The sequence below is a fragment of the Artemia franciscana genome, chromosome 12 (genome assembly GCF_032884065.1).
Source record: "Artemia franciscana chromosome 12, ASM3288406v1, whole genome shotgun sequence".
NCBI classification, from domain to species: domain Eukaryota; kingdom Metazoa; phylum Arthropoda; class Branchiopoda; order Anostraca; family Artemiidae; genus Artemia; species Artemia franciscana.
The window spans coordinates 30570691-30859048 of NC_088874.1; the positions used below are offsets into that span (position 1 = coordinate 30570691).

Genomic DNA, 288358 nt, shown 5'->3' on the forward strand with positions numbered 1-288358 from the left:
ATAAGGCATTTTCTGTGAAAATACAAATAAAAAGGTGTTTTCAAAATCAACAGGAGGGTAAAATTCTACAGGAGGGAATGTCGCCTCCCCTTTAATAAATTCCTGAGTCCGTACTTACATCTAGATAAATGTTTAGAGGACCACTAATAAAGTGAGAGCAAATTATAGATGCGTGTAGCGTGACAAATTGCCATTGTTACAGTAGACCGGTACCCTAAGAACGCCTCTGTAGTGAGTAATGTGAATACTTAACATTTTGATGAAGAACTTTATTGACACTTTAACATATTAACTCTGCCTTTGAAATAGGAGTTATCAATTATTACAAATTCATACGGTTCATCTTGAAATTTATTCCGCCTTTACAGCTAATAAAGGAATCCCAGTACGGAGACGTTCTAGAAGTTGAACATTTGCATAAATCCAGATTTGACTTATTGAGATGTTGAGCAGTGAATTCTTAGAATATCTCTGCTGTTTAGGCAAGAGGGCATATTGCACGCAAAGATTACCCTATATTTATGTGAAAACTTTGATTTTGCACTTTCTATGAAAGAGCTCAGGGACAAACATAGAAGGGGTAAGGCCTTCATACCCAACCCCACTCTCAAAATCTAATTTTCCGAATTCTGGGGTATTTTTATTTAAAATACAAAACAAGTTTTATTTTTACTATTTCCCCTCTCTCCCCAAACAATTTAACTTACGTAGCTGGGAAGAGGGGGCTTAAACCTCTTCGGCGCCACCTGTTTAAGTGAAAGTAGGTTAAAGTGTATATGTGATCTAGCACAGCGCCGACTGATTCCTGTCTAAAAAATATATATTTTTTTTTCTTTTCTGAGTGACTGTACTTGGTTTGCATTCCTCATGTCCTTTGGAACTTCAAAGCCACTGTTCAAAGGCTGTATTTTTGAGGGTCGATGTATTTTTTTGTTTGTTTGTTTTTGTTTCTGTTTTTTTGTTTTTTTTGGGGGGTTGTGGTACAAAAAGTGTAAGGGCACATAATTTTTTTTTAGCTTATATACGTTTTTGCACATTATAAAAGTCGGGCAAAAACTCCGAGGGTGGGGGGGGGATCTCAAACACTCTAACTCCCCTGGATACGGCCTTAACATGTCCTGGGTTTGTTGTTTGTAGATGGATTCTTTATTTCTTGAGCAGTCCCACAGTTTTTCTTTTGTGTATTATTCTTCTTTTTTCCTTTTTTTTTGCAATGAAGACTGCTTCGAAGGAACCTTACTAAAATACCTGCCTTGTTTTTTATTTTTAATTAAATAAAAAACAAGTTTTTTTTTTAACTGTAAGTAAGGATCGACATTAAAACTTAAAACGAACAGAAATTACTTCGTATATGAAAGGGGCTGCTTCCTCATCAACGCCCCGCTCTTTACGCTAAAGTTTGACTCTTTCAACTCTGCTTTTTAAAACAGTAAAAAAGTTTAGCGTAAAGAGTGGGGCGTTGATGAGGAAGCAGCCCCTTTCATATACGAAGCAATTTCTGTTCGTTTTAAGTTTTAAAGTCGCTCCTTACTTTCAGTTAAAAAAAACTTGTTTTTTTTATTTAATTTCTGAACGTCTTTGAATCAATGCATGTTTTGATTTGGCTCTCCGCAGATGGATAATTAAAACGAAATTTGCATGTTTATTTTTTTGGCTAAATGGCTTTCTCAGAGTTTTTATCGAATGATTTTGAGAAAAAAAGAGCGGGAGAGGAGGCCTAGTTGCCATCCGATTCTTTGGTTACTTAAAAAGGCAACTAGAACTTTTAATTTTTTACGAATGTTTTTATTAGTAAAATATTTTAGTTAAAAGATTTTAGACTTTACTTTTTATTAGTAGTTTTTATTAGTAAAATTTTATTACTTTATTATTGATAACTTACAAATCAGCTTACGTAACTAACTTTTGTATTCTCTTGTTTTATTACGTATATGAGGGGGTTCACCCCCTCGTCAGTACCTCGCTCTTTACACTAAAGCTTAAATTTTGTTCCAATTCCTTCAGGGTGACTCTGAATCACAAAAGTCGTAGAATAAATAGTTGAAATTACTAAAAATACTTTAGCGTAAAGAGCGGGGTATTAGGAGGAGATGAGTCCATCATATGCGTAATAATTTCTGTTCGTTTTAAGTTTTAATGGTTCTCCTTACTTTGAGTTGAAAAAACTTTTTCATATTTATTTTTTCATTATTTTTTTTAATAATGCTAAAAAATCCTGCGCTCCCTTCATGAAAATTATCTTCCCCCACGAAAAATTTCTCAAAGCAAAGTTCCCCCAAAATATCTCCCTCTTCTCAACCCCCCCCCCCACCCAAACCTAAAAATCCCCCTGAAAACGTCTGTACACTTCCAAATAACCATTACTATATGTAAGCACTGGTCAAAGTTTATAACTTGTAGCCCCTCCTACGGGGACTTTGGGGGAATAAGTCACCCCCAAAGACATAGTTATGAGGTTTTTCGACTACGGTGAATCAAATTGCTATCTCAGAATTTTGATCCGGTGACTCTGGGAAAATAATTGGCGTGGGAGGTGCCCTCTAATTTTTTGGTCACTTAAAAAGGGCACTAGAACTTTTCACTTCCGTTAGAATGAGCCCTCTCGCAAGATTCTAGGACCACTGGGTCGATACAATCACCCCTGGGAAAAAAAAAAAAACAAACAACAAATAAACACGCATCCGTGATCTGTATTCTGGCAAAAAATGCGAAATTCCACATTTTTATAGATAGAAGCTTGAAACTTCTACAATAAGGTTCTCTAGTACTCTGAATCTGATGGTGGGATTTTCGTTAAGATTGTATGACCTTTAGGGTTTTTCCCCCCTATTTTCGAAAATGAGGCAAATTTTCTCAGGCTCGTAACTTTTGATGGGTAAAACTAATCTTGATGAAACTTATATATTTGAATTCAGCATTAAAATGCGGTTCTTTTGATGTAACTATTGGTATCGAAATTCCGTTTTTTAGAGTTTTGTTTACTATTGAGCCGGGTCGCTCCTTACTACAGTTCGTTACCACGAACTGTTTGATACCGGCTGAAAATTTTCCTCGTTAATTTTATCCAAACATAAAACAATATGAATATCTTGCTTGATGCATATGGATGAGTAGTAACTGTGGAGGACACCTAGACACAAAAAGGTAGGCCTTTTCCTATTGCCACCACCTCCATGCAGGCCCGTACGCTGGAGTTTTTTTTTTGGGGGGGGGGTACCCAATAGAATTTTTTTTCGAATTTGAATAAAAATTGCCCAGAAATTCGAAAAGGCTTAGGGTAAAGTTTTAGGGAAAAGTTTAGACCCCGAGCCCCCTTTCCCAGTGTGCTTCCCTACCCCGTACAAAACATAATAAATAAAGTCCCAGGTAAATAAAAAAAATGAAATGGTCTGTGAAAATTAGCTAAAGTTAAAAGAGTGGAGATTTGAAATTCATGCGATAAAATGTTTCCTTCACTTTTTTTTTATTTTGTATAAGTTATTTTTAACCATTTAAAATTTACGTCAACTAAAATGAGAAGATAAGGTTTTCGAAGGAGTGGGGATTCAAGTAATAAATTACATTCGTTACTAGGCATTCCTGTTTTTCTTTGAACTCAGTTTTGGTTAGTACAACAAGAAAATTTAAATGAAGGTAACTTTTTTTTTTGTTAAAAGACTTGATAACTTTGGTTGCGTATGACCATATTATATAAGAGTTATTTTTTGCCTGTTAAGTCTTTACGGGTAAAGAGGCATATATGAGTAATATACGAGTAAGGGGTTCTTAGACTTGACTACGCTCGATATCCCAAGAATTACATGAATGTTCTTAGCAACTTCCGTCTCTTCTTTTAATTATTATGCTCTGTGCAGCTTTTAAACTCTCCCTCCTTCCAGAAATCTGCATAAGGGCATGATCTGAGAAAGTCGCAGGGCGTTATTCCTAAATTCTTTCGGACTTTCATGAAGCAATATAAGCAAATTGGATTGAATTCCATGGCAAAGAACTAAGAAATTTTCAATCCATCTAAGAAATAATAATAGAAGAGGTTTCTCATAAACTAAACGCAAAAAATACGTTGTTGCGTTATATTTAGAATCAAAGCCGTATTCAGAGGGATAGGGGTTTGAGCCCCCCTCCCACCACAAAAAAATATTTCTCCGATTCGTCGAAGTGTAACAAAAACGAATATAAACAAATTTTGATGCGTTTTTACAGTTTTTTTGTAACCCCTTCCCAAAACGATATCTTTTTGTAACCCCCCCCCCCCCCAACCGGAAAAAATCCTGGATGCAACCCCGTTTATAAAATAACTTTAGCAATAAGATTTTATTGTAACCATTCTTCGGGACTTTTTCGAGCCAAAATAGGCTATTAGATTGAGTTACATAACAAAGAACTGATAAAGTTTTCAATCCATCTAAGTAATCATAAAATTAAGAGGTTTTTCATATACAAAACACAAAACACATTGCTACTTTAAATTTGCAATACAACTTAAGCGACAAGATTTTCTTTTAACTATCAAGAAAATATATTATTTGGTCTGAAATAGTCACCCGGTGTTATTTCTAAGCGATTTCAGGACTTTTTCGGGCCAAAATAAGCTAATTGATTGAAAAAACTAAGAAAGTTTTTATCCATGTAAGGAATAATCAAACAGTTCGTGGTAACGAACTGTAGTAAGGAGCAACCCGGCGCAATAGTAAGTGAAACTCTAAAAAACGGAATTTTCATACCTATAGTTAGATCAAAAGAATCGCATTTTAATTCTGATTTTAAATATATAATTTTCATCAAGTTTAGTCTTACCCATCAAAAGTTACGAGACTGAGAAAATTTGCCTTATTTTAGAAAATAGGGGGAAACACCCCTTAAAAGTCATAGAATCTTCACAAAATCACACCATCAGATTCAGCGTATCAGAGAGCCCTACAGTAGAAGTTTAAAGCTCCTATCTACAAAAATCTGGAATTTAGTATTTTTTGGCCACAAGACAGATCATGTATGCGTGTTTATTTGTTTTTTAGTTGTTTTTTTTTTTTTCCCAGGGGTGATCGTATCGACCCAGTGGTCTTCGATGTCATCAAAAACATTGCAAATGGGGCTTTCAAACAGTTCGTGGTAAGTGGCAACGAACTGTATTAAGGAGCGACCCGGCTCAATAGTAACCAAAACTCTAAAAAATGGAATTTTTATACCAATAGCTACATCAAAAGAATTGCATGTTAATGCTGATTTTAAATATATAAGTTTCATCAAGTTTAGTCTTACCCATCAAAAGTTACGAGCCTGAGAAAATTTGCCTTATTTTAGAAAATAGGGGGAAACACCCCTTAAAAGTCATAGAATCTTAACAAAATCACACCATCAGATTCAGTGTATCAGAGAGAACTACAGTAGAAGTTTAAAGTTCCTATCTACGAAAATATGGAATTTAGTATTTTTTGGCCACAAGACAGATCATGTATGCGTGTTTATTTGTTTTTTAGTTTGTTTTTTTCCCAGGGGTGATCGTATCGACCCAGTGGTCCTAGAATGTTGTGAGAGGGCTTACTCTAATAGAAATTAGAAGTTCTAGTGCCCTTTTTAAATGACCGAAACAATTGGAGGGCACCTAGGCCCCCTCCAACGCTCATTTGTTTCCCAATTTCACCGGATCAAAATTCTGAGATAGCCATTTTATTCATCATAGTCGAAAACCATAATAACTATGTCTTTGAGGATGACTTACTCCCCCGCAGTCCCCGTGGGAGGGGCTGCAAGCTACAAACTTTAACCAGTGTTTACGCATAGTAGTGGTTATTGGGAAGTGTACAGACACTTTCAGAGGGATTTTTTTGGTTGGGGAGAGGGGTTGAGGGGAGGGGGTTATGCGGGGAGAGCTTTCCATGGAGGAAATTGTCATGGGAGAAGAGAATTTCTACGACGGGGGCGCAGGATATTTAGTATTTTTTTAAAGAGCAATGAAAAAATAAATATGAAAGAGTTTCTTCAACTGAAAGTAAGGAGCAGCATTAAAACTCAAAACGAACAGAAATTATTACGCATATGAGGGGTTCATTTCCTCCTAATATCTCGCTCTTCACACTAAAGTAATTTTATTAATTTCAACTATTTATTCTACGGCCTTTGTGATTCAGGGGTCATTCATAAGGAACTGGGACAAGATTTAAGCTTTAGTGTAAAGAGCGAGGTCTTGACGAGGGGCGAACCCCCTCATTTACCTAATGAAAACAAACGAATTTAGAAGCTGGTTAAATAAGTTAATTCGTAAGTTACGTATATTTTTACTAATAAAAATGTTCGTAAAATTGAAAGTTCTAATTGCCTTTTTAAGTAACTAAAAAATTGGAGGGTAACTAGGCCTACTCCCCCGCTCCTTTTTTCTCAAAATCGTCCGATTAAAACTATGAGAAAGCCATTTAGCCAAAAAAGAAAAAAAAAAATATGCAAATTTCGTTTTAATTATTCATATGAGGAGAGCCAAAATCTAATCCAAAAACGTTCAGAAATTAAATAAAAAAGCAAGTTTTTTTCTAACTGAAAGTAAGGAGCGACATTAAAACTTATAACGAACAGAAATTACTCCGTATATGAAAGGGGCTGTTCCCTCCTCAACACCCCACTCTTTACGCTAAAGTTTTTTACTGTTTTAAAAAGTAGAGTTGAGAGAAAGAGTCAAACTTAAGCGCAAAGAGCGGGGCGTTGAAGATGGAATATCCCCTTTCATATACGGAGTAATTTCTGCTCGTTTTAAGTTTTAATGTCGCTCCTTACTTTCAGTTAGAAAAAAACTTGTTTTTTTTATTTAATAATGGAAAGAGGTTTCTCATATACAAAACGCAAAAACACGCTGTTACTTTATATTTACAATATAACTTAAGTGACAAGATTTTCTTGAAACTATTTCCCCTCATTTGGTCTCAAAAAGTTGCACGGCATTGTTCTTAAGCCATTTTGAGACTTTTTCGAGCCAAAATAAGCTAATAGATGGAATTTCACAACAAAGAACTTTGAAAGTTTTAATCCATCTTAATAATAATATAAGAAAAGGTCTCTCAGCTGCAAAACACAAAAACGTATTGTTGCTTTGTATTTAAAATATGATTTTCAAGACAATATTTTCTTGAAACTATTCCCCTCTCATTAAACAAAACGTGCTTAAGGGAGCCTTTTCAGACGAAAAAACCTATATCATAGTTTACGTTGTACTATACAAGTAGGCTAATTACGTGGTCATTAATGTGTTGCCGAAGTGGTTCCCTTAGGGTAGGTTATTCTTGCTGTGAGTATCCCTTAGGGGGGCCACGTGCTTTAAAAAAGGATTTAATTAATGCGATGGCTATATTTTGCGTGATTTACTGCTGATAGTATCGGAAGCATTTAGACTCAGTTTGGTAAAAACGGCGAAGGATGTCAAGAGGTTAACGTGGGATATATCAACATGGAGGTCACAGTGTGATCATGCTCAGGGTTAATTACATTTTCTCTCATTTAAGCGAAAACACCACTTTGAATTTTTGGCTAAATCGAAAGGCTTCCTTTCAGATTTGTGAATAATTATCTGGTATATAATTCTCAATCTGGGGAGATCTAAAATTTATCTCGTATCCGTGAAATTGCATTCTTATGGCTTTGAAAGCAAACCATGAAATCTCAAATATTAAAAGCATTTTAAAATAGCTCAGGGAGGCAAGAAAGTGAGTCTTTATTTTAATGTCTACTTAATAACCTATTATCAATGCCATATTAGGAAAAGAATAACCAATATAAAAAAAGAAAAAAAAAGAATGGGTCTCAAACCAACGAACTAACGCAGGTATGAAAAGAAGAACATTTCAAAGCACAAAAACTTCGACATTTTTAGGTTTTTTTCACAACATAAAATCGACGATTAAGATTAAAGAGATGCCTAATTTTCTGAAGCCATTATCACATATTTGTAACACGAGTTCTCCAGCTGCAGGAGGTGGTTTGGAACTGGGATGTTTTTGTTTCCCCGTTTGGGGGAGAGCTGGCTTTGGTTAAAGCAAACAAATGTGTTTCGTGACGAAGGTGGCACATTTATTTCATTGTTATATTTTTTTTCTTGTGTTTTTTTTTAGAGATTTTAGAAGTAAAAAGCAGCTATCCCTTGCTTCCTCCAGTGGGAATTCCTGAAGCTAAACAGCTTCGGTTGAATCTAGCTGGGTCTTAAATACAAAAAAAACGCGGCATAAATAGGCTTCTTCAATTCCTTCAGGAACGGTTTGCAGCCAACGCCAGCCCCCCCCCCCCGACTCTTGAGCTCATTACTAAAAATAACTCAAAATTCGATCCTTTTTCGGGGGAGAGTCCCATAGCCGCTATGAAAAAACTGCATTGCACTATGCAACTATGACGTTTTCATTGCTACAGAATGGCTCTAACTTCAATCCTCCCTCACCAATCTTCAACAAAATCTATTCATGTGCCTATAAAAGCTAGAGGTGATTGAAGCTCAATCAAAACTGTAGGAAGCAGGTAAAATACATAAGGAGAAGAAGAAAATAAAGTAATTGTAAAAACACACGCGAATCCAGTAGATTTGGCCAGGAGGCTCTTTCTTGGTAATTGAGCTCTAAGCCCAGTTCACCGTGTGTGTGGGTGTGAGAGAGGGGGAGGGGGATATAAGGATATAAGGAAAGGGAGAGTAAAAAAGAAAGAAAAGAGAGAGATTGGTTAATAAATTAATTTGTTTCATTAGCAAATTGGCGTCAATTGGGGGGGGGGGGGTGGATTTTGCAAATCCTCCTTTTTATGTTGTTTCCACTGAACAAAAACAGTGTCCCCTAGATTTTGAAAAATACAATTTAACCCTTCTCCTAATTTCGGGAATTGGAGCCACTGAAAACGAATACTACTCACGCTTCACCTGTAAGTACCCGTAATTAAGTGATGGTCAGTCAAATCTTGCCGTAATGACTTTATCAAAAAAAAACCGCACCCATAGGAGTAAAAACACATTGTCATGCCCAAGACTGATCGATGGGGGGATGGTTAGGGGTAACTCATCTGCAAAGCTATAGATAAGAGGAAGACTTAAACGAGGTCCAGTATTTTCTTTTAAAGAACGAAGGGGCAAGAGGCGAGAAGAGATTCGACAGCTCCTAGGGCAAGGGCTATGGCAAATGTCCGTTCCCCTGAAACAAAGACACAATTCCATAATTATTATGTGTTTAAAGAATTTGTTGTTCAAAATTTCGTAGCGGTCAAAAACGAAAGTGAAATTTAACTTTTCAGATGAATTAAGTGTATTTAAAAAAAAAAAAAAAAAGCCCAATTAACTCTTTGAAAAATATGTGCTGCTACAATACTTTTGTTCATTTTCGCATCAGAAATAACTTCTCGTCACTTCTACAGTAAAATTTTCAGGTATTTCAGTGAAATTTTCAGGTATTGTTTAGGGGGATTTTGAAATAAACCAAAAGACCCTTTACGCATCCAAAAGGTCAAAAGGGCGTATTTGCAAAACCTCTGGAACAACTAAGGGTATTAATTTGATACTATCGGAGAATGATGAGCAGGAGGATGACTATTGTCAAAAGTTCACCCGCCAATATCTCAGAAACGGCTATGGGAGTAACGAAAAGGAGTTGTAAATATATCAAAAGACACTATCTGCGTTCAGGATGTCAAAAGAACACTTTTAAAATATCCAGGGAATGGCTAAAGGTATTAGTTGAAACTTTCAGTATCAAATGGAGTGTTGAACTAAACCAAAAGACGCTATGTGCATCCTGTTGTCAAACCATGTATCTGCAATATGTTTGGAACGGCTATGGATATTAAGTTTAAACTCTCAGTGAATGTTGAGCGTGACGTTGTGTTGTCAAGAAGATGAAAACACGTGACCCTAGTTGTCATGAAGATGCAAATGTGATACCTTAGAAACGGCTAAGGGTATCAAGGCGAAACTGCCGGGAAATGTTGAAGGGTTTGATGAACTAAATCAAAAGAAGCCATTGACATCCAGGACGTCCAAGGGGTTTCAGTCTTACAGAAGGCCAACAATCATGCATATTTTCAATCTATTTATTTGAATAATATTCCCCCTATCCATCCATCTATGTCAGGACTTCTATTAAAATTTGTTGCAAAATTGTTTCTGAAATATAAATAGCAAGCTAAATCTTAGTTCCTTTGCAGAGAACCAAAAAAAAAAACTGTATATCTATTCCTCTTATTAACCAAGAACAAACCAATATCCAAAAAGGAACAGAAATTAATTTTGGAAAAAAAATTTGCAGAAAGAAGTTTTCCTAAGAAAAGTAAAGAGCTGCATTAAACAGTCTAGTAGAAATAGAGTAAACTATAGTTAAAATTTAAAACAAAAAGAAATCACTATCAGTAAACAGATGAGACCCGAAACGAAAAGAAATTACAATGAATAGTCAGTTCAATGTAAAACAAACATAAATTAACAGTAACAGGGGTAGCGTCAACCCCCCCCCCCCCCCCCTAAGCCTTATAAAGACTAGAGCACCATTCGTGCTTCACTTAAGACAAGGTATAATTGAAAGTTTTTTATAACGCTAATAATTCCAGTTAGTTTACTTTCATCACTTCTTGTTTGTAATCTTGGTTAATATGGTGATTTTTTTTTTTTTGTTGATGATTCTGCAGTAAAGTGCAAATGGTGCTCTGGGTTTTGGAGGGTTTAGGGACCTTTAGCCCTATTCTCGTTTGCGGTAATAATGAAAAAAAATCAGACAATTTGAAAAAATGCTCCTCTTCAGAGGGGAATGAGCCCCCTCCCACTCCCCCATTATGTGGTTGTATCTACCTTCCCTCGCTAAATTGCCACATTCTTCTTCTCTATTCTAGATTAATATTTTTCCCTTTTGTATTATATTCCATTGGCGCACAATCCATATAAATTTTCTTTTAACTGGCTTATGTCGGAGCCATGTAATTTCTGGATTAATATGGAGATTCTAATTATTGGTTTCTTGCATTGTCTCCTTATTATTCTTCTAAACTCTAAGGATCTTTTAATGCCATTTTGCATATATTAAATGTCTTACCACTAATATGTGGTAATTTGTGAATTCAAGGGAAATAAGCATTTACCAGCTTATGTAAAGATATCATTCAAAGAGATTGTGGATATATATTCCCTCGTTAGGGGGATATGAAAAGATGTTGTTTGGCACAAAAAGGATGGCTCGGTATATAATCAATAAGGGGTGTTGTTAAAAATGTGGAGTAGAACGTTTCAGAATACTAAAATGAGCTGAATAAGGCTTAAATATTTAGCAATGCTTTTGTCAAACATTGCGATACCTCTATAAAAAAGGGAACAAAGTGACCTAGTATTTGTTCCCTGTTGTCAAAATATTTAACAATGTTTTTGTCAAACCTTGCGATAGCTATATAAAAAAAGGGAACAAATTGTCCTAGTATTTGTTCCCTATTTTCAAAATATTTGACAATGTTTTTGTCAAGCCACGCAATAAATCTATAAATCTATTGTCAAAATGTTTGACAATATTTTTGTTAAATCTTGCGATAAACCTATAAAAAAGGGGACACGTTGTCCTAGTGTTTGTTCCCTATTGTCAAAATATTTGACAATGTTTTTGTCAAACCTTGCGGTAAATCTATAAAAAAGGGAACACATTGTTCTAGTATTTGTTCCGTATTGTCAAAATAATTGACAATGTTTTTGTCAAACCTTGCGATAGATATATAAAAAAAGAAACAAAGTGTCCCATTGTTTGTTCCCTTTTGTCAAAATGTTTGACAATATTTTTGTTAAATCTTGCGATAAACCTATAAAAAAAAGGGGACACGTTGTCCTAGTGTTTGTTCCCTATTGTCAAAATATTTGACAATGTTTTTGTCACACCTAGCTCTATAAAAAAGGAACAAATTGTCCTAGTATTTGTTCCCTATTGTCAAAATATTTGGCAATATTTTTGTCAAGCCTCGCAATAAATCTATAAAAAAAGGGGACATGTTGTCCTAGTATTTGTTTCCTATTGTCAATATATCTGGAAATGTTTTTGTAAAATCTTGCGATAAATCTATAAAAAAGGCAACAAATTGTCCTAGTATTTGTTCCCTGTTGTCAAAATATTTGACAATGTTTTTGTCAAACCTTGCGATAGCTCTATAAAAAAAAAGGAACAAATTATTCTGTATTTGTTCCCTATTTTCAAAATATTTGACAATGTTTTTTTCAAACCTTGCGATAAATCTATAAAAAGGGAACACGTTGTCCTAGTGTTTGTTCCCTATTGTCAAAATATGTGACAATGTTTTTGTCAAACCTTGCGATAAATCTATAAAAAAGGGAACATTTTGTCCTAGTAGCGTCAATAGACAAGATGTTTTCTGTTTGATGACATGTTGACATAAATTATCGTACAACAGGAATACGACAGTCATTTATGAATTTACATAAAATTATTTAATTTAAAAAACAGTTCGCAAATAGTGCTTTGCTTTGTGTGTTAACCTCTAAAGCTGCTGGTACAAGAATATGTATTTTAATCAATATTTTTCCCAAGTTTTTTGGAAAATTTCCTAAATATCATAACTATCGTTGAGAGAAACCCTAAAACCAAATTAATTAAATACAATAGCTTATTAGCTTCCACGAACTCACAAAATTTTGTATCAAAAATAAACATTTTTTTTTCAAATTCTTCCGTCAAAGCTCTTGCGTTTCTGTCTTGCGGTTAGGTCGACGTAAGATCTAATGTAAGGCCATGAGACGTTCCGGTATTCACTGTACAGAGAGAAACGAACACCAAAAGCTAATGTGATGGATCCTTAATATTCCCATTCCCTAGCATAAGCTACTTAATGTAAAAATGCAAAACGGTCTTTAATTTGTCAGCCAAACAGTATCCGTCAATCAAAAACGAAGTTACAATCTTGCAACCTTATGTAAACCGAAGTGAAAACACTGTATCTATGTCCGTGGAAGAAGAATCTGTACAATTGACATAGCCTGACATAGCCTGCAACAAATCCGCCAAATCATCTATCATCTCCGCTACATCCATTCTATCATGATTGTCTCCTATGACGCATTCATGAGCCAACTATCTCGTCATTTCTGTATTTTTAGTGACCAACACAATTTTTTCATTCATGGTTCGATTATTATCTTAGATTTACCTGGTCTTTTTCATAAGACATCATCTTCTGACAGATCACACACATTTCTCACGTAACCAATGAAGTATATAAGTATACGTGGAGATAAAAGGGGGTAATCAGACAGATTGCTGAAGATTGTCCCTTTTGGCCAACGGTCTAGGGCTAAAGGGAAAGCAGGTTGTTCTCATATGGGGCGAGAGGATGTCATAAGGAAAGATTTAAAGGAAAAGGGAACTTCTTGGGAGAGTGTAAAGAGGGAGGTGCTGAATAGATTGGGGTGGAGGAGGAGCGTGCGCAGCTCTTTGTGGAAGAAGACTCTTGACAATTGACATAGCCTGCGGCACAACTCTGGATGATTTATTTTTATCTATCTTGGAAAGTGGTCGAATTCAGTGAATGAAACAAAAATGAGGGGGGGGGGAATGTATTTTTCAAGATCTAGGGCCAGGAAGTTTTGTTGTTTTTTCGACTTTTCAATGAAAATATAATAGAAAAGAAACTTTCGAAATCTAGGGGTGAGGTAAAAAACTGAAAAGGGGCACTTTTTCATAAGACATCATCTTCTGACAGATCACACACATTTCTCACGTAACCAATGAAGTATATAAGTATACGTGGAGATAAACGGGGGTAATCAGACAGATTGCTGAAGATTGTCCCTTTTGGCCAACCGTCTAGGGCTAAACGGAAAGCAGGTTGTTCTCATATGGAGTGAGAGGATGTCATAAGGAAAGATTTAAAGGAAAAGGGAACTTCTTGGGAGAGTGTAAAGAGGGAGGTGCTGAATAGATTGGGGTGGAGGAGGAGCGTGCGCAGCTCTTTATGGAAGAAGACTCTTGACAATTGACATAGCCTGCGGCACAACTCTAGATGATTTATTTTTATCTATCTTGGAAAGTGGTCGAATTCAGTGAATGAAACAAAAATGAGGGGGGGGGAATGTATTTTTCAAGATCTAGGGCCAGGAAGTTTTGTTGTTTTTTCGACTTTTCAAGGAAAATATAATAGAAAAGAAACTTTCGAAATCTAGGGGTGAGGTAAAAAACTGAAAAGGGGCACTTTGAAAAATATCTTTTTTTTGGTAGTTTCATTGAAAAACAGCTTTCCTTTTACGCTCTCATTGAAAAGTAAAAAAAAAAAAAAACAGCAAATTGTATTCTCAGTGTGTTTTGAAAAATGTATTCTGCCCTCCCTCTATATATTTTCGTGAATTAGTATCCCTGATAATTATTGAAAACTTAAAAAGAGAATAGAAATCTTAGCTGATTAACGCCTTCCTCCTCTGAATTGATGTTGATCTATGTTACTTTTCACAGTTCTTCGGTTTGAATGTTTTAGAGTAAGACGACAATTTTGCTGTCATTCGATAGCTTGGATTCATTTTTATCCTTTTACCGAGTTAAATTTTAAGAAAATTCGCATAATATTTTCTAAATAAAAAAATGTGTTTGAAAGCTTTTCAGAAAGAGGTGAAAAGATGGGAAAAAACGGATGTTATTTTTATTTTTATTCTCTACAAAAATTTTGAAATAATATTATAATTCCGACTTTGTGAAGGAATTCAGGCTCAATGAAAGGATGAGACTGAAACCAATGTATTTATTGATATTAGCATCTTGTTCTTTCTTTTCAAGTCACAGCTGTAGGATTGTCGCGGAATTACGTGTCCTACAGGAATATAATCGTAAAACCTGCTGAGAGCTTTGCAATAATAGGTAGCGTGCATGTATTCTAATCTCGCAACCATGGACTGACCGAATTCAGAACTAGAACAGATACAATGGACTAGTTTTTGTTATAACTTATCTTGTAGTAAGTCCAATTTTGCCAATAAAAAAAAAACCTACCCAGTAGATATTATAGAAACAAAGTATAGTATGATAACACAACACGATATATTTTTACAATATAAAAATTTGCTTAAAATAATACATTTTAGGCAATATGGTACATTTTAATGATAATTTGTACTAAAGCACATAATAAAGCTGTCATTCAAAATGAAGGTTCAGGACATGATGTTGTCCTGATGCACCAAAATAGTAATCCGCACATAGACTCAGAAGATGATCTGAACATTATCGATGAAAAGCGCTACATAAAGAGATAGATGACGTTGTTGATCGCTTTTTCTCGAATGTCTTGTTTAAACGCAATTCACGTCGAAAATAATATTTGGCGGCCCTTGCCTTATCAACTTAATATTGATCAACTGAAGTATACATATACCCAGGCATGTGTGCACCACCAACCCCCAATAGGTTTCTGGTCCACACATTCCCATTAGGGGGTACAAAAAATGCGGTCTTTATACGATGTAACGGACACCCCCCCCCCCCCCTCTAGAAAGCTATTTGTCGCCAATTAAAGCTATTTGTATGCGAACTGAAAGCGAATTTATTCTCGGGATCTCTTTTTAATAAGCATTCGAAATTACACTTCCAATCGTTACACTGACACCTGGGTTTCCATGCCCGATACAATAAAAGAAATAATTAGTAAAAATATGATTTTCAATTTCTTATGTCTCTTAACTCGAGATTTATACACCACCTTTCTACACTCAGCACCATCCAACCCATGGTCCAATCTATTTTTCGATACACTCGTTTGGTTTGGAAGAAATATATCTATTTTTGTTGTTCTGAAAATGTTTCATAATTTTATGTTTTCTTGCCAGTGAAGATTGGTGAAAATCGAAGCTATTATAAGTTCCACAGCATTCTTATTAAGCAATAATCAACATACAAAATTCAAAATTGTTATTCAAAACATAAATTCAACAACAAAAACCTTACTATTATCAAATTATCAATTAGTATCAAAGAAATTCTATCGAAGTAATTTTTGTCTTAAAGAGCTTGGTAATTTACCTTAAATTATTATCACTTCAAAAGCTTATAAAACAGTTTGGCTTACTCAACATGATTCGGCATCTAAACCAACTACAATAAGAACACAATTCTAACTTCATCATTTTCAAAGAAGCTCAATATAATTGATTTTTATAATCGCCTTCAGTTGAATGCATCCCTTCCCCCCTCCCTTCATTGGGGAATCTAGAATAAAATCGTGGGGGGCACTTTGACAAAATTGACAAGTTTGTTTTTAAAAAAGGGTAAACAGAGAAAAAACAAATGAGGGCGTCAGAAAAATCATGGAGGGGGGCATGATCCCCTTAATAGATGTCAAGCATCCTTTGAATAAACACTAAGTTTGATGGTTTTGTCGTTTAAAAAATGTTGTTTAAAATTTTAAAATGTCTAACATGGTGCCTTTTAGAATTGCTCCGATCGGACTGCTCATTCAACCGCTTAAAACCGTTTTTGGTTGCTGCTTCTTCATTAAGCTTCAAAGCTGAAGTTTAAATAATTTAAATGATTAAGTAATTAAAAAACTTAAAATAATCAAATATATTTGAATTAATTTGAATATAAAAATAAATAGTTACAGTTTTATTGCTGAACTTCGGAAAATTGTTGATATCGACTCCTACACTTGGAAGTTTCAAAATCGTCTAATGAAGATTTTCATTTTTGATTTGATTGTTTTAATTTTTTCGATTATTTGGTTTTTGTTCCTAGCGAACAAAAAAAGAAGCTAGAAATAGATTTCTGTCAGCCTGGGATGAATTTATGATTTTTCTGAGAATATATCTGAGTAAAAAGCCTATTTTATTCAAAAATTACTATTATTATTTATCGTCACCCGTGCAAGGTTTTCCCTTTTGACTTTCTGAGTACAGTGCTCAGAAACTGTTTCAAGAGTTCAGAGTTTCAGACAGACTAAATTCTTATGCTAAAAATAAAAATCAAGTACAAGTTTTGCTCTAGTATTTTTATTCATCGCAAATTGTCAGAAATTATTGTATTCCGCTCCGATGTCTTATAAACATCTTTATTCATTATTTTATATTTAATTAATTAATTTATTTGAAAACAAGAAATATTTTCAAAGTTGCATCTTCTACTTTAAATATATTAATCAGAAATATATTTTCGATTCAAATAAAATATTGTTCAATTGAAAAATAAAGTAAAAAAAGCTATTTTATAGATAATAGATAATCTTTATTAGACGAGTGTGAAACATCCGAGTACAGGAGTCGATATCAACAATTTCCTGAAGTTCAGCAATAAAACTAAAATTATCTATTGTCTATTATCTATAGAATTGCTTTTTTTGCTTTTTCTTTCAATTGAACAATGTTTTATTTGAATCGAGCCATAGTTTCAGACGAAAGTTGAAGATGAAATTTCAGCCATAGTTTCAGCCATTTGGCTGACAGCTTGTTCCATTTGAAAACTTGTCCATACATTTTTGAGTAAAATAAGTGAACCAGAAAGCGGCTCTTCCATACTGTTTTTATTCGCCACATCAAATCAGCAATCATGAGCGAAAAGGCTGATGTTATTCTTAGAATTATGCCATGGGTAGTATGATTAATATGCAAAAGATTGAATAAAATATCCTCGTTGATGCTTACCTAATTGAGACAGGGATGAACTTTCACTGCAACACGTTCAATATTTTCAAATTAACCACCAAATCTCAGACTATTTCATAGATGGCTGTCAGCATTGCTAACATTCTTTCAAGCCTGACAGTCAGCAAAGCGGAAAAATTATTTTGTAAATGCCTTGTAATCGTCGGAAGCAGAGTTGCCACCCGGTAAGAAAAATCACTAGATTTCAGGGATTTTTTTGGTTGATTTAGTAATTTCCTTCTATAATCTAATGATTTATGTTTGCTTATCGGTTATATAATAGACACTCTGGAAGTGAAGTTCGATTAATGCTAATGAAATGAAAGAAAATATGACGAATATATAATAGTTTATAAGCAAATTTGAGCTATATATTTGCACATTAGGGGGATGGGGGGTAAAGCATAGCATATATTAAATACATAATTGTTGTATTTAATATATTCTATGCTTTAACCCCCCCCCCCTAATGTGCAAATATATAGCCCAAATTTGTTTGTATAAACCAAACCAAAACACAAACTAAATACTTAAATAAAATATAGCTACAATTTCTTTTGCAACCAAACCAAAGCTAATTGTGCAATATAAAGACGTTGCTTGACCACTTTCTTGGGTCATGCTTGCACCATGCGCGATCGAAATTGTATAATGTCTATTATATAACCGATAAGCACAGATTTATGTGCTGATTTAGCGATTTTTGACCTTAGGGACTATAAAAAATCACTAGAAATAGAGATAAATCACAAGGGGTGGCAACCCTGGTTGGAAAAATCTTTTCTACTTAGATTACAACACATAATAAAATAATATTATATATTCTACAGTCGGACTGTGACAAGTCCGGTCCCTTCTAATTTGATTTTTTCCAAATTTATTGGCACTTCTTATTCGAACATAAAACAAAAACTCTTTTATTCCCCCCTCCCACAAACACATTCTGTATATGTCTGCGTTGGTTGGGAAATAGAATTGTGATTGTGCTATCTTTAAGTGCAGACAAAAACCTTTTCTTTACCTGAAAAAAATGTTCGTTAAAAATAAAACAAATGTAAAGGTTTTTTCTCTCCTTTCAAAGTCATCTTGTGTGACATACCGCCTTTTGGATAGCCACAGTCGATTTCCCACGGAGAAATAAAATAAAAGATTTGAAGCCGAGCTGGGCTACCGAAACATAACAAAGAAGCAAGCCTTGAAAAAACGAGTCTAATGCCATTAAGATGAATAAGAACTTAAGTTGTTTCTAGGTTGTTTCTGTTGTTCTTGCATAGTGCGCATGTAATTCAACCCTGTTCAACCCAATCCGTTTAACTCTTCCCCTGCTTAGCTCAATCCCCGCCTAACTCAACTCCCATTCAACTTAACCCCCGTTCAACACAACCACCCTGTAATTCAAACTTACTTTACCTCAATCGCTATACAAACCCGCCTAAACCAGCTCTTATTCAACTTAACCCACGATCAACACAACCACCTTGTAATTCAAACCTCCTTTACCTCAATCACTTTACAAACCCGCCTAACCCAACTCCCATTCAACTTAACTTACGTTCAACACAGCCACCTTGTAATTCAAACCTCCTTTACCTCAATCACTCTACAAACCCGCCTAACCCAACTCTCATTCAACATACCCCACACTCAGCTCAACCTCCTTGTAATTCAAACCTCCTTTAATCTAATCACCTTACAGCTGTGAATATGTTTGAATTAGCGCAGAATAAAAGCTCAAAATTTGCCGTCACATCGCTTCCAGTTTGTAACTTATATTGCAATGCCCGAAACTCAAAGTCTGATTTCATGTTTTAGTCATTTTATACTTCTTATGCTTTAAGTTAACTCAGGGTTTTTACGATTTTTGTGGCAAATGTTTTGGTGGTAAATTGATCGAAGTTGCAACTAACTTGCTAGTTGGAAGATAAACATACTTTGCTGATTTCAAACATACAAGACAGAAGGATAAATTGTGTTTTTTTTAAGGCAAGGAGGGGAGGATAGAGTTGTATTAAAGCTGTAGGCTGTACGATAATAAACAAGCACTTGGCCACGAATTAACCAATGAAAAAAGATGGTTTCATTAAAGTAAATCTTTATCACTTGCAACAGAATGGGTTGAGTTACATCTTCTAGTTATACTGTTGATTTAAGAGGTTTGAGCTAAAGGGATTGATCTGAAAGTTAGTTGAGTTGAATAGGGTTGGGTTAAACGGGGATTGAGTTGCATGGGGGTGCACCAAATGGAGTTGAGTTAAATGAGAGTTTAATTGCAGGAGGTTAAGTTGAATGAAGGTTGAGGTAAAGAAGGCTAAGTTGATGGAGGTTGACTTAAATGGGATTTGAATTAAATTGGGGTTGAAAAAGAGATAAAAAGAGTCAAGTTAATCGTAAACTGAGTTAAATGGCTTGAGTTGAACGGGGTTAAGTTAATCGAGGATTCATTTGCATCTTAACCCTATTGTATGGAGTAGTTTCTGTAGACATTTCTTTGATTTTTTTTTCTATTCTCTTTTTGTTTTACCTATTTCAACATTTTGTTTAAACACTTTCCCTTTTTCAGTGATGTCTTGCTGCATACACGTAAAATAATTTGTTTGAATGTCCTTCTTCTTCTTCTGGCATATACTCTTTGTTTACAAGGGGATAGAAAAATTATATTGACACAGAAAAATTGGCGCCGCTATACCGAATCCGTAGTAAAGTCATTAATAACTGACAACATTGCTGGAATAACCCATTATAAACCAGTAAAAAGTCAAAATTTTACAAGATGTAGATAGACTAGTAGGCGTAACTTACTTTAAACACACCTCCTTGTCGACCTGATATATAGTCGATTGTAAATGAATAAGCTTTTTGCCGCTAATGATTCTAAATGCTGAATTATGAGTTAATAGTGGACTTAAAGTTTTGCTGTGATGGGAAGAAATGATAAATAAGACAGAAAATTAGATTTCGGAACATAATTACAAAGTCCTAAATTAGGTATAAACTACATCTTTGACCCTAGGTATACTATCCTAAATAACACAATGCCAACAACTTAGGAAGAATTCGCTTAATCATTATTATTCGTTTGGAGGAGGGGGGTCTTATGCTTGAAAAATAAAATTTTATTCACAAATTTCTAATGTGTGTTCATATGTACAGGCAATGAGAAGTTGTTTGGGCTTCTTGTAAGGGGGTGGGGGATTTGAAAGAGCTTACAATTTCATGTCGAAAAGATGACAATTCCCACTCCTTCTGGATTTAGAAAAAGGATATGTGACTTACTTTAGAAAAGAAAATTTGAAAGTCCTACTTGATTACCTTAAGATCCAAATAAGGGTAGGAATGTATTAAACCAGTCAGGTGCATTTCGTTTACCAGGGTGAAAATAAATTCCGTTCTTGAAACAAAAGTCTCACATAACGTCATTTTAATCGATGTGACTGACTTTATAGGAGTAACGAGTAACGGAGTATAGGACTCCGTATAGGAGTAACGAGTTTATAGGAGTAACAACTTTATAGGAGTCGGAGTAACGAGGAGTATACGAGTATCGAGAAGTTGTACAAACTTCATATTGTGATCCTTGGACATTTTCAAAAGCGCCAAAGAAATCAAAATCAATTTTTTTTCCTACCCGAGCCCTTTGTTTTTTTAACTGAAATGGAATAGTTGTGGGCATCAAGTCATGACTAAATGTAGAAAAGGCCAAGACGATTGTCCAATTGAGTGATAAGCAATTCTGGCAAAAATTCCCCCCTTATTAGGATTGTATAAAAATGATATTAGTTCATTTGTTATTATATATGTCTATCTATTACCCATTCAAGCGTCATTCCTAGGGCATTCAATCGTAATCTTTGGTCCATTCAATCCTAAAAACGTTTTTCTTTTCTAAAATTTTCCAAAGATTTTTTTTTCAAAATTGTTCATAATATTCGTATGTTTTTAAGACAGTTAAGACCTTTCCAACAGTTTTACCATGTTCATGGAAATAATAAGGAAAACTTATTAGTTAAATTTGATTACAATTTTTTTTTACAAGAATTCAAAGTTCAAACTTTATTGATTCTCAAAGATGACTACACTTTCAAAAGAACTGTACCTTTTTGAGCTGCTTGACACCATAACTATTTTTAGCTTATCTTATAGTAAACTTTCACTCGTGTTTTTCTCCTATGTACAGGTATGCTTAAAATAATCACAACATATAAGAGAAGGCTCCAAAAACGTTATTTTCCTTATTTGTGGACACGCGGTGCCAATTGAGTAGTCGAGGGAGGTAAAATTAATTGCCTTTGGAGTTTGTTATTGCTGTTTTAGTTAATTATGATTGGTCGTATAGTTACTTTTGTAAGCTTTTTTAGAGTGGCTGGGGGTGTAGTTTAAAATTTCAGGTAATTTAGGGGGACGTGACTTCAAATTTTGTACTTTTTTCTGGGGGGGAGTTGCTAAAATTGTTGTTACCATGAAGAATGTTTGATTTGTAGATGCTTCTTTTTAAGTTTTTTCCTCTCTATCAAACGGTACGGGTAAGACTATGCGCACGCTCGTCCTCTACCCCATCTATTCAAAGCCTCCCTCCACAATTTCAAACATCTATTCAAAGCCTCCGACCACATACAATTGAATCCACGATCTATTCAAAGCCTCCGACCACAATTTTTCCTTTCACGAATTATTAAACACCAAGGACCAACAGAAACTTCCAAAAGGGGTTTTAGGCCATGCTTTCATTTTCCCTTCCTGTCTCCATATATTTATAACATTACTAGCTGTTGGTGTGATGCTTCGCGCCACACCTACACCTAGTTGGTGGGGGCGCTTCACGTCCCCCCAAGCCCCCCCCCCCGCGCGCGTAAGTCGTTACGCGCCATATTAGTTACGCGCCATTGTAGTTGTGTCACACCTGTGAATATATATATATATATATATATATATATATATATATATATATATATATATATATATGTTTTTAACTTCGTAAAACTTGCGAATATACAACATCCTTCGCTGTCCCATTGTCTGTGCATATAAATAGATTGTCAGGTTTACCGACTCTTGAACATGCAACATATAATTGTCCATGGGAAAACAATCCGTATTCAGATCTATACCGCATTTTTCTAATGATAGCCCTTGAGTTTTGTCGATGGTGATTGCAAATCGAATATTCCCCGTGTCCCCACCGTCATTTATATATCCCCCTGTGCCCTTTTGGCGTCCCCGTTGTAGTTTTGTCCCTTTGTCCCGGTCGTCATTTATATTTCCTGGTGCCCCGGTCGTCATTTGTGTCCCGGTCTGTAATTTCTCTTTGAGTGTCCCGGTCGTCATGTATATTCCTTGTGTCCTGGTGTCCCAGTCTATAACGTCATAAAGTCTTCAATGGCTCTGGTGGTGCAGCCAGTTGAGGAAGTTTAACTTTTCCTGAGGCGCAACACATTCCCATTGTTTCACCATTAAATTCCAAGGCCTTGCAATAAGGACAAATTTTAGACATAGTCCCGATTTGAACACATCTACTCAAGCTATAATCATCGACGGGGCTGTACCTGAATGCCAGGCGATAATTTTGACATTGTTCTTGTGATTCCTCGGAACGCTATCTTTTCTTACTTTCTCTATTAGCCGCAAGCCTTTAGGCATTAACTCTTTGAGCAGCTTCCTCGGCTGTTTCTTCTGCCATTGCAGGATTTATACTAAAATTTCTCTTTGAATCGCTCCCTTATATACTTATAATGACGTCATATACAAAGCCTTATATATTTATAATGACGTCATATTCGTACAAACAAACAAACATACAACTTATATATATATCTTATATATATAAAAATAAGTTGTCTGTCTGTGGATGTGTGGATGTGTCAGGTGACGTCACCTGAAAAAACTGGATCAGGTGACGTCAAAACTGAAAAAACTAAAAAAGGCAAAAACTACAAAAAAAACTAAAAACTAATAAAAAAAATAAAAAAGCTAAAAAACTAAAAAAACTAAAAAAAGGCAAAAACTACAAAAAAAAACTAAAAACTAATAAAAAAGCTAAAAAACTAAAAAAACTAAAAAAAGGCAAAAACTACAAAAAAAACTAAAAACTAATAAAAAAAATAAAAAAGCTAAAAAACTAAAAAAACTAAAAAAACTAAAAAAAAGGTAAAAAACGAAAAAAACTAAAAACTAAAAAAAAATAAAAAAAAAGGAAAAAACTGAAAAATAAGCTAAAATAAAGGTAAAAACCAATAAAAAACTAAAAAAAAAACTGAAAAAACTAAAAAAAGGCAAAAACTACAAAAAAAACTAAAAACTAATAAAAAAAGTAAAAAAGCTAAAAAACTAAAAAAACTAAAAAAAGGTAAAAAACTAAAAAAAATAAAAAATAAAAAAAAACTAAAAAAAAGGAAAAAACTGAAAAATAAGCTAAAATAAAGGTAAAAACCAATAAAAAACTAAAAAGAAAAAAAGGAAAAAACTAAAAAAAATTTTCATCTAAAAAACTAAAAAAAACTAAAAAAGGTAAAAACTAAAAGAACTAAAAAAGAAAAAAATAAATGACGAAACTCTAAGAGAAAGCGACCAGGACAAAAGGAATGTTCGATTAGCAATCAACAAAGCACCGGGAAGCACCGGGACACAGGGAGTATGAATGACGACCAGGACATAAGTAAAAAAAAAAAAATTAACAAAACTAAAAAGAAGTTAAAAACTACAAAAAAACTAAAAAGAAAAAAAAACTAAAAACTAATAAAAAAACTAAAAAATCTAAAAATCTAAATCAACTAAAAAAGAAAAAAAAAGGAAAAAAATAAAGGAGAAAAACAAAACTAAAAAACGAATGTATATACAGACCGGTACACCGGGATACAAATGACGACCGGGACACAGGGAATATAAATGACGACCGGGACACAGGGACACAACTACAACGGGGACACCGGGGGAAACAGGGGGATATAAATGACGACCGGGACAAAAAAACTAAAAAGAAAAAAAAACTAAAAACTAATAAAAAAACTAAAAAATCTAAAAATCTAAATAAGCTAAAAAAGAAAAAAAAAGGAAAAAAATAAAGGAGAAAAACAAAACTAAAAAACGAATGTATATACAGACCGGGACACCGGGATACAAATGACGACCGGGACACAGGGAATATAAATGACGACCGGGACACAGGGACACAACTACAACGGGGACACCGGGGGAAACAGGGGGATGTAAATGACGACCGGGACACCGGGACAGGGAATGGTCGATTAGCAATCACCATCAACAAAGCTCAAGGGCAATCATTAGAATCATGAGGTATAGATCTGAATACAGATTGTTTTCCCATGGACCATTATATGTTGCATGTTCAAGAGTCGGTAAACCTGACAATCTATTTATATGCAAAGACAATGGGACAGCAAAGAATGTTGTATATTCGCAAGTTTTACGTAGTTAAAACCATATATATATATATATATATATATATATATATATATATATATATATATATATATATATATATATATATATATATATATATATATATATATATATATATATATCTATCTATATTCACAGGTGGGACATAGGGACACAACTACAATGGCGCGTAACTATTATGGCGCGTAACGACTTACGCGCGCGGGGGGGCTTGGGGGGGGCGCGAAGCGCCCCCACCAACTAGGTGTTGGGGTGGCGCGAAGCGCCACCCCAACTGCTAGTATATATATATATATATATATATATATATATATATATATATATATATATATATATATATATATATATATATATATATATATATATATATATATATATATATATATATATATATATATATATATAGATGAATCTCTAAAAATCGTTACAGATATTTTCCCGAGAAAATGCCTACGGAATGTTCTGGGTACCCGGCTGACTGACCCTATTTCAAACAGTTGTCTGTGCGAAAAGTGCGGTTCAACCTCGCTTTCTGGGGCTATAATGAGACCTATGGTTCACACATATCCAATGTATGAACCTAACAGACTGGGAGTTAGAAGTGCAAGTAATTACCCAAGTGGATTTGGTATGGTACCAACCAGAAGCGTGAATAGCCAAAATCTTTGGGGGGGGGGAATGGATTTCTTACCGACTGAGTTGGGTGATATTTCTCTTGAAAATATTTCATCTTTTGTTCTAAACCAGCTGAGACTGATCTTCTTTCCTTGATTTTGCGTCATATATTCCCATTAACTCATTTGTCCTAATACACGAATTGAGCCAGTAAAATATTTTATCTGACTGGCTAAAAATTTTGGGTAAGGGTTGCCCCCTTCCCATACGTCACACCCCTGCCGACAAGTGTAGTACATGATACCAGTTCACCCTTTGCTATCGAGAGCGCTCCCACTAGTGGTACATTAGAAGACTTTACCGTCTGAAGTACTTTCACTTGTAGGATAATGACTACGTGACTTTCATGAACGAGTGCGGCAAATGTGCGGTGTTACTTGCTCTGCAACTGGGAAGCTCCATATACAATTTTTAATTCTTTTAAATTGATTGACTGTCTCAGAATTTTTAATCGATAGCGACTTGGACCCTCCGTAGGGCAAAATCCTAGTTTGGTTCTATAAAATAGCAGAAAACACCACTTTCCCATGGCAAAAGGTTTTGGTCGATTTGAAAGGGCTCTAAAACTTTTCAGTTGAAATGTGCCCTCTCCTGATCTTCTAGAACTGCTTGGAAAATTTTCAGAGCGAGTTTTCTGTGGAAGGGAATTTTTAATGGGAGGTTTTTCCATGGTAGGGGATTTTCTGGGGGAATACACCGGACCCCATATATCCAATAGACAATTATGGAATTTCCAATTCGTAGCAAAATGAGAACTACGCACTTTTTAAATTAAAGTTTATCAAGAAATCAAGTATGATGGTTCATTCTTGTTCAAACCATCTGCAAAGGAATTTCAGAATAAAAATGAAAGCTTATGTTAAGGTCACCAAACGAAACACTTTTCGAATTAGATTATATTGTTCTGTTGATTTTACAATAATTTCCGCCTAAAATGAATAGCTTTGGGCTGTTTTGGGTTTGTCATTGAACAAGAGATTACAAAATTTGATTCTGTAAAATAAAAGCTCAGCATACTCTACGAATAGACATTTATTGGTTTTTGTTTTTATTTTCGATTAACTAGTAAGAACTTAGTGTCAAGACAAAGAAGCTATTTATTTCAGGCAGCAGGGAGTGGGGGTCAAGTAAAAAGAAATGCATTGTCATAGCAAATATGAGATAGCCTGTATTGACAAAATGTTCATACAAATAAAAAACAGTCATAGGTCTAGTGGGTTTTAATGCCTATTTATATTGAATCAAAGCAGAAAAGGGACAATTAATGATGAAACCAACGCAATCATTAGAAAAAAGGAAATATGAACAACAATAATTGCTAATCTATTTTCTCTTAAGAAAATATTATTATCATAGGTACAAACAAGACCGTATCCAGGGGGTAGAAGGCTTGAACTCCTCCCCCTGAAATGTCTGTTTGACTCGTATGAACGTAATAAAAATGCACCAAAACACATTCTGTTGCGTTTTTAATTCTCCTCCTCCTCGTCCACGAGAAAACAATCCCCCTTGAACAAAACCCTGTATAGGACCTTGGGCACAGGTCCTATTTATTTAGTAATAACAAAACTAAATAAATACAAAAATGATAAAATGCTCTATGCTGGATTGGCTCGCCCAGAGGTGTCAGTCGCTAAGCTTCTTCAAAAAAATTGTTAAAAAATTTCTGGTTTCTCTTTAAATGTTTATTATGTGTTTTTTTTTTGCGCGGGATTAATCGGAGTCTATTTAACATTTTTACCATATTTAATTATCTTCTATTTTAGTTGTGTTATAGCCTTTGTGATCCCTTTTTTATTATTTTTTTGTATGAATAAATGTTTAAATCATGAACCTTTGTGGGGATTAGTACCGTACAGAGAACCATGAGAACCACAGAGAACCATGTGTGCTGGACAGTTCAACCACGCGTAGCACAGTTCCACGACGAATGGTATAGCCCTGCAATGCTTGGCACAGTTTTGCCATGCTTGACATTATTTCGCCACACTTTTATTCTCCACCATTTGTACGTGATTTATTAATGTCGGCAACCCCTCGTTCACTGTATATTTATTTCACTATGAATAAATGTCATTAATGACATAACTGTCAAAATTTCCAAGCTTCAATATTATAGCTTGTAATTTTTGCCGTTGTGACAAAATTACCCTTCACCCTAAATAAAGACAGAAATTTCAGCAACTGAAGTGTCGAGAGTTATCAGTACGAATAACGCTGAACAGCCTCCGCGGTTCAAGTACAAATACACGTACGAATTCCTCCGTAAGTGCCAGACGTAGCTCCATACTGGTTAGCTTATAAATCGGGACTGTACTAATAATATTAGTACGGCGGCGATTTACAAGCTATCAAAGCATAGAACCAAGTATAATTAAACGTTTGTTCCTCTCAACTTAAATACTGTTTTCTAAAAAAAAACTAATTTATTTCATTTGCTAGTTATGGTGTGTGTCAAATTTTAGGAATATGCAGAGATACTGAGTGAATTAATTTACAGTCCGCCTCCTGTTGATCTGACCTTTTTTTGGGCAATAATCTTGCGCAATTCAACTGAGAATGGCCATTTTCGGACCTGTCAATTTTCCAGTAATGCAAAAGGCCATCACGCTATCTGTCTATAACCCATCAGATTTTTGACATAAATCTAATTTAAAAATAAATAAGATGCATACCATTTCCAAAAGCTCCTTATCCGTCACAACCTGGGTATCAAAAGTTTGTATATGAGTCGTGTGAATTATGTTTGTGTACCCAAATTCATATGGAGACAGGGATTTACGCAGCGGGGAGGGCGCCCCTAACCAAAATTTAGTATTTTCTCAAGTTTCATGGCACTTCTTACGAACATTATCAGGTGGATTTCTTTTTTTGCCCCCTTCCCTCCCGACAAAAATCCCGCATAGGTTCCTGTCTCTTTCTTTGGGGCAGATACATCAGTTATGCTCAGAACCTCAGGAAAATGTTGTACTTTATTTGCATAATTTACGTCACATTCCACCTTTGTATAGCTGATTAACGCTACGTTGACAAAGGCGATGCAGAGCCAATCTAACTGTCTAAATATAATTAGCTCACGCGTCCAAAGCGTGAAATCAGCGGCATTTCAAAGAATTGTTTGTGCCTTTGAGTGATTAAACAAAAAAAGCAGTTTTTTCAACTGAAAGTAAGGATCAACATTAAGACTTAAACGAACAAAAATTATTATGATATGGGGAGAATACCCCCTCCACAATACCTCGCTCTTCACGCTAACGTTATTTAGAATGTTCGAAAAGCTATCTTATTCTAATTTAACGAACCTTGTGTTTCACTTCTTGTTCGTAGAGGATTGGGATACAAAATCGAACTTTAGCGAAAAGACGAAGTATTTAAGAGGGGGCATCCTCCACATCCTACCACTGAAGATTCCCCCCGAGGGATTTTGCATCCCAAAAGCTATCTTATTCTAATTTAACGAACATAGTGTTTCCCCTTTTGTTCCTAAAGGATTGGGATAGAAGATCGAACTTTAGCGAAAAGAGTAGATTATTTAAGAGGGGGCATCCCCCATATCTCACCTCTGAAAATTCCCCCAGAGAAAATTTGACTCCCGAAAAATATCTGTTTACTTCCCAATAACAAATGTTATGTGTATGCAATAGGCGTTTCTTTTATGAACTAAATGAAAAAAACAAGTTTTTTAACTGAAAGTAAGGAACGACAAAAACTTAAAACGAGCAGAAATTATTTCGTATATGAAAGGTTCTGTTCCCTCCTCAACGCCTCGCTCTTTACATTAAAGTCTTTGATCGTTTTTCAACTGATGCAGGTTCGAATTTATCTCAGCCTACATGAAAACATGAAACTAAATTTGCAAATTAATTTTGGAAGATTTATTCCTTATATGAAGGGTTGTCCCCTCCTCATTACCTTACTCTTTACGCTGAAGCTGTTAGCATTTTAAAAATAAAGCTTCCTATTCTAGCAAAAAGCCCCCATTTTTCAGTAAACGCTCTTAAAAATTCGAACAGTCAAACTTTAGCGTAAAAAGCAAGCTATTAAGGAGGGGAACACCTTTCATATACGGAGGGGGCGACCCTCTCCCACACAAAATATACTTCGGTGAAATTTCATCCAATGTAAAGTAAACCTTTTCCCCCCGTCAAATTCCCTCAACAGTTCCTTCTTCGCTGAGAATCCCGCCTCCCTGTAAATTTGCTTGCGGACGATTCAGCCTGAAAAATTCTCCTTAGAATTCTTTCATTTGAATAAGACTTTAATCTCTAATCGGTTTCTGAATAACTCCAGAAATGCCCCTTTCCTTGGAAATCAAAACACGCGGAAAATAGCCCCCAAATAATTCCGCCGGAACATCTTCACATGAAAAATTGGCAGAAACTGTAATACTTTCGGGCCGGCACTGATGTTTTCAATAATTTAGTATTTCTTATTAAAACATTTATAATATTTAATGCTACTGTTACTACTACTAACAACTCATGGCAGCACCAAACCACCTTAGGCCATTGACAAATTTGGGCTATATATTAGCACATTAGAGGGGAGAAGGGGTAAAGTATAACGGGTCTGCATGCAAAATGTGTTAGGTACAATTATTTTGCATATTATGACGTAAGAATTGTTTTCTGACTTCAAACTGTTCATATACTTTACCCCCCCCCCTAGTATGCAATTATATAGCCTAAATTATATATTTTCCATTTACTCTGTCACTTTTCTTTGTCTTGTCTCGCGCAAAGCTGAAAGAAACTAGCGAAGTCATCCGTTTTTTTTTTTTTTTCTTACTTTTCAACAGCGTAAACCTGAGTGAGTGGCACATAGTATACAAGTACCAAAATTGCTTCCCCCTACGGGTAAAAACAAACAAAGAAAGCTCACATAAAGTTTCCAAATTTAGAAAGCCTTATTTTCCACGGGGGGGGGGGTATTTTCTGGGGGATGTTTTATGGGGGGAATTCCCATGGGGGCGTTTTCAGGGGGGTACTTTCCGTGGGGGTATTCTCCTAGGGGGGCATTTTCTCCGGGAGAGGGGAGTAAACAACTAGAACCATGAGGAGGATACCCCCTCCACAATACCCCGCTTTTCACGCTAACGTTATTTAGAATTTTCAAAGCTTCTTATTCTAATTTAACGAACCTTGTGTTTCACTTGTTGTTCGTAGAGGATTGGGATACAAAGTCATACTTTAGCATAAAGAGCGACGTATTTAAGAGGGGTCATCCCCCACATCCCACTGCTATAAATTCCCCCAGAGGAAATTCACCTCCTCGAAAAATGTATGTTTACTTCCCAATAACAAATGCTATTGGCAAGCAATAGGCGATAGGCTTTTCTTTTTTGAATTAAGTAAAAAAAACGAGCTTTTTTAACCGAAAGTAAGGAACAACACTAAAACGAATAGAAATTATTCTGTATGTGAAAGGGGTTGTTTTGATTCTTCAACACCTCGCTCTTTACACTATAGTTTGACTCTTTGTCACAACTCTATTTCTTTTAAGACAGTGAAAACTTTAGCGCAAAGAGACAAGTGTTGAGGAGGGGACAGTTCCTTTTATATACGGAATAATTTCTGTTCGTTTTAAGTTTTAATGTCACTCCCTACTTTCAATGAAACAATTTTTTTTTAAATTTAATTTCTAAATGCTTTTCAACTAATGCATGTTCAAATTTGGCTCACCGTACATGAAAAATTAAAACAGAATTTGCATATTAATTTTGGGAGATTTATTCCTTATATGAAGGACTGCCCCATCCTTATTAACTTGTTATTTACGTAAAAGCTGTTAGAACTTTTAAAAAGCTTTCTATTCTAATTAAATGGCCCTCGTGTTTCTGTAAACCCGCTTAAGAAGATTATTCCTTCCATCTTTCGCCTTGTCAAATTTTAAACTCTATAGTTTAGTATTCAACTGTTCCTAAAAAGTATTCAACTGTTCCTGAATACTCTCTCCCGATCTTCTGGGACTATTATTTCAATAGGATCCCCCCGGGAAATATACAACAACAACGAAAAAAAAAACAAAAACAAATAAGCACGCATCCTTTGTCTGTCTTCTGGCAAAAATAGCAAAATTCCACGTCTTTATAGATAGGAGCTTGAAACTTCTACAGTAGGGTTCTCTGGTATGCTGAATCCGATCGTGTAATTTTCATTAAGATTCATTGAATCTTTGGGGATACTCCCCCTATTTCATAAATCGGTTAATTCTTTTCAGGCCCGTAACATTTGATGGATAACACTAAACTTTATGAATCTTATCAAACAGTTCGTGGTAACGAACTGTAGTAAGGAGCGACCCGGCTCAATAGTAACCAAAACTCTAAAAAATGGAATTTTGGTACCAATAGCTACATCAAAAGAATCGCATTTTAATGCTGATTTTCAATATATAAATTTCATCAAGTTTACTCTTACCCATCAAAAGTTATGAGGCTGAGAAAAGTTGCCTTATTTTAGAAAATAGGGGGAAACACCCCCTAAAAGTCATAGAATCTTAACGAAAATCACACCATCAGATTCAGCGTATCGGAGAATCCTATTGTAGAAGTTTCAAGCTCCTATCTACAAAAATGTGGGGATTTGTATTTTTTGCCAGAAGGCAGATAACGGATGTGTGTTTATTTGTTTGTTTTTTTCCCCAGGGGTGATCGTATCGGCCCAGTGGTCCTAGAATGTTGCGAGAGGTCTCATTCTAACGGAAATGAAAATCCATTTTATTCAGCGTAGTCGAAAAACCTTATAACTATGTCTTTGGGGACGACTTACTCCCCCACAGCCCCTGTGGGAAGGGCTACAAGTTCCAAACTTTGACCAGTGCTTACATATAGTAATGGTTATTCGGAAGTGTCTAGACGTTTTCAGGGGGATGTTTTGGTTGGGGGGAGGGGCTGAGAAGAGGGGGTTATGTTAGGGGAACTTTCCATTGAGGAATTTGTCATGGGGGAAGAAAATTTCCATGAAGGGAGCACAGGATTTTCTAGCATTATTTGAAAAAAAAAACAATGAAAAAATAAATAGGAACAGTTTTTTCAACTGGAAGTAAGGAGCAGCATTAAAACTTAAAGCGAACAGAAATCATTAATCCTATGAGGGGCTCACCTCCTCCTAATACCTCGCTCTTTACGCTAAAGTATTTTTAGTAATTTTAACTATTTATTCTATGGCTTTTGTGATTCAGGGGTCATTCTTAATGTAATTGGGACAAAATTGAAGCTTTAGTGTAAAGAGCGAGGTACTGAAGAGGGGGTGAACCCCCTCATATATGTAATAAAAACATGAGAATACAAAAATTCGTCACATAAGCCAATTTATAAGCTACGTATATATTTTACTAATAAAAAAATTCGTAAAAAATTGAAAGTTCTAGTTGCCTTTTTAAGTAACCAAAAAATTGGAGGGCAACTAGGCTTCCTCCCCCGCTCTTTTTTTCTCAAATCATTCGATCAAAACTATGAAAAAGCCATTTAGCCAAAAAAACTATATGCAAATTTCGTTTTAATTATTCCTCTGCGGAGAGCCAAAATCAAAACATGCTTTGATTCAAAAACGTTTAGAAATTAAATAAAAAAAAAGTTGTTTTAACTGAAAGTAAGGAGCGACATTAAAACTTAAAACGAACAGAAATCACTTGGTATATGAAAAGGGCTGCTTCCTCATCAAAGCCCCGCTCTTAACAATAAAGTTTTTTACTGTTTTAAAAAGAAGAGCTGAGAGAAAGAGTCAAACTTTAGCGTAAAGAGCGGGGCGTTGATGAGGAAGCAGCCCCTTTCATAAAAAAAGACACGACCCTGTTGATACCGTGCCCCTCCCCTCTATCCTGGGTCCATACCAGACTTGTAATAAGTGGGAAATATAGAACTTCATTGGCATCTCATATTTATGAAGCAAGATCCTATGATACATACAACCTATTCTCAGACCTATTTTTTCCTAGCTAACTAATAAGTAAAAAGTAAAGTTGCCTTTCATTTCCAAAAGTAAAAATTAAAGTTAGAGAAGACAGTCGTCGAATGGAGTAAAACAGAATCCTTCGGTAACTAGCTGGACCAAAGACGGTTACCCAGATTTTTTTTTTTTAATGTTTAGTTATAGATTTTGCCGTTCGAGACAAATAAATCACTTTACTGGTTGTCTACAGTAAAGAAATATTTGGAAACAAGAACTAGTGGTGGTCCTTGCATCTCTTGACCCCGGGGCAAAATCTTGATTAGCCCTCAAATTTAAACAAAATTTTCATTTACTAACAAAATTCGAATACGAAATATCACAGAAAACATTAAAATTAATTGAACTCGTTTTACTTACTTCTGTTTTCAAGGAATGGTGAGGAAGATATGGGAAACATGAAAATCTCGGCTTCAACTTGCTTATACTTACGGCCAACTGCAACCTCTACTTTAATAGAAACAACATTTCAAAAACTACAAAATGATTATAACCGTTAGACAATTTATTTCAAATTTTTCACTCTAAAATTTCTGCACCTCCTCTCCCCCAAAAAAACCCTCTGACAAGAACCAAATCTATTCAAAATAAATTAGTTATCCAGAAATCTTTTGCCGAGCCTTGTGAGTAAATGAATTAAAATAACGAACAAAGTTTTTTTCTCTGATGGAAGTAAAGAGCATAGATTTAACTTAAAGCGAACAAATATTGTTGCTTCACAATTTATGCAATATAATATGCTGCATAAGCAAGCCAGCCCACGATTTATGGGACTTGCTAAGGTGATGGGAGGGAGAGTATACAAAAGGAGGATTGTAAAACCAAGGTTTAATGTTTTTGACCATAGGGATTATGACAGTATCCTTTAGATGCTTCCTACCCTTTTCACTCCAGATAAGGCACGAGAAAGGGCCACATGGCAAATTGTGACGGCATTATCGAGACAAATTTAGAAAGTTATGTAGATATAAAATCAAACAGTTCGTGGTAACGAACTGTAGTAAGGAGCGACCCGGCTCAATGGTAACCGAAACTAAAAAAAATGGAGTTTTGAAACTAATAGTTACATCAAAAGAACCGCATTTTTACGCTGACTCTAAATATATAAGTTTCATCAAGAAGCTTTTCATCAAGGTTTGTCCCCTCTTCAACGGCTTGTTCTTTACACTAAAGCTTTTTTTTTTTTTTAAAGTTGAGTTGTGAGACAGAGTCAAACTTTAGCGTAAAGACCAAGGTATTGAGGAGGGAACAACCCCTTTCGTAAATGGAATAATTTCTGTTCGTTTTAAGCTTTAATGTCGCTCCTTACTTGCAGTTAAAAAACTTGTTTTTTTATTTAATTAGCTTTTAAAGGAGACCTTAAGGAGCTTTCTATGATGTTGCTGTACCCTGCTAGTTTGGTTAGTCATTAGAAGATCTATTAAAAATATTAAACGGAGTCCGAGGGGTATATACAAGAGGGGTTATTGTTTGCGTCAGGTTTAGGGTTTTCAACCATTCAGATTATGGCGGTAAGCTTTCCATTCATCCCAGCCTTTCCATTCCAAGAATGACTCTCAAAGTGTATTTTTTTTTTTTTGTTATGGCGTCATCAAGTTAAATTTATACAAAATCGATTAGATATAAAAATAAAACTTCAAATGACCTCCTAAACAACTCTTTCTGATGTTCCAGTGCCCCCCCCCCTAATGGCGAAGAAGAAATAAAGAAAAAAGGGACACATCACTGTGATTTTTGTAAAATCACGAAGCATATTTCATTGCAATCTGACACCATTTTCGAGGGGTTTTAGGCTGTTTTTAAAAACCCTGTAAATTCGTTTTTGAAGGAGAATTTTACTGTTAAGATTAATAATAATAATAGTTACTATTTCTAAATCTGCTAGAACTTACATTTTTTCAAACAAAGCGGTATTTTTTAGAACACATATAAAACTTTGGGCTACTATGGGTCACGGTTTTCTCTTTACTAGGCAGCTGTCACTGCAACCATGACAATGCGGCACATTGTTACATAGTATTGAATTGAATGTTCCGTTCAGTCCTCCCTTAAAGGGAGAGTGATAACCCCTATCCTTCCATGTGGGTCCGCTGTTAAGGGACATTTTTATTTTTTTTGTGGCCCGAAGTAAGTTTCAGCTGGTGTCTTTCACCACCAGTAGCGTCGTAAAAAGTCTTTGCTTAACCTATTATTCTTGGAGCTAAAATTCTGACATACAGCTTGCTGACCCATGAATGTATGTGTTCCGACCCTTAACTGTAGTTAATCATTGTGAAGCAGCAGTAAACTCCAAATGTTTGGACATAACAGTCAACAGCTCAACGAAGCTACCCTGAGCGTTTGCTTTGTAACTATGATGCTATTTTGATCAAATTTTTGCTGGGAGGATCCACTGATTGGTATAGGTGCTTTGAAAAGTTTAACAAATATACATGAATTACTTTAATGCCGAACCTTTCAGTCAGACGCATACGGGTTTTTATGGCACTTGGTATTAACCAAGTGACATATAGCAATCGCAAACTCTGTCGGTCTGTCTGTCTGTCGGTCCCGGTTTTGCTACTTTAGGCACTTCCAGGTAAGCTAGGACGATGAAATTTGGCAGGCGTATCATGGACCGGACCAGATTAAATTGGAAATAATCATTTTCCCGATTTGACCATCTGGAGGGGGGGGGAGTGGGGGGCCCGTTAATTCGGAAAAAATAGAAAAATTGAAGTATTTTTAACTTACGAACAGTTAATCAAATCTTAATGAAATTTGACGTTTGGAAGGCTATCGTGTCTCAGAGTTGTTATTTTAAATCCCGACCGGGTCTGGTGACATTGGGGGGGGGGAGTTGGGAGGGCGGAACCTAAAATATTGGAAAACACTTAGAGTGGAGGGATCGGGATGAAACTTGGCGGGAAAAATAAGCACAAGTCCTAGATACATGATTGACATAGCCAGAACGGATCCGCTCTCTTTGGGGTAGTTGGCGGGGGGGCGGGAAGGGTAATTCTGAAAAATTAGAAAAAATGAGGTATTCTTAGCTTACGAACAGGTGATCGGATCTCAATGAAATTTGATTTTTAGAAGGATATCATGTCTCAAAGCTCTTATTTTAAATCCCGACCGGATCTGGTGACATTGGGGGGAGTTTGGGGTGGGGGAACCTAAAATCGTGGAAAACGCTTAGATTGGAGGGATCGGGATGAAACTTGGTGGGAAAAATAAGCAGAAGTCTTAGATACATGATTTACATAATTGGAACGGATCCGATCTATTGGGGGGGGGGGGTAATTCTGAAAAATTAAAAAAATGACGTATTTTTAACTTACGAAGGAGTGATCGGATCTTCATGAAAATTGATATTTAAGAGGACCTCGTAACTCAGATCTCTTATATGAAATCTCAACTGGATCCAGCGTAATTGGGGTGGGGCAGTTGGGGGGACCGGAAATCTTAAAAAATACTTAAAGCGGTGAGATCAGGATGCAACTGGATGGGAAGAATAAAAACCTGTTTAAGATACGTGACTGACATTACCGGACCGGATCTGCTCTCTTTGGTGCAGTTGGGGGGGGGGGTAATTTTGAAAATTGAGGTATTTGTAACTTACGAAAGGGTGACCAGATCTTAATGAAATTTGATATTTAGAAGGATCTTGTGCTTTAAAGCTCTAATTTTTAATTCCGACCAGATCCTGTGACATTGAGGAGATTTGGAAGAAGAAACCGGAATTCTTGGAAAACGTGAAAATTGGGGTAATTTTATCTTACGAATAGGTGATGGGATCTTAATGAAATTTCATATTTAGAAGGAATTCATGTCTCAGAGCTCTTATTTCAAATCCCGACCAGATCTTTTGACTTTGGGGGGAGTTGGAGAGGGAAATCTTGGAAAACACTTGGAGTGGAGGGATCGGGATGAAACTTGGTGGATAGAATAAGCAAATGTCCTTGATACGTGATTGACGGAACCGTACTGGATTCGATCTCTTTGGGGGAGTTGGGGGGGGGGTTCAGTGATTTGGCGAGTTTGGTGCTTCTGGACGTGTTAGGACGATGAAAATTGGTAGGCGTGTCAGGGAGCTGCACAAATTGACTTGATAAAGTCGTTTTCCCAGATTCGACCATCTGGGGGGCTAAAGGGAGAGGAAAAATTAGAAAAAATTAGGTATTTATAACTTACGAGTAGGTGATCGGATCTTAATTAATTTTGACATTTAGAAGGACATCGTGACTCAGAGCTCTTATTTTAAATCCTGACCGGCATTAAGCCTCTGATTTTCCTTTTAAATGAATCCATTGATTCATAGAATTTTGTTAGAGCTCATACCATATGATCTCTTGGCTCTTAGCTCTTCTTGCCTCGTCACAAGTGCCATATGAGCTCTTAGCTCTTGTTTTTCCTGCTAGGGGAAGTACAAAAAGTCAGTTGAAACTTCGAATAAATAATGGCTAAAAATTTGACAATATTTAACGTTACGAAGAGTCCAGGCCGAGGGAGCATCCAGGATTTTCGTTCAGGGATCTACAATAAAAAAAAACATCAATAATTTGTTGATATGCATTTTGTTACGTTTTTACGCGTTAGACAAATTACGAGGGGAGAGATCGAACCCCTTACTCTTTAGATACGGTCTTAGCCCGGGCCCAGAACCCTTATTTACGGGAGTGTCATATGTGTATTGATTTCGCATCTGTATATTTGATAGTTCTCATATTTTCGCTATTTCATGCACAAAATTTTTTGATTAGCATAGGGGAAGTTCCATGTCTCATCTCAGTTGTTTAGATTCTTAACATTTTGTTTTCCTACATTTTACCCATAGTCCATTTGTTACGAGGTTGCGCAGAGATTGGAGTGGAAGAGCATTGTTTGCTGCTCCGTTGGTCTCAGGTGGCTTGACATAGCGCTGAGTTCTAAGCAGAAGCGTAGCTGGTTCTTTAGTTTACATCCTGAAAATTACAGATTTGAATTTTTTGCTGTGTATCAACTGGATAAGGGCTTGGTTTTTTTCCTAAAACAGAAACAAAACAGAAAAATATAATGTCCACCATAGAACGTGGTATACAGAGGCGCCATTTGGGGGGAGGGGGTCAGGGGTGGGAAAATGCCCACCCCAGATTTTCCAGGGGGCCAAGCTTCCACCACAAAGGGCCCTTTTCCGGCCATAATTATCCATTATGTCCAACATAATCCATTCTGTTCAAATGATTTGAACTAACTACACGCCTATTAGCCAAAGAGCGTAATTACCTGACTACCCTTGGGGTAATTACGCTATTTGCTGTTAATCATTGTAAACTTTGAAAGTAGGTTAGATTCATAGTGAAAGTCTCAAGTTCCGTCAAGTGCCCCATGCCCACCCCAGGATTTGGCCCAAGCGGCGCCTCTGGTGGTATACATACCTTAGAAAGATAGTTACTTCTAAATTTTGGCTCAACATATCTTGTTAAATGTTAAGATCTTTATTTATTGGCTACGGACCCATAGCCACGCTTTCAATGAATTGTCGTGATTTTTTTCTTGTGAATAGCTAGTTACTAAGATGTCATAAATAGAAGTACAAAAATTTGGGGTTGGACCAAGGGGGTGGCTCCTTCACATTAACCCTTCATCCCCTCTTCACAGATTGGCTAAGCTTGATAACTGGTACGTCGCTTCTAGCGCCTCAATAATGTGAAAAAAAGATCGGCACAAAATAAAGATGGCGCCTCCCTTAGCCCCCCCTTCATACTTTGGCTACTGATGATAGTCAATATTGTTTTTTCTTATAAGATCCAATAAAAATATCAAACGTCAAATAACCCCCACCCCCCTGCAAGGCTCTATGGCCGGGAATATAGGGAGAAACAAAGAAAAAACTTTATTTTGTAATGCTTTATCTTAAGAAACGTATTGAGCTGAACCTACACAATAACTAAAATCATAATTAATGACTCACAGAAAAATAACCTTCCAAAACACTCTGAAATCTAAATTAAACCTAAGAGAAATGAAGCTTAATTTGTTTCATCTGACATTTAATTATCCAACCTTGGTCGTAATTAGTTTGTCTGTCGTTAGATCTAGGATTAAGGCTTCCTTATGTAGATGGACCATCATTATTACTCTGCTGAGAAATGGTCTGTATAGTAGTTTAAATTTGACAGGTAATTCTCAAAGTAATTTGCAAGAAATAACCAAATCGAATCTGCAAATTTCGTAACTACCGCTACTAATAAAAATTTAAGGCGTGTAGGAAGAAGGCAAAAATTTATTTGTAGCTTTTCCTTTGGCAGTGGAAATGAGAGGTGAAAGCCAAAATTTCCCAGGGAAGCCTATGAGTTCAATAAACCCTTATGCTCCTCTTACAAAGGGTCAGATAATTGGGAATTCACTTTTTAATGAAAAATCCCCACATTCGGTTTTTAGGAGTAGCGGGTGCCAATTTTAAAAAACAGCAGTTGTAAATAATTCGTGAAAAAAAACGAAAAAAAGAAAGCGCAAAGAAGAGATGGATGTGGATAATACAAGCCAGTTAAAAACGTAGATTACAATGCAAATATTCCGTTCAAGACCTCCGTTCGACCGTCCTCAGGGTACAATATTAAAAAGTAAATTACTGATAAAAACCCAAAGATTATGTAAGAAACCAAATCTTAAAAGAAACATAAAAACTAAATTATGAAGGCCCTCTCAAAATAACGGTGGGGCAAGGGCTTTTTTCATGTGCTTGTATTTCCCTTATTTCTCTCTTCTTTACGTTTTTTTTTGTTTTAAATATAGGGGTTAAAAATCAGCAAAAATAAGCTAAGAACATATAGTATCAAACAGTTTAAAGAAGCGTAGTTTTCTCCTTTGATGGTGCAGTTGTCTTTGGGATTTGGCAGATTCATTAAGCACGGATTTTTACAGACTAAAAGCATTATAAAATTTAACTAATTTATTTTAATTATTTTTTTTCTGCTCATCATGGCAGCACATGTGGTACTACCCTAAAACCTTCACGATTTTGAAACAAAAGAAAAAAAACTATAGGAAATCGCCGTTTTCAGTTATTAATAGATCTAAAATGTGTTGGCAAAAAATATTTTGATTTAATGCGAGGTATTTGAATGATGGAATGTTTTTATTTAGATATTAAATATAAAAAAACAAGTTTTTTTTAATGAAAGTAAGGAGCAACATTAAAACTTAAAACGAACTCCGTTAGAAATTACTCCGTATATGAAAGGGGCTTTTCCTCCTCGATACCCCGCTCCTTACGCTAAAGTTTTTTATTGTTTTAAAAAGTAGAGTTGCGAGAAAGAATCAAACTTTAGCGCAAGGAGCGGGGTGTCGAGGAGGAAAAGCCCCTTTCATATACGGACTAATTTCTGTTCGTTTTAAGTTTTAATGTCGCTCCTTACTTTCATTAAAAAAAACTTGTTTTTTTTATTTAATTTCTGAAAGTTTTTGAATTAATGCATGTCTGATTTTGGCTCTTCGTACATAAATTACTAAAATGAAATTTGCATATTAATTCTTTTTTTGGCTAAATGGCTTTCTCTTAGTTTTGATCAGACGATTTTGAGAAATAAGGGGTGGGGAAGGAGGTCTAGTTGCCCTCCAATTTTTCGGTTACTCAAAAAGGCAACTAGATCTTTTAATTTTTAACGAACGTTTTTATTTGTAAAAAAACGTAACTTAAGAATTAACTTACGTAACAAACGTACATAGTTATTAATAGATCTAAAATGTGTTGGCAAAAAATATTTTGATTTAATGCGAGGTATTTGAATGATGGAATGTTTTTATTTAGATATTAAATATAAAAAAACAAGTTTTTTTTAATGAAAGTAAGGAGCGACATTAAAACTTAAAACGAACTCCGTTAGAAATTACTCCGTATATGAAAGGGGCTTTTCCTCCTCGATACCTCGCTCCTTACGCTAAAGTTTTTTATTGTTTTAAAAAGTAGAGTTGCGAGAAAGAATCAAACTTTAGCGCAAGGAGCGGGGTGTCGAAGAGGAAAAGCCCCTTTCATATACGGACTAATTTCTGTTCGTTTTAAGTTTTAATGTCGCTCCTTACTTTCATTAAAAAAAACTTGTTTTTTTTATTTAATTTCTGAAAGTTTTTGAATTAATGCATGTCTGATTTTGGCTCTTCGTACATAAATTACTAAAATGAAATTTGCATATTAATTCTTTTTTTGGCTAAATGGCTTTCTCTTAGTTTTGATCAGACGATTTTGAGAAATAAGGGGTGGGGAAGGAGGTCTAGTTGCCCTCCAATTTTTCGGTTACTCAAAAAGGCAACTAGATCTTTTAATTTTTAACGAACGTTTTTATTTGTAAAAAAACGTAACTTAAGAATTAACTTACGTAACAAACGTACATAACTTACGTTACGTTTTATCCCAATTCTTTAAGAATGACCCCTGAATCAGAAAGGCAGTAGAATAAATAGTTGAAATTATTTAAAAATTTTTTAGCATAAAGAGCGAAGTATTTATCTCCTCCTAAATACCTCGCTCTTTATGCTAAAGTATTTTTAGAACCCTTCATATGCGTAATAATCTCTGTTCGTTTTAAGTTTTAATACTTCTCCTTACTTTCAATTGAAAAAACTTTTTCATGTTTATATTTTCATTGTTTTTTTTTATAGTAATGCTAGAAAGTCCTGCGCCCTTTTCATTGAATTTCTCTTCCCCCATGAAATACTCCTCCAAGGAAAGATCCTCCCATATACCCCCCTCCCCTGAACCCCACACCCAAACCAAAAAAATCCCCCTGATAACGTCGGTACACTTCCCAGTAACCATTACTGTATGTAAACATTGGTCAAAGTTTGTAACTTGCAGCCCCTCCCCCAGGGACTGTGGGGGGTAAGTCATCCCGAAAGACACAGTTATTATGGTTTTCGACTATGCGGAACAAAATGGCTATCTCAAAATTTTGATCCGTTGACTTTGGGAAAAAATGAGCGTGGGAGGGGGCCTAGGTGCCCTCCAATTTTTTTGGTCACTTAAAAAGGGCACTAGAACTTTTCATTTCCGTTAGAATGAGCCCTCTTGCAACACTCTAGGACCACTTGGTCGATACGATGACCCCTGGGAAAAAAACAAAAAAAAACAAAAAACAAATAAACACGCACCCGTGATTTGTCTTCTGGCAAAAAATACGAAATTCCACATTTTTGTAGATTGGACCTTGGAATTTTTTCTATAGGGTTCTCTGATACGCTGAATGCGATGGTGTAATTTTCGTTAAGATCCTATGACTTTTAGGGGGTGTTACCCCCTATTTTCCAAAATAAGGCAAATTTTCTCAGGCTCGTAACTTTTGATGAAAAAGACTAAATTTGATGAAACTTATATATCTAAAATCAGCATAAAAATCCGATTCTTTTGATATATCTTTTAGTATCGAAATTCCGTTTTTTTAGAGTTTCGTTTACTATTGAGCCGGGTCGCTCTTTACTACAGTTCGTTACCACGAACTGTTTGATATCAATGCGGAAATTGAGTTGCAGCTTTCCGTTTTAGAAGGCGAAGGCCGAAATTTTCGAAACCAAGGCTGGAGTTGCAATAAACTCTTAGTTCCAATCATTTTCAATAATTTTGCTTGTTATCCATAAGTACGCTATGAGAGCCTGTATCACACCTTAAATACCAATACAGTTATGAAAACTCCTATCTTGCCCATGATAAGCCTTTGGTATGAACTTGGCGCCTCCTCCAAGCCCGCGCTCCGACGCGTAGATCGTTCTACAACACTATACACGGGAACACAATTTTGTTTTGTTGCATACTTATCTTAGATACCAATACTGGTATCTAAGCTGTGCTCCGACTTTTAGATTCAGACTGCCAGTTTCCTGTCTCCAGCCGCTAGCATCGCTACTGCGCACTGTGTCCTAAAAATAAATCGAGTTTTCATAACTGTATTGGATCTAAGCAGTGGCTTGTACAGAAGTTTGATCCTGGTATAGATGGGATTGTCATCAGGCCAGTATTCGTGAGGACTAAAAGCGGTGGGGTAATTCATAGGCTGTTATTTGATACTTTTTGTCAAAGGGGTATTTATACCCAATCCTAGAAACGAAGTACTTTAAACCACAGTCTAGTCCCCGTTTTGAATCTTATTATTTGGGATTAATGCTTTGGAAAGAATGGATTTTCAAAAAGTCCATGATAACGAACTGTCAGTAACCTATTATAATCGAAACTCCAATCCACAAAAGTGCGGCACCATTATGCATCTAGAAAGAATATTCTGATTCAAAATATGTAAAATGTATTAAGTTTAAAGGTAGTCATTAAATATTATTATCATGTGTACATTTGTATTCTTTGATGACCAAGGAGAGTAACCTCCAAAAGTGATCCAGCATCAATGAAAATCTTAACATTCATTTTTGGGCGCCCAAAAACATGTCAGAGAATTTTGAAGCTTTCAACTATAAAAGAGCGATTTCTTAACATTCATTTTTGGACGCCCAAAAACATCTCAGGGAATTTTGAAGCTTCCAACTGTAAAAGAGCGATTTCTTAACAATCATTTTTGGGCGCCCAAAAACATCTCAGAGAATTTTGAAGCTTCCAACTATAAAAGAGCGATTTCTTAATATTCTTTTTTGGGCACCCAAAAACATCTCAGAGAATTTTGAAGCTTCCAACTGTAAAAGAGCGATTTCTTAACATTCATTTTTGGGCGCCCAAAAACATCTCAGAGAATTTTGAAGTTTCCAACTATAAAAGAGCGATTCCTTAATATTCTTTTTTGGGCGCCCAAAAACATCTCAGAGAATTTTGAAGCTTCCAACTATAAAAGAGCGATTTCTTAATATTCTTTTTTGGGCGCCCAAAAACATCTCAGAGAATTTTTAAGCTTCCAACTATAAAAGAGCGATTTCTTAACATTCATTTTTGGGCGCCCAAAAACATGTCAGAGAATTTTTAAGCTTCCAACTATAAAAGAGCGATTTCTTAACATTCATTTTTGGGCGCCCAGAAACATATCAGAGAATTTTGAAGCTTCCAATTATAAAAGAGCGATTTCTTTTACTTTTGTTTCACAGGTGCGTGTTTATTTGCTTTTTTACGAGGGGTGACAGTATTGCACCAGGATTTCGGGGAAAATTTCATTTAAACGGAAAACTTGTGTTCTAGTCTCTTTTTCGAGAGCAAAAAATATCTGGATGACATCTAGATTTTGTTCCGAGGCCGATCGCAGCCAAAAATAGCGTCACGTCAAAACTTTAAGGTAGCCGTTTTAAAAAGATTGATTAAAAAAAAACCTTCGCGAAAAAGAAGTTTTTGAAATAAAAGTAAGGACCATATTAAACTTAAGAGCGGAAGAAATAAAAACCTACAATAATTCAAATGCGTTACGATCAACAATTACTATAAAAAAGGAAACTCAAACTAAATAGAAATTAAATTAGCAACCATAGCCCAAACAATTTACAACATGTACCAATATAAATGAATAAATAAATATGAAAACGAATAAAGCTTAAATTGAATATGCAAATCAAGCTTAAAACGAACCAAAGACTTTGACTATTGAAGTGTAAATGAAACCCAAAACGAAAAGAACTTAAATAAACAATCATAGCCAGCAAACATACAACAGGTACTAATATAATGATTAAATAAATTCTAAAGCGAGTAAACTTAAACTAAATATACAAATCAAGCTTAAAACGAACAAAATCAATACAAAAATGAGTTTGGGTACTCTCTCCTTCCCTAACTATAGTACTCTAAAACCCACTGCAACTTATGGGAGCCCTAGCCTAACCAAGATCGGACCCCCGAACGCCCAAAATTAACGATATTTACTCTAAAACTTATGGGACCTAACCCCTGTCTCTCCATCAGACACACTTCAAAGGACCTTTCTGTCCCTCCATCACCAGAAATCAAAGTTCTGGCTCCCTTTTTGAGCGACCAAAAGTATTGTAGGCCAGCTAAACCCCCTCCCATGTAGGCCAGCTAACGCCCCTCCCATGCCGTTTCCCAAAGTCGTCCGATTAAAATTTTGAGGCGGTCATTTTGTTCACCATAGTCGAAAGATCTAACAACTATGTCTTTTAAAATGACTTGAACTCCCACAGCCCCTGGGGGAAGGGATGAAAGCTATGAAGTTTTTCCATTGTTGACATATAGCATTGACTATTGGGAAGCACACAGATACTTTTTTAGGGGGTTCTGGCCAGGGGGGGTGTTACGTTGAAGGATCGTTCCACGGAAGAATTTTTCGTGTGGGAGCGTAAAGAGCGAGATATTCTGGAGGGGCGACCTCCCGTATATGTTTAATAATTTCTGTTCGTTTCAAGTTTTAATGTTGAATCTTTCTTTCAGTTGAAAAACTTATTTTGTTGTTGTTGTTGATTTAAGTAACAAAAAGATATGCATTTTGTACGATTTTTGAGCTAAAACGATACAATGATTCCTAATCTGTATAATTAAAGAACTAAACTGGGCCCTTGGCTCTTCCAGCATCATCCAGCACTAACAACTTCTCATCAGAATGGTTGACTGCTTGTCTGAAGGACAAATTAGGCCCTCCGACACCATCCCTTCAGAAAAATTTTCTTTGTCGATTCCAGCACATGTAAACAAATGTATATTATACCATATTACTACCTTATTATACCATACCATATATACTTTAAACCATATTACTATGGTAGACACTACCAGAGCAAGACATATGTAACCCCAAGGAGGACAATTTCTAAGACGTCATTGAGTAAAGAATTCAACTATAAATCAGAAAACAGATTTTAGGGCTCACAGTTCCCCGCTGTGAAGATATTTATAAACTTTTATGTCACAGAATCATAGGTGTTCTTGATTATCTCAATTACTGCTAACAATTTCTTAGCAACTAGTTTTGTACCTGGATGGAAAGATAAATATTGACTAACAAAATACTGTTGCCGACAATTTACTTGAACGGATGATCTGCCAAAAAATTCAAATGCGAAACCACGAAACAAACAATTATTCAAAATAGCGTTTACAACTCAAAATAAGCACAAAATTGATATGCAGAACCCAAATACGAAACACAGGAAAAATAATGACAATAAACATATCTTTTTTAATCGGGTATGCTAAATTTAGAGTCACGGGTGTATTTATTCAAAGAAACTATTTTTCTTTTTCACAAAATTTGTTACTATTTAATAATCAAAACTGAGCTAGTGCTGTGTGACAGGCTGAGCTAGTGCTGTAGTGAACTAAGTCATCATCCAGTGTAAAATCAAGTTGAGTTTTGACTCAACGCAGAAATAATTAACTCCGTGATGCACTCCGTCCTCCACCATGGCCAGCTTTATTAGCAGTGATGTAGGATGATAGTATTTTGTTCAAATCGGAAATCAGTACCGATTTTGTAATCTTTATGGTTATAACTAAAAATAACAATCCAAAAAGATTTTGAAAATACTTTTTTTCTATTTTCATTGAAAAGAGTTAAAAGAAAATTAGCAAAACAAGCCCCTAAATTTTAAACAATAGATTGTTGTGTCATCAGTCATGAATAATTAAGGTTTCTTTCCCCCTCCCACTACATTTTCATGAACTGGCAACCCCGGACTTGAAGCGCTAGTTTTCTATAATCCTGCAAACATAGGGAAATATCACCAGTTGGTGTATTTGCACTAGTTTTATTAATACTTTTTTTAAACTGAAAGTAAGGAGCAACGTAAAAACTTTGAACCAACAGAAATCACTACGTATATGAAGGAGATTGCCTCCTAATGAACACCTCCTTCTTTACGCTAAAGTTTTTTAAGTAATTTTGAAAAAAACTTCTTATTGTTCCAATTAAACGAACATAGTGTGCCAGAAGTCGTTTTTAAGGAATTGAGACAAAATTCAAACTTTAGCGTAAAGAGTGAGGTGTTGAGGAGGTGACAACCCCCTTCGTAGTCGTAGTAATTTCTATTGGTTTTAAGCTTTTATGTTGCTCCTTACTTTCAGTTGAAAAACTAGCTATTTTATTTAATTTCTGATCTTTTTTAAACAATCCCAGGAAACTTGGCCCCACCTCCACGGAGAAGTGCCCTCTCTTTGGATATATACTCTAGACAATTCAATCCCGGTGAAAATTTATCCAGGACAATTACCCTTAACCAGACCACGCGTAAAATTGAGACGGAAAAGAGAAAGCAAGAAATATGAAAAGAACTTTGTATAGGAATTCTGGCAAATTCCCCCAGTGTATAATTTCTTTTGACATGTTCACCCCCTGGAAACATCCTTCCCCATGGAAATTTCCTCCGTGACAAAAAAAGCAGAAAATTCGTCTTCCCACCCTAAAATGTATGCATGCTTCCCAATAACAAATACTATTCGTAAACAATAGACGATTTTTATATCTTAAAAGACCTCTCCCCTGGGGCTCTTGGTATATCAAAAGTTACTGACCCTTTCAACTATGATAAACAAGATGGCTATCTCAAAATTTTAATCTGATGATTTTGGGGGAAAGGGATGGAGAGGAGGGCTAGTTTCCCTCCAATCTTTTTGGTCACTTAAAAACTTGGCACTAGAATTTCTGTTCTAATGAGCCCTCTCACGATATCCTAGCGCCACTGGGTCGATAGATCACCCCCAGAAAAAAAAATAATAAACACGCATCCGTGATCTTCTTTCTGGCAAAAAATACAAAATTCCATTTTTATGCAGATGGAAACTTGAAACCTTGGCGTTCGCCGATACGCTGAATCTGATGGCGTTATTTTCATTAAGATCCTATGACTTATAGGGGGTGTTTCTCCCTTTTTTTCAAATTCTCTCAGGCTCGTAACCTTTCATGGGTAAGATTTTAATTTCCGTTCGGATGAATTATCAAATTTTTCTCTAATGCTCTGGTAACCCTCTAGCCCGCTAGTAGGAAAAAAAAAAAAAAAAAAAAAAAAAAAAAAAAAAAAAAAAAAAAAAAAAAAAAAAAAAAAAAACGGGAAACACATCAGTACTACCCATGCAAAAAGGAATTTTTTCTTTTTTGTTCAAGGTGGAGGACTGTAGTTGTCCTATATAAGGTTTTTGATCATGTTGAGTCCAATGTTGCACTGATTATTTCAATTTGGCACCATTTGCGAGAGGTTCCAGGATCTTTTTCGAGATCACCATAAATAACCATAAAATCACCATTCGCAAATAAACTTTTACTTTTTAAGATTAACCGAAAGAATTGTTAAGCTTTCTGATTCAGTGTCAGATGGCAACCTTTTCTCATTGGGGATTTTTTTTTTCAAAAAAAGTTTTTCAACTTTTGGTTACGGTGGGCTGTGGTTAGCGCGGTGGGCGATTTTCCCTTCGTCACCTTTAGCTCTAGCTGTATTTTTCTCAACTTTGCCTTGTTTAATGATAATTAATATAATTTTTAAAAATTTATTTTAGTTTCATCCTTAAAAACTAAATTTAGTTTACTCTAATATTTAGTTGTTAGGTGATGTACAGCTTTGGTCTAAAATAAAAATCCCAAAATATTTTAGCAATAATTCTATTTAATAAATCCAAGGACAAAAATAATTTCTATGATACTTTACAGCTTTTTGAACAACAACCGTCTTTAGACAACAACTTAGGCATAGTATACTATGTTCGAGCTGGAATGATGCACATATTTTCAATCTGTATAATTATAAACATAAAAAAAAAAAGTTTTTTTTTTAACTGAAAGTAAGGAGCGACATTAAAACTTAAAACGAACAGAGATTACTCCGCATATGAAAGGGGCTGTTACCTCTTCAACGCCTCGTTCTTTACGCTAAAGTTCGACTCTTCCGTTCAGCTCTACTTTTTAAAACAGTAAAAAACTTTAGCGTAAAGAGCGGGCAAATACAACGTAGAAACAATAGGGAAAGTTTTTTCATTAGGGAAACAACAATAGGGGAATTGTTGAACTATTCAACAATAGGGAAAGTAATTTCCATTGTCTTGAAAAAACTTTCCCTATTGTTTCTACGTTGTATTTGTTTGTTATGGAAAGGCAGTGTGGTCTTCGTCGCTATTTTCGTAAAGAGCGGGGCGTTGAGGAGGTAACACCCCCTTTCATATACGGAGTAATTTCTGTACAAATACAGTAAAAATGTGACACCATGTCTGAATGATTTGAATCGCACAGTGGGTCCAACCCCACCATCCTCCCAGCAGAAATATAGACATCATTTTTGGTTCCTCCAATCGGCTTGAAGCTTGTCAAACAACTCAATCCATTTTATAATTCCAGTAAAATAAATAAATAGACATTAAAAGCACTATATAATGCCAAGGTGTCCATGAATAATGCGCTATTCACCTCAGAAAAGAGTTTATAGTGAGGATTTAGGATGCATCATTAAACAGAAACTTTAATTCATATTGAAAAGCAAATTTGACCGCTTATAATTACATTTTTGATTATATTGCTTTTTATGCTTCATTACATTGCATAACATTTTTTATGATTGCCATTTTATTATTATTCTTAGCAAAATTTATTTTAAAAAAATTCAACTGAAAGTAAGGAGCGATATTAAAACATAAAATGAGCAGACAATCTTCCGTATATGAAAGGGACTGTCCCCTTCTCAACGTCCCGCTCTTTACGCTAAAGTTTGACTCTTTTTCACAGTTCTACTTTTTAAAACACTCAGACAAAAAATTTTAAACACAAATTACGAAGTTCCACATTTTTGTAGATAGGAGCTTGAAACTTCTACATTAGGGTTTTCTGATACGTTGAATGCGATGGTGTGATTTTCGTTAAGATTCTATGATTTTTGGGGGGTGTTTTACCCCTATTTTCGAAAATAAGGCAAATTTTCTCAGGTTCGTATCTTTTGATGGGTAGGCTAAGAATGAATTTGATGAAAATTATATATTTAAAATCAGCATAAAAATCCGATTCGTGTGCTGTATCTATTAGTATCAAAATTTCGTTTTTAGTCCTTCGTTTACTATTGAGTCGGGTCACTCCTTACTGCAGTTCATTACCACGAACTGTTTGATAGTCTACATTTCGGGCTCAACTAGCTTCGCTGATTCAGCCAACACGGCCAAAATTAATTGAGAGAAAATCTTTTAATGTTCTAAGCTTAGTTAGGGGGATACGTCACATAGGGATGCCTGTGTAGCTTAGTTGAAACCCGTTTTTACGAGGATGTGAGCTAGGTGGAAGTCGTCTGTCCACGTGAACCTATGTTTTTGCGCCTATGTTAGATTTGTTCTTAGAACCTATGTTAGATTTTTTCAATAAAAGTTTCAGCTTTTCTCTCGTCTCATCTATCACTTGTTGAACTTAACGAAAAGCTCTATTTCATTTTTGCCTTGAGACCAGAACAAGGGCGTAATTTTCTATGAGGTAGAGGGGGCAACTATCCCTCCTAGACCACAGTTTGCCCCCTCAGCTGAAATTTAGTTTCTCCAAAATTCTTTTCAAAACTAAGGTAAGCTTGCAAAATTCAAGCATCCATTAAAACGGGTCAGTTTTTTTAGTATATAATTACCTTTTTTGTTACTATATGCCTCAATTTTCAGTTTTCACTTGATTTGGAAAAATTGGCTTGAACTTTGCCCCCCCCCAGGATTTGGGCGAAATTAAGCTACTGGATCAGAATTGAACTGGTGGGAAATATCCACCTTTTTGTTACATAATGGTTGTTTTCATGAGGACGAAAGGGGAACATGAATTCAATTACCACCCTTTTGGCCCTTGGTTTTAAATGACTCATTTGCCCACTTGATTAAATAAAGACGCCAGAGGGAAAAACAGACCAATTTTAAGACACTTTTTCATAAATGTTCGAATATCTCTGAAATTTGAGCTAGTCTTTACAAAGAAGAATAATCTGTTATACTCTAAAATTTGAAAATAATTTTAAGCTTCCTGTGAGTCAATGATACTACTTCTATTGTTTAAAAATGAGCAATTTTTCAGTAGCAATGAATTTAATTAAAATCCAAAATCAGTTGGGATTTTCCCAGTATTTCCAAGCTCAGTTTCAAAACGATTTATCCTTTTTATTTAAGATAACGGCCAAACTGAAAATCTATGGAAAAATATTGCAACGCATATTCTTGTTTTATATTAAATTTTATTTAATATATGACAGAATTCCCCATCTTTAAACTAATTTCACATGTAATCAGTGAATTGAAAACATACAGACTATCTTGGGAAACAAATTCAACAAAAGGAAAGTTTATTTTTCAACTATAATGGTAATACAAAACACTATTTTCCCTTGGTAACCTATTTGTGGTTGTTCTGCGTGATCCTCAGGGTCTTCTTGGTTAATGTAAATGCTGTTCATTCGTCTCCCTAAAACGACCTTCAGTTTTTTTCTATTTCTTTGAATAACGGAGTGGCCAGGTTCTGAAAACGAAAAAGACAAACAATAATAAAAAAATAACTAGAAAATAGAAAAAAAAGTAGTTTTAAAAAGTAGGGTTGAGAGAAAGAGTCAAACTTTAGCGTAAAGAGCGGGACGTTGAGGAGGGAACAGTCCCTTTCATGTACGGAGTAATTTCTGTTCGTTTTAATGTCGATCTTACTTTCAGTTGAAAAGACTTGTTTTTTTATTTAATATATAACAGATACAGTTTTTGATGTTCTTTTTATTTGCGGTACCTTGGTATTGCGCCGTGTAATAAAAGAAGTCCCACAGTAACTCATAGAACAAAAACTTCTAAGCAAATCGGAGACAAACGTTTTTTGGGCACCCCTCATCCCGCCCGCAAACAGATAATCTGAAATCCCCAAACACTCCGTGAAAGTTTCAAATCAATCCCGATTTTCCAATTTGGTCCGGTGCCATAGGGGGTTACGGGGATACCCAGGGAAAAGTCAAGAAAGAGTGTTAGTTAGCCTCCATTTACTTTTGGCCCTTAGAAATGGTAATGGTGCTTTCAATTCTTATCAAATGAACCCCCTTGCAAGTTTGTAGGCCCACGTCTTACATACAAAGTGATCAAAAAAAATCCATGGAAGGCTTTTGACTCTTTAACGCTTGTGCATTATCTCTGAAAGATGTAAACTTTCACGTCCGTAAGTTAATTAATCCTTGTCCCAATTACATACTTAATTTAATAAGACAAAAGTGGGGAAACTGATTGGATCACGATTTACATACAGTTTCCTCAAATTCACATAGTTGTGCTAATCTGTTCCGTAGTTCCAGAAAGGTGAATAAAATAATAATGAAGTTAGACTTTTGTGACTATTAAATAAAAAAAAAGTTTTTTCAACCGAAAATAAGGACCAACATTAAAACTTAAAAAGAACAGAAATTATTACGTATATGACGGGGTTCGCCCCTTCATCAATATCTCTCTCTTTACGCTAAAGTTCGAATTTTGTTCTCAATTCTTTAAGGATGTCCCCTGAATCACAAAGGCCGTTTAATTAGAATAACAAGCTCTTTTGAAAGTACTAAAAAAAAATCTTTAGCTTAAAGAGTGTGGCATAGACGATGGGGAGAACCCCACATATACGTAATAATTTCTGTTCGTTTTAAGTTTTAATGTTGCTCCTAACTTTCAGTAAAAAAAACTTGTTTATTTATTAATTTCTGATCGTTTTTTTAAATAATACTGGGAAATCCGGCACCCCCTTCATGGGAAAATTCCCCTGAAAACGTCTGTATATTTCTCAATAAACAATGCTATATGCAAACAATGGAGAGAGTTCATAACTTTCAGCCCTTACCCCGGGGACTGTGGGGGATAAAGGCATCCTCAAAGACAGAGTTATTAGATTTTTCGACTTTGCTGAACAAACTGACTATCTCAAAATATTGATCCCGTAAGTTTGTGAAAAAACGAGCATGGGAGGGGGCCTAATTGCCCTCGAATTTTTTGGTTCAAACGGGCCCTCTCGCAATATTCTAGGACCAATGGGTCGATACGATCACCCCTGGGAAAACAAAAAACAAATAAACGCGAATCCGCGATCTTTCTTCTGGCCCAAAAAAACTTATGTGCATTTCACGGAGTGAAATTCCACATTTCTGCAGATAAGAGCTTGAAACCTCTACAGTAGGGTTCTCTGATACGTTCAATCTGTTGGTGATTTGCATTATGATATTATGACTTTTAGGGGTGTTTACCCCTTTTTCGAAATTAAGGCAAATTTTCTCAGGCTCGTAGCTTTTGCTGGATAGTATTAAACTTGAGGAAACTTATATATTTGAAATTAGCATAACATTCAGAACTTTTGATGTATACTTTGACAGATCCCCACGATCTGTTTTTTTAGAGTTTCGGTTACTATTAAGCCGGATCGCTCCTTACTTACAGTTCGTTACCAGGAACTGTTTGATTTGAATTTCAGGTCTCAGAGGAAGCTAAAATTCCTTAATGTCAATACTATCCACATTAAAATGCATAGAAATCAATATCTAATTTTTAAACTGTCATGACCCAGAGCCAGAGGGGTTGTGCATAACTTTGTTGGCACCGGAAGCATGGTCTTATTTATTGAAGTTTCCTTGTGAACGCATTTGAAAAAAGGTAAGTCTTTACTCTTAAATATAAGAGATTTAGGTACTTTTCTGTTATAGCGCCTATGTTAAGTTCTTCATCCATTGTCACACTAGAGAATCGGTTTCTTGATTAGTTTCTTTCAGCTTACCGTCATACAAAGGCAAGAGACAGAAATATATAGTTTGGGGTATATATTTGCACATTAGGGGGGTGGGGTAAAGTATTTGGACAGTGTGAAGCTAGAAAACAATTCTTACTTGTTGCAGACTAATTGTACCTAACACATTTTGCATACAGACCCGCTATACTTTACACCCGCGTCCTGATGTGCGAATATTTAGTCCAAATTTGTTTTGAAAGTATTATATTTTCATCATGTTCTGTGATATTTCATTATGATTAATAAATTTCATTCAATAGAGATCGCAAGCTCAATGAAAACCGGTTCTACTTAGCTTTTCTACACATACGCGATATAACAGACAAGTACCGAGATTTACCTTAATAAAATTTACCACAGTTACCATAATCGTTGGTAAAATTTTAGTTTAGGGGCTTTTTGCCATGTTGAAAAGTAATAAGAGTTAAGTGAATGAAACTCAGGAATACATCCAGAACCTTAATGTTCTCATAGGAAGATATTTTAAAGCACCTACCTCCACTCCTTCGCCCTCCAAAGGGCAATGGCATTGATGACCTTTAACAATCTTAGTGTTATAAAAGTACAACCTTCCAAAAAAGGTCTTCTGCTCAAATGAGGCACACAAAGAGTGTTACGAACCTCATACCATTGCTCAATCCCAATTGATAAGGTTTTAAAGACATATTTCTGAAATTTTGGGAAAAACCTTGATATAGCTTCAAATTCTACTGAAATAACAGGAATGGCATTTAAAAAAGCAAAGCCAATGAAAGAGACTGAAAATTCAGCTAAAACGTTTTTTGTTAAAATTTAGGCATGTATAGAACTATTACTTATGGAATTTGCTGAGCCCTAAACACGAGAAAATGTAGATATAGCAGCTTGGGAATACATTTTTGGCCCCGTACTCATTCCTGAAAGTCCCTTTAACCTAACTCAACTACTTTCCAAGACAGCATGAAGCCCGTAATCTGGATTTTTACCTTTTTTACATGCAGCTTAATAACAGGCACGTACTAATTTTTTTTTTGGGGGGGGGCATTCACAAAAAATGTTCAGCAAATATCACTTATCGCATGAAATTTGTTCATCATCTATAAGAAACATAAATCTTGAAAAAAAATAAGAATTTTGGTGGACGCCCTAATTTTTCGGACCAAGTAGGCTACATAAAATTTCCCTGAAGTTCTATAAACTTTATGGTGAAACATCCCTCCTTGCGTAAGGGCCGGTATAGATGACCCTTTTCCGTTTCCAAAAAATGCTTATTGGCGGGGTAAAAAACTTCTAGTATCTGATTAAGATACTAAAACCATGAAGCGTACAATTTCAAACTAGGTATTGAACACGCCACATCGGAAAAAGGCAGAGGGCAAAATTTCTGACCAAACAAACAAGCGAATTTACAATTAAGCCGAGTAGCTTATACCTACTGGTTGATTGAATATGAAACATATTCGAGTAAATGTTTAGTGTCGTCAAAGGCTGTCTAAACTGGAAACAAGGCTGATAAGCAGACTCGTTTCCATACCATAGTACTTAGAAATGCTAATTCTAGGAGCGCATCTATTTCTAGTTGACGCTCCTCCTCCATGGACAAACTAAAATGCGTAAAGTGGGCTTGCTTACAGGTAACATTACCTGTAGAGTGAAGCGTATTGATCTATGAGCCCTGCAGGTAGCAGGGCGAGGTCTGTATTATATATTTATTCAATAAACCTCGTACGAGGTTTTTCTTTTTAGTTTTAGCACTATTTGCTGAATAAATATAGAATACAGACCTCGCCCCACTGTCCACGGTGCTCGTGGACTAATACGCTTCGCTCTATAGGTAATGTTACCTATAAGCAAGCCCATTATACAAATTTTTAGTCTCGTTGGAGGGGGATTTTAGAAAGCTAAAAAATTGATGCGCTTCTCTAATAATGACAAAGAAACAATATGCGACTATCAGGATCTTGCTATATGCAGTCATACGCACTTTAGACCGCTTCTGACGAAACTAAAAACTTACCCATATTCGTACGTATCTATAATGGAGGTGGGATAGTATACCCTTCGAAATTCTTCCAAAGAACACTTAGAAAATTTGGGTCAGAGGATGGGCTTCTTGTGATTTTGGAGTATCTGGAAAAATAATTGTATTTGGCTATCTTGTCTTGCCAGTTCTAAACACTGGACTTGATTTAGCTAGTTAGGCTACTAGCCCCTCCCCCTTCCCAATTAAAGTTTAGACCTTTGTATACTAATAATTTTATTATTACTTAAGAACGACATACGTCAGGAAGGTGACGAAACTAAAAACTTACCCATATTCGTACGTATCTATAATGAGGGTGGGATAGTATGCCCTTCGAAATTCTTCCAAAAAAAACACTTGGAAAATTTGGGCCAGAGAACGGGCTTCTTGGGATTTTAGAGTATCTGGAAAATGATTGTATTTGGCTATCTCGTCTTGCCAGTTCTATACACTGGACTTGATTTAGCTAGTTAGGCTACTAGCCCCCTCCCCTTCTCAACTAAAGTTTAGACCTTTGTATACCAGTAATTTTACTGGTATTCAAGGTGGTATGCCCCCCCTGTCACGAATGTGGTTTTATTATGGTACTTCTTTTTACTCTCCCCCTCGCAAAACAAGATTAAAGCTCTTCGTCTTGCCAAGCAGCCTACTAAAGAATAAAATCGCTTACAATTAATTTATTCTACATTTGATATTATTTTTTCAGAAAAAAGGAAAGAATTGGGTAGACGTATAGTTAGTTTGGTTGGATGCACACTCTTGGGTTGGCTAAGTTTCAAACGGGTATTCTTGCAATACTTCAAGGATTATAAAATACCTTTTCTCCTTTTCCGCCCACCTGCAATGGGCGGGTAGTTTCTCCCGCTTTGCTTCAGGTAAGCAGAACCCAAATGCTTCAGGCCTTTCACTTGTACTGTACAAGCTTCGCTGATAGCATATTTTTGCCTTAGGGCCACTATATATATTTTTAGTTTTATTTATATTAATTGTGAAATTGTGATATTTGTGACTTTCGTATATTTCTTAGCTAAATCGTGGAATTGCTTACGAGATTTTTTTGATCACAGTTCAGTGATATATCTGTTTGAACACAATAAGTGCCTTCGTGTAGATCATCTAATATTGTGCAACGAATTGAACTCGAACTATTTCTGTTGACATTTTCGGTCATTCACTGAACTAAGGAAAACAAATGTCTGATACTCACATGGACGATGATATGGAAATGGAAAACTCATCTATGTCCCATCAGAAACACGAAAGAAATGAGGATGATGATAATGATGGCAATGGTCGACAACAAACAACAGCTGTTGTAACACTTAATAACAATGAAGTAACTACCGTCCCTGTTTTTCTTATCGACGCTTCGGCCCTCCAACATGCCCAGTCTTCGGAATCCGATGATGTGGATGTCGACGAGGTAACATCTGAAAATTATCCTTCTTACTAATTTAAAGGGTAAAATTGTTGATGAAGAACTTTTTGTTATCTTAGAAAGTAATTTCCATGAAGATGCCAAGCTTTTGGCTATATTCTAAGCTATTCACCTAGGTTTCTTTAATCTACGCTTATGATTTTAAAATCATATCCAGATCATCAGAATTATTTTCAGAATCTAGAGCCAAAAGAAGAGCAGACAAAATCTAGAGGAATTTATTTTGTTTGCCGAGTCTAGCCTAGATATAGGGAATGAGTAGGCCTATCGATATAGAACTTTAAAATTTCTCGTGAATAGGCCTACTATCGGGGCTGTAGTCTAGGCCTAGATCCAACCTGAAACTTTCATGCACCTAACTCAACAGCTATACTATCTAAGATAGGCCAGTTCCATCAATCGTTTAGTATTTTACCATTGTTGTGCGGTTAGGCTGCTTCAATAAAATAGCCTAGCCTATTGCATCAAATATGTTAAACTAGCCAAATTATCAAGTTTTTTCACTATTCGTAATGTGCACCTTGATTTACTCTTTTATAACAGCCAAATAATTTCACTATTCTGTTTTTAGACTTATATTTACGTGGTCGTTGCAATTGACGAAAATACTTTTCTTGACCTAATTTCTCAGTAGCCTAGTTTGAGAGATTCAATCAGTTCAGTAACTTTATCGTTTTTATTAACCTTCACCAATCAACAGCGAAATAGAAAAAAAAAAATTAAAGGCATTTAACCTAAAATAACCAGAATATACTACCATTAATTATGAAACAATCCTAAAATGTTCCATCACTATATACGTCCAATACAGTTTTAACGATTATTTATTGGCATCATTGAGACTATCTTGCTAACACAATCACAATGAAAATTCTACTTGCCCCTATTTGTGATCACTTTCTGTATTGACCAACAGTCTTTTACCTAAAGGCTAGCAATGAGCGCTTTAAGGAAAAGCCCTTAGGAATTTTTTAACTTGTTCATTCATAAAAAGGCTTATTCTTTCCCCGTCTTTATAACGTGTTTTGTCTCATTACCAATTCTTTACCTTTTGGGTAGTGTATCCTAACGCGACAACTTTTTTTGGGTGACATCATTTGGGCTTTAGAGTTGCAAAGGGGTTATGAGCCAATATTTGACGAATATAAATAATGACTGCTTATTTTTTCGATTGTATGAGAACAACGGCTCCATACTTTCTGTTGAGGGTAGGTATGACTCTAAGTTTGCCCCAGGCCCCTTGTGTTCGGGTCGGAAGACTTCAAACAAATGCTAGGGACCGTTTGAGATACCCACAGGAGTAAAGATAAACTTTTGATTCTACCTCGGATTGAGGATACAATTTAGAAGTTTGTACGTTTGTTTAAGTTTATCAGCCGTCAAAAAATTTTTGGCAAAGGCGTGTCGAAATACCAAAAATTTAAACTATGGAGGCAATAGCAAAGCAGAGGACATTTAGGGTGGACGAAAACAAAGGCTCCTACTCTTTAACACACATTTTCCTGGGAGTACCACTAGGTTGAGTGGCCTGCTAAATTCTTCTGACATGTGTAGTGCTACCGCGTAGCAGTGTTTTAACGCCACCGTGGTTTTCCGCCACCTTATAATTCAGGTAGGTCAGAATTGACATAGACTAACCTAATCTGTCTATTCAGAACCAACTAATCCTCTTGATGATACAAGATTTCCTGGGTGGCGTTAAAACATCCACTCCGTGCTACCTACCTACCTGAATGTTTAAGGATTACTGGCGGTGGCCTTTGGGGATGGGAATGTGGTTAAGACCTTCCTAACACTTGAGGCTCTTGAGAAACGGCAAAAGAAGCTTGGCAGGGAGATTTTCCTTTAGGAAGGAGGACGTTTTCAAGAAAAAGCAAATACTAAGACCTCTTCCTCTAAGTCTATTTTAATGACGTTCATCTCGCTTCTTTGAACTTCGTTGTTCTCAAATCAAATTGTCCAAACGGGGCGAAGTGATAATCATGTTTCTCTGTCTACCACAAAATAACAGAAATGACTTTCCTGTGCTATTAGATAGGCTTTGAACTTGTTTCATGATTATTTATATTTTCTTTTGTTCAACAAAGGAAAATCATCGTATCTTTAAGCCTCCTGCGCACAACCACCTTCTTTCCCTGTGTTTAATGGGTATACATGGGCTTTATACCCGCGATTTCATGTTGTTCCACCAGAAAATCCAAGATGACATGAGAAAAGCAAAAACGAGTAAAAGAAAATTATTCTCTGCAAGTTATAGCCTACTGGTATGGTCAATGGCTGAAGCTTGGCATAGTAATCCTCAAAACACCGTTCAGCCCTCCCTGTTTCAGTTATGACCACGAACCTCTTGTTCCTCCACCCTGTGATAACTACTAAGGCTCTAGACCCGTTCTTGGTACCTAAGTCAATGTACTTTTAGTCGTTTTTATTTCTTTTTTTTTTTCAAAAAGTCTACTAAATGTCTAAAACATTTGTTTTTGTTTGTCTATTTTTGGAGAAGTTGGTCGGATTTTAGCAAATAGATTTTTGTTAGTGCTAGATAATTAAAAGTTTCTGTTTTCTATATTTCCCAAAAAATTCCATTTTATTCCCGATAACGAGTACTATAAATGAACAATTGGCAAATTGAGTAAAATTGGAAAATGGTGGGTCATGTTATCCCCAAAGACATATTTATTTGATTTTTAACTGTACTGAATAAAATGGATGTCTCAATTTTTTGATCAAATGTCTCTGGGGGAAAAGGGGGCGTGGGAGGGGGCTATTCGTCCTCCCATTTATTGTGCACTTAAAAAGAGCTTTAGAACTTTTTATTTCCATTCGAATGAGCCATCTCCTGATCTTTTAGGACCATTGGTTCGATACAATCACCGTGGGAAAAGAAAACAAATAAATACGCATCCGTGACCTTTCTTTTGGCAACAAATACAAAATTCCACGTTTTTGTAGACATTAGCTTGAAACCTCTGCAACAGGGCTCTCTAACATGTTGAATCTGATGGTGTGGTTTTCATTAAGATCACTTGGATCACGAGGATTTTTTACCCCTTTTTTTGAAAATCATGCGAATTTCGTCAAAACGCACTAGTTCATGTATCAAACAGTTCGTGGTAACGAACTGTAGTAAGGAGCGACCCGGCTCAATAGTAACCAAAACTAAAAAAAAATTGAGTTTTGATAGCAATAGCTACATCAAAAGAATCGCATTTTAATGCTGATTTTAAATATATAAGTTTAATCAAGTTTAGTCTTACCCATCAAAAGTTACGAGCCTGAGAAAATTTGCCTTATTTAAGAAAATAGGGAGAAACACCCCCTAAAAGTCGTAGAATCTTAACGAAAATGATACCATCAGATTCAGCGTATCAGAGAACCCTATTGTAGAAGTTTCAAGCTCCTATCTACAAAAATGTGGAATTTCGTATTTCTTGCCAGAAGACAAATCACCGGTGCGTGTTTATTTGTTTGTTTTTTTTCTCTTTTTTCTTTTTCCCAGGGGTCATCGTATCGACCAAGTGGTCCTAGAATGTTGCAAGAGGGCTCATTCTAACGGAAATGAAAAGTTCTAGTGCCCTTTTTAAGTGACCAAAAAAAGTGGAGGGCATCTAGGCCCCCTCCCACGCTCATTTTTTTCCCAAAGTCAACGAATCAAAATTTTGAGATAGCCATGCTGTTCAGCATAGTCGAAAACCACAATAACTATGTCTTTGGAGATGACTTACTCCCCCACAAACCCTGGGGGAGGGGCTGCAAGTTATAAACTTTGACCAGTGATTACATATAGTAATGGTTATTGGGAAGTGTACAGACGTTTTCAGGGGGATTTTATTTTGTTTGGGGGTGGGCTGAGGGGAGGGGGCTATGTTGGAGGATCTTTCCTTGGAGGAATCTGTCATGGGGGAAGAAAAATTCAATGAAAAGGGCGCAGGATTTTCTAGCATTACTATAAGAAAACAATGAAAAATAAATATGAAAATGTTTTTTCAAATGAAAGGAAGGGGTAGCATTGAAACTTAAAACGACAGAGATTATTACACAAATGAGGGATTCTAAAAATGCTTTAGCATAAAGAGCGAGGTATTTAGGAGGAGATAAATACTTCGCTCTTTATGCTAAAGTATTTTTAGTAATTTAAACTATTTATTCTACGGCCTTTCTGATTCAGGGGTCATTCTTAAAGAATTGGGACAAAACTTACGATTTAGTGTAAAGAGCGAGGTATTAACGAGGGTACAAACCCCCTCGTATACATAATAAAAATATAAGATTATGAAAGTTTGTTACGTAAGTTAATTCTTAAGTTACTTATATTTTTTACTAATAAAAACATTCGTTAAAAATTAAAAGTTCTAGTTGCATTCTTAAGTAACCGAAAAATTGAAGGGCAACTAGACCTCTTCTCCACCCTTTATTTCTCAAAATCGTCTGATCGAAACTAAGAGAAAGCCATTTAGCCAAAAAAAGAATTAATATACAAATTTCATTTTAATAATTTATGTGAGGAGAGCCAAAACCAAACATGCATTAATTCAAAAACGTTCAGAAATTAAATAAAAAAAAACAAATTTTTTTAGCTGAAAGTAAGGAGCGACATTAAAACTTAAAACGAACAGAAATTACTCCGTATATGAAATGGGTTGTCCCCTCCGCAATCCCTCGCTCTTTACGCTAAAGTTTGACTCTTTGCCACAATTCTACTTTTTAAAACAATTAAAAGCTTTAGCGTAAAGAGCGAGGGATTGCGGAGGGGACAACCCATTTCATATACGGAGTAATTTCTGTTCGTTTTAAGTTTTAATGTCGCTCCTTACTTTCAGCTAAAAAAAATTGTTTTTTTTTATTTAATTGTTCAAAGAAATGAATTTAACAGGTTATGAATTTAAACAAGCTATGATCTTTGTATGAGGGTTGTCCTTTGGGATTGAAGTGATCACCGGGTACATCTGAGGGGGAACAAGGACCACACGTAGGGTAAGAAAGCGGTGCCTAGTTCTCTCCTAGTTTAAAATGAAGGGTTAAGGGGTAAATAACTCCATCTAAACCAGGGAGATGGAGCTGTTACCCGAGGTGAGTCTGCATTGCCATATGTGCTAGTAATGAACTGTCGGAAGAGGTAGCTACGCCATAGCAACACGTACGAAAAAGAAGCGTTAAAATATCAGAGGGTAGAAATGATTTCACACCCTAGCTTGCTAGCACGGGTCACTATCTTCGTCTCACCCCTATTTCTTAGTACAAAGAAGTTTTTTCTGTTTCTATATTTATCGTATGCTTCGCTTTCTTTTTTGGGTTGATCTAACGAACTTAGGCGGCCTCCCACAAAATCTATTTTGCAAACACCCTCGCCTGCCCCCTCTATTGTTTTGTTTTGAGTAACTTCCCTGCTTGGATTGTAGATATAGGATTAAGTAGTAGATATACAGTTCCAGAATAATTTGAAAATATCCCTTTAGATTATAATGTATTTTGTTTTACAATCTTTATGTTGTTAATAAGTTAATAATTTTTTTCTGTTTCCTCTATTCAGCATGAAATGTGTTTGTTTTGGTAACCTCTTTGGGTCGAAATGCACCCCACGAAAAAAAAATCTTGTTCTCAAGTTTTTTTTCTTTTTTTTAATGACTTCTGAATTTCTCATCCAGCTTTATTTTCTCATTAAATTGTGGTTTATTCCGTTCCTCAATATATATCCTGTTATACACAATTTACTTTGTCATATAAATGAATGAGTAATTGAAGATAGGTTTGTCTTGGAACTTCAGTGAGCTAAAACAAGGACGATTTCTTAATACATTTGTTCAGTCGCATTCTTTGAATTCAAAGCTGTCACTTTAACATCGGTGATTTTTCGCCCAGTCGATTACTATGTGTTACCCAGATGTCTGGTTTAAAATTATGATACCATTAAAGTGAAAAAGCACCATTTTTCTAGTGAAAATGCGCAAAATGAACGATTTCTGCAGAAAAAAAAAATTGGCGTCATGCACCGATTTCAAAAAATTAATTCGCAACCCCCCCCCCAAAAAAAAAAGCACCCAAAGGGTGTAAATGTTCCCCATGTGGCAATTCTGTTTCTGACCCTTCGAGTAAGTTAAGCACATGAATTACTTTTGTATATAATCTAGGATTTACCAAGGCACATCAGCAGGGGGCTTACGGACCTGTTTTCTCTTCATTTTTTATGTCTTTCTCCCAACATAGTCTTCTCATCTTCTGCTAATTTCGAATATAATTTAACTATTTTCTGTATTTTTTATCTAATATTTACACCCCCGCCCTCAGTGTGTTCAAATAGCACCCGTCGAACACAAATCCTGGGTGCGTGCCCGCATTCACCATATTATATTTATGTTACCGTGGCTGTCCGAAATTCGTCAACATTCAACGGTGAACGTCCGCAATACCTTTTTTATTCTCCTTGGATTTAGTCAGCGTTGCCAGTCAACTTTTTCAATTTAATGAAAGGTTTGATTAGGTCAGGTTTTTTAACCCATTTCTCATATTTATAACCAAATTTAACGTAGCCTAAATAAACAAAATTTAACCTATTATCTGTATATGCAACAAATGTACAAAATATTAACTCGATATTTTTATTATTAAAAATATTATATTATTCTTATATTAATATTAGAGGGGTGCAGCAACTATTTTGAAGTTGTCTATTTGAACACTGAATTTTATAACTTGCGTTAATTTGAAATCTTAGTAACAATCTTAGTTTATGCCTTGATTGATATAAAGCACGTACGAATATACATAATTTTTTAGGGGGGGGAGGCTCATAAAACGTAAAAACATGGACAAATCATATGAATAGTATTATGAATAAGCAATGTTTAAAATAAAACTTTGATTTTGAGGTGGGGCATGGGGTCAAAGACCCTTCTACGCACTAGGCAGATGTTTTGTTTTGTAGTTTTTGTGTTTATATTTATTAACATATATAGCAGCTGGGAAAACTTGATGGTTTGTGTTATTTTGAAGAAGGCGTTAAGGAACTGAGAATAGGACTCTTAAGTCATATTGAATTCACCACTATAATTTTACGAGATCTAGTAGCTTTTTCGACGGGGGTGCAGATAGGTGTAGGAGGTGCAGATCTAGTAGCTTTTTCGACGGAGGTGTAGATAGCCCCGAAGCTGGACGGAGGAACGCTCTAGACCACTAAAGTATCACACTTTGGTAATTTATGGCATGATTTTAATAGGATTTTTCAGTTTCTGCCCTTCTGACAACTTTTAAACACACCCCTGCTAATCGGGCCCATGATATAACTACAATATGTGTGCCTACGCGAGATTCCTGTTTTTTTTTTTTTTTCTAGTCTAAATTACCTGTTATACTTAGGAGGAAGAATATCGGATTATTGAATTGATTATTGAACCGTCACACATAAGTAAAACTTCTGCTATAGTCGGAGAAAAAGGTCTAGGCGGGGGGGGGGTTCTGTATCTTGGCTTTTACCTGAACGCCCCCGATTGCTCCTTGGCACTCTCCCAAAACTGATTTCAAAGATTGTGTTTGCGAATCTTTTAGCTAGAATCGTTCCCAAATGGTGAAGCTGGAGAGCGTTTGTGAACTCTATGTTTCAACCTTATTGTGCAAAATATATCGGCACCTATACGGCCGTATCGAGGGGGAGGGGTTAAGGGTTGGCCTCCCCCCGAAATGTTTGTCCGACTCGTAAAAACGTAACAAAGATGTATATAAACAAATTTTCCATGCGCTTAAAAAAAAATTACCCCTCCCCCCAGAATTAAAATCCTGGATAGTCCCTTGTCTATCCAGGCATTGTCTATCCAGGAGTTGTTACTTATTCTAGACAGTATTGAGTTTTTAGTCTGATTTCTCAAACCATGTTTTCAGACAATAATATGCTTGTTGTTACCCGGATGAATTTATTTAAGTCAAATAAGATCATTAATTTGCTTCCTAATTTAATAGAATATGTTACCTCGAGGAATTTAACTGCGAGTCGGATGCATGGTTTCGCGAATGTAAACTTCCCTAGATAGACAATTGCTTGGTAAGAAACAAGGATTTCCATCAGACACGTACACAAAAGTTGTTTCGTGAGGGGGGGGGGGGATAATGAAAAAGGGTACTTACGAGTTACCTCGACCACACTCAAGCTCTTGATCTGAGTAAAACCGGTTTTTCTGTCTGCATTGGGAGATAATCAACTTAGCCTCAGTGAGTAAATTACTATGCAGTTTCTTTTTTTTTTTGATTAAATATTAGTATGTATAGCTGGTTAGGTTAGGTATTTAATATAATACGTTCTGGGCGGCCTGCTTTCCATAATTCTCTGTTGTAGTTTCCATAATTTTGTTACTAAAGTATTATATTTTCATCCCATTTCGGTATATGTCCTTAGGATTAACCTAACTTCACTTCTTGAGTGTGGTCGCGATAACACGCATTTGCCTGAAAAAGAATTAATAACTTGAATAAGGACTGCCTAGAAATGTGTAAAAATAGGATTTTGGGGGGCCAAGCTCCTCTGTGTACGTGCCTGATCTACATATTCGTTTCCATTTCGTCATTTTTAAAACCGAACGAACAAAAAATATCAACATGAATTAAAATTATTTAGTAAACAGTGTCATTTCTAACAGGACTATGGGGTTGGTTATAAATTATAACCAAATCCGACTACAGACATTTTCGATATACCCCCTATGACTCCAAGACTCTGACGCGACAGCCCTGTTTTAAAGATTCATTTAACTAGATTTTATAAGTTATAACCGACTCAAGACGTTTTCAGTATACCGCCTCCGACTTCATTTAGCAAAAATTTACTATAACTCCGACCCCACGACTCCAACTCCACAGTCGTTATTTCTAAACAAATATTGTCGATGTTACGCCTAAAGGTCGCATCTGACATCTTCATACTCCTGATATAATTTCAAAAATTGGCTGCTAAGCTATCCTCTAAAGGGAAATCAATAGGGCACTGTAGATGCCGAGGATCAATGTGTGACTGAACATTTATTGCCCTGCTGATCCTCCCTTTGAGTACAGCTTTAAAAAATTTAAATGTCAGAAAGGACCTCTAGACGTGACAGTAACGATATAATCCGTTGCTAAGTCTGAAGTTTGGTCTGGTAGGTTTAGACCCAAAATGTTGCTCTGGTGGGAGGTACTTTAGCCTGTTTTCGTGTATTTTTCATTCCATTGTGCTTTCTTATTTTGGGAAAAAAGTCAGTGCATTAAGATTACGTCGCAGTTTAGTAATCACGGTTCAAGTATTTCTGAAAAAAAAAATTTTTTCTGAGAAAAAGAAATTGGCGTGATAGTAGTCTTGGTGGCGTAAAGCTTTTTTTGTAATGTTTTTTTTCAAGGTTTTTTCCACGAATCATACTGCATATTGTCTTCACGAAGCAATATTACCCAAGACTTTGTAAAACAAAAAACGAAAAAGGAAATCGCGTAGGATAATAATCTGACAGAATGGATTGTATTCTCATTCAGTAGGCTTATTTCTTCTTAACAGTAAATGATAATTATCCCATCAGTATTCAGCATTTTTTTTTTTTTTAGTTTTTTCTACCATATCTATTTTAAACAAGGATATTTTAAAGTATGATAATTTATTAACGTAAATGTTATGCTTTCCTTAACTTATTTGGCCGTCTGTCAGGGCACCAATCAGGGGGGAGGGGTGGGATGAATAATTCCCCTCTAGATTTAGATTTTTTTTTGTATCTACATAGAAAAATCTTTGCCCATTCGCAGCATTTTTGCCAGAACTCGTTCTCTCTCAGAAATAATGAACACTAGGTCGCGTGTGCCAACCGTTTCGGGGATTGTACCAAGCATGACAGAATAGTACCAAGCGTAGCAAAACTGTAAGGTACATGTGGCTTTCTGAGATTTACACCAGGTGGAGGGAAATCAGCGCCCATTTGCATTTTAAATGAATAAATACAGGGTCGTATCGAGGATTTTTGTTTGGGGGGGGACTTAAAAACGCATAAAAAACTAGATATTGGGGGGCTTAAACCTCCTCCCCCTCCTGGATACGGCCTTGAATAAATGTCCTTGCTATCTGCACTTCTGAGTTGAGCTATTAAATCTACTGCAGTAATTCAAAAGGCGATATGTTACGCTTTTTAAATTTTACAGGAGATCGAAAAAATTAAAAATTATGCTTTGAATTTTTGGATGTTTTGAGTTTTGGATAATGAACAGCTGGAAGGTTTTCATGTAGTCTTCAAGAAATAACAAATATAGTTTTGATGTCCAAAGCTAAGACTTTTAAGACTCTCTGTTTCTCAGGAAGGGCAATATTTAAAAAATAAAGGCCTCATAGATTTCTTTACCAAGCTGAATCTCCTCTGTATCTGAGCGATTTCCTTTTTGTAAAAGATGCAAGGTGACAAATATTATTTTTTATCTTCAACTTGTAGCTTCTCCTTTCGTAGTCTGACTGATCACTAGTCACTAATTATCACTGATCACTAATTTCTTCCATCGTATCTAAGCCTAAGTATATATTTTTCAAAAAGAGCTGTTTCTAATCATTTCAGGATCAGCTGCCATTCCCTTTGTTTCAACATATGTGGTCGAGGGTTTTTTCAAATAACCACGGGTGTGTCTAGGATTTTGTTTAGGGGGGGGGGGTGCAAAACAACCTAAAAAATCCATAAAAAATTTGTTTATATGTATTTTTGTTACGTTTTTACGAGTTTGGCATTTTAGAGGGGTCAAGAGAGTTTACGAATTTGGCCAAGAGAGGGGATACCACCCCCTCTCTCTTGATAACGGCCTTGCATTCAAGAACAAGTGCAAATGTAAAATTCCTAAAATAAAGCTTTAAGGCTCCCGTATCTGAAGAATCAGTCTTGTATATGCATGTACTGAGAGCCATTAGCCGTATTGCAAAAGTCTTTGAAAATTCCAAAAGTTCTGTCTCGTTGTGCGTTATTAGAAAACTGATTATGAACCGACCTTTATAGATCTTCTAATGTTCACCTCCCATAAGTCTTTGTTGTAATTTTTATAATTTTGTTGGTAAAGTATTATATTTTCATCATATTTTGTTTTATTTGATTAACATTAACCAAACTTCACTTCTTGACAGAACTCGAGTGTGGTGGCTATAAGGCACAAGTACCGAAAATCCTTTTATGAGTCAGGTACCAAGTTTTCATATCCGCACCTTTTGCAAAAAAAACTGATGGGGGACGGGTGTTGTGGATGAGCTACAAGCCCAGTTTTTTCCCAATCAGGTTCCCGAAAGCTTCAGCTAAAAGTTTTATGGGAAGATGGTATGGCGGGGCTAGAAGGGCCTTGAGCCCACTCTTTGCCTTCAATCCCACAGATTGTAGCCCATTGCATGTTTCAGATTAAACGGGAATAGTAAGCCAGAATAGCCTGAAACCAGAATAGTAACCACAACAGTGAAGTTGACAACTTCCGGAAATTTTCAAATTTCACGAGTAATTTCTGTAAAAAAGAGGAGTTGAAATAGAATATTGTATACTTTGATAATTTAATTCAAAAATTATCTCCATTGCCTCGAAGGCAGATTATCTTTCCATGGCAAACCTTCTAGTATCATTAGTAAAAAAGAAGCAAAGAACTACCTTCCATTTCTTTAAGAGAGCTATTTCAATGTTGGAGGCATGTATGTTACCATTCCTTTTTATTTCAGTCCAAACGCAAAAAAAAACGAAATGATAAAACTCGGGTGAAATTACACACTTTGTAACAGCATACGGTGGCATTTCCGAACCTGTTATAAATTACACTTTTTCTGATTGAGCTGTTTCCTATGTAAAAGGTATATTGGTTGATGGGAGCAGGGATGCACCACATATCTTAGGCACTTTTAGATTTTAGTCTGACTCACTCGCAGCTTCATCTTTCCAAAGTTTAATGTCACTTTCATCAATCTGGCCTGTGGTCCCCACTTTCTGAAAAGAACGCAGAGGCTAGGCTTTAAACAGATTTCCTACTAAACCAAAATTGTTGGTTTAGAAAAAAAGGAACAAAGCCAAAGTGCTGGTCCCCTAACACAGATATTGCTAACAACCAGTTGTTAGGATGGTAAAAACAACTATTTAGTCTGCATTGTGATGTTGAACTAAGAATATAGTCAGATTTTGCCAAATAAAGGCTAAAAATTGGTCAAACCTAGCTAATCGCAAGATTTTAATTAATGCCGGCCCTATTCATAACAAAATTTAGTTCTTTTGAATTAGATCTTAAAATTTTTGAATTAGATCTTTTTAAATTAGATCTTCTAAATATTTAAATTTCAATCGTGTTGTGTAGACAGAGCATTGTTTCCACTTTCTCATTTTCTAAATCCCTAATAAAGAGCTAAAAAAATCCCTAGAATAAGCAAATAGAAAAGAAAATGTAATACTGTAATGTAGATTACAGTACAAGATGTTTAATACAGTTCAATCGTAACTTGTACAACGTAATCAGGCCTTATCTTTCCCTGATGTATCTTCAACATTTTTTGTATGGTGGCTGAAGCTTTCACCATTTTCATGTGGTGAAGTAACTAATCATCTTCACATTCCACACTTTCTTGAGCCCTTTTCATTCCATATTTTGTTTTTAGAATCCCCCGCAAAGTCTATGTTTTCAATTTATTCTGACGGTCAGTTTTTACTACTTTTACAGTACTGAAAAACCTCTCGACATTGACATTTGAAAATGGAACAGTGGAAATAAATAATACTGCCGGTTTCAGGTTAGGATACAAATTCTGTTCCGGCAGTATTTTTTTTCACCAATACCAAACACCAGCAGGTCACGGCATCCATTGTTTTGACGTTTTCAATATCGATGAGGCTCTGCCTTCTCCACTCCTGCTCGATTTTGGTTCCGTCCCATGGGAGCTGTCCATACTTCCTAACAAAAGGTAGCAGAGAGGCAGGCTGAATTGATTGGGCTGACACTGGATCAACCATTTCAGCATATCTGTAAATGTCGTCTTCGAAATTGAACCTTTTCTGTATCTGGCCTACTGCTTTGATATGGAACGCCTGTGCAGCTTTGAGAACTACTTTGATTGAATCAGGGGGGACGGCGGTATGTGACCTTGACGTACAGAGGGAATTTTGTCCGTTCGGACCCAAGTAAACGCTTTCAAGGGGAAGTTAAAACTTCCGATTGTTCACATCGATTTCTAAAGCACTAGTTGATTCCACATAGTCCTTCTGCAGGAAGTTCAATGCTGAGACCAATGTTTTAAGCTTTGTTTATACCCCAAAACTAGAAATATTTTGGTTTCAAGAGCTTAAACTGTGCTTAAATTTGAATTTGTGACAGAAGTGATTGTTATATTTGTAAAGAACATAAAAAAAGACATCGAGTGGTATGTTCACTTTATTTGTAAGTAAAAAAATGAACAACAAAAAATTTACCAATTATAGTATGAAGGTTCATGATTTTCCCCTGGGTACGTAGGATTGCCAAAAACACACAATCCATTCATTCCTACATGAGCCATTGTTTTTAAAAAATGGCTGTCAGTTTGTTTGTCTGTTAAAAACTAAGGTAATGAAAGGGTAAGAGAGGTGTTCGAATAGTTAGAGCCTACCTCTATTATTCACGTCAGTACTTATAAAGCTGGCTACAATGTTCGAGTTCAAGTTTTTTTGATTTTACACAAAAATCATAAACATCATACAAGTACTGTGGAGAAAAAGAATCGTACATGCAATGCTTGTCAAAAAAATTTAGTACAGTAAGAACAACTACGTACCCTATAAAACTATCAAAATATATTATAACTTTATTTATCTGACCTGTAAAAAAATGACACGCTATCTACCAAATAATGTTATGAAAACACAACCCAAAAATGACAAACCATATGACTTCATTAATCGAGAACAGTCCAAGCTGAAATTATTGTTTTAAGCCCAAATCAGCATGGAACTGTTTCAAACTGTTCTTTGTTGCTAGTTTGTTACTTAGGACTCCTGTACATCTCAATATCTGTGTGGTGTTAAAAAATCTTTTAAGCAACTGAAGAAGTTCTTTGTGATTCCAAGTTCAATTCGCAAGAAAACAGATCCTAAATCGAATTATCCTGCTTCTCTGATCAAGAAGATGATGATGATGAACAAATTAAAGGAAACCCCCCAAAATTTCCCTAAAAGTCCATGGGAGAGGAAAAATCCCTAGAAAATCCCCAAATCCCTAGAAAAAAACTCTTGCCCCTAAGAGACTTAAAAAATTCCCATTTTAGGGGGGAAATCCCCATAGTGGAAACACTGAGACAGAGGACCCCGATTTCCAATCCAGATAATCCTGGAACACCTGAAACGATTGTCAAAGCATCTCTAGCCGCACGTCATCTGTACTTAAAATTAATATATAATTTTCATAGATGGCAGGTAAAATGCGAGTAAAGAAGATTCCGAATAGTAAATGTTTTAGCTAAACGCTATTAACATGCCCTGAAAATGATATTCCAGAAGTTTTAAAGTAAGACTCCCTTTTTCTCTGAATAAATTAAAAATAGAAAAATATGACAAAGAACGGTGAATTTCAAAAAGAATAACCTATATTTTTCTTTTTTTTTAGTTTAAATATCGACTAGTTACCGTAACGCCAGTTAAAACATAATTTCTAAGCACAAAATACAAACAGTGAACTTAGCCCGAATCATAGGTTTGTTGTCTAAGATTACTTTAAAAATTGTGCCAGAGAAATACTTTCTAATACTTTCTCTAATAATATCTTTCTCAAAACAGCTTTGATGTCATTTATTTTATTCGCCATAGAAAGTAAAACCATCAGGGTATTGGTCAATTTACACTTGGTGTTTGCGTTTGTTATTGGATAATTTACAATAAATTTGCGAATTTAAGAGGGGTCGCTCACTTTCAGGAATCACGTTCACCATATGGTGCATGCCAGGTGTCGAAATGGTGCAGTCCCCTTGACAATTTCTATGAACGCAAATAATAAGAACCCCGTTGTTGTAAAAATACAATGCAAATGAATAGATGAGGATGAATTAGAAATAACGAGATAGCAAAAAGGATGAGTTTTTAAATATGTATTAAAAGTGACTTTTTGGGAAAAATAAACCCCTCTCTAAATTCCTGCCATTTGAATTGGAATCGCATACAAATTCCATAATCATTATGATTGTGTTCAGACTTGAATGTCAATTCATAGGTTCCGTACTCCTACCCAGGAATTGGGTTTGGATGGGTAACATTAGGTAAATTGAGGACAGGCACATACGTTGGAATTTTTTCGGGGAAAAATTTATAAAAGAAACATTTTGTTTTTTAGAATTTGAATAAGAAGTATCCAAAAATTCAGAAATATTTAAAACTTCGATGCTGGAGGCCAAGTATCCCCGCCCCTACGCAAGTCCCTGGTCTTATTGGACATGGTATTAATACGTTGACACTTAAAAAGTAAACTTATTGTCAAGGCTAGTTCGTTGGCATTTGACGTCACTTGTTCATTTTCCCTGATATTGGTACTGAACCAAAGATTTTTACACATTTTTAGAATTTTTTTCCAACCCTATTTTTTTAATGTTTCATATTAACTTTAGTAAAAAAATGAATAAATAACGGCATTGTTGCTCTATGTCTGATCCTCTTACTCCAGTCTTTCAAAAATTACAACGATTAACCTGCTTTATCGGTTAGAGTCGTTACACGTGTTTATTTCTTCAACTGTAATTTTGGTTTTTTCGTGATGAGTAGCCAAGTACATCAAATTACTACCAATTTATTCTGGAATGGTGTTTGCCAATTTTTTTTTTTAATAATATTAACAGTTTTCTAACAATTTTTTTTCTGATAATACTATATTTTATAATTAGAACACTGATCGACTATGATCTGCCTGATATTCATAATTTTGGATATCAGGACAGAAGGAGATTATAATTTATTCAGCATTAGCAGTTTTGTATGTATTAGAACAAAATGAGACCGCAAACAGTCCGATTTTTGGAGTTATGTATAAATTACAACACTAAGAGATTACAATTGTCTAATAATAACAGTTTTATATACATTAGGATACAAGAAGATTACAATTTCTCTGACATTAACAATTTTTTAAGCTCTTGTCTGATATTAACACTGGTTTATCTGACTAATTTGTCTGATATTAAATAAAATACTTAAATGTACCCGGCCGCACGAATTTAGAAATTAAAAAATAAATCAACGATTCGGTGTGTAGTAGAACACAAGGATAGGGTGTAGAAGAACACTAGGAAATAACACTATAGATAAATAATTTTTATATTTTTTGTCTTATTTTTTGTTTTTTATCAGACGATTTTTCCAATATTAAGACTTTATATATTAGAACATATGCAGTTTATAATTCATTCGAAATGAAATGTTTGATATACCTATATTAGAACGCAAGGAGATTGCAATTTGTCCGGTATTAACAGTTCATATGTTTTGACTCATATTTTTGAATTTGTAACGTTATGAAACTAAAAGTTACAATTTGCTAAAAGCTATTCCGAAAAATATTTGGAAAGGTCTTTGGATTTTTACTGATAAAAACAGCTGCTCAGTAAAAAAAAAATTTAGGCCTAATCCGGATTTGTAAAAACTAAGCCAAAGTATGACAAAGTCCATTCCACTATGTAAGCAAAGAAATAAGTTGGTTTGCATTGAAAATATGTTTCCATGGCTATTGACTTGTCAGAAAACCTCTTTTATAAAAAAATCTTCTAATTTGACAAGTTGGAAGTATTCTGACATGGAATTATACATCGGAAGGCACTTTCCATAACTGTTTGATAGTACAGTGGATTGATGAGCCCAGGGGCCAATCTCTGCTGTGGGGGAGCTGGGTGGTTATGTTGCTACTTGTCCTTGACAGCAACTGAAACGCCACTTCAGTGCCCTACATGCCAGGAATGACTCCTATCTTCTTGTCTTGCAAGCTTGTTTGTCTGTATACCCTGGAGGTTCCAGGGATATTTATTTCAGGGAAATGGGGACTCTTAACCTCCCTTGTTAAGCTATGCTTGTGGTCAAATATTGGATATTTTTCCGTGGTTCAAGAATCGCATCAAATAAGTCGAGTCCTAGTGTCGACGGTTGTTTTAATATATAGGCGTAAAGATATAAAAATAGACTAAAAGCAATTATAAAATTTTTTATTTTACATCTTAAGATTTAAGCCAGGCACATATGAGGGGGGGGGGGGTATCTTCCTTGAAAATATCTGGATTTCTCCTATTTTATGTTTGTGGTTAAAATTATCTGTTTCTTGTATTTGTCATTTTTCCTTTGGGAAAAAAAAATCCTGCACATGCACCTGTGTCTTGCCTTTATTAAACTGATTTGAGCTAAAAAAAAAGGATTAAAAAACTTTATTCGTGTTACTTGGAATTTATCTCCATGGCTAAAATTTAGATTGGAAATAGTCGCTGTGGCTTTGTTTTCAACTAAGATAGGGTAGGTGCAAAGATTACGGAACACTGATGGAAACTCAAGTTCGTCTTGAAAAAAAAAAAAAAAAAAAAAAAAAAAAAAAAAAAAAAAAAAAAAAAAAAAAAAAAAAAAAAAAAAAAAAAAAAAAAAAGCCATCGTATATCACTTAGCAAGTCCAAAACAATAGCCTTGTTTGTTTTTATATCTCTGCTTTAACGTATGCCAAAATGGCACAGAAAGTATTTGTTCACAATTTTTAACTAGTCTTTACCCCGCACAGTAGACAAGCCCATACTATAATCAATAAAGAACAGTTAAAAGAGAAGCCTATCTACTCTCAGAAAACGGTACGCTCAAAACGGTACCAAAACAATTTGTTCCGGACAAGGAATACGGTGTTCGTTCTATTTATAGCAAGCGAGTTTGTGACAAGACTGCAGCTCCTACCCCTCTGAACAACCCATGAATTCCCTCTTCCACTCCGATTTTACCTTCCAGTTGTTAGATATTTATTTTGTAAATTTTAAGCCTTCTTTTTGTAGTCTCTCTCTATTTAAAAATTTTTCTTTTTTATTATAAAATTAATTTTGTACTTTTGTTCTATTTGGGGTATTACCTTTTAATCTTGCGATTTTCAATTGTTTTCAACATTTTTTATAACCTCTACGAGATTTGGAAAAATTTCTTTTGTTTTCCTGACCAGTCCTATTATGTTGGCTTAGTTTTTTTTTTTTTTTTGTGCCGATTAACTGGAAAATGTGAAATCGGTCCATCTAGACTTGTGATACAAATTTTTCAGAAACAAATCTTATCGTACTTGCACTGAAGGACAATATCCTTATTCACTAAATTCATTAGTCTCAAATCTATTGATAGATTGAGCAAGAATTATAATATTGAAAATACTTTTTTATAGAGAAGGGTCTAAAATTATAAAGATTGTCCTTTTTCAACGATTTACAAAAATATTCAGTGCATTTTTAGTATGAAAAACTTCGCATACCAATATAAAATTGAATTCAGTAGATGGACAGAACTGAATTTCAGCTATGAAGTAGTAGGGAAATTTTCTTCCCTCGTTGTTATATTAAAATTGGCGGAGAGCAGGGAAATGAAAACATAGTATAACTATCATAGGGAATACAGACCTTAATGAAAAAAGGAGATATTTAGTGATCTCACTGACATAGCCAACTGACGCAGCAGGGCAAAAAAAAGAAAAATAATTTGACCATGCCATACGGACCACGCGTGACTGAAGTGCGCCGCTTATGTCGGGAAAGATACAGTGTAGTAGACTTGTGGCTGTGTATGGCACGGAGTGCACCACATATGGAAGCACATGAGGCTCCGAGTTGAACATCAGGTGGTGGATAGTCTGTAATACCTCATAGTGGGTAATCATTGCGCCTAAATCAAGCCTGTCTCACCACCTTAGCCTATATCTTATATAGGGTCCCCAAAATCAAAACACTTCTTCTGCGAAGAATGTGTTTTAACGCAGTCGGTGAATCATCATTATAGAGGACTCAACGCTAAAATCTTGCTTAGAAGTGTCATTTTTGTCCTTAAACAAGGGACCACCTTGTTTAAGTGAGTAAGTAAGAAAAAGAGTAAGTGAGAGTAATAATGAGTTTAAGTGAGAGTAAGGAAGCTCAGTGCCCAGTCATGAACTGTGAAGGAAATGCATTGAAGCACACACGAGAGACTTTAAGAACCGCTCGTGGTTCTCTATATGATCGTTTTTTGTCATCACATAGTAGTAAGCTAGTTGTAGCATAATAGGTCAATTATGTACGTTTAAACACAGTATTCAATAATGCAAAAAAAAAATTACTAATTTGAATTTTGTCTTTTGTCTCCTCCCCGTGAAAAAAAAAATGCAAATTTAAATTGCTATCCTATCTTGACTCTTTTAATTAGCATATTCAAAAACCTAAAAGATTGTCCAGTCGTCCGCGGGATCTTCGGGAACTCAAGGGTATTATCCTAAAATAGCTTATTAGATGAGAAAGTTGATGTTATCCCGCTGCTCTGGCCCTTGTGCTGGGCAGGGGGTTTATTGGGAATGACATTTCTCTGTGGAGGGGGATCTACAAAAAAGTCAGAGGGATACAGAAAAGATTTGTGATTGTCAAGGTTTCTGTGTGCAAAAATTTGTTTACATGTATTTTTGCTCCTTTTGTACCAGTCGGACAAAACTTTTGAGTGGGCTTAAACCAGGTAACCCCTCCCCTGAATATGATATCGGTGCTAGATATTAGGTTTTTCTCTGTTAGTTGTTTATTTTCCTTTTGCTTTGTTTTTACAGTCTTATAATCGTAATAATTATTGAACTGCATTGTCGAGATTAGATGGCCCGGTAGCTTATCACGAATGAAATTATTTCTTTTTGCAACATTTATTTTCTGATTAGCCTGTAGGGAATTTCTTTTTTGTGCGGATTATAATTTCAGCAGAGCCGTAAGAATGTTTCTGTTCAAATTAATAATTATAAAGCCCTGAACTTGAATCTTGGTCGAACCCAACACAAAAATGTCTGTCTTTCTACTACCCCCTTCCCGTATGTGCCCAGGGTTACGCTATTAAAATAGTTTTTTCTGAGCTGTGTCTTGAATCTTCAATTCAGCCTATTTGATAATCTTGAGAATTTTCATGGGTAAGTTTTAAATCTAGTGTCAAACCATAAGGAGGAATCAGGGATTTTTCTGGGGGAAGACATCAAAGCTTAAAAAGGAAGATTTTCTGTATTTGTTTTCTTGATTGAATTAAGTTGTCATTTTGACTCATCTGAAAGGGTGGGACAATCCCCTTGCTCGAGAAAACGAAAAGGCATTGATACGAAAATTAAAATCTATACGAGAAACATGGAAAATTTTGGAACTTAGCGGAGAAGGGATACGGGCCAGGTCCCTTTCTCATCCTGTGCTTGTGTCTGTGATTTTGTTGCCTCTGAAGCATAAGCTACAGTTTGTGGTACGTTTAGGGATAGCTGCAATTCCAAAGTCCTCATTCTACCGTAATATATGTTCAAATTTCCGATTCAACCCTTCTTTTCTGGACTTATTGTTCTCTTTGCCACTCCGAACCGGAGTCCTATGCCCTTGTCAAGCTCTTGCTTTGGCCAGGAACAGCCACGGCTTGGGTGGAAAAACGACAAAAATTAAAGAACCAAGAGACTCTCTCCATTAAAAGACCATAGAAAGTTCCGATTTCTATACTGCATATTTAAAAAACTTGACCCATTTATTTTTAAGATGTTGTAACTCATGAATTATTTAGCCATAGGAGGGACTACTGCCCTCCTCCATATGGCGTCTCTAGAAACTGTATCAGATTCGTCAAGTATCTGATGCGAAGGGTATTCTTAAGTTATTCAATAACGGAAATTATTTTGTAATTTTACCATATTACTCCGGTTTTGGGCCATCTGTCGGCATACACTGATTTGTTGCGGAATTTCTGTATCACCTGATATTTGTCATATCCCCCAGTTTGATGGATTCATTATTTGATCATCATATCATTCTATCTAATAAATTCACATCATTGAAACATTTTTGAATCCAAAGACTTTGATTAATCAGCTTTTAGATTAGTATAAGTGAATTGACAAGTAAGAAAGACGCATTAGTTAAATTGCAATACAAATTAACTGGATTTATTGATTTTTTATTAGGTAAAAAGGAAACTATTGGAGGGATTTCGGTACACATGGGAGGAGTCGACAGTCTGAGCCTAAGGCCGAAAAATGTTTTATAGTAGGAGGGGCTTTCAGCGTTTCGGTATTACAGGTGTAAATTTACCCTCCAGTCCTAATCTTGTGTTTACAATCTCAGTGTTGGATTTGAGTTTGGAATTATGTCCACACTAATGGAGGTAAATTAGGTGGTGGTGTCCAAGTGGGGTTAAAGAGCTGACTTAACAAAAGTAAAAATGCTATTTGATTGTGAAAGACGCTACCTGGATAGAACGGATCAATGGGGTCGAAATCAACCTGCTTTGGTAAGCTTTGCCCTCGCAAATTAGTTCCCTTCTCCCCTCCAAAATAGTAAAGAAGCTTTGTAAGTATAAGAGTTACTTTTAAGGACAATACGAGCCGGAAAGCCCCCCCCCCCCGCCACAAAAAAATGAAAAAATAAAAATGCGACGTTAGCAGACTCTTACGCAGGATTTTTTTTTTATAAGGGGACAATACTACACTAAAAATACTTAATAATCTGAATAAGAAGCTATAATAAGTTTGGGGGTATTTACATATTATATAGACCACAGTTGGAGTGCGTCACTTGGAGCATGGCCATATATCTCATTTATTTTGCAATGTATAGTGATTGTGGAAAGCTAAATCTCGGTATTAATAAAATCTCATTCCGAATGTGCCCTGACCTGACCCTGAGTTCTTCTTTGATTAATTCTGTTCCTTTCCTGTATGGCATAAATATGGACAAAATTACCTTGTGCACTAATCTAACCTAAGCTTTCCTCTATCGCTATACATTGCAAAAATTAGTTATGGCTGTATTCCAAGTGACGCTGTCCAAGTGTGGTCGATATAATACGTAAGTTTGAGTTTGAGAAAAATTTAGGGTTTTTGGGGACCCAGGCACCAATTCCCTGCGTACTTTTCTGAACCATAGTCACCTTTGTAATAATCCGTAGACCTAAATATAACAATTATTAATCCAAAACTCCGTTCAGAATCAGAGTTGCCACTTCGGTTTGTCAAACTGACCATCTAACCTGCAAAAAGAATTACAATCCGAAATGCGTTCTACCTTAGAAAATTTTTCGGTACTTGTATGATATACCCCCGGCCACTCAAATTGTTGATTCATTGACGCATTGTAGGCCACAGCCGTTTTTTTTTTTTCGTTAGTTTATTTCAGCTGCGCGGGAGAAAAGACAAAGAGAAGTGACAGAATAGTTAGAAAATATATAATTTGGGCTATATATTTGCCCATTAGGTGTGGGGGGGGGGGTAAAGTATTTCGACAGTGTGAAGTTAAAAAACGATTCTTGCTTCATAATATGCTGAGCAAATTTACCTAACATATTAAGGACGGAGACCCGCTGTACTATACCCCACCCCCCTAATCTGCAAATATATGGCCCAGATTTACTTCTAAAGTATTATATTTTTTATCTTACTTAGGTATGTTTCACTAGAATTGAGCATCAGCGAAGCATATTAGAAGAATATTAGGTCGGGGGTATATCATACAAGCACCAATTTTTCGTGTGTGAGGGACTGAACTGATAAAGAACACTAAATAAAGACAGAGAAATTGAAAATGTATATAAAAGTTAACTTTTTCTCAAAATTTAGCAGTTTTAACGATAATTACAGAAGATTAAATCTTCTTCTTCCCTTAGATTCATGCGCAAGTCACTCTTTCAAGACCAAATATGCTGCAAATATCACAAATATAAGATTGAAGTTACTTATTACACATAAATTAGATATAAAAAAAGAAATATAACACTAACTTCTCCATTTAAAGCTCTTTTCAAATATAATAATCCCTGCCATTGCAATTGCGTCCCAATCTCTCTAATGGATATTGTGATATCTATTTCAGCTTTGTTGAAACGTTGAAGAGCTTTGTTACGAAGCGTCCATATGTAGCCTTGCATACATACGAAAGTTTTCTGATTATGTCACCTTTTCGAGGGGCCACCCATTTTGTGTCTGCTGGTGTACCTCTGACAGTGCTACGTGTGCCGTACACTTCCACCACGCATGGCACAGTCCCTGTAACGCTTGGTATGGTCCACGTAACGCTTGGCACAGTTCCGCCATGCTTGGATCACTTTGGCCACACTTGGCGCGCGTCACCTGGCGTGCGTGATTTCTGAAAGTTCGCACCTGGTCGATTTATTTTGGCTCATTTCTTGTCTATAGTTGGTTCACAATGCCGAATAAAGGCAATCTGAAAACAATGGCAAACTTTTTTTGTACATCTTAAGGTTATATTTGGGCCATTAGGGATGGGCTGGGACCCAACTGCGAAGGGAGAGTTTTGAATGGGGAATCATTTTTTCCTATATTATTTCTGTCCAAAAATTAACCTTAACTGAATACACTATCCGTGGCAGGCATGGCCGTATCCAGGGGGCTAGGGGTTGGACACCCCTCGAAAATGTTTGTCTGACTCGTAAAAACGTAGCAACAATGAAAATAAACGATTTTTGATTCGTTTTTAGTTTTTTGTACCCCCCCCCCCCTCCAAAAAAAATAATACCATACACCTCACCCATCTCCCCCTAAAATTTTTGGATTGAACGCTGTGGCATGCAATCCCTCTTACAACCCTTTAAATTTAATCAAGTTTGCAAATTTCTCTCCTCGCCCACGCTTGTGCCTAGTGTCAATAGGTAAGAATAAATGAGAACAGATAAAATTTCTTCTTAGAACTCAGTGGCTTTAGTGCCTTTAGCAGGGAGGGGAAATAACTGCCTTGAGCTTGTCTAAGCATTCCCGGTTTCCTGAATTTAAAAAGCGTATTCCAGCAATGTGCTTTGTGCGTTCTTTCATCTTAGAAAGCTAAGACGTCACTCAGAGTTATTTGACCTTGTTCCGCATTGGAATAAGCTGTAACTCATTCAGCAATTAATCTAACTAACAAACTAACTGGACACGGGGCTGGGCTTCATTAAAAGAGTTATTGTCGTCAAAAGTTAGTGTTGCTTGGAACACAAAAGTTTTGTAACTCCCCAACCCTCAAAAAAATTACCCCCTCCCCCAAACAAAATCCTAGATGTTTTTCTCTAATCTAAAATTGCTTTCCAGTTGTTTTTTTTTGTCAAGGTGTGCTGTCGTTAAAGTGTTGTGTTTATGGCTTATTTTGGGCGCAACTTGGCACTTGTGCAAGAATTCATTTATGGTAGAAAAAGAGGGGGGGAGGATTAAAAGTAGGAGAACCATAGACAAATGTGGGAAAGTCGTTTTAATTACGTGATATACAGGACTTGACATGTTCATGAATATATTTATAGTCTTAATTCCGCACAATAAGGGGGGTGTATGGGCCCAAGACCGTGGTGAAGCACCGCTTTTTCAAAACATTTGAAAATTCCTGGCTAGAATTTTCTTTTTAGGAATTTGTACACTTCCATCCTCTTGACCCTGCTCCCTCTGTTAAGGCTAGAACTTTGACCCCTATTGAATATAACCTTTGCAATCAATATAACATTTAATTTTACAAGTAGCATGTAAACTAATTCCCATTAGTCTAAACTTTAGACTATATAAAAACCTAGGTAATATAGTTGAAGCTTTTGTTTATAGATATGGAAACCCCGAGGGGAAGGATCCACAATTAATGTTGGCTAAGGTCTTTAGTATATTGGTTTACAATATTTTTTTTTTTTTTACCTTGTTCACCAAAATTGGTTTGTATTTGTCATGTAATGCGGAGTTGCTCCTGATAATTTAACCTTCCCCAGGATTTACTAGCAAAAAAATTCAAAGGTTAGAAAACAAAATCCGATACTAATAAACTTTTTCAATAGTAAAAGTGTATCCTTGCTGTAGTATTTAATATTTATGTTACAGTGCATGTCCGAAATCTGGTTAATATCGATATTCACCCGTGAATGTCCAAAATTTCTTTTTCTCTGTTTGGATTCATTTAGCTTTTTGAGTCAGCTTTTTCAGTCTTATGCAAGGTACGATGGTAAAACTTGAAGTTGGGTTAAATTCTGTTAGTTTAGTTTAGATTAAATTTGGTTATGAATATATAGGAAAAAAAACTTAGCCTAAGCTAACCTAACCTGTTATTGTCAAACCTTGCATTAAACTGAAAGAGTTGACTGGCAACACTGAGTAAATTCAAGGAGAAAAAAAGGTTATTTCGGGCGTTAACCGGTGAACGTCGACATTCCCCAATTTCTGACCTTTGCGGTAAAATTTGCACTTTTCACAAGATCTGAAGCTCAAGAATAAAAATATCAAAAACTTCGGAACTATCTAAAAGAGTGGTAGTGCTTTTCAAACGTTTAGCTGTTTTTTCTCTAAAGAAAAACTGTGATGAAAATAGCCTGTTCTACAGATTATCAGTTAGATCGGAGTTCTAAAAGGTAATAACATTAGGCCGTAATCCAGTATTTCTGTGAAAAAAAAAAAAAAAAAAAAAAAAAAAAAAAAAAAAAAAAAAAAAAAAAAAAAAAAAAAAAACAAAAACAAACAAGGATGAGGGAGGCTAAGGTTTGCAAACAGACACAAAAAGCAAGTGACTTACCCCGAAATTATCAAAAAAATTTGCTTCTCCGATGAAACTCCAATATTTGGGTCCGACCAACCCCCCTTCCTCTGCGTATGTGCCTGAAGTGAGCTACTTCTTCTATGAGAGTCTTCTCATCAGTACTGTTTTAGAGTGAGAATCAATTTCATATGAAAAATAGAAGTGGGGGCTTTGCTGGATTTCAGGCAATCTGTAGACTGCTTTTAATCGAAGGAGGTCCGCATTTTTTCAAGTGTCGGTGACTCTCACTCATCTGGTATAAATCTTGGTATGCAAATTGTTCTACCACGCGTGGCACACTTCCACTACGCATGGCGCACACCACTATTTGTCAAAGTGGTCAACTCTTTGCAGATGTATTTTATCATGTTAATAGTATATAATAAAAATAATAATAAATTTTTATTGCCCACAAGAGTGTGCAAAAGCCCAAAACTGACAGAGTAGGAAACACAAAAACAAGACACAATGAAAATAGATTCGAAACTTAACTATGACAAGCCTATAGAAATACATTCAGGAAAGTAGAATCAAAATTTAGCCACTTTCCAAACGACTCAGTTCTTCTTCGGCTAGTGGCTAGTAAAGCTAGTAAGTGGCTAGCGGCTAGTGGCTAGACATCTAAGGAGCTAGTGACTCCATATCTGGAGTCACTATATATATATATATATATATATATATATATATATATATATATATATATATATATATATATATATATATATATATATATATATATATATATATATATATATATATTAGTTATTATTAATCCTGCGACAAATGAAAGTTGTGGATTCTCTATAGGCGTACATTAAATTTTACTAATCTATCTTAACTTATCAGATAGATTTCAAACAAGTGTATCATTTATTTATGCAAAGTGTGTATTGAGAGATATTTTGTTCCAAAAAGGGCACGCCGCTTTGTTTTCAAAACTGTTTTCATCACCATCAATTATATTGCTGTTGATTGCTTCATTAAGAGTGACTTCTGATGAAGTAGCTTTTCTTAATTACTACTCCTAACCTACAACATGACTATGAACTTTCAGGTTTAAATCATTCCAATTGCGCACTTCATAGTTATACTTGTTAATAGCTTCGTCATTCGGAGGAGGATTAGGGTGCAATCCCTCTGGTACCCCCAAAGGTCTCATTAATTGGGGTGATAAAATAATTCTGAGGTGTTCTCGGTATTCATGTGTGCCAGCAAACAATTTGTGTGGGGTGACTGTCATTTTTTTTGGGGGGGGGGGGCGAGGCGGAGGTGATCACGGTTTGTAAAATATGTTTTCCCACATTTATTGAATCCTATAAAATTATGAACTTTTGTAGACAAACACCCTTTCTAACCTGGCTAGCAGACATCCATACCACCCCTTTCAAAATTAATAGTTTTCGTCTGCTTCCAATACAATTGAAATCCTCCTCATTTAAAGAACTCTTAATAACAACTGACAAACAAAAAAAGTTTTGCTTTTATTTTATTTTTTTTTTTAGAAAAGGTAGAAAAATAGGTTTTTACAAAATTCATGCTTTTTTCTGTTCTGTAAAATTTATTTTTTGGACCCTTTTACATTCCTTTTATGTTAATTTTCTATAATTTTATTTAGGCTGGCAAAATATATACCAGCCGATAAAGATGAGGGGGATAATTCAACTCAAACGTTGATCCAGATTATATCCCGGAAAATTAATCTCTGGTGGTTCTTTTGAATTATCCCAGTTAAAAAACGTAAACTGTACAATTGTTCCAGCTTCTTGGAGACGTACACCAGGTATCCTCCTGTAGGAATATCGTAGTTACCATCAGGAGATTTGGTTGAAAGAAGACTTTAAAAAGATCCAGATCACTAATTGTACAGAAATGAATCCATTAATCTATAAGGGACCGTGTGGTCACGGTTTTTCCCTATTGCTTTTTTATTATCAATATTATCTTTATTTTTTTTATTATTATTATTATTTTAGCTTTGGGCTGGTTAATTATTTAAGACTCTAAGCCAGTTAACTTCTGCTGACAATCGTAGCTTATATTTATAATCAGAGCTTACGAAAATTACCACTCTGTGCCAGTTTTAGTTACATCCACGTGTATTTCCACACCACAATGACTTTTTAGTTCTGTTTACTTAAAACTGTATGGCAGAGGCCATTGCACATTACGATTGTTTCCTCTTTTATTTTTGAGGAGTATAATTGTCTTTATTGATTTTCCGAAGTGTTCTTTTATTGTTCTTTTGAAGTAGTAACCCTGAACACGAACTAAAGGACATCCAAACAAGAAAAAATTACAACAGGGACAACGGCAACCATGGAAATTTTTCCAGGAGGAAAGATTTTTAATGACGGGGAAGGGGAGGTAAAAACTTTTAGAGAATTTTCCCCTTAAAAATGCCAAGGACAGTAAAATTAATACTTTTTAGTTTAAACAGTAAATTAATGCACAACTGCATCTTAAAAATTTGAAAAATTGTTAATTGGATTTTGAATGAATAAGACTTTCATCTGCAGTTATGCAGTTTTTGGCAGTCGTGAGTGCCAGATAAAAAAAAATGTAGATGAAAAATTAGCAAAAAATAAGCTAAAACATATGACACCAAACAACTTAAGAAGATGTAGCTTTCATTTGAAGGTTTATTTGTCTTTGGAAATCAAACGATTGTAAACCTTCAAGTTTTAACGGACAAAAGGCATTGTCAAATTTAGCTAGATAGTTTTATTCACTTGTTCACATATTTTGATGTGGCAATCCTGGCGAAAACGTGGTGTTGCTCTAAAAACTTGATAATTTCGAAACGACATAAATAATTAAATATTTAACGGCTATTAATATGGATTCTGATGAAAATTGTATCGAGCGTGTGCATAGTTAAAAATAACAGTAAAAGATACTGTCACAACACAATCTCCATTCGAAAGGTACCTTACTTTCCCGAATAGGGCGACCAGTTGAGAATTCAACAATTTTAAGGAGACATTGACCTGAACATTGCATTCAAAAATTCAAATAAAACGCAAACTTTTTCAACTATGGCAAAGTCAAAACCATCCCAATTTTAGGGGTATGGATGTTAATAGGACCCCCTGCTCTTATGGTTGCTTTTATACTGGAAGAACCCACCAACAACTTGGAGAGAGATTGTTGGAATACAAATCTTCCATCGACAAAGCCACGAGTCTATGCCAAAGCTAGGGTCGTATCCTGTTTTTTGGAGGGGGGTTACAAAAGGTTTTCTTTTTTTTTGGGGGGGTACAAATTTTTTAAACGTATCGACAATTTGTTTATTACTCGTTTTTGTTACGTTTTTGCGAGTCGGACAAACATTTAATTTTTTTGGAGGAGGGGGGGTCAAACCCCCTAACCCCCTTGGATATGCCCTTGGCCAAAGTCCTGGTAATTTTAATTCCGCCTATCCCAAACATTTACGATAACACACACAATTCTTTCTTTTTGTTCAAAAACACCTCCTTTACTGGCGCCTTTAAAGGTCTCGTGCATGTTTTCAAAGAGCCAGTCGAAATTAGCCCTTAATAGAGATACTGGAGAAACTTATCTGAGCCCATTTGTAATGAACTTATTAATTCAGAATTGTTTCTTTTACATTATAATCATTTCGCATCTTAATAAAATGTTAGATGATACCAGACCTGGTAAGCGAATAGCTTTTAAAATCATTAAATAAAATGAACTCAGATTTAGCACCTTGAACTGTCATTCAGTGGTGGATTTTTATTCAGTAGCCCTTTCACCGTTGCATGCACAGGGCCTTCTTTTACTTTAATGATTGTTTTTTTATGGTTCGTTTTGTTTATTTTAGTGGCCTTTTTTTGTGGTTTGTTCTTATTTTTGCACTGAGGACGGCTGAGTGGAGATCTTGGCCAAAATATTTGCAATGTTTTTCATTTTCACTGGCTGGAAATGCCCCCTTTTTTTCTTCTTCACGAATATTTTCTGCGCTTTTTGAAACAAGCAAAAGAAAAATCTTAGAAAATCCATGAGGCTACGCCAAAGCTAGGGTCGTATCCTGGGTTATTTTCCATAAGTATGAATAGACCTAAGATGAATCCGCGGGGGGCATATTATTTGATGTCCTTAATGCTTTAATTCTGTAAATTCTTAAAATAACTAAAATTTCCACTTATTGCTTGATAACAGATATATCCCATTCCGAAGTCAAATTTTTCGTCTTTAGTCTGCTATACCCAAATATAGGACAACTGATATATAGGCTTAATATTGCAGACTGCTATCTAAGTAGGCACAGGGGCAGTTTTAGGTCTAGGCAAGGGGTAGCTGCCACCTTCCCCAGTTTTCTGACATCTGGTATTAAATTCCTTTTATTTTATATTTTTACACTCCTATTAAGGCACTATTTTACACTCTGTTAACACTTAATTGACTAACAATTGTTGCAATCTTAATTTTTGTATACCTTTCTCCCCCCCCCAGTTTATGGGGTCTAAAACTGGTACTGAGTAGGCATACGTATTTATTAATTTGTCCATCCCTCTCTTTATTTGTAAAAAGCTCTCATCTTTTGGAGATTATTTGATCTCTTGCCGTGGAAGGACAGCGCACTCCATACGTAATCTAGTCTATCTGATCGTGGGAGCAGCCTATGTTGGACTTTATCGATGGATGGGACCTTTTTTTTTCAGAATATTAAAAGACGGAAATTATGTGAAAATTGTAGGAACTTATAGGAAGGGGAAAATTAAAAGTTATTGGCGGAGGTTTACTAGCCTTCTAACGATAAACAAAATTATCAAAGGAATAACTGTCGACGGCCGGTAAATGGTGTGGAATGAAATAGCTGTAATTTTTATCTGTCAAATATATTTATTTTTCTTGTGGATAAGATTTTGACTTAGAAATAGCCTGGTTGCTACCGGTACAGATTACAAATGGAATGACACCAAATGCCTTCAAAACCGTAAATATTTTGTTCCAATATTTTATAGTGTTGTCACTGTTTTTGGTCTTTTTTATAGCTTTTGGTCTCTCTTTTTATATACTACATAAATATTTTATGGATTCATTAATTAATAATATGTAAATATAAAATCTAAATTCTTTAATTCATACAACTGAATCCAATTTCTGTATACTCAGCGGGGCCATAATGCCCTTTTAGCGCTGTTAAAAATCTTTTTTATGCTCTTGTTTTTCACGTTGATTTGGCTACCGTTCTTCGATTTCATGTTTTGTGTGTTATGGATTTTATGGATTCATTCTTGTTTTTCACGTTGATTTGGCTACCGTTCTTAGATTTCATGTTTTATGTTAGATTTCATGTTAGATGTTAGCTTTTTAACATAGCACCATTTTTAACATGTTAAAATGTGATTTTTAACATGTTTCATGTTAGATTTCAACATTTTATGGATTCATTCTTGTTTTTCACGTTGATTTGGCTACCGTTCTTCGATTTCATGTTTTGTGTGTTATGGATTTTATGGATTCATTCTTGTTTTTCACGTTGATTTGGCTACCGTTCTTAGATTTCATGTTTTATGTTAGATTTCATGTTAGATGTTAGCTTTTTAACATAGCACCATTTTTAACATGTTAAAATGTGATTTTTAACATGTTTCATGCTAGATTTCAACATTTTATGGATTCATTCTTGTTTTTCACGTTTATTTGGCTTCTTGTTTTTCACGTTGATTTGGCTACCGTTCTTAGATTTCATGTTTTATGTTAGATTTCATGTTAGATGTTAGATTTTTAACATAGCACCATTTTCTCTTTTAGGAGCGGGTATCAGGGCATGGTGGCTCAATTGGTCAAATTACAAGCATTGGTGGTGGTGCTACGTTTGCTGGCGGGGCACGCTTATCACATACACCTAATGCTGATTTTCAGCCACCTTATTTCCCACCACCTTTTTCACAAAACCAGGTAAAAAATCTTTATTTGTTGCAGTTTTTGGAAGGAATGTTTTTCTTTTGTATTTCTTATGTGCAAAAGAGTAAATGAAGACCTGGCAGTGCTGGAGATTCATCCAGTTTTATGATAATTTTCTTATTTCGAGTCTCCCACTTGAGAGGTAATCAATGAAGAGTAAAATGAACGGGATAGGGGTAGCTTTTCCAAGATAATTCCAAACAACCTACTTGGTGATTGGGCTCAAAAGATGTCATGAAGACAAGGCCGTATCCAGGGGGACTAGGGAGGTTTTAATCTCCCCCCCGGGATGTTTGTCCGAATCGTAAAAACGTTACATAAAGGAACATAAATAAATTTTTGTACTCCCCCCCAGCCGAAAAAAAATCCTGGATACGGCCCTGCATGAAGATGAAAGATGTTGAATTTAAACTTGAAGTATTTTTATTTGTAGGGATTGCTCTTTGTTTTTGGCCGGTCAAGATAACAAAAAAGAGTAAAATTATACAGGGACGGGCCTTGGGTAGCTTTTCCAAGGCTTTTCCACGCTTATAATTCCAAACAACCTACTTGGTGATTGGGCTCAAAAGATGTCATGAAGACAAGGCCGTATCCAGGGGGACTAGGGAGGTTTTAATCTCCCCCCCGGGATGTTTGTCCGACTCGTAAAAACGTTACATAAAGGAACATAAATAAATTTTTGTACTCCCCCCCCCAGCCGAAAAAAAATCCTTGATACGGTCCTGCATGAAGATGAAGGATGTTGAAGTTAAACTCGGAAGTATTTTTTATTTGTAAGGATTGCTCTTTGTTTTTGGCCGGTCAAAATAACAAAAAAGAGTAAAATTATACACGGACGGGATTGGGGTATCTTTTTCCAAGATAATTCTAAACAACCTACCTGGTGACAGGGCTCAAAACAAGTCATGAAGACAAGGATGTATCTAGGGGGACTAGGGAGTTTTTAACCCCCCACCTCCGGAATGTTTGTCCGACTCGTAAAAACGTTACATAAATAAATATAAATAAATAGCTGTCGTTGTTTGTACCCCCCCCCCCCCCCCCTAGCCTAAAAAATCCTGGATACGGCCCTGCATGAAGATGAAATATGCTGATTTAAACTTGAAGTATTTTTATTTGTAGGGATTGCGCTTTGTTTTTGGCCGGTCAACTTACGACAGACAGTGCGTAGACCCTTGGTCGGTACAAAAATATAAAGACAGACCGAAATTGACACTTCCCTAAATTACTTCATGGGTTTCTCACTCCAGATTGATAAAAGGAAATAAGAATCAGATTGGATTTTTGATGTTCTGTCTTTCCCTTTTGAAGTGCGAGTTAATTGCTGTTTTTGTTGTCGATGGGGGGTTACTGCTCAAGTCTGATGAAGAAAGGGTTAAAATGTTGTCTAGGTTCTATTGGGTCATGTAAGGCTTCAAAGAGAAGGAACAACCCTTTGTGAGACTAATTTTCAACACTTTAGCCTTTCTATCAGAAAATGAAGCTAAGAAAAATGGAGTGGTAGAAAAGATTTGGACGTATCTAAATGTTTTTTTGCATCAGTAATGATTATGTAGTAGTCTATCGTACGCAGTAGAACAAAAAAAAAAAAAAAAAAAAAAAAAATGAACTATTTTGGGAATTATGGGACAAAATGTGAAAATCTAGATAGTTGTTCGGGTGGATATCTACCTACGCTATTTAATGCTTAGCACACGTATCAAGATACCATAGTGTCTTTATAATATAAATAAAAAAAAACTAATTTTTTTAGCTGAAAGTAAGGAGCGACATTAAAACTTAAAACGAACAGAAATTACTCCGTATATAAAATGGTTTGTCCCCTCCGCAATGCCTCGCTCTTTACGCTAAAGCTTTTAATTCTTTTAAAAAGCAGAATTGTGGCAAAGAGTCAAGTTTTTAATTGTTTTAAAAAGTAGAATTGTGACAAAGAATCAAACTTTAGCGTAAAGAGCAAGGGATTGCGGAGGGGACAAACCATTTTATATACGGAGTAATTTCTGTTCGTTTTAAGTTTTAATGTCGCTCCTTACTTTCAGCTAAAAAAATTAGTTTTTTTTTATTTAATTTCTGAACGTTTTTGAATTAATGCATGTTTGGTTTTGGCTCTCCGCACATAAATTATTAAAATGAAATTTGTATATTAATTCTTTTTTTGGCTAAATGGCTTTCTCTTAGTTTTGATCAGACGATTTTGAGAAATAAGGGGTGGAGAAGGAGGCCTAGTTGCCCTCCAATTTTTCGGTTGCTTAAAAAGGCAACTAGAACTTTTAATTTTTAACGAACGTTTTTATTAGTAAAAATTATACGTAACTTATAAATTAGCAACTTACGTAACAAACTTTCATAATCTTATATTTTTATTATGTATACAAGGGGGTTTGTATCCTCGTTAATACCTCGCTCTTTACACTAAATCTTAAGTTTTGTCCTAATTCTTCAAGAATGACCCCTGAATCAGAAAGGCCGTAGAATAAATAGTTGAAATTACTAAAAATACTTTAGCATAAAGAGCGAGGTATTTATCTCCTCCTAAATACCTCGCTCTTTATGCTAAAGTATTTTTAGAACCCCTCATATGCGTTATAATCTCTGTTCGTTTTAAGTTTCAATGCTACTCCTTCCTTTCATTTGAAAAAACGTTTTCATGTTTATTTTTCATTGTTTTCTAATTGTAATGCTAGAAAATCATGCACCCTTTTCCTTGAATTTTTCTTCCCCCATGACAGATTCCTCCAAGGAAAGATCCTCCAGCATAGCCCCCTCCCCTCAGCCCCACCCCCCAAACAAAATAAAATCCCCCTGAAAACGTCTGTACACTTCCCAATAACCATTACTATATGTAAACACTGGTCAAAGTTTGTAACTTGCAGCCTCCCCCCCAGGGATTGTGGGGGAGTAAATCATCCCTAAATACATAGTTATTATGGTTTTCGACTATGCTGAACAAAATGGCTATCTCAAAATTTTGATCCTTTGACATTGGGAAAAAATGAGCGTGGGAGGGGGCCTAGATGCCCTCCAATTTTTTGGTCACTTAAAAAGGGCACTAGAACTTTTCATTTCCGTTAGAATGAGCCCTCTTGCGACATTCTAGGACCACTTGGTCGATACGATGACTCCTGGGAAAAAAAAACAAAACAAACAAATAAACACGCACCCGTGATTTGTCTTCTGGCAAAAAATACAAAATTCCACATTTTTGTAGATAGGAGCTTGAAACTTCTACAGTAGGGTTCTCTGATAAGCTGAATCTGATGGTGTGATTTTCGTTAAGATTATATGACTTTTAGGGGGCGTTTCCCCCTATTTTCTTAAATAAGGCAAATTTTCTCAGGCTCGTAACTTTTGATGGGTAAGACTAAACTTGATGAAAGTTATATATTTAAAATCAGCATGAAAATGCGATTCTTTTGGTGTAGCTATTGATATCAAAATTCAATTTTTTAGAGCTTTGGTTACTATTGAGCCGGGTCGCTCCTTACTACAGTTCGTTACCACGAACTGTTTGAAAACCAGACGTAAAATTGTGTTAATATCCTGTTTGTGAAGAAATTTTTTCCTGACAAAAAGTCTAGATAAGAAAGAATTATCTGTCTCAAAATATTTTTTTTATCATATTGATACAAACATATAAACGATGATATCAAAATTCTCTTGTATTGATGCAATTCAAACTATGTCGCACAGTTGAGTTAATATTTCCTTTTTATTGGAGCTGGTGTCCATAGTATCTAAATGCTAGTTTTTCCTTTACCATAATTTTATTTTGTTTCGACCATTATATACTCTTATAGAATTTAAAATGGGAGGGAGGGTGGCTAAATAGATTGAAAAGCATTGCCTATGCCTAAAAAGCGTACATTTTTATGTGCACTCTGTGGAACATGTTTCATTACTTAGTGCCTGCAACTTCAAACCATATGGGAGAAGGGGTTTAGTCATGGCTAGGGTAATGGATTCCTATTACATAGTTCCATGTGGAAAAGTCCGTGAGGAAAGGTGTTTTTTTTTTACCTTAATAAGGGTTTTGTTAAATTAATCAAACAAATACATCGAGCACCAGAGGCAAACTGGTTTAGGCTACTCGCCCATAGAAAACTATTTAAAAAATCCATTATATCAAACAACAGAATAATAAATATAAGAAGAAAAATAAAGTAGATAAAAAAGAAATAACGAAAATAGTGTGGCTCAACCTGACTCGTAACGCTTCAGAAACCACAAAATACTATACAATCACGTTCCTTTCTCTACATTCTCTCTCTAAAAGAAGGGGGGCGGTGAAAATAAAGTCTGATTGTTTGAATTGGTTAAGTAGAAAATTACACAATTTTATATGGTGCTTGTAGGATATAGCCCCGACCTGGTATTCTTCATCTAACTAACCTGATCTATTTAAACTATAAGATTGATTCCTGTAATTTCGCCATAGATTTCTCTTGCACAGAAAACACACACGCTTCACGGAGGTAGTTAGGTAAAATTCTAGTTTAGGTACTTTTTACTATCTTGGAAAGGAGTTGGGTTAGGAAAATGAAACTTCCATGGATGGGTCTACAGACATGAGTATGTCCTGAGAAGGTATTTTGAAGTACCCCTCCACTCCTTCTCCCTCTAGAGGGCAGTGACCTTTGATGACATTTAAAATCTATGTTATGAAAGTGAAATCTTGCAAAACAAACCTTCTGCTTAAGTGAAGTATAAGGAAACTTTTTTCAGCTTCGCAACTTTGCTCAATCCCAATTTCAAAGATATGCAAATACATTTCCTAAATTTAGAAAAGCCATTGATATAGCTTAAAATTCCACTCAAATGACAGGAATTGCATTTTCAGAATCAAAACCAGAGAAAAAGAAACTGATGCCTGAAAATTTATGTAAAATGTTGATTTGTCAAAATTTCAATAGGTATAATATACCTGTCAAGTAGGCGCATTTGTAAGACTATGGAAATCCAGAGGGTTAACATGGAATCTTGGGAATACTTCTCCAGAATATGTTTTTGGCCCTGGATTCATTGATGAAAGTTTCATTTTCCTAATCTAACTCCTTTCCAAGATAGCAAAAAGTAGCTAAAGTAGAATTTACCGGTAGTTATTCCAATTGACAACTGGATTTTAACATATGTCTAGCTCTCATTCAAACCAGGCTATAGACTACGGTTCGTAAACCCACAAATAAATGAAATGAATCGCACTAACAAATTATATTCTAATTAGATGAAGAATATTAGGTCGGGGCCATATCATACAAGTACCGTATATATATCTATAAAAAATAAGGAAAAACTGGGAAGTTTAATTGTCAGTGAAAAGACGCCCATATTCAGATACAAAGTTTTGGGGAGTTGCGGGTGCCAAATTTTAAAAAAGAAAGAAAAGTAGATGAGAAATCAGCCAAAAAAAAAGAAGAATTTTGGCCAACGAAAAGCATTGTCATATTTAACTAAGTTGATTTGCTCATTTATTTCCACGGCTTAGAGTGTCAACGCTGTCCAAAATGTGATGCCACTGAAAACTTTCATTATTTTGAAATAACCAAAATAAAAGTCTTGGATAACCGCAGTTATATGTTATCAATAGGCCTAATGTCCTTGCTACTTCAAGCGTTTGTATTCATTGCAGGTTGGAGTAGAATTTCACCACGTTACGGATCCATATACCCAGTTGAATTTACACCAGACTCATTACCAGACACATCAGATAACTCAAAGGACAAACTCCCATGACGGATTACGGAGGTCTGACAATGAAATCCATGTAAGATTATATATATATTTTTTTTTTATTTAGTGCTTCCTGTTTTATCTTCCTTCTTACTTGCTAATATATTATCAGGACGCTTTTCTCATCAAAAATTATCAAATTAATTTTAGCTTTCGATAGGCATATCCGCAAAAAAATGTATTGAGGTGCGTTTCAGAGAGGGCAATATTTGAAAAAAACGTGAATTCTGTTCAAACATCAGTAAAGAATGAACTTTTCGAAATGGGACTAAGGTCTGGCCTTCTTAGGCAAATATCCGATCTTTTATGAAGGTCTTGCTTTCTTTGTCAAAGATTTGCCTGAAAAAGCTATAGCTTTATCTTGTTTTCAATTGGTTGGACGACTTACGGATTATGTAAGTTACAATTATCCGAGAACAGGAAAGCGAAAAATTTTGGCCGATTTTAAATAATTATGCTCTTTTTTATGTTCTTTGGTAATAATTATTGTTTTTTTTTTATTATATTTTACAACTTTCATGTTCTTTAATAACAATTATTTGTTTTTATAATATGTTTTATAATATGGCTTTTGATAATTTTTGGGTTGACGTCAAATTTATTATAAATTTTATATCTGACAACGATAAATCATTTTGCAATTACATAAAGCTCTAAACTTAAAGTTTTTAAAATGGATTTTAATTGTAATATGTGACTTTGCGTTCTAAAAATAAGTAATTAGGGCCCCCTCAAGGTGGCACGTATTCCCCCAACCGGCTATATTATTCCACAGGTGCACATCAGTCTGACCCTTAAGGGGGAGAGGGTCAAATAAATTTTATTTGGGATTGTCGATAGATAAAATGGAAAATTACGTTCTTAAGCCCCTTTTTTCAAGGAAGTGTTCATCGGACCAATGTCGGTGGGGTCTTCAATAATGAAGTATTTTAGGTAGAAATAAAACACGAGATAAAAATTAATTTCTGTGCAAACTGCGAACCCACCTACTGTCCTAATTCTAATTAAGAACAATCTAATGTACATCCCGTAGCGAATCCCAAACGATATTTTGTTACGATGATGTCAGTAAAAATGTCACAATTACTGTGTTTTTTATGGCACTTGCTATTAACCAAATGACATATAGCGATCGCAAATTCTGTCGGTCTGTCTGTCCCAGTTTTGCTACTTTAGGCACTTCCAGGTAAGCTAGGACGATGAAATTTGGCAGGCGTATCAGGGACCGGACCAGATTAAATTAGAAATAGTCGTTTTCGCGATTTGACCGTCTGGGGGGGGGTGTGGGGGGTCGGTTAATTCGGAAAAGTAGAAAAATGAAGTATTTTTAACTTACGAAGGGGTAATGGGATCTTAATGAAATTTACTATTTGGAAGGATATCGTATCTCAGAGCTCTTATTTTAAATCCCGACCAGATCCGGTGACATTGAGGAGAGTTGGAGGGGGAAACCGGTTAGGGGGGGGGCCTAAAATCTTGGAAAACACTTAGAATGGAGGGATCGGAATGAAACTCGGTGGGGAAAATAAGCATAAGTCCCAGATACGTGATTGACATAACCAGAACGGATCTGCTTTGTTTGGAGGAGTTGGGGGGGGGGTTAATTCTGATAATTAGAAAAAATGAGGTATTTATAACTTACGAAGGAGTTTAGGAGAATATCGTGTCTCAGAGCTCTTATTTTAAATCCCGACTGGATCCGGTGACATTGGGGGTAATTGAGGAGGGGAACCTAAAATCTTGGAAAGCGCTTAGAGTTGAGGGATCGGGATGAAACTTGGTGGTAAAAATAATCATAAGTCTTAGACACGTGATTGAAATAACCGGAAGGGATTCGCTCTCTTTGGGGGAGTTGGGGGGGGGGGGGTTAATTCTAAAAAATTAAATAAAATGAGGTATTTTTAACTTACGAAGGAGTGATCGGATCTGAATGAAATTTGATGTTTAGAAAGATATCGTGTCTCAGAGCTCTTATTTTAAATCCCGACCGGATCCGATGAAGGGGAAGTTGGGGGGGACCTAAAATCTGGGAAAATGCTTAGAGTGGAGGGATCGGGATGAAACTTGGTGGGAAAAATAAGCACAAGTCCTAGATACGGGATTGACATAACCGGAACGGATCAGCTCTATTTTGCGGGAGTTGGGGGGAGGGTTAATTCTAAAAAATTAAAAAAAATGAGGTAATTTGGACTTACGAAAGAGTGATCGTATCTCAATGAAATTTCATATTTAGAAGGACCTCGAAACTCAGATCTCTAATTTTAAATCCAGACCGGATCCAGTGTCATTATGGGGGGGGGGATCTACGAAAACGCTTAAAGCGGAGAAATCAGGATGAAACTTGGTGGAAAGAATAATCACAAGTCCTAGATAGGTGACTTACATAACCGGATCAGATCCGATCTCTTTGGTGGAGTTGGGGGGGGGGGTAATTCGGAAAAATTAGAAAAAACTAGATATTTGTAACTCACGAACGGGTGATCAGATCTTAATGAAATTTGATATCTAGAAGGATCTTTTGCTTTCGAACTCTCATTTTAGATCTCGACCAGATCCGGTGACATTGAAGGGAGTTGGAGGGGGAAACCAGAATTCTTCGAAAACGTGAAAATCGAGGTATCTTACGAATGGGTGATCGGATCTTAATGAAACTTGATATATAGAATAAGCTTATGTCTCAGATGCTCCATTTTCAATTCGAATCGGATCTGGGGACATAGAAGGTTGGAGGAGGAAACAGAAATCTTGGAAACCGGAAATCTTGGAAAACCCTTAGATTGGAGAGATCGGGATGAAACTTGATGGGAAGAATAAGCACAAGTTATAGATACGAGATTAGCATAATTGGTACGGATCCATTCTCTTTGAGGGAGCTGGGGGTTGTTAATTTGGAAAAATAGGAAAAATTGAGGTATTTTTAGCTTAAGTACGGGTGACCGGATATTAATGAAATTTGATATTTAGAAGAAACTCATGTCTCAGAGCTCTTATTTCAAATTCTGACCAGATATTTTGACATTGGGGGGAGTTGGAGGGGGAAACCAGAAATCTTGGAAAACGCTTATAAATGTCGTAGATACGTGATTGACGTAACTGGACTGGAACCGCTCTCTTTGGTGGAGTTAGGTGACGGGGTTCAGTGCTTTGGCGAGTTTGGTGCTTCTGGACGTGCCAGGACGATGAAAATTGGTAGGCGTGTCAGGGAGCTGCACAAATTGACTTGATAAAATCGTTTTCCCCCATTCGACCATCTGGGGGGCTGAAGGGAGAGGAAAAATTGGAAATATTGAGGTATTTTTGACTTACGAGTGGGGATCGGATCTTAATGAATTTTGATATTTAGAAGGACTCGTGACTCGGTCTTATTTTAAATCCCGACCGGCATTAAGCCTCTGATTTTCCTTTTAAAGCAATCTATTGATTCTTAGAATTTTGCTAGAGCTCATACCATATGAGCTCTTGGCTCTTCCGACCTCGTCACAAGTGCCATATGAGCTCTTAGCTCTTGTTTAATTTTGCAAATATATATTTTTTTTTCTTTACGCATTCAGCTTTAGTTTGTCTTTAAGTCTGGCTCGATTATTAAACACGGGACCTAAGTTTTCTATCCTACCCCTTTTCTGGGTATACCCCTATCTTACCCCTTTTCTGGGCATCTTTGATTCTTATTTCAAAAATTTTGAAACTGTAGTTAGTATCCTTTAGAAAAACTGGAGAAAATCCAGCATAAAAACAGTTGCGAGGGAATAATAAAAATAATACTAATATTAAGTAAAACAATACTAGAATAATAAGTTATCGCTGTTGTATCAAAAAGTATTGGCATTATATTATTGATAAAAATAGCTACTTGATTAAATTATTCTTAATAAAGTAATAATAGAAGAAAAACAATGAAAAGAAAATTAACAGAAAGCCAGCTTAATACACTGAACAGTCTTTTTTCTGGTAGAGGGTAAGCTTGCTAAATTTTCTGTAGGATTAAGGCTCGGAGTTTTTCTTTGTCGATTAGCGACCAATATATTTTCTGAGTATACAAAATTTTCACTTTTGACCTTCCAAAAATGGGAAGGGGGATATTCGGCATGTCCCCGTGATTCAATAACGTGTGAAGTCAATACCTTCTGGCGTCAGGACATTTTTAAGGGGAGGGGATCTGATACTTTGACCGAAGGGTGTTGGAAGACGCATAACGCCCGGTTTACCTGATATGCAAGCATCGGGCAAACTGCAAGCGATGAATGTACCTTGCAAAGTCTACTGATCTGATTTTGATAGTAGGCCTAATGTCTAAACTGGCGTTTCTAATTCTTCAACTCTCCCTGTAAATGTGGATTTAAAGATTGCTTTTACGAACGGTGCCTCCAAAGGGCATTTTTTTTTATCTTATATTCTCCTCGAAATGAATTATGTAGCCTATAATAGTATATATTTTCTAAGAACCAAATGGTCATTTAAAGATTTAACCTTTGTTTGTGCTGTATTTTATCTTTTTCCTTATCCTCTTATATTTTCATTGCTATAGTATTTCCCCACTCTATACAATGAAATACTGAATTAAAAATATCTTGTCGCCACTGTTGCCTTGGGCTGTTCTTTAGTTAATGTCTCCTGGCAGGGTTGTTTCTGGAAACCCCCCTATTGTTTGCATATCGCCGACCCACCTTCTTTGTAGGAAATTCGAGAACAACCACCGGTTGGACAAAGGCATTTTCTAGACCAGTTTTCTTAAACAAGTTGTATGACAAAGTTCTCATTGGAAATTTTGGATTTAGAAAGATTTTAGAAACTTGTGGAAAATTTGAATTTAGTGCTGGAATACATTTGGATTAAGAGCTATTGTAATCAATGCTCATTGGTGGTTTTGAATTTAGTGACAGCTTTTGTTTTTTGTGAATAGCTCGTAAAACTCTTGTTAGAAAACTGGATTATATGGGTTTTTGTGAAATTTTTAAAAGGTCAACTACAGAACTCCCATAATTAATACTTGGAAATAGTTGGAACTTCTTTTATATTTTACTTTGATTTCCTAATTGTAATATTATCAAGGAAATTTTTATATTAGGTGTAGCAAACTTCCAACTTTATTATTATTTAAATAATTAATTTCAAAGATAATTTTAGATTGAATTTAAACTAAATTTTTTAGCCATTTATAGTCCGATATTTTTGTGTTAAAAAATAATTTATTGAAGAAAGGAATATAATACAATTTTTAAACATGAAGATGGGAGAAGAAATGTTTCACAATGGAAGCCCCACTCCTTTCCGATCTCTAGATTTTTCAGGAAGTGGAATTTTAGTTGTACCAGTGGACTTAAACCAGAATCAAAATTCTACTTATGCAAATGTAAGATGTTTTTCATTCTACAATTTTTAGATTTTTTCTTCCTATTTTATTACTATTCTTATTTTTCCTTCCATTCTTCTTGTTATTTCACTGAAAATCAAAAGCCCGCAAATGACAATATTGAACCCGCTTTTCAATTTTTTTTCAGGTGTTTCTCTTCTTTTTTTGCTCTCTCTAATTCTACTTTCTTTTCCCAGTAATTCAACATTCTTTTTTTCTCATCGCATCTGTTAGCGTCTACTAAATATAGTATGATAAATTGTGCTGATTCATAACGCCTTCAAACCTTTTTATTCTTTTTCTTCCTTCCTGTTTATTCGTTATCCCTATTTTGTCTTCCGTCCGTATTGTAATTTAGATGAAAATCGAAAGTCTAGTGAATGGTCTACTAATCTTAGATAACTTATCTTTCCATTTGCCTCTCAGTAGTGATCTTCTTTTTGTTACCGTTTGTAAGTCTTCAATCTTTTGTCAGTTTTTTGTCCACCATTATTTTCTGTTTATAACACAATAAGTTAAACATACAGATGTTAAGCATAGTTATTTTCATTTTTTATTGTTCTCCCATGTTGACCTCTATTGTTTTTTGTTATTTCTATTTCCAGGCATTGAAAAATGCCCAACATTATTTCAGACACGAGGTTGCCCCAATTCAGAGCTATTATTTGACATTGGCAAACGGTTATTTATACCCTACCTATGAAACAAAATAAGAACGGTCGATTGGTCGAGCCCACGTTCCTAAATGTTACTTGAGTCACACAAAATAAAAAAAAAACATTATATATTAGTTAAATTCGATCCACTTACTTTTATTTTCAAGGAATGGTGATGAAGATATCGGAAAAATGAAAATTTTGGATTGAATTTACTTATAATCACTGCCAACTGTGCCTTCTACTTCATTTTAATAAAAATTACATTTAAAAATAAAAAAATAATTGTAACCGTTAGATTATTTATTTGAAATTTTGTACCACAAACACCTATTCTGTTTCACCCCCTGCCTATTCCAGTTAGATCTTGTGCATATAGAAGAATAATATGTTACCCATAATTAACGTTAAACGTTTTAGCTAACTTCGTTGTCGTAGGACTTAAAATTTCTTTGTGGAATCGAAAACAATTTTTTTTTCCAACAGTTGACCTTACAACAGTTTTACTTGCAGGGTAATGTACATGCCACAGCCACATTTACGTATGACCCAAATCGTAGAGAGTATATGCGGCGGCCGGATGTACTTGTGGCATCTGGTCACGTCACCATAGATGGGGAAACACTGGTGATTCCTGCCCAATTACCTTCCCATGGTATGGACGACGGACAGGTAATTTTTTTTTTTTTATTGATTATCCGTAACTGACAAAAGCGATAGGGAATTTCGTTACCCTCGCCTTGTGATCATTTCTGTACACAGAAGTATTAAACTTAGTAGTCGATAATTCTTATATCAAAATTATGGCCTGTTCCAGTTCATGGATCAGGTTGGATATAACATCCCTGTTGTAAGAAGTGTCACATAGCACATTTTGAATTACTGTGTCTGAACTTTAATGGGCTGGTTAGATATGGAAACATATGGCCCTTTTGGGATTGAGTTCAACCATCATAAAAAAGTCTTCAAGTCTTGGAAACTATAATCTTCGCAATAATTGATGAAATACTTTATCGTCAGCTAGAGAATAAGGGTCATGTTTTTGTCCTGGGGATAAATAATTCTGGTTAATGTTAAAAAAGTCTCAAAAATTGACAAATCTTATCCCCCCCTTCTCGCAAAAGAAAAAAAAGCCATGATTTATGACCCCAGTTCCAGAACTAATAGCATTTGTCCCCTGTAGAAATTTCGATGTTTGATAAAACATGACTGACTAAATTTAAAAAGAACCAAAGTTGAAATTAATTTTTCAAAGGTCATTGCCTTATTTTAAAATTAAAATGAAAATTCGCCAGCCATTCTTTGCAGAACAAAGGATAATTGATCTAATCAGATCTCAAAGCGCAATGACTATAGTTGACATGTGAAAAAAAAAAGTTTTGTCCCATGTTTATTAGGTCCTAAGATGATTATATTCAACCTTTAAAGGCTTAGAAAAAACAATATCTAATAAAATCGTTACATCCAAGTTCAAAAGGTCGTATCTGCAACTCGAAATAATTTTTATTTCACGTTCAACTGTTCAAAAAAAAACCTTCATCTTATTAAAACATTGAAACGGATTAAAAGTTCTATTGTTTACTTATTTGAAAATTGATGTTCTTCTCTAAAAGTAGGCGAAAGATATCAACTTTGTATCGTGGCGTCATTACAGACACAAAAAATAGATGGTGGGACCAAGTACCCATGAATACAATCTGAAAGGTGGGACTTTTATTTGGAGGGAGGGGCAAGCGAGAAAGTAAGCAAAAAAGGGCAAATTAAAATGAAATTTATAGACTAAGTTATAAAACATTTGTTTTTGGTCCTTGGATCTGGGAGGACTTTGCTTATTGGTGCCAATAATCACTTAGAACACAAACCCAACAGTGGCTCTAACTCACAAAAATATTAGGATGAAGGCAAGATTTTTTTTTATTTTCTAAAATGAAGTCACGGAAAAGTATTTTATAGAAGGCAGGGAGCGTGCGTTCGTTTTGTTTCAATTTTTTTCAGTAGAAATGCCCCAAAAAAATGTTCCAAGGCTATAGGGTAATCATCCCTCCTGCTTCCGATTGGTACTCCTGAAATCAAGATTCCACTTATAGTTTGGAGATAATAGTTTGTATTAAAATCGAATAGTTGTGGGCATCAAGCCATGGCTAATTGTAGAAAAAGCCAAGACGTATAGTCCAATTGAGTGAGAGGCAAATCTGGCGTTAACCCCCCTAATTAGAATTGTATAAAAATGATGTTAGTTCATTTGCTAATAGATACGTCTATCTATTATCCGTCCATGCGTCATTCCTAACAGTTTATCGGAGCTTTGGGTGGAATCTAGTCATGTCACTGTATTCACTATAAACTTGTATTTCTAAGGGTATCAATAACTGATTTTTCGTCAGTAACACTAGGTTAGTGATAGTGTCCAATTTCACATATTTATGACTCTGGATTAATACCAAATTGCTGTTTCAAGATTTCAAGGTAATTTTTAGACAAAATATTAAAACGTGAATATTATTTATAAAGTGTATTATTTTAAATATATTTTAAAATACATTCGAGCTCCTTGTCAAATAGAAAAATTACTTTCAGTAGTTGAAATGAATTTTTCTGAATTTCATTTTGAAAAAATAATGAAAAAAGGGGAATATTTTTTAACGTATCAAAGAGAGAGAAAATAATTGAATTTATCAAGTCGGAGCTTATACAAGCATATGGGTCGTAAAAATTTGGAAAAAACATGGAATTCCATTTTTAATGGAAAACGTACATAGGAAGTTATGTAGTTTTGGAGGTAGTGGGTGACTAATTGAAAATGAAAAAAAGGAGGGTGAGTGGAAAATCAGCCAAAAATAGATGACATCAAAGGAATATCAAAGCACAGAAGGTACATTTGTCTTTGTGAATAAGATTAAAGTCATAATTCTTGATAAGATTAAAGTCTAAAGTCATAATAACTAGATTTGCTTGTTTATTTTCATTGTTCGACATCGCAGCACTAACACAATTGTGGTACTGCCCTAAAAACTTCATAGCTCAAAAAATCTTCGGAAATTGTAGTTTTTATGTGGGATCAAACTTTAAAAAGTTTGTATTTTTTGCTCTTGGTAATTTAATCCCCAATCCTTTGAATAACGGCTGACAAAAGGATTATTAATTTAGCAAAAGATAAGCCCTTCTAACAACAAAGACTTGTAACTTTTTATGTGTGGCTTTGGCAAGATTCGGAAGCTGAAATTCAAATTAAATTCAGTTTCACATTGGCATAAGCACATACGTAAACAGATTAATATGCAATTAGATGTATTATGATATTGTTCAACTGTCATGTATTTGACACATAAACGTTATGAGAATATTAGCGAAAGATGTACAATTCAGGGTTGAAACTCTTGGGTAACGCCTAGACACGGGGTGGATTTTAACATAGGTAATTATCGGTTATCATACCCTGATTTGCATTTGTTGCGGGCAGTTTTGGTAATTTAGTTTGATTCTGTGTCATGTCTTAAAATTTTTCATGAGTTGTTGGGAAATATTCTCTACAAACGACTTATTTTCGAAACACAGTGGAACAAACAAGAGTTAGATTTAGAATAAACAAAATTCAAATAAAACCAAATTTTAGGATTTTTCTGTTTGCCATGAATATAAATAATGTATTTAAAAAAAAAATCGTAAATGCAATAATTTAAAGGCTAGTAGGAAAAAAATAGATTGAAGAAAGTAATAGAAAAAGTAAAAATAAAAAGTAGATGATTTGTAAGAAACATCACGATACGTTTTCTAAAAAGTTCTTCTAAGATAAAAAAAAAAACGCTTGTAAGATATATAAACAGGGTTGTCAATCCACGATAATGTAGGGGAAGGGAGGAAAATGTAATTTTTCGTAATTTGATGGAGTGATAGTTTTTTTTTGTTTATTTCAATGAAAATACTAAACAAATATTTTCAAAGGTAGGGGGACGGGGTCAATAATGTATCGTTTCGGTATGCACCTCAGCCAACTGTCTGTGCCACCAGTTGTACACATAAACTTACAATGCTTTTATTGAGGATAACCTTGTAAAAAGCATAGTACCTTCAGTCAATAAAATAGGTAGTTAAGTAGGAAGATGTATACCATCTCTTTTATTGATGATGTTTATTTGTTCAATACTAAAGATTCTTAATTTCGTGCGTTTAAAAATGATTTAAGTGAAACAAATACGCCAACCGCCAGAAATCACATAGGTTAAAGTACCGAGAACAATGAAAATGAAATGTGATTTTGTCAATTGGTCGTTTAGAAACATACAAAATCATATATGGCTTAAAAAATAGGAAAAATAGCGAGAGCCAAATTAAAAAAAAATACTTAAGTAAAAAATAAGCAAAAAAATGTCACCAGATACATTAAAAAGCTTCGCTTTGCTTAAGAACTACAAAAGAAGTAGCTGCTTTAGGAATAAACATGTTGTCAATTTTTGAATTTTCACGGATGAAAAACGTTGTCGAATTTAACTAATTGATTTGCTTGTTTATTTTCACGGTTCAACACAGCAACACTGATGAAACTGTCACATTGCCCTGAAACTTAAAATTTTGGGAAAAAATCCTAAAAAATCGAAGTTTTCAGATATGAATAGGCTCGACCTAGGATAGGCCCAGAAGATAAAAGTGTTTCTATTTTAGTGTCCTTGGTGCTTTAGGGATGTCTCCCTTTCTAAAAATAGAAAAAAAGTATTTGCACTCATTATCAATCACGATAAAAAAAATCGCAACATATGATCAAGACAAGAATTAAATAAAAAAATGTAAAAGAAAATGGCTTGGATCAATCTTTCACAAACATGGTGCAAAACATCAATAAGATATGAAAAAATTAAATAGTTGGCTATTATGAAAATTTTATCATCTGAAAAATATGGTTGCGTTAAAATTCAAGCACTTATTCATACAAATATTTTGTTTGTCCATAGTTGGGAAGGGTATAGTATTTTCTAAATCAGCAGAAAAGGACCGGGTCCTTCCCCAGTACTACAGGTATTTTTAGTGAACTGTTAAATGTCGATATACTAAAATTGTATATGAGTGATAACTGCCTTGTTTTTAACAAGAATATGTTAAATTATCATAGAATATGATAAGAAAAAAGCACCTGAAAATCTTGTCTTGGCCAAACCTCGTCCAATTCTTTAAAAAAGATTTAATAGTAAAAATATTGCACCATATTTACTACCATTGATATCATATCGCCACAAATAAATCTTTCAAAGGCTATTGAAAGCTTCAATGCAGTAACCCTTGAAAAGCATACTATCTTCTAATTAAAAGTGTAGTTAAGATATCCCACAAATAGAATTTATCTATCGACAGTTCAATAGCGAAAATTCAAGCACCTGGCCCTGCTATATCCCTGATGCGATTCAATAATAAACTATAACTAATAAATTGGTTTCCAAAGTGCTTATTTTTAAAGTAAGCTAATGAAGCCACTTTTTGAGTGTTAATTTATGAGATATGGTGTCAGTAGTTTAAACCTTGTGGGAGCTCCTTTTTTTACTGAACTTTTTCTTATTATAGTTAATATATAGGTTCAATTTTCTAGTTCTTTGAACTTTCAGTGTGAGACAATAGTTGTTGGATTTGCGCCAATAGTGTTGAATTAATGTTTTTAATGACGCAAAAAGGAATTGGCTCTACAGGGGGTCCAGGATAGTACAGCCGTCCAGAATCAGAAGACGGTAAATGTAAAATCAGATTTGGATCAAATAGCAAAAATTAATAGTCTTTTTAATTTGTTTCAAGTTCTGTTTCTCTCTTCTTTATTTTCAAGGTCACTGTTTTTAATTACGAATTGGACTTAATGAAAAGCCGTGTTGTAAAATACTAATGAATTAAAACTAAATTATTTGACAGGTAACATATATAATTTAATATAAAATAAATCTATTTTATGTAATTATAAAATATAAATTTAATAAAATATAAGATCCGTCTTAGGTCTATTCATACCTGAAAGACTTGTTTTTTTTAACATTTTTGTTTTTTGCTGTTTAAAAATTATGAAGTTTTTAAGGCACTACGACAGTTTCGCCAGTGTTGCCATTGTGAACCATTAATATAAATAAGCACAGCTGATTAGTTAAATTTGACATAGCTTTCTGTCTGTATAAAATTCAAACGTTAACAATACCTTCAAAGGAAAGTTACACCTTCTTAAGTGGTTAGGAGCCAAAATTTTTAGCTGTTTTTTGCTGATTTTTCAACCTTTCTTTTTTGTAATTTTTATTTCTTTTTGTCTTTTTTGTTTCTTTTTTTGTAATTCGACGGACCCTAGTAACAAAAACTGCATGACTGCAAATGGGAGTATTTTTGATTAAAAATGAATTCTCAATTTTATCCTATTTTTGATGACATGTATTGTCGTGTAACTTTTCACTTAACAATTCATAAAATCCAATTTAATTTTTACTGTTACTTGTACTTGAACGACTAAAAAAGACAATTAGATGGAAACATTTAATTTGGGTTTGTGGTATTAAATGAATTATGGTAACCCTGGGTTAAGTCCGAACTAAGGCTTCTTCGTCCATCGTAGAAAAAATGGTTGTTGAATCCTTGTAAACAACTAATCACTGTTGCTTGAACAATTGGTTGCTTAATCATTAATCATTCGGATCTCATCCAAAAATCTTGTTGCGTTGAACATGATTTTAATTTATTAAGCAATCTCTCATAAGGAGCATATTCTTTGTCAATATCGAATATCTGATAATGTTCCTTTTCATCTCTTTTTTTAGAATGTTGATGGGGATGGCGGCTTCATGCAAGGAGAATTAGCGCTAGTCAAAAAAGAATATGGTAAGTTTCATTTTTCATTTTTTTTTCGCAGTATTAAGATTTTGAACAATTGGTTAGATAAAACCTTGCTTTCTAAAAAAAAAAAAAAAAAAAAAAAAAAAAAAAAAAAAAAAAAAAAAAAAAAAAAAAAAAAAAAAAAAAAAAACAGCTGCTGTACATCAAGCTGTTCTGGTCTCAAGGCCGTCTCCAAGGGGGTGGGTTTGACCCCCTTCCTCCGCACTTTTGACCGACTCGTAAGACTAATAATGGTTTGGTACTTGTGTATTATTCGGTACACACTTGAGAATGGGGACTTATAGATAATAACCGGTTTTTTGGCCGGGATTATCCGAAGAAAATTAGCTTAGGCTCAATTGAAATATTGGTTGTAGGTTTATTTTTGTTTAATATTTATTATATAGAGATGGCATTTCAATGTGGTTAGGTTAGGTATTATAATCCGTTCTGTGCCCCCCCCCTCACACACACCATAATTCTTTGTTGTAGTTTTCGTAATTTTGTTACAAAAGTATTTTCTTTCCGTCATATTTCGGTATATTTCATTATGATTAACCTAACTTCATTTCTTGTATGTGTACCGAATAATAAACAAGTACAAAAGTTTTTCTTGTAAACCCTAGTAAAGTTTTTTATCCCCCCCTAAGTTTCATTTTTTCGCAGTATTAAGATTTTTTTGGCAATGCCGAAAGACAAATTCGTCTTTGTCTTACTTGCAAGTTTTGTCTTACCTGCATATAATTCCAAAAAAAAGAAAAAATTTAGGAAGCTTGCAAACGCAATGAGCTCAGTAATTCGAAAGACTTTAAGTGACATATATTTCGTCAAAGGGTATTTAACCCACCCTAATTAAACACAATAGGCTTGACCGACTAGTCCATTCCATCTATGTCGTATTTAGTTGGGTTGAAGTCTTTACCGAAGAGGGGGGGGGGGTTAAGTCTTTTTTTGTGAAATTGGAAATAGCTAGAATTTTAATTTTTGACATCAAATTCTGCTCTTATCTTGATGACTAGATACAAAAAGAACACCTTTATACAAACAACTTTACGTGTATTTTGTTATTTTAGTATGAGTCGGACAAAAATTAACGATGGGGATCTAACTAGCTAACCCCCTCCCCCGTGGACACGATAATTCCGCTTTTTAAGGGGGGATTGAAATGAAATCGGACGCAATGGGGAAAATGTAGAGGAAGTTGCAATTGTAATTGAATAATGGCAACCCAACCAGCGTTTAAAATCGATTTTAATGATTAAATTTCTCGTGTTATTATAACAAATACTAATATTGCCTCTTCGCTGTACATTTAAGCCAACATAGGTCGATGTACTGGCAGTAAATACTTCGTTAAGCCATCGCATTTTAGCAAAAAAAAAGAAGGACAAACTTGTTTTACGATTTGACAGTTTAAGAAAGGGCTAGTTTTAAATTATTGCATTTTTCACAGGTTTATAATAAATCCAATTTTGGGGTTTTTCCCTTGTGATAAAATAAACTTGTATTTCTCAAGGTCTCATTAGAGATTCAAATGTCACATGTTTCTTTCTTTCTCAATCTTATAACAACGTTGAACCTAACCTTTTCGTAGGCTCGTTTCAAGCAAGTACGTGGGATTTTTTGAGGGAAGGGGGATGAAAATACTATTTGATAATTCGAATGGGAAGTGCCCATAAATCCGGAATGTTAGGATCCTCCCTTTGTTGCTTAAGTCCCTAGCTTTTCACTTTATAATAAATCGTTATTTTATTTTTAGTAGTAATATTATGTTTGACCATATTAATAATTCAGTTTTGCGTAGCTTTTGACAATGGGTTTGGACATTTGCTTTTTCCTTTTTTTTTAGTAGGTTCATTCACAAAGAGATATACCTAATGCAGAGGTTTAAGGCGTTTTCCTAAACTGAGTTACCGTTAAAGATAATTAATTATTTGTTATTACTTCTTTTTTGTTCCAAGAAATTAGATAAAACAATAAGCAATTTGTATTGCTGCAAGTTCAAGTCGGGCTCCTGAGCCAAGCAGGGGCAGATCCAGGGGGCGGGGTGCGCAGTACAATAATAATCCAGAGGGTGGGGTGTGTAGTACAATTCTCCTTTTAAAACCCAGTTTTTTTGTCTTACACTTTTTCTGGGCATCTGTGATTCTTACTTCAAGGACTTTGAAACTGTAGTGATTATCCTTTTGACAAACCTGCGAAAAATCCAGCATAACAACAGCAACGAGGGAATAATAAAAGTAATAATAATAAATAAAACTATTAGAATAATAATATATAATAAATAAATTCTATTAATAAAAAGCAACAGTACTATATTATTGATATTAAAAGTTTCTTAATGTAATTATTATAAATAAAGTGATACTAAAATAACAATAATTATAATAACAAAAAGCCTTTCTTCCGAGAGAGGGCATGTTTGCCAAAATATTCTGTAACTTAGATTTGGAGTTCATTTTTGGTCCCAACAACTTGTATATTGTGCCCTTTAGAAAACTGGGTTTATTACGCATAATTATAAGCAATTTGTAGTGCTTCAAGTTCAGGTCAGGCTACTACGTTAGCCCTTTTTATGCATCTTGTATATTTTAGAGGTTAAATCTGTTATCTGTCAATCCAGACTGAAGGTGATAGTAAATAATTAATGATGCTTGAGTTCTGGAAGTCAACCGTAGTTGGCGGCTTTCAACCCTTTTATAATAATATTAATCTGATCGGATAGTTGAGATAAAAAAATATTCACCTTGTGCCTAAATTTCTTTGTTTTATTTTGGCTACGTATTGACAAAGTTCTATAATTAACTGTCGAAGGCTACATTCTAGAAGAGTTCGAATTCGGCGCTTGCTCTTCCAAGCTCTACAAAATCACTGAGTTGTATGATGAACGTGTCCGCCCGAAGAAATACTATGAGTATTCTAAAAAAAAAAAACTTTCAAAAATTCAAAATAAAAAAAAAACTCAAAACTTTTTATTCTTTTTACTGGTTTTCACAAACAAGTGAGGCTTTAGATAGACGGGACTATTGGCTTACGAAAATTGCATCAGTCATAAACCAATGAAATTAAAGCATACCTTTTTTTCATGTGTCTGACGTTAGTCAAATCTCGTTGCTAGCTAAGCCTTGCCTAATCTCATTGTGACTGAGGCTAAACCACAGAGAAACAGAGGGACTATCTGTAAAAAACCTTTTCATTCCAAAACTTTTCTCTTGACTGGCTCTTCACTTCATACAGAGAAGAACCAATAAGGTGGAATATAACTTTTCTCTTTTTTATGGCTTATGGCTTACAATTTCACACAGAAAACCAATCCAGCTACTGAAAGATGAGGCTATTTTCGCCTCTAGAAATTGCGCTTCTCATTAACTACTACTACTACGGATAACTTACTGCAGCACCAGGCCGCCTGAGGCCAACACAGCTACGCACGCTCCTCCTCCAGCCTAATCTATTTAAAGCCTCCCTCTTTACACCTTCCCAGGAAGTTCCCATTTCCTTTATATCTCTCATAAATCTTCCCATTTCCTTTAAATTCTTTACGACATCTTCCCAACGGAGACAAGGACGACCTGCTTTCCGTGTAGCCCCAAACGGTTGGCTAAAAAGGACAATCTTCGGCAATCTGTCATACTTCAGCCGCAGAACTTGGCCTACCCATCTCAACCTTTTTCTTTCATTATAGCCCTAGGAAACGGAATTGAACTACATTTTTCGTACAACCTACTGTTTGAAATGCGGTCAGTCAGCCGGGTACCCAGCCACTTCTCCTTAAGGAATAATGCGATTCGATTACAAAATGTGTCACAGTCGTAAGCTTTTAGAGTTAGGAAAGTAATATTCCTACTACTCTTTGACTAAAAGAGGTCCGACATTTATGCGATCGTCATTATTTTCTTCCAGTCATATTACCGGGAATTTCTCCGCAATTTGTCTTCCTTAAAAGGGAACTAAAATACTTTGTACTAATTCTTTAATAAGATAGCAAATTACCAACTTGGAATGGAGATCAGCAGTTGGTCTCAAATTCTTGCTTTGTTTTTCAGGCGTGTGAAATTACCTTAATAATCTATAGTAAAGAAATTATTTATTATTCAAAGGCTTTGCTGGTGTTCTTATAGATCATATTTTGCTCTTTTTATTTAAGATATCCCGTTGTTTCTGTTTGGGAGATAGGTGGCATGTCTTGAATCCTAATTGGGTTACACAGGTTGAATTGTTTCGAGAAATTCATTAATTCCTTTTATTCGGATTTCATTGTTTATATTAATTTACACAATGGTTACAAAAAAAATAAATTATGCAAATACTTCCGTAACATTTAAAAAGTTTACTGAGAAAGAAATTGAATGCGAAGTCGATCCTATTAGAAGCTAATCGGATCAAGTCCACTTCGTGCATTTTAGAGGTTTTAGTGTTGAGATACTTGATTCAATCTTAAGCTTCCTGTCATCAAACCAGGTGTGGTATAAAACTACATAAACAATCCATATCGTACTTTCTGATTGCCGCCACGAACCATACATCTACATAATTTCATAAAACTTATTATTCTTTACCAATACCTACATAAAATTAAAATTGGCCTCTTTTAAAATGTAGCTAAAACATTCGGGGTCAAGCACACTAAAAACCAAAAGTTATGGCTTTTTTTTCTTCAGATGATTAATACATTAAAATCGTACCCAGAAATTGATCTTCTTTTTGATTTTTTCCTAAGATTGTCTTGCTACGGACTTCGGCAAGTTTGCCTGAGAACGATCCATATTTACCCATTTTATGGAAATGCTAAGTATAATTTAAATTCTAACGGTAATTATAGTTAGTGATATAAATTTTACGGTGATAAAGAAGTTGGAAAGAATGGGTAGTTGGGGTATGGAGCATAGAGATCGTTTTATTTAATTTATTCTTTAGCTTAGAATTGAGGGTTTGTTTTGCTTTTTAATTTTACATTGAAGAGATGTGTTGCATCATCGCCCAGGCATACTTTTAATGTTCATAAATATCTTTGAAATTTAAATCAATTTAAAAACAAACATAAGCCATATTTGATCGTTCTCTGTGGTTTCCTGAGTCACATAGTGAGTGGGAGGGAAGGAGGTTACAAAACTAAATTAACGTCTTATTGCGGGTAATAATCCCTGGTTTGTTGAAGTATTTGACGTCTTGGGAAGAGGTTTGCTGAAACCTAGGCCGTATCCAGGGGGATTGAGCCCTCCCCTTTCGAACTGTTTGTCCGGCTCGTAAACTCAATGAGATGCCTGTAAACAAGTTTTGAACCGTTTTTTAAAAGTTTTTTTTGGACTGGGCAACTTGGGCCACCGTTTTTGGTACCAGGGTTGGCAATTTGAACACTTTGTGTGAAATGCGCACTTTTTTACGTAATAGGGGAGACGAAGAGTGAAAATTACTCTTTTTGAGTGTCAATTTTCATTCGCTTTAAGCGACAGTAGTTGGGATATTCGTCAAGAGTGTATTTAACCTAAGGAACAGAGTTGCCAACTTGCACATTTTTCGTATTAAATGCACTCTTTTTTTACCTTAGAGGGGAAACAGAAAAGCGGATGCACAAATTTTTTGACTTGCACTCTTTTTTGGCCTTCAGTTGCACTCTTTTTAGACATTGCCAGTTGGCAACCCTGTTTGGAACCCCACGTGGATTGCCACACTTGGAATTCTGGGCACGTGCCACCTGGTTTGTGGGATTTCTGAAAGTGGGATCCCCCTCGCAAGGTGCCAAATTAAAAATAAATAAATAAATTGGGGTGAAAGATCAGCAAGAATTAGCTTGAGGCATATTGTAAAAAAATAAAAGAGGAAGAAGATGCAGCTCTTCGTTGAAGGTGTAGTTGTATTTGGAAACAATCTGTTAAAGTTTAATTTTTAGCAACAAAAGCAGTGTCAAGTTTACCTAATCAGTTATACTTTTTTTCACGATTCAACATCGTAGCCTTAAGAAAAAAGGGTACTATCATAAAAGCTTCTTAATTCTGAAACAACAGAAAGATTTTTTTTTTTTTAATCCCGGTTTCAGGTATGAATAGACCGAAGATAGGCCCAAGGAAAAAAGTTTATATCTTATATCTTAATGTCCTTGGTAATTCTCGTTTCAGAAATTCACCTCAGAGCTTAAAAATTTACAATTATTAAACATATATATAATAAGATGAATTGTCTTAAAAAGAAAGGTCATTCTAAAACAGTTACTACTCTGTTTTACTAGTAAATAGTAAAACACGCCAGCCGTTTGGTTAACTATTCGGAGAGCTGATTTTTGGAACGCCTTAGTCCCCTCAAATTTATTAACAGATGATTCACTCATATGATTAGTAACCAATTGCTGATTTTTGACAATTTGGTAAAGGGGGGTTTTCGAAAACATGAATTCATTTCCAAAAACAAAAATTTAATGGTGAAGTTTTTCAGCATCAGATAAGGATCTTACAAGACCGCCCAGAAGGCAACTAAAAAAAAAAAAAATGATACATTCGGATATTATCTGGTCTTCAAACCTACTTTTTTCAATCTTACAATGAATTGTTTTTGTTCAGTGATAATTGAAATATTGCAAGCCGTGCCTCAAAAAACCCAGTATAATGGAAATTATTTTAGGCTTACTGAACAAAGATTCAAAATAAGCTAACAGCTTTGCAGTATGTAAGAAAAACATTTCAAATCGAGACTTGTTTTTACTCAGAACTATTTGCTTCCTATAGCAAATTGTGGATTTAATTAAACTTGGAACTATCGCACCTTAAATTTCTTCAATTATCTTTATTTAAAGAATATCTTGGGATTGGTAACGTTCTTCCTTCCATGAAGCCGTGTTCTGGGATCCTCTTGAAATTTTGATCATGTCTACACAAAACACGCATTTTTTTTTTGGGGGGGGGGGGGGGGCGTTTTTGAGTCACTCTCTTTTAAAATCTTTCGTGACACACTTTTAATACAGTACTTTACCTCCTTCGTATTTATTACCATTCCAACACCCCTAAGGAAGTAAGCACTTACCAGAATGATACCTCATATTTTGGTAAGTCGGTATTAACCAGTTAAGGACCAGTCAGAGTTGTCAGAGTGAAAACTCAACATTGTTTAAGCCTAAATTTTAGCATGGCTTGTCCCTCCTTCGGTGTATAAAGACGGTAGTAAGTAAGAATCAAGTGAAACTTAATACTCCCTTAAAAGGCTTTTATGAGAGAATTGTAGTACGGTATTACATCTTCTCCTTATTTTAAAACTTTGTTACCTTAAACGTGGTAATTACCTGCTAGAATGACATGCATGACATATCAGTGTCATGCATGACACAGCACATGACATCATGTGCTGCATGACAGCCAGTGTGTTATTTCCAGCAATGAACACCATGATAAGCACCAGCTGGTGAATTTTACCAGTTTAGGCCTATCGTCATTTGCTGCACAGATTTAAAACTTAAAAATCGTGTGCCACATTTTAACGAAGCTATGTTTTCAGAAGCCAACAATAATCATGATGAACACCAACTGGTGGCTAAAGATATGATGGCACCTATTATAGTGTCACCAACAGATGTCTTCTGCAGCGTTCCGGGTCGTCTTTCTTTATTGTCTTCCACATCCAAATACAAGGTCACTGTTGGTGAAGTTCAGAGGAGGCTGTCTCCTCCTGAGTGCCTCAATGCCTCTCTTTTGGGCGGTGTCTTAAGAAGGTCAGTCTTGCGTGCATTTCCATTATTCCATATCACTATCAAATGACTTTAAGGTACTTTGAAAAAGAGGAAAACCAGTCAAAACGACTCTGCAAAAAAAAAAAAAAAAACACGTAGGAACAATGCTTCTATAAATTGTAAAAAATAAAACAAAAACAAACCGTTGTTTCATTCCATTTGGGCAATTATTTGGACAAGACAGCAGATTTTTTAGCTTCCGAACTTTTTGAAATTTGTTGATACTAATTAAAGATAAACCAATAGTTGGTTTTCAGTGATATTGCATTATTGGATTACCGAAAACAGTTTTTATTTTCACAAAACTTCTAATTATCTTGAGATTCAAATAAGCTATAGGATCTCGGAATCGGCCAATCGACGAGAGTGTATCTTGTCTAATGAGATAATTACAATTAAGCTTTTGAAAAAATATGTCACATAAAGCTGATCCAGAAATCTGGAAAAGATGAATTTTTTTTTCATAGTCACCGAAATGTCGTGAAGCTTTCTTAAAGTTTGTTAACCCAAAACCTATAATTGAGTTTAGTTCAAAAACAGTTTTTATAAAAATGCACTTTTTCTTGGAGGCTGGGACTATCCTTTTGCTCCACTTTGTTTCAGTGCTGTACGTTTTTGCTCCACTAGACCTTGGAAATTTTGATTTTTCAATTTCGATGTAAATATTTTTGGTTTTTCTGTTTTAATGGCAATAACTGTCTCCATTAAGTCAAGTTTTAACTGCTATGTTCTTATTTATTGCAAAAAAAAAAAACACAGTCCATCATTACAAACATACCCTGTAATTTAGCCCAATTTTATAAATTAAAAAATACAAAGGTTGACTTTTCCATTTCGCTAAGCGTAGCATGCCAAATAATAATACAAGAATTTAATTTTATTGACGGACATACCCGGTAACTTCAATGAATATCCCATATTGGTAGATCTGTGTCGGCTGTTTTTTCTTCAATAGTTAATTCTGTATTTGATAGTATGTTCTAGGAATCCATAGCAAATTGAAATTAACCATGGCAGAATTGGTAATAAGTCATTTATTTCCTTTTTTGAGACTACTAATTTCGCCATAAGTTCCAGTAGCAGTAATTACTACCCAACAGAAGTAATTCCTCTTTTTATTGTACCACTTGAATAGGTTTTTTTTACTACCTAAAGACCAGCCTATCTTGTATAATTTAAAACTTTTATTAACATAAATATATTTATTTATTGTTTAAGAAAGTAAGTATTGGTACATGTCTTGCCTTTTAATTATGGCGGGTAGTTGTATTTATTCTACTGTTCTTAACGTAGTAGGCGCATCTCAAGTCTGTTCATATTTTTACATTTTTGTGTGTTATGAATATCCATAATTATATTCTAGTGTGCATTTTACCATATTAGAAAAGTGTTAGAAAACACATTTTAACCATGTCAGATAATGTATACACCTTGTCAGAAAAATATTCTGCAGTAGATGAAGTGTTGTTGATATTTATACTACAGTACTTACCATGAATGTGTAGTGTTATGCATACATGAACATATTTTGGAGGGGGGGATATTGTGGGATGGGGATAAAATACCCCAAAGGAAGGTAAACTACATGGAAAAAACTAAAGAATTATAAGTTGAACCGTAAAAATGTTTAGATTTTGGAGGTGGACATGGGCCTAAAGGCTTCTATTCTTCCAACGTGTCCCATGGAGTAGCTCAGTTATTCCATGTTTTTTTTTTTTTTTTTGTAGCAGAACTTAGCTTATTCCGTTAGCTCATTTTATTCCGTTTTTTGTAGCAAAACTCAGTTTGAAATGAACTAAAATTTATGTAGCAGATCTCAGTTAGAAAGGACCTAAAGCTTTTGTAGCAGAACTCAGTCAGAAATGACCTAAAATTTCTGTAGCAAAACTCAATTAGAAATGACCTAAACTTATGTAGCAGAACTCAGTCAAAAATAACCTAAAATTTATGTAGCAGAACTCAGTTACAGATGACATAAAATTTCTGTATCAGAACTAAGTTAGAAATGACCTAAAATTTATGTAGCAGAACTCAGTAAGAAATAAACAAAAATTTCGGTAGCAGAACTCAGTTAGAAATGACCTAAAATTCTTGTAACAGAACTAAGTAGATTTGTGACGTACAGGCTAGTTTGCAATGGGTATGGAATAACTAAGAAACATAAGAAGTATAACCGAGTATGCATAAAAATATTGACGAACTCACTAATTGTTACCGAAATTATATAATTCGCTTAATTTGTGTTTTTGTCCCCTCCCAAATAAGAAAATGTATGTGTATGTACGTAGCATAAGTTTGTACGGATGGGTGATCTAACTCTTAGAACAGTGCCAACTTATGCTTAATTTATGCTCTTTATGCTTAAGAACATATACTTATGTAAAGCCCTTTTGATTTCATTGTAGTGGTTGGGGCTAAGAACCACTGTCTGTGTCGTTGAATACTGATACTACTATTACTGACATTTCGCTGCTGTGCCAGGCCCCTTGCGTCTATTTTAACGCAAATGGGCACTCCTCCATCCCACTATATTTAGAGCTTCGTTCTTTACTCCCCACATGAAGGTGGCCCTCCCCTAAGTCTTTTCTTATGGCTTCTTCCGACCCCCTGCGTGGATGTCCTTCATTTCATTTGGTCTCATCTGGATTGCTAAATGGGCAATTTTTCATCCTCCATCCAAAAACAAATTTCTTTTTTTTTTATTCCATTTTGCAAACAGAGTAGCAAATTAAAAAACATTTACTCCTTAACTAGTTTAAGAATTTATCAAGTTTTTTTTTTATTTTTAGTGGACGGATCGGGCGTTTTGTAACTCAAAAAGCTTTATGTGATACTTTGTGTGAAAGGGGTATTTATGCCCAACCTGTTTAATAGAATACGAAAAGCTGCATTCCTAAATCTTTTTTGGGCCTCTGCACAGTTAGGAGGTTCTAAGTTTCGTTCTAAATGTGCAATTTTGGGAGTCCACACTTTCGTTCGAAATACATCGTTTCTGATTCTTATCTTTTATATCTTTTTTACATGTGCAATTTTTCTATATCTTTCATTTCGATCTGACGTCATTTTCAAGGGTATTCAGGATTTATTTTGGAATTTCAATAGATTTGTTTTCGCAAAAAAACTTACTAACACGACTAACTGGAACAATAGTTATCGTTTCTGCATCAGCTTCAAATGACAACTTTTTCTCAAGTTTTTTTTTCAAAACGTGTTTTAAACTTCTGGTTACTATGGGCCAATGTAGGCTCCTTCCTATGTTGCAGCTATTGCTGCAGCCAGGATAGAACCCATCTTTTCCACCCCTTTTTTATGTAAACTGCAGGAATAGTTAACTTGAACTTTTAACATAATCTCTTTATCATTTCTTAAAGGCTAGACATAAAAAACTTACACGTTTTTGTAAATAAACACTGAAATATAAACATGTACATCCAACTATTCGTCAATAACAGTAAAAAAAATGTAATATTTTTGACAGTTTTTCCCTCCTTTGTAATATTTATAATGAGCAACAAATCGCCTTTTGAATTATTGCAGCCGACTGTTTAAAAAAAAGGCAGACCTTTTATTCAAAAAATCTTAGGGGATAAGAAGACATGACCTTGCTCACGAGTCATTGCATTTTGCTGTCATTATTTCCATAATCCGTTACAAATCAATTCTACTATGCCCACCTTCATTTACTCCGCTGGTTTCTTCTACCCTGTCAGTTAGTTAAAGTTGCAGTAATGATCATTAATGGTAAGTTAAAATACGATTGAACAGGTGGTTATTCTGGATAAGCCATTATAAAAGGCGTGAAAAATGGAATTTAGTTGAAAATAGGTTTTAAAAACTGCTAAATGCTTATTAAAATCGGCTATAATAAGATTCCAGGGGTTTTCTCGCACGAGCAAATTTAATTCAACCCTTTTCCGCTTTTCTACTGATTTAAGGAGTTATCAGACGATTAGTTTAGTGATTTATTTCAAGGGTTGTTTGGGTTTTCTATATGATATTTAGAATGATGGACAAACGCCAGAAAAGTTAAATATGAAAAATGAATACTTAGGATTGCTTAAACTGTAACTCAAACTTCTCTTGGATTTTTTTTTACACTCCTGATACGGGATACTCAATGTTTTTTTAAGAAAAAACATAGGGCGATTGGTCTCTTAAATTTTGAAACTTTTTGTCATTGATTTCCCCCTATCTCTTGTAACAACAAAAAAGTCTTTATATCTAAATATAAACTCTGTAAAATTCTTTTTTCTTATTATTGACTGAAAATCACCACGAAGAACAAGAGAAATGGATGAGATAAAGTAAAATAATATAAAAAAAAATTATAGCTTATTTTCATTCAGGGTGTTATCAAAACCCGAAAAAGAGGCGCTTTAGACTACAGTTTTTCTTGGGTGAGTTTTCAGACCAATCTTGAAAGGGGACATCCACCCCAACCTTATGAGTTGGTATTATTTGTTTATAAAATAAAGCTTCCTTTTAGAAAGGCAAGAAACTTCAGGAGTTGGGTTTTAATGATGCTGATAATGGGGCAGTATTCTATTAGCCCAAAGAGTTATTGCCTTCCCTAAATTTTTGTAAGAATACATTTTTTGGTGTATTCACTAGAAAATGGTCCCTTCTAGATTTTGAACATAGCCTACTATTTTTTATCTTCGTTTAAAAAAAAGTAATGAAAAGAAACCCTGTCTCAATTACACTTTCGTAAATTGGCACCTCTGTTGGTTAAAATACGCTTTTCTTCTTTCAATCTTTTTCAACTAAAATTAGTTTTAAAAGCTTTTCTTTAGGGTATATAATGTTATTAACTCAGTGGCGGTAATTTAAAAGGTTGGACGTTATAAAACTTGAAATTGACCGGAGATCAGAGAACTTTAGAAAATAGCTTTTGGGTTTTTCGTCTTTTATTAACGAACAACTGTATGTAGGAGGAGGGTTTTCGTCTGCTGGTGTATCAGGTCAAGTTGTTGATTTTTGAAAGACACTATCACTTTCAAGAAATTCCATTTTCAAGAAACTCCATTCCACTTTCAAGAAATTCCATTTTTTTCAACAGTTTCAAGAATTTCACAAATTTCATATTTTCAAGTATGATTTCACTTAAAATTAAATAAAAAAACAAGTTTTTTAACTGAAAGTAAGGAGCGACATTAAAATTTTAAACGAACAGAAATTACTTCGTATATGAAAGGGGCTGCTTCCTCATCAACGCCCCGCTCTTTACGCTAAGGTTTGACTCTTTCTCTCAACTATACTTTCTAAAACAGTAAAAAACTGTTCATTGTAGTAGACCGCTCAAAGCGACTGACGTTTTCGTCTGGCCTCTAGCAGGTCAAATTTGTACACTAATAATTTTATTGAGACAGGTGATAAAGGTAGATATAACGTAGATAACGTATTTATCTACGTTATCTAATTACTACGTTATCTACGTTATCGTATTTATCTACGTTATTTAAATACGTTAAATAGATAACGTATTTTTGAAGAAACATCAGTGGATTGTCTTGAGAACCAATCTAGACAAAGGAAAATAGATAATACCAATTTTAGCTTTTTCTCATCTCCACGGTAACCTCCCTGAGCCCCTTAATATTTCATTGTCTTTTACCACTGGTATAACTAATTATCACCTTCGTAATATGAGTCATATTCAAACCCCTTTTACTACATTCGTAAAGTCAGACAATCCTGTAACAGTAAGTCACACTGTATGGAGCATGATGCCCCAATTAACCACTCGTTTAGCTTCTTAAAAAACTGTTGATTTTTTTCGCCTATCTCTAATTTATTCATTTTTGTTCTATAATTCTATATTAATTATATAAACAAGTAAAAACTTTGGTGGCACAGTAGATTAAAGCAGAGCCCGAGGTTCAGTTCCCGCTGTCGCAAGGTTGGGCGAGATGGTTTTTTTTTTACCTGTCCCTTTAAAAAGAACATAGGAACTGAGTAAGGCAACTTTTGGTGGTCTTAATAAAATAAATAAGCGTAAAATAAAAATTTTTAACAAATTAGTAAATAAAAATAAATAAATAAATGAAATAATTAAAAAAATTAAAACATAAGTAAAATTAAAATCGTAAACGTTAAGTTAAAAACGTTAAATTAGAAACGTAAAACAAGTAATGAAAAAAAGAAAAAAACATCATTAGACTCTTCATATAGGCTTTTCAGACCGAACAAAGTGATCAGTGATCAACACATAGAAGGTGTTGCTTGTTTACCTTCTGAAAAAAAAACGGTTGAAAATTTTTTGGCTTCTTTCTAAATTAGTTTTTTCTTGTTTTATAATTTTATTTTAATTATAATAACAAGCAAAAACCTCTTGTGGCATAGTGGATTAATATTCTGCTTGGCAATAAGTACCCCGGGGTATTCTAGCATTCCAAGCCTGATTATTATAAATCTGATAAGATGGGCTTTAAATCTAAGTTTGCTAAACAGAAGTCACATAACATCTTTTGAATTCCTGCATACGGACTAATTAAAAGAAGTACAATTTCTGGGATCAAAGAATGCTTTCAGAATACGCTATTCATTTCTTTCAAAAGGGAGTACCAAATTCAAGACTACGACAGGTGAAAAGGGTTATAAACAACAACCCCTAAATTGGCTATTTCACTTGCAGATTACCTTCAAGTCCAAATTGCCTTGTTTTGATTTTAAACGTTCAGAAATTGGCAGTTTCTTGTGGTTTCAACCAAAGAAAATTACTGTATGACTTCGGAATAAATTGTTGGTCTTCTTGTTTTTCAGTATCGAATGATTTTAAATTATTTCTTCGAATAATTATGTTCATCATGATAGGTGCAAATAGACCAAGTTTTAAATGGTATCACAATGTTATTTCAAAGAGGGGGGGGTGTTATAAGCGTTTGTAAGCAGCAATATGCTAAAAATTTAACTTCTTAGATTATTTTCATTATTTTCCTGGGATTTGTGGATTGGAATTGAACAGGACACAGCTATCAGGGGGGTGGGGAGGGGGTCTTCTGATCTACCTTCCAAGTTTCAGATTTCATGGCTTACCATATATTTTGTATATAATTTGCCTGTTTCGGGAATTTTTACTAATAAGCCCTCCTTCCGGAAATGCAAGGTTCCCTTCCGAAAAAATATGTTGGGACACAATGGAAACATAAAAATTCTCTAGATATAGCTATATTTACGTTATCAGTAACTACAACTGGAAGGCTGATAATTTTGTAGCCTATACTAGTTATATATGCAGAAATTTATGTGAATAGGGACGGGGGTCAGATTTTTCAAACAGCTAATAAGGGGCAATTTATATAAAAACGGGAAATGTGAAAATCTGAAAATTTCAAGTCGCCACCTAGGCTCCTTCTTGTACTTACCTATCCAGTTGAAATTGAACATAAAGTTCTTTTATTCAAAGTGAAGAGTGAATATAATTGAAACTTAAGGGATAAAAAATGTTGTTACGGTTTGAACTCCAAACTTTCCAAAATCAAATAGGGACAGCAATGGTAACATTTCGTTATGTTCAAGCGTAATTATACACCTATTTACTCTTTCTTCTCTTAACTATTTTTGTTAGCAGGTTATTCAATTTCTTTTATATATGATTTTTTTTGTTCAAAAGTTTAAAATTCACAATTAGCCTGTTCATTATATGTTTTGGAATTTCCATCTTCCGGTTAATTAGCAATCGAAAATCGTATAGAATCTGTTTGGAATTTTCTCTCAATTTCTTATTTCTCTGCTCTCTTGCTTCGGTTTTGTCCATCCCATATTTATTCCCTAAGTTCCAATTGGTCAGCCCTCCGGCGAATAAGATGTAAAATTCCCCTCTGGCTAACAGCTCAAAGTATCTCATTTCCGGGGAAAATAGTCCCGGGAAAAGCAGCTTCAGGCTAATTGGGAAAAGAGACCTAAAGAGATGGAACGTGGAGAACATTTTTCGAATTCTCGTAAAATGAAGATTTTAAGTGTAAATATTTCGAGATGTTAGACGAAATCTTTTAAGTAAAATCAACAGATTACGACATTATTTTCCGTTATTTTTATTTATTATTTGTTATCGTCCTCATCTTAAAATAGCTAATTACTCGAGAATACATTGGGTTCGTTCCAGAAGGTAATTCATTTAACGATAATTGATTATTTATTTCTATTTGTTGTCCAAAATGTCAGATAATGTGAGAAATCATTAATTCTTTTTTTTGTAAGTTCAGAAAGAACTAAAGGGGCTAATTTTTATAAGGCAAGCAAATGGATCAGTCACTTTCTTAAGTAATACTTAGTCCCTTTCTTTCAGTCACATAATAGGCTAAACGAAATAGTTAAGTCTTTTTTTTGTAAGTTAAGAAAGAAACTAAAATGTAAGTTCAGAAAGAGCCAAAGGGGTTAATTTTTATTAAGTGATCATATTAACCAGTCATGTACGCAGAAGGTAGGGTGATGGTTTTTAGGACCTGTTCTCTGCTCTGAATGTTTTTTATTTCTCTGATTCTGTATTATATTATTTATATCACTCGTCTATTTTTCATATATATATATATATATATATCTATATATATAAAAATAAGTTGTCTGTCTGTCTGTGGATGTGTGGATGGATGTGTCAGGTGACGTCACCTGAAAAAACTGGATTAGGTGACGTCAAAACTGAAAAAACTAAAAAAAGGCAAAAACTACAAAAAAAACTAAAAACTAATAAAAAAAATAAAAAAGCTAAAAAACTAAAAAAACTATAAAGGTAAAAACCAATAAAAAACTAAAAAAAAAACTGAAAAAACTAAAAAAAGGCAAAAACTACAAAAAAAACTAAAAACTAATAAAAAAAGTAAAAAAGCTAAAAAACTAAAAAAACTAAAAAAACTAAAAAAAAACTAAAAAAAGGTAAAAAACTAAAAAAAATAAAAAATAAAAAAAAAATAAAAAAAAGGAAAAAACTGAAAAATAAGCTAAAATAAAGGTAAAAACCAATAAAAAACTAAAAAGAAAAAAAGGAAAAAACTAAAAAAAATTTTCATCTAAAAAACTAAAAAAAACTAAAAAAGGTAAAAACTAAAAGAACTAAAAAAGAAAAAAATAAATGACGAGACAAAAGGAATGTTCGATTAGCAATCAACAAAGCACCGGGACACAGGGAGTATAAATGACGACCAGGACATAAGTAAAAAAAAAAACTAACAAAACTAAAAAGAAGGTAAAAACTACAAAAAAACTAAAAAGAAAAAAAAACTAAAAACTAATAAAAAAACTAAAAAATCTAAAAATCTAAATGAACTAAAAAAGAAAAAAAAAGGAAAAAAATAAAGGAGAAAAACAAAACTAAAAAACGAATGTATATACAGACCGGGACACCGGGATACAAATGACGACCGGGACACAGGGAATATAAATGACGACCGGGACACAGGGACACAACTACAACGGGGACACCGGGGGAAACAGGGGGATATAAATGACGACCGGGACACCGGGACAGGGAATGGTCGATTAGCAATCACCATCAACAAAGCTCAAGGGCAATCATTAGAATCATGAGGTATAGATCTGAATACAGATTGTTTTCCCATGGACCATTATATGTTGCATGTTCAAGAGTCGGTAAACCTGACAATCTATTTATATGCAAAGACAATGGGACAGCAAAGAATGTTGTATATTCGCAAGTTTTACGTAGTTAAAACCATATATATATATATATATATATATATATATATATATATATATATATATATATATATATATATATATATATATATATATATATATATATATATATATATATATATATATATATCTATCTATATTCACAGGTGGGACATAGGGACACAACTACAATGGCGCGTAACTATTATGGCGCGTAACGACTTACGCGCGCGGGGGGCTTGGGGGGGGCGCGAAGCGCCCCCACCAACTAGGTGTTGGGGTGGCGCGAAGCGCCACCCCAACAGCTAGTATATATATATATATATATATATATATATATATATATATATATATATATATATATATATATATATATATATATATATATATATATATATATATATATATATATATAAACAGAAAGGGAGCAAAAGAAAAAGGACCTACGAGCAATTAGCAACAGTGGTTTATCTAGCACAAAGTAGAAATTCCTACAAATAAGCTTTGAATAAAAAGGGTACTTTCTATTCATTGTGAATAAGCAGCAATTGTTTTATCTATAGTAAACAATTATACACTACTTGCAAATAAATTTTTCTATGATGCTTCCCATTTTTCTAAAGTTAAACTATAAATTCATATTTAGAGAAAACTTTGTACCAGTATATGTCAAGTATTTATGTAAACATGAAATGATTTATCAAAGCCGGATGGATTTGGAAGTACCTGTTTCCCAAAATTAATATATGCATCCAAATTAGTTGTAATTATAGAGGCGCTTCTGAAGAAGGAAGTCTGGCTCTTAAATTGTTTCAAAAAGCTAAGTAAAGTTTGGGTTTCATGTAATTATAAATTCTTTTTTTTCAGTAAAATGAAGGGTTGTAAAATTTACAATTTAGTCGTTTTATTCAAGCAGATGGAAAATGACAGGGATTGTAATAATGATAATATAAAAAGAATAATAAAGACACCGACTTATTTCAAAGTGCAAGTAAAAATAAAGATTTAATTATTTAATAATCTGTAATATAGTTTATAAGCTGTGATTATACTTAAAAGCTATGAGTTTTATTTAAAAATGATGGCTCAAATACACTTTTATTAGGAACTCTGCGATACAATTCAATGTATTTTACATTCTAAATGTAAACATAAACACTTCTCGCAGTCATAAAATTTCACTACCATTTTGTTTTCATTGTAAATTTTGTTCAAAGTTAATACCTAAACCTTAGTTTTTAGTTATAGTACTTATCAGCGTTGTCAAATCACGAAAATGTAGGAGGGGGAGGTAAAGTTTTTTTTTAAGATACCAAAAGGTGTTTTTCGTAAAAGAGGGAAGAATGGGGGGATTTTTTTTATGTTGAAAATACAATAAAAGGTATTTTTGGAATTCTAGGGGAGAAATTGTCCCACTTCCCCACTAAATAGGTTTCTTTTATATTCGATAGCCTGCCATTGAATCAAACGTTTGAGCAGAAAAACTTTGGTCATATATTGTAAGCACATTATAAAAATCTAAGCAAACAAGTAAATTGAAACAAGTCAATAACTCAGTTACTTAGGGCAAGAACCGTTTTGGGACCAAGGGTAATAATTTTTGTTTGGGGGGGGGGGGGGTACAAATTTTTTAAAGCACATCGAAATTTGTTTATATGAACTTTGCTTGCGTTTTTACGTGTCAGGCAGATTTTTTTTTTGGGGGGGGGAGAGGATGTGGTAAAAGTCTAGTTTAGTGACTTATTGCTATCTTGGAAAGGGGTTAGGTTAGGAAAATGAAACTTTCAGGGATGAGTCTAAAGGCTAAAGTATGTCCCGGGAAAGTATCTTGAAGTACCTACCCCCACTCCCTCTCCCTCTAGAGGGTCCTGACTTTTGATGACCTTTAAAAATATGTGTGTTATAAAAGTGAAACCTTGCAAAATAGATCTTCTGCTTGAATGAAGTACAACAAAATTATTTTCAGCTTCACAACTTTGCTCAATCCCAATTTATAAGGTTTTAAAGACATGCAACTACATTTCCTAAATTTTGAAAAAAAAACAACATTGATATGGCTCATAATTCTACTCAAATAACAGGAATTGCATTTTGAGAACTAAAGGCAGAGAAAAAGCAACTGATAATTAAAACTTAAGGTAAAATGTTGTTTTGTCAAAATTTCAATAGGTCATGCATACCTGTCATGCAGGTGAATTTCAGGGCCCTCTAGAGGTAGAAGGAGTGGAGGTGGGTACTTGAAAATACCTTCCTGGGATATACTTTAGCCTGTTGACCCATCCTCGAAAGTTTCATTTTCTTAACCTAACCCCTTTCTGAGATAGCAAGAAGTCACTAAACTAGAATTTTACCGTGGATGTTCCAATCCCGACCCCCCCCCCCCCTAGGTACGGCCTTGATTGGGAACTTTTTTTGACGGGCAAGAATCAGGGCTTGATATGGAATCTAACTAGTGCATGGGTGGATAGATGTATAGAGCGTTTTCAATCAGCCAATTTTCAATCAGCCTCCTCAAAATTTTCAATCGGCCTCCTCTGTGTTTTTATTCTTGGCTGTCGTCGATCTATCGTTCCTTCGAGTATAATTTTTTGGGAAAAATAAGCAACCATTCTCTTGACCTTCCGAAATCACCGTTTTTGATGCCGTTTGATTTATTTGGGATTTTGCCAATAAACACGTTGTAAGATATAAAGTTTCGTCCTCCAATTGACACTTCTACTCCGGTGCCAAGCAGGTGAAATCCCTGCTGCTTATAGTTACCAGTTTTAATTGAGATCCAGCTACGTCCTTCTTATAAATGCAGAAAACGCCCTTCCCTCACAAAGGTTTGATCGAGCTGGGGGCCCCGACATCATAACTGTAGCTGTTGATCTGTGGCTGTTGGCTTTGTATAATGAATTCCGCAAGCCCGCCTAATAATTAGTCATATGACCAGATATATTGAAATCCTCTAGTTCCCTGACACAAAGGTTGTGGTAGAGATATTCTATAAAAAACACAACTATGAGCCTAGCTCTTAGTTCTGACCAAGTTTGGTGAGGGTGCGACTTATCTTTTTAGTAGATTGTCCATGACAAGAATTTGTTGAACCCCCCTTCATCCTCCCCAAAAAGATATTGAATTGATCACAAACTTTCAGAAGGCAAAAATATGATGTTAACTGTTACTACTGACCAAGTTTTGTTGTTTTTCAATAACCCCTTTTCGTAGATACCCTGCTGAATTAAATTTAGGTCCTACCCCCTTCCTTTTAAAAGGCCCCATATTGGTCTTGGACACTCTCAAAGCACAACTAGAAAGTTATCTACTGTGATACGGTTCCTCATGCGGCCACTTAAGTATTCACGGTATTTTATAGATAAGAAGTTTCCGTTAAAAAAAAAACCGCTTGCTTTAATAACCACACAAAAATTTTCCAATAGGTTTTCTGAGAAGCACAATTTGAGGTTACACGTACAAAAAAAAAAAGATCTAAAATTCTCCTGAACCGGTTGCAATTCCATGGTTGTCAAACGCTTGATTAATAATCAAAAATTATTATAATCAAAAAGTGGTTCCTACTGTTAAAAGAGTACTTGAGAACAGATGTTTACAATCTAAAGAACAACCATGTCAGTCTTAGAATAGTAACTTCAATAGATTGATCGCGATAGTTTTAATACCCACTAGGGTGCCATCGATTTGTCCAGTATTGTGGCCTCACGTAGCGACAATAAAGATGAACGTGTTGTGTCTAACTTTTCCATCAAGCTATTTCAAAAGATTCTGGCTTTTGTCTTCTTGAGTGGAATTTCTATGATCTGATACGGTATTCAATATGATACATTAGGTTGGTGGCCTGTAAGCTACATTTAGGATGAGTTCACGCTAATTTACTGAAATTAGTTGTTAGAGGTGAGGCGAAGTGCAGCTAATAGGGTACCTTATAATGTCAGAAATTACAACGAACAGTTTAATCAGTGCTTCCATGATTCCCTAATTTTTGTGATCTCTTAACACCTGGTGCGCATCTCAGAACGTCATGTGTGTCACACTGGTCCGCCATGCTTGGTGCAGTTTTTGTCATGCTTGGCACATTTCTCGTCCCGTTTGGAACACTTCCGCCACGCTTGACATGTGCCACCTGGCATACGCGATTTCTGAAAGTGGGCACCTACTCAATCGCTAATTTTGGCGGATTCAGAGAACTTAACCTTTTTTCTCAGGAAATTTGGGAATATTGCAATTACTGAGTTTAATACATTTTTTTTTAATTTTGGCTTTCTTTAACGCGTTGAATACTACGGTTGAAGTTATTTAGAATGAGTGAACATCAGGGCCAAATCTCCAGTATTTTTATTGGGGGCAAGAGGGGCCCATACCCGGATAGCCAAGGGGCATGGGATCCCCCACATTTTTGGGGGGACTTCACCCCTTGGCCCCCCTTCTGAACGAGGCCTCTGGTGAACGGGAGCCTACTTTTATTTTTATGTCTGATTGTGTTCAAGATTAATAGCAAGTCCATGGGTATTTTTCCTGTCGGAGAGGCAGAGGTTTGAAAAGAATGATTTTTGCCCGAAAAGTATCATAATGCTTCTGTTCTGAACACCGTTCTTGAATCGGGTACTTTTTGAACATTCAGGTCTTTTTGGGAACAGGGGCAGTTCAAGTATTTCTTCCGTGTGGACACCCGAAATTAGTAATGTGTTCGGGTCGTCGTAATTTCTTTGGAGCTGGGTGTGGGGGACTGCAATATCCGGCACGTCTGTGACAATTTGCGTTGGGGGAGCGAAATATCTTTGTGATATTAATCTTAAAACCACTCTAAAAACGGCCAATTTCAAGTTGTTGGGGTAATGGGCCCAAAGACACCCTTTGGGGCTAGGTGTTGTAACAGCCAAAAAGCTGACTAATTGTACGAGCAAAATAGGATGATTTTGAACAAATCGAGAAATTATGTGGATTATCAGAGTAATTAGCTCCTGAATAAATTAATAAATTGACTTTTGAATAGATCTGAATAAGAAAATTTTGAATAATTTAACTGCTTGATGCAGCTAATAAACGTGAAATTTAATGCCTTCGCATTTTCAGCGTCCTTAGCAGGGCGATGGTGGGTTCCTTCTGAAGATCATGGTTTTGTGTTCTTTTTTTTTTCGTTGCTGTCGTTATTTCTGTGTTTTTGGTATTACTCTAGAAACTTAGGGTTTTCTTTGCTTATGTTACTATGGTACTAAGAGCTGGGTTTCATTGGGCTGGTTTTTTGGTAAGGCCCAAGTTTGGACCTGGATCCTATCCCTTTTGTCCCAGTTTATTTACATTCTAGTTTTTATAACTTGCTTTACTAAGTCAAGTATCGTCCCTAGTGTTAACAAAGAAAAGAAGGAACGCTAGCCAACAGAAATGACACGCCTTGAGAATAAGAGTATAAATAATTTCATCAAAATCTACCAAAAAAAAAAAAAAAAAAAAAAAAAAAAAAGTTCATAATTTTTCTTCTGAATATAAACACAAATTTCAGCCAACAACAGCAACGTTGCTTCAGTGGTTGTGGTTAGTCATTGAAAATTAAAATTTAAAACGAACAGAAATTATTATGTATATGAGGGGGCTCCTCCTCCTAAACACCTCGCTCTTTACACTAAAGTTTGAATTATGTCCCAATTCTTTAAGAACGACTCCTGTAACAACATGTTCGTTTAATTAGAACAATAAGAAGCTATTTTTAAGTGCTGAAAAACTCTAGCGTAAAGAGCGAGGTGTTGAGGAGCAACCCCCTTCATATATGTAATAACTTCTGTTCGTTTTAAGTTTTAATGTTGTTGCTTAATTTCAGTTGAAAAGATTTGTTTTTTTGTTTAATGTGTTAAAAAAGAAAAGAAGAAACGATAGCCAACAGAAATGATGAAATTTGAAAAAAAAAGAGTTTATCCAAATCTAGCAAAGAAAGAGCAAAAAAAAAAAAAAAAAAAAAAAAAAATACGATGCATAATTTTTCTTCCGTCTATAAATACAAATTTCATTCAACGCTAGCATTTTGCAAGTTCATTCAGGGGTTTTGTCTAGTTAATTGTTGCAGCATCAGCAACAATTAACAACAATTAACTGCAACGTAGCAAAGAGCGAACATCAGCTTATAGTTGCAAAAAAAACATTTAAAATACGAAATGTCAAAATTGGAAGAGATTTAGTGTTGAAAATCATTCCCAATGAGCCATTACTAAGAGATCCAGAAAGTGCCATAAATTTCACCTTAATTTTAAAGAGCCTTAATTTTTTAATTTTAATTTCACCTTAATTTTTAATTTCAATTGAAATCTTACCGGGAATATTATGATTGGTCAACTGAAACTAATCTCGGACCAGTTAACCGTGAGTTTAAGATTCGAAGTCTGGATTCGAAGGCTAGCTCTATCTTGATTGTGCACGGGTGGTTCAAATAATTCGAAGAATTATTAGGCTACTAGCTGAAGCAGTGCTTCCTCTATCCGCAATATTTTCGGGTTTACCCCCATTCCTTTTCCCGTAAAGAAAAATTGAGTTGTCTAAAAATTATCCGAAAATAAACGTTTGTAAATGCATAAACATTAATAAAAAACATAAATTGTTACTTTTCGTTATTGTTAGTTTTTTGGAATCATTCGGGAAATATTTACGAAATAATTGATATTTTGTTGGAATATAGGAGAAATTCTGGGAAACTCTTAAGAAATCCCTCGATAATGGAAGCGCTGAGCTGAATTTCGGTGTCATCAAAAACATTGCAAATGGGCCTTTACTATCAAATGCATTAAAGAAACTTACAATTTCGCCACTTTATATTATAAATTTCATCTTTGAGGTTTAATTATTTTCATTTTCTTTGCAGAGCCAAGTCCAAGAATGGCGGACGCTTGCTCCGTGAACGACTTGAGAAAATCGGGATGACGCTCCCAGCTGGCCGCAGAAAGGCTGCCAACGTCACGCTACTCTCTTCTCTGGTTGAAGGTAAGTGTATCCCATATGGTAAATTCAGAAATGTTGAAGAAATGGTATCCTACCCCGTAAACTCGGCTGCTTACCTTTTGTACTTAACAGAAGGTTGGGGGTAGCCTAAACTTAGATTTTTCACCCCCATATTGATTTTGTAAAACACATTTTTTTGGTATTTTCATAGAAAAATCGAAAACAAACACCCCCATCCTATATTTTGAACAATGCACTCCCTAGATTATCGTGAATTGACGTCTCTGACCTTGCCTGGAGGGACCACTAATCCTTGCGTTTTTTACTTGGCTCTGCCAATGCTACAGGAAAAATTGCTTCGTAAGATTACTTAACGTAACATAAAGTCTTAAGTTACTTTAGCCTGAAAGCTCCTACGGATTAATGAGGAAACTCCATTAACTTTTTTTTGTACTTTACTTGATTATAATTATTTAGAAAAATGATTTGATGCGAAAAATTTAATGTATTTGAAGGACCATAAGTATTTGAAGGACCATTCTCATAGAAATAAAAGAAAATTGAGTTAATCTTATCCTCAAAACAAAAGAAATAGACTGACCTAAACAAAATCAAAAATTTCTCTGAGGGAGGGGTCGGAAATATCAAAAATTGAATTTAGACCATAATTCAAAATTCTTGGAATCAGAATTGTATAAAATTTTAAGGGGATACTCTATGAACAAGCCTTCTTCTCATGGGAAGAAATAACCATATAAATGATATTTAATTATCGGACCTGACGTAACAAACAGCTGTAGTTAACAACCAATAGAGACAGAAATGGCTAGTGAAATATAATAAAATAATAGCATACTTTATAGAATGTGAATAAACGAATTGATATATCTCGTTAAATACGTATATTCTCTATCCAGGGAAGGATAGAAGTTATTTTGGACATACTGGAAAAAAATTTTTGATTTACATGCACTTCATGATTGCGTGCAGTGAGAGGGGGAAACAGAGAGAAAATGAGGAGATTGACACAGGGATTAAAAAAGAGGTAACGTCGGCATTTATTCTTAATGTTAAATTTATCGAACATTTTGATTGTTTAAATGAGACAAAAGTGGACTTAGAGGAGCTGATGCATTTTAAAAAAATCTGTCTTCCTATCACAGTTTTGACAAGCTTCAAAACAGGCTCGTACACATTCGGGAGACTGTCGGTCTTCACTCCTGAGCAATTTCCTAACAATCAAATGATATATATCGTCAGTCAGAGATCGAAAGATCGTATCTCCATAATTGTAAATTTCAAGAAGAGCAAACAAAAAACCGCAACTTTTATATTTCTCCTCTGATAACTGTAAAACAGAAACGGAATGATATGTATTGATTTTACAAATAGATCTGTTTCTATTTAATGGTTATCGGACGGGAAGTACAAAAGTTGTGAGGTTTTTTATTTCCTCTTCTGAAAAATTTCAATTGTGGAGATACGACCTATTTATACCCGACTGAGAATATACTATGTACCACAATATCTTACGGATTGCCTTAGTCGAGCTTTGACGCCTCCAGAGTTCCTTTTCTTGTTTTGGTTCACCTTCAAAAGCAGTCATGTGCGGCTATAATGAACATTAAAAAATTGCTTTTTCCTTGTAACATATAATGTGTAGACAAAAATTACCTCAATTATTTTCTTGCATGCAAAGTTCCAGCTGACTCCAAGTTAAAAAATCATCAATACCCATTTTGAAAATGTCTTTTCCAAGAAAACAACTGGCAATTAGTACTTGTAAAATTTTGCTGCTTAAAAGTAATTAATAACTGAAAAAGAGGATAATTCATTCTAAAGACCGTCTCAAGTCTCCCAAGTGTCTTCCTATAATTTGACGTTTCAAGACATGGCACATCTTTTCCTTTTGAGTCATAACTTTTGGGAGTGCTTTTCTCAGGAGTGATATTTAGAAGTGACCACAATAGAGGGAGTTTCTCGAACTCCCTCTATTTTTTAAGTCGATAGTACTTAGAAAATAGATCGTGGGTTCTTAGCCTCTTTTCAAGAGGGACTGAGGTTAGTCGTTTTAACTTGAATCAGGTCTTAATGTGCGGAAATTACTTAATTATTGTATCCTGCGGAGCTATTTATAGTCTTGATATGTGGAGCTGAGCCCTCTGAGTGATACTTCAGTAGTGGCTCTGGCTTTTGATTCCCCCCTCCACTCTTCCCTTGAGGCTCGTATCTATGATGGTAGTTACAAAAAGAGGAGGCGTGGAAACTTCTTTTAATCCTCGTTAACTGAAATTTAAGATAAAAAAATGAAGACTTAAGGTGCAGTCAGACAACAAAGGAAAACAGAAAAAGTTAAACAGAAAAACAGAGGAGTCTAAAGGCACCACCCCTTCGTATCTGCCTGATATATAAATATGTTTAAATTCTCGTTTTACCTCGAATGGATGCCCATAAATATGTTATTTTTCAGGTCTGTGTTTTAAATTTGAGTTTTTAAGATATAACGGACGATGAAAACTAAACGGTTTTTTTTGGGGGGGGGGGGGTGAAGAATTCTAGTAAATCTGCTTATCAATAAATTTCTTGTGTCCGTTAAATCTAAATTTTTGTGGCTTTCGAAAGTATTTTCTGAAAATTTTCCTTGGGTAGTTCTGGATTAAACCTTTGGGGGAATTGCCCTGTTTTCTTCCCAGTTTCCCCAAAGCACCAACACAGTGAATACTGATCGCTCCAGTAAATTAAACACAAAATGTTTCATTTAGAAGGGTCAAACTTTTGGCCCAAATATTTATCCTATTCCGAAGTTCTTATTTATCTATTTTCTCGGTAATATATTTTCAGATGCATGACATGATTATTTTGAGACGTCATTGGATATAATAAGCCTTTTAAAAATAGGTGATTATTTTGTCAAGTGTCCTTGTTAATATTAACTTTTGCCCCGAGTCTTGTCCTCGGGCTCCATTTCATTCATAGAAAGATTTTGCCCCGAAAAGCCACATTTCCTTCGGCTACCCTTGTAGCAATCACGTGTATAGGCCTGTAAAGGATAGTTTTTTGCACAGGTCCTGATTTGGATATGAACATTGTTTTGATGCCGTGGGGTCGATTTCTTCAGCGAGTTGCTCAAGTTGATTTGTTAAAATGTGGGTTTTATTGCGGCTGTTGAATTAGAATGGGTCACATTTTTTCAACAGTGTAATTGTAAGCCATTGATGCATAATTACCAAGTATGGTAATTAGTTACATGGACAGTAATTTATTTTGGGAAGAATGAGGGATGCGATAATTTTTAAAAGCACACAAAAACTTGGAGTAGGGTGTAAAAATGAAGAAAATGTGAAATATTTCTCTTTTTTTTTTTGTGAAATTGCGAATTTCTTGATATAAATCTGCACCTTCACTCTTGCCTCCGACCCTGTCAAGTGTTTCAACAGTGACACATTTTTTCAGCAGTGAAATTGTAAGCCATTGATGCATAATTACCAAGTATGGTAGTTAGTTACATGGACAGGAATTTATTTTGGGAAGAATGAGGGATGCGATAATTTTTAAAAGCACACAAAAACTTGGAGGAGTAGGGTGTAAAAATTAAGAAAATGTGAAATATTTCTTGAGCTTTTCTGTGAAATTGTGAATTTCTTGAGTTGTCTGGGGTTCCCAATTTTTTATTATGTTCAAATTTTGCTGAAAATTCGCCATGTTGAGGAGTTGTGTACTGTCTGACGCCAGGTCATGTAAATCTGCACCTTCACTCTTGCCTCCGACCCTGTCAAGTGTTAAGACTTTTAGAAAAATAATCACTATGTAAATCATCCAAATAGAAAAATAATCACTATGTAAATCATCCAAAGACACAAAAATAACTCAAAATGCCAACATTAAAAGTTGTGTTCTCTTAGCCAAACGAATATCTTCGAAGCGATGTTCAAATGCGTGTCTTCTTAGACTTGCATGTCTAGACACGTGTTTGTATAGACATCGATATCGAGGCAGTTCTCGTTTGCATTTGAAAAATGGCGCTTGAATACAACTAGTCCCTCCATTCGTCATTTACGCCTAAAAGTGGCGCTCACATGCATGTCTCGCTGGACTTTCATGCCTAAGTAAGGGGGTCAGGCACGTAATTTCGTCAAAATCCTGGGGGATGGGAATTTGGAGCCAATTTCTCCCAGTCGAGTGAAAATTAGCCATGTAGTACTATAAAGGCAAAGGTATACTAAAGAAAACTGATCTGTTCTGTAGATGGTTGAATTTTTGAAGGACTACCTTTGTCCTGACAAGATTTTGAACGCACTAAATTTAGCTTGGGGCAAACTGGGGTCTACGGGTAGTTGTCCCCTTCTGGCCTTTAGCAAACTACACCCTAGAAGGACATGAAATGAGAAACATGTTGAGATATGAAAATCCCGCTGAACTCGTAGGGTCTCCCACTTTCTGCCACCTGGTATACATTTCGGACCACTATATGAGCCGAATGTCTCGGCCACGCTTTGCAAGATTCTGCCATGCATGGAACAGTCTTGTGACTCTTGGTCCACTTTTGTCCCGCTTGGTACGTGCCAGTCACCTATTGCAATGATATTGAGTGAGATTATGACCTGAACTGCTTAAACACCGTACCTGGACTTACATTTTTCTTACGGGGAGTAACAGTACCTTAGAGGTACTTGTCGGTTATTGGAAACACATTTAATAATTACGCTTAGGTTACACGTCAGAAAACCAGTTTCATAGCAATAAAAACAAGTGATGGATGATACAATGCATTGGACTTCGACAGTTCCATTGAACTTGTATAATTTGAGCCATATATTTGTACATTATGGGCTGGTGGTGGGGTTTATGTTAGGGTAAGTTAGGTTGGATTATGTTATGTTTCCATTATTTTGTTTCTAAAGTATTATTTTATCATCATGTTTTGTTATTTTTCATGAAGATTAACAAAACTTCACTTCTTGGGTGTGTTTCCATTAACTGACAAGTACCACCTTGGATTTTGAATTTAAATTGACCATTTTCTAAGTCAGAGAAAATGTCGAAGTGGCAGGGTTAAAAACTGCTTCCCCTCTTGGGATATATACTTCGTTGGGGTCTTGATATTTGTTATTTATTGGAAAAGCCGTCTGAGAGTAGACAATGTTTAGATTTATCGAAACGGTCTGCAGCTAACGTAATGTGCATACAAAAACTTAATCAAGAAACGCAGAAATTTGACTCTTTTTTCTCTACCTCTATTGAGATTCTACTGAGAGAAGTAAAAATTCCACAAATTGTATCAGAAGTTTGAATAAATTATAAAATTAACCCTGTTGCACGAAACCCTACAAAAAGAGAATTGTTTTAGAATATTTCGAAATTCCTTAGTTTCGTGTCTTTGCATATAGGCGTGTGCATATCATTGTGACTGACTCAATGACAGACTTACTCCGCCTCCTTTCATGATTTCAGAATAAGGGGGTAAGAGCTGCTATTCCATGCTAGATTTAAAATCATTGTGTGAAAATGCAAATATAGGACCGTGGCTAATACATAAAAACCTGAAAGTTATACTAAAAACTTGGGAAGTAACCAAAAACTAGCATCAAACAGTTCCTGGTAGCGAACTGTAAGGAGCGACCCGGCTCAATAGTAACCGAAACTCTAAAAGACGGAATTTTGATAGCCACATATATATATAAAAAGAATTGGGTTCTTATGCTGATTTTAAATATATAAGTTTCATCAAGTTCAGTCCTACTCATCAAAGTTACGAGCCTGAAAAAAATTACCTTATTTTCGAAAAAAGGGAGAACACCTCCTAAAAGTTACATAATTTTTTACATATTTTTTGCCAGAAGAAAGGTCACGGGTGTGTTGTTTCTCTGTTATTCCCCCAGCGAAGTTTCATCAAGTTTAGTCTTACCCATCAAAGGTTACGAGCCTGAGAAAATTTGTCTTATTTTAGAAAATAAGGGGAAACACTCCCTAAAAGTCATAGAATCTTAACGAAAATCACACCACCAGATTCAGCGTATCAGAAAAACCTACTGTGAAAGTTTCAAGCTCCTATCTCCAAAAATGCGGAATTTTGTATTTTTTGCCAGAAGCCAGATCACGGGTGCGTGTTTATTTGTTTGTTTTTGTTTTGTTTTTTCCAGGGGTGATCGTATCGACCCAGTTGTCCTAGAATGTTGCGAAAGGCTCATTCGAGCGGAAATTAAAATTCTAATACCCTTTTTAAGTGACCAAAAAAAATGGAAGGCAACTAGGCTCCCTCCTATGCTCATTTTTCTCCCAAATCATCGGATCAAAATTTTGAGATGGCCATTTTGTTCAGCATTGTCGAAAAATCTAATAATTATTTCTTTGAGGACGACTTAGTCCCCCACAGTCCCCGGAGTACGGGCTGCAAGCTATGAACTTTGCCCATTGTTTACATATAGTATTGGCTATTGGGAAGTATACAGACGTTTTCAGGGGGAATTTTTTCTGGTGGGTGGGGTTAGCGGGAGAGGGTTACGTGGGAGAATATTTCAATGGAGGAATTTTTTATGGGGAAAGAAAATTTTCCATGAAGATGACGCCGGATTTCCCAGCATTATTTAAAAAAACGATCAGAAATTTTAAAAAAATCAAGTTTTTCAACTGAAAGTAAGGAGCAAAACTCAAAACGAACATAGATTATTACGTATATAAGGGCGGTTCACCCCCTCGTAAATACCTCGCTCTTTACGCTAAAGTTTTTTTTGTACTCTCAAAAGAGCTATTTATTCTAACTAAACGTCCTTTGTGATTCAGAGGTCATTCTGAAAGAATTGGAACAAAATTCAAACTTTAGCGTAAAGAGCGAGGAAATAACCGGGGAGCGAACCCCCACATATACGTAATATTTCTGTTCGTTTTAAGCTTTAATGTTGCTCCTTAATTTTAGTTGAAAAATAAATTGTTTTTTTATTTAATTAAAACAAGGATCTGCGCTAGAATTTATTCCAGGAGAGAGTTAAATAATAATTGAAAATAATAATGGTCATATGATAATTGTATAGAACGTTCGAAAAATCGTAAGAGTTGAGAAATAGAAATATTTCTGTAGATGGGAGGGGGCGGAGAGGGAAATCAAGCTCACTCCCTACGAATGTGCCCTTTTTTAGGTATTTGAACATTTATTGGACAAATTAGTTGGGAATAAAGGAATGTTTCAGTCCCTTATTCGTTTGGGTGTTGTTTCTAGCCCTTTATGCAAGGGTATGTTCTCCCCGCAAGATCTCGAGGCTTTTGCGATGTTTGCTTTAATTTTGGATATTTTGTTGGTAGTTCGCTTGTTTTTTAATTTTTTCCTGATTTTTAACCCCTTCCCAATTATGTTACTTCATTTTTAAGCTCCTGGCTGTGATCATTAGAGCAGCTAGGGAGTAGGAATGCCCACCACGCAAAATCGACATTGCCTCTGGATGCTGAAAAGTCACCTACGCCTCTGGTTGTTATCATTCCAGTAGTCAGCACAGTATATCCTTGAATTTGCGACATATCCAAATACTTAATAATTATTTTTCGGCGTTTTAAGCACCAAATATACAGTTTACCCAACCATAAATTGTATCTGTAAAATATATACGTAAGCGAAACAAAACGAATGGAAAAAAGCGGAACTTTTTTTTTCTTAACAGGGCCAAAACAAAATTAGCTTTTTTTTCCCAACCCGTCTCTAATAGTCGTCAACAGCAAGACACCCACCCACACACACACACACACACACACACACACACACACACACACACACACACATACATATATGTATATATATATATATATATATATATATATATATATATATATATATATATATATATATATATATATATATATATATATATATATATATATATATATATATAAAGCTAGGTCAAAAATATCTAAAATATAAGTCAATAAACTTACCCCCTTGCTTTTTTTCCATTTCATTGATGTAGAGAGTGGAATTGGGCCTTTCTGATCGAAGTGAGCGCACCATTTGCTTAGGCCAAAGGACCGAATACCTGCTCAAGCTAAGCGAGGGCAGAAGGTCCGAGCACCGCCCAAGTGGAAGTGATGTCACGTTTGCAAGGGCTGAAGGCTCAAGCTCATTATTCGTAAGGGCTGAAGGTCCGAGCTTCTGATCAGAGCGAACAGAGGGTTATGATGAAAACCACTTTAGGCGGCCATTTTCCTACACAAAGAGTTGGCAAAGTCGATCCTATGTGTCAGAGTAAGGTGACGAAACTTGGGAAGTAGAAATTTTCGAAGACCACACTGCCTTTTCATGACATACAAATTACAGTTCAATGTGGATAAATCATTTCATTTGACAGCGAAACAACAAAAACATCTCTAGATATTTCGGGAGGGGTGTAGCTCCAGCATTTTTATTTGGGAAGGGGGCAAAAGGGTCCTCATCCGGAGAATCATGGAGCATGGGCTATATAATAATTTGTTCGCCAAAATGTGGGGGGGGGGGCAACTGTCCCCGGAACGATGCCACTGCATTTTGGTCATATATAGAGTGGCTGTCATTATTACTTTATCTGCTGATGATGCCCACTGTATATATATGTGACTGAAACATCCTAAGACTTATTTGCTGTTTCACTGTCAAATAAAAGGATTTGTCACTATTGAACTTTTATTTGTATAGCCTAGGAGGTTTTTAAGCTAGACTATTGAAACTTTTAACGCCTAAATTGGTTGTAATATAGTTCAGCCTATATCGAAAGAATGTATTTTTTATGTTCATTTCAAATTTATAAAATTGCCTTAATTTTTAAAGTTATCTAGTTTGCATTTACAGTCTACCATGTTTCACATGTTTTCATCCACAGGATCTTGTTGAAAATTCAGGTATTGGATAAAATGCCTTATTTTCTCGTCTAACTGCCACGTTTATCCATCACCTATACTCTGCCACCTCTTTTGCCACCAGTCATAGGTGTAACTTGAGCCGAAAAGAATTGCTTATCTCATTGGTAAGGTGTAATTTGATCGAAAAAAGATAATGGGGTACCACGTCACGTCCAAGGCCCAGTGGATACCTAACACTATCTATCTTTAAATCGTATGATAGTGATCAACTATCATTATGAGTTGTCAAAATTGTGTTCAGGACGAAGTTGGCTACTTATCTTTTTCGGGCTTCCCACAATATGTCTTTGCTGAAAGAGTGTATTCATTTACGGTTATCAAAAAATCATCTACATTCTAAGGATTGTTATATTCATAATCAGTTTTTACGGATCCGTGAAGAACAATAGGCCTATAAATAATAAAAATTTAAAACAGTTTAGAAGCACCCGATGAAAAAATATTCTCAAAAACAGAAAATAAAATTGAAATTTTTGACCTAAAAACACACTTATTGAAAGTAGAAGTTTTTTTTCTCATTGATCAGATGTTCTGACCTAGTGGCGCCAATTCAATAAAATTAATGGGGATATTTTTCAATATCTAGTGAGGTGGGGGGATATGTCGTTTTCACAATTTTTCCAATGAAAAAATGATGCCAACATTTTTCAACGAAAACAACGCCTCTCCCCTAAAAAAACGGGGTATATTTCAAAGTCTATGGAGGGCGAAAAATAATAGAGAAGCAGATGATTCTATACCTCCTCAATTGACGCCACTCCTGGGGATCTTCCACCTAAGGTTCGAATAAAACATATGTCAAAATAGGGGCAAATCAGATACAAATTTGGTTTTATTCACTTTTGACCTCCAAAGATATTTATTGCCTTCCCCCTCCCCCCCAAATGTACAGTGCCCCTGTTGATGGTATTTCGATCATCATATAGAGAGGAGATTTTTTACGCATTGAAAACTATACATAATTCCCCCTTTCACAAGTGTCCAAGCGTATCTGAAACTCTTCCAAACAAAGCAATAATTTTCAACTGATTTTGAGTGAAATATATTGTCATTCATAAAGCTAATAAACTTCACATCTGTCACTTATGGTCTTTAAAACAACTTTACACAATGCCCTAGTTGTTGTGAAGTCAACCCCTCTTTAGATTGAATAAAGGGGCAATTATGGACACCCACAAAGCTTTTCTCATTCCCTTGAAATAAAAAAGTTTGTGTCATAATTGATTGTATAGCATGGACATTTGTTCAAAAGAGGGAGTGAATGCGTATTTTCCGGGTCAGTGAATCTGTCTGCTTATCCAACTGTCCCTCTTTATTGCCCCCAAAGAGAAAAAAAAAAGAACGAGTAAGTCAGACCCGTAGCCTATATGAACTAAGTTATGCAACCCTAACCAAACAAATATCAAACTGACATAATTATGTTTAGGGGCATTAACTACAAAAAAAACACACCCGCATATATATATATATATATATATATATATATATATATATATATATATATATATATATATATATATATATATATATATATATATATATATATATATATTATATATATATATATATATATATATATATATATATATATATATATATATATATTTATATATTTATATATATATATTTTTATATATATGTATATATATATATATATATATATATATATATATATATATATATATATATATATATATATTATATATATATATTTTATATATTTTTATATATATATATATTTTATATATATATATTTATATATATATATATATATATATATATATATATATATATATATATATATATATATATATATATATATATATATATTATATATATATATATATATATATATATATATATATATATATATATATATATATATATATATATATATATATATATATATATATATATATATATATATATATATATATATGCGGGTGTGTTTTTTTTGTAGTTGCCCCTAAACATAATTATGTCAGTTTGATATTTGTTTGGTTTGGGTTGCATAACTTAGTTCATATAGGCTACGGGTCTGACTTACTCGTTCTTTTTTTTTTTTTTCTCTTTGGGGGCAATAAAGAGGGACAGTTGGATAAGCAGACAGATTCACTGATTCACTATATAAGCAGATTCACTGATTCATAACTGATTCAGATTCATAAGCAGACAGATTCACTATATATATATATATATATATATATATATATATATATATATATATATATATATATATATATATATATATATATATATATATATATATATATATATATATATATATATCATTTGTTTTTAATTATGTATATCTATAGGCACTATGCAGATCTTGCAACAAGTTTGGAAAAGGATCATAATAAACAAGTATAAATTTTTAATTCGTATTCCAAAATAATTTTACTCTGCAATTTGAATTGAAATAAGCTAATGACAGTTAAATTACAAATTTCTTCTAAAATTGTAATTTTAGATGAAAAATTCCAATTCCTAAATTCCTAGATTCCAATTCTAAAATTCCGAGATCAATACACATGGCGCCAATTCACGAAAATGTAGGATGGAACAAGGATTTTTTATTTATTTTTTAAGCGAGGATACAAAAAAAATGAAAATGTCAGAGGAGGGATTTTGTTCTATTTTTTAAATTAAAATACAGAAGGGGTATTTTTCAAAATCTAGATCCGAAAATTTCCCACCCCCTGTTCGTGCTATAGGCACCATTGTCAATAGAATAAATAATGAACTTTTTTTCGTAAAAAATACCATATTATTCATAGAAGAAACATTGTTCCCTTTTGGGGGTGGATGGTTTCTGTATAGGTACGTCTAAATAATCTTTGATTAGTGGCGGTAATTCAATCTGTTGGTATAAAGGGATTTGATAAATTGCCCTGATACTCGTCAGATTGAAAGATTTAAGATATATTTATTCAACAAGTTGCCTTATCGGGATTGCATCTGAAGTATAGGCCATCTGTTCCACATATCATATACTGTATGCTTTTAAACTGATATTAAGTTCTTAAATCTTATGCTAATAAAAAGTGTCTAATAACTGGCTTTGTATATGGACTATATGATTACTAGTAATCAAGTAAATCTGGATCATCACCAGGACATGTGTCACTTTTTAGTTATTTTTCCCAGATGTGCCATTTTATCTTAAAGTGTAGGTTGACACCGGCATCTTTAACCTGTGCTTTTGTTAGGTTACAGGCAGATCTTGGTGAAGGAAGTCCTTTGATATCACCAGGCACGTGCGAGGGAATAATTTTTGTTGTGGGGTGGAGGGAGGGGGGGGGGGGTGAAAAAGGCAAAAATGGGTGAACTATTGAGTTTATATGAAAGATCATGAAAATCTCGAGGTTTTTTGTACCAAGAATGGACCGGGGGTACCCTCTCCTACATACGCGAATGGACATCCCTCATTGTTGGCCTTTTCTTGTCCTCCATATAGACAAATTTTATATCCTTAGAATATTTTTATTCTGGAATATTGGAACGTACAGCCTTTTAAAATTCCTTGAAATGTGAATAAAGAAGTAACAGATTTTGTACGTGTCATCCTGTTTTATTTTGGAATGGAGTAGAATATAGGGTCATTTAGTAGGGCCATTCCAACTTGCTTAAAATTTGGGTAGAAGGATAATGGTTTGGGCCATTTGGGCCATTCCAACCTGCTTAAAATCCGGAAGCCATTTCGGCAATTCCTACCTGCTTAAAATGTGGGCAGAAGGATAATGGTTTGGGCCATTGTTCAATTTTCGCTGATACGAAAAATATAATTTGGCTAATATGTTTAATAAAGTTTGCCCAACGGGGTACAAAAGGACAAGTGAAAATTACAAAAATAAATCGTATAAATTGACGGGGTACATTATCGTATAGGCAGACAGAGGATTCCAGGAGTAGGAAAAAGCAAAAAAAAAAAAAACGCATCTGACATTTTCGTAATTTTACAGAAGAATAAAATGCGATTTTTAAACATTTAGTATAAAGAGTATTTTTGTGGGATTTAAATATGAAGGATTTTGGATATGTAGCTGAGTCAAGAGATTGCTCAGCTCCCTGGTGGAGAGGGGACATCTCTGAGTGACACTTGTTCGGCCAAGCCTGGAATATTTCTGTCATATCACGACTTATTCATGCCACATATGGCAAACTAGCACCACCCCATGTGCCACCTGACATGCGATTTTGAAGTTATCGAGGTGAATAACTTAGTTTCAGTTTTTGTGCAAGTATTAGAGCCATAACGCCATTAGAGCCATATTAGAGTATTAGAGCCATAACGCCATTCTTATACAGGTCTCTGTTAATTTCGTGAAATGAATGCGCTTTTCGTAGATGTTCCCAGTGGATAAGACTAACCACAAACCGTTTGAGAGTGCCACAGCTTAATTCTTAACAAAGTATGAGATACGCACTTTTGCTTTTGACGAGGATTTTCCAAACTCTTTTTTTTAGTTCAAGGTTTGATGGGAAGTGGATACTTGTTTACTTTCAGGATAAAAGGCAGGTAGATAGGGAGCTTACTAGAAACAAATGCTATAGCTCAAAAACCTTTCGTTATTTTTATTGGCTTAAAATTTCATCCAAAAGAATCAATCAGGTTTCTTCTTCTTTTTTTGGCTTAAAATTTGACACAGTAGGGACTAGTAAACATAACAACCGGTAGTGGCTTCCCTTTTTTGACATGCGATTACGGAATAATGTAACTAGCTAAAAAGCAATATCTATGATTGACAGGAAACAAATTAAACAATAAGATTAAAGGGTACTTCTTGCACATGATGAAGACAGTCAGGTTTTTTTTTGCTCTTTGGACAGATAATATTGTCAGTATTTTTGTCAGCGAAATTTCTCCTGGAAAATGTAATGGACATATTTTATACTTTGACGGTGTCTTAAATTACACAGAAATTTGCACTTTGTAACTGTCAGCAGAAATTGTGCTATTTGATGATTACTTATGCTATTTGATGATATAGTAGCGTTTTCGAAGTGTTTTAAAACAACTTTTAAAATAAGGCAAAACAAACAGCTTGTTAGAAGAAAAAATAAAGAAAAATGTCTATTATGTCAGGCCAGTATAGTCTTAAAACAGTATAGTAATGGGCATCTTTTAGAATTGGGTGTTTTAACGCCACCGCGGTTTTCCACCACCGTATGCTTTCCGCCACCCAGGAAATTTTGCATCATCAAGAGGATTAGTTTGGTCAGAATAGACAGGTTAAGTTAGTCTATATCTGTGTTTTTGTCTATATCTGTGTCTATGTTTATCTCTATGTCTATGTCTGTGTTTGTTCTTATGTCTATGTCTATTCTGACCTACCTGAATTAAAAGGTGGCCTAAAACCGCGGTGGCGTTAAAACACTGCTACCATTTTTTATACTTTGACGGTGTCTTAAATTATGCAGAAGTCAGAACTTTATAACTATCAACAGAAATTGTCCTATTTGATGATTGCTACTGTTTAGTCAAACCGGGATGATAAGGCGAATTAAAGTTTTTTTTTTTTTTATTAGAGGAAGTTGTTCTTCATTTCCTAAAACGTTTTCCACTGAATCGTAAAATGAGAAAACGTATTTATGGCTTATAATTTAATAAATTGAACATGCCTGAGCATCATGATGAAAAAGCCGTGTGAGTATCTAACAGAACATAATTTGAGGTCATTTAAAAGTATAGAATTTTTTGTTATGACGTCAGTAGTAGTTGACGTTGAAATTACAAGCGTGAAATGATAACGGTATTTTATGTATCTAATAAATGGGTTTTGCTTATTGTAAGATCATATTTTTTGGTTATTGACTTTTGTCCTAATTGTGATTTATTGATGCGACTTCCGCAACGGTAATTCAAAAGACTCTGCGTCAGTTTTTGTCAATTTCCTAATCTTATTTTCAGATTTGGAAATTAGGAATCCTATGTTTCTGGAAAAAATTAAAATCCCTAAAAACCCTAGATTTTGGATTTTCTTGTGTATTTCTTTTGGAAAAAATCGCCCTCTCCTAGATTTTAAAAAACTTTTTTTATGTCTTCATTAAAATTTCTTTTCAACTTTTTGAATTTCTTAGCTTATACTTGCTGAATTTCGCGCTTTTTTTGGCTCCTGTTACTACCAAAAATGAATAGCTGTATATAGAGGTTTTTTTCATTAAAAATTCAGTTGCCGATTTTCCTCGTTTAAAAAAAATATATGGCTGCTTAAGAGTCCACTTAATCAACTCAGAATTCGTTGTTACTGTCCTTGGAACTTTGAAAGGTTACAGGATGTTTATATACTGTAAAAGAGTTTTATTTGATTTTTTTTTTTTTACAAACTGGAGACAGTATACCATCAGGGCCGTAGTTAATTTTTTTTTGGGGGGGGAGGGGCACAAAAACTTACAAAAACACATTAAAAATTTGTATATATGCATTTTTTACATTTTTACGTGTCTGAAATAAATTTTAAGTGGGTGTTAAAACCCCCTGGGTACGACCAAGGTGCCACCCCCTGCTCTAACCAATTCCTGAGACCCAGTCGTGACCCTGATTTGGTCATATCGTTATTGTTTTCTCTACGTTAAATTAAAGAAGAAAAAGCAGAGCTTGTATACCAGAAGCGCGAAGATTTACGCAGCTGGATAGATTAAGCTGCGTTCGCCGTGAATGTTAAACGACATTAAAGGTCACAGGTCCTGTCTAATTTAGCAACCATGGGCCACCGGATATTACATGCCCACCTGATGCTATTTTCTTTATGACGGGTAATTAAGTACAATTCGAAGCTGTTACGGACTAGTCTGGGATCAACAAAACGGAATGAGAAAATGGCGTGATATAGTTAATTCTCTTTAAATGGTTATATTTAATAGGATAATCTTCATATTTTATTTAAATGATGGCCCAAAATGACTTTTCGTACTTGATATAGGTGACTTCTTGTATCTGAAGATGAACAAAGGTTTATTTCTTTGGTTGTGAAAGTTAATAGGTTTGTATTAGTTTGTATTAGTATTAGTTTGTACTATTTTTATATTTTTTTTTATATTTGTATTAGTTTGTATTAGTTTGTTTGTATTTGTATTAGTATAATAGTTTGTTAACAGGTTGTACCTAAAAGTTGTCTTAGGGGGGGGGATTTTTAATGGTTGAAGGGTAGATGTTCTTATAATAATACAAGAGAATACTTCTTTGAAAACAAAATTATATATTTTCCAAACTTTCAGAAAAAAAATCTAGTTAGCATTGATTGAATTGGGGCTGCTGGAGCTGTTTTTGTAAACAAAAACATTTTTTCTTTAGTAATAACGATTATCTAATGATATAGCACTATTATGCCAAGAATCACAAGGGGAAGAGAATAGGGAGTTTGAACTGATTTTGTCTTCAGCCCTACTGTTAACAACGTCTTGCTGAAGTCTTTGAATTTTTGTACACCTCACATAAAGCCTCTTTTTTACACTCCATTTATTTCAGACAGCAAGAGACAGAGAGGGGGAGGAGGAGGAAATGATATTTTATGCCATTTTGTCAGCGTCTTCCAGAATCAAATTTCTGGAAATTGGAATTCCTCATCAATAAATGCCACCGGATTATAAGTAGAGATCAGGTCTCGCGTACTACTCCCCGTGTTATGACAAAATTTGCTACTTAATTTTACATAAGATAACAGAATGTCTTAAGCTGTGGTTGTGCGAAAAATTTTAAGTCGTAGTTTGAAAGAACCATTATCAACTTCTGATTTCTGATTGATAGAAGGCATGGTACTTATTAATAATACGGAACACACTCAAGAAATACGCTTAGGTTAGTTCTCAGAAAACCTGTTTCATAGTAACAAAGACGGCTGATACAACGTATTGTATAATTTGGGCTATATATTTGTACAATAGGGGGGTGTGGGTTAGGTTAGGCTAGGTGGGCTTTCCAAATACTTTTCCTCCTCTCCCCCCTAATGTAACCAAAATTATATCTGGGTTACAGCGGTAGTTAGCAACCTAGTATTAGACGATCATGTCCAATACTTGGAATCGTAATAGCCCATAACCCCTGAAAATAGTAGATCAAAAGAAGAAGTACATTGTTAGAACCGCCTGTTCTGAAACCCCTATTTAGGAAACTTATCGTGCCTTGACTTGAAGAACGAACAAAATATATTGGTTTGAAAAACAAGAAAAATGGCTACAATCACGATATTCTGTATATATGGCATCTTTTTTTTCCTCCCCAGATAGATTGGTACTGGAAAATCGTAGAGAATTGTTTAATGGCTCATTTTAAAAGAAATTGATGTATTTAGAAACCCTTTTGTAGCTAACAAAACTAACTTTAAAATAAAATAAATTTTTTACGAAAAACTGCATTTTTGTTCAATACTGTAGTAGTAAATCATCTTGCATACGAAAATCAAAATAGGATTTTTAACATTATAAAGAGTTTGTAAATATAGTTGAATAAAATGCAGTAATTTTTTTATGGTTTAAACAAAAATCTGATTTGTCAACTGAAGCTAGAATAATTCCTGAAAATTCCCCCATGCTGGCTTTTAACCACACAATTTTAAAATACTTAATGTTATACTTCAATGACTATATCAAAATACGATCGTTAGAAAAACAAACCATTTTACATATTGGACTTAGTTTACTGCGGATTCTTTGAGGTTCGTCTCTTACTATTCCAAAGAAGAAAAAGCCTGTGGCTTTTTCCTGTTTGTAATCAGATATATATCTAGGTAGTGTGTTATCGGGGTTTTATAATAAAGAACGAACTCTAGCATATACTGACTGAAATGTTTAATACAAATTATTATATAAACTAAGGCTATATGAAGGTTCTATTTCATCAGGATCAACCTAACTTCACTTCTTGTGTGTGTTCTGTATCATTAACAAGTCTCAGATGCAGTTATAGGTCTTGAATTGGGCCTGATAGCCATCTTCAAATTCCTTCATGAGGACTTAAATAGAATACAATCACCAAGACTAGCGGTGTATTATCGTGATTGATGGTGCCAAAATCTTGTTGTAAAAAAAAAAAAATTAAAAATGTGGCCCCGAGATTCATTGCCTTAAGACGCCACAGAGTTAATATCATCAACTTGTGATCTCTGATCGATGGAAGGCAATTACAGACATAGATTTAGACCCGATATATAGACAACAAAACCACATTAAGTATTTTAGCTAATGCAAACAACAGTGATTTATTTCTGAATTCCTACCCTGTGATTTATTTAAAGAAAATGTTCTAAATCTTGAAATACCACGAGGTTGTTGAGTGTGACTACTTGTCTGCGGTGTATGAAAAAATCTTTTTTTATGGGTCATTGAACGTGTTTTTCTGCTCGGTCAACTAACAAAAGTTGACTACCTTTACCGCAAATAGCAGGAAGCAATCCGGAACCGTAATGACCGCCTTCGCTAACCGCATATCGCTCTTCTTACCACACGCCACTGTCCAAAACTTGGTATCCTTTGAAAGTAACTTTAAAAAGGATTGTTTAAAAACATAATTCATAAAAGAGTTGGTACCATTGAAAATGTATCTCTAAATTGTTTCTCTGTCGTCAATGGCGTCAATTCACGGACATGTGGGGAGGGGGGAATATATTTTCAAATTTTAGGGGTCAGTTTGTTGTTTTTTCTTCGATTTTTTAATGAAAACACAAAAAATGCATTTCCCAATGAAAATACCTCAAAAAAGTTATTTCTCAAAATCCAAGTTTCGGGGAAGGATCTAGACGAAAAACTTAACCCCCTCTACAATTGACAGCAGTGTCTGCGCTCGGTTTGTATTCTTGTCCTCTGATCTTTTCTTAGTTTGTCTAAAAAGAAGAAGATTTTCTCTTTGAATATTTGCTTCGTCTCAATACCCTTTCAAACAAAAGTAATATAGCTTTTTTAAAATCCATTTAAGGTTGACATTACCCACGCCACTATCGAAAACTTCCTTTTAAGTAACTTAAAGAAGAGGATATTCTTATAAACAAAAGGGCTGGTAATCATTAATACTTTCTTATCACATCGTTCCCTGCGGTTGCTTGGAAGTTTTGATCTCCCATTTTTCTTGATATATCCAAAAAAGGAAAAATAAAACTGATTATCCCTTGGACATCTTTTCGAACCTGGTATAGTATCACATAACTTCAATTGATGTTTTTTTTTATCCATATAAGGGTTGATTTGTTTTTCAGGTAATGTGTATTCACTTTGTTCTCCTGCAATTGGTCCGCATTCTTGCCTTTCGATTGTTCGCTTAGTTTCACTAAAACTGAGAGTGAGGATCGTCATATCATGGAGTGGTCCTTGAATTTTGACTGACCCAAGCTTATATTTTTAATTTAAAAAATGACAGATTGCAGTAAAAAAAAAAATTGCTGTGTAATTTTCAGCATATTTGAAAATAAAAATGATAATAATTTCTTTTTTGGACAGAAAAACCTAAATTAATAACGATTCGTACAACAAATCTTTATTATAAAAACTCTGTAATAGTCTTTAAAAAAATTTATCTTGTTAAAAAACCTTGCCCCGAGACCGCGCCTATCTCTCCGTTAAACAACCAATGCCCATAGCTACCTGGATATGATAAATCCCAGAATATTAAAAATAAATTAATAAATAAATACTCTTGATTATTCTGATACAGTACTTCAAAACTTTTGAAAATAAACTGCTTTTCTGTTGAGTAGAATTTCATAAAAAATAGATAAAACAAAGAAAAGAAGATATCGACAACCTGTAAAGAACTAAAAATACATCAATAGCCTTCATTACTAAGGATACATTTGGAAAGCCATAACATCAATATTTATTATAATAGCATCTATATTTATTATAATAACATCAATATTGATATTTATTAATAACGTTTTCATTAATTGATTATTAACAAAATCTATACTATAAAAATATTTTCCCAGCTTCTGAACTATGCTGTATTAAATTAAAAGTTGTGATTAAAAGCCTTGGATAATATGGAAAAAACTCACACGTGACAACCTAAGGCAAAAAACTGGCATCACAAATGGAGTAGTGGCTTTTAGTATAGCCGACAGTTTTTAGTAGGCCTATCACTTTTCATATTTTTTACGCAAAAGTAATTACAACGACAATTAAACCTGCATAAATTATTATTCACTTGCTACCCAAAGGTGTAAAACTTTTTTAGAGCTAATTTAGCACAGTTCGCGGGCTACTAAAAAATGTGAAAAAATTTCGTCGGCCTCTGTCGGGTAATCTTTCTCTCCTGACGGCGAATCAATCATAAAAAAGTGGTTATGTTCTTGTATAATTAGAGCCTGTCTAAATACGAAAAAGAAACAAATGCCAACTTATTATGAGCTATTACAAGTGTAATATTTGTATAAGCAAGGGCGTATCCAGGGGGTGGGGTTAGGGTGTCGTATCCCCCCCCCAAAAAAAAAAAATGTTTGTGTGACTTGTAAAAACGTAACAAAATACATAGTAACATGTTTTATGTGTTTCGAAGTTTTTACCCCCTCCCCCGCAAAAAGAAATCCTTGATACGCCCTTGAGTATAACTGCGCACTAAACTTATAGGGAGTGGGAAATAGATGCTACTTGGGAAGGAGGGGGAGACTTGACACTTAAAAAAGTAGTTCTCAATTATTATCTATTGTTTTTAGCGTATTTTTTCAATATTTTCCATTAGCTGGTCTTTGGATAATTTTAAAGGCGGGGACTAATTCTACTACCAGTTGCTCTCCAGTGCAAGTGGCATTATAATTAGTGCCACAGAAAATGAAGAAGAAACAAGTGCTGAATTGGAATGAGCCATTACAAGTGTAGTACGGGGTGTAAATGGTAAATGCATAGGAGGTTGCAACTAAATACTACTTTGTGGGAAAAGAATTTGCAAAAAAATATTTCGGGTGCAATTTCATTGCTATTGACGGACAAATATTTCTACAAGGTAGGGTTTTATCTAAACTTTAAGAGAAGACAAGCATGTTTTTATGTCAAAAGCTCAATGTCAATAGCTATTTCAGCATTGAAAGGATATTATAAAATATAAATTCCTAATTAAACCTAGATACACCCCCAACCCACAGAAAAGAAGGAAAAACACAGACTAAGCTAATCGTTGGAATATATATATATATATATATATATATATATATATATATATATATATATATATATATATATATATATATATATATACTGGTACTGGATATGAATTTTAGTTTGACCAGGAATTATCATATACCGCCTTTTGAATTCCCCGGAACCGAAGCCTTTTCCTATAGCTAGTTCCTGTTGAAAATAAATAAAATAGCTATTCTGTTGAAAATGATTTGAAAAATGATGATGGAACTGAAAAAATTAGTTCTTTTTAAAGAAAGTCAACCCTTACACAACTGTCTCGACCTTCTTCTTTTTGATGTACGACGGAGAGGAGGTCAATTTTTTAAAAGTACGAATGGAATAGTTAACATGAATCTAAAATAAAGTCTATCGCCAAAGTCTTCGTGAATCCAGGTTGAACGCCAAAACCAATGGTCATTGGAACGCCAATTTTTAAATCCAGATTATCAGTTGTGACTGGATTCTCAACTAGATGTTGCTGATACAGTGGATCTCGATAAAAAAATTCCTCATTTATATTTTTGTTTTGTGCTCGAATATCGGGTTGTATTTTATTTAGTCACACTTCCCTCTTTTCTTAGGTGAAGCTATTCACCTTGCAAGAGATTTTGGGTATGTTTGCGAAACTGAATTTCCGTCTCGACATGTCGCCGAATATTTGTGTAGACAACATCAACAAAATGATCCAGCTGATACTTATAGACGTAAAGATTTAATCCTAGCAACCAAGTAAGTTTGTTATTTTTTTGCTTTTTTTTTTCATGTGATATTTACTTTTAAGCTTGTTCAAAAATGAATCATTATTTTGCTTCGTCAGCCGAATTTCGCATCCCCACAGGAAAAATTGTCTTTACGAGAATGAATATTTGGTTAGCTTCATTTACGGATCGAAGTTGTAAAGAAATTATGAACTCGTAAATTTATACCATTGCTACTTTTTTTAGATTATTTTTTTCATGCACTGTATAATCTTAAGCTAGTTTTAGACAGTGGGAGAACTTCTCTTCGTCGGCCGGGTTTCACGTCACCAGCGAATAAAAAATAAATCTTGGTGTGAGGGCTCAACAATAATAACAGTAAAAATTATTTGGTAATCTTAATAGGAAGTGCCCAGATATTTCTGCGAAACGTCCCCCTGTTTACTTCCCTAATCATTGAAGTGTTTTCTATTCGACAAACTTTCTATTAAGACTAGCCGAATTTCGCATTCAATCAGATCTTGTAATCGTTCGGTTTTGATTTAACGAAATTTACCGTCCTCTACCAGAAACTTAGCCTTAGGTACAGTGAACCACATGAAAAAGTCCTTTTCTAATTATTTTTTGTTGACCCTTCTAATAGTTTTCAAAATCGTAAAAATATGCAAATCAGTAACTACCTAGCAATTAAAAGTAGTTGTTCTAAACGCCAAATGTCAGCCAAGAGAGACTAAAGGGCATGGTTAAATATTGACCTCATTTTAAAGATCAAAGATTCATGACATCTATATGATGTTATTTTCCAATTTTATAGTTTTCTTGTCTTTTTTCTATGGCTTATTTAACCTTAACAAGATTAGTGATTTTTTTTATGGTTGCTATAATTGCCAAGCTGATATAGGGTGCTTAAGCGGCCGTCCAGCAGCGGGGTTTTTTAATTTTCTTCTTTTGACACATGCCTGACCAATTCTCAGGAGCTTCCCCCTCCCCACCATAAGAAGCAAAGACATAAATTAACAGTATTCTTAGATATTCTTCTCGATTCAGTAAGTGTTGAGTGAACTTTTCTGCTCTTCAGGGCCTTGTCAGTGATTGCAATGAGATCTTAAATATGGTTAAGGACTTAATTCCAGGACCTCTTTTTAAACATTTTTGGGTAGTTACGGTTATGGTAATTCAAAGGAGGTATGTTACGCAACGTATGCTACGAAAGTACGTTGCAAATGTTACAGGAGATCATATAAGCTGACGTCCGTTTTTTACGTTTGATGACATTGTTATTTAATTATTCTATAATATCTCATCTTATATTTGTAATATCATATCATATTCACTATATATATATATATATATATATATATATATATATATATATATATATATATATATATATATATATATATATATATATATATATGGCAAAATATGTGCCAAAAGAAGAACAGCTAATCGTATTAATTTATAACATCATATGTGTGAATTATAATGAATATAAACCTAGCGAATTTTAATTCATTTAAATTTATTTATATTATTATATAATTATTAATCCAACTAATTCTGCCAAATTCCATCTGATTCCGCATTTGAGAAAAAGAAATTCAAAATTAAAACTTCGGGTTATTTTGGGAGTCAAATAGGACACGATAAAACAGATTCAATCAATTGGTTAAACTTGTCTGGCTTTGTAGGATGGTTATAATCCCCAGTTTGTCCAAAATGTCATATAGCGCCTTTTGAACTAGCGTAGCCATTAAAGAAAAAAAAACATAATTTTGATTTTTTTTTGTTCTTAGCAGTGGTTATTTTTCAAGAACTCTTTTCTTTGTGTTCCCTTCTTCTAGTAATTAGTGAGTTGTGTGCCTACATGTTTGATGGCATAACGATTCTAATGAGTCTAAGGTTCATCTGATAATTTTGCATTAAAAATTGTCTGAGATCTAGCCGGCTAAGTAAACAAATTGAGGGAGGGGGGAGAAGTACAACTTTAAGAATCAATAGGTAAAATACGGCCAATTTTATGGATAATGTAAGAAAATAAAAACGGAAATATCATAATATTTTCGGTTGAGGCAAGGGCATGACGACTCCCTCGTAAGTACGCACCGGTGAATTGGCGCGTACTCGATATTTTGTTAGTATGGGGGATCAACCCACTATAAATGTCCTTTATAGCCACTACGAAAACGAAATTTGTGTTTTATATAATTGATCTTCGAGTGATTTACAAGGGCCTGTGAAACAACTGCCAAAGTACCACTAATTTAAAGCCTAATTATCTTTTATTTCAAATTATTTTGAGGCTATTATTTGGTATGGCCGAGACTTTGAAATAAAATCAAAGATCTATTCAAGTACCCAACTTGAATGAAGTAGAGTGGGAAAGGGAAAAAGTTGTAAAAAAATTTGTGTTAACAACCATCTGCTTTGTTTTCCTTTTAAGATTATAATGAATGCTATAAAGTCTCCGCTAAAACTACGTTTGAAACTCATGAAAAATTGAAGCGTTCTGTAAATGTGTAGAATATTAATCATGTCCAACGTTAAATGCTTGTAAAAAGTAGTTCTAAATTACAATTATCAACTTGATAATTGAAGCTCTTGGGTAAATTATGTTCCAAGTAATTACTCAATAAAAATAGTCGTAAAAGTATGTCGTTTGCAATATTTCTGCCGTGAGAATTTATTCTGTTTTTTTTTAATTGTGTTTATGTGTGATATGCACACACACTAACAGGAATGTCAAAAATAGGGAAAACAGGTACTTACCGGAGGGTGAGGCCCCCTCCTAAAACCTCCTGATTATATAAAAGGGCTCATTTGAGTTCTAACACTTTCCATAGAATTTGCTGAGATAGGTGCTTTAGTATACGCCGGGTGCTTAGATGATCAGAATTTTTCAGAATCAAATGTATTGAGTTTTTGAAGAGTTTAACTTTCCCTTATAGTGTTTTTAAGCTTTGTTATGCGCATGTGTGTCATACGTTGAAGGTGGGCTGAGTTGAACCGTTTGAACCTCTCTCTGAAATCTTAAGATTATTTGGAATGTTGTAATTTCTAATATTTCTCATACAATTCGCCAAAACAATATTTTAAACAAAGTTCCTGAAGTTTAGGTCATCTGACGTTTCAGGTACAAATGTCTGGGATTTGTCAGAATTTAATTTCCCCCTAAAATCTCCAGTATCTCGTATCTAGTTTTTTCTAGTTACAAAAATATGGAGAAATTTGGAGGTGTTCGGTAAATGACAAACTTATGCAACTTATACTTTTGGCCGCATTCCAACGAAAAAAATATTCTCTAAAAAAAAAAATGCAAAAAAATAAAAACAGCGACAATTATGAAAAGTGTTTTACGGATGTATCTTAATCTTGGAAGTCGTTTAACCGAATCACACTAATACTGAAGAACTACTGCAGCTGGTTGAGAGCCATGAGCACGCATACAGAAATGCATGGGGTGGGGAACTCGTCAAAGCAGCGTATTTTCAAGCCCAATATTTTGAAACACCGAGTCAGGGGTACATTTATATTCTCAGGGTTATTGGCTTTCATCGTATGTCCTAGCAGATCCTAAGCTCCAGTCTTAGTGTCACCCCTCAGAGCTTTGGGAAGCTCTTTGTTTTATTTATTATTACTTTTTATTATCTTTAAAGATCATGATTTGCAATATTACCCCATTTAAGCCTTTTTATTCAGTTTTAAATTAGAATTGTAAAAAATTCTAAGAATTTATAGCTTCTTTTGTAACAATGATATTGTCACGTCATCAATGCTTTGAGAATTCCTTTTCTCTTTCTTGCTTAAAGGAACCGTGGAATTGTCATGTCATCTTTTTTAATCGGCCAGTTGATTCTTCTATATTAATATTTCATAGTTGGGATACACATAATTTTTTTTACAAATAACAAATATAACTTAAACATTTTGCATTTTTTTATAAGATATAACCTATATTTTTCGAATCAGGGCAAACTTAAAAGTTCGTTTGCCTGAATAGGAGAAAGAAATTTGCAAGGTTAAAGAAAGTTTACAGAGAAAAGAAAAACGGGGCCTCCTAGGAGATATAAATGACCGAATGAATGTCTGCCGAGGGGTTTACACTAAACATTTGCCCCTCCCCTTCCTTTATGTTACCAAAAATAAACAAAATTACGGGACTTGGCAATGTCTGAAAAAGCATGTGCCCTTCCCTTGAATTGCTTTCGCAGGCTGGCTACTACAACTAACAACTTACTGCAGCATCAAGCCGTCTGATGCCAATACGGATGTCGACGCTCCCCCACTCCCAATCCTTTCAAAGGTTAACTCTATATTCCCCCTCTTGTGAGATTTGAAATTCATTTAAATCGTTTCTTATGACCTCTTATCACCCCATTCAAGAACGACCAACTTTTTCTTTGGCCCCAGATAGGGCCTGCTTCTACTTGAACAAATTCCCAGCTTCCTTTAAGACCTCCACTCTACCTCCTCCTACCAACATTGAAATTTTTTATAAGAACAAAAAGTAAGAAGAGAGAAGGCAACTGATTTGTTGGTTTGAAAATTAGAAGCGTCGCCTCTCCCCTTAAATTACCTAACCACATCTATTTATAAAATACTGTAGATTTAGCTGTTTAGCCAAGACATGAAAATAAAAGGTGTTTTTTTTTTGTGAACTGATCACTCTCCTATGGACTGTTTCTCAGACAATCCCGGGTTTCTTCCCGATCGAAAGAGATTTAACCACACAGACCTATTGCAAGGTCAAGAGGTCAGACAAATTTCTTGCCGTTCACTCTGCATGTGAAAACATCACAACTACCTACTTCCTTTATCATACGTGAACCTAAGCGGAAGTGGTTATAAACAATAATTTTTGAGAATTAAATTTAACTGAATTTGTAAGATCAAATTTGATTTTCAGGGTTGCCTGGATAATTTCATATTGTCATTTTCGTCTCATTAATATATCATTATAGGCAAATGATAAATAAGGACGGAAAGAGACATGTCCATAGGTTCAAACATTCCATGCGTTTTCAAGAGAGACATTTGAAGAGAGTCGCATAGCTCCGAAATTCGGATTTTCGGGCGGGATGACTGGCTCAAAGGACAACCCCCTCCCCTCTCGTTTGTATATGCAAAGTTTTAAGGTTCTAGCATTTCGAGTTTAATGTATCATGTATCTTCACAAGTTCTGACGGTTTTCAGACGAGTTTTTTCAGACGGTTTTGTGATAGGAATAAAGAGGATCCTGAGCAGAGAGGGATGAGAGAAGCACCCTTAGCTTCCCTCTGCGTGCCTTTCTGGATATTTAATTTTGTTCTATGTAATTTTATAGTAACAACCCAGAAAAAAGCTTCATTTAAAGTGGTAGCAATCAATGCGTTATACACAGTAGTTGCTATCATGTATAGTGAAACGAACAAATGTGTTGTCATGCCACGGACGTTGAACCTGTTTTCACTTGACAACACTGTTTTGACAACTTGCAAACCATGGTCAGCGTTTCTACTTAGAACCAAAAGGGTTGTGCTAATTCTGATATTGCTGTAATACCGGCCATCGCATAGAGAGAGCAGAGCAAGCTCCAGCGTCCTTAAGGTTACTGAACTCATTTATTTTTCTGGACCCCATGTAGATACCATATAGGATTTTAAGCTGATAAAAACAAATATTATAATTTTATCTTAAAAGGCCACGAAGGGTGGCATTGGTAGGGACAAATTTTTGAATATAAACGCTACCTATTCCAGATCAGCCGAGATTTGGGAAATATCTGGAAAACAGAAGAAAAAACCAGAATAGATTCTTTAATTTCACAGACGTCAAAACAATTAATGTTTAGAATTTTCTTAGGGTTTGGAATCTGTCCTAAAATAAAAAAAAATAAAAATAATTTTTACTTCATTGAAATACGAAATTTTTAAAAAGTTACTTTTTGAAACCAAGAAAACCCTCGTTTTCAGCTTCAACAAAATCTGAAATCCATCGAATTATAATTTTCTGCTATTAAAGTAAAGTAAAATGTTTTTTATAGGAAATATTTCAGATTTAAACAGTTTACAAAACATAGACTCCTTTGAATTCTTTAAAATGAAGAACTTTAAAAAAGCTATAGGTGTTGTTTAATTTGTTTTGATAAGCTTTATTTGACAGAAGGTCAATCCGATGTCATTTTGACAGCTTGCCACTCGAGGGCCGATGAATTAGATTAAGTTCAGGGGTTCCGAAGGCTGGTCCAGAGGCGCATTGCCGTGTACACTTATGACAAAGTGTGTACATTTTCGTAATAACATCAACGAACCAGTTGAGGTACATCAAGCGCTGGATTACCAACTATCAGCTATTGACTTGAAAAAAAAAAGAAAAAAAAAAGAAAAGAGAAAAAAAGTGCAAATTGGTAACTAGTTCATGTGTAATTTTATTTTGTATCCCCTTACCAGATTTTCTGGTTACTTCCTTTAACTAATTAAATTCGCTTTGTTTTTGAAAAGATTGAAATCCCTCAGGTAAGAGCAGAGAGGTGGATACCTTGCTTTCTAGGCTCCGGGCCTTTCGGGCACGTGCTTCCCAAAATTTTAGATTTTTGTCAATTTCCAATAGCAATAATATTAATGACAACTTTCAATGCTTTAAAAGCCCTACGTCTTGGCAATACAAACTAAAAAATATAATTCCAGCTAAATCACACTACATAAACAAAAACATTACACAAATTTCAAAACCTGTTTTTATGCTCCAATGACAGCCTGAAAAATCTTCCTGACCTTTTAACGCATACAAGATACTCATCCCTCACTAAACTCAGCAGCCGTCTTTCATCAAACAAATACTCTGTAAACTTCCTTTCGCAACTCACTCAGTTCTTCACACTCAACCATCACATGACCCACAGTCCCACCAACATCTCACATAGACCAACATTAAGGCCCATCCTGCCTTTGCCTAATGCTTAAAGAATTTTTTCCCCTAGTGGTAAACGATTTGCCCTCAATTCAATAATTTCCTTTAACTTTTTCTTACCTAGATTCACCTTAAAAAAATCATTAAATTCACCAAAAATACTATTTTGAGGTTGTGACGTGCGTCTCTTAATTTTCTTAATTTTAGGCAAATAACAAAGGAGTTGATGGACCTCCTGAATCAGGATCGGTCTCCTTTGTGCAATACCAGGCCTCAGATCATTCTTGAGCAGAACATACAACGTCATCTGACACACTTTTCTTTGATTACACATGGATTTGGAAGCCCGGCCATCGTTGCTGCCTTAACTGCTATACAGGTAAAATAAAAATAAGAAAAGATTATATTTCTTTTTTTTTTTTTTTTATTCAAGTACCTGAAACGGAGGCGCGAAATTGGAATGATAAGCTTGTTAATAGCTTTCTCATACGTGTTACAAATATGGATTTAAAAAGCTTCAGTTTCAAAATTTGCCTTTTTTAAAAGTAAGTTTTTGAATTAAAATCGAATTGTTGAGGGGATCAAATCATGGCTAATTGTAGAAAAAGCCAAGACAGATAGTCCAATTGAGTGAGTGGCAATTCTGGTATTAACCCCCCTTATTAGGATTGTATTTAAATGATGTTAGTTCATTTCTTAATAGATATGTCTATCTATCTATTATCCGTCCATGCGTTGTTCCTAGCGCAGTAGAACTAAGGTAGATAGCCATAGAGCTAAAATAGTCATATAACCTATAGTTTTCTAAGTGTTAGATTAAATGGCACAAGAAAACGGCAGGAGTAAGTGTGTTTTCCTTATTAGATCAATACTTGTTTGTTATCTTTTAGCAAGTCACTTCCTAAGAGGAATTCTGAGTAATATCAGAATTCTAGATTAGTGAATTGAAAGATCTGAAAGTAATGAATCTGATGAAATCAGTAACCGGTAATTTCTAAGAAAGTTACTTGTTTCGGCTTTGTATGTTTGTATGTGTCCACTAATCTTATAAATGACTTTGTATGTCAAGGTGGCGGGTTGAAAAAATCTTGGGGCTCAGTCTGAATAGGGGGCCAATGTATAATTACTATGTGGGAGTTTCTATTGGTAGTTTCATTGTTTTGTTTCTTTCAAGTCAACAATCGCTTGTTTGTGTTCAATATTTCATGTTTCTTATTATTTATTTTTTCAAGGAATAAATGCTTTTTTTTTGCAATCCCGAAACGCAAATGCCAGAATTTTGTGCAGATGTTTTTGTACAAATGATTATTTTGTACATATGTACTGTACATAAATAACTACATGATATATTTTTCTTTATTTTTTAGATTTTCATTTATTAGCAAAATTTGAATGCAAAATATTTTATAAAAAAAAACCATGAAATTAATAGAATTCGGTCTTCAAGGATTGGTGATGAAGATATGGGTAAAAGGAAAATTTTCGGATGCAATTTGTTTATACTTCTGCTAATTGCGTCTTCTACTTTATTTAAATAGAAATAAAATTTATAAAATCGCAAAATGACTATAACCGTTAGACTATTTATTTAAAATTTGGCGCCCCTACAATCTCTGCGCCCAGGGTAAGTGTCTCCTCCAATTTTATTCAAAAACCAAGCCAGACATCTATAAAAAATATTACTGATTATTGTTATTTTATATTTTTAACAAGAAAAAACGACAATATAAAATCAATTTTCGGCCTAGAATTTTGTTGTAAAATATAAATATTGTAATGTAATTATTGCAAATATTGTGAAATAAAATAATATGTATATATATACGTATTAGTACAATATATATAGCCATCAAGATAGACTACAAATACAATTCCTATGTCAAAGGTTGAAAATCGCAACTTTTTTGTGTTTTCGGAAAAAGATTTAACCCATTTCAAAATAAGAACTGGAAACAACCAATTATATTGACACTAATAAGATAGAGGAATGCGGACTCGATCAAGCGTGAGAAGCGTGTTTCTCTTAATATTAAGTCATAAAAGTGTTATATAACACGTTTTGAATTAAGGAAGTAAGCTTTCAATTGGTTTCTTTCTGCGCAGGCAGAATAAAATGTTTATTTTTGAAATACCTATCCCGGAGTATGGAATACTAGTATTGCCATCTATACAATGTCTGCTATGAAGTTGTTAACGGCATGTTCCACTCTATACCTTTTGTTTCGGCATTAAGCTACAATATGCTAAATGCAATATTCTGCAAGAATATCTAAGAACAAGAATTATATTACATCAAGTTTTCTTTGGGTAAGATACCATTGTAAGAAAAACTCTACTCTTTTATACGTCAAGGGTTTTGGAATTGACATGTAACTGAAGTATGAGCTGACGGTGGGGAGGGTGTGGGGGTTCAGCACGATCGTTATAGTTTAACCATTTATTTTAGATTAAGTTTTGTTTCTTAGGGCTGGGGACAAGAGGACATTTTTTTTTGTGTATGACAATTTGACGTGAATTTAGAATCTTAGAAGACAAACACGCGAATCTTAAAAAGGAAAAACGCTGTCTACGTGGAACCGAATACCTCGAATTTTCGATGCTCATATTCGCGACGCGAATCATTCGATGTTCGTGACGCGAACCTTTTTTCTAATACAATATGATCAGAGTGGGTTAGCTATTTCTAACTAGTTTTTGGTAAAAAACCCATAAAAGTCTACCCCGAGATCTGTGACGATTCCTACGCCCCTACACCAGGATAGATTAAAATCACCCTCTACCTTCCCTTAAGGATGACTGATTATTTCATTAATAATTGTATCTTTTTCTTTCAGAATTTCCTGAATGAATCATTAAAATATTTGGACAAGGTATATCCAATGGGCCAAGTGTCAACAATGGAAGGGAAGCAGAAAGAAGGTGATAAAAAGTGAAAAGAAAAGCACAAGGTAGCTTAAAATCGAATGTGTGATTAAACTTGGACTCCACAATGGTGCTTCATTATTGTTGCCATATACGACTTAAAAGACATTTAAAACTGTATATTTTTGTCGTATTTCCTTGCATAAGCAAATTGTTGTGTTGCAACATTTAGGTTCGAAAAAAAAAATTGAGGGAAATTGTACATAATAGGTTTATTTGGAGGGGAGTGCTTAATTGTGTCAATAATTGTTAAATTTTTGCAAAGCTGAAATTATGAGATTTTTTTTTTTTTTTTTTTAAGGGCTAGTCACGTCTATAGCGTTTGTCACTCAAGTCGAATAGATTGATTAAAGAACATGTTGCAATATATTTTAAATAATTTCAAACAAATATTTTTGCGGAACTGGCTTTAAAGAATCTTGAATAAGAGGGGTGGGATCGTGACTGGGTTATAGAGAACGATTTTCTGGGGGGGGGGGGGGTCAGGTCAGATTTTTTTTTTTTTTGATATTTCTCAAATTTTTATTTTGAACCCTACGCATTAAGACCTTTTTGAATGTTTATTCTTTCAGAAAGTAGACAGGATGGCCAGGGCGGGGGCTAGAACTAGTTGAAAAGATAATATTAAATTTGATAGGTATCGTTTAGATGTCGTGACAAGGCCACCTATAAATTTCTATTAATTTGGAAGTTAGGGTCTAATAAACAGAATGGGTCTGCCGTGATAGAATGGGAGAATACTTTAAGATATCGATTTTGATTTTAATCAACTGTACCTATCTAAAAAATAGCCCGAAGATTACTGCGCATCGACATTCATTTTGAAACCTTCTGCATTGTTATGAAGAAGACATATACCAGAGCAAAAACGGATATCAGCGAAAATGTCTTAGTCTTGAGGCTTTGTTTCCGTCGCTTTTAATTTAGTTTTTCTAATTTGTAATTTAAAGTCAAGTATTGCGAAAAACTATGAAAATTTAATATTTCTCCAAAAAAAAATCGAATAATGATGTCTTATATCTTAATGTCTTATAACGAACATGTCTTACAATTGAAACTATAATTGTTTTGAATGTTATTCAATGAGAATGGAGGGTTAAAAATATAAATCAGGCTCATATAAATGTTTAAATATTTTCTTGGTCCAGTCAGTTTTGTTTAAATTTTATATTAAGTAAATATAAAATAAGCTGAATATTAATAAGTTGAATAAAAATCATTTTGAATTAATATTAAGTTGAATTAATTATTCTATTATTTAATAAGAATAACTAAGTAAATTGAATATTAATCAAATAATATTTGACTATATATTACTTGATCAAGACCGATAAAAGCCGTAAGCGGCCTTTTCGATTGTCAAAAAACTGAAATATATTTAAATTGTATAAGATGTGTTTTTTATGGTGTGCACTAGAAACAAACCGTTTAAATCTGAACTTAATATCTGATTTAGTTTATTCCCTAGGTCTGGCATAGCTCCTTGTGTATTTTGGGGTGATGGATATTTGTGTTCAGTAAGATTCTAGCGAAAATGAAATCTTTTATTTGCCAAAGAAATAATTCTCGCAAGCGGAAAAGAGATCTTAAGCAAAATTATTAGTTAGATTTTTACAGTTCCCATTAAATAGTAAATAACTAAACAACTCTTTTGGAAAATTTCCCTTTTATTACGCTTATGAATCCCTTTTCGATTTAGTTACAGTTCAATTTAAAATCTATAAACGTTTGTAAATTTAACCAAAATGAGTTTGTTGTAGACAAACATAAAAGGATTCATTTCAAATATAATAATTGCATAAACATAAGAAATTTGTATTAAATATCGTATAAGTACTCCTTACGAATATTCTCGTATATGTTTCAATTGTAAAAAAATAGGAACTTGAAATTTGTACTTTTCCCCCCTTTTTTCATTAGTACGAATTTATGAAGAATACTCTAGCGATTGTTTTTTTTTTCAAGTATTTTGATTGTTTTTTAATAAATGTGTAAACATTTAGATGCGGTTGAATTGTTCATTTTAGTTTATATTTTTGCTCGTTTTTATGGTATTTTAATGTTGTTTTTTTTTCTTAGTAGATCATGTATCTTAATTATAGTATTCAATAATGGTACAGTTTTGTTTTTTTTATCTGGCCAAGTTTTTTTCGTTCTTTATATTGAATATCCGGATTTCTTAACATATTGGTAGCTATTTGACATATCCTGCAAGCAATATTGAAATAGTTTTGGGAACCAAGATAAGGAGAAAATACCTTGGGTAACCCCAAGGCTCTGTCCCGTTTAATACTTAAATCAAGAGGACCCATTTAGTGTTTCTGCCTATACAATGTCATTTTGTTGATTAATATAATTGGAGTCTGGGGGCAAGTAGAATAAGCAGTTAATAAATGGTATTCATGTCTTTGTAAGAGGTTCCTTTGACGGAGATGGGTCAAAACATGACAAAGGGGCTTTTCTAGGGCCTACTAAATTTCACTAAATAGGATATGGGTAGACGCTATATTTTTGTGGCAAAAATGAACATGCCAATAAAAGCAAATCCAAAATTGGATAACAATACTCCCCCATTGCTTTTTGGGCAGATATTAGCGTTTAAAAATAATTAAGATGGTCTAATATCATTTGTTATTTACGTTTTCTCTAATTATTTTGACTTTTTACGCTTTTGTCTGCAGTGTTGTGACGAAATAGTCGAAGTCATATTTTCGGTGAAACTGAGCTAGTAATGTAATTCAGTGTCCCCAAATTATATTTAATATATATATATATATATATATATATATATATATATATATATATATATATATATATATATATATATATATATATATATATATATATATATATATATATATATATATATATATATATATATATATATATATATATATTATATTGATTAGTGCAATAAGATTTGCACTTATTTCAAAATCACGCCTGAAACTTCGGCTTAAAGCTTGAGTTTCAAAGTTGAAAAAGCCGCTAAAATTCACCTGGTAATTGAAAGACAATTTACAATAATTTCTTGTAGTTCAATCATGTTATTGCCAAACCACCAAAATCACTGTTCTAAAAATCGGTTGTTTCTGAACAGAAAAACAGCTGTTTCTACATTGCCAGTTATTCTGAAGACAGAAATATCACTTTAAATTTATGTAAATGAGATTTTCACAAGTTTTGTTTGACGCTGCTGACATCTACTGCGAATTAATACAGTTGACGGGGGGGGGGGGGTCAACATAATCACTTTGATGTAGAACAGATCCAATAATTGTTTAAGTGAGTGTGATTTTCCGTCATATTGTTGGTTAAAATTTTCTTGATTATATCTCAAAATCTATCTTGACTATTATTCGGCCTGTAATTTTGTTGAAAAAGGTTTTATTTTAATGCCGTATTTTTTTTAACAGTGTTCAGTGTCTGTTTAAATTCTGATTCTTTTTCCGGTTGTCTTTAATTCAGCTCAGGAATGATGCGTTCTTGATTTATTTCAAATTTTTGTTTATCTGTGCAATCACGTTATGTACTTTGAATCTTTCTTATTATTACATTTTCTAAAGGCCATTACGTTTTTAGTTTTTATTCTTTATCAACCTTGTAGGGCAAAAAGAAATCCCTGGAAAAATATATGAAATCCCAAGAAAAGGCTCAGGAAATATCCTTGGAAATGAATTCTTTGGAAAAATAGTATGTTAAGTTTCCTGTAAAACATGTATTTCAGTGAAGAGTCTGCAGCCTTATACCACAAAGACAAGATACTTATATCATTGAGTTCATTTCTTCCAGATGTAACCATTCATCGATCCAGCCTTGTGATATTACTTGGGCTTCTAGACTTCTATCAGTTAAAACTCAGGCTAAAAGGACCTATTGATATAGCCCCCCCCCCCCCCAAAAAAAAGAAGAAGCTTAACTAAGATGATTAAAGGCTAATTTTTCCATCATAATGATACATCTTGCAAGTCGTTTGAAATTACACTCCATGGCCTCCAGCTTAGTATCCGATTCATGAAATTTCCTCAGCCGGAATCTACTCCTGGCTGGCTATTTATCTTCTAGATGCCTTCTTGCTTCCTCTGCCATCTCACATGTTTTCCATGACAACAGGGAACTAAAGGGTTTCAAATTGAAGAGAATCGGATGTTTTGCTTATAAGGGGGGCTCAACACCCTAGGTTTTTATTTCTTAGGGTAAAAATAGACAGTTATTCAACCTAAGGCTCAGGTCCCACGTCAATTGTGTCTGAACCATAATATAATCATACTTACCGATAAAATAGAATTATGCAGGATTAAGGCTGCAATAATACGTTAGCTTCGGTAATACAAAAGATGTTATGTGACACCTTTCCAAGAGTAAAGATCGAAACAAGTTCGACCAATTGGCCTAGTATGCCAATTTTTTGGGGATTTTGAGCTTAAAGATATAAAGAATTTGATTTCAGGCCTGTCTACGGTAATGAATCTAATAAAATTGGAAACTGCTTCTTAGCATGGAAACAGAGTACCTAATTCGGAAACTGAGTATGGCGACTAAGAAAATGGAGTAAAATTTTTAAAACTAATCGAAAACAACTAAAAGACAGTAAAAGAAATTTTAATTTAACCGAATATTACCGAAAATAATGAAAGAGAAATGAAAATTGGTCAAGCGGCAACATCTAAAATTAAATGTTGCTCTAAAAATAAATCAAAACGCACCTTGCGTATGCTGGTCGCCCATAAGACATCTCAGGAAAATCCCCAGAACGATTGACGATATTAACTTCAAAATTTCGGGGCTACTTGTATTGCTACTTCTGCTCTTGGTTGAACAAAATCAAAAGAGTGTAAGTGTCTCCAGATTGTCCAAAAGTATAGATAATTTATTTGGGAATGGTACTAAGTTCTATTTTTCAGGTCAATTAGAGGAGGTATGAAACTAAATTAAACAATACTATTCGTGTCAAGATTTTCAAAAGGGTGGATGTTGTTAAAGATTACGGACAAATATTGTCCAGAATATAAATAGCAGGCCATGCTATAAAAATTCTTCAATAAAACGAACAGATTTAAACTATTGTTTTATTTTTCCCTGAAAAAGAGTATGTCTATATAAAACAAACAGGAATTAATTCCAAATACTTTTTCCAATTTTTTTTTCCAAAGAACAGCAAAGAACAGAAATTTTTCATGTTAGCTAGAAGAGGTATAAAAATAGATTACACAATATTATATTTGTCAAGATTTTCAAAAGGGTGTATGTTGTTAAAGATTGCTGAAAAAGCTTTTCCAGCATACAAATAGGCCATAATACAAATTCTTAGAGAAAAACGAAAAGATTTAAACTATTATTGTCTTTTTCTCTAAAAAGACGATGACTATATAAAACAAACAGAAATTAATTTCAAAAAAATAAGTTTTTCAGAGAAAAACAGTGAACACCATTTATCCAAAAATAAGTAAACAAAAATCAAATAACCTACCATGCGTAGAAGAACCGCAAATCAGCATCAATAAATAAATTTAACCACAAATGAACAGAAATTACAGTAAATAACTGTAAAAACTCATAACAGTAAAAACTAACAGTAAAAAACTCAGTCAAACTCAAAACGTGAAGAAATTAATATGAATTTGTACTTTACTGAAAAAAATACAAATGAATGGGCTTTGTCAGTTTAATTTAATGTGCTAATATTAATTCTAAAGTCCTGATAATTTCGGTCTATTAAAAATATACTTTTTTCACCCAAGTTTGAAAAAACTTCTCAAGCTTGTAAAATGATTTTTTTTTTAAGATCACTGAAAAAGTTTCTCCAGCATACAAATAATACTATTTGTAAGTACTATAATTTCTTATAGTTTATAATTTCGTATACTATAATCTCCATGCTATAAATTCTTATAGAAAAAAACAAAAACATTTAAACTATTATTTTCTTTTTCCCTGAAAAAGACGATGACTATATAAAACGAACAAAAATTAAGTTAGGAAACTTTTTGAAAAAAGCAAGTTTCAAACAGTTCGTGGTAACAAACTGTAGTAAGTAGCGACTCGGCTCAATAGTAAACAAAACTATAAAAAACGCAATTTTGATACTAATAAATACATCTAAAGAATCGGATTCTTATGCTGATTCTAAAAATATAGTTTCATCAAATTTAATCATAACCATCAAAATTTATGACCCTGATAAACTTTGGCTTATTTTGGAAAATAGGGGGAAATAAGGGGGAAACACCCCTTTAAAATCATAGAATCTGAACGAAAATTACACCATCGTATTCAGTTGTAGTAGCAATAGTAGCATTAGTCGCAGTATGCAAATAGCACATTTTCTTCAACATCCTCTACAACACACGAGGAAATTTTTAACTTAATACCATCAACCGGTCCTGAAACATTGCTGATACGTCCTCTTGACAACCTGTATGGGCACAGTGTGTTTCGATCTATTTCAATGCAGTTACAATATCGCCCGAAATTTTCGCCTTAATACCATTAGGTTTATTAGTAGTAGTAGTAGTAGCAGTAGCTATAGTAGTAGCAATAGAAGTAAAGTCGATAGTAGTAGTATTAGCTTAAGTAACAGTAGTAGTAGTAGATGCAGTAATAATAATAGTAGCAGTTGTAGGAATAGAAGCAATAGTATTATGATGCAAATTTTGTCTTTTAGTTAGTTGAACACCCCCCACCACAAGCGTTGTAAGTTTTAATTTTACACCCGAAATTGTTCCTAAGATATTGCACACGGATGACAGGTTTTCATTCGTGCAAGAGAAATAATTTCTGAGAATATCACCTTCATAGATTGTGGATTTTGAACTAGCCGGATGACAGTGAGTGTATACATTTAAAACTGCTTTTATGGTTGCAGTAATTAACGACACTAGTGGCATTAAGTTGAAACTTTTAGGGAACCTTCGGGGGGAGTCTCAATTAAACAAAAAAAAATAAATGCATGCAGGCATTAAAAGGGCATATAAGCAATATAGGGCATATAAGGACATAGGCAGCGATGCTTTACCATAGCTAGTAATATCACTGATATTTTAAAGGAGGTAATTTGATTGAAAATTGAAAGTTCTAGTGCCCTGTTGAGAGTCAAAAGTGATTGAGAGGCAATCAGCCCTATTCTTTAGCTCATAATTTTCCGGAAACTTTCAATAAAAATTTAAAGATATTCTTTTTGTTTAGGATAGCTGAACGGTCTAGTAACTATATATCTAGAGCTATTGAGTTGGTGAATCCCCCACAGCTATTTAGTTTGCCCATTATGCTTAAAAACCAAATGTTGCCTTAAATTCAAACCAAACAAACTGTTTCGTATGCTGGTTGCCAGTAAGACTAATGGTATTAAGTTTTATGGTATCAGGTCAACAAGAGGATGTATATGACTAAATTAAACACTACTATTTGTATCATGGTTTTGAAAAAGTTTTTCCGGCATACACATAGCAAGCCAAATTATAAATTCTTGAAAAGAACGGAAAAATTCAAATTACTATTCTATTTCTCCCTGAAAAAGACCATATCAGTAATAAAATCATAAAATAAAACGAACAGAAATTAATTAAAAAGACTACAAAATAAGTTTTTCAAAAACAGTAAAGAATTATTAAACCAAAAATGACAAAATAGAATCAAATAATCTACCAAGCACAAAAGTACCACAAATCAGCATCAATGAATAAAAGAAACTCCAAACGAGCAGAAATTACTATTAATAACCGAATCAAGCCAAAAAACGAGCAGAAATTAACATGGGTTGGGTTCAATGTGTATTTTCAATTTACTGTACATATACTGATATTTATTCCTTCAAATCTTAATTAATTTTTATGGCACTTGGTATTAACCAAGTGACATATAGCAGTCGCCAATTCTGTCGGTCTGTCTGTCTGTCTGTCGGTCTGTCGGTCTGTCAGTCTGTCCCGGTTTTGCTACTTTAGGCACTTCCAGGTAAGCTAGGACGATGAAATTTGGCAAGCGTATCAGGGACCGGACCAGATTAAATTAGAAATAGTCGTTTTCCCGATTTGACCATCTGGGGGGGAGTGGGGGCCCGGTTAATTCGCAAAAAATAGAAAAAATGAAGTATTTTTAACTTATCAGCGGGTATTTGGATCTTAATTAAATTTGATGTTTGGAATGATATTGTGTCTTAGAGCTCTTATTTTTAATCCCGACCGGATCTGATGACATTGGGGGGAGTTGGAGGGGGAAAACCTAAAGTCCCGGTTTTGCTACTTTAGGCATTTCCAGGTAAGCTAGGACGATGAAATTTGGCAAGCGTATCAGGGACCGGACCAGATTAAATTAGAAATAGTCGTTTTCCCGATTTGACCATCTGGGGGGGGAGAAGGGGCCGGTTAATTCGGAAAAATAGAAAAAATGAAGTATTTTTAACTTATGAGCGGGTGATTGGATCTTAATGAAATTTGATGTTTGGAATGATATTGTGTCTCAGAGCTCTTATTTTAAATCCCGACTGGGTCTGATGACATTGGGGGGAGTTGGAGGGGGGGAAACCTAAAATCTTGGAAAACACTTAGAGTAGAGGGATCGGGATGAAACTTGATGGGAAAAATAAGCGCAAGTCCCAGATACATGATTGACATAATCGGAACTTATTTGCTCTCTTTGGGGTAGTTGGGAGGGGGGAGTAAGTCTTAAAAATTAGAAAAATGAGGTATTTTCAACTTACGAACGGGTGATCGGATCTCAATGAAATTTGATGTTTAGAAGGATATCGTGTCTTAGAGCTCTTATTTTAAATCCCGACCGGATCTGGTGATGGGGGCGGGGAGTTGGGAGGGGGAAACCTAAAACTTGGAAAACACTTAGAGTGGAGGGATCGGGATGAAACATGGTGGGAAAAATAAACATAAGTCCTAGATAGATGATTGACATAAACGGAACGGATCCGCTCTCTTTTGGGTAGTTGGGGGGGGGGGGTTAATTCTGAAAAATTAGAAAAAATGAGGTATTTTTAACTTACGAATGGGTGATTGGATCTCCATGAAATTTGATTTTTAGAAGGATATCGTGGCTCAAAGCTCTTATTTTAAATCCTGACCGGATCTGGTGACATTGGGGGAAGTTTGGGGTGGGGAGACCTAAAATGATGGGAAACCCTTAGATTGGAAGGATTGGGATGAAACTTGGTTGGAAAAATAAGCAAAAGTCTTGCATACGTAATTTACATAATTGGAATGGATCCGCTCAATTGCGGGGGGGGGGGGGTAATTCTGAAAAATAAGAAAAATAACGTATTTTTAACTTACGAAGGAGTGATCGGATCTTCATGAAACTTCATATTTAGAAGGACCTCGTAACTCTGATATCTTATTTTAAATCTCAACCGGATCAAACGTAATTGGGGGGGGGGGGCAGTTGGGGGGACCGGAAATCTTAGAAAATACTTAAAGCGGTGAGATCAGGATGAAACTGGATGGGAAGAATAGAAACCTGTCTAAGATACGTGACTGACATAACTGGACCGGATCTGCTCTCTTTGGTGGAATTGGGAGGGGGGAGGTAATTTTGAAAATTGAGGTATTTGTAACTTACGAAAGGGTGACCAGATCTTAATGAAATTTGATATTTAGAAGGATCTTGTGCTATAAAGTTTAACTTTAGGTTCTGACCTTCTCACAAGTGCCAAATGAGCTCTTGGCTCTTGGCTCTTCCGACCTCGTCCAAATGAGCTCTTGGCTCTTCCGACCTCGTACCATATGAGCTCTCGGCTCTTCCGACCTCGTCACAAGTGCCATATGAGCTCTTAGCTCTTGTTGATATCTTAAAGCTATAAAAGTGAAAACGTCTAAAAGAATTTTTTGGGCTTCATTTAATCCTTGATGCTGATTTTTACTGGTTGTAAGCTTGGTATATTATTTTATTCTATTTTATTCATTTTTGGTTTAATGGAGTTCTTTACTTTTTTGGTGAAAAACTGATTTTGTGGAAAAAGTTTTTTTTAAGTGATCTCAATAAATAATCGAGCCAAACTCAAAACTAGAAGAAATTAATAGGAATTTACGCTTTACTGAAAAAAATACAAAAGAATGTGCTTTTTCAGAGTAATAAACATGTGCTAATATTAATTCTAAAATTTTAATAATTTTGGTTTGTCAAAAACATTTAAAACGTTCTTTTTCAGTAAAGTTTAAATATATGTTTTATTGTGTCGTAAATATGTCGTTTTTTTTATGACTGCTGGCAAAGTTTCTCCAGAATACAAATAGCAGGCCATACTGTAAATTCTTATAGAATAAACAAAAAGATTTAAATTATTATTTTCTTTTCCCCTGAAAAGGACAATGACTACTTAAAACGAACAGAAATTAATTTGAAGATCTTTAACAAAAGTTTTTCAAAGAAAAGCAAAGAACATAAAAACTCTTGCTTTAAAAGCAAGAATTTGAACATAAACGTATCAAACCAAGCAAAGAAAAGCAATGATAAATGATTAAACATAAACTCAAATAATCTACCATGCGTTAAACTACTGCAAATCAGCATCAATAAATAAATGTAACCCAAAATGAACAGAAATTACAATAAATAACCCAGTCAAACTCAAAACTAGAAGAAAATAATACGAGTATTTTATTGACAAAAATACAAATGGATATGCTTTTTGAGTTTAATATACATGTGCTGATATTAGTTCTAACGTCTGGAAAATTTTTCTTATCAAAAAAGCTTAAAATGTTGTTTTTTCAGTAAAGTGCAAATCACGTTCTGGCTTTGAAAGGGCATAGGTTTTGTGAGTCCTACTTATGTTAATTTCTGCTCGTTTTTAGTTCGATTCGGTTATTTATTGTAACTTCTGTGTGTTTTTGTTTTCATGCATTTATTGATTCTCATTTGTGGTAGTTTTACGCATGATAGATTGTTTGATTCTGTGTTTGCTCATTTTTAGTTTAACAGAGGTCTTAACTTTTTTTGAAAAACTCTGTGAAAAAAATTTTTTTTTTAAATTGATCTGGGTAAGCATTTAGGATTGTCGGCAGGATAGCAACCATTTCAGAAAACATGATAAGATGATTTCTGCTACTTCATTTATATCACGACCTGTTCCAAATCAAGTGCAACCGAGCGTAACAGTGGACTTCATTCATAATTTCTTCTGCTTTATTTCAGCATTTCAGTTAGGGTATCAGAAATATTACTTTATTGAAGGCTGGTAAAACAGATATTGGTCAGTAAGACTTGGAGTCACCAGAGGGTAAGACAGTTTTTAAGCTGAAAATACCCAGGTAATCTTTCAAGCATCTGGGATTTTTTGGCTTGTCCAAGTAAGATTATACAGACTTAAGAGGGCAGTATGGAAAGCCTTTGGGGACTCAAAAATCCATTTAATGTAAATACCATCATATCCTGGGGAAAACTTAATATTAAGGGAATTAAGTGCTGCATTGAATTCATCTTGTGAAAATGGTTCCATCAAGGCCCTTTTATGTATAGACGTAAGAGGCAGGCTACAAAAAGGAGGTTAATTAAAACGAGAATCAGAGCAGTCATTTTTATAAATATCAGAAAAAATATTTGCAAACTTTCATATACATCTAAGCACGGCCGTATCCAGGTAGAAGGGGCTACCTGATCTACAACCCCCCATCTCTCCCCTTCAATAAAAGTCCGACTTAAAAAGTGACAAAAACACATGTAGACAAATTTTCCTTATGATTTGTAACGTTTTTTTGTAAAACACCCCCGAGCATAATGACCCCTCCCCCTAATCGAAATCCTAGATACGGCCTTGCATCTAAGGGCAGGTCCTATCGTCTCTTTATTGAATATTTTAGAATATCAATTTGCGTAACGTCAAATGACTTAGTGTTGGCAATCTGAAGATTGGTCAATATCTTACCTGCTAAGGTTTTTATAAGTTTTCAAAGGACAAAAGTGTTTTGCCCACCGGGCCCTGGCACGAGGCAGGTGTCTATATATGGATTCTCATTGTTACTTGTCTTCTAACCGCAAACAATTTCAGTCTTTTCTTGACGTCATGAAGTCTGATGTCATAATCACAGGTTTGATACAGCCACCCTGGGAAAAATACGAATTCTTTCTCAAAGTTGTCACCTACTTAGATCTATTATGTGGCCCTTGGGTTGCCTTTTGGTCCGTCAATTAAAGCTACGCGAGAGTTGCTGTTATCATCTGTGTTGGGAAATCTTAGAAAACATATGGCCTGCTAGTCAGGGCGAAAGGTCGTTTTGACAAACAAACACTTGCTATAATTTATAATTCAATGTTTGCACCTCACATATTTTTCATTGTTCCATTTCTGAAGTTTTTGAGTAAAAGTGATAAAAAGTGTATCCGCGTTTACTTTTTCCGGTTTTGTAAATACTTTCTTGGAATTCCACTATGGTTCAAAAATAGGTATATTATACGAAATTTCCGAATATTTAATGTTTCTGTTAAAATGGATCAACAATACGACCGATTTCTTAGACGATATAGAGAAAAAAAAATTCTCCTTAATTGTCTCATTTAATTGAAAAACAGTTTTGTCGTCATTTCTGTAATAAAATAGATATTTATGCGCTATGTTTATGGGTGCTGTTTTATGAGTTATGTTACTATTTATCGGTCATGTTTTGTGAGTGGTTTTTTTGAGTTAAGTGAAAAAAAAAACAAAAAAAAAACAGCTATGATCTACTTATTTTCATTAGAAGTGTAATTTTTATATTTTTTAGTTTTCTTTTCATACTCCTCTGTGTACATCTTCTGTATGTAAAAATGGCATAAATAAATTAGTATTATTATTGTAATGAAGTCTAAAATAATAATAGTAGCAAGTTCTATATTAATCTTAGGCTTGCTGGTTATACCTAAATTGCCTTGCTTTTAGAGTCAAAACAAAACATCGAAATTTTTTGTTTTATTATTTTTAAGCCTTAGTACAAGATGATTTTATCTGCACATAGGGGAGATGACGGGAAGGGGGTTAAATAAAAATCCAAAATACCCTAAGAAATCATGGGAAAAATGAGAACAAGAATTTGGTTTGAAGGATTTGACCCCCAACCCCTTTAGAAGAATCTTGTTAGTTCGATCTACTTTAGATTCTTATAGATGTAATTGTACACAGAAGAAAATATAGGCTTAAGTGTTCATAGACAAAGATTTAGGGGGAAAAATTTAGAGGATTCTCCCAAATACAGAAAAGGTTCTGGTACTGAAAAGCACATTTTATTTTTGGCCTCGGCCCAAGATCTATACTGTTTAGTTGTCTAAGTTCACAGCGCACTCCCAAAAGAAGTCCAGGATAATCACTGTTTTAAATTGTGGGGTCACGTAGGAAATATCAACAAACATCGTGTTTCAAAAAGAGTTATGAAAAAGACGTGCCATAAGTTCGTTGATCTCGAGGACTATGCGATAGGATAGAAACTATAGATGACGAATTGAGTTCAAAATCAGTTTTTTTTTTTTTTTGCTGGAATGCATTAATTTTGGACAGCAGTTAGGCCCATTTAACGTGTTTCCTATGAGATTTTGTGAGGGAAAAAAGAAAGCAGTAATAACAAACAGGTGTTTGAACAAAACTGAACTCCCATTCTCACAAGAAACAGGTTTTTATTATAGTTATTTCTGTAGGCAACATATTCATAAATGTCAACTGATATTGTGAACTCTTGCGCCCACATGAGTATTTCATCCAACTCGTACAAGTTGTTATGTTTTAATGAGTGTCTACTGTTCATTTTCCAGAGTTTATCGATTATTTGAAATATACCTTTTAGTTTCTTTTATCTGTGAACAATTATTCCGAATGGGAATACAAAATATTCGGTATCAAATCATATTGCAGTTTTCGTTCTTTTATCAACAGTTACTTACCGGTCGTTACTTTTCGTTTTTTCTTCTTGAACTAAAGTAAAACAACAGAGGTGGCTTTAATACGAATTAGAAGGTAATAGCACCCCAAATAGCAAAGCGTCTCCCAGTTGAATTGAAATAGTGAAAAAATAAATAAAAAAACTGGAATAAATCGACAAATAATAAGTCACAATTCCTACAAGACACACAACAACTACTAATGATATTACTAAGAGACTCAACTCACAATCAAAGGAAAAAATGCTACATAATAAATTGAAAATGAATAAAGTTCATAGAGAAGAAATACTACGCAACAAAACAAGCAACGCTACTAAGTAAAAGTAATGAAGCTTTTAAATCTAAATAGATGGCAAGATCGATTTTTTATCATGATATCTATTGGTACTTCTTCTCCTTACCATATTTGTCTATGCTACTCGAGAGTTACCTGAAACATGTCTCATATGCATTCTTCAAAAGAGTGCACAAGGAGTAAGAATCGCCGGCAACCATATCCAATCGAAATAAATAGCATGTTCAACAATAAAAACACTTCAAAACATATTTGTAAACATTTTTAAGAGTTAGACAAACATTTCGTAGGGAAATGGGTTCAGACTCCGAAACCACCTCCTCCATGGATATGACTTCGTTTTTTTTTGCATTGATTTGCTTTCATTTATTCGTACTGGATACAATGGATTAGGATGGGAATACTAATTTATGTTGCTAAGTTCTTCAGTGCACTCTCTAAGCCCTAACTTCTCTATGTGATTACCTCATTATCAAAATACATTGAAATATTCACAAAAATGATCGATGAATCAAGTGAACATACCACTATATGTCTTTTTTTATGCTCTCTCAAAATATAATTTTTTTTACTACAAATTCAATTTTAATCTTTAACACTAAATAGAAGACAAATACGATTGTTTTTCTCTCGATATGCTTTGGTGTTCTTTCTCCTTACTATATTTTTCTGTGCTGCTTGGAGATACCTGGAGAACGTCTTTCGCGAGTTCTCTCAAAGAGAAAACAAGGAGAAAACAAGGCGATATTTACAACTATAATCAACAAATTTTAGAAAGAAAGCTAAGCTACATAGAAAACAAGGGGGATTTAAGACTCCAAGGAGGCTAGGATATCATGTAGATCAGTTGTTTGGTAACCAGTTTCCTCAACTTCTTAGCCCTTATAAATATCACTATTAAAAAGAAGCATTAAGAGCTGCATGCTGACAACTTTAGCCTCAACAATAAGTTTTGAGTTCAACATGGGCAAGAGCATACGATTTCAGAGCTAGCTCTTAACAATATTTATCATAGAAAAGATTCACTCCACTATTGTATTGCCAATTGGCAAAATCAACATAATCAATGCAAACCTGGCTAATTCACGAAAAGGAAAGATAATGTAGGACAACTATCCATAACTGAGAAGAGTCTGAGGAATGTTCCCAAACAAACTAGTGACCTATAGGCGTATCATCAATTCTCAATGGGAAATATTTTGAATTAGGCTACTTACCTCTATATCCTATTTTTTGTATTTTATTAATTTAAACTTTTAATAAATTAGCTGTTGATTTTCGAATTAAAATCAAATTGCCATAAAGCCATGGCTAATTGGAGATAAAGCCAAGACAGATTGTCTGAGTGAGTCTTGCCTTAATATGAGCAGCAATAAAATTCTTTGCAGCAATTGGAATAAGAAACTTGACAATCATATTCCCTTAAATTAGCGCTAATCAGCTTGCATTCTAAACGAAGTTGAGCAAAAATAAATCCCCTAAACGGAAAGCAATGTAGAATAGAGTTCCATGTGTTAAAACCACGGTGATTTTGGAATTATCATATGGCTCCTAACTTTGTCAATATAAACCCGTAAAAAAAAAAAAAAATCACTTTCCCATCACACGCCCACTCCAGAATTCAACTTGCCCCTGACGGAATAATTTCTGTTTTTTTTTTTTAAGTTTTAATGGCACTCCTTACTTGCAGTTAAAAAAACAAATTTTTTTTTATTTAATATTTAATTGAAACTGTCTCAAAATGGTCACGCGAATGAGCGACATCAAGACATCCGTGATTTATTTTCAGAAAATATGGAGGTGACTATTTGTGTTATGTTAGGAACGGCTAAGGTTATTTTCCGAGAATATGGAGGTGAATATTAAATGAAATTAAAATATACAAGGTGCGTCAAATTCGTTGAAATGGGATTTATACCCTAACCCAGGAAGAGATTGGGACATATGACCAAACCTTGAAACCTTTAGTTTCAAAGTATCAAGGGAAACTCTTTATCTTTTAAAAGTTTAAATCAATCGGCTTGGAAGATAAATAGTCCTACTTACAAAATAATACATAATACGTTTATGTATTTATGTGATGCTATCTACCAATGGATTAAACTTAATTTTGCAATACCTTGTTGATTTATTTAATTTACTTAATACCTCCAACATACAAATATTTGATTCTGAAAATATTTGCACAAGTGATGTTACTTTGTGATAAAATAGAAATTATTATCATAAAAATTATTTTCTTCAGGATAATTTACCCTCCCTCATATGGTATGAATACGGAGTGGCAGAAACGCTTGAACATCCAAGCTTTAAATCCAAGCTTTAAACATCCGAATTTTGAAACATCCAAGCTTTAAATTCAGTCCTACCAATAGCTAGATTGTTTGCAATAACATTGCTCTCAGTAAAGGAATATTTAAGTTTTGGAAAACTATTGGGAAAAATAAACACACAAAAATCTATGCATATAAAATCAAATGAATGATTGTGTATATATCTTATATACAACACTACACTGTTCGGTTTACCACCAAGAAACTTCTAAAACCTGTTGAATACATTCTTGGAAAGGTTTCAGGCGTAAACATTTATATTTTTTTTTTCACTGAAAAATTTGTTAATACTTTTTACGCCAGAAGTAAATATAGATTCCTGGTCATAGGCACTTGACGGTTTCTGCTTTTCAAATGTTACATTATTTGTATTTTCTGGATATTAATTATCCAACATCGCCCGACGGGTAGTTTGACCAAAATAACCTTTTAAAATCAAAAATACGATTTTATTTGCATATGGGACAATTTTCAGGGGAGGGGGGGAGGATTGTCAGGGAAAAGTTTATGCGGAGGGCAGAAATATTCCACGAGGAGGCTCCTGCAGGGGGGGGGGATTTTTTTAGGGTAATCTTCATGTGAGAGATTAATCTGTTGGGGAGGGGAGGATTTTCGGGGGATTTCCAAGGGTGAAGTATTATCCATGAAGGAATTTTCTGCAAGTGGAAGTTTTTGGGGGAAGGATTGTCTTTGGATTATAAATATCCAGGGAGGAAGGGATTCTCTGGGGGAAGGAGTTTAATGTGCAAGGGTTAAATTTTCAGGAATAAATATTCCAGAGGGGGAGGCTCATATTTCTTTAAGGATCTTAGCAACACGTTATGCGTAAGCTGGATCAAATGAACTTATTTATTTAAATAAAGCTTCAAAATTTTGTTTTGTTCGAATTTTGCATTTCTTTAAGCCCGACCGTGTCATCGAGCGGTATTGCTGTCTTTAGAACTGGTTGCATTTTGTTTTGATCTCTTTAAACTAGAATTTCTGTAGACTTTCACCTTAGTGGCCTACGCCATTTTCTAGAACTAGGATGAACCTTACTCCCATTTCCTAATAACATACCATATATATAATATATAGCTAACTGAAAAAACATACAGTCCTTGTCCCAAGGGAAGTGTTGTTCTCCCCGGAAGCATAGCTATTATACCTTTGGATTATTTTGAAAGAGAGGCTATTTTAAAATTTTGATAGGATGTCTTTGAGAGAAGGAGAGCGCTAAAATAAGCGTCAGACGGGCTCATATAAATCACGTAGACATAGTTATTTGACCTTTGGATGGTTCTGAAAACTAAGGATAAGTCAAAACCTGATCAGATATCTTTAAGGAAAAAGGGCGCGGGAGAAGACCTGGCAACTTTTGAATCGACCCTTATAAAAAGAACTTGAATTTTAAATTTTCAATCCAATAAGCCCTTTCTGAGATTTCTACGAGCACTCCTTTTATATAGTGGCCTGGGTAAATAAAACAACCTTAAAAGACTTACTATATGGCCCTCTACTACGGGCAATGCTAATGAGTCACGCTTTTATCTTCATGCAGTGATATTTATAGCTATAACTAACGTAATAGCTTAAGTATACTTATGAAGGATAAAAAAATAACATTGTCTAGTTATTATCCAAAAATGTATCTTTTTTTATATAAGTGTTACGAATGAGTTTTAAGACAAATAATAGCTATTTGCTACATACAATTTATAATTCTGTAAAAATCCCAAGAGTTTCGTAAAATAGGCTATGACCCTTCCAGTTACTAATGAGAGGGACAGGCCGGTATTATTATTTTGAGCAATTCCACTTTCTTTGCAGTTGACTTAATACCAGAGGCGACCTTACTGATGCGTGGAGCCTTCTGCAGCCACCACGCAGGGCATGATGTCCTAGTCACATTGTAAACGGGAGCAATAATATTGTAGCCTTCAGGGGGAGCAGTATCAATGTTATTTATAGGATTAAGCAGGGGGATAAGCCACGGATTGGGGGTGAATTAAATTGAATAAAACACAAAAGATAGGGACATTTATCAGGTAAAGACGGACACAAGACTTTAACAAAGGAGGGATTTAGACATTTATAAGAATTTTTGAGTTTTACAACCTTTGACGCTGCAGAACATTAAAAAAGGGGTGGCATATTTGGATACTCCAGCCTTAGATTTTACTCCTTTTTCTGTGAGGCCACTCGTGAAGTCACAAAATCAATTATGTGATTATAATTCGTAACATGTTTATTAGCGCGGGTCCCCACTGGGTTTTTAGAGCAGTGGGGTCAATTGGGTATTATGAGCAGGCCTGGTGGGGTTATACCACCTGCTACCCCAAAGGCTGACTCTGCTTAATACTTACTTATGAAAACAAGAGATTCTCAGCAATTACACACGACTCAAACCTTAAGAATTTATTTTATCAAGAGTCTAATATTTCACCAATGGCCTTGAGATATAAATGTCTACAAAATCGTCATTTTATAAACAAACTTTTTATAAACAAAAAGTAAAAAACAATTTTTTCTTTCAACTGAAGTCAAGGAGTAACTTTAAAACTTAAAACGAACAGAAATTGTTACGTTTACGAGGGGTCACCCCACCTCAATCCCTCCCTATTTATGCTAAGGTTTTTGAGTTTTTAAAAAGCTTATTGTTCTAGTTAAACAGAACTTGTGTTTCAGGAGTCATTCTTAAGTAATTGGAGTAAAAAGTCAGACTTCGCGTAAAAAGTAAGGTATTGAGGAGGGGTAGCCCCCCTTACAACATTCTCTATAAAACTTACTACCATAATAATTAGCTCTCTATAAAATGTCTCCAAGATAAATGGGAGCCCTGATGCATCCTATTCCCCCCAAAAAAAGCAATTCTGTAAATTCTCCAAACTTTGACAGTTACTCATAAAATGTTCTACGTCTCTCCCATATTCCTAACAAAGGGCACAAGTAGAACAGCCTCCCGGGACATTTTCATCATAAGAATCCAAGTGTGCCCTACGCTATGGCATAAAATTTGCAAACACCTACAACCAACACCTTAGCACGCTCCACGGTGGGTTCAGTATCAACTAAAATTCCTCTCAATACATTACTTTAATCTGGTTATAAAATCATATACTACTTTAATCTCCTGGTGGTAAAGAACCACATCCAAAATGCCAAGGAAATCATTAGGTTTGCAATTGGGACCCTGGTTATTATTCCATGCCCATGAGAAACCGGTTTATCGGGCAAATGTAATATCTGAAACAAAAATTTGATCATCTTGATAATGCTCTTATGACACAAATTTGGTAAACCCAGGTCAGCTTTAAGGACCAAACTGCTTTCAAGCCGACTACTTTTTAAAATAAATACACTGCAGAGACTTCCATTGTCTCATTGTAGTGGCTCTCCACAATAAAATCATGAAACGCTACCAAAAACCTAATAAGATGAAGATAGGCTGAAACAGAAAATTTAAGGAAAGCAAGAAATTTAAGGGAGATAATCATGAAAGAAGTTCAAACTCAGTTAATACATTGGTGCACCTTAAATTCAGTAAGTCAGGAAGGCTAGAAATATCTTAACAAATTGTTTTTAGCCTAAAATATTCTAAAGAAATTTGACTCCTCGTTATAAGGAGCATCATTAAATTAAGCTTTTCAATACTTTCATTACAGCTGTGGCCAGGCCTCCCTCGTTAACCAGGTATGGCTTGAATGTGTAGTTTTATCGTTGGACGACTCTACAGGTTCCAATTTGATCTGTAGTTGGTCTTTATCTTACAAGACAAAGAAGTAACCTGGTACACGTAGACATTCCGAGGGAGAAGGTTGGACGGTGCTTCTGGTAGCAATGGCACAAGCTATGTGATGGTAAGACTTTATTTGTAGTTTTTCTATTGAACGACTCTAGTTTAGAAGAGAATACTCCCAAAATGCAACAGATTTAATTTTATTCATGACTGAAAACAAAAATTGGACTGATTCTGGGTGCTTGTGAAGCGAACATTAAGCCAAATCTTCCTATAGTAATTGAGCATTATGAATATACTGGAGCATTGTGAATAGAGCATCTGTAGGGGCATTGTGATTGAATTTGAATCCAAAGTAGTCTATACTGTTGCCTGTGATTGTGTTTAAGCACCATCTATAACTCAAATCACGGAATAACAGTTAATAGACCTGAAAGAGAACAGAAAGAAAAAAAATATTAAAATCTTGAAGCAAAGAGTTCAAAAAAAGAATAACTAACGTCTAACAAAGAATAGACAAATAAAAAGAATAAATGATGAAGAATAAAAGAATAACGAATACCTAAAATTAACCCGACTACCAGGGAGGCAGATGAAGCAGAAGCATTCAAAGGCAACAAATCTTGGGCCAAAACTGATCTTACTTCTGACGTGAACCTACTTCTACCCTTATGGTTTTGAACTGCTTTGCTTAATTACTTACGTTTCAAGCTTGTTTAACTTAGCTTAGTTTTACTTACAAAAAACAACAAATTTGAGTACTTTATATATTTGGCATGCTTGTTGTCATAGTGTTGCATTTACATTTAAATGAAAATACTATAATGCTTTCATCTATTTCTTTACTTTTAATTAATGTAAAAACTTTTCCCACAAGACATCTTTTCAAAAAAAGTAAAGAGCTACATTAAGCCAAAAATAAACAAAAAAAGTTAATAATCTCCCAAGTGTAAAACTACCACAGATCACTATTCATAAAAACATGAAACTCAAAACAAACATAAATTACGATCAAATAGTTCGTGGTAAGGAACTGTAATAACCAGCGACCGGCCTCAATGGTAACCAAAACTGAAAAAAAATGAAATATTAATACCAATACTTACTTCAAAATAATTATATTTTTATGCTGATTTTAAATATATAATTTTCATCAAGTTCAGTTTTACCCATCAAAAGTTACGAGCCTGAGAAAATTACTGAAAAGTGAAAAAATCACTGAAAAATGAGCCTTATTTTAGAAAATAGAATGGAAGACCCCTTAAGTCATTAAATGTTAACAAAATCACACTATCAAATTCAGCATATCACAGAACCCCACTGCAGGAGTTTCAAACTCCTATCTACAAAAATGTGAAGTTGTGTCTTTTTTTTTGCCAGAAGACAGATCACGGATGCGTGTTTATTTTTTTTTTCCAGGGGTGATTGTATCGGCCCAGTGGCCCTACATTGTCGCAAGAGGACTAATTCTAACAGATATTAAAATTTAAAGTGCTCTTTTTAAGTGACAAAAATATTAGGTCTAAGTTGCAAACTTTGGCCGTTGTTTACATGTAGTAAGGATTATTGGGAAGTATACAGTCGGTTTCAGGGGAAATTTTTCGTGTTGAGGGGAAGGGAGTTACGTGGGAGGATCTTTCCATGGAGGAGTTTGTCATGAGAGAAGAGAATTTCCATGAAGGGACTGTAGGTTTTTCTGGCATTAATTAAAAAAAAGTGAAAAAAAAATTCAGCTGAAAGTAAGGAGCAGCATTAAAACCTAAGAAGAACGGATATTGTTGTGCAAATAAGGGGGTTCATCACTTTCATGATACCTTGATCTTTATGCTGAAGTATTTTTAGTAATTTTAATTATTGACTTTACGGCCTTTGTTCTTCAGGGGTCATTATTAAAGAATTGGGACAAAATTCAAGCTTTAGTGAAAAGAGCGAGGTATTGACGAGGGGGCGAACCCTCTCATATACTTAATAAAAACATACAAATATAGAAGTTAGTTACACAAGTTAATTCGTAAGTTACGTATATTTATTACTAACAAAAACGTTCGTAAAAAAAGTTCTAGTTGTCTTTTTAAGTAATCAAAAATTGGAGGACAACTAGGCCTCCTCCTCCTCTGCCCCCCTTTTTTTTATCATCAAATGTCCGATCAAAACTGTGAAAAAGCCATTTAGCCGAAAAAAAATAATAATATGCAAATTTAGTTTTAATTATTCATGTGCAGTGAGCCAAAATCAAGACTTGCTTTAATTAAAAAACTTTCCGGAATTAAATAAAAAAATAGCTTTTGTTATTTTATATACGGAAATCATTCCGTATATGAAAGAGGTTATCCCTCCTCAACGCCTTGCTCTTTGCGCTAAAGTTTTTTATTGATTTAAAAAGTAGAGTTGTAAGAAAGAGTCAAACTTTAGCGAAAAGAGCCCGGTGTTGAGAAGGGGACAACCCTTTTCATACATGGAATACTTTCTGATCGTTTTAATGCCGCTCCTTGCTTGCAGTTACAAAAACCTGTTTTTTGTATTGAATAAATAGCTGAGTCAAACTCAAAATGAGCAAAAATTAACATGAATAGGGCTGATAATCTTCGTGCCTTCTCAAGACCAGAACGCAATTTGCGCTTAACTGAAAACAAAATACGCTTCAAATTAATATGTATACTTAATAATGTAAACCAGTCTTGAGATGTGACTTTGTCGCCTTTTTGAGAATTTTCATGTTCATATATAATTTTGATTTATTTGAACATCCGGCAAAATATTAATTGAATATTAAGAACTTATGCAACAAAACTACTCTTCATAGAAAATGTTGGCTAAACAATCATACCTTGTTCAAATTTTTACTTACAATCGAATGTTTGAATTCTCAAACTACAAAAAGCGGGAAACTCACAACCAATTTACAAGCATTGGTAAATTTACTTTTACAGGGATAAATGGTTTTCAATTTACCTTCTAATAAGCATTTGGAATTATTCAGGAGGAATATGGGTGGGGATCGGCCTGGGAAAGGAGGAATTCCCACAGGGTGGAAGTTTCCAGGGGAGAATTTTTTTTTGGAGGGGGGAGGGAAGAATACGCTTATTTCTGTAGGCAACATATTCATAAATGTCAACTGATACTGTGTAGTCTTGCACCCACATGAGTATTTCATCCAACTCATCTTAATTTATATAATTAATCTTAATAATTAATTACATCTTAATAATTAAGTTGTTCTTAACGAGTGTATACTGTTTATTTTTCAAGAGTTTATCGATTATCGGAAATATAGCTTTTAGTTTCTTTCATCCATGAAAAATTATCCCAAATGGGAATTCAAAATATTCGGTATGAAATTGTATTGCAGTTTTCATTCTTTTAACAACAGTTACTTACCGGTTTTTCGTTTTTTCTTCTCGAACTAAAGTAAAACAACAGAGGTGGCTTTAATACGAATTAGAAAATAATAGCACCCCAAATAGCAAAGCGTCTCCTAGTTGAAATGAAATAGTAAAAAATAATAATAAAAAAAACTGAAAAACATCGACAAATAATAAGCCACAATTACTACCAGACACACAACAACTACTACTGATACTACTAAGAGACTCAACTCACAATCAAAGTAAAAAATGCTACATAATAAATTAAAGATGAATAAAGTTCATAGAGCAGAAATACTACGCAACAAAAACCCTACAAAGCAAAAGTAATGAAGCTTTTAAAACTAAATAGATGGCAAGATCGATTGCCATATCCAATCGAGATAAATAGCATGTTCAACAATAAAAAACATTAAAAAACGCTTCAAAACATGTTTGTATAGATTTTTACGAGTAAGACAAAATTTTTTAGGGAAATGGGTTCAGACTCTGAAACCACCTCCTCCATGGATATGACTTAGTTTTTTTTTTGCATTTCATTTATTCGTACTGGATACAATGGATTGATGAATATGACATTACATTTTGGAAAGCTCCGCAGAACTCTCGCCTGGGGCCAAAAAGAATGGTTTTTGCTTGTCCATGAGCCAGAGCCTATGGTGTGCGAAGTGAAGTGGAGTTATATAGCCTATGTCAGAGAGGAGTATCTGAAGTTGTAGAGCCAAGCTTTCGTTTCATTACACAATGTTTCTGCTTTCGAGTGGAAAGTTTCGTTCTAGCAGACAAGCACCACTTTCAAATTGAAGATGGACTAAAATCTATAAGTGTTAAATATATGCGGCATTTACCCGGCCCCACAGCCAATATAAAATGTGGCATTTTTCCACGGGTCCGAAAGTGCTGCCGTCTATTGTTTCTACCCATTTCTGTTCGTGATTTCAGCTGAATTTATCATTCGGTTTTTGGGACTCGGAATTGCGACAGAGAAATGGTATCAGATATGCCTAATAAACTTTAAATTTTCCCTCATTGCTAAAGAAATTGGAGCTTATCCTTTGCTTTCCAAGCGGTGACGTTAGAAAGTTGACTTACGGCAAAAAAAGAATCAACTTTTGAACTAAGACAGATGAATTTTCCATAGTTTCATGGATCCTTTTTGAGCCCAGGAAAATTACAGTTAAAAAATTATAAAACGTACTCATTTCGTTATGGTTCTTCGTAACTGCCATCTCCTTCAAAATAATCGGTCAAAAGCAGTTTCGAGTACTCTGTTAAAAATCTTCTTCGCTAGGTTTATTCCGAAATTCTTCATAAAATCTTAATCAAATTAAAATTAATTTGATTAATAATAATTTTATTTAAATAATAAATAATAATATTATTTGATTAATAATAATTAATCAAATTAATCAAATAATTCAAATGAATTATAATATCAAATTTATTAAAATCTTTAATAAATTAAGGCGTCAATGCCCTACCAAAAATATTGGAAAATGCTACTGCAAAAGCCACCACTTGTTAGTACCTAGGCATTGCTGTCTATTTCAACGCTTACTTTGCTTTTTAAAGAGTGCCCAGGAGTCGAAGAGACTCTGAGGTTCAGGAATTCTCGTGCTGTAAAGCAAAGTTTTGCTTATGCTCAAGAGCTGGAGCTAGGAATAAGAAATGGTGTGAAAGTTAAAATTTTTTGTCTACAAGTCACAATCATTACAATTATGGGTGGCATAAACAAATTGAAAAAAAAAACAACAGAACATTGAAATCACAACCTATAATTTCGCAGCAATGGATCTATTGATACTAGATCCGTTTTTTTTTTAAGTTTATGAGTATATAAAGGTTAGAGAAGTTACAATAATGAAAAAAATGTAGGATAACTGTGGGAAATATATAAAAACAACAAATTTATTTTCTATAAATGAAATGGAAGAGAAAACAAGGAAAGGATTTACATTTAGAATATCTCAGTATGGAACAGACACCAAAGGATAAAAGAAAAAAAAACAACAAACAATTAGACAAGAATCATATGTAATTTTTTTTTAAATAATATAGTCTATCTATAAAAAACCCTCTTTTAATGGTCGATTTTTGGCAGGATTTAAGAGTACGTTGCCGGACACTCCTAGTTTTCCGTTAAGATTCTGTCGAGTTCTTTTGCAGCATACTTGAGATTCTTCTATAGTATTTTCACTGGCGTTTCTATCTTGGAAATTAAATAAAAAAAAACAAGTTTTTTTAAATGAAAGTAAGAAGCAACATTAAAACTTAAAACGAACAGAAATTACTCCGTATATGAAAGGGGCTTTTCCTCCTGAACGCCTCGCTCTTTACGCTAAAGTTTAACTCTTTCTCTTAACTCTATTTTTATAAAGGTAAGAAACTTTAGCGTAAAGAGCGGGACGTTGAGGAGGAAAAGCCCCTTTCATATACGGAGTAATTTCTGTTCGTTTTAGTTTTAATGTTGCTCCTTACTTTCATTTAAAAAAAAACTTGTTTTTATTTAATTTCTGGACGTTTTTGAATTAATGTATGTTTTGATCTTGGCTCTCCGCACATAAATAATTTAAAGAAATTTGTATATTAATTAATTGCAATTAATCGGAAGATTTTGAGAAAAAGGAGCGAGGGAGGAGGCCTAGTTGCCCTCCAATTTTTGGATTACTTAAAAAAGCAACTAGAACCTTTAATTTTTTACAGACGTTTTCATTGGTAAAAAATATACGTAACTTACGAATTAACTTACGTAACGAACTTCTATATTCGTATGTTTTTATTGCGTTTTTGAGGGGGTTCAACCGTCTTCGATACCTCGCTCTTTACAGTAAAGCTGAAATCTTGTCCCAATTCCTAAAGAATGGCCTCTGAATCACAAAGGCCGTAGAATAAATAGTTGAAATTACTAAAAATACTTTAGCGTAAAGAGTGAGGTATAACGAGGAGGTAAACCCATCATATGCGTAATAATTTTTGTTCGTTTTAAGTTTTAATGCTGTTCCTTACTTTCAGTAGAAACAACTTTTCATATTTTTTTTCCCTTGTTTTTTCAAATAATGCTAGAAAATCCTGCCCCCCTTCATTGAAATTCTCTTCCCCCATGAAAAGTTTCTACATGGAAATATTCTCCCACGTAGCCCCCTAAACCAAAAACATCCCCCTGAAAACGTATGTACACTTCCCAGTAATCATTACTATATGTAAACACAGGTCAAAGTTTGTAACTTGCAGCCCCTCCCACGGGGACTGCAGGGGAGTAAGTCGTCCCTAAAGACATAGTTATTAGGATTTCGACTATGGTGAATAAAATGGCTATGTCAGAATTCTGATCCAGTGACTTTTGGGAAAAAATGAGCGTGGGAGGGGGCCTAGGTGCCCTCCAATTTTTTTGGTTACTTAAAAAGGGCACTATAACTTTTGATTTCCGTTGGAATGAGCCCTTTCATGACATTCTAGGACCACTCAGTCGATACGATCACCCCTGGAAAAAAAAAACAAAAAAAAAACAAATAAACACGCATCTGTGATGTGATGTTCTGGCAAAAAATGCGAAATTCCACATTTTAGTAGATAGGAGCTTGAAACTTCTACAGTAAGGTTCTCTGATACGCTGAATCTGATGGTGTGATTTTCGTTAAGATTGTATGACTTTTAGGGGCTGTTTCCCCCTATTTTCTAAAATCAAGCAAATTTTCTCAGGTTCGTAACTTTTGATACATATAACTGATCTTGATGAAACTTATATATTTGAAATCAGCATTAAAATTCGATTCTTTTGATGAAATTATTGGTATCAAAATTTCATTTTTCAGAGTTTCGGTTACTATTGAGCCGGGTCGCTCCTTACTACAGTTCGTTACCACGAACTGTTTGATTGGCTCTGGCCTTCTAACAAGAGCCTAGAGATACCCATCAAAACAAAGCAAGTATTCCAGCTTTGAAAACTTCTCCGTATACCCAATTCTACCGCCAACATAAAAGCACTGTATACACAAATACAATGCCACTTAAAAAATAAAAAATCCATCAAATTAAAATAATTATTTCTTTTCCGCATAAAGAAGCACAATTTTAAAAATTACGAGCATAAATGCACTCTTCTAAGTAATCAAACTGAAAGAACCGATTTACCGATTGACTGCATTATAATTATATTTGAAGTATTGACTATTTTATTTATTTTATAATAATTTTTCCATTAATTTAGCAGTATAGATTAACGAGCACAAAGACACGTCACTTCTTTTTCTAAGATAAAAAACAATGACGAATTCTAGAATTAGGATTATGATCAAGATTGTCTTTCCAATTGATTCAATCTTTTTATTAGGGTCTCTACCATAAAACCTACCTCTAGGGATATGAAGCAGTAAGTATACGATAAGCTATAAGAAAACAAAATAATAAAGTTTTAGTTAAACAAGTTTTTCAATTTTTATTAAAATAAAGGGAAAATAAAATGTCCTGGATTCTATATTTTTCTTGTTTGTTGAATCTGAAAGCGGTTTCCTGAATGAGGAGCAGAGACCATACAAGGAGCAGAAGAGCTTGGATGAGCAGTAAATTCGTTTATTGAGGGGAGAGCAAAAAAGATAATTTATTAAAAATGTTTAGGGTTCTGTTTCTTTCAAAATGTGAGAAGGGGAGAGAAAGGAGCAAAAACAAGAACTTTACGGAGAATTTAATGAATTTAAAGTTAAGAACCCTTGATTTTTATTTGAACTTTACAATTACTAGAAGTCTGTTATGTTGCAACGCCTTTTTCTGTGAAAATGAATGCTATCACACAAAAAGACGGCAACAGAAAAAGTCTTCCACAGAGTTCGTTACGAATTACTGCTCAGCTCTAAAATTCAACCTAGAAAAGAAAAAGGATGTCAATCGATTGGAGATAAAAGACAAATAAAAAGTGACAAAAAAGAAAGAAGAACAGCTCTAAAACTTAAAACTGACCCTATATATAGAGGACAAAATTAAAATCTGCGTTCGTTTCAGCCATCCTTCGTTTTTAGTTCTACTAAGATGTCCTCACTAGAAGATCATTGGTGGATGCTGAACAAGAATGGAGGACAAAAAAATGGTCAAAATGATCTTATCGTCTTTTGCTAAGCAAGAACAAATAATTGGGCAGCAAGCAGAACTCTACTGAGTTAAGCAACTCGTGTATGAAACCGAGAAGCCCTAGAAAAGTACAGTATAATCTATATTTAAGACAGGAAAAGGCTAAGGAATTCCGGTCAGGGTAAAAAGCTTAGAAAAGATACAAAATGTCAAAAGGGAGCTAGAGAACAAGGTAATAGCTAGAACAACTCATCATATAGGGAACGGAAACCCCATAGTTAAAAAGAGGGTAAGAACTATGCTACGTCCAGACAAACTGCCAGAAACAAAACTTAAAATATGAGACCATAAATATTAATTAGCACACTTTCAAAATAGAGCAAAAAAGCATCATTAAGTAAAAAAAAGATTTATATGCATATTTTGTTTGAATAATATAGTCTTTCTACAAAAAACCCTCTTTTAATGGTCTATTTTTGGCAACATTTAAGAGTATGTTACACGACACTCCTAGTTTTCCGTTAAGATTCTGTGGATTGTCCCCTTGTACGAGAATCCTGAGACGCCAGAGGAAGAAGACCAGGAACTGCCTTTGTATTAATAAGTTTATGAACCAGAATGACATCACCCTGTCTTCTTCTATAAACCAGAGTTGGGAGTTTCAGCTTGCATAGCCTTGTAGGGTAAGGGAGCTCATGCAGTCCACTCACCATCTTAGTAGCTCTTCTCTGGACATCTTCAAGAATTTTAGCATCTTTTTTTAAAAAGGGGGGGTGCAAGGACCATGTCTGTCTCAAGCCTCGGCTGAACAAGTCCTTTATACAAAAGGCTCAGAATGTTAGGAGAATGGGAGGAAATTGTTCTTTTTATGAGCCCTAGTGATGAGCTAGCTGCTGCTGCTGCCTTCTTTGCATGAGTGCTAAATTTAAGATCATTGTCAACAATTACTCCTAGGTCACGTTCTCCCAATACTGGAGAAAGGAGCTGACCATAAAGAGAGTAAGTTGTATTGATATTCTTGTGCCCAAAGTGTAAAACATGACATTTTGACACATTGAAAGTGAGTAGCCAAGATTTCGCCAAGAGTGCTAGCTGGACCAATTACCTTGGAATCATCAGCATATAACGTCATCCTGCTTTTAAGCGCTAGAGGAGCATCATTTATGAAAATATTGAACATGGTGGGGCCAAGAACACTACCCTGTGGAACCCCACTGATAACATTCTGAGAGGATAGAATAGGATTGCCATCTGCATCAAACAGTCTTATATGCTGAACACGCTTCCTCAAGAAATCCAGAATCCATTTAAGAATTTTTATCCTCCAAACCAATAGATTGTAGCTTAAGCTCAGGTCTCCTATGACAACCTTTGTTGAATGCTTTTGAAAAATCAAGGAGGATCATGTCAACAGGGATTCCCAACTCCAGTAGTTTTGTAATATAGTCATGACTCAAGCAGATTAGTGTCAACTGATCTGTTGCATTGGAAACCATGTTGATAGCTGTTAAGAAGATGATTCCGATCAAGATGGTCAATAACTGCTTTGTTGACAATACGTTCAAGAAGCATAACAACAACAGAGGTAATACTAATAGGCCGGTAATTTTCCACAGAATCTTTCCTTCCCTTTTTGTGAATGGGGGTAATATATGCCACTTTCCACTCAGCAGGAAGCTTTGAGCTATCAAGAGATAGTCTAACGAGTTTTGAGAGTGGGTATACTATTTCTGTTCTGCACCCATGCAAGAGACAGGGGTGGAGGCCATCTGGCCCTGCAGATTTATTTACATCCAACAAAGCTAGCTGTTTCATAACAGATTCCTCAGTCAGCTCAAGAGGTGGCATTGGTTGAGTAACAATATATGAGGGGGGAGCTGGGAGCTTACTAGCAGTTTCTGATGTAAAAGCTGATGCAAATTGGTCATTTAGGATCTTGGCTTTAATAGCTGGGTCTGAAACTGTCTGACCATAATGAGTCAAATCAGGGACAGAGTGCCTATTTCGACATTTAACAGAAGCATACTGCCAAAACAGCTTGGGATTTTTTTTTATATTTTCAGCTAACCTATCTTCATGTTTCTTCTTCAGTTGTTTGATGGAATTGGTGGCCTCATTCTGTGCCTTTTGATACTTCTGATAGTTTGCATCTGTTTTCTTTTTATTGAAGTGTTTCCAGGTTCAATTCTTCCTATTCAGTAGTTTGCTAGTTCGACAAGTCATGAAGGGTAGTGTTTTTGCCTGTCTCCTCCAAAATGTTCTAGTGTGAGCTTTTTCAAAAAACTAGCAATACGGCTTTGAATTTCTGCCAAGATTCTTCGATATCTGAAGTGAATATGGTATCTCAATCAAAGTCAGCAAGTCTCTCAGAGATACGCCAGTAATCAATAACTTTGTGTTGTTTAGGAAGAGGTTGAGTAGTAGACAAGCGCAATTCTTTGAGGATAGCAGCATGATCACTGTTACCAGTCTGTTACAAATCTGGATTATTAAGAATAACTAGGTCCAGTATGTTGGATGCTTGACCATCTCTATACCGTGTAGGTTGGTCAACAGTTTGGAACAGCGAATATTCAGACAGACAAGTAAGAAATGGAGATTCCTGTTCTTTGGCTGAAAAACCAGAACCATCAACCCAATCATGATTGGGAAAATTGAAGTCTCCAAGAACCACTGCATGTTGGTTGCAAGAGTCTTTGATAATATCAGAAATGATATTAGCAAGATACTGTTCTGATTCAAGGCAAGAGGGAGTATTAGGACTACAATAAACCACTCCAACCACCATTGTAGAATTACCACACTGCAGTCTAACCAAGACATCCTCAACCCAAACACAGCAATAGGAAGAAGGAATCAAAGTGCTTACCTTGAAACTGCTTTTTACATATATTCCAACACCTCTCCTGCAGGCATCGGACTCAATGTTAGATATGAGTTGGTATCCACTGATTTCAAGTGCTTGGGCTGTAAGAGGCTGTTTCACATTTTTGGGGCATATCTCAGATATGGCTGCAATATCAACTGTTTCTTTTGCTAGGCGGAGATGGAATTCTGGAACCTTGTTGAAGAGGCCATCAGTGTTCACACTAAGAATCCTTAATGTTCCAATATCATTTGCATGACGAGTTGCACTTTTGGTTGCACTGTGCAGAGATGATTTATTAGCAAAAAATACACCAGTAGAAAGAGGCTCAGTTGATGAAGCACCAGAAGAAACTGTTGAATTAGCACTGAAAAAATGGGAACTACTTGAGGACAACTCATTAATACATGAAACATAATCATCAACTGACACAAATGAACTATTTACACTCTCATCTGGTGACAATAGTCTGTCCAGATGAGAAACATTAACAGAAACATAAACCAGATTGGAAGAAGACAACTTAGATTACGTGATTTTCATAATATTTTCATGCAACACAACAGCAACACTTTAAGAAATTTATAATAAAAGTTCTTGTGATATTTACCTAGATTTATCAGCAGTCAGTTGAACCAATCTTATACCAAACCATCTTCTAGACACCCAAAAAAATCCCCCGGACCCTACCTCAAGTACCACTGAAAACAATCAACCCCTTGGCTGGTCAAGTCAACTTTCTCAAAGCTCACATGAGGGGTCATTGAATAATACAATGGTGGAAGTCGGGGCGAATGTCACAATACAGGATGAGACTGAAAATGAATTTCAAGAGGTCCTATCAAGAAACTCAAAAAAAAGGAAAAAGATTTCACCAATCAAAAATAATACCCCTTCCCATGATCCAACATTCCCCTCACAAAACCTTGGAATTTACTTAAAAATCACTCCAGATACCCCCTTTGAGATAAAAAAGATAGTTCTCTTGAGGGTTGCAATCTTTAAAATGTTAAAATCAATGTTTTCATTAAACATTAACCGTGATGGATCCATGCTAATAGCCCTTCAAGATTCTAAATCAGCAGATATATTACAGAATTCAAAATCTCTTCTTAACATACCAATAAAATCTGTTCTCTGGACCCCAAACCAAAACCCAACTAAAATAGTAGTGTATAACATCCCTCCAGAAATTCCTATTCAGGATCTAAAAGAAGGACTCTCTGATAGAACTGGTAACCCAATCCCAGTAGCTGATGTAACCCAATTGGGTAAACCAGATGCCAATGGCCAAAAGTTAAGCAAGTCTTTCTTATTCACACTAAGAGAAGAAAATAATAACCTGGATCAGATATTCCTATTTGGACAAAGGAAACCCCACAAGCCCTACAAGCCAAAACCTATCCAATGCCAAAAATGTCTAAGACTAGGACACACAAAAAACACATGCAGTGAAACATTACTTGAATGCAATTCTTGTAAAAACTCCCACCCCACTGGAATGATAAATTGTAAAAACAATCAGCCAAAATGTATCAACTGCAATGGTCCCCACGATTCTACTAATAAAACTTTATGCCCTGTACATAAAAAACAAGCACTAACACTCCAAATAGCAACAGAAAAAAACATACCTTACCCTTTTGCAGCAATGGAAGCAAATGCAGCTCAATCACACCTGACCAAAAACTTTATGAAACCACCCAACCCTCTCACCCACAGACCAACCATTCTACCAAAAGCATCAAGCACCCCCAATAAGACTCCTTCCTCAAAGCAACCAAGCTCACATTCCTATAAGAGAGATTCACCCTGGACAAACCTTCTAGCCTCTACAAGTAATGATAGAAGATCAGAATGGCCACCTCTCCCAAGTAGAAATGAATCAGAAGTATTAACGGGTATTAATCAAATTATCAACAAAAAGCCAGACGAAAATCCAAATGAATTAACACCTAACATGTGCCTATTTATACTAAATTCTAATGCAGTACAGTCAATGAACCTAAAACAACCACAAAAAGCAAAAATAATAAGCGAATTGGCAAAATTGTACCTACCCAATCACATGCATATCCAAGCAAAAAAAGATCTTGCTCTGCTCCTAGCAAAGCTAAAGATTGATACACAGCAAAATGAAAATTAAAACAACAAAGCAGCATATTTCAATACGTCAGTGGAATGTAAGATCACTTTCAGAAAATAAGTTAAATGAACTTTTATCTTTTATGAATAATAATTCCATTGATATTGCTTGCCTTCAAGAAACCCATTTGACTAATAACCAACAAACAAAGTTTCCAGGATATACTATCCTGAGAAAGGATAGGTCTTCACAGAGAAAAGGAGGTGGCATAGCTATAATTTTAAATAATAATATTAAATTTTGTGGTATTAATTTCCCAGATTTTTCAAATGATGTTGATGTTATTGGTATCAATGTCTGGATAAATAATACAAAAACATACATATTAAGTCTTTATAACCCTAATGGCCAGACTACAGATGCCATGGATTTTTTCACTTATATTACTAATTCTAATATGCTAAAAAACATAATAATCTGCGGGGATTTTAATGCCCACAGTATTCTGTGGGGGGATAAGCCAGCAAATAAAGCTGGTAAGCTTATTGAAAGATTGAGTTCAAATAATGCCGATTTAGCAATTGCTACCCCTCCTAATCTAAATACATTTTTTAACCCCAAAAGTGGCAAATTCTCAACTATTGACCTACAAATTGTTTCAATAAATATACTAAATAAAATTTATATTAAGAAAATTGAAAATCTATGCACTGACCATTTTGCAATAGTATCCTCTTTAAATGAACCAGCCAACATTCTCCCACATATCCCTAAATATGTCAACACCAAAGCAAATTGGACCATGTTTAGAAATAAGCTTAATGAAGAAGTCCTAAGTTTAACCCAGAAATCTCATACCTCAGTTGTAACTGCTGACACGTGTGCTGAAGCTATGACATCAATATTAACAAATGCAGCTAATCAAGCTATCCCCAGAACTTCACCTAGGAAAACCATCCCTAAACACACCCCTAAAGCATGGTGGACAAAAGATTGCCAAATTATGTGGAGAATAAAAAATGCAACTAGGAGAGCATACCTAAGAAAACCATCCCCTGCCACATATTTAAGTAAATTACAAGCAGAGGCTAACCTCAAGAGAACAATAACTAATGCCAAATATAATTATTGGAATAATTTTGCAAATAATCTTTCCAGAGAAACATCTGAGCCAAGAATACATAGACTTATAAGCAAAATCTGTGGGAAAAAAACATCCTCCAACCCTCTTATGTATGAACTAATACATGAGAATTCCCACTATGATAATGACATTGATAAGACAAAATTATTTGCCTCCCTTTTCTCAAAAAAGCTAACATCAAAAAACAAAAATATCACCACACAAATCATGACAAATCCTATTTACCAGCCCCGACCAGGTTCAGAATATATAAACCATCCCTTATCAATACATGAATTGAATAATGCAACACAGCATATCAAGGCCAATGCTACAAGTAGCTATGATAAGATACACCCTATATGGATAAAGAATCTTACCCCTTTGTATAAACAGGAGCTCCTAAATTGCTATAACCATGCATGGGCTACATCCACATTCCCTAATAACTGGAAATGTTCATCTCTCATACCAATTTTAAAGAAAAACAAACCTAAACATGAGCCTCAGTCATATAGACCCATAATGATTACCCCAGTGCTGGGAAAATTAATGGAGAAAATGATTTACCATCGGCTGCTTTGGTTTGTTGAGAAGAATAATCTGATACCTCATACTCAAACTGGCTTCAGGAAACACCACTCACCAACAGATGCTTTCATAGTGTTAACAAATGCAATAAATGACTCCCTATCAAAAAATAATGTCTTAACTGCTGCATTCCTAGATTTTGAAGGAGCTTATGATAATGTTGACCACCAGATTCTCTTAGTTAAACTTACAAACCTTGGACTACCCCCCAAACTTGTATCCTTCATAAAATCCTTTATAGAAAACCAAAGTTTCATTGTTTGTGTAGGTTCAGCCTCTTCACCCAAAACTTCAATAACCAAAGGCCTTCCACAGGGTGCAGTCCTGAGCTGCCTCCTATTTTCACTTTTTCTGTGGGACATGAACCTCCCACATACCAATCTACAGTACGCTGACGATCTGGTATTATGGGCAACTGGCAATACCTTCGAGATTGCGCATTCAAAGTTGCAAAATGCACTTTTCCAATTTGAAAAGTTCTCCCAAAAGTCCATTTTACCTACTGCACCCACAAAGTCAAAAATTATCCAATTCCACCATAAGCGAAATCATTATGATGCTAGGCTAACATTAAATGGAATACTTATCCCAGAGGACAATCAAATTAATTATCTAGGGCTCATACTTGACCAAAAACTAAATTTCCACCTCCACATCACAAATACAATAAAAAAGTGCTATAGAAAAATAAGAATAATTAAAAGGCTACTAACCACACCTTGGGGCTGTAATGAGAAAACACTACTCCAATTTTATAAATCATATATAAGACCCCATATTGATTATGGCCTCATAGTTTATGGTGCTTGTGCTAAGACCCACATGCAAAAAATCGAAACGATGCAAAATGATATAATTTGTCTTATATTTGGTCTTAGGAAACCAACAAGAACTAAGTTTCTGCTTACTGAGAGTGGACTATCACCAATAAATGAAAGAAGAAGATCTCTACTAATTAAGTACCTTACAAAAATTGAAGCCAATGATTCTCATACCCTGCATAACTGGTTAAGAAATCCATCTATGTTTAGAGGCGTTGCAAATGATTATGCAAATATCCAGAAGAAGTTCCCAGTGCCAGTAAAATCTATTGCACCCACACTCCCCCCCTTGGAGTTGGTCAACCCCCATAATAAAGACTGACTTCTCAAAGTGGACCAAAGAACTTACCCCCATTTCTTTTATTCAGAAAAAATTTGCCGAGCTAAATAATGTTGCTTATAAAAACCATTTCAAATTTTTGTAGATGGGTCCAAAATGAATGAGAAAGTGGCAAGCGGAGCATTCTTCCCAACCCATAATATTGCTTTAGGAGAGAGATTACAAGATAATTCATCTGTAATGTCTGCCGAGCTAAATGCCATAATCATGGCATTAGATTTCCTCATGGTTAATGAATATATGAATGTTAATATTAAAAATATTATAATATATTCTGACTCTTTGTCAAGCCTTGAGCTTCTTTCATCAGCTTCTCAAAATAAGATGGATATTGACACATTTCTTTGTCTTAGGATTATTGATATTTTTGCTTCAAAAGGTATTTTAACTCATATACAGTATATTCCAAGCCACTTGGGTATAATAGGTAACCATAAGGCAGATGAAATAGCAAAAAATGCTTTAAATATTGACCAGCCAAGTGGGAGACCAATCCCCATTAGAGATATTTACCGCTGGAGACTTACAGAGATACTGATAAATAATAAGAATCCTACCCTATCACCTTTCCCAAGTAAGCACCTTTCCAAGATTTTTCATAGAATTTGGTCAGGTTCAAATGGGCTAAATTTTCAGGCATTTTCATATCAGATCCCTAATTCAAGTGGCAAAGTTCCCTCATCCCCCCTTTGCAGGTCATGTAATCTTAAGAATGAAACAATAGATCACTGCCTATTTGAATGTAATATGCTGACGTCTGCACAGTATACCCTGCAATGTAAAATGTTAGAATGCTTCAAACACCACAAAATTCCACTAACAGCCAAGAGGTCTTACTGACCATATGGTCTTGCTGACCATACTCTCTCGCAGAGTCCAGAGATCAATATGTACTCTCTTATAATTCAACTGCTGGAATCAAAAGATATACTTCAAGAAATCTGAGCAGATACAAATCATATAAGACAAACCAGCTCCATAGCACTGTTGATCTCACAGAGTGAGCCAAAAGGAAAAGGGCTAAATAGTATTGACTGAAAAGCCCGTCTGCTGAATAAGAAGAAGATATACTTTTTGATGTTCTATCTCAATATAATAATCAGTTCTGTTGCTAATTCTGAGTGCTGTTTCTATGGAATACATGCAAATCATGAATGGTAAAAACAAAAAAACCAGCACAGATCTATAAAACTTGTGTTGAAGCCCAAGACACTCCAACACTTGACCCCTCAGATACATAGAGAACAAAACCAAAAAGCAAAGTGAATAACTGCTTGAGTTCAACATCAATAAAAGCAGTGTCCTCCATTTCAGCAACACCAGTATACCATGGGTGACCAGAGGTTGCAGTTCTATAGGCATTGGCAACAAGCAGTGTCAAAAGCTAACTGAAGTCTGGGCCTACTGAAACTCAATGTCACATGTCACACCCATACAGTCTTCCTGAGACTTTACAATGCTATTGTTAGGCCATTTCTGGATTTTGGAACAGGTTTGACCTCCCTCTCCTACAAGCAAAATACCAGAATAACTGAAGGAGTTCAAAGACACACCACCAAATGTATCATTAGTCTAAAAGATATGCTGTATGATAAGAGACTGAAGCACCTAAAACCAACAACACTAGTCTTCAGATATTGCACATGTGATATGATGCTAACCTACAAATATAATAGTCAACCAAACAATGCCCTCTTCAGAAAACATACAGGTCATCACAGCACGTAAGGATGCTTGCATTAGCAAGCAATTTGCTTGGAAAGCAAAGAATGAAGACCAGAATACACCATAACTTTTTTCCAGTTCACATTTCCAACAACTGGAATAACCTTCAAGACAAAACCATGACTTTACTCACTAGTGCCTTTTCAAGTCAAGACTTGACTAAGAATGGAACAACAAGTCAAGAAAACATAAATGGGACAATCCATTCCTCTTAGCTGCCAACTAATACAACATCACTGGGCCCATAACACAGTGACATGCCAATTACCATCATTGACAAAGAGCAGAACAAATCCAGCATGGACCTTGTATTTTGCTCCATAGTGCTAATCAAGGTAAAATAATACCTAACACAGGGAAAAAGTGTATTGATGCCTGGAAGCAAAGCCAAAGGGCATCTTTTATTTAAATTTGTTTTAAGAATTTGATAGAGGCATCATTATTATTTATAGAAAAATGGGTAAAATTCTAGTTAATTGACTTTTTGCTATCTCAGAAAGGGTTTAAGTTAGGAAAATGAAACTTTCAGGGATGAATCTGCAGACTAAAGCATGTCCTGGGAAGTTATTTTGAAGCAACTACCTGTACTCCTTCTCCCTCTAGAGGGCCCTGACTTTTGTTGACCTTTAAAAATAGTTTCAAAGATATGCAAATAGGCTACATTTCCAAAATTTTGAAAGAAAAAACATTGATATGGCTCAAAATTCTACTCAACAGGAATTGGATTTTCAGAATTAAAGGCAGAGAAAAAGTAACTAGTAACTGAAAATTCAGGTAAAATTTTTTTTTGTCAAAATTTCAATAGGTATAGATCTGTCATGAAGGAGAATTTCAGGACTCTCTAGAGGGAGAAGAAGTGGAGGTATTTGCTTCAAAATACCTTCCCATAGCATACTTTAGTCTATAGACTAATCCCTGAAAGTTTCATTCTCCTAACCTAAACCCTTTCTGAGATAGCAAGAAGTCAATTAACTAGAATTTTACCATATTATTTCCTGGAACTACAGGTGTATCTAACATGCACCATTACACCAGCATTGAATACTTAATAAAATGGAGTGATTATTTCTTGGCTATATTCTATTCTAAATTAAAAAAAAAAAAACATGGCAATGGGTTAGTGACTAAGCCTTGAGTCACTATTTCTTTTGAAGAAAATGAAGAACAAATTACACAAAAAATAGGCCTATTTTAGAAATTTCATATCTAAAACTTGATAATATAAACATATCCTTAGACAATTCAAGCAAACACTTGATCAATACTTGGCTAACCTTTACATTGTGCTGTTACCCCGTCATGGTAGCATGAACCTGACCATTCATAGTGGCTGAGATAGAGTCACAAGGGGATGATTGGAGATTACTAAATTTGAGGGCTATCTTCACTTTTTCAACCAGCTTGAGCTGTCTTGAAAGTCCAATTTCAAAATGGATTGTTTATCTCTAGATGATAAAAGTGATAAAGGAACTTAAGCTACTTTGACAGAGGAATTATAGGTGGCAGGGTCTTGCGCACCATATTTAAAAAGTCAAAGACAAGTCAAATTTTAGAACTGGAAGATGGACACAATCATAATAGTAGAAGAAGATGATCAACTGAATAGTTCAATTGGAAGAGCCTTCGGTAAGTAGGATTGCTAGGTTTTTGTAGTTTTAATAACCCAAATATTTAAGTTCTAAATATATTTATGTTTTTTTCTAAGTAATATTCAGGTTCTTTCTTGCCCAAAGTTTTAATAGGCTAGCCTACTAAAAACATACAAGAAGAAGGTATTGGCAAACTACCATGTTAAGCATATTACGATTTTTAAGTCTGAGAGATTTGCCTACTTGACAAGTCTATATCTGTTGGAATTTTTTAAAACAACCTTACAACTTAAATTTCAATTTGGGTCTCTGGTTTTAGTTTTGAAAATATAGTTCCTGTTATTTGGGTAGAACTTTAATCTATTTTGACTTTGTTTCTTTTAATGAATGCTATTGTTCATATTTATACTCAAATATATTGCCTAGTGTTCAAAGTCAGGTAAGAAATTGCAATGCCCAACTAATAATATCATTGTATAGGTCCATTGCATGGAGTTTAGACTTTAGTCTCCAGTGGCATACTTTCCAATTAAAGCCTTTGGATAAATCTAGTAATATCAAGTTAACTGGTGATCCCTAATCCTTAGGGCTTATGAAGGCTTATATTCACTAATGAGGACACTATCACATGCCAAATAGGGACAAATTATAGGCTGGCTTAATACATTAGCATTTACATGAACCCTACACTAATGGTTGGGGAGTTGAAAGCATAAGATACAGCTGGGGAAAAAGACATTGCTATAGGTCTCCATGTTATACTGTATATTCCTTGTTTGCAACATAGGTTATATCAGATAGTTTGAACTGCATGTCCAACATAAATGATAATTCTCTTTGCTGAGCCACATATTTCACTCACATAGAACATGAGAAACAAGGACCAGGCATTAATGCCTGCTCAAAAAGACCAGGCATCAATGCAGGCTCACAAGGAAGTCCAAACTTGTACATTGTGATAATGTGAACCTATCTGTTTGTTTGTGCTTAAGTTATGCTTTGCTATTTGCTTGTGTCTATATTATGCTTTTCTGTTTGCTTGCATATGCTTCTACTAAGCTTCTAATCTAGGTGCTTGGGCTTTAAATAAACTATAAATCAAAGAATTCAACATGGTGTTGTCATAGATGTCTCCCAGCTATCTATCAACTGGAATGCTGACAATCTTGATTCAGATTAGACTGCAGCCATGCAGTGCTCATGTATGAAGGCCAGCTTTCTTTTCGTTTGCTGAATGGGCCTCATAACCCTGAATATATTTACTTAGATAATTTCACCTTTGCTAGTATCCCATCTAGCCATTTTATCAGCTGCTTCATTTCCAAGAATACCTGCTTGTCCTGGGACACACATCAACTGCAGCTCAAAACTATGTTTTACCAAGTCATATACTATTATTTCAATCTGTAAGGCAATTTCTTTGACATCTGTTTGTTTCACAGCTAAATAATTTATCTCAGACAGTTTGAAGAACTCCATGAACCAAAAAGGGACTAAAATAAAATAATCTACCAAGCATAAAACTTGCAAAAATCAGCATCACTAAATAAATGTAGCTCAAAACAACAGAAATTACAATAAATCACCCAGTCAAACTGAAAACGAGCAGAAATTAACATGAGCAGAGCTTACAACCCCTATGCTTTCTCTATGCCAGAACATAATTTGCGCTGTACTGAAAAAAATGCGCTATTTTCACTTTTTTAACGTTACTAAGTTAAAAATTATTAAGAATATATCAGCAAAAATGGTTATATATGAACATCAAGTGAAAACCAAAATATTTATAACATTTGAGTTTAAACAGAGATACTGGGAAATTTTTTTAATCCTAAATAATAATCTAACACAATGAGAGTGAACTAGCATTTCTTTTCATCAAACAGCTTATGGTATGAACTCTAAGTAAGGATTAACTCAGCCTAACAGTAACCAAAGCTGTAAAAAAAAAAAAACAATCTTGATAACAATCAATAGGTCAAAAGAACTGGCTTTTTATGTTAAATCCAAATAAAGAAAATTCAGTATTTTTAAATTTACCAATCAAAAGCTATGATTCTAAGAAAATTTGCCAATTTTTTTCCAAAAAGGGATCCCCCAAACGTTCAAGTGATCTTGGTGAAAATTACACCATCAGATTCAGTGTGTCAGAGAATTCTCTTATAGGAGTTTCAAACTCATAGCTTCAAAAATTGAGAACTTTGTATTTTGTGCCTGAAAAAAGATCACAGATCCGTGTTGACTTTCCCCCATGGATGATCATAACCAATGGTCCTAGAAAATCAGGATAGGACTCATTTGAACAAAATTCAAAAGTTATAGAGCCCCTTTTAAGGCACCAAATAAATTGGAGGGAAACTAGCCTATTCTAAAGGCTTTTTTCCCCAAAGTCATCTGGTCAAAATTTGAGAGCTTCTTTTTTTATTCAAGTTGAAAGATGCAATAGCTGTTGTGTATTGGTAATTGTGTATTATCTCGAACACACCCAAGAAGTGACCAAAATATGATGAAAAAAAGAATACTTTAGAAACAAAATTATGGAAACTATGATATAGGACTTTGGAATGCAGGTGCCCAGAACACATTATGACTTTTGGCTATCTCGGAAAGGGGTTAGGTTAGGAAATTGAAACTTTCTGGGATGGGCCTAGAGGCTGAAGTTTATCCTGGGAAGGTATTTTGAAGTACCTACCTCCGCTCCTTCTCCCTCTAGAGGGTCCTGACCTTTGATTACCTTTAAAAATGTGTGTGTTATAAAAGTGAAACCTTGCAAAATAGATCTTCTGCTTAAATGGAAGCACAACAAAATTGTTTTCAGCTTCACAACTTTGCTCAATCCCAATTTATAAGGTTTTAAAGATTTGCAAATACATTACCTAAATTTGAAAAAAAAAATTATATGGCTCAGAATTCTACTCAATAACAGGAATTGCATTTTCAGAACTAAAGGCAGAGAAAAAGCTGCTGGTAACTAAAAATTAAGGTATAATGTTTTTTTTGTATAAATTTCAATAGGTAATAGACCTATCATAAAGGCAAATTTTAGGGTCCTCTAGAGAGAGAGAAGGAGTGGAGGTGGGTACTTAAAAGTACCTTCCCAGGATATACTTTAGCTTGTAGATATACCCATCCCTGAAAGCTTCATTTTTCTAACCTAACCCCTTTCCAAGATAGCCAAAAGTCAAAAAACTAGAATTTTATCTTAAATACTTAACCTAAACCCTAACAACCTCTAAATGTAAAATATTTAATAGATGCATAGTTGCATCATAGTTTTTCTCACTTGGACTAAGCAAATTTTAACCGATTGCAGATAGACAAACCAGTTTTTCTCAAATCTAAAAGAGCAAACTTTTCAAATATGTTTGAGATTATACACAAAGACCGCTATGCATGTGGAAATGACAAGACGCCTCATAGTCCTTAGGAATTTGCTTTATGCAAGTGGAATGGTATTCCACATGGAGAATTTTCATGGGAAGTAAAGTTTGCCACTGAAATTTCCATGAGAACTTCCCACTGCAATGGAGGATTTCATAGCATAATCTAAAGATTGGTCTGATGTCAAATATGAGGGTTTTTTTTAGCTAAAGTAAGAAGTAAGATTATATTAAAACGAAAAGAAACTATCCTGTTTATGATGAGGACTGTCCCTCCTCTAGTACAAGTTTTTCAGTGCATTTAAGCAGTTTCTTATTACAATTCAACAGCCTTTGTGTTCCAAAAGTCGTTCTTAAAGAATTGGGACAAAACTAAAACTTCAGCGTAAAGATCGAGGAATGATGAAGAGGTAGTCACCTCTCAGATACAGAAAAAATTATGTTACTTTTAAGTTTTAATGTAACTACTTTTAGCCGAAAAAATTCATTCAATTTCAAAACAAGATAAATTGGTCGTTTCAGAACAAATGGGGTAACAAATACAGAACAGATAGACTTCATTCATCGCTAGTAAAAGAGTGTTTGCCTAATCTAATTTTTGAATGGTCTTTTCACTGCTTTGACTTGGTTGTAAGGACGGCTCGACGAAGGTGCTTGCCGAAATATATGCTTTGCCATTTTAAATATAAGTAGTCAAAACGTGCCTCATCATTTAGTTGTATTTCAATTAACTTTCTCGAAAGTTTACACTTAATAACCTATTAGTGTATCTGTACAATAGTAGTAGTTGCAGTAGATCTGATAATTTCAACTTAGCGTCCTTAGGGTTCCTGATCAGCCCTTTCGACAACCAGATAGCAAATAGTACCTTTTCATTTAGTTTCAAATAGCCTACCCCTCAAGCAGCAGTAGTAGTATTTATGCCACTAGTAATAGCATTAGTAGTAACCTCAAGAGTTTTGAGTCCTGCGTTTTATTTAGAGTTTCATTAAGATTTTTATATAACTCCTGATAGTTTCAGCAAAATAATCCAAGAGATTGCTGATACACCTTTTTGATAACTAGCAGGCATATAGTGTGCTTAGATTTAGTTCAACATCTCCCTCAATATATGTTATCTGGCTCACCCTTCATGAAAAACTTCATCGTCTTACAGGAAGCTCCTAGGTGGAACGTTCCATCTAAGCAAAATACAACTCTATCCTTAAAATTCCCCCTGGATGATTCCATCCTCGCTGAAAATCCCACCCCCCTCTCGTTAAAATTTCCTGCGGACGATTCAGACTGAAAAATTCGCCTTAGCATACTTTCCATTGAAAAAGCCTTTATTTACTAGTCTTTTTTTCTGATCACTCAAGAAACCCGTCTTTCTGCGGAAATGTTTTTGGAATTGCAAACACAATGAAAATTTTCCCCAGAAGGTTCTCCCAGCACATATTCACATGCAAATTTGAGTTGCTAAAGAGAAAGTAACACAAATACAAAGAATTTCGTAAGGGAAATCTGTCAAATCCTCAAAGTAAAAAATTTCCCCTGAAAGGTTTAACCAGAAAACTTTCTTACCCATGTAAAGTTGTCTCTATGAAAATACATCCTAATTACAACCCCCCTTCAAAACAAAATGTGTGCATAAGCAACTATACATAGCTTCCCAATAGCAAATGTTACACACAAACAATGACCCAAATTTAATAACATGCAGTCCTTTTCCCACGGGTTGTGGGGGCCATCTTACACTTAAAGGCATAGTTATTGGATCTTTTAACTATGCTGAACATAATGGCTATTTCAAATTTTTGATAAGACGAGCTTCGGTTACTAAATTGGGTACTGCAACTTTTAATTTCCATTCGAATGCGCCCCCTGCCGATCTTCTTCAATACGAATACCCCTAGCAAAAAAAAAAATAAACACGTATCTTTTGTCCTTCTTCAGGTAAAAAAAAAAGCAAAATTTCACATTTTTGTATATAGGAGCTTAAAACTTACACGGAAGGGTTTTCTGATATGCCGAATCAGATGGTGTGACAATTCATCAAGATTCCCTGACTTTCAGGGGTACACCCCCTTTTTTCAAAAACATGGCTTATAGCTTATTATATTCTCAGGCTTATAACTTATACTACTACTACTCTTGACAACATACCCTAGCATGAAGACGCCTGAGGCCAACAAAGATACGCATGCTCCTCCTCCAGCCAATCTATTCAAAGCCTCCCGGTAAAATTCTAGTTGATTGACTTCTTGCTATCTTGGAAAGTTGTTGGGTTAGGGAATTGAAATTTTCAGGGGCAGGTCTACGAAAAAAAGTACATCCCGGGAAATTATTTTGAGGTCCCTAACTATACCCCTCCCACTCTATATAATGCAGCGTTTTGTGCATTACAGCTTATATTTTGGTCGAATTTGATCCTATATTACTATTAAAAGTGTAAATCCTTCCTTACCATAGAAAACTTAAAACGAACAGAAATTACTCCGTATATGAAATGGGTTGTCCCCTCCGCAATCCCTCGCTATTTACGCTAAAGCTTTTAATTGTTTTAAAAAGTAGAATTGTGGCAAAGAGTCAAACTTTAGCGTAAAGAGCGAGGGATTGCAGAGGGGACAACCCATTTCATATACGGAGTAATTTCTGTTCGTTTTAGTTGCGACATGGTTGCAGTTGTGGTGATACCTATATAGGTCGTACCATGAGACCTCTACATCACAGATTAAAAGAACATGCCGATTCCATTGATGCCTGCCTTAAAAAGACAAAGTAAAAGGAGGAAGATAATTTCTCTGCATTGGCCCAGCATATCTTTGAAAACCCTTCCCACTCCATTAAGTTTGACCAAGCCCAACTTATTGCTATTGTCCCACAACTCTTAAAGCAGAAAATCAGAGAAGCTTTGGAAATTGCTAAAAATAAACCAGCCATCAATAAAGACAATGGTGAGTTTCATATTAGCAAAATTTGGGAACCAATCACCCATAAATTGAAAACTTACAAAAAACTCCACCCCTTACCTAAAGGCCCAACCTCTTTAAGATCCACTAGGACAGCAGCCATCAACGCCTCTACCAAAATTCGGGCCATGGCACAACAATAACTCCAGGTTCGGCTTATCATTAGTGTTGTTCAGTGTTTTTAGTTTTATTTATTTAGTGATTTTACTTTCTGGCAAGAAATTTGAATTAACCTGATGATGACAGGCACAGGTCCTGTCGAAATTATCGTTAGAAGAAAAATCAATCATCTGACATCCATAGCTTAGGTAAGCTTATTACCTTCTATCATCATTATGTATGAAAGTCAGGTTGGCCTTAGAGAATATATGACAGATTCCTCCAAGGAAAGATCCTCCAACATAGCCCCCTCCCCTCAGCCCCGCCCACAAACAAAATATAATCCCCCTGAAAACGTCTGTACACTTCCCAATAAGCATTACTATATGTAAACACTGGTCAAAGTTTGTAACTTGCAGCCCCTCCCCCAGGGATTGTGGGGGAGTAAGTCATCCCCAAAGACATAGTTATTATGGTTTTCGACTATGTTGAACAAAATGGCTATCTCAAAATTTTGATCCGTTGACTTTGGGAAAAAATGAGCGTGAAAGGGGGCCTAGATGCCCTCCAATTTTTATAGTCACTTAAAAAGGGCACTAGAACTTTTCATTTCCGTTAGAATGAGCCCTCTTGCAACATTCTAGGACCACTTGGTCGATACGATGACCCCTGGGAAAAAAACAAAACAAAACAAACAAATAAACGCGCACCCGTGATTTGTCTTCTGGCAAAAAATACAAAATTCCACATTTTTGTAGATAGGAGCTTGAAACTTCTACAGTAGGGTTCTCTGATACGGTGAATCTGATGGTGTCATTTTCGTTAAAATTCTATGTATTTTAGGGGGTGTTTCCACATATTTTCTTAAATAAGGCAAATTTTCTCAGGCTCGTAACTTTTGATGGGTAAGACTAAACTTGATGAAACATATATATTTAAAATCAGCATTAAAATGCGATTCTTTTGATGTAGCTATTGATATCAAAATTCAATTTTTTAGAGTTTTGGTCACTATTGAGCCGGGTCGCTCCTTACTACAGTTCGTTACCACGAACTGTTTGATCAATATTCATAAAATCCGATCACCCTCTCGTAAGTTAAAAATACCTCAATTTTTCTAATTTTTCCTCTCCCTTCAGCCCCCCAGATGGTCGAATCGGGGGAAAACGACTTTATCAAGTCAATTTGTGCAGCTCCCTGACACGCCTACCAATTTTCATCGTCCTAGCACGTCCAGAAGCACCAAACTCGCCAAATCAGTGAACCCCACCCCCTAACTCCCCCAAAGAGAGCGGATCCAGTCCGGTTCCGTCAATCACGTATCTACGACACTTATAAGCGTTTTCCAAGAATTCCAGTTTGCCCCTCAAACTCCCTCCAATGTCAACAGATCTGGTCAGGATTTGAAATTAGAGCTCTGAGACATCCCCCTCCCCCTGCCTCTTTATTCTCGAATTCATCCCAACAAAGCTTTCAGGGTAAATGTTTACTTTCGTTCCAAGTGCTCTTAATATAAACTATGCTGCGAAGCAACATAGTTTCCAGTTTAGAACACTTAGAAATGCTTATTCTAGAAGTGCATCCATTTCTGGCGGACCCTCCTCCTCCATGGGGCAAACTAAAAATGAGTAAAGTGGGCATGATTCTGAAGTCGAGGGAAATGTTGGGGGTTGTACAATATGAATGAAATTATATTATAAATGCTATTTCCCATCATCACTGGTAATTTCTGTATAGTAGTAAGTCAAAACATAATTAACAAGAGCTAAGAGCTCATATGGCACTTGTGACGAGGCGAGAAGAGCTAAGAGCCAAGAGATCATATGGTATGAGCTCTAACAAAATTCTATGAATCAATAGATTGATTTAAAAAGGAAAATGAGAGGCTTAATGCCGGTCAGGATTTAAAATGAGCTCTGAGTCACGATGTCCTTCTAAATACCAAAATTCATTAAGATCCGATCACCCACTCGTAAGTTATAAATACCTAATTTTTCTAATTTTTCCTCTCCCTTTAGCCCCCCCAGATGGTCGAATCTGGGAAAACGACTGTATCAAGTCAAATTGTGCAGCTCCCTGACACGCCTATCAATTTTCATCGTCCTAGCACGTCCAGAAGCACCAAACTCGCCAAATCACTGAGCCCCTCCCCCCAACTCCCCCAAAGAGAGCGAATCCAGTACGATTCTGTAAATCACGTATCCAGGACATTTGTTTATTCTATCCACCAAGCTTCATCCCGATTCCTACACTCCAAGTGTTTTTCCAAGATTTCCCCCTCCAAATCCCCCCAATGTCAAACGATCTGGTCGGGATTTGAAATAAGAGCTCTGAGACATGAATTCTTTCTAAAAATCAAATTTCATTAAGATCCGATCATTTATTCGTAAGATAAAAATACCCCAATTTTCACGTTTTCCAAGAATTCCAGTTTCCCCCTCCAACTCCCCCCAACGTCACAGGATCTGGTCGGAATTTAAAATAAGAACTTTAAAGCACAAGATCCTTCTAAATATCAAATTTCATTAAGATCTGGTCACCCTTTCGTAAGTTACAAATACCTCCATTTTCAAAATTACCCCCCCCCTCCAATTCCACCAAAGAGAGCAGATCCGGTCCGGTTATGTCAGTCACGTATCTTAGACAGGTTTTTACTCTTCCCATCCAGTTTCATCCTGATCTCACCGCTTTACGTATTTTCTAAGATTTCCGCCCCCCCCAATTACGCTTGATCCGGTCGATATTTAAAATAAGAGATCTGAGTTACGAGGTCCTTCTAAATATGAAGTTTCATATAGATCCGATCACTCCTTCGTAAGTTAAAAGTACGTCATTTTTTCTTATTTTTCAGAATTAACCCCCCCCCCCAATAGATCGGATCCGTTCCAATTATGTAAATCACGTATGTAAGACTTCTGCTTATTTTTCCCACCAAGTTTCATCCCGATCCCTCCAATATAAGCGTTTTCCATGATTTTAGGTTCCCCCACCCCCAAACTTCCCCCAACGTCACCAGATCCTGTCAGGATTTAAAATAAGAGCTTTGAGACACGATATCCTTCTAAATTTCAAATATCATTGAGATCCGATAACCTGTTCGTAAGTTAAAAATACCTCATTTTTTCTAATTTTTCAGAATTAACCCCTCCCCCAACTACCCCAAAGAGAGCGGATCCGTTCCGGTTGTCAATCATGTATCTAGGACTCGTAATTATTTTTCCCACCAAGTTTCATCCCGATCCATCCACTCTAAGTGTTTTTCAAGTTTTTGGTTTCCCCCTCCCAACTCCCCCCCCCCAATATCACCAGATCTGGTCGGGTTTAAAATAAGAACTCTGAACCACGATATCCTTCTAAATATCAAATTTCATTGAGATCCGATCACCTTTTTGTAAGTTAAAAATACCTCATTTTTTCAAATTTTTCAGAAATAACACCCCCCCCCCCAACTATCCAAAAGAGAGCGGATCCGTACCGTTTATGTCAATCATGTATTTAGCAATGGTGTTTATTTTTCCCACCAAGTTTCATCCTGATCCCTCCACTCTAAGTGTTTTCCAAGTTTTAGGTTTCCCCCTCCCACCTCCCCTTCCCCCAATGTCACCAGATCCGGTCGGGATTTAAAATAAGAGCTCTAAGACACGATATCCTTCTAAACAACAAATTTCTTTGAGATCCGATCACCCATTCATAAGTTAAAATACTTCATTTTTTCTATTTTTCCGAATTAAGCTAAAAATATCATTTTTTCTAATTTTTCAGAATTACCCCCCCCCCCCCCCAACTACCCCAAAGAGAGCGGATCCGTTCCGATTATGTCAATCATGTATCTGGGACTTGTGCTTATTTTTCCCATCAGGTTTCATCCCGATCCCTCCACTCTAAGTATTTTCCAAGATTTTGGGTTCCCCCCCTCCAAATCCCCCCCAATGTCATCAGATCCGGTCAGGATTTTAAATAAGAGCTCTGAGACACAATATCATTCCAAACATCAAATTTCATTAAGATCCCATCACCCATTCATAAGTTAAAATACTTCATTTTTTCTATTTTTCCGAATTAACCAGCCCCCCACTCCTCCCCAGATGGTCAAATTGGGAAAAATGACTATTTCTAATTTAAGCTGGTCCCGTCCCCTGATACGTCTGCCAAATTTCATCGTCCTAGCTTACCTGGAAGTGCCTAAAGTAGCAAAACCGGGACCGAAAGACAGACCGACAGAATTGGCGATTGCTATATGTCACTTGGTTAATACCAAGTGCCATAAAAATGGATTCAATAATTAAATCTTATGAAAAGAAACCGAATCATTGTTAAACCGGTTATCCATTGATGGTAATTTTCCATTCTCGCTTTCGAACAGAACAAAGACAAACGCCAAACCTTGCTTTTCAGACCTATATAGCTATTAGTCAATGAGCGCTGTGGCTATTGGGGCGTGGTCTCTATTCTGACTGTTAGATTGTTGCTTGATGTTTATATCGTACTATTTGCTGGTTGGTAAAGGCTTCTTTGTTAGGGTGATGATGTTTTGTCATTAGTGTTTCACTATGGGGATTTCCCCCCTAAAATGGGGTTTTTTTAAGTCTTTTAAGGGCGAGAGTTTTTTTTAGGGATTTGGGGATGTTTTCTCTCCCATAGACTTTTAGGGAAATTTTGGGGGGTTTTCCTTTAATTTGTTCATTATCATCATCTTCTTGATCAGAGAAGCAGGATAATTCGATTTAGGATCTGTTTCCTTGCGAATTGAACTTGGAACCACAGAGAAGAACTTCTTCAGTTGCTTAAAAAAATTTTTAACACCACACAGATTTTGAGATGTACAGCAGTCCTAAGTAACAAACTAGCAACAAAGAACTGTTTGAAACAGTTCCACGCTGATGTGGGATTCAAACAATAATTTCAGCTTGGACTGTTCTCGATTAATTAAGTCATATGGTTTGTCATTTTTGGGTTGTTTTTTCATAAGATTATTTGGTAGATAGCATGTCATTTTTTTACAGGTCAGATAAATAAAGTTATAATATATTTTGATAGTTTTATAGGGTACGTAGTTGTTCGTACTGTAGTAAATTTTTTTGACAAGCATTGCCTGTACGATTCTTTTTCTCCACAGTACTTGTATGATGTTTACGATTTTTGTGTAAAATCAAAAAAACTTGAACTCGAACTTGTAGCCAGCTTTATAAGTACTGACGTGAATAATAGAGGTAGACTATAACTATTCGAACACCTCTCTTACCGTTTCATTACCCGAGTTTTTAACAGACAAACAAACTGACAGCCATTTATAAAAACAAGCCTACGTACCCAGGGGAAAATCATGAACCTTCATACTATAATTGGTAAATTTTTTGTTGTTCATTTTTTTTACTTATAAATAAAGTGAACATACCACTCGATGTCTTTTTTTATGTTCTTTACAATCATAACAATCACTTCTGTCGCAAATTCAAATTTAAGCACAATTTGAGCTCTTGAAACCAAAATATTTCTAGTTTTGGGGTATAAACAAAGCTTAAAACATTGGTCTCAGCATTGAACTTCCTGCAGAAAGACTATGTGGAATCAACTAGTGCTTTAGAAATCGATGTGAACAACCGAAAGTTTTAACTTCCCCTTGAAAGCGTTTACTTGGGTCCGGACGGACAAGATTCCCTCTGTACATCAAGGTCAGATACCGCCGTCCCCCCTGATTCAATCGAAGTAGTTCTCAAAGCTGCACAGGCGTTCCATATCAAAGTAGTAGGCCAGATACAGAAAAGGTTCCGTTTCGAAGACGACATTTACAAATATGCTGAAATGGTTGACCCAGTGTCAGCCCAATCACTTCAGCCTGCCTCTCTGCTACCTTTTGTTAGGAAGTACGGACAGAACCAAAACCGAGCAGGAGTGGAGGAGGCAGAGCCTCATCGATATTGAAAACGTCAAAACAGTGGATGCCGTGACCTGCTGGTGTTTGGTATTGGTGAAAAAAAATGCTGCCGGAACAGAATTTGTATCCTAACCTGAAACTGGCAGTATTATTTATTTCCACTGTTCCATTTTTAAATGTCAATGTCGAGAGGTTTTTCAGTGCTGTAAAGTCAATGTCGAGAGTGTGTAACTTCGTGGGGGATTCTAAAAACAAAATATGGAATGAAAAGGGATCAAGAAAGTGTGGAATGTGAAGATGATCAGTTACTCCACCACATGAGAACGGTGAAAGCTTCAACCAACATACAAAAAATGTTGAAGACACATCAGGGGAAGATAAGGTCTGATTACGTTTTACAAATTGCGATTGAACAGTATTAAACATCTAGTGCTGTAATCTACATTACAGTATTACATTTTCTTTTCTATTTGCTTAATATTATTTGAAGTATATTTGAAGCTATTTGTATTTAGCTGATGATTAAAAAGCACTTTAAACAACATGACAAGACATTCTATTATGGAAGTGATAGCTACACTTCAATCTAAGAAGCCAAAACATGTTACCTTTCAATGGTACGGGTAAAATGAGATAGGGAGAAACGGTTCAGGGAGTAATTAGAAAATGGACGATTCTTAGGGATTTTGGAACTGAAGATGGGGATTTGTAGGGATTTTTCAGCTCTTTATTAGGGATTTAAAAAATGAGAGTGGAAACACTGCATTGAACCCCGTTTTCGGAAGAAATTGCGATTGATCAAAAATAAGAACGTTTCATTAACCAAACAACTGTTGGAAAGAGCAAGGTCGATTGAAGATAAAAATGAGCAAAGAAACGACACAATTGATCAGTGATCAGGCTGTTTGATCGGAATTACCAGCTGGCTTCCCTGATGATTGACGAGAAAAAATGCTATACTTTTTTTTAAAGAGCACTGAGTCCTAGCGACTTCGGTATTCTGCAGTCAATGTGGTACCATGCGATTTCCAGATAAACAATTCTGGCGGTTTCAGAGTCAAAAAGTAGTGAAATTTGCTGACAAACCAAAAAAGAAAACAATAGTTCAAACATGTGATTTTTCAAATCAGTAACTAAAGGAACATTTTGCGAGGGATCGCATTTGACTGTCACCATTGCTGGTATTTTGCTATCTATGGTGCACAGGATAAGTCCAGACAATATTACATCCGGTCAACTATGTAACTTTCCTCAAAAACAGTTGTCAACTGGTCTAACTTTTGTCGCGAGGTGTGTCTCGTGAAATTATATTTCGAATCCCGACCCATGGGAAGGCCGCTGAAAGTGGTTGAAATAGATGAAGCAAAAACCAGAAAACGCAAATATAACAGAGGAAGACTCATTAAAGGACAATGGGTTTTCGGCGGTATAGAGCGTGGTTCTGGTTTGGCCTTCGTTATACCTGTTGAGGATAGGACCGCAGACACTGTTAGCTGCAATAGAAATATATGTGCTGCCAGGAAAATCGTTTCTAACGAAACAACAATCGTTTCTGACTGCTGGAAAGCTTGGTAAATATTTACTTTTGTTTAAAGTGCTTTAAACTGGAAACTATGGTGCAAAGCAGCATAGTTTCCAGGAAGGCTAATTTTTTAAGCGCATCCATTTCTGGTTGATCATCCTCCTCCATGGGGCAAACTAAAAATGCGTAAAGTGGGCTTGCTTACAGGCAACATAACCTATATGTAGTAATACGCACTTGGAACGGAAGTAAAAATTTAAATTTCCATTTCATCGAATACATCTTTATATTAAATTTATTTACACCTTTTTCATTAGATATCCTAAGTGGTTTATACTAATTTTTGTTATAGCATTCCATTCAGCCAGATTCCAAATATTTTTCTAACTGTACAATTTAGCTTTAAGTTTTGAGATGAATCTTTTGCTTAATGAAATTGCGAAAAATAGTTTTTATTAATTTGGTTTTATTCTCGTGTCTGCATTTCAAGACAAATTCAGAGACACCAACTCATGAAAATATAGACGAGGAAGAAGCAAGCATTTTCATGATTTTAATTCTTTTCTCTCGGGAGGGCGCGTCTCCTGACCTAACAAAAAGCAAAAAAAGCCGAACCAACGCAAAAAATTGGGTAAAATGGCCAAATACGCAGCCCCCCCCGAAACCATGGCACTCGGAGAAACTGCCCTGTTCACCCTCCCCTCCCTAGGAACAGTTCTGGTTGGGGTAATATATTCCCTGCGGTTCAGGCTGGTGTAATTTTTCATTATATTTTGAAGTAAAAAAAAATTTTCCTAGCATGTTTCCTTCCCGATGGCCCCATTTGCAGGCTAATATCTTTATTTTTGATTCTAACAATTATCGATAACACAATTTCTTCCATATAATTTAGAAAGGAGTGAATAGTCACAAAAGTGAATTTAAATATAAAAAAGAGAATCTAAAAATTCTAGGGTATTCATTTTTCTTCATAGCCTAGTTAATCTTTCAGTAGAGGTACAAAACTACGGCATCCAAGCCTATTACTGATTCACCATGAATCAAAATACTTTAAGAAAACAAACCAAACATAAACTTACGCTTAAACAAAAGTTATTTCATTCTACATCAGCTGACTTTTATCCAAAATGTCTGAAGCTATATTTTCATATACACTGAATTGCCAAATACTCGAATTGACTTCCGGAAAGAAAGATTATTCTCAGGCGCATTTGTTTACAACCAAAACCTGTTTAACCGGTTTATTTATATCAAGTGGGATTTCCACTGCATAGTGGTGTATTACTTTGTCCCGTTTTCAATGGGCGAATACTCTGTAGATAAATTTAAATCTGCAGAATACTGTAGATAAAAATTAAATCTAAATTTACCTGCAGGGGGCGAACTATTTCATATAGATTTATACAAATCTTCTGGATTTTTTTAGGCATTTATCATTTTGAGCTTGCGGTCATATTCTTCACCATATAATGAAGGAGTTCCGATCCATGGAAACATGGAGAGGAGAGTAAGGATTTACCGGTACTTATCTGTTACCCAGCACTTTTTTCTTTTTTTTATGGATCAAAAATAATTTTGATCTATAAGACTTGACAATAACTAGCTTATTGCCGTTTATATACGGAGACAATTAGATTCGACTCAGTCAAAAATTTCATCGTAGTTATATTTTAATACTTACTCTGTTGACATTTGTCTAGGCTATGTCACATTTTGTATACATAATCTCTTTAGTAATCATAATTTTCTAGAACCCTTTTGAAGAGTCAAAGTGATCAAAGGGTAGCTACCACGAACACAAACGTCCCCCCCACACACGATTTATTTTCCTGAAATTCATCCATTATAAATTTTGAGATAGTTATTTATTCAAAAGAGTCCAAAGATCATATAACAAGGCTTTTGGGGTTGACACAAACAACCAGAGTAAGAGAGAAGGTTTTATGCCACGCCCCGGGGTTTTTACGGAAGGGATGGTTGTTTAACTTTAGAGGAGGCTCATTTGGTTGAACATTGAAAGTTCTAGTTGCCTCTTACGAGTCAAAGTGATGGAGGGCAACTAGCCCCTCCGCTGACAATCCCTCTTCACCAAACACATCTGATGGAAATGGTGATGTAGAAATGTTAAAAGTAATGCCTCTAAGGTAGAAATAACCACCCAGCGCCCTGGGGATAGGTATTAAGTTGTGTCTTTGGGGCATGTAAGGCTTTTATGGAATAGAATTAATGAAAATTTATGGTATAAGTTTCAGATAAGGCTCATTTGATTTGAAATTGGAAGTTATAGTGTCCTTTTTAAGAGTAGAAAGCGATTTGAGAGCAAACAGTACCCCCCCCCTTCCAAGAGCATTGTTTCCTCCGACACATCCATTCAAAATTTGGATGTAGCAATCTTTTTCATCATAATTGACGGGTCTGAAAGATAATCCCCCCTAGGGCTCTCAGGGTAAGGGTTTTAAGTCATGCCTATTGGACATTTAAGATTCTTGTAGAAAGGGGAGTCGTACATACTTTGGAGGGGACTCATTGGATTTGTAATCAGAAGTTCTTTGCCATTTTTAAGAGTTAAAGTGATAAGAACACAGATCCCCCCACAAACATATACACGTCGTGTTTTCCCGAGATGCATCCAATAGAAATTTGAGTCAGCCCCTTTATTCAAAATAGTCCAACGATAATATAACAAGATGGTTTGGGTTGATACAAACGACCAGAGCCTGGGGGCGAGATTTGTAAGTTATGTCCCTGTGGCATCTAAGATTTTTATGGAAGATATGATTGTATTTACTTTAGAGGTTGCTCATTTGGTTGAAATTGCAAGTTCTAGTTCCCTTTTAAGAGTAAAGTCAACTAGCCACCCCATCCCCACCCCCCAACTCCCCTCTTTTTACCAAACGCGTTTGATTGAAATTGTCCGAAGGTTATTTTGTTTTAAGTTGGTTCAAAGAACAGATAGCAATGGCTCCGGGTTTGACACAAACCCTCAGAGCCCTTGGGCAAGGGTTTTGAGCTAAAACCTTGGGCCTTTAAGGTTTTTACGGAATGGGTTGTCGCATTTTAGCACCCTATTTAAGAGTCAAAGTAATTTGAGAGAGACCCCCCCCCCACCTCTTGTGCCTATCATTTGCTGAAACAAACATCCAAACAAACAGTAATTTTTCCAGTATTATTCAAAGGTTCAGTAATTACGCACCTAGGGATGTCACCCCCCCCGTGGCGTCAGGGCAAGGGCTGTAAGCTAGGTAATTTGTTCATTGTTTACATATAGTATGTGTTATTTGGAAAAGGTAGGCCTATGCATGTTTGACTTCTACTTCCCAAAATAGGAAGGGTATTAAAATGAGTCTTTCAGGGAATGTTGAAGGGAGTGAAATTGTGTTATAGAGTTGTTAATAGTAATGCCTCTAGGACTGAAAGAACCTCCATTACCCTTGGGATAGGGTTGTAAGCTGTGCCTTGGGGGCATGTAAGGTTTTTATGGAATTGAATTTATGGTATAACTTTCAGATGAAACTCATTTGATTTTAAATCGAAAGCTATAGTGTCCATTTTAAGATTCGAAAGCGATTTGAGAGCAACCGGCTTCCCCTCCTTTAAGCCAATCATTTCCCCAAACATGATGGTCGTATATGCTTTGGAGGGGGCTCATTGGCTTTGTCATCAGAAGTTCTATTGCCCATTCTAAGAGTTAAAGTGCTCAGAGCGTCGCTACTCCCCCCTCCCTTGTACACACTTGCGCGTCATGTTTTCCCGAGATACATTCAATAGAAATTTGAGGCAGTCCTTTTATTCAAAGTAGTTCAAAGATCATATAGCAAGACTTCGGGAGTCCACCAGAGCCTAGGGGCGAGGGTTGTAAGGTATATCCCTTGGGCATCTAAGATTTTTATGGAAGGGATGGTTGTAAAAACTTTAGAAACGGCTCATTTGGTTGAAATTTGAAGTTCTAGCTCTCTTTTAAGCATAGAAAGTAATGGAGGTCAATTAGCCTCTCTCCTCAACTACTCCCTTTTTACCAAACGCATTTGATTAAAATTTTCCTATGGTTACTTTGTTTAAAATAGTCCAAAGAACATATAACAATGGCTCCAAATTTGACACAACCCCCCAGAGCCAAGGGGCAAAAATTTTAAGCGATGTCTTGGGGCATACAAGATTTTTATGGAATTGGTTGCATAAATTTCGGATGTCTCTTATTTTATTTGAAATTGGAAGTTGAAGTGCATTAAGATGAGTCTCTTAGGGAATGTTGAGGGGAGATTGTTGAGCTAAATCAAAACATTTTATTTGCATATGAGTTGTCTAAAGAGTGTTACTCAGGAATAACTGAGTATATAGATTTGGAACATTCAGGAAATGATAAGGGAGCTGATCAATCAAACAGTTCGTGGTAACGGACTGTAAGGAGCGACCCGGTTCAATAGTAACCGAAACTCTAAAACCGGAATTTTGATACCAATCTATACATCAAAATAATCGAATATTCATCCTGATTTTAATATATAGGTTTCTTCAAGTTTATTCTTACCCATCAATAGTTACGAGCCTGAAAAACTTTAACCTTTTCTCGAAATAATGAGGAAACATCCCCTAAAAATCATAGAATCTTAATGAAAATATTACCATCAGATTCCGCGTGTAAGACAACCCTACTGTAGAACTTTCAAGCTCCTATTTGCAAAAATATGGAATTCTGTATTTTTTGCCAGAAGAAAGATAACAGATGCGTCTTTATTTATTTATCTTTTTTTCATGGGTAGTTGTATCGATCTACTGGTCCAAAAATATTGTGATAGGGCTCTTTCTAACGGAAATTAGAAGTTCCAGTGTCCTTTTTAAATGACTAAAAAAATTGGAGGGCAACCAGGTCCCCTCCCACGCTCCTGTTTTCCCAAAATCACTAGATCGAAATTTTGATATCGCCATTTTGTTCAGCATAGTTGAAAAATCTAATAACTATCTCTTTTAGGACGACTTGATACCCCACAGTCCCTAGGGAAAGGGCGGCAAGTTATGAACTTTGCCCATTGTTTGCATATAGTATTGGTTATTTGGAAGTGTAGGCTACAGAAATTTTCATGGAGAATTCTCTCTGGGGGTGGGGGGGGGGTGTTGAGGGGAGGGTTTTAAGTGAGATCTTTTCATAGAGGAATTTATCATGGGGGAATAGAATTTCCATGAAAGAGGTGCTGGATTTTCCAGCATTATGAAAACAAAGAGTGCTAAATTTAATAAATAAAAGGTATTTTCAATCGAACGTAAGGAGCAACGTTAAAACTTCAAACGAACAGAAATTATTATGTATATGAGGGGGCTCGTCTTCTCCTCAATACATCGCTCTTTACACTAAAGTACTTTTAGTAATTTCTAAAAAGCTATTTACCGTATTCTAATTAAACAGTCTTTATGATTCAGGGGTCATTCTTAGAGAATTGGAACAAAATTTGAACTTTAGTGTAAAGAGTAAGATATTGACGAGGAGACGAAACCCTTCATATACGTAATAGAAGCAAATGAATTTAGAAGTTTTTTACGTAAGTTAATTTTTAAGCTACGTAAATTTATTACTAGTAAAAACGTTCGTAAATAAAATTAAAAGTTCTAGTGGCCTTTTTAAGTAACCAAAATTTCGAGGGTAACTAGGCTCCCTCCCCCGCCATTTTTTTCTCAAAATCGTCCGATCAAAAGCATGAGAAAGCAATTTAGCCAAAAAAGCAAAATTAATATGTAAATTACGTCTGAATTATTTATGTTCGGTGAGCCAAAATCAAAACCTGCATTAATTAAAAAACGTGGAGATATTAAATAAAAAAATAACCTTTTTCTAGTGAAAGTAAAGACAAACATTAAAGCTTAAAACGATCAGAAATTACTGGGTCTATGAGGGGGTTCGGCCCCCCTCAATACTTCACGTTTTACGCTAAAGTATTTTTGGTAATTTCAAAAGAGCTATTTGTTCTAATTAAACGGCCTTTGTGATTCAGGGGCCATCCATAAAGAATTGGAACAAAATTCAAACTTTAGTGTAAGGAGCTAGGTATTGACGAGGGGGCGAACCCTCTCACATATGTTGTATAAATATACGAATATAGAAGTTCGTTACGCAAGTTAGTTTGTAAGTTACGTATTTTTATTGTGTTGCGAGAGCAACACTTTGCCTCTATTCATGATTACCTACCTACCTCTATTCATGATTTCAGCTGAGTTTATTTTTTTGTGTTTTTTGCACCTGGGATTGCGGTAGAGAAATGGTATCAGACGTGCCTCTTAAACTTTAAAATTTCTCTCATTGTTAAAGAAATTAGAGTTTATCCTTTGCTCCTTTCTTAGTGATGACGTTAAAAACTTGGTCTACTGTAAAAAGTCAACTTTTGAACTAAGACGGATGGATTTTTTTTTACGGTAGTCGATACCTCTTGATGACCTGATCAAAGCACATGTCATCCATTTTTTGGTAGAAATATTCCTTCATGAGATATACTGCTGTGAAAGTTTGTAGGGGTTGACAACTTCAGTAGTAAGGCACAGAAACCAAAAATAGGCCAATACCAATTGTAAAACATATGGGGCAGTATAAAGCAACAGTCGGCTGTTAGCTCACAATCATCTTCGGCAATGAAGGGTTCGCAACTTTCATTAGTTCTATAATTTGTTTCCGGTGCATTTGATGGGAATACCAATTTGCTTTCAGTGGTAAGACATGTAGGGGACTTGTAAGTAACTATCGGCTACTAGGCTACAATCATCTTCAGCAAAGAGGGGTTTGCAACTTTTGTTAGTTGGTGTACCTAGTATTTATTTTAAGATCCTTACAGATTAACAACTTCAGTGTTTAATCGAACCGAGGAAACAAGACAGAAGTGTTGCTCTCTCAACACTTTACTCGACGGAACCGAACAAAGGTCACCGTAAAACCCCACGTCGCCTGTGCAACGTAGGGCTAGTTACTAATAAAACGTCCGTAAATAGGCGTTTCCCAAGATTTCCGTTTTTTCCCTCCATCCCCGATGTCCCCGGATCCGATCCGAATTGAAAATGGAGCATCTGAGACATGATATCTTTCTATATATCAAGTTTCATTAAGATCCAATCACCCATTCGTGAGATAAACTTACCTCAATTATCACAATTCAGATCTTGTTTCGAAGCTTCTTCAAGTAAAAATTGGGGTGACCTGGGATTTGAACATGAAAGCTCATGCACCTTAAGCAAGAATCATACCGCTAGACCAGCTAAACCACACTTAAGAACAACACTCATCTGTTTTATCGGCAAATAAAATTCTCCTTAACTACCTCATTCGTTCGCTCCTCCTCCCCCCCCCTTCAAATGGTTGAATCGGGGAACTGACTATTTTTGATATAATCTTGTCTTGTCCCTAATACGCCTGTCAACTTCCATCATCCTAGCTTATCTGACAGTGCCCGAACTAGCAAAACTGGGATCGACAGACAGACAGAAGTTGTGATCGCTATATGTCACTTGATAAATACCAAGTGCCACAAAAAAAACTACTTGTAAAGGTATGAGCATTAAGATAAAAATTCCAAGGTCTATACGAATATACAGGTTCTCAAGAGGAGATATGGACTTTGTCATTGCAATGGCTAATTACATTAAGTTGAGTTGTAATTGTGGCTTCTATTGCAGCTTTACATGCGGGTAGAAAGGCAGAATTTTCAAAAAAAAAAAATCGTTTTATGGATGACAACCTTCCATCAGTATGCGGGTTGTCCAAAGGTCATATCAGCAATATCTTAGGAACAGTTGTGTGCGTAAATTAAACAAGGCGTGTTCTGGGAGATGTTGAATTAAACCAAAAGACAATTTTCGCATCACAATACTGCTGCTTCTACTCCTACAACCACTACTACTACTGCTATTATTAATAATGCTATTAAAGCTAAGACTGCTACTATTAACTCTACTCCTACTTCTACTGCTATAACTACTAGTGCTACTATAAACCTAAAAATATTGAGGCGAAAATTTTGGACGATATCGAAACCGTGTCGAAATAAACCGAAACGCACTATCCCACATTGGTTGTTCATATCAGCAATGCTCCAGAACTGCTTTTTTCGTATGGTTAAAATTCCTGGTATGTTTGGTGAAGGGGATGTTGAAAAAAAAACAACAAAGGTGCTTTTCGCATGCTAATGCTACTACTGCTGCTACACAAGCTAAGGGTTTCAAGGTCTCAAGGGTTTTAAAGTTTTCAATGAATGCTTAGGCGGATTTTGAACTAAATCAAAACGAACTATGATCATCATTAAATATGTTATTTATGTTAATAGTCATTATTAACTATGATGATTAAATATAAGGCTTAACTTCAGACTTTCAGATTGGTGAAAAATTTAAGGCAAAAAAGACGCATTTCCTTGAATGAAACCATTATCCATTTTTCTTGAAATTGAATAATTTTTGTGGCCCATTGATTAGTTTCAAGTAATAATGCATCTAAATGTTATGAGGTTGGATATACTTGATCTAAGCACTTCTGTATTATATGTGCGCCTGCTAAGGCACGTTCTTGAACGGGAATTAAATTTAAAAAAAAAACTAGTTTTTTTAATTGAAAGTAAGGAGTGACATTAAAACTTAAAACGAACAGAAATTACTCCGTATATGAAATGGGTTGTCCCCTCCGCAATCCTTCGCTCTTTACGCTAAAGTTTGACTCTTTGCCACAATTCTACTTTTTAAAACAAATAAAAGCTTTAGCGTAAAGAGCGAGGGATTGCAGAGGGGACAACCCATTTCATATACGGAGTAATTTCTGTTCGTTTTAAGTTTTAATGTCGCTCCTTACTATCAGCTAAAAAAAAACAGTTTATTTTAGTTAATTTCTGAACGTTTTTGAACTAATGCATGTTTGATTTTGGCTCTCCGCACATAAATTATTGAAATGAATCCCCCCTCCCTAAACAAGAGCTAAGAGCTCATATGGCACTTGTGATGAGGTTGGAAGAGCAAAGAGCCAAGAACTCATATGGTATGAACTCTGGCAAAATTATAAGAACCAATAGATTGCTTTACAAGGAAAATAAGAGGCTTAATACCAGTCGGGAATTAAAAATAAGAGCTCTGAGTCACGAGGTCCTTCTAAATATCAAAATTCACTAAGATCTGATCACCCACTCGCAAGTTAAAAATACCCTAATTTTTCAATGTTTCTTCTCTCTTCACCCCCAAGATTGTCGAATCGGGGAAAACGAATTTATCAAGTCAATTTGTGCAGCTCCCTGACACGCCTACCAATTTTCATCATCCTAGCACGCCCAGAAGCACTAAACTCGCCAAAGCAGTGAACCCCAACCCCTAACTCCCCCGAAGAGAGTGGATGCTGTCCGGTTCCGTCAATCACGTATCTACGACATTTATAAGCCTTTTCCAAGAATTCCAGTTTCTCCCTCCAATGTCAACAGATCTGGTCGGGATTTGAAATAAGAGCTCTGAGACATAAGTTTCTTCTAAATATCAGATTTCATTAAGATCTGGTCTCCCGTTCTTAAGTTAAAATACCTCAGTTTTTCCAAATTAACAACCCACAGCCCCCCTAAAGAGAACGGATCCGTCCCAATTAGGTCAATCACGTATCTATAGCTTGTAATTATTCTTCCCATCAAGTTTCATCTCGATCTCTCCACTCTAAGCGTTTTCAAAGATTTCTGGTTTCCAAGATTTCCGTTTTCCCCTCCAGATCCCCAATATCACCGGATCTTGTCGGTATTTAAAATAAGAGTTCTAAAGCACAAGATGCTTCTAAAGATAAAATTTCATTAATATCTGATCACCCTTTCGTAAGTTACAAACACCTCATTTTTCGAATTACTGCCCCCCCCCCCAACTGAACCAAAGAGAGCGGATCTGACCCGGTTATTTCCATCACATATCTTGGACTTGTGCTTATTCTTCCACCAAGTTTCATCCTGATCTCTCAGCTTTAAGCGTTTTACAAGATTCCCCCCCCCCAATGACACTGGATCCAGTCGGGATTTTAAATGACAAATCTGAGTTACGGGGTGCTTCTAAATAGGTAATTTCATTATGATCCGATCTCTCCTTCGTAAGTTAAAAATGCCTAATTTTTCCTAATTTTTCAGCCCCCCTCCCCCCCCCCCCCAACTCCTCCAAAGAGAGCGGATCTGTTCCAGTTATATCAATAACGTATATAGGACTGGTGCTTATTTTTCCCACCAAGTTTCATCCCGATCCAGACTAGAGTTCATAGACTAGAAGTTCTACGCAAGAGAAAGAAGAAACAGTTCTTAAGCAAAATTAATGAAGCCTTTAAAACTAAATAGGTGGCAAGATCGGTTATTTGTCTTGATATCTATTGGTGTTTCTGGTCCTTACTGTATTTTTCTATGCTGCTCGGGAGTTGCCTGGAACAAGTCTCCGGTGAGTTCTTCAAAAGAGTACACAAGGAGTAAGAGTCGCTGGCAACCATATCCAATCGAAATACAAAATAAAGAGCAAAATAAAAACGCTTCAAAAATATGTTTGTACACTTTTGTTACATTTTTACGAGAGAGAGAGAGAGAGAGAGAGAGAGAGAGAGAGAGAGAGAGAGAGAGAGAGAGAGAGAGAGAGAGAGAGAGAGAGAGAGAGAGAGAGAGAGAGAGAGAGAGAGAGAGAGGGAGAGAGAGAGAGAGAGAGAGATAGACAGAGACAGACAGAGAGAAAGAGAGAGAGAAGGAAAATGGGACCATAAATTTAATTCTTATTGCGTTTTCCACAGAAGTCCTGGTCAGCGTTGCATATGCAGGGTTGCCATTTACAGCCTTAGTCATTATATTTTAGTGACCTAAACTGTCTTGACAATAAATACTTTTCTTTTTCTTTTAGTCATTTCTTGGGGATATGCTTTCGCCGTGGGATCCATAGGCTTCGCCGTGGCGTTTGGTGGATGGATTTTCCAGCAAAATCGTAGTCGTATGCCTCTCGTCGCTTCTATTTTGGAAGTGATTAGGCTGGAGGAGGTAATATTTATTATATTATATTAAATATTTATTATGCTAAAAAATTTTATTGTTTATTTTTTCCATTTCTAATGAAAAAAAAACTGTATCTTCGCATAAGCTGTAGGGGCTCAGTGATTCCCAATCTATTTTGGGTCATGGTTCAGCTCAGCATTTCTGTTTTCCTCGTGATATTTACTAAATAAAAAAATCAGTTTTTTTTTATGGCCCTTGGTATCTACCAAGTGACATATAGCGGTCGAAAATTCTGTCGGTCTGTCCCGGTTTTTGCGACTTTAAGCGCTTCCAGGTAAGCTAGGACAATTAAATTTGGCAGGCTTATCAGGAACCCGACAAGATTAAATTAGAAGTTGTCGTTTCCTTGATTTGACCAGCTAGGGGGAAGTGGGGGGACGGTTAAATCGAAAAAAAAAGAAAAAATGAGGTATTTTTAACTTACGAACGGGTGATCGGATCTTAATGAAATTTCATTTTTGATCTCCAGCTCACAGGTGCATTTTTTTCGCACTTGCAGCTTGGCCCGAGTGCCATTTACCAATCTTTAATTTACATATTACTCACATGTTACCAGAGAAAATTTAACGTATCCAAATCCCTGTGTTAAAGATTTTGCTTGCTAGACAAATCTTGATATTCTTAAACCATTAAAAGACAGACTAGTATCTCCTCCTCCTCTCCGTATACAGAAGTCCTATTTCCTTCCCTCTTACAGTAGGCTGCCCCATACCCTCCCTACTCTGCTGCAAACCAGCAATTTCTTGACGGACATGAAACACTATTCCCACCCAGCCCCCTTTCCCAGCACCTTACTAAACCCCAGCCCATTCGTTTTATCCCTCGTGCGTACCCTGTAAACGTGACTCAGGTCTGAGACTTTTTGCGTCCAATAATTGTCACATAATAAGTCCTCGTGCTTCGTCCATATCCTTCCCCGTCCCCCCACATCCAAATCCCCAATCAAATCCTTCTCATACTCCTCTTCTCCAAAGCATAATAAAATTAAATTAAAATCCTACCCCTCAGGAAATTCTCAAATCCATCGAGTTTCCCTGTCGCGATTCCCCAATCGGTTTGTTTTTCCTAAACTTTTAGTTACTAATATTGAAAGTCTTAATTTTGAAAAGCTTACTGAACTCAAGGTGGTTTCAAAATCACATTTGATAGATATTATAGCTGTTACTGAAGTTCAATCCCGTGAGCCAGGGTCCCTACACCTGACAAATTATTCAGAGTTTATTAAACTACATCCTTCAGACCACTCACTCGGGAAAAAAGGTGGCGGAGTTCTGTTTTTTACTAAGAGTCACCTTTACCCAAAGGTTATTCAAGTCCCTAACTTATCCGAGTATGATGAAATCCTCTGGCTAAGCGTTAGACCAAAAGTACTCCCTCGTCCATTTAGTATTTAATGCAATAGCTGTTTCCTATAACTCCCCAAATCAAAATATCGAGTCAAAACGTAATTTTATCATGCAATTACAGGCAAGTGCTGATTTTGTTATTTCTAAGTACCCCAATGTGGCCTTTTTTTAGTTGGCGATGCCAACGACCTGAAAATGGATTCCTTTTGTGCTTCACTTAAAGTAAAGCAAATTGTTAAAACACTGACGACTCGGGGAAATACCTCTCTTGATGTTATTTTAACTAATATGTATAATTTTTACAGCCCTCCCTCAACTTTGCCCCCATTAGGTGGGAGTTATCATCTTTCCATTCTTTTGTCCCCCTCCTCAACTTTTAAGCATACTTTCTCAAAGACTTATAGCACTTACCGCCCTCTTCAAAATTCTGGTCTTCTTTCTTTTGGTATGTGGCTGAGTACTGAAGATTGGTCCGACATTTATAGTTTACAAAACCTTGATGAGAAAACAGCCACGTTTCATAAAAAGCTAATTGATAAATATCAAATTTGTTTCCCAGAAAAAAGGTTTAAAAGGTGCTCAAGTGACAAACCTTTTATTAATCAAACAATAAAAACACTAATAAGAACCAAATTGAAGCTGTTTAGGAATTGTAAACTCGATCAAGCCAATATATTAAGAAAATCAATTAAAAGAGAAATTCGTAAATTGGCACGATCATACTATAAAAATAAGATCGAAGAATTGTTCAATAATAAGCCAAAAAACTGGTATTCCGAGGTTGAAAAGCTATGTGGCAGGAGTCTTGACCAGCTTAATTTCAACTTACCAGAGCCCCCTGATGTTACTGCAAATAGTCTAAATAAATTTCTCGCTTCCATTGTCAAATTGAGTCAATCCAAAAAAGAGCCTTGCGAATAATTTTCAAAGAAGGCTAGGTGCCTTACTCTCTGCTCCTAAAAAAAGCTAGTTTGGAAACCCTTGAGCAAAGGAGGTCGTCGTTGTGCCTTCGTTTTTCAAAAAAAGCAATAACGAACCCTCGGACGGCAAGTATTTTCCCCAGACGTCACTCACCATCCAGATTACGACAGCCTCGAGCTGTTTCTGAGCCTATCCCAGTTTTGTCCCCCATTCGCTGCATTACTTCCAGATATGAAAAAACCTTTGTCCCCTTCATCACAGAAAAAATAAATAAAATAGCCTACTAGGTTTTCCTCCCCCCTTTTTTTTCATGTGAGGTGCTTTAGGTCGTTACACTAATTTGCTTGCCCCCCGCTGTTTTGGTTTAGTTTCCCTTTTAATTCATGCGTGTTTTTCTTGTGTTTTATGCTCCGTTCTTTTTTTGTGAGTTTTTGGACTTTTTTTTAGTGTCCCTTTTAATTTGTAGATATATATGTTTATTTCTTTTTCTTTTCTGTATTATTAGACTTTTTTTAGTCCCCTTCCCTTTTTTCCAACTTATATATTTTTTTTTTAATCATAATTTGATTATTCATTATTATTAGTGTTTTTGCTTTGTTTGTTTTATTAGTCGACTCCGAAGTCCAAATTCGGCCCTTTGAGGGCTTGTGATAGTGATTTTTTTTTAAATATCTTATCTCGTGGGCTTTTTGAGTTATTGGCATTTTGAGTCGTGGGTATTGTGATCGTGGCATTTTGAGTGTTAGCCGTAGAAATTAAATCAAAAGACAGTATTTGAATTCAGTTTAGGTAATGAAGTGGTGATAAACTGCTTGAACAACGCTTAATATTCTTTAGATTCGTTTTCTACTGCAATCTAATTTTAATCAAAATTTATAGGTCAACCATGGGACCTTCTCCAGGTTGCTTCAAAACATCAGAAGTGACATAACACAAGCTATCTTTTCTGTTTTCGCAAGAATTTTCATTGATGTCATAAGAAGAGTGATGTAATGAGAACTTGCAAAAGTGATTTTTTAATTGAAAATTTTTTGACAATTAAATTTTAAAAATCTTGCCTTATGAACCTAGCTTTTTTTATTTTTATGGCACTTGGTGTTAAGCAAGTGACATATAGCGATCGCAAATTCTGACTGTCTTTCTGTCCCGGTTTTGCTACTTTAGGCACTTCAAGGTAAGCTAGGACGGTGAAATTCAGCAGACGTATCAGAGACCGGATCAGATTAAATTAGAAACAGCCGTTTTCCTAATTTGACCATCTGGGGGGGGGGGAGGAGTTGGGGCCGGTTGATTCTGAAAAAAAGAAAAATGAAGTATTTTTAACTTACTAACAGGTGATGGGATCCTAATGAAATCTGATGTTTGGAAGGATATCGTAACTCAAAGCTCTTATTTGGAATCCCTGCCAGACCCGGTGACATTGATGGGAGTTGGAGGGTGGAACCTAAAATCTTGGAAAACGCTTAGAGTGGAGGGATCGGGATGAAATTTGGTGGTAAAAATAATCATAAGTTCTAGATACTTGATTGACATAACCAGAACAGATCCACTCTCTTTGGTGGGGGGGGGGGGTTAATTCTGAAAAATTAGAAAAAATTTGGTGTTTTTAAGTTACGAAGGAGTGATCAGATCTTAATGAAATTTGACATTTGGAAGGATATTGTGTCTCAGGGGTCTTATTTTAAATCCCAACTGGATCCGGTGACATTTGGGGGGGACTAAAATCTTGGAAAACGCTTAGAATGGAGGGATTGGGATGAAACTTGGTGGGAAAAGTAAGCACAAGTTCTAGATACGTGATTGACATAACCAGAACGGCTCCGCTCTATTTGGGGGGGGGGGGGGAGAGGGTTAATTCTGAAAAATTAAAAGAAAGAGGCATTTTTAACTTACGAAAGAGTGATCGGATCTTAATGAAATTTGATGTTTGGAAGGATATTGTGTCTCAGGGCTCTTAATTTTAAATCCCAACCAGATCCGTAGACGAAGTTGGGGGGGGGGACCTAAATTCTTGGAAACGCTTAGATTATAGGGATCGGGATGAACTTTGGTGGTGAAAATAAGCACAAGTCTTAGATTCGGAATTGATAACCGGAACGGATCTGCTCTCTTCGGGGGCGTTGGGGGGGGGGAGGATTAAATCTAAAAAATTAAAAAAATGGGATATTTTTACTTACGAAAGAGTGATTGTATCATAATGAAATTTCATATTTAGAAGGACCTCAAAACTCAGATCTCTAATTTTAAATCCCGACAGGATCCAGTGTCATTAGGAGGGGCAGAAAATTTTGGAAAAGCTTAAAGCGGAGAGATCAGGATGAAACTTGGTGGAAAGAATAAGCACAAGTCCAAGATAGGTGACTGACATAACCGGACCGGATCTGCTCTCTTTGGTAGAGCTGGGGGGGGGGGGGTAGTTCAGAAAAATTAAAAAATGAGGTATTTGTAACTTACGAAAGGGTGTTCAGATCTTAATGAAATTTGATATCTAGAAGGATCTTGTGCTTTAGAACTCTCATTTTCTTAATTCCGACCAGGTCCAGTGGCTTTGAAGAGAGTTGGAGGGGAAAACTGGAATTCTTGGAAAACGTGAAAATCAAGGTATCTTACGAATTGGTGATCGGATCTTAATAAAACTTGATATATAGAAGAATCTTGTGTCTCAGATACTCTATGTTCAATTCGAATCAGTTCCAGGGACAGAGAGGGTTGGAGGGGAGAAACAGAAATCTTTGAAACCGGACATCTTGGAAAACACTTAGTTTGGAGAGTTCGGGATGAAACTTGATGGGAAGAATAAGCACAAGTCATAGATGCGAGATTGACATAATTGGTACGGATCCGTTCTCTTTGGGGGAGCTGGGGGCTGTTAATTTGAAAAAAATTAGAAAACTTAAGGCATTTTAAACTTAAGAATGGGTGACCGGAACTTAATGAAATTTGATTGAAATTGATAAATTAATCGGATTATCTTTTTACATTGTTCATGATCTGAGCTAGCTACTGCTTTGAATTAAATGTGCAGTTACGAAGTAACTTGCAGTTACTGAATTAAGTTTTTCTTGGACTGAAATTTTTTGGAGGATTATTTATTGTGGAATTGGCAAATTGTGGGCCCCTCTTTGGGAAAGTGTACTGCCCAGTGATACGCAGGAAAGTCTTTTAGGCCGACTTTACACAGGTTGGATTTGAATCCACTTGGATGCAATTGGGAGGCTCGGCCTTCGCTTAAAGATAAGTCTTTTTGCTCTGTTTATCGACTTCTAAAAATAAGATACTGTTAATGATGCAGTGTTTCAAGCAGTTTGATGTTGAGATAGCTAAATTCAAGAACTGCCCTCTATGGCCTGTGAGAATTTTGCAAATAGGAAAGGTTTCGCACGGAAAGCCCACTTTCTGGTCTCTTGTTACGGTAGTCATGATGAATTTAGGCTAATATTTGTGAATCTTCAAGAATACAACCCTAAAACGATAGATTCATCCACGCCTGCTGTCAAAAAAGCAATTGTGGAGCTTGATAATACCCTTGAGATTTATGAAATTCTTTCTAAGACTTTTTTAGCCCTGAAAGCAAGAGAAAAATTAGGGTCTAACTCAGTTTCTTCAAGTATCGCCCCAATTTATGACAAATTAGTTGCAACTGAAGCCCAGCTGGAGAAGACAAGAAGTGATCTGCTGGAGAATATTATACATTTATATCACATTATAAATAGCAAAATTTCTGTGACCAACCTCTCATATTCTGATTTGATTAATGTATAACGTCTCCAATTGAATAATCCGACTACACAGCATGATGAAAGTTCTATTAGAGCTGCTTCGATCGTCGTTAAATTTTCTGGCAAAGGTGTAGCCCATAGAGTATTCAAAGCAAAAGCTAAACTTGCTTCAACTGGTGTTTTCGTATCGGAGTCTCTAGCTAAACGTCGCCGGGACATTTTGAACGCAGCGGAAGACAAGTAGGGTCAACGAAATGTTTGGTCAGATCAGGGTCAGATTTTGGCAAAGCCTAGTATAGGGTCAACAGTCAAGAAGATCCGTTCTATTACCGACTCTATTTAGTCTCATATGTTATGATTCGTGTTTTTTGCATTTGTTTATTTTGTTTAATGTTTTGCTCCTTTCAGATCCCGGAAAGTTGTTCCAGCTTCAGGAGGAATTGTTATGTCACTCGTAATTACCTTTCCATGTGTCATCCGGTATTCAAAAGAGTAATTAATGTGAAGTTCAAATATTGAGAAGACTGTTTGTTTTAATGAGAATGTAAATATGTGGGAGGATGTAAGAAAATTAATACAATCTTTTTCCGTTAAATTCAAATAGGCTAGGAAAAAACAAGCCGTATCCAGGAGGGCTAAAGGGTATGTACCCCCCGTCCAAAACCTTTCTCCGACTCGTAAAAACGTAACGAAATGAATATAAACAAGTCTTCCATGCGTTTCATAGTTTTTGTTTTATAGATTCCTCAAAAAAATCTTTAATACCCCTTCCCCCTTGGAAATTTCCTGGATACCACCCTATGAAATTTTAAGGGGTGTGTCACATTTCTAAATCTTCTATATTGGGAAAGCTAGTAGCTAGTAGTAGCTAGTTGTAGTAGCTAGTAATAGCTAGTAGCAAGCTAGTAGGGAATATAAATGACGACCGGGACACTCAAAGAGAAAGCGACCGGGACACAAGGAATGTTCGATTAGCAATCACCATCAACAAAGCACCGGGACAAAAGTCTGTGCACAAGCTCACATATATAATTTTTTTTTCTTAGTAATTATGCAATCGAACATTTGATTGAAAATAGAGCATCCTTTTGCTGAATTTGTGCCGAATGTTTTCGGCACAAATTATCGGCAAATGAAAATTATCTCATCTTCTTCATTATGTTTTATCGTATTGTCAGGGTGAAAAATTCAAGGTTTTCTTGTGATAAAAATATGTAGTTATTCTAGTGTTTTAAAATGATTTTTAATTTGAACCAAATCACAAAACTGGTACTCCAGGTTTGAAGAAATCACTCTAAAATAAAAATTTTGAGTTGATTTATATTTTGAATTTAATTTTAACTGGAGAAATTTCTGAAGCGTTTTGGACGGGTAAAAATCAGTTTGATGCTTTGGGCAAAAACATTTATTGGCCTACAAAATTTCCACATACAGACTAACCTTAAGAAATTTAAGCATGAAAAGTCCTCTTTGATTAGCAGATCATCTTCAGGTAATCAGTCATAAGCAATTTTTAAGTACTGCAGTTTCTGTTCTTATTCAGCAGTTTGAAAGCTTTATGGGACAGTACTTGGGTATAATTGCATTCATGATGTATCTAGTCTTGCATTTTTTGAAGATTTGGTGAGTGGTTTTTTCCCTAGTGGCAATGTTGATGTTGAATCGAAGAAAAGAATTTATAAAACGCTAGTACAACCGCTCCAGTATGTAAATGTAGAGAACGATTCAGGCCTAAATCGTAAAGATATAATTTTGAAAAACTTCCAAACATATGACACCACACTTGTAGCAAACACTATAAAGGAAAAAAAAGCTGAAATCTCCATCATTGGAATTCATACCAATGGGGGGGGGGACAAATAAATTTTCGGTGTCTACCGTGTATCGTTTTGTTTATATATATATATATATATATATATATATATATATATATATATATATATATATATATATATATATATATATATATATATATATATATATATATATACATATATATATATATATATATATATATATACATATATATATTATTTTTCTTTACGAAATCCTAAAAGAAAATCATTTTTAAATGAAAATACCAAAGAAAGGGGGAGGTTCTCTGTCTAGGGAGATCCTCCCTGTCTATGGAGATCTGTAATTCACTTGAATTACATTGGAGTACGAATGGAAAAAGAAATAAAAATCACACTACGAACATAACCATAAGTATATACACACTATGTACACTGACAAAACTACTGACACATGATAGCTAGCCTAGGGTTCGTCCTTCCCTTAGCCTTTTCCAGGAAATTCTCCACGACCCGGTTAATGCAAACTGTTGGATCGAACACTCCGTAATTACGCATAATATACGAGTTGCTCGTCCACGGAGGACGTCTCAGAAGGAATTTTGTGAATAAAAAACAGAACTCTTATTTTTGTACACTGGGCGGACGACAAATATTTCCAAAAAGGAGCTATATACAGTACATGTGGGAAGGCAATTGCATTGTACAGCGACGTAAGATATCTACGGCAGAATCGATGTCTGTTACTAATAATTAATCAACAAGCAATCTGGATTTTCGCCTCTTCGTGTCGTATAAGTAACGTCCCTGTGGAGTAGTGGCTTTGACCGATTGGTAAACCATGGTAGGTAATGCTCTCATATGGCTTAACAGCTGAATCGCCTAAAGGAATTTCTTCCTCATAATACCTCGCATTGAAGAACACTGCGACCGATTTAAACACATTAAATGATAAACCTACTTTATTATAATCCCTACTCAAAACATCAAAATTCTTCGATAGTCTATCGGTATCGGCAGACCTGTTCAATTTAAGTAGGTCGTCATTATACATTATCAACGAAACTTCAATCCCTTTTGAAGCAACAGACGTAGCTCCCTGGGCTTGTGCCGGCAGAACGCTATTGGTATACAAACTCGAAGACACAATTGAGCCTTGTCTGACCCCTTTACCAACCGGTACGACAACGAATTCAAGTGTACTTGAGGGTATTTTGATTTGCGCTCTAAGGTTATTGTACATATAATATAAAGATGTGACAATGCACAGATTTAGCCCTTATTTATACGCTTCTAAAAGGATCTGCACATGCACTGATGAGTCAAATGCCTGGCTTACATCAAAAGAACCAATAACTAATGGGCCACCCGTTGCCTCTGAATCCAGCAAAATAGCAGCAAGGGCCAAAAGAGCATCAGCGCAACCAACACCTACTGTAAAGCCAAACTGGTGGTTTGGCGTTTGGCAACAGTTTTTAGCATTTAACAATATAAGCATTTCAAAAAGCTTCCATAAAACTGGAGACACGGCAATTGGGCGATAGGAAGAGCAGATGTTAGCTGGCTTCCCTTTCTCTTAATTGTTGTATTTTTTTTTTCTTGTGTTGAGTATCTGAGAGGTTTAAATGTATTACGTTAAAAATGTTTTTTAATGTATTTCTTTCATTTTTTGCTTCTTTCCTGTTTTTTTTTCCTGGCCATAGAGCCTATGTTGAAATGTTTTGTTGTGAATTTATTGGCTGAATAAATTGATTGAAAAAAAAAAGAAAAGAATTCTGTGGTCACTTATAAACTGTCAAATGTCTCCCAATAATGGCGGATGAGAGTTCGATATCACTTCTCTCGTTACTTTTGGCTCATCAGTTATGTTATTTTCATTGCTCACGCTATCCCAAACTTTCCAGGAATTACTCCGAAAACCTCGCAAAAACGCTTAGGCCAAGAAGCTTCGAAGCTTTAAATCCGACCTTGCCAGGATTCACATTAGAAATATAGAATTAAATTAAATTATTCAAATAATTGAATTAGAAATCAATCCATCTTACGCCCCTGAGAGGAGACTATATCGGCTCCAGGGGGAAATAATTAATTAAACATAAAATGTGTGATTTAATAAGAATTATCTTACAGAAATGTATGTCCTGAGCGGCTTCGCCTCACCTTATTAGGCCAGCGTTCAACCCCTCCGAAGATAACCAGGTGCTTACGTGTCATAACGACCACACCAAAGAAGTGAAGTTAATCCTAATTAAAAATATACTAAAAAATAAGATGAAAATATAATACTTTAGTAAGAAAATTATAGAATATACAACAGAGAATTATGGAAAGCAGGACACCAAAACGCATTATATTAAATACCTAATCTAACCACCTCTACATATTAAATATTTAATTAAAATATACCGGCGAAGTATTTTATCTCGCTCAGGCTAAGCTAATTATCTCCAAGTGGACACAAAAAACCGGTTTTATTACAGATCAAGAACTAAGTGTGGTCACTTCAACACGTAATTAACGAAAACCTTTACGGTCATTTTTCCTAAGAATGATTATAATATTTTTCGACTTCCTGAAGTTCAACCTCTACTGACCCAAAAGGGGGCTTAAAATCTCAAATTTATGCCTTATTCCAACCTTAATAATAATTCAGTGGTTTTTTTTTATTGAAGATAATTAGACATTCAAGTTAAGGAAATCAATCCCCCGCATTCGTCGCATTGCAACAGTGTTTTTTTCTTAAATATAAATCTGGAATTTTAAGTTTTTTTTGAAAGTTTGGTACTGGCTGGCTATTGTATATCTTAGCCTTTTGATGCGAATAATTTCACTAACGGAAGGCCTAAGGCCAATGCAAGTCTGGCATATCATCTGGCATATCAGATAAGCTGCCTTAAGGTAAATTTGCCTTAAGGTACTACGGTTGGATAAGTATATATTGTCGTGGTCCCAAGGGTGTAGAATTTATATCCTGAATTTGCGATTAACCAGCAAGAGTGTCCTAAATTAGACAATTTTAGCAAGAAATAAACATTTTGGAAATTCGAATAGTTTTCATAATTTCAGAGCATTGTGTGAAATCATCCCTTCGTACAGCAAGAAGGGTAGTTGGAGGCCCCCGGGAATTTTTCAACAAGCCTCGACAATCTTTTTTTTAAATACATTAAACGGCTTGAAAATCTGTTCACCCCGCTTCATTAACATCGCCTTTCCCAAGAGTAGAAGCTTCCATTGGAAACCTTTTGGCAGTATTTACAATACTGAATTTAACGAGTCATTTCAGGCAAATATCTAAGTTGTCTAGGTACTTGTGTAATAATAATTTGGTTGGGGGTATGATTTCAAGCACAGGAGTTCCAAATGAAGGAGGAGCCGGTTTGGATTCATTTTTAAGGGCGTAAGTGTTTTTTATTTATTTTTGTCAAATCCCATGGTAGTTCATTGAAGTCCAATTATCTTAAGTATCCAATGTCCTTTAGTCCTATAGTGGGGGTTAGAAATCCCCACCAATTTACTTCTTTAAAAAAATTAGAACTAAGAAATATCTTATAAGTTTATAAAACTTGAATTATAGCTCAAATCTTACGAGATAATATATTATCAAGCACGCCCAGGGATCTGCTGTAGTTATAAAAAGTGTTCCATTACGTGTAGAATATTAGAACGCTGATTTGAAATAGCGGTGCTCCGACGTTTATTAAGTTACAGACGTTCTGCAATTCAGTACGGATCATACTGACGACCTCATTTGAGAATTTTTTACGAAAATTATGACTGGTCTTGTAACGAGACTTGGAAGTTATAGCACCATATATACCCTTTAATCAACAATCTAGTTCCAAAACTCGAATGATTTTATTTCTCTGCTAGCAGCAAAGCTTGTCGGGTGGGAAGTATGAATAAAACTGAAACATAACCATATACATCTTAGTCTGAAAAAATTGTTTATTATAAGGGCCAGGTAAGAATATTTACCCCCCTCCTCCCATCCCGGAGTATAATTTGAAGTCCCCTTATCCTCTTCCTTAAGAAAATTTTCTTCAAAATTTGAACTTGACTCCCCATAGTCACGAGACAAAACACGATACAGTTGCTAAAACTACGTCTAAAATTCGTTACAATTTAATGGAATTTAATGGTTGTTTCAATATTGGATACAAACATTATTTGAAATGATTCGCAAATGTGGATAACAACGCAAGGGAAAATGGTAATCTTATTTATAGAAATGCGATGCATGTTGTAACGCCTGTATTGGATACAATCTGGATATAATATCATTATACAGTAAGACTCAATCGTGATTCCCTATGGACTTCTCTTAATTGAACTTGGATTATTTAGTTATTTGATCTCCCTATGGACTTTTACTGAAAATATTTCTATAATCAGAACTTGAATTATTAGACAACTAATTATTAATTGTGAAAACATCTAAGTGACTGAGGTGTTATTTAATTGCATTCAAGATTGCTTATGTGCCTTACTTAAACTAAAATTGAGTAATTCTTTCTTTCCTTCAGTGTTGCCACTGCTTGACTCGAGTCCCAAAGCAACTATTGTGATATGTCAAAACCAAAAAACTATTGTCCCAAGTGTCGACTGCTGGTAACCACAAATTCTGTCCAATGCGTGTCAGGATGCGGCCGTTGGTACCACGCGGGCGTTAATAAATGCGACCAAATCGGACTAAAGGACCATTCCGGCGAATGGTTATGCATGGAGTGTCTTGCAAAAAAAAAAATACCCGTGACTCCGAAGTCGCAAGCATCTCAACCCCCCACAAAAGCCTAGTGCGAAGAGACCTGTAAGAGGAAGCGGAATCGGCACCTCTCGAGTTTTCTCGACTTTTTTCTCTAAAGCAACTCTCGAGTTTTCTCTAAATCGAGTTTTCATTACTGTAAATTGGTATCTAAGCTATGCTCCACAAACAACAAAAACTCAAGCGACGGCTACTTCCAATCCTACAATAATCTAAATTATAACAAAAATAAGAAATGTATATTTATTTTACGTATTCTCTGACTTATCTGTGTTTATTGCAAAAGTTATACCACCTGAGAAGGTTTCTGAAATTTCATACGAAACTATTTTGGCATTTTTCCAAAATTTCGAAACTCTTTTGTCTGTCTGCTTTAGCGAATACAAAATCTGGAGTCAACGATGACGGCTCTACACAACCAATATGAAAATGACCCTTTTTAACACCATCAATCTAAAAAAAAACAAAAAACTTGTAAATGTTTTTTATTCGGAGAAATTTTTTTGGAATTCCATGTGTATAGTGATTCAATAGCGTCGAACCGCAGAGAAAAAACAGAGTTAACTGGTAAAAAATATTGTGACTCGAAAGCTTTTACTTATTTTTACTGGCTACAAATTTCATATGAAAGAAATAACTTGGTTTCGAATGGAATTTGTTCATCTTATGAAACCAATTCCTTTTGTACCATTTCCCAATTAATCAGGTTTTTAAAAAACGGTGTTATTTGTTAATCCACACATAAGGAATAATGCGATTGACTTACAAAAGTGCGTCACAAAAATAAAGGAACAAAATGAAAGCACAATTTTTAACACGAAAATATAGAACAGTACTCCCTCTTTTTCTAATCGATGGGAAACTTCCATTCGATGACCATGGTCATTAGATCCCTTAAGTAAAAAAAAGAAAAAAAAAACAGATCAATAAAAATTAAAAACATGTATACACATATAGGGCTATATCATGTAAAAGAAAATTTAAACCAAATAATACTAGTAAGTTAAAAAAGGGTCCCTAAAAGCATAATACAAAGGAGGAGAAAAGTGAACATAAAACAAATAACAAGCAGTAAATTAGGTGAATATTTTGATAATTTTTCTATAATATAGGGGCAGTGCCGCATCCAGTATTTTGTTCGGGGGGGGGGACAAAAGAACTTTTTTCAGGGGTGTTTAAAAAAAAGACTAAGAAACGCATCAAAAAATTTTTTATATTCATTTTTGATACTTTTTTTTCGCGAGCCAGACAAACATTTCGGGGATTCAAACCCCTACCCCCCCCCCCACATACGGCCTTGTATAGGGGACCGAACTGTCCAATTAGCAAGGCCAACAAGCTTTCTCCACTACAAACGAGAAAATTGCGGCCAACATAGGTATCAAAGCTGTCCTTCCTAGCCGCAGGGCCTTTGTAGATATGCCATCTGTTCCCGGACACGAATTACCATTCATCTTTTTTAACTGTTCCCAAATTTCTTGTTGAAATACAGGCCTAATTAAATCGTAATCATTCTGTCTTAGACGACATGTTGCCATCCCTAGACCTAACTCTGTATCCTCTGACCCATTCAGCTCATTCGCCCTGATATATTCTGACTCCCTATTTTCAAAATAATCTGGCCACGTCTCAACTGGTGGCACATCCCCTTTTATTCCCGTGCTTATTCTGGATTGAACATTTCACTACCGACCAAAACTCTCTAGGGTTATTCACACCATAAGCTCTCTTGTTTCCTCATTAATTTACTATAAACGTAAATATATGCATACCTAACGCCTTGAAATAGAAAGCCTCGGCAGAGAAGAAATATATTCCCATCTACAATCGATATGTATTATCTATAGATACATTGCCTGAATAAATACCACTTAACCGAGGAAAACACAACAATACGTGAGCAAGTAATAGCCCACTTCCAGGCATCTAACAAGAATGGTGTTAATCAATATTGGTAAAAGAAGCGTCCAAGAATTAACTTTAGTAAATGAAAAGTTCTTTACTTATCTCTCTTCCTTAATCTCTCTAGTTCTTTAATCTCTCTTTCTTATAAAGTCAATCTGGCTACCCTTGATGAAAGGGGAACAAAAATTTGCTTATGTTTCACAAATAGTGGTTTGTATATCCCCAACGAAATGCCTTTCCCCCGTCACTTCCCCTTTGAACTAACGTTCCTTGTTCTGCTTCAACTAAAATACCCCTTTTTTAACACATTGATTTTTGTAAAAAAAAAAAAAAATAAAAAAAAATATTTTTTCCTTATATAATTGAAACGTTAAATAACTAAAAATCCCCCTCTCTTTTTTTTAACACGCTATTTTTGTATGCTATATTTTGCTAATTTCTTGCAGTTTTATATTGATCATTTTTATATGACATGTTTCATTTGAATTAATTTTCAAGATTTTTCTGTTCTTTTTCCCGTGTTGGCCTTGGGCAGCTCCGTACTGTGATGGGTTGTTCAAAGTAACAGTAGTAACATCAAAAGTTATTAGCATAAGTTCATCTACAGAATTGTCAAAATACTGTCAAATTGGATTATTGGTACTCGTATGATACACCCCCTACCGCTCAAGTTGTTCATTCATCAACGCGTTATAGAACCGTTTTTTTTTTCGTTAGCTCCTTTCCGCTTAGCATGAGACTAGAAAAAGAGAAGTGACAGAATAGATGGAAAATATATAGTTTGTGCTATATATTTGCACATTAAGGGAGGGAGGGTTGGTGGTGGTTAAAGTGTTTGGACGGTGTGAAGTTAGAAAACATTTCTTACTTCCTAATATGCAGAATAATCGTACCTAAAACATTAGGCATGCAGACCCGCTGTACTTTATCCCCCCCCCCCCAATGTGCAAATATACAGCCCACATTTGTTTCTAAAGTATTATATTTTTATCATACTTAGATATATTTCATTAGAATTGAGCGTCAGAGAAAAACATATTAGAAGAATATTAGGTAGGGGCTATATCATACGAGTACCGGATTATTTTTTAATGTTTATAAGACAATTTCAGACAATAAAGCAGGTAATCAGACAAAAATTTGGTACGACATCCTCTATTATGATTGCTCAATTAGGTTAAAAGTTACTCATAATATGAAATCAGTGCTTCTAGCCGACACTCTGGAGACAAGATCACAAATCACTATTTTCATAGATCACAATACCTTTCCATCCTATATTGTATCTAGTTATGTTCTTAAACTCGAGAAACAGTCCGATATAAGAGACATGTTTATTTTTATAAACAGGAAAGACGTAAAACCAGGTAACCTCTAGGCCAGTCGGTGAAGAGTGTGATCAACAAGACTTATCAAAGAGTGATATGGACTACATCCGCAAACTTGACGTTTTATGTCCCGAATAGACACAAAAATTAAGAATATTTAATTTTGGGGTAAAAAGAAGTACTTCTGGAATAAAAAATCGATATTATATTAAAATGCACGCGCAGACGGATACAGAATTTGGTGAGTCAAGAGAAATCTTTATTTCCGTAAACGAGGATTTCCGAAGTGACAGGTTCGGTAAACCTACCAATGTTTTGCTTAATCGCTGAGGAGATCGAGTTGAAAATTTCAGGGAAACCTTGCTGGGGAGGGGGGGGGGGAAAGAAAACTTCTTATTTAGTGTGGTGCGGAAACAGCTTTTATCGGATCATGATAAAAGAACATGCCCTAGCCGTCCACCGCCACGTCGGCCGAGGCTTGAAATCCTTAATCTGTGAGGAGCGAGTTTGAGTCCCTGTGTCGCTGGTTATTTGGTTTGGAATGGGGTCAGAAGTGTGACTTTTTAAGCTCAGTCAAGTGTCAACCCAGCTTCAAATGGATATCTGGAGAAATCTGAAGGAGGGAGATTTAACACGGTAAGCGTCAGATGATTTGCCCCCAACCCCGCGTTGCATTCCCGGCCGAAGGCAAAGATTCGGGATATTAGTGTCTACGCTAAACAGACCTAGTCAGCATGCAAAATTTCAAGTGACAAATAATATGCACTGTGCTATGAGCCGCTAGTTTACAAACAAGATGAAATGAAAATACAGAAATAACGAGTGAAATATAGAAGTAATAAATACAGATATACAAGTAACGAGTTAAGGTAACCAAGAGAGTGAAAATAATTACAATTGTCTTGAGGTTTTAACAAGTTCTATTGAAATCATAGATTAAAAAAATTGTTGATACAAAGAATCGCACAAACAGAGATGGAAAAGGTTATAGTTCAATAATATTCATAATAGTTTAGTTAAAAACAATCCAGAGTTTCGTATGGCTCAAACATTAAAGAAGAAAATAAAGCTACTGAAAATCAACACAAGATAGTTTGAATTTATCAAACAATTCGTGGTAACAAACTGTAGTAAGGAGCGACCCGGCTCAATAGTAACAAAACTCTAAAAAGTTGAATTTTGATACCAATAGCTACATCAAAAGAATTGCATTTTAATGCTGATTTTAAATATATAAGTTTAATAAAGTTTAGTCTTACCCATCAAAAGTTACGAGCATGAGAAAATTTGCCTTATTTTAGAAAATAGGGGGAAACACCCCCTAAAAGTCATAGAATCTTAACGAAAATTACACCATCAGATTCAGCGCATCAGAAAATCCTACTGTAAAGTTTCAAGCTCCTATCTACAAAAATGTGGAATTTTTTTATTTTTTGCCAGAAGGCAGATCACGGATGCGTGTTTATTTTTTTTTTTTTTTTTTTTGTTGTTGTTTTTTCCCAGAGGTGATCGTATCAACCCAGTTGTCCTAGAATGTTGCGAGAGGGCTCATTCTAACGGAAATGAAAAGTTCTAGTGCCCTTTTTAAGTGACCCAAAAAATTGGAGGGCACCTAGGCCCCCTCCCACGCTAATTATTTTCCCAAAGTCAACGGATCAAAATTCTGAGATAGGCATTTTATTCAGCGTAGTCGAAAAACCTTATAACTATGTCTTTGGGGACGACTTACTCCCCCACAGTCCCCATGGGAGGGGCTACAAGTTACAAACTTTGACCAGTGCTTACATATAGTAATGGTTATTGGATAGTGTACAGGCGTTTTCAGAAGGATTTTTTTGGTTGGGGGGGAGGGGTTGAGAAGAGCACGATATGCTGGGGGAACTTTCCATCGAGGAATTTTTCATGGGGGAAGAAAATTTCCGTGAAGGGAGCGCAGGATTTACTAGCATTATTAAAAAAAAAAATAAAAAATAAACCCTCTCATATATATAATAAAAACATGAGAATAAAAAGTTCTTTACGCAAGCTATTTTATAAGTTACGTATATCCTTAACTAATAAAAAGATTCGTGAAAAATTAAAGTTCTAGTTGCCTTTTTAATTAAAACACAGCAATGGATTGGCCACTTTCCAGAGCCTAGTGTAAATCTCGAGGACCACTTCTTACACCCTTCATATCTAGAGCCACGTATAGTCCTACTTCCGCCACAGCCGTCGCACACCGAACCCAAAACAAAAACGAAAAGAATAAAAAAGAGAAATGAACATCTTAAGCAACATACAAACTAGGGTATATGAAGAGTGAGAGTAAGAATAGAATTCCATGAGACTGGATGAGAGTTAAAATGCAGAACTTGAGAAAAAAATCAATTTTTATATACATTAATAAGATGGAGGTCAGTATTTGATCCCTTTATATATTAAGATCTTTTTTAAGCTTATAAATGAAAGAAGGGGGTCTCTGGGACTAAAACTAGAGCATTCTCCCTCTTCCTCCCCCATAAAAGGATATTTGGCAATTTTTAGATTACGTTGTACCAAAAGTGTGGTTCAATCCCGCTTTCTAGGGCTATAATGAAAGAAAGGTTGAGATGGCTAGGCCACGTTCTACGGATAAAGGATGACAGATTACCGAAGATTGTCCTTTTTGGCCAACCGTCTGGTTGGCCAACCGAATTTGCCACATCTAAGTGCTTTTGTAATTAACAAAAAATATTTAAAATAAATTTTTAAAAAAGAACTTCATTTTCATATGCTAGATAATAAATGTCGTCATAGTTTTATAAGAATCTCTTAGCATAAAGGCTTAATCTGTAGGCCTATGCATAGATAATTTTTAAACAAGAAGACAATTTCAATTGTTTCAAAAGAGGAACATATAAAATCCTACCATTTGCTCCTGATACATGTTGTCCCCCCCCCCCCACGAAAAATCTCCTGGCAACACTCCTGATTTTATATGCCAGATATATAGTTTATTACACATGAGATAATTTACAGGGTACAAATGTATGTACATTGATATTTTGTATTTCTATTTTGTCGATTCTTAAGGAAAAATGAAACAATGAATAGAGGCGCTTACACCAGAGCCTATATACCAGCCTTATTAAATTGTAAAGATAGTACCGTATAGCACTAATGTAAAGACAACTATTTAAGTTCTGTAGTGAATCCGCAAGGGTTCAAGCACTCGGTACATTATTGGGTGGAAAGTCGTAAGCTTCCATATTCCTTTCTGAAATTTAGGTTATTGATTGGGAGAAACAAAATCAAAACAAATTCTTAGAGAGATTATGAAATTTGTACTGTATTGTTTGATACAGATTTTCAAGTAGCAAGTAGCAGATTTTCAAGTTTTAGAGAAAAAAGTTCTTCGAATGAAAGTAAAGGCCAAAAAAAAAAAAAAAAAACATGAATTGTTTTTCGTAAAGCCCCTTTTCTTCTTTTCTGACCATAGTGTTACTGTTTCAGACTACTATCCTTCTGGTTTATTTTTCATATATATTTTTTTTTAATATTATTGTTCCAATTATTTTGTTTCCCATTACATTTTTTTCCTACAAAAATTAAACATCCGTGACAACCACAAATTTACCCGAGAAAATCTTTTCTATATGTTTAATGCACAAACAGTTCAGACCACAAAACCTAAAATTAGCTTTATGGTTTAGCAAAAAAACTTGTAGCACTAGCTATATGCTTTTTCTGGTTATCAATATTCTTTTTTTTTCTCAATAGACAAATACTCCCTATAACTTTCGCATACTTTTAGTCAAAGCCCAGAAATCTCACAGAACAATCTTTAACTAGTTTTTCGTTTTTATTCATTAATTTTTATCGATTATTAATTATTATAATATTTTTTAAAATATCGAAGACAGAAATGACACAACTTTGCGCCGTGCTGACCTTAGGTGGCTATGTGCTGCAGTGAGTTGCTAGTAGCAGCAGCGTATTTACTCTAACCCTATATAGTATGGGCGAAAACATCCATGCACCGAGTCTGATTGTCTCAATGAGAAACACTTAGGAAAGAATACGTTAGAAATGGCTTTGCTAAGCATTGCTTATTTGTCAAGTGATGCATGATATTTAGCTCAAAGAGTATGGGCAGCTTATAAAAGTGGAAACTGACACTAATGATGACAAAAACAGCAACGTCATCTAGAATTTGGCGATTCTTGAACTTTTTCAGTGAAAAAAAAAAATGCTAAGAAACACCAAAGGTAGATGGCGATAGTGGTTTTTTCCGACACTAGAGCCATGTTTCACTCTTATAAGTTGTCCATATTCTTTGATATAACTCGAAAACTAGCACTTTCGATTGAACTGGTGCTAAAAAATATTTTATAATTAAGACTTTTTACAAGTATTTAACTTTAGTCTTTCACTTAAACTTTAATTTTTTCTTTATTTAAATAATAGCAGTATAGGTTATATTGAATCTCACTATATGAAAAGAAGACACAAAATAATCATTCTAAACTTTCTGAGGCATTTTATTCTGCCAGTTCATATGTCCGAAAATAACTTCGTTTGACCAGTTTCAATCCCCAAACGATGGTATTTCACCAAAAGAAACAATCTTGACGTATCAACACAACATTTGTCAGAAATTCCTTTTGGCTCAATGCCATCAAACTTCGATTTTTTCATATTTTCCCAAGTTGCATTAACTTGCAGCTTTTTAATCAACTGACTTTAAGATGGTAAATTTTAATAAGTGAGATAAGAATCTAGCCTGTACAAAATAATATCATAACACAACTTTGTAATCTCACAGCCTAGACTTAATACTTTGCTGTGTACATTGCAGAATGTACACAGCTAAGTAATTTTCTAAGTAAACACTTAATAGTAAACACTAAGGAAACACAAGTAAAACACAAATAACACTAAGTAAATCTAAGTAAACATTAAATTTTGCTTCCTCTTTTCTTCCTCGCTCTCCTTCACAAGTTGACATAAAATATTTTATACTTTATGTATAGTAAGTGGGGCAAGGGTGCAGTGGCAGTGTTTGCTCTTATTTGATCAAAACAGAGCAGAAAAAAAAAGGAAAAAGCTGATCATTCTAACCTTTCTAAAGCTTGTCAAAACAGTCCATATTCTGTTTTGCCAGTTCGTAACACCAGGAATGGTCTCATCTGACCAGTTTCTATCCCCACGAGGAGGTACGTTCGCCAAAATTAGCAGCCTTGACGCATCAATACCATATTTGTCGAAAATTTCTTCCGGTTCAACCCCATTAAACTTCGATTTACTCATCTTTTCCCAAGTCGCAATAACAGGCTCTCCAGTGTCCTTTTCCACGGCGTCCTCTCTGTCAAAAACTACCTCATCCGGAGTTAAATATTTGCCTGTCTCTTGTACTCTATATGTTTTTCCTTTAACCATAGCTTGAGTTAATAGCCTCGTAAATGGCTATCTTGTTGGCACTAAGCCAATACTATGTAAATAATGGTAAATAAACCGTGCATAAAAGGGTGCAGCATTGCATGTTCTTTCCCGCCAATATAAAGGTCTATGGGTAGTGACAAGTCAGTAAGAGTTTCATCAGCTATTTCTCTATTATTTTTGGGGTATAGGTAATGAATAAAATACCAAGAGGAATCAACAAACGTGTCCATAGTGTTTGTTTCCCGTACAGCTGGGCCGCAACAATTGTGGCACTTTGTATTTAGCCACTCGGCACAGTCTTTTAAAGCTGAGTGACCTTTTTTAAGAAAACCCTGATAAATCAGGTAACACTACTGGCAGGTGTTCAGCTGGAACAGGTAATACACCACATTGATTAGCGGGAATGGGCGTTCTCCAATACCTTTGGCGAGAAATTAACCAATCCCTAAGCCGGGAAGAATTTAAGTAGCCTCCCCGCCCTTCACTCAACAGTTTCTCCACAATAACTTTCTTTTTAGCCATTGCCTCTTCTTTAGAAAGCAACTCATACGAGGTTGAGATATTCATTTCCTGACACAATTCATACACACTTAGTAGATGGCGACAGCTCTCGGGTTTCTTTATGTTTTGGTCAGAAGGTATACCAACAATCATATCACTACCAATAGGATACAATATTTTTTCAGTCACAAACACATGTAACAACTCACCATTTACTGGATTTTTTGCTCTCAAATTTGTCAAATCACAGTCACTACTTAAAAATTCTGCTGACCTGATACCAACAAACTTAGAATCAGCCAAGAGCTCAGCTCTATCTGTCCAAATCTGAAGAGTATCTATAATTTTTCCGTCTAAAATTAAATTATAAGTAAAACTATGGCCATTACATTTTCCAATCCAGTTTTTCTGCATTTTTATAATATCTTTCCAGTCGTCTTTATTCACTTCAGATAGGCCGTCCAATAATTGTGGAGCAAAACCTGACGTTCTGATAAACCACTGATTTAGTCGACGTTTTTCCACTTTGGCACCAGATCACCACGAGCATCCATTTTCATTGACCTGCTCATCTGTCAGTACTGTCTGGTCAATGGGATCCCAGTTCACTGGTGCTTCCTTTCGGTACGCTAATCCACTCTCTAGTATCTTAATGAAAATGAATTGAGTCCACCTACAAAACAGAACATAGTATGAAATTTCAGGCAAGTTTTATATTTCTGGGTTTTTTGCTTTTTGAAATGTCTTTAAACTGAAGAGTAAGTCAATAGACCAGTTTTATTAACGAAACAATAATCATTATCCTTTGACCCTCTTCGAGACCAGACCATATACGTTCAATATATATATATATATATATATATATATATATATATATATATATATATATATATATATATATATATATATATATATATATATATATATATATATATATATATATATATATATATATATATATATATATATACATATATATATATATATATATATATATATATATATATATATATATATATATATATATATATATATAAAAAACTGGGCATTTTCTTAAGGTTATATGTTGATTCTAAAATAAATGATTTTGCGACAAACCTTCAGCTATAACCTACACCAAAAGGCGTAGATCCTTATATTAGCGAATTATTTACTCTCGGGTCTATTAATTCACCGGGCCAGAATTATGATATTACTAAAATATATCAGTTCAAAATAGGGATGAAACCTTTTAATTAACAGTAAAACAATTTCTTTATAACAATTCTTGACGGTGGTTTCTTAATCTTCCTTTGAATTGTAGTGCATCTGGAATGTTTGTTGGAGGTGGCCTCCCATCTATTCCTGAGCTGCATAGAAAATCTTCTCTTTCCATCCAGACAAGGATACTTGCTTCGGATAATCCCCTCATTTTGGTGCTTTCTGAGCCGCTTTTTTATCTCTCTCTGCCACTTTGGCTGACTTGGTCAAGTATGATTAACACACAACAATTTTGACATGTTTAAATGTACCATTGTTATTTGAATGAACTGTTTTTTTGTTGTTTTTTTTGCTGATTTTTTTTTGTGTGTTATTGATTTATTGGTGTTTGTTCTGTTTTTTTTTTTTTTTTTTTTTTGTAAGTGGCCCTAGTTGGTCTGAAGTTTAATAAATAGATAAATAAAAAATTTTTAAGTTAAGTGTCCATCATCAGCAGTAAAACTGATGATGGACACTGTATATGCGTTCGAAATATCCAGTATAAAAAAAAAAAAAAAAAAAAAAAAAAAAAAAAATTGTTTCACTCTAAATTAAAAGATTTCGTCCCTATATTGAACTGTTATATTTTCGTCATAGAAAGGCAGTGCGATCTTCGAAGTTATCTATGATATTACTTAAATTTTTTATTGGAAAAGGATACAAATTTGCTTAAGAAATAGGAAAATTGTCCTCTTTTCAACAACAGTCAACGAATATTTCACGTATTTTCCGTCTAAAAAACTACGTAGAATTAACTTAAAAATATTGTTTGGCAGATGTATGGCAGACCACTATATAAGCTATGAAATAATGAAAAGAAACTGCCGTCTTTCGTTGATATATTAACCAGTAGGAGAGTAGAAAGATGAGAAAAAGATTGCGTTGATTGCATTGAAAAAGATTGAGTCGTACACTTATGAACTAGAGTATATGCTTTTCATTTTTTTTATTCCAACAATGTTATTAGCATAAGAAAATTCAGTGCCCTCTAAAGCAGAGTGCATAAAAAGCAAGCACTTGGATATCATTCATGCCAATCTGTCATACCAATTCAAAAAAGAGGGCAAACAACAATAATAATAAAAAAGGAAAAGAAAGAAAAAATGAAAACATTCAAAAATCTAGACGAAATAGATGCAAAGCAAATGATAAAAAAAAAGAAATCATTGTATCAGAGAAAAACTTTTTCTCGAACCTTTAATATTATAAATATTTCAAAAAAGAAAACCTTTTTATACGATTTTTAATTTGTAATTAACATTCAGCCTGATGAGTCGAATCTGGCAACGAATTCCAAACTGATGGACCTATGTTGTTTAGCATAGCTCCTGGTCAGATGACTTGCTCATGCAGAAAGATGAGACAAAGATTTCACAGGGAGCATAAACTTTGTTTGGATTTGTTGTTTTAATAATATTTGTTCGACAGAAAATCGTATTGTTTTGCTTTTGTAAAAAGTAAACACAAGTCGAATTAAATAATATCACCTTTTCAGTTTTTAATAATTCAAACAAGTTGTTTGGCTTTTTTCAACCATGAGAACAGTTCCATTTTTTTTTTTTTATCCAAAAGAAAACCTTTAAAAAATATATGTCAGTTCGACGAAACGCCACACAGCTGAACAAGTATAGTTACCAAGTGTTGCGTTAAGGGGACTGATGGTCCCAGTCCAGTGGTGTCTCCTTTTGAATGGCTAAAGCACTCTTTAGAAGGTTAATGATAATGAAATGAATCGACTTACAATATAAAACTAGATAAGAAACTTTAGCCAACTGTTGTGAAATATAAAATGAGAGCAACCGAGCCATCTAAGATCCCTGGAGACCATAGAGCATTCGGGTCGGTCATCCTAACAATAGGCGTCATATTGACCATCCTAGTCATGGTCATTACTACTTGGATAGCAAATAAATTTCTCTCTTCAAACTTTTCTTTATGAATATTGACCGAGCAATCTATGATATCGTGGGTATTCCTGACAAATATCCAGGATTAGCCTAAAAATAGAAAGAATTGTATTCCTGCATATACGAACTAGAGTTAGAATTTTTTTTTCCTCAGATCCCGGCCTAGAATCTAAATTAAAATCGACTCTGACAATTCCAAAATGCGCCATTTATCATTTTAGCCCCACCCCCCTTAACCAGGCACAGCGGACGGAATGATTCAATTGGTTTTCTTAAATTCTTGCTATTAGACTCCCAAAAAAATCCTTGGAACAACATAGGAATTCCTGATCACCAGAGATCGTAAAACCTTCGAGTTGAATTAGCTTATAATGTATGAAACTTATTCCTTAGTAAGAAGAGCTAATTGCAGTTTACCACTTAAAACATTTTATTTATTTTAGGTTAGCCATTGATTATAAAGACCTCCAGTAAAGGCTAAGTAAAAAGATTCCAGATATTATCGTTCTAACGCTATTTACTTTCATTTCAAATGATTAAAACACATGTTGATAATAGATGAATTAATTTAGAAAACTTTTTAGACAAAACAAATTTTTCAAGGAAAAGTAAAGAACTCCATTAAACCAAGGAATGAGCAGAAATAAAGTCGAATAATCTTCCAAGCGTAAAACTACCACAAATCCCTATCAATTAATAAATGGAACTGAAAACGAATAGAAATTACAATAAATAGCGGAGTCAAACTCAAAACGAGCAAAAATGAACATGAGTTGGGCTGATAAGGCCAGAACATAATTTGCGCTTTACTGAAAAAAAAAAAAAAAAAAAAAAAAAAAAAAAAAAAAAAAAAAAAAAAAAAAAAAAAAAAAAAAAATAACAACAAAAAAACAAACGACCGTGGATTGTCAGTTTAATTGAAATATACCGATATTTATTCCTTCAAGTTTTGATAATTATTTATTTATCAAAGTAAAAAAGTGAAAACATTTAAAACGATATTTTGTTTTCTGTAAAGAGCCAATTATATTCCGGTCTTGAATTGCTTTAAATATTGACCACCCAAGTGGGAGACCAATCCCCATTAGAGATATTTACCGCTGGAGACATACAGAAGTACAAATAAATATTAAGAATCCAACCCTATCACTTTTCCTTAGTAAGCACCTTTCCAAAATTTATCATAGAATTTGGTCAGGTTCAAATGGGCCAAATTTTTAAGGCGTTTCCACATCAGCTCCCTAATTCCAGTGGCGAAGTCCCCTCTTCCCCCCTTTGCAGGTCATGTAATCTTAAAAATGAAACAATCGATCATTGCCTATTTGAATGTAATATGCTGACATCTGCAGAGTATACCCTGCAATGTAAAATGCTAGAATGCTTCAAACACCACAAAATTCTACCAACAGCCTTGCTGACCATCTGGTCAGCAACAGTCTTGCTGACCATACTTGCACACAGAGCACAGAACTCAATATATATTCTCTCATAATTCAACTCCAAGTATCAAAAGATTCACTGCAAGAAATCTGAGCAGAAACAAGATAAACCAACTCCGAAGCTCTATCCATTTCACAGAGTGAGTCAAAAGGAAAAGGGCTGAATAGTCTCGACTGAAAAGCCACCACCTGCTGAAAAAGAAGAAGTCAGTGAATGTTTACGTTGTATTTTCCTTCTCCAGAAGAGACTTTCAGACTTTTCAGAAGAGAAATGGTTGATTATAGCCTTGCCTAGCTTCAATCGTAGATACTGGAAACTGAATTTGCATAGAAATAGAATTGTTTTATTTGATTGTTTACTTCTTTTTAAATAATCTCAGATTTAAACAGAGCCGTTTAAATTAAACCAGGTATAAAAAGACTGGTCTGGTAGCCTAGCAACTGGCCTTAAAAACGTGTTTACGTTCGAATATGATTTGTTTATGTCCAATGGTTCAGAAGTTTGGGAAAACTCAACTGAAGCCTGACAAAATATTATGAACAATCCAAAAGTAGGAGACGAGGTTATGTGCATTGTTGGTCAAAATTTTACTAAGAGTGGAAAAGAAGGTGAGAAATTTTTAACACAATGGAAAAGTAATAAGAATAGAAAAAGAGTCCCACAAGGCCCTTTCAAAGCACATATATACAGGGAAGTGAAAAACCTTGATTGTAAAGACAAGCAAGACTTGGTCATATGCCTAGGATTTTTTTTCCCTAGAACAGAGTGCTTTTTAAAGCTAACTTTTTGTCCGTTACAAAAGTAATGAGCAATGTTAAAACATATAACAAACAAAAATTAGATGCAAAAATTATTCCAAATGTGTGCTTCCGGCTATTTACGGTAATTTTGATGTCACACTATCAATCAACACAAGTTGTAAGCCAGACGTCCAACACCCATTACAGTTGGTACATGCAATCTTTAAGTAGGCAAAAAGTAAAACGTCTCCATAGACCTTGTCTTAGTTGACCTCTTAAGAGCTTTTGACTTGGTTCATGTGGCTATCTTCATTTGCCAATTACTGAATATCTTGAAAAATGTCAGGAACTACCCTACAATAGATGATGGTAGAGATTTATTTTTGGAATAAACAATTTTTTTCAAATGTGGGCCTCCAGCTCTACGGTAATTTTGATTTCATGCCATTGATCAACACAGATTGTGAGAATCAGTCAAAAATATGGGTAAGACGTTTCTGATTGAGGGCCCAACAAGACATTTTTTTACATTTTTAACAAAAACTGGATTATATTTTATGATTATTTGTTGGTTCCCGAAACACTGTTAAGTTTGTCTAGCAAAATTTTATATTGAATGGGAGAGATATCTTGGTGAGAATACATTCTATGTCATATTTTGTGTTTGAGTTATGTAAAGAGCTAACAGTCGATTCCACTGTAGAACTTCTTAAAATTTCAACAATTAGTGGAGTTGTTGTCAAATAGTTGAGTTGCAGTGATGATTTTTGAAATATAGATCACAAGGGGAGCCAAGCTCTAACTATTCCCAAAAGAGTACCTTATTTCATGTAGTCTTAATCAACCAAAGCTGATTGTATTCCCAGTTTATCCTTCAATATAAAAAATTAAAAAGTGGCGTTTTTATCTGGGATATAATGAGGATTACCGCTGAGATAAGAAGTGTTTTAGTAGTTCTAAGATTTAATCCAAACAGAAGACCTAAATAATTCAGAGAAGAAAATACAGAAATAGTTTCTGGGTCAACACTGAAAGAGATGGGAGGTTGTTAAGACAAATCATAGATAAGAAGGTTACTCTTAGAGGAGGCAACTTGAAGCCCAATCTCATTGAGACAAGAGCAAATTGAATTAGCTGTATTTTGGAGAACTAGGAGATCATTTGATAATAGACGGATATTGTCTGCATAACAAAGTTGACTGACATCAATACAGGTCTCAATTAGGGATTGAGGAATATTTTTAGTAATAGTTCAGATGACATTATTGAAAACAGTTGGACTAAGCACAGAGTCTCGTTTCACACCTTTCAGAATAGTGATGAATTTTCTCAGAAGGCTATTTAGCCACATGCATACAGACGAATTACCATGCCAATCCCATAAGAGACAACAGACAAAAGAATTCATAGGACCACACTGCCTTTCCATATCAAACAAACACAAAGTAGACACAATAGGATATTTTTTTTCCAATAAATTGGATATTTCAGCACTATATCCAAGTCCAATCTTCAGCACAACACTGAACTTTGTTCAGTCACTGAGCATCATGGTTGAACTTTGTTGAAGTAAGGAGGCTAGGCTGCTTTAAAAAGTTTTTTTATAACATTATTAGTTTTCCCCACATTATGACGTTAGTATTAATATATATAAATATATTATATATATATATATATATATATATATATATATATATATATATATATATATATATATATATATATATATATACATATGTTTTTAACTACGTAAAACTTGCGAATATACAACATTCTTCGCTGTCCCATTGTCTGTGCATATAAATAGATTGTCAGGTTTACCGACTCTTGAACATGCAACATATAATGGTCCATGGGAAAACAATCCGTATTCAGATCTATACCTCATGATTCTAATGATTGCCCTTGAGCTTTGTTGATGGTGATTGCAAATCGACCATTCCCTGTGTCCCGGTCGTCATTTGTGTCCTGATGTCCCGGTCTTTAATTTTGTCAGTCGAAAACATGACGTCAGTCAACAGACACACACACACACACAGACAACTTATTTATATATATATATAGACTAAGTTGTTTGTTTGTGTGTCTGTCTGTCAACTGACGTCGTGTTTGTCCGCATATGACGTCTGAATTATTTCATCATAAACCAATTCGAATACGAATGTATTCAAGCTGAAGTAGCTGAGTTGATAAAGCTTTATGTTCCTGGTTCTAGGTCCGACAGGTTCCAGGCTCGACCCTTGGCTTTAGCAGTAATACAAAAGAAGAAAAAAACTAAAAAAGGTTCGAACTTGGAACCTCTCGGACCTAGAACCTGGAACATAACGCTTTACCAACTGAGCTACTGTATTTGTATTGGATTAACGACGCTTCTCGACTACTAAGGTCCCTGCGTCGACCCTGTAGTGCATTCTTGCAGCATGGTTCGATCTCTGGGTCACGTATTACCACGCTAAGGTCAAACCCACTGCGCCAACACAGGTAGTTATATAACTGAGCTACTTTGGCTTGAATACATTCGTTTTTGAATTGGTATGTGATGAAATAATTCAGACGTCATATGCCGACAGTGATGTCACTCGACACATATATATATATATATATATATATATATATATATATATATATATATATATATAGTTCCTTGGCCTGCACTGGATTTTAAACCTTGAGTATAATGTTTCTATGATAGTGTATTGTAACATGTTATGATTTTGGTGAAGTATGGTTCCAAAGCCCTGGCATTCCAAAAAATTGAGATAAATCTGCTAGATGTTTTCTGTAGAAATTACCTCCAGATTATTTTGGGCAGCCAACTTACTGGCCATACCTCAAATAGTAAGCTGAATGAAAAACATTGTTCAATCCTGCTTTCTGGGGCTATAATGAGAACAAGGTAGAGACAGCTAAGGTGCATTCTATGGATGAAGGATTTGTGATTTGTTAGTAATAGTATAATTTTTCTCACACAAGAAGCAAACCTAAGTCAGAAAATCTTGAAAGAAAAGAATTTGTGCAAGGGCAAAGCATATTTTTTTATTCTTCCCAAACAACCATGTCTGATCTCCGACCCCTCCCCACCCTACACACACAGACATACATTGTCACACCATCATCACAAGGTAAAAAATTATTATGATTAAATTTTAAGATATGATACAAACAAAGAGAAGAATTCATTAAAAAATCAATTTCTGAACAGACAATGAATGTTCTGCATAACAAAATGGGTGTAAGAACATTCATATATCAATGATCAATTGAATCCTAAAAAGAAATCAGCCTGCCAAGGAAAAACTGAGTGAATTTGGTTTAAACAAGATGTAGCTACAAGGAATAACAAGAAAAAGAAACCAATATGATAATTAATATGTAATTAGAGAACCTTTACAATCTAGATCAGGGCACAAATAAACATTCTTTATATTTTATGTATTTATTTCTTAAAGAAAATGTTTGTCAATAGCCAAAACCCAGAAACTAAAAACCTATCTTAAAAAAAATTTCTACCTTACCTTAAATTACAGCTTGGAGCAATATAAGGATTTTTCCTTGTAGAAACTCCAGAGTTGATAACACATGAGACATAGTTGAATACATACACTTGACTAGTGGTTTGATGTTGCTGATTCCGATTCAAGTGCTTCCCAGTTATACTTCCATTCTTTTTTTGACCATTCGTTGTCAAGATGGTTCTTAAAGCTGTCTGTGGTTTGGGCAGCAATGGTATCTGGCAGTAATTTGTTCCAGAGGTTGGCACCACGGTTGGTAAGAAAATGGGCGCATTGCCGCTTTGAGGAGAAATGCCTGGATAACTTCAAGTTATGTCCCCTTGTACGAGAATCCTGAAACGCCAGAGGAAGAAGACCAGGAACTGCCTTTGTATTAATAAGTTTATGAACCAGAATGACATCACCCCGTCTTCTTCTATAAACCAGAGTTGGGAGTTTCAGCTTGCATAGCCTTGTAGGGTAAGGGAGCTCATGCAGTCCACTCACCATCTTAGTAGCTCTTCTCTGGACATCTTCAAGAATTTTAGCATCTTTTTTGAAAAAGGGGGGTGCAAGGACCATGCCTGTCTCAAGCCTTGGCTGAACAAGTCCTTTATACAAAAGGCTCAAAATTTTAGGAGAATGGGAGGAAATTGTTCTTTTTATGAGCCCTAGTGATGAGCTAGCTGATGCTGCTGCCTTCTTTGCATGAGTGCTAAATTTAAGATCATTGTCAACAATTACTCCTAGGTCACGTTCTCCCAATACTGGAGAAAGGAACTGACCATAAAGAGAGTAAGTTGTATTGATATCCTTGTGCCCAAAGTGTAAAACATGACATTTTGACACATTGAAAGTGAGTAGCCAAGATTTCGCCCACACACTAAGGAGATCAAGGTCATTTTGAAGTTGGGAAGTATCTTCAAGAGTGCTAGCTGGACCAATTACCTTGGAATCATCAGCATATCAGCATAATCGTCATCCTGCTTTTAAGTACTAGAGGAGCATCATTTATGAAATTATTGAACATGGTGGGGCCAAGAACACTACCCTGTGGAACCCCACTGATAACATTTTGAGAGGAGGATAGAATAGGATTGCCATCTGCATCAAACAGTCTTATATGCTGAACCCAATTCCTCAAGAAATCCAGAATCCATTTAAGAATTTTTTTTCCTCCAAACCAATAGATTGTAGCTTAAGCTCAGGTCTCCTATGACAACCTTTGTTGAATGCTTTTGAAAAATCAAGGAGGATCATGTCAACAGGGATTCCCAACTCCAGTAGTTTTGTAATATAGTCATATGACTCAAGCAGATTAGTGTCAACTGATCTGTTGCATTGGAAACCATGTTGAGAGCTGTTAAGAAGATGATTCCAATCAAGATGGTCAATAACTGCTTTGTTGACAATACGTTCAAGAAGCATAACAACAACAACAGAGGTAATACTAATAGGCCAGTAATTTTCCACAGAATCTTTCCTTCCCTTTTTGTGAATGGGGGTAATATATGCCACTTTCCACTCAGCAGGAAGCTTTGAGCTATCAAGAGATAGTCTAATGAGTTTTGAGAGTGGGTATACTATTTCTGTTCTGCACCCATGCAAGAGACAGGGGTGGAGGCCATCTGGCCCTGTGGATTTATTTACATCCAACAAACATAAATGGGACAATCCATTCCTCTTAGCTGCCAACTAATACAACATCACTGGGCCCATAACACAGTGACATGCCAATTACCATCATTGACAAAGAGCAGAAAAAATCCAGCATGGACCTTGTATTTTGCTCCATAGTGCTAATCAAGGTAAAATAATACCTAACACAGGGAAAAAGTGTATTGATGCCTGGAAGCAAAGCCAAAGGGCATCTTTTATTTAAATTTGTTTTAAGAATTTGATAGAGGCATGATTATTATTTATAGAAAAATGGATAAAATTCTAGTTAATTGACTTTTTGCTATCTCAGAAAGGGTTTAAGTTAGGAAAATGAAACTTTCAGGGATGAATCTGCAGACTAAAGCATGTCCTGGGAAGTTATTTTGAAGCATCTACCTGTACTCCTTCTCCCTCTAGAGGGCCCTGACTTTTGTTGACCTTTAAAAATAGTTTCAAAGATATGCAAATAGGCTATATTTCCAAAATTTTGAAAGAAAAAACATTGATGTGGCTCAAAATTCTACTCAACAGGAATTGGATTTTCAGAATTAAAGGCAGAGAAAAAGTAACTAGTAACTGAAAATTCAGGTAAAATGTTGTTTTGTCAAAATTTTAATAGGTATAGATCTGTCATGAAGGAAAATTTCAGGACTCTCTAGAGGGAGAAGGAGTAGCAGATATTTATAAAGGTCATCAAAGGTCAGGGCCCTCTAGAGGGAGAAGAAGTGGAGGTATTTGCTTCAAAATACCTTCCCATAACATACTTTAGTCTATAGACTAATCCCTGAAAGTTTCATTCTCCTAACCTAAACCCTTTCTGAGATAGCAAGAAGTCAATTAACTAGAATTTTACCACATTATTTCCTGGCACTACAGGTGTATCTAACATGCACCATTACACCAGCATTGAATACTTAATAAAATGGAGTGATTATTTCTTGGCTATATTCTATTCTAAATTTTAAAATAAAATGTGGCAATGGGTTAGTGACTAAGCCTTGAGTCACTATTTCTTTTGAAGAAAATGAAGAACAAATTACACAAAAAATAGGCCTATTTTAGAAATTTCATATCTAAAACTTGATAATATAAACATATCCTTAGACAATTCAAGCAAACACTTGATCAATACTTGGCTAACCTTTACATTGTGCTGTTACCCCGTCATGGTAGCATGAACCTGACCATTGATAGTGGCTGAGATAGATTCACAAGGGGATGATTGGAGATTACTAAATTTGAGGGCTATCTTCACTTTTTCAACCAGCTTGAGCTGTCTTGAAAGTCCAATTTTAAAATGGATTGTTTATCTCTAGATGATAAAAGTGATAAAGGAACTTAAGCTACTTTGACAGAGGAATTATAGGTGGCAGGGTCTTGCGCACCATATTTAAAAAGTCAAAGTCAAGTCAAATTTTAGAACTGGAAGATGGACAGAATCATAATTATAGAAGAAGATGATCAACTGAATAGTTCAATTGGAAGAAGAGCCTTCGGTAAGTAGGATTGCTAGGTTTTTGTAGTTTTAATAACCCAAATATTTAAGTTCTAAATATATTTGTTTTTTTTCTAAATAATATTCAGGTTCTTTTTTGCCCAAAGTTTTAATAGGCTAGCCTACTAAAAACATACAAGAAGAAGGTATTGGCAAATTACCATGTTAAGCATATTACGATTTTTAAGTCTGAGAGATTTTCCTACTTGACAAGTCTATATCTGTTGGAATTTTTTAAAACAACCTTACAACTTAAATTTCAATTTGGGTCTCTGGTTTTAGTTTTGAAAATATAGTTCCTGTTATTTGGGTAGAACTTTAATCTATTTTGATTTTGTTTATTTTAATGAATGCTATTGTTCATATTTATACTCAAATATATTGCCTAGTGTTCAAAGTCAGGTAAGACATTGCAATGCCCAACTAATAATATCATTGTATAGGTCCATTACATGGAGTTTAGACTTTAGTCTCCAGTGGCATACTTTCCAATTAAAGCCATTGGATAAATCTAGTAAGATCAAGTTAACTGGTGATCCCTAATCCTTAGGGCTTATGAAGGCTTATATTCACTAATGAGGACACTATCACATGCCTAATAGGGACAAATTATAGGCTGGCTTAATACATTAGCATTTACATGAACCCTACACTAATGGTTGGGGAGTTGAAAGCATAAGATACAGCTGGGGAAAAAGACATTGCTATAGGTCTCCATGTTATACTGTATATTCCTTGTTTGCAACATAGGTTATATCAGATAGTTTGAACTGCATGTCCAACATAAATGATAATTCTCTTTGCTGAGCCACATATTTCGCTCACATAGAACATGAGAAACAAGGACCAGACATCAATGCCTGCTCAAAAAGACCAGGCATCAATGCAGGCTCACAAGGAAGTCCAAACTTGTACATTGTGATAATGTGAACTTATCTGTTTGTTTGTGCTTAAGTTATGCTTTGCTATTTGCTTGTGTCTATATTATGCTTTTCTGTTTGCTTGCATATGCTTCTACTAAGCTTCTAATCTAGGTGCTTGGGCTTTAAATAAACTATAAATCAAAGGATTCAACATGGTGTTGTCATAGATGTCTCCCAGCTATCTATCAACTGGAATGCTGACAATCTTGATTCAGATTAGACTGCAGCCATGCAGTGCTCATGTATGAAGGCCAGCTTTCTTTTCGTTTGCTGAATGGGCCTCATAACCCTGAATATATTTACTTAGATAATTTCACCTTTGCTAGTATCCCATCTAGCCATTTTATCAGCTGCTTCATTTCCAAGAATACCTGCTTGTCCTGGGACACACATCAACTGCAGCTCAAAACTATGTTTTACCAAGTCATACACTATTATTTCAATCTGTAAGGCAATTTCTTTGACATCTGTTTGTTTCACAGCTAAATAATTTATCTCAGACAGTTTGAAGAACTCCATGAACCAAAAAGGGACTAAAATAAAATAATCTACCAAGCATAAAACTAGCAAAAATCAGCATCACTAAATAAATGTAGCTCAAAACAACAGAAATTACAATAAATCACCCAGTCAAACTGAAAACGAGCAGAAATTAACAAAAGCAGAGCTTACAACCCCTATGCTTTCTCTACGCCAGAACATAATTTGCGCTGTACTAAAAAAAATTCACTTTTTTAACGTTACTAAGTTAAAAATTATTAAGAATATATCAGTAAAAATGGTTATATATGAACATCAAGTGAAAACCAAAATAGTTATAACATTTGAGTTTAAACAGAGATACTGGGAAATTTTTTTAATCCTAAATAATAATCTGACACAATGAGAGTGAACTAACATTTCTTTTCATCAAACAGCTTATGGTATAATAATTAATAATAATAATTTATTTGTTACCCGCTTGTTTTGACAAATTAAGCGGAGTAAAAACATTAAGGAAAGAAAAACGAAATAACACAAACAATACAATTAATACAGTCTAATCAAAGGGTGGTAAGGGCCCAAGCGTTGACAGGCCTCAGCACCTAATCTAGCATAGAGTTTTTTATAAACGAAAATAATATCAGTGGCACAAAACTTTCTGATAATCTTCTGATTTCTATAAGAACGCGGCAGATACAATAAATATAGTATGAACTCTAAGTAAGGATTAACTCAGCCTAACAGTAACCAAAGCTGTAAAAAAACAAAAGCAATCTTGATAACAATCAATAGGTCAAAAGAACTGGCTTTTTATGTTAAATCCAAATAAAGAAAATTCAGTATTTTTAAATTTACCAATCAAAAGCTATGATTCTGAGAAAATTTGCCAATTTTTTTCCAAAAAGGGATCCCCCAAACGTTCAAGTGATCTTGGTGAAAATTACACCATCAGATTCAGCGTGTCAGAGAATTCTCTTATAGGAGTTTCAAACTCATAGCTTCAAAAATTGAGAATTTTGTATTTTGTGCCTGAAAAAAGATCACAGATCCGTGTTGACTTTCCCCCATGGATGATCATAACCAATGGTCCTAGAAAATCGGGATAGGACTCATTTGAACAAAATTCAAAAGTTATAGAGCCCCTTTTAAGGCACCAAATAAATTGGAGGGAAACTAGCCTATTCTAAAGGCTTTTTTCCCCAAAGTCATCTGGTCAAAATTTGAGAGCTTCTTTTTTTATACAAGTTGAAAGATGCAATAGCTGTTGTGTATTGGTAATTGTGTATTATCTCGAACACACCCAAGAAGTGACCAAAATATGATGAAAAAAAGAATACTTTAGAAACAAAATTATGGAAACTATGATATAGGACTTTGGAATGCAGGTGCCCAGAACACATTATGACTTTTGGCTATCTCGGAAAGGGGTTAGGTTAGGAAATTGAAACTTTCTGGGATGGGCCTAGAGGCTGAAGTATATCCTGGGAAGGTATTTTGAAGTACCTACCTCCGCTCCTTCTCCCTCTAGAGGGTCTTGACCTTTGATTACCTTTAAAAATGTGTGTGTTATAAAAGTGAAACCTTGCAAAATAGATCTTCTGCTTAAATGGAAGTACAACAAAATTGTTTTCAGCTTCACAACTTTGCTCAATCCCAATTTATAAGGTTTTAAAGATTTGCAAATACATTTCCTGAATTTGAAAAAAAAAATTATATGGCTCAGAATTCTACTCAATAACAGGAATTGCATTTTCAGAACTAAAGGCAGAGAAAAAGCTGCTGGTAACTAAAAATTAAGGTATAATGTTTTTTTGTATAAATTTCAATAGGTAATAGACCTATCATAAAGGCAAATTTCAGGGTCCTCTAGAGAGAGAGAAGGAGTGGAGGTGGGTACTTAAAAGTACCTTCCCAGGATATACTTTAGCTTGTAGATATACCCATCCCTGAAAGCTTCATTTTTCTAACCTAACCCCTTTCCAAGATAGCCAAAAGTCAAAAAACTAGAATTTTATCTTAAATACTTAACCTAAACCCTAACAACCTCTAAATGTAAAATATTTAATAGATGCATAGTTGCATCATAGTTTTTCTCACTTGGACTAAGCAAATTTTAACCGATTGCAGATAGACAAACCAGTTTTTCTCAAATATAAAAGAGCAAACTTTTCAAATATGTTTGAGATTATACACAAAGACCGCTATGCATGTGGAAATGACAAGACGCCTCATAGTCCTTAGGAATTTGCTTTATGCAAGTGGGATGGTATTCCACATGGAGAATTTTCATGGGAAGTAAAGTTTGCCACTGAAATTTCCATGAGAACTTCCCACTGCAATGGAGGATTTCATAGCATAATCTAAAGAGTGGTCTGATGTCAAATATGAGGTTTTTTTTTTAGCTAAAGTAAGAAGTAAGATTATATTAAAACGAAAAGAAACTATCTTGTTTATGATGAGGACTGCCCCTCCTCTAGTACAAGTTTTTCAGTGCATTTAAGCAGTTTCTTATTACAATTCAACAGCCTTTGTGTTCCAAAAGTCGTTCTTAAAGAATTGGGACAAAACTAAAACTTCAGCGTAAAGATCGAGGAATGATGAAGAGGTAGTCACCTCTCAGATACAGAAAAAATTATGTTACTTTTAAGTTTTAATACTAACTACTTTTAGCCGAAAAAATTCATTCAATTTCAAAACAAGATAAATTGGTCGTTTCAGAACAAATGGGGTAACAGATACAGAACAGATAGACTTCATTCATCGCTAGTAAAAGAGTGTTTGCCTAATCTAATTTTTGAATGGTCTTTTCACTGCATTGACTTGGTTGTAAGGATGGCTCGACAAAGGTGCTTGCCGAAATATATGCTTTGCCATTTTAAATATAAGTAGTCAAAACGTGCCTCATCATTTAGTTGTATTTCAATTAACTTTCTCGAAAGTTTACACTTAATAACCTATTAGTGTATCTGTACAATAGTAGTAGTTGAACTAGATCTGATAATTTCAACTTAGCGTCCTTAGGGTTCCTGATCAGCCCTTTCGACAACCAGATAGCAAATAGTACCTTTTCATTTAGTTTCAAATAGCCTACCCCTCAAGCAGCAGTAGTAGTATTTATGCCACTAGTAATAGCATTAGTAGTAACCTCAAGAGTTTTGAGTCCTGAGTTTTATTTAGAGTTTCATTAAGATTTTTATATAACTCCTGATAGTTTCAGCAAAATAATCCAAGAGATTGCTGATACACCTTTTTGATAACTAGCAGGCATATAGTGTGCTTAGATTTAGTTCAACATCTCCCTCAATATATGTTATCTGGCTCACCCTTCATGAAAAACTTCATCGTCTTACAGGAGGCTCCTAGGTGGAACGTTCCATCTAAGCAAAATACAACTCCATCCTTAAAATTCCCCCTGGATGATTCCATCCTCGCTGAAAATCCCACCCCCCTCTCGTTAAAATTTCCTGCGGACGATTCAGACTGAAAAATTCGCCTTAGCATACTTTCCATTGAAAAAGCCTTTATTTACTAGTCTTTTTTTCTGATCACTCAAGAAACCCGTCTTTCTGCGGAAATGTTTTTGGAATTACAAACACAATGAAAATTTTCCCCAGAAAGTTCTCCCAGCACATATTCACATGCAAATTTGAGTTGCTAAAGAGAAAGTAACACAAATACAAAGAATTTCGTAAAGGAAATCTGTCAAATCCTCAAAGTAAAAAATTTCCCCTGAAAGGTTTAACCAGAAAACTTTCTTACCCATGTAAAGTTGTCTCTGTGAAAATACATCCTAATTACAACCCCCCTTCAAAACAAAATGTGTGCATAAGCAACTATACATAGCTTCCCAATAGCAAATGTTACATACAAACAATGACCCAAATTTAATAACATACAGTCCTTTTCCCACGGGTTGTGGGGGTCATCTTACACTTAAAGGCATAGTTATTGGATCTTTTAACTATGCTGAACATAATGGCTATTTAAAATTTTTGATAAGACGAGCTTCGGTTACTAAATTGGGTACTGCAACTTTTAATTTCCATTCGAATGCGCCCCCTGCCGATCTTCTTCAATACGAATACCCCTAGCAAAAAAAAAAAAAAAAAAAAAAATAAACACGTATCTTTTGTCCTTCTTCGGGTAAAAATAAAGCAAAATTTCACATTTTTGTATATAGGAGCTTAAAACTTACACGGAAGGGTTTTCTGATATGCCGAATCAGATGGTGTGACAATTCATCAAGATTCCTTGACTTTCAGGGGTACACCCCCTTTTTTCAAAAACATGGCTTATAGCTTATTATATTCTCAGGCTTATAACTTATACTACTACTACTCTTGACAACATACCCTAGCATGAAGACGCCTGAGACCAACAAAGATACGCCTGCTCCTCCTCCAGCCCAATCTATTCAAAGCGTCCCGGTAAAATTCTAGTTGATTGACTTCTTGCTATCTTGGAAAGTTGTTGGGTTAGGGAATTGAAATTTTCAGGGGTAGGTCTACGGAAAAAAGTACATCCCGGGAAATTATTTTGAGGTCCATAACTATACCCCTCCCACTCTATATAATGCAGCGTTTTGTGCATTACAACTTATATTTTGGTCGAATTTGATCCTATATTACTATTAAAAGTGTAAATCCTTGCTTACCATAGAAAACTTAAAACGAACAGAAATTACTCTGTATATGAAATGGGTTGTCCCCTCCGCAATCCCTCGCTATTTACGCTAAAGCTTTTAATTGTTTTAAAAAGAAGAATTGTGGCAAAGAGTCAAACTTTAGCGTAAAGAGCGAGGGATTGCAGAGGAGACAACCCATTTCATATACGGAGTAATTTCTGTTCGTTTTAGTCGCTCCTTACTTTCAGCTAAAAAAATTAGTTTTTTTTATTTAATTTCTGAACGTTTTTGAATTAATGCATGTTTGGTTTTGGCTCTCCGCACATATATTATTAAAATGAAATTTGTATATTAATTCTTTTTTTGGCTAAATGGCTTTCTCTTCGTTTTGATCAGACGATTTTGAGAAATAAGGGTTGGAGAAGGAGGCCTAGTTGCCCTCCAATTTTTCGGTTACTTAATAAGGCAACAAGAACTTTAAATTTTTAACGAACGTTTATATTAGTAAAAAATATACGTAACTTAAGAATTAACTTACATAACAAACTTTCATAATCTTATATTTTTTTTTATGTATACGAGGGGGTTTGTACCCTCGTTAATACCTCGCTCTAAACACTAAATCGTCAGTTTTGTCCCAATTCTTTAAGAATGACCCCTGAATCAGAAAGGCCGTAGAATAAATAGTTGAAATTACTAAAAATACTTTAGCATAAAGAGCTAGGTATTTATCTCCTCCTAAATACCTCGCTCTTTACGCTCCACTAAATAAATTTTACTATACACCTATGTTATATAAAAATATTGAAGACTGCTTATGCTTGTTGTCACATCATATTTCTTAAATTTTGCAATTTTTCATACCCTAAATTTAAAAATCAATCAAATTTGAATTGTCTAAAATCTTGTCATTCCTCTCAACCCTCCTTATTTTTGTTTGAACAAAGGTTGTAAAACGTGGAAAACCCAGTAAAGAAAATAATAAAATGCTTGATCAAAATGAAAGGCAATCATTTTTATCCCCTTCGTTAGTTTTGCTTTATCGAAAAGGGCTAAATGCGGTTACTGCTTTTTTCATGAATATTAAACAGGTATATTCATGGGATAACAGGGTTTGCCGACTTTTGTTGGCATTTATTGAGACTAGATGTCACAGATTCCGCAGTTGGATTTTATCTTAAAAATAAATATCAAATTCTCTTTGTGATATTAAAAAGCAAAATAATGTCTTGCTTTATACTTCTTCAAACGTCCTTTTCCCGGAGCTCCAATCCATAAAAAATGTTTGACAGTTATTGAAAAAAGCGACCCGGCTCTATAGTAACCGAAACACTATAAAACAGAATTTTAATGCTGATTTCAAATATGTAAGTTTCATCAAGTTTAGTCTTACCTATCAAAAGTTACGAGCCTGAGAAAATTTGGCCTTATTTTCCAAAAATGGGGAAACACTCCTAAAATTCATATTCAGCCATCTAATTCAGTGAATCAGAGAACCCTACTGTAGAAGTTTCAAGCTCCTGTCTACAAAAATGTGGAATTTTGTATTTTTTGCCACAAGACAGATCACGGATGCGTGTTTTTTTTCAGAGGTTATCGTATTTTAAAGATTTTTCTTTTTTACTGTAATTCCTTGTTACATTTGTAAACCTGATTATTTTGAAGCTAACCTTAGATAACCAGATGAATTCCTAAGCAGTATATTTCACATAACCTGTGCCACGCTATCAACACGCTTGTTCAAATTCGTTGAATATTTGCCAACTTTTGCTAAGGAAAATTCCAAACAAAATTCCTACCATCCAACCAGAAAAATTGGCCCAGTTTGCATGTAGGTTAGTTTTGAGTTCAAATAAGTTTATCTCTCAAATTGAAAATAAAAATCAAAACTAAATATCAAATTCTTTATATGATATCAAAGAGCAAAAATAGTGTCTTGTTTTATACTTCTCTAAACATCCTTTTCCCAGAGCTCAAATCCATAAGAAAAAAATGTTTGACATACATTTTATTTCAAATCTTATTTAATACTGTATTTATTTTAATTTTTTTCATATTCTAGCACCACAAGCAGCTTATCAATCTGCCCCAGAAGCTCACCACCACCATCATGCTGAGCCTGCTCCTCAGCAAGGCTATGAAGCTGCTCCTGTAGCCCAACCAGCTTATGGAGCTGTATTTGATGGCCAGCAAGGCTACGGAGCCGGTCCTGTTGCCCAACAAACCTATGCTGCAGCCCCAGCACCTGTCCAGCAATCTTATAATACAGCCCCTGGTACGTTTTCTATTACTAAGATCTGCAGTTACAACAACAGATTAATGTGTATATTTTCCTTCTTTTTGAAATTTCAAAGCATGTGCATTAACTTAAGTTGTAGGTATTATTTCTTAGACGGAATTAAATAACACAGCGATAGAGAGAGAAAAAAAAACTTGAGTAAATAAATAGTTATGTGGATTAACCAATGTCAGAATTTACCAACCTGGTTAAGGTGGTCGTAACCGATAGCTTTGCTTTGTGTTTTGAATTCAATCTTCTTTTTTTAAAAATGGCAGTTTTTTTTATTGTAATTCCTTGCTATAATTGTAAACCTGATGATATTTAAGCTCACCTTAGGCAACCAGATGGATTTCTAAGCCGTATTTTCCAAATAACCTCTTCTGCGATATCAACAAGCTTGTTCAAATTCGTTGAATATTTGCCAACTCTTGTTAAGAAAATTTCTAAACAAAATTCCTACTGTTCAGCCACATGGCCCAGTTCACATGGAGGCTAGTTTTGAGTTCATTGAAGTTTAATTCTTGATTGATCTAATTGAAACTAAAAATTGATGATCATAAAATTGTAATTCCTGCTTGTGATAAAGCTTTATTTTTAGTATATGGAGGTGCACAAGAGGCTCAACAAGGCTATGGAGCAGCACCAATAGCACAACCAACCTATGCAGCTGCCCCAGCACCTGTTCAGTCAGCTTATGAAGCAGCACCTAGTCCTGTCCAAGCTACTTACAATACTGAATATGCTGGTCAGCAAGGCTATGAAGCTGCACCTCCAGCTCTGTCAGCTTATGGGTCCACGCAAGAAGCTGAGCAAGGCTATGGAGCAGCACCTGTAGCCCAACAAACTTATGCAGCTGCCACAGCTCCTGTCCAACAATCTTATGATGCAGCCCCTGGTATGTTTTCTATTGCTAAGATATACAGTTAGAGCGACAGTTTATATGTTCATGATTTAATTTATCAGTTCCTAAGCATATTAATGGTTAATTCCAATGAAGCAATACGAGCAAACAATAGTAAGGAAAAGAACGAAAATTCATGTAATCAAGGCTTCTTCCAATACTAAATTTTTTGGATCTGGTTAAGGTGATCAAAATCAAAAACTTCTTTTTTTTTTAGGGTTTAGTCTACTTTTTTGCATAACAATGGACTATGTACTCTTTGCATCTATATGGCTTTTTGTTCTTTGATAAAAAAAGAAATCTTCTGGTTAAGCCCCTGAATTCTACATAAAAATAAATTGCCGAATTTCTTATGCAGTTTCAACCAATTCAATTAATTTTGAATTGAATGAAATTCAATGCTCAAATTAATACTCAAAATAGTAAAATATTCAAATCTAATTCCTGCTTATGATAAAGTTCTATTATATAGCATACGGAGCTGCACCTGAGGCTCAACAAGGCTATGGAGTGGCACCCGTACAACAGCAAACCTACGCAGCTGGTCCAACACCTGTCCAGTCAGCATACGAAGCTGCTCCTGGTCCTGTCCAAGCAGCCCAGTCAGCTTATGGAGCCGCACAACAAGAATCTTACGGAGCTGCACCACCCCAGGCTCAGCAGGCATACGAAGCCGCACCTGTAGCTCAGCAATCATATGAAGTCGCACCAGCTCCTCAGCAAAGCTATGAAGCTGCTCCTTTTGCTCAGCCCACTTACCAGACTGCTCCAGTCCAGCCATCTTATGAAGCCGCACAAGGTACGTTTTCTACTCGTATGGCCAGCCGTTAGCACAACGGTTCTTGTATGCTTTGTCTTTTAGTGCCTAATTGAAATTAATTTTATCGAAAATATTGAAAAAATCTCATTTACATCATATAGTCAGAAATAAAAAAAATATAAAAATATCTGGGAGGAGGCCTCCAATGCAGAGGATAAAGCTGCATCTGGCTCTATTTTTCCAGCACTACGCCTGATCTGGTCGAGGAAAGATGTAGTTCTATTTCAATATTGCCATTTTTTCTTCATTTTCTGTTATTGATGGCAATTGAGTATATGATACTCCTTCCTTTCATTTGAAAAAACGTTTTCATGTTTATTTTTCAATGTTTTCTTATAGTAATGCTAGAAAATCCTGCGCCCTTTTCATTGAATTTTTCTTCCCCCATGACAGATTCCTTAATGATGATAGAAGGTAATAAGCTTACCTAAGCTATGGATGTCAGATGATTGATTTTTCTTCTAACGATAATTTCGACAGGACCTGTGCCTGTCATCATCAGGTTAATTCAAATTTCTTGTCAGAAAGTAAAATCACTAAATAAATAAAACTAAAAACACTGAACAACACTAATGATGAGCCGAACCAGGAGTTATTGTTGTGCCATGGCCCGAATCTTGGTAGAGGCGTTGATGGCTGCTGTCCTAGTGGATCTTAAAGAGGCTGGGCCTTTAGGAAAGGGGTGGAGTTTTTTGTAAGTTTTCAATTTATGGGTGATTGGTTCCCAAATTTTGCTAATATGAAACTCACCATTGTCTTTATTGATGGCTGGTTTATTTTTAGCAATTTCCAAAGCTTCTCTGATTTTCTGCTTTAAGAGTTGTGGGACAATAGCAATAAGTTGGGCTTGGTCAAACTTAATGGAGTGGGAAGGGTTTTCAAAGATATGATGGGCCAATGCAGAGAAATTATCTTCCTCCTTTAGCTTTGTCTTTTTAGAGCAGGCATCAATGGAATCAGCATGTTCTTTTAATCGGTGATGTAGAGGTCTCATGGTACGACCTATATAGGTATCACCACAACTGCAACCATGTCGACGACCTATATAGGTATCACCACAACTGCAACCATGTCGTACCATGAGACCTATTCTGGCAAGAAATGATATTACTTTCTGGCAAGAAATTTGAATTAACCTGATGATGACAGGCACAGGTCCTGTCGAAATTATCGTTAGAAGAAAAATCAATCACCTGACATCCATAGCTTAGGTAAGCTTATTACCTTCTATCATCATTATGTATGAAAGTCAGGTTGGCCTTAGAGAATATATGACAGATTCCTCCAAGGAAAGATCCTCCAACATAGCCCCCTCCCCTCAGCCCCGCCCACAAACAAAATATAATCCCCCTGAAAACGTCTGTACACTTCCCAATAAGCATTACTATATGTAAACACTGGTCAAAGTTTGTAACTTGCAGCCCCTCCCCCAGGGATTGTGGGGGAGTAAGTCATCCCCAAAGACATAGTTATTATGGTTTTCGACTATGTTGAACAAAATGGCTATCTCAAAATTTTGATCCGTTGACTTTGGGAAAAAAAGAGCGTGGGAGGGGGCCTAGATGCCCTCCAATTTTTATAGTCACTTAAAAAGGGCACTAGAACTTTTCATTTCCGTTAGAATGAGCCCTCTTGCAACATTCTAGGACCACTTGGTCGATACGATGACCCCTGGGAAAAAAACAAAACAAACAAATAAACGCGCACCCGTGATTTGTCTTCTGGCAAAAAATACAAAATTCCACATTTTTGTGGATAGGAGCTTGAAACTTCTACAGTAGGGTTCTCTGATACGCTGAATCTGATGGTGTCATTTTCGTTAAAATTCTATGTATTTTAGGGGGTGTTTCCACATATTTTCTTAAATAAGGCAAATTTTCTCAGGCTCGTAACTTTTGATGGGTAAGTATCCCGGTTTCCCGGTCTGTATATACATTTGTTTTTTAGTTTTGTTTTTCTCCTTTATTTTTTTCCTTTTTTTTTCTTTTTTAGTTTATTTAGATTTTTAGATTTTTTAGTTTTTTTATTAGTTTTTAGTTTTTTTTTTCTTTTTAGTTTTTTTGTAGTTTTTACCTTCTTTTTAGTTTTGTTAGTTTTTTTTTTACTTATGTCCTGGTCGTCATTTATACTCCCTGTGTCCCGGTGCTTTGTTGATTGCTAATCGAACATTCCTTTTGTCCTGGTCGCTTTCTCTTTGAGTGTCGTCATTTATTTTTTTCTTTTTTAGTTCTTTTAGTTTTTACCTTTTTTAGTATTTTTTAGTTTTTTAGATGAAAATTTTTTTTAGTTTTTTCCTTTTTTTCTTTTTAGTTTTTTATTGGTTTTTACCTTTATTTTAGCTTATTTTTCAGTTTTTTCCTTTTTTTTAGTTTTTTTTATTTTTTATTTTTTTTAGTTTTTTACCTTTTTTTAGTTTTTTTAGTTTTTTTAGTTTTTTAGTTTTTTTACTTTTTTTATTAGTTTTTAGTTTTTTTTGTAGTTTTTGCCTTTTTTTAGTTTGTTCAGTTTTTTTTTAGTTTTTTATTGGTTTTTACTTTTATTTTAGCTTATTTTTCAGTTTTTTCCTTTTTTTAGTTTTTTTTAGTTTTTAGTTTTTTTAGTTTTTTACCTTTTTTTAGTTTTTTTAATTTTTTTAGTTTTTTAGCTTTTTTATTTTTTTTTATTAGTTTTTAGTTTTTTTGTAGTTTTTGCCTTTTTTTAGTTTTTTTAGTTTTTTAGCTTTTTTATTAGTTTTTAGTTTTTTTTGTAGTTTTTGCCTTTTTTTAGTTTTTTTAGTTTTTTAGCTTTTTTATTTTTTTTTATTAGTTTTTAGTTTTTTTTGTAGTTAGTTTTTTTAGTTTTTTACCTTTTTTTAGTTTTTTAGTTTTTTTAGTTTTTTAGCTTTTTTATTTTTTTTTATTAGTTTTTAGTTTTTTTTGTAGTTTTTGCCTTTTTTTAGTTTTTTTTTAGTTTTTTAGCTTTTTTATTAGTTTTTAGTTTTTTTTGTAGTTTTTGCCTTTTTTTAGTTTTTTTAGTTTTTTAGATTTTGTATTTTTTTTATTAGTTTTTAGTTTTTTTTGTAGTTTTTGCCTTTTTTTAGTTTTTTCAGTTTTGATGTCACCTGATCCAGTTTTTTCAGGTGACGTCACCTGATCCACAGATCCACACACAGACAACTTATTTTTATATATATAGATATATATATATTTAACTACGTAAAACTTGCGAATATACAACATTCTTTGCTGTCCTATTGTCTGTCCATATAAATAGATTGTCAGGTTTACCAACTCTTGAACATGCAACATAATAATTGTCCATGGGAAAACAATCCGTATTCATATCTATACCGCATTTTTCTAACGATTGCCCTTGAGCTTTGTTGATGGTGATTGCTAATCGAACATTCCCTGTGTCCCCGTCGTCATCTATATATCCCCCTGTGCCCCCGGCGTCCCCGTTGGAGTTGTGTCCCTGTGTCCAGGTCGTCATTTATATTCCCTGTGTCCCGGTCGTCATTTGTGTCCCGGTATCCCAGTCTGTAATTTCTCTTAGAGTGTCCTGGTCGTCATTTATATAGATATATAGATACAGTTTCATTTCAGTTTTTTTTCTTGTTTAGTTTTTTCTTTTCTTATTTTTTTCTTTTTAGTTTTTCTTTTTTAAGTTTCTTCTTTTTATTGATAATAAACCTCAAATTTTGGGTATCTGTTTTAAGGTTTTCGAATTACCTTAATCTTTTGTCAAAATATATTGAAATATTTGTGGAATTCCCAGTTTTTTTTAGTTTTTTCTTTTTTTTTTAGCTGTTTAGGTTTTTTTTAGTTTTTTTTCTTTTTAGTTTTTTACCTTTTTATTTTTTATTTTTTTTACATTTTTTCTTTTTAAGTTTTTTTCTTTTTTTAATTTTTTATTTAGTTTTTTTTAGTTTTTTCTTTTTAGTTTTGTTTTTAGTTTTTTACCATTTTTGTTTTTTCGAATTACTTTAATCTATTGTCAAAATATTTCGAAATATTTATGCAATTTCCAGTTTTTACATTCTAGTTTGTTTTCTTTTATATATATAGAAGATATAATCTGGCGTAACGGACAGACAACTTATTTTTAAATATATTGTCAAAATATATTGAAATATTTGTGCAATTCCCAGTTTTTTTAGTTTTTTCTTTTTTTTTAGTTTTTTAGCTTTTTTAGTTTTTTTTTAGTTTTTTATCTTTTTTATTTTTTTATGTTTTTTCTTTTTAGGTTTTTTCTTTTTTTTATTTTTTCAATTTTTAATTTTTTTTTTAGTTTTTTCTTTTTAGTTTTTTTCTTAGTTTTTTACCATTTTTCTTTTATCGAATTACTTTAATCTATTGTCAAAATATTTCGAAATATTTATGCAATTTCCAGTTTTTACATTCTAGTTTGTTTTCTTTTATATATATAGAAAATATAATCTGGCGTAACGGACAGACAACTTATTTTTATATATATATATATATATATATATATATATATATATATATATATATATATATATATATATATACATATATATATGTATATTATATATCTATATATATAAAAATAAGTTGTCTGTGGATGGATGGATGGATGGATGTGTCAGGTGACGTCACCTGAAAAAACTGGATCAGGTGACGTCAAAACTGAAAAAACTAAAAAAAGGCAAAAACTACAAAAAAAACTAAAAACTAATAAAAAAAATAAAAAAGCTAAAAAACTAAAAAAACTATAAAGGTAAAAACCAATAAAAAACTAAAAAAAAAACTGAAAAAACTAAAAAAAGGCAAAAACTACAAAAAAATCTAAAAACTAATAAAAAAAGTAAAAAAGCTAAAAAACTAAAAAAACTAAAAAAAGGTAAAAAACTAAAAAAAATAAAAAATAAAAAAAACTAAAAAAAAGGAAAAAACTGAAAAATAAGCTAAAATAAAGGTAAAAACCAATAAAAAACTAAAAAAAAAAGGAAAAAACTAATAAATGACGACACTCAAAGAGAAAAAAAAGGCAAAAACTACAAAAAAAACTAAAAACTAATAAAAAAAATAAAAAAGCTAAAAAACTAAAAAAACTAAAAAAAGGCAAAAACTACAAAAATAACTAAAAACTAATAAAAAAGCTAAAAAACTAAAAAAACTAAAAAAAAGGCAAAAACTACAAAAAAACTAAAAACTAATAAAAAAAATAAAAAAGCTAAAAAACTAAAAAAAAACTAAAAAAACTAAAAAAAGGTAAAAAACTAAAAAAACTAAAAACTAAAAAAAACTAAAAAAGGTAAAAACTAAAAGAACTAAAAAAGAAAAAAATAAATGACGACACTCAAAGAGAAAGCGACCAGGACAAAAGGAATGTTCGATTAGCAATCAACAAAGCACCGGGACACAGGGAGTATAAATGACGACCCGGGGGAAACAGGGGGATATAAATGACGACCGGGACAAAAAAACTAAAAAGAAAAAAAAACTAAAAACTAATAAAAAAACTAAAAAATCTAAAAATCTAAATAAGCTAAAAAAGAAAAAAATAAAGGAGAAAAACAAAACTAAAAAACGAATGTATATACAGACCGGGACACCGGGATACAAATGACGACCGGGACCCGGGACACAGGGAATATAAATGACGACCGGGACACAGGGACACAACTCCGGTACACCGGGATACAAATGACGACCGGGACACAGGGAATATAAATGACGACCGGGACACAGGGACACAACTACAACGGGGACACCGGGGAAAACAGGGGGATATAAATGACGACCGGGACAAAAAAACTAAAAAGAAAAAAAAACTAAAAACTAATAAAAAAACTAAAAAATCTAAAAATCTAAATAAGCTAAAAAAGAAAAAAAAGGAAAAAAATAAAGGAGAAAAACAAAACTAAAAAACGAATGTATATACAGACCGGGACACCGGGATACAAATGACGACCGGGACCCGGGACACAGGGAATATAAATGACGACCGGGACACAGGGACACAACTACAACGGGGACACCGGGGGAAACAGGGGGATGTAAATGACGACCGGGACACCGGGACAGGGAATGGTCGATTAGCAATCACCATCAACAAAGCTCAAGGGCAATCATTAGAATCATGAGGTATAGATCTGAATACAGATTGTTTTCCCATGGACCATTATATGTTGCATGTTCAAGAGTCGGTAAACCTGACAATCTATTTATATGCAAAGACAATGGGACAGCAAAGAATGTTGTATATTCGCAAGTTTTACGTAGTTAAAACCATATATATATATCTATCTATATTCACAGGTGGGACATAGGGACACAACTACAATGGCGCGTAACTATTATGGCGCGTAACGACTTACGCGCGCGGGGGGGCTTGGGGGGGGGCGCGAAGCGCCCCCACCAACTAGGTGTTGGGGTGGCGCGAAGCGCCACCCCAACAGCTAGTATATATATATATATATATATATATATATATATATATATATATATATATATATATATATATATATTTAACTACGTAAATTAATATTTTTATATATATAATTACTAGCTGTTGGGGTGGCGCTTCGCGCCACCCCAACACCTAGTTGGTGGGGGCGCTTCGCGCCCCCCCCCCCCCCCCCCAAGCCCCCCCGCGCGCGTAAGTCGTTACGCGCCATAATAGTTACGCGCCATTGTAGTTGTGTCCCTATATATATATATATATATATATATATATATATATATATATATATATATATATATATATATATATATATATATATATATATATATATATATATATATGGTTTTAACTACGTAAAACTTGCGAATATACAACATTCTTTGCTGTCCCATTGTCTTTGCATATAAATAGATTGTCAGGTTTACCGACTCTTGAACATGCAACATATAATGGTCCATGGGAAAACAATCTGTATTCAGATCTATACCTCATGATTCTAATGATTGCCCTTGAGCTTTGTTGATGGTGATTGCTAATCGACCATTCCCTGTCCCGGTGTCCCGGTCGTCATTTACATCCCCCTGTTTCCCCCGGTGTCCCCGTTGTAGTTGTGTCCCTGTGTCCCGGTCGTCATTTATATTCCCTGTGTCCCGGTCGTCATTTGTATCCCGGTGTCCCGGTCTGTATATACATTCGTTTTTTAGTTTTGTTTTTCTCCTTTATTTTTTTCCTTTTTTTTTCTTTTTTAGCTTATTTAGATTTTTAGATTTTTTAGATTTTTTATTAGTTTTAGTTTTTTTTTCTTTTTAGTTTTTTTGTCCTGGTCGTCATTTATATCCCCCTGTTTCCCCCGGTGTCCCCGTTGTAGTTGTGTCCCTGTGTCCCGGTCGTCATTTATATTCCCTGTGTCCCGGTCGTCATTTGTATCCCGGTGTACCGGTCTGTATATACATTCGTTTTTTAGTTTTGTTTTTCTCCTTTTTTTTTCCCTTTATTTTTCTTTTTTAGTTTATTTAGATTTTTAGATTTTTTAGTTTTTTTATTAGTTTTTAGTTTTTTTTTCTTTTTAGTTTTTTTGTAGTTTTTACCTTCTTTTTAGTTTTGTTAATTTTTTTTTTTACTTATGTCCTGGTCGTCATTTATACTCCCTGTGTCCCGGTGCTTTGTTGATTGCTAATCGAACATTCCTTTTGTCCTGGTCGCTTTATCTTTGAGTGTCGTCATTTATTTTTTTCTTTTTTAGTTCTTTTAGTTTTTACCTTTTTTAGTTTTTTTAGTTTTTTAGATGAAATTTTTTTTTAGTTTTTTCCTTTTTTTCTTTTTAGTTTTTTATTGGTTTTTACCTTTATGTTAGCTTATTTTTCAGTTTTTTCCTTTTTTTTAGTTTTTTTTTTATTTTTTATTTTTTTTAGTTTTTTACCTTTTTTTAGTTTTTTTAGTTTTTTAGCTTTTTTACTTTTTTTTATTAGTTTTTAGTTTTTTTGTAGTTTTTGCCTTTTTTTAGTTTTTTCAGTTTTTTTTTAGTTTTTTATTGGTTTTTACCTTTATTTTAGCTTATTTTTCAGTTTTTTCCTTTTTTTTAGTTTTTTTTTAGTTTTTAGTTTTTTTAGTTTTTTACCTTTTTTTAGTTTTTTTAGTTTTTTTAGTTTTTTAGCTTTTTTATTTTTTTTTATTAGTTTTTAGTTTTTTGTAGTTTTTGCCTTTTTTTTAGTTTTTTTAGTTTTTTAGCTTTTTTATTAGTTTTTAGTTTTTTTTGTAGTTTTTGCCTTTTTTTAGTTTTTTTTAGTTTTTTAGCTTTTTTATTTTTTTTATTAGTTTTTAGTTTTTTTTGTAGTTTTTGCCTTTTTTTAGTTTTTTCAGTTTTGACGTCACCTGATCCAGTTTTTTCAGGTGACGTCACCTGATCCACGATCCACAGATCCACAGACAACTTATTTTTATATATATAGATAGTTTTTTTTTTTACTTATGTCCTGGTCGTCATTTATACTCCCTGTGTCCCGGTGCTTTGTTGATTGCTAATCGAACATTCCTTTTGTCCTGGTCGCTTTCTCTTTGAGTTTCGTCATTTATTTTTTTCTTTTTTTTAGTTTTTTTAGTTTTTACCTTTTTTAGTTTTTTTTAGTTTTTTAGATGAAAATTTTTTTTAGTTTTTTCCTTTTTTTCTTTTTAGTTTTTTATTGGTTTTTACCTTTATTTTAGCTTATTTTTCAGTTTTTTCCTTTTTTTTATTTTTTTTTTATTTTTTATTTTTTTTAGTTTTTTACCTTTTTTTAGTTTTTTTAGTTTTTTTAGTTTTTTAGCTTTTTTACTTTTTTTATTAGTTTTTAGTTTTTTTTTGTAGTTTTTGCCTTTTTTTAGTTTTTTTAGTTTTTTAGCTTTTTTATTTTTTTTATTAGTTTTTAGTTTTTTTTGTAGTTTTTGCCTTTTTTTAGTTTTTTCAGTTTTGACGTCACCTGATCCAGTTTTTTCAGGTGACGTCACCTGATCCATCCACAGACAGACAGACAACTTATTTTTATATAGATATAACAAAAATTGCACTGGAATAGCTTCGGCTGAAAACCATGTACATGAAAGTTATAGTCCCTTGACTTGAAGAAAATCACTTTTCATGGGAGGCTTTTTTTTCTGTTTTTCTTTCTCTGCAGCTAGCAAAGCGCTGGACCATCATAGAGATCTGCTTAAGGGTTTATGTTAAAGGAAAGTGCTTCATCTACTCGGCTTTTCAATTAACAAAAACACAGTGCTTACAATAAAATAATTTTTGTCAAAAAACTCCCCCTTATAAATATTTATAGTCAAGATTTCCAAATAAGGCAAAATGTTGAGAAATAATGTCTATATCAAGCAAAGTAAAAATTTTTGATAAGAAAGTGCCAACAAAATGTGATAAAGTACTCCTAACCATTCAAGAAAACAATAAAAATACAACCAAAAGCAGCAGTACCAAAGCGATATAGGTGCTATTAAAAAGGGTTTCTAAAATGAAGAATGTGTTTTCAGTTATATGAACTCTGCAGTTGATTACCTTTTCAGCTTACAAAATATACTTTTTGATTTGGTACAAAATTCACCAGGCAACGTTGCAGTTGTAACGTTGTAAAAGTAAGTCAATGGTCCAGCTAAGATCATTAATCTCAGCTGTGTTTGGGTTCATGGAGAAAAAACATAAGTCACTCCACAAGATCAGAAAATAATTTGCACTTTACTGGAAACAAAACACGTTGAAATGTTTTAACTTTAAGAAATTTAGAATTGTTAAAACTTTAACAAAAAAATATCAGTATATGTATATTAAACTGTACATCAACATTCATTGTTTTTCAATAATCTTGGTTATGACGGGTTAAAAAAATTCGATATTAAGAGAAATAAAACATTAAGCTCAATATAATGGCGGTTTACAGTAAAGTGTACATTATATTTTGGTCGTCAGAAAACATGGATGGCTTCAGCCCTGCTCATCTTAGTTTCTGCTCGTTTCAAGCTTGACTCAGTAATTCGTTGTAATTTCTGTTTGTTCCAGGTTTCATTTTCTTATTGACAGGGAGTTGTGGTAGTTTTACGTGTGTAGTTTTACGCGTTTGGTAGTTTAGATGGAAAGTTAATTTAATAGATTTATGTTCATTCTTGGTTTAATGTAGCTCTTTATTTATGTTTGAAAAACTTTTTTCAGTTTTGTTTTTAAACTTTTTTTTAGATTGGATATAATAAGACGAAGATAGAAAGTAAAATTAACGGGATTAACGATGCTTTTTGACTACTAAGGTTCCTGGGTCAGTCCTCACTAAGCGTTGCCACAGCTGGGTTTGATATCTGGGTCTCGTTAACGCAAAGATAATTAACAAACTAGTTTTCATTGTTTCCTCGTCGACAAGGTATCTTTTCTGTAAATTATTCACAATATGCAATCCTTCTAAAGCTCCAATCTAGTACATGCCAATCATACTTGAACTTTTGCAAGAACGTTCCTGAATCAAATCGAAAACTGTGGAATATAGTGTTGCGTTTTATGCACTAACATATAAAATCGATAATTGATGGGAAATGTCTCCTTTCAATGGTTGACTAATTAAATTAATTTGTTCATGGGTTAGACATAGTAACTTGTTAACAAGTTAGATATAGCAATTGACGAGTTAACCAGCAAAAGAGCCTTATGAATCAGGAAAATCTAGGAGAGTTTTGCAATAATCCAAAAACTCTTAAAGCACATTTCGTAGAATGCAAAAATATGGCTGCAGTTTTAGTTCCGTTTTACGTTTTTACAAACTCATTAACAAAAGCTTGGTAATTTTTTAGTGCAAGTGGAAAATTACAATATGATATGTAACTTTGGAGACTGATCAGAGCAGACATAATGGGGCATCTTTTGTGAAAAACATGGAACAATTCAAGCAAAACTTTAACTCCCACCTTGAGGAACCAATTCGGAAACATCTAGTTAATGTATTTACCACCGTTTACATGTCAACTGTTGCGTGTATCCTTGGCACATGCATCCAGTTGTTGACAGAAATTGTCACACCAGAGGTTGGTGCTTTGTTTGCTCTCATTTCATTCTTTGGAGTTGCGTGTTTGGGTTCCACAAAACAAATGTCTTGGATAAGACTGTCATTTCTCTTGGTCTGCAGCTTTTCATTTGGAGTGAGCTTGGCCTCTGTTATCCAGTTTGTTTTGCTGCCCCATGATCCCACCATTATCTCCACCATTATCGCAACGGCTCTTGTTGGAACTGCGTTGATCTTTATTTGTTTTACCGTCCGTCTGTCAGTAACTTTATTGACAATGTTCATGAGAAGAAATTTTTCGCTGAAAGAGTACATAAGCCTATTTTTAGGCCTATATTTAGGCTGGAAATGTGGGGGACTATTTTGTGCTTAAATTTTGTGATACTCAGCTGATAATAGAGAGGAAACGCACGGGGGAAGGGGATGTTTTGTCTCACAGTTTGATACTCTTCCTTGACCTCGTGAATGTCTTCGTCAAACTCCTCCATATTTTGAAAGACAAGGACAATAAGAAGAAGAAGAGTAAGTAAAACCACTTGCTTGTCGATACCATTGATTTTGTCTGACATTCTTTATCTCTTAGCTAAAATTCTTTAAAGTAATATTTCCTTAAAAGTAGTTTCAGCCAAGAGAAAAGTGATAGCTCTATCAGTTTAAAAATGCTCAGTGTGACTATTTGGTCCAGTGGTTCTTTGATCTCTTTATTGCTCTGGCTTTGGTGTGTAAAGGCCATCGAACAAGTGTTTTTTATTTATTTATCTTTTTATTTTACCAGCTTCTTAGCGATTGGACTGTTCATTTTTGCCTAACCCGAAGTTTATAAAATTACAGGCAATACAGCAGTTACCTAAGTAAAGAGCGAAGTAGGCATTCTCACGTCTTTATGTCTCAGCAATGCTTACTTTACTTTCAGGCATCAAACCTATAAACAGATTTGGGGCATACCAATGGGATCAGCCTTGGCACCAGTTCTCAGCAAGGTGTTTCTACCAGCATATTGAAACTAATATCTTCAAGTATGACTTCTTGGATCTCTAGCTCCACAATAGATATGTAGACAATTACTTAATAATTTAGAATGGGGCACAGGACAAATTAAGATTCTTTCTCAATATTTTTCACCAGCAGGACCCAAATATTAAGTTCACCATTGAACTTAAAAATAACCGCAATTTACCCTTCTTAGATGTCCTCATTACAAAACGAGAAACTAGATTGGACTTGAGTGTATATAGAAAAGGAACTCATAGTGATAGATATTCGAGATATGACTCCTATAACCATCCTATAGTAAAAAATTCTGTAGTCTATTCATTGGTTGATAAAGCATTTCTGGTGTGCTCCTCTGATTTTGAGCTGAAGGCTGAATTTGATTATATAAGAGATGTTCTGATAGGTAGCGGATACCCCGAAAAAGTCATTGACAAGGTTATTTCCAGGAGAAAGATGGAATTGCTAAGAATTTTACTCCTAAGATTGAAGATGATCTTCTTTTTGACATTACCTTATATCAAGGGCATTGCTGACATTTTAAGCTTCAAACTCACTAAGCTTGTCTCTAAGGTGTTTTTCCCTCTGGAAGGACTATTTCCTCCTTCTTGAACAAAGGCAAGGATAAGATTACTTCAGATCCACCAGGGTATGAGATTCCTTAGAGCTGTGGTGATACCTATATAGGTCGTATCATGAGACCTCTACATCACCGATTAAAAGAATATGCTGATTCCATTGATGCCTACCTCAAAAAGACAAAGCTAAAGGAGCAAGATAATTTTTTTTTGCATTGGCCAATCATATCTTTGAAAACTCTTCCTACTCCATTAAGTTTGACCAGGCCCAACTTAATGGTATTGTCCCACAACTCTTAAAGCAGAAAACCAGAGAAGCTTTGGAAATTGCTAAAAATAAACCAGGCATCAATAAAGACAATGATGAGTTTCACATCAGTGAAATTTGGGAAACCATCACCCATAAATTGAAAACTCACATAAAACTCCACCCCTTTCCTAAAGGCCCAACCTCTTTAAGATCTACTAGGACAGCAGCCATGGGTCTCTCGAAAACAGGCATGAGCCGTTCATGGCATGTTAGAAAACAGGGTTCTTGCGGCCATGCCAATTTGAATAAAAAAGGTACAAATATGCAATCCAGGCACGTCTTAGACCTGACGTCAGAAAACGTTTTTCTTAATAGGCTAATAGGAAGGTGATGACATGCCGGTTCTAAACCAAATAGGACGCTTTTGAAAAGTGGTACGCTTAGGCGCTACGTCAAAAAACTGGTTTTTGTTCCATAAGCTAATATGAACCAATGGCAAATGTATTTTTGCTTAATAATTATGGGTCTGCTGGAATTCAGTGGTACAATAAGTACTTTGATCAAAAGATGGCAGTTGAGAGATAAATTAATGTCTAGAAAAAGAATGTCTTTTAAATTTGGGATTTATAAATGCCTTCTTCTGAGGTGTAGGATCTACAAAAATGAATGTAGATATTTTATTTAAAAATATATTTGTTCATTTATGTATAAATTATATTTTGGGAGGAGATTGTACAGAAAATTTAGTTGAACTTTGTAGATAGTTTTCGTTCAAATAGGATTTTTTTTTATTTTTGCTTGTTTTATATCTAGGACTCTTATTGGGACTCTTATTGAAACGGATTTAAATGGCCATATTCCTTAGAAAAGGGCAATTCTATCCTATCTGGAATTATTGTTTTATCCTCATATCCTTTCACTCTATTCGGTCAACTCTGCTTCACCTAGTCTTTGTCTCATACCTATCTAGTACTCGTTGGCATTGACAAAAATTAAAAGAAGCATTGAATCGATAAACTTTATTAGAAACAAGAGACTATTTTATAAAATACACGGTCTTTTCTTCTTCCACTCACAAATTAAATTTTCTGATCTGGTAGAGAGAATAGTTCCTAGTTATCTTTGGTCCTTGGATTCGTTGCAGCTGCAAACATTTTGTAGCCTTAAAGAAAATGAAAGATTTATATCCCAATAATATCAACACTAACGGACATTTAACAAATTATCGTAAAGCCTCGAGGGTCATACTTCGGCTAAAAAAATTAATGTTCACTTGAAGTCAAACCCTATTCTGTAGTTCTGATAAAAAAAAAGATAAAACATGGAAATAATAAACAAAGCAAAAGATACAACCAAGTAGAGGACACTTAATTCATGAAATGACTTATGTAATAATAATAATACAGGCCAGAAATAATTTAGAAACACTCTAGGAGGCTTAAAAACTGGTTTCATAAAATGAAAGATATGTTTTCAATTTGTAATATTGAAAATATATGTATATATGTATATATATGTTTAATATATGTATATATATGTATATACATATATGTATATATGTATATACATAAATACATATATGTATATACATATATGTTTAATATATGTTTAATATATGTATATACATATAATCTATATATATAAAAATAAGTTGTCTGTCTGTGGATCTGTGCGTGGATCAGGTGACGTCGTTTGTCCGCATATGACGTCTGAATTATTTCACACTAATACAAAAGAAGAAAAAAACTAAAAAAGGTAAAAACTACAAAAAAAACTAAAAAGAAAAAAAAACTAAAAAAGCTAAAAAACTAAAAAAAACTAAAAAAAGGTAAAAATCTTATAACTAAAAAAAAACTGAAAAAATAAAAAAAGGCAAAAACTACAAAAAAAATAAAAACTAATAAAAAAACTAAAAAAGCTAAAAAACTAAAAAAACTAAAAAAAAACTAAAAAAAGGTAAAAAACTAAAAAAAACTAAAAACTAAAAAAGAAAAAAACTAAAAAAAAGGAAAAAACTGAAAAATAAAAGAGAAAAAGAAAACTAAAAAAATATGAATAAATATATATAAAAATAAGTTGTTTGTGGGTTATGTCTGTCTGTCTGTCTGTCGAGTGACGTCGTGTTTGTCCGCATATGACGTCTGAATTATTTCACACTAATACAAAAGAAGAAAAAAAACTAAAAAAGGTAAAAACTACAAAAAAAACTAAAAAGAAAAAAAACTAAAAAAGCTAAAAAACTAAAAAAAACTAAAAAAAGGTAAAAAACTAAAAACTAAAAAAAATGAAAAAACTAAAAAAAGGCAAAAACTAAAAAAAAACTAAAAACTAATAAAAAAACTAAAAAAGCTAAAAAACTAAAAAAACTAAAAAAACTAAAAAAAGGTAAAAAACAAAAAAAAAAAAACTAAAAACTAAAAAAGAAAAAACTAAAAAAAAGGAAAAAACTGAAAAATAAGAGAAAAAGAAAACTAAAAAAATATTAATAAATATAAAAAATATAAATATAAATATAATATAAATTAGCAATCAACAAAGCACCGAGACACAAATGACGACCGGGACACAGGGAGTATAAATGACGACCAGGACATAAGTAAAATAAATATATATAAAAATAAGTTGTTTGTGGGTTATGTCTGTCTGTCTGTCTGTCGAGTGACGTCGTGTTTGTCTGCATATGACGTCTGAATTATTTCACACTAATACAAAAGAAGAAAAAAAACTAAAAAAGGTAAAAACTACAAAAAAAACTAAAAAGAAAAAAAACTAAAAAAGCTAAAAAACTAAAAAAAGGTAAAAAACTAAAAACTAAAAAAAACTGAAAAAACTAAAAAAAGGCAAAAACTAAAAAAAAACTAAAAACTAATAAAAAAACTAAAAAAGCTAAAAAACTAAAAAAACTAAAAAAACTAAAAAAAGGTAAAAAACAAAAAAAAACTAAAAAAGAAAAAACTAAAAAAAAGGAAAAAACTGAAAAATAAGAGAAAAAGAAAACTAAAAAAATATTAATAAATATAAAAAATATAAATATAAATATAATATAAATTAGCAATCAACAAAGCACCGAGACACAAATGACGACCGGGACACAGGGAGTATAAATGACGACCAGGACATAAGTAAAAAAAAAAAAACTAAAAAAATGGTAAAAACTACAAAAAAACTAAAAACTAATAAAAAAAACTAAAAAATCTAAAAATCTAAATAAACTAAAAAAGAAAAAAAAGAAAAAAGGAAAAAAATAAAGGAGAAAAACAAAACTAAAAAACGAATGTATATACAGACCGGGACACCGGGATACAAATGACGACCGGGACACAGGGAATATAAATGACGACCGGGACACAGGGACACAACTACAATGGGGACGCCGGGGGGCACAGGGGGATATAAATGACGACCGGGACACCGGGACACAAGGAATATAAATGACGCCCGGGACACTCAAAGAGAAATCACAGACTGGAACACCGGGACACAAATGACGACCGGGACACAGGGAATATAAATGACGACCGGGACACAGGGACATAACTACAAAGGGGACGCCGGGGTGCACAGGGGGATATATAAATGACGATGGCGACTCAGGGAATGGTCGATTAGCAATCACCATCAACAAAGCTCAAGGGCAATCATTAGAATCATAAGGTATAGATCTGAATACGGATTGTTTTCCCATGGACCATTATATGTTGCATGTTCAAGAGTCGGTAAACCTGACAATCTATTTATATGCACAGACAATAGGACAGCAAAGAATGTTGTA

The 288358-nt window shown here is 34.8% G+C and overlaps 4 protein-coding genes, 2 long non-coding RNA genes and 1 pseudogene across 8 annotated transcripts; 4 read left to right on the forward strand and 3 right to left on the reverse strand.

Annotated features, from left to right (window-relative positions):
• Positions 1-51784: 51784 nt before the first annotated feature.
• Positions 51785-58579, reverse strand: LOC136033976 (uncharacterized). The gene is made up of 3 exons (XR_010619069.1): positions 58440-58579; positions 57452-57674; positions 51785-51974 (listed from the first exon to the last, which is right to left on the reverse strand). It is a non-coding gene; the product is annotated as an uncharacterized LOC136033976 (long non-coding RNA).
• LOC136033975 (transcription factor AP-2-epsilon-like) lies at positions 57149-167147 on the forward strand. 3 transcript variants are annotated; one of them, XM_065715007.1, is made up of 10 exons: positions 57149-57667; positions 89103-89249; positions 94882-95016; positions 101502-101660; positions 107759-107819; positions 115296-115509; positions 132005-132123; positions 153648-153795; positions 160860-161031; positions 163487-167147. In XM_065715007.1, exons 1-10 carry the CDS (start codon positions 57437-57439, stop codon positions 163583-163585), a joined length of 1485 nt encoding a protein of 494 aa, XP_065571079.1. In that variant the 5' UTR covers positions 57149-57436; the 3' UTR covers positions 163586-167147. The 3 variants fall into 3 exon arrangements, with proteins under 3 accessions (XP_065571079.1, XP_065571081.1, XP_065571080.1); XM_065715009.1 differs by lacking the exon at positions 57149-57667 and adding an exon at positions 78879-78975; XM_065715008.1 differs by lacking the exon at positions 57149-57667 and adding an exon at positions 78905-79101.
• Positions 167148-183952: 16805 nt separating this feature from the next.
• LOC136033978 (uncharacterized) lies at positions 183953-218355 on the reverse strand. The gene is made up of 3 exons (XR_010619070.1): positions 218242-218355; positions 195064-195427; positions 183953-184198 (listed from the first exon to the last, which is right to left on the reverse strand). It is a non-coding gene; the product is annotated as an uncharacterized LOC136033978 (long non-coding RNA).
• LOC136033977 (uncharacterized) lies at positions 203245-231494 on the forward strand. The gene is made up of 3 exons (XM_065715010.1): positions 203245-203372; positions 228017-228150; positions 231312-231494. Exons 1-3 carry the CDS (start codon positions 203309-203311, stop codon positions 231423-231425), a joined length of 312 nt encoding a protein of 103 aa, XP_065571082.1. The 5' UTR covers positions 203245-203308; the 3' UTR covers positions 231426-231494.
• A 9441-nt stretch (positions 231495-240935) lies between these two features.
• LOC136033979 (probable leucine--tRNA ligase, mitochondrial) lies at positions 240936-261663 on the reverse strand (annotated as a pseudogene).
• Positions 261664-261682: 19 nt separating this feature from the next.
• On the forward strand, positions 261683-288094 carry LOC136033980 (adhesive plaque matrix protein-like). The gene is made up of 5 exons (XM_065715011.1): positions 261683-261815; positions 269907-270119; positions 270724-271020; positions 271499-271825; positions 283682-288094. Exons 1-5 carry the CDS (start codon positions 261749-261751, stop codon positions 283804-283806), a joined length of 1029 nt encoding a protein of 342 aa, XP_065571083.1. The 5' UTR covers positions 261683-261748; the 3' UTR covers positions 283807-288094.
• LOC136034162 (probable Bax inhibitor 1) lies at positions 282587-287166 on the forward strand (the record flags this gene model as incomplete). Its single annotated transcript, XM_065715344.1, is given in 2 exon segments — positions 282587-283146; positions 283148-287166. Coding segments are annotated over 2 exon segments (711 nt in total), but the record flags the coding sequence as incomplete, so codon positions are not given.
• Positions 288095-288358: the final 264 nt, after the last annotated feature.

Coding starts and splice junctions, on each gene's coding strand:
- LOC136033977 (XM_065715010.1), top strand. CDS start 203,309: ATGGACACAATCATAATAGTAGAAGAAGATGATCAACTGAATAGTTCA. Junction 203,373..228,016: donor TTCAATTGGAAGAGCCTTCG/GTAAGTAGGATT, acceptor TTTTTCTTTTAG/TCATTTCTTGGGGATATGCT. Junction 228,151..231,311: donor AAGTGATTAGGCTGGAGGAG/GTAATATTTATT, acceptor CAAAATTTATAG/GTCAACCATGGGACCTTCTC.
- LOC136033975 (XM_065715007.1), top strand. CDS start 57,437: ATGTCTGATACTCACATGGACGATGATATGGAAATGGAAAACTCATCT. Junction 95,017..101,501: donor GGTCTGACAATGAAATCCAT/GTAAGATTATAT, acceptor TTTTACTTGCAG/GGTAATGTACATGCCACAGC. Junction 132,124..153,647: donor ACTCTCTTCTCTGGTTGAAG/GTAAGTGTATCC, acceptor CTCTTTTCTTAG/GTGAAGCTATTCACCTTGCA.
- LOC136033980 (XM_065715011.1), top strand. CDS start 261,749: ATGGACAGAATCATAATTATAGAAGAAGATGATCAACTGAATAGTTCA. Junction 261,816..269,906: donor AATTGGAAGAAGAGCCTTCG/GTAAGTAGGATT, acceptor TTCATATTCTAG/CACCACAAGCAGCTTATCAA. Junction 271,826..283,681: donor ATCTTATGAAGCCGCACAAG/GTACGTTTTCTA, acceptor CTTTACTTTCAG/GCATCAAACCTATAAACAGA.